The sequence below is a fragment of the Pinus tabuliformis genome, chromosome X (assembly GCF_031772625.1).
Source record: "Pinus tabuliformis cultivar Carrire ecotype Pingquan chromosome X, CPIR1, whole genome shotgun sequence".
NCBI lineage: Eukaryota > Viridiplantae > Streptophyta > Pinopsida > Pinales > Pinaceae > Pinus > Pinus tabuliformis.
This window is the reverse complement of record NC_142308.1, coordinates 390,798,138-391,086,495: the sequence shown is the minus strand read 5'-3', so window position 1 is coordinate 391,086,495 and position 288,358 is coordinate 390,798,138. Positions and strand designations below refer to the sequence as shown.

Sequence of the window (288,358 nt, the reverse complement as noted above, 5' to 3'; positions counted from 1 at the left end):
CGTCGAGCCTTACAGATATCCCTATACCCAAAAGAGTGAAATTGAACGTATGGTTGCAGAAATGCTAAAGGTTGGTATAATTCAACCTAGTCAAAGTTCTTTCTCTGCTCTAGTAGTATTGGTGCACAAGAAGGATGGATCATGGCACATGTGTCTGGATTATAGGGAGCTCAACAAGCTCACTATTAGATAAATTTCCCATTCTTGTCATTGATGAATTATTGGCTCAATTGCATGGATCAATTTACTTCAACAAGTTGAATCTTCGTTCAGGATATCATCAAATCAAAATGAAGACTGAAGACATTCTGAAAACAACATTTAGAACACATGAGGGTAATTATGAATTTTTGGTCATGCCTTTTGGCCTTACCAATGCACCTTCTACATTTCAAGGTTTTATGAATTCCAATTTCAAACCCTTCCTTAGAAAATTTGTGTTAGTATTTTTTGATGATATACTAATCTACAACAAGTCTTGGAAGGATCATGTTCAACATGTTGACAGGGTGCTCAAACTGTTGGATGAGAAACAATTATATGCAAAAATATCCAAATGTTTCTTTGGAGTACAAGAGGTGGATATCTAGGTCATATTGTATCTCATGAAGGTGTTAAGGTAGACCCTAGAAAAAATAAATCCATTAAGGAATGGAAAACCCCCACATCCATAAAGCATCTATGATTATTTCTCAGGTTGACAAAGTATTATCACAAGTTTGTTAAGAATTATGGGAGAATAGCAGCACCTCTAACAACATTATTGAAGAAAGATGCATTTTCATGGACTCCACAAGCAACAAAGGCCTTTGAACATCTTAAAGAGGCAATGTGTCAAGCATCGATCTTCGCTACATCGAACTTCAAAAAAACCTTTATTGTGGAATGCGATGCCTCAAGAAATGGAATTGGTGTTGTTTTAATGCAAGAAGAAAGACCCATTGCTTTCAAAAGTAGTTTAATCAAAGGAAAGTATTTACACAAAGCTATTTATGAGAAGGAAATGTTGGAAATACTACATGCACTTAATAAATGGAGACCCTACCTAATGGGAAGATACTTCAAGGTAAAAACGGATCATGGTAGTCTTAAATACATTTTAGAATAAAGATTATCTTCAGAAGAGCAGCAAAAATGGGTCACAAAGATGTTGGGCTGTGATTTTGAAATCATCTACTAAAAAGGGAAGCAAAATGTTGTGGCAGATGCACTCTCAAGAAAGGATGAGGATGTGGAAGCATTGCTTTGCACCATTTCTATTATCCAACCAGATTGGATAAATGAAGCAAGGGATGAATGGAAGAATGATGAAGAAGTGTGGGCACTCATTCAAAAGCTACAACAAGATCCCAGTACATTTGATACATTTAGCTAGAAAAATGATTCGTTATGGTATAAAGATCACTTATACCTATGTAAGAATTCCCAACTCAATCAAAATATTATTATGGAATTACACACCTCTCCCTTAGGAGGGCACTCAATATTTTTAAAAACTTACCACAGGGTTAAGAAGGATTTTTTTGGGATGGCATTAAATCTGATATTCAAAATTTTGTGGCGGAATGTTTGGTTTTCCAACAAAATAAAGTTGAAACAATTAAAACCCCAGGTCTATTACAACCTTTATCCATTCCAAGCCAACATTTGGATGAGTTTTCAATGGATTTTATCACAGGTTTATCCAAGTCCGAAGGAAAGAGTGTCATCATGGTGGTAGTTGATAGACTTACCAAGTATGTACACTTTTGTGCATTATCTCATCCATTTAAAGCTAGTACATTTTCTACTGCATTTATGGAAACAATTCAAAAGCTACATGGAAACCAAAAGATTATTGTAAGTGACAGAGATCCCATTTTCACTAAAAAATTTTGAACATAATTATTTTCTTCTCTTGGTACTCAGCTAGCTCATAGATCATCTTATTATCCTCAAAATGATGGGAAAACTAAGATAGTAAATAAATGTTTGGAAGGATGTCTTCCTTGCTTTGTATCTCATAAACAGACACAATGGGTCAAATGGTTGCCTTTGGCTAAATGGTGTTATAACATTTCCTTCCATACTGCATCCAAAATGACCCCATTTATGGCAATTTATGGATATCATCCACCATCCATCACATCATATTTAAGAGAAAATTCTAAGGTTAAAGCAGTGGAATATCACATCAAACATCAACAACAAGTTCTCCAACTCTTAAGGGATAACCTCACTTTGGCGCAGAATAGAATGAAACAATAGGCAGATCAACATCGTAGCGAAAGAATTTTTGATGTAGGTGACTTGGTATTTCTACGGCTACAACCATATAAACAAATGTCCCTCAAGCAAGCTAAGAAGGATAATAAATTATCACCAAAGTATTATGGTCTATACAAGGTGTTGCAAAACATTGGTACTATGGCATACAAATTGGAGCTTCCTACAAGGTGTTGCAAAAGATTAGTACTATGGCATACAAATTGGAGCTTTCTACAGCTTCCCGAGTGCACCCATTTTTCCATGTTTCATGCTTAAAGAATGGTATAGGTGACAAGCTCCTAGTTCAAACAATATTGCAAGAACTTGACGAGGAAGGAAAAATCATATTGGAACCTGAAGCAGTCACAGAAACAAGAACTCGACAACTACGAAATCGATCAATTTCGGAGTATCTCATCAAGTGGAATAACTTACCCACTGAAGATTCCACATGGGAGGATGATAATTTTATATAGAAGCATCCATAACTACTCAAGTGTTGAAAAAAAAAAAATTGAAGGAGAGGGGAATGGTAGGTCCCTATAATACTAGTGATTCCCCCATTACTATTGTCATTGTAGCCCTTATTGTTATTGTTGTGCCCCTATTGTCCCCATATTGTTATTATTGTGCCCCATAGAAGCCCATTATTGTTACTGTTGTGCCCTTATTTTTATTGTTATGTCGACTTTGATTATATTGTGATCTGTTAGAATCCTATATATAGACAGGAGGTTTTGTCATTTGTATCATCCAAGAATTGTTCATTTGTGTAATGTAAAGGAGGTTTCCCCCTCGAAGAGGCTGATTTGAAGTCGTTGATCTATATTTTCTTCTATTTTGTGTGTTGGTTGCATAACATGAGTTGCCTACCAATCTAACATGAGCTATCTTGAAACCCCATATGACAACATCACATGGTTTTTCTTATCAAGGGTTTGGTTGCATCTTATAACCCAACATATCATTGTTTCCCTATGTCCCTTGTAGAGGTTCTATCCTTTGACCATGCTATATTAAAATCTCTTTCACCTACCCTGTTGATGATATGTTCCAATTACAAACTCAAAATGCTATATGGAAGACACATGATCCTCATGCATGGGGGACATAACATATACATTTTCTTGTAGATATTATTTCCCTATTATTCTCACATTCTTCCTCATGTTGAAGAACACATGCCTCCATAGCTAGAATTCTATATAACCAACCCAAGAAGCTAGCGATCTTGAAAGATATGTGAGTCTGTGCCAAGCTATGGGGGTTGTGGCAGAAGTGGAAGGAAGGCAGTGTGTTTGAAGGGAGAGTTGTAGACTAAGCAACATGAAATATCATTATGTAGCTTGTTTAAATCAATGTTCATTGCAAATGATCTAAGGTGTATTTGAAATCACACTATCCACTTTTCTGATTCATCACTACAATGAGCCAAGGTATACGAATTCCAGGGATTCCTAAAGAGCAACCGACAAGTCAAATTCTTTATTCCAACAGTATGGGAATAGACAGGATGGATTCAATGGATATCATGACCTTGTGTTGTGCTTTTCTATGTGGAAGAGGTTTGTCACTATTTGAATGTTGGGTGAGATTCCTAGAGAATACTTCCATGAGGAAAGCATTGTTGGTGTTTGGTTGTGGCTATATTCTTTAGTATTGTGTGTTGGTATGGATGAGAAATAAATACATAAAACATCCTTCATACTTATGGTCTCATAACCCTATTTGGGGGTGCCATTTACAATGACTATGGTTGGGCAGTTGATCACTCATTTGTCACCAATTTGATGTATATATTCAAGACAAAGTTGAAGGATTATCATCATTCTGATGCCAGTTCTCTCTCTTTTGTATATTTTCTATATAATTCCCTTGACATGTTGAATTTTCATATCTACAGTCGATATTCATCATCGAATTAACCCACAAAATTTAAAATGATGGAAATATAAATTTGATGACAAGTTGGCTCCAAATTAAAATTCAAATTTTACCTCCAAGATCAAGTCGGACAGCCCTAAATACATAACTATTCGAGTTTATTCAACCATTATATATTTCTAATCAAATTCTTCATTTGAACCAAATCGAATCACCTCAATATCTTATGTTTTCTGTTCACATGTGCGAAGGAGAGAGGAGAGAAGTAGATCGAAGTTTGACCAACCTTTGACTTGCATTGACCAGTAGTTTGACTGAGTTTTTTTTTGAGAAAAGATTATATCTTTTGACCATGCTATATTAAAATCTCTTTGACCTACCCTATTGATCATATGTTCCAAGTACAAGCTCAAAATGATATATGGAAGACACATGACCCTTAGGCATGAGAGACATAACATATAATTTTTCTTGGATAGATTATTTCCCTTTCATTCTTACATTCTTCCTCATGTTGAAAGAGCACATGCCTCCATAGTTGGCATTCCATATAACCAACCCAAGAAGCCAATGATCTTGAAAGATGTGTGAATTTGTGCCAAGCTAGAGAGTTTGTGGTAGAAGTGGAAGGAAGGCACTATGTTTGAAGGGAGATTTGTAGACTAAGCAACATGAAATATCATTACCCACTTGTTTAAATCAATGTTCACTGCAAATGAGCTATGGTATTTTTGAAATCACATTATCCACTTGTCTGATTCATAACTACAATGAGACAAGGTATACGAATTCCAGGGATTCCCAAAGAGCAATCAACAGCACAAATTATTTATGCCAACACTATGGGACTGGAGGGGATGGATTCAATGGAGATCATGACCTTGTGTTGTGTTTTGTTAAGTGGAAGAGGTTTGTCACTATTTGAATGTTGAGTGAGATACCTAGAGAATATTTTCGTGAGGGAAAGCATTGCTGGAGTCTGGTTGTGGCTATATTCTTGAGTATTATGTGTTGGGATGGATGAAAAATAATTCCAATAGCCAGCCTTGATCCTGTTTATTTGTGGTAGCATCGGATGTGCTCTAGCCATGAAATTTGGTAGAGAGGCTAAGGTACATGAGATCTCCAAGACCCAGAAATAGTTTGGGGAAATTCCACCCAGATAGAGAGATATTAAAATAATTAATATTTTTAATGGGGTTCCTAAGTTTAAACTTAGGAAAATTAAAATATTGATGTGTATTAATATAATATGGGTGAGAAAGTTCCAAATAATCAGGATCAAGCCAAATCTAATCTTAGTCGTTGATTAGGGACTTAATCTCATTCATTGAATTGTCAAAAGGGAAAGTATAAGAGGAGGCTTGAGGGTCAGTTGGAGATACACCAAGTTGATCAAGAATTTAATTTTTTGGGGCAGGGTTTGCTAAGAGAATCAAGTTAGTGATCTGTTGCAGTGAGGGGCAGTTCGGTAGAAGGCCGATAATACATATCAGAGAGCCAAAGAAAGTTCCAAAAAGATAGCACAGAGCCTTGAAAGGTTGACGCAAAGGCAGCGAGGACTGACACAGAGGATGAAGAGGCAGCGATGAGGAAATTTCATGGGGCAGACTGGGAGTTGAGAGATGCAGAGCAGAAGAGGTTGATGCATTCCTTGGAGGGTGACGTAGTTCTAAAGAGAATCTTGGAGCAGATTTCATTGTCCAGCTAAGGAACTGTCGAAGTTGTTGTGGGATCAATCATCTGGTTTCTGATCAGCCGAAATATCTGTCTATGAGGAGAGGTACTTTTGCCAAGGAAAATCTCATAAGGGTGAGCCATTTCTAGCACCCTAGTTGTATTCAAAAACGGCATAATAATAAAACCCTCATATATGTTACACTGGCTTTCCCACATTGGGTTTTTTCCAGGGACGATTGTCCAAAAATAATGGTGTCCTTTGTGTGATTGTCTCAGTTATTTCAGTTTTTGATCTGTATATGATTTAAGGTTGCATTTGTGTTTATTTAGGTATTTATATTTATAAATAATTTGTTAATGGAAAGAACAAGTAGGAGATAATAAACCAGATAATGCGGTAGGGATTTCTAATGTGTCAGACTTAGAAATTTGAACATGGTATCAGAGCGTTGTAGATCACAGGAGGATTGAAGTCACCAGTAGAAATCTAAAATTTGCAGCAATAGTAGTTGTCCAGAGAGACAACATTGTTCCAAAGCAGCAGCAGCTAGAGAAGAAGTGACACATAGCCTGCATCATCATTTCGAGCCAGGAGGAGGGTCAGCACAGAGGTAGAGAGGGGTAAATCGAACCTATGTAGTGCCCAGACATCTTTCTCAGCTAGGAAGGATCGATGTTGTGTCTAGGAGGAGAAAATTCAGCCTTTTTCAGGATTGCGTAGAGCCTGAAGGGCTCAATTTCTTTATTTTTCGGGGCTTGGGGAGTTGTGGGAAGATTGTGATTTGAGGATCTGGTAGGACGTTGTTTCTGTTGAATAAAAATAGTTTCTAAGGATACGAAGCCAAGGTAGAGGGAATCACTACCTCGATAGATTTCTAGCCAGGGAATCTAGATCCGAGTTGCAGTTAAAAGGAGGATTAGAGAGGAGCGGTTCGACAACTGGCCAGAGGATTTCCAAGAGAGAAATCAAGACTCAGATGGATATTTCCAGGAGGGGAGTCGAGACTTAGAGGGAGTCCAAAAGAGGATCTGAAATGGAAGTGAATGGACTAACAAATCAGGACAGGTTGGATGGGGCTTCCAACTTTTTCATCTGGAAGGCCATGACCCTAGCAGTCCTGGATCGACGTCGCATCAAGGACTATGCCTTGAAAGTAGTGGCTATACTAGTTAACCCAGCTAAGAATAAGAAGTATGAGGATGCCCAGGTGAGGGCGAAGTGCATGATCCTTGACAGGGTCAAATATCATGTCATACCACATATTACTGAGAAGAACACAACAAAGGAGATGTGGGACACTTTGACTACCTTATACCAAGGCTCTTCCATGCAGTGAAAGATGTTATTAGAGAATCAATTGTAGTCATATCAGATGTAGAATATAGAGGAGATAGATCCCTTCCCCCTCAAATTGCTGGAAATTTGGGACCAGCTTACTTCCATGGATTCCACACCGGATCTAGAGTTTATGGTCAGGACTGCTCTAAATGTAGTCTCCGAGGACTGGGAGATGTTTTTCCAAAGAATCTTGGGCAGAGTGACTCTCACCAGTTGGGAAGAGATGTGGGCAGCTCTTCAACAAGAAGAGATCAGGAGGTTAACCAAGGCAGGGAGTAGTGGTAAGGGAGTTCAAGTCAAGAAAGAGGAGGAGGAGGATGTGGCTCTAGCATCTGTGGGACAGCAAGGAAAGAGGAAGAAGAAGTACATTTCCAAGGCTAAGTGCTTCCATTGTGCTGAGCTAGGACATTATGCATCCTAGTGTCCCAGGAAGAAAAGAAAGGGAGAGGCTTCCGACTCAAAGGTAGCTCTAGCTAAGGCGGAGAAAGAGGTCGAGATTGATGATGATTGTGCCATGAGTGCTCATGCACCTCTAGAGAAGAGGTGGGGAGACTTTGAGTTGTATTCAAGAGGACTACACACCAGGGGCCAGATCCTCGAGGTGCCCAAACTCTTGGATCACATCCGGCTACAAAAGCCCTTAACAATAGTAGCATGATGACAGATGTAAGGTGGAGCAAAATGTAGTGGAGCAGCAAGGCAGTGCTTAGGTGCAAAATTCTGAGGCAGCGTAGTGGAGGTTGCAGCAGTGCGAGAGGCAAATAGGTGTATGCAGTAGTAGAGTGGAAGAAAAGGGTGCATAGGATAGTAGCAGAGGCATTTTCAGCATCACGAGAATTCCAGACTGACTGGGATGTCAGTATCTGGGAGAAGGAAGTTACCTACTTCTCAGTAATTGAGTTGCATTGCAACAGTTAGTAGTGGCAGTGCTAGGGGTAGCATGGGCAGCATGTTGAGAGGGAGATGCAGTACATATGTAGAAGTGGTAGTGGCAGTGTCATGGGCAGCACTACAAGGAGCAATAGTGCAGGGGATGTGAGGCAGAAGGCCAAGCATCACAGGTACCAATGTGGAGGATCAGTATGATGTTTCAGTGGTAGAGCATTACTAGAGCACATTCCTCGCTAAGAGGGAGTGTTTATTTATGGTAGCATAATATGTGCTCTAGCCATGAAATTTGGTGGAGAGGCTAAGGCACATGAGATCTCCAAGACTGAGAAATCGTTTGGGAAAATTCCCCCTGGATAGAGAGATATTAAAATAATTAATATTTTTAATGGGGTTCCTAAGTTTAAACCTAGGAAAATTAAAATATTAATGTGTATTAATATAATATGGGTGAGAAAGTTCCAAATAACGAGGATCAAGCCAAATCTAATCTTAGTTGTTGATTAGGGAGTTAATCTCGGCCATTAAATCGTCAATAGGAAAAGTATAAGAGGAGGCTTGAGGGTCAGTTGGAGATACACCAAGTTGATCAAGAATTCAATTTTTTGGGGCATGGTTTGCTGAAAGAATTGAGTTAGTGATCTATTGCAGCGAGGGGCAATTCGGTAGAAGGTCGAGAATACATATCAGAGAGGTAAAGAAAGTTCCAGAGAGACAGCGCGGGGCCTTGGAAGGTTGATGCAGAGGCAGCCAGGGCTAATGCAAAGGCAGCCTGGACTGACACAAAGGCTGAAGATGCAGCGCTAAGGAACTTTCATGGGGCAAACTGGGAACTAAGAAACAGACGCAGAGCAGAAGAGGGTGACACAGTCCCTGGAGGGTGACATGGTTCCAAAGAGAATCTTGGAGTAGCTTTCGCTGTCCATCTAAGGAATTGTCGAAGTTGATGTGGGATCAATCGAGTTGTTGATCAGCCAGAATATTTGTCTCCGAGGAGAGGTACTTCTGCCAAGGAAAATATCTGAAGGGTGAACCATTTATGGCACCCTAGTTGTATTTAGAAACTGCATAATAATAAAACCCTCATTTCTGTTACAGGGGTTTTCACGCATTGGGTTTTTCCGAGGGCAATTGTCCAAAAAAAGTGGTGTCCCGTGTTGATTGTCTCAGTTATTTCAGTTGTTGATCTGTATATGAGTTAAGGCTACATTTTTGTTTATTTCAGTATATATATTTATAAATAACTTGTTAATGGAAAGAACAAGTAGGAGATAACAGACCAGATAATGTAGTAGGGATTTCTAATGTGTTAGATTTAGAAATTTCAACACATCCCATGGTCTCATAACCCAGTTTGGGGGTGGCATTTACAGCAGATGCCTATGGTGGGGCAGTTGATCACTCATTTGTCACCAATTTGATGGATATATTCATGACAAATCTGAAGGATTATCATCATTCTCATGCCAGTTCTCTCTGTTTTGTATATTTTCTATATAATTCCCTTGAAAGTTGAATTTTCATAGCTACAGACGATATTCATCATCGAAGTAACCCACCAAAATTTAAAAAGAATGGAAATATAAATTTGATGACAAGTTGGCTCCAAATTAAAATGAAAATTTTGCCTCCAAGATCAAGTCGGCCAACCCTAAAGACACAATTATTCGGGTTCATTCAACCATTATATATTTCCAAACCACTTCCTCATTTGAAGACCAAATCGAATCACCTCAAGATCTTACGTTTTCTGTTCACACGTGCGAAGGAGAGAGGAGAGAGGAAGATTGAAGTTTGACCGACATTTGACTTGCATTGACCAATAGTTTGACTAAGTTTTCTATGGAGTAGTTTAGGAATTTACAGGGTAAGTTCCTTAGATAGAACACCAAAATACATGCTCACAAACAGATCATAGATCAGTACACCAGTATTCTTGATGTGGTTAAAGCCGTCAAAGAGGGAAACAGCCCATGGCCTGAGCCAACACGGCCACTTCAGGAAATTTATTAATGTAAAAGAAAGGAAATTTACACAAGCTCCCCTCATGAACGGTCACCTAACAAATTACCCTCCATTCTCTTTAAATAGAGATCATGGACCAATTGGGAGTCAAGCCACGGATCAAGTGTCAGTAATACTGAGGAGAGAATGAACCATCAGATAACTTCATGTCTAGAACATATCATGGCCGTTGGATTGTAAGTTACAAAAAGTACATACTAAAGAAACACACTTTACCTAACTATACACTAAACCAAGTTATACTTAATTATTTCCTATGTGTGGGAATATCCTAACATCCCCCCTTAAGAACAACTTTGGATAGGATTGAAGGATGTACAAAGATGACATAATAGGAGAAGGAAGGAGGCATTAGATCCTAACCCCCCTTAGTGAAAACTTCCTAAACTCCAACCATAAATCGAAGTTTAGTAAACTTTGCCTCTGTGGGAGCCTTTGTAAAGATGTCTACAACTTGATCATCTGTTGAACAATATTGCACTTCAAGAACATGGTCATGAATCAGATTTTTTATGAATTGCATGTGTAGTTCAATGTGTTTTCTACGTTGATGTTGGACTATATATTTTCATAGTTGAATGGCACTTTGATTATCACACCAAAGTGTAGTCTGATGTTGTTGTTGAAAACCAAACTTTGACAAGATCTGACGAAGCCATAAGGCTTCCTTACTAGCTTCAATGATGCCATGATACTCTGCTTCTACTGAAGAAAGATAAATGGCACTTTGTTTCTTACAAACCCATGTAATATGTCCAAAACCAAGAGTGAAGACATAACCTGCAGTAGACTTCCAATCATCAGGGTCACCAGCCCAATCAGAATCAATGAACCTACCCAATAGAGGAGATGCTTCTGCACTGTAATGAATACCAAACTGAATTGTACCTCGAACATAATGAAGTATTATTTTAGCTACTTTCTAATGACTTTCATGTGGTTTTTGCATAAACTAAGCAACAAGGCCAACAACAAAGGAAAGGTCAGGACGGGTATGGGTCAGATATAAAAGTTTTCCAACAAGCTGATGGTATAAGGTAACATCAACTTCAGGGGAAGTACAAGTGATTGAAAGTTTGGCTCCATACTGAAAGGGAGAAGGGGTTGGCTTACAGTCTTCTATGTGAAAGTGGCGTAGAAGATCATAGGCATACTTGGACTGGGAAAGGGAAATACCTTCTTTGGATTGCAAGACTAGAAGACAAAGAAAATAATGCATGTGTCTGTCATTTCAAACTTCTTTTTAAGGCTGGACTTCACATGGTTTATAAGGTTGGGATCACTACCAGTAAGGATAATATCATCAACATAAAGAACAAGAATGATAAGAGACTTACCCACTTTCTTGGTGTAGACAGTATTATCATAATGACACCTAGAAAATATAGTATCTAAAAGAAAGTTATTCATTTTGGCATACCAAGCCTGAGGGGCTTGTTTGAGACCATAAAGGGATTTCTTAAGCTGACATACAAGGATGGAGTCCATTTGTATAAATCCAAGAGGTTGTTCCATATAGATTTCTTCATGCAAATCCCCATGCAAGAAGGTGTATTTAACATCCATCTGATGGACTTCCCATTTGAAAGAGGAAGCAAGAGAAATAACAAGGCAGATAAAGTTCATTTTGGCAACAGGGGAGAAGGTTTCAGTATATTCAATGCCTTTAACTTATGAAAAACCCTTAGCAACAAGATGAGATTTATGCTTATCAACTTTTCCATTTATTCCAAACTTGATTATGTAAACCCGTTTGCATATAACAAGCTTTTGTCCCTTTGGAAGAGGAAAAAGGTCCCATGCATCATTTTCAAATAATGAATGATATTCTTCATTCATAGTTGCATCCCAATCTGGATGGCCTGAAGCTTCTACAAAGGTGTCAGGATCATAATTCATTGAAGCTTGAGCTAGTAAAGAAGAGGCTCTATCGAACTAAGAACGTGTACAACGATGATCTATAGGATCACGTGCAAGAGCACCTGCTGCATCCCGAGTAGCGCAGACCCATTTTGGAAGCTGAGGAGCTGAAGGAGGATCCTGAGAAGGTGGGGAGGATTTTCATCCTCACTTTCATCATCTGAAGAAGGAATATTTTCAGAATTAGAAGGGATAGGGAGAGGTGGCACATCCGTCGAACTAGGCTCATAGGCCGATATATTTTCAAAAAACTTTACATCTCTTCCAATGATAATATTTTTGGATTTAGGTTGAAGAAGTCTATATCCTTTGACCTCTTCTGAATATCCAACAAAAATACATTTTTCACTCTTAGGTTCTAAGGCTTTAGGTTTCTCATCTGGAATATGGGCCCATGCTTCACTTCCAAAAACACGAAAGTGACTTACATCTGGTTTAATTGAGCTTCATGCTTCTTCTGGTGTGATATTCTTTAAAACCTTAGTAGGAGTGTGATTTACTTTGTAATTTGCACAGTTAATTGCTTCTATCCAAAAATTAATACTAAGTCCTTTAGATTGAAGCATACAATTATCCATTTCCTTTAAGGTGCAATTCTTCCTTTCAGCTACACCATTTTGTTGTGGAGTATATGGAACAGTGTGTTGCAATTGAATTCCATGCTCAGTGCAAAAGTTGATGTATTTGTTGTTAACATATTCTCCGCCATTATTAGATCCTAGCTTAAGAATTTGATGTCCAGGTTGTTTCTCAACAAAGGACTTAAAGGCCAAGAACATGTTAAAGACATCACTCTTGAGTTTTAAGAAATATACTCAAGTGCTTCTGGAGAAATCATCAATGAAATTTAAGAAATACTTTTAGTGGGAGAATGAAACAACTGGAAGTGCACCACATAAATCACTATGCACAAGATGTAAAGGGGATGAGGCATGCCAAGAGGCGCGTTTTTCAAAACTATCCTGATGATGTTTTCTGAGTACACATCCGGAACAAACACCATCTCTACAAGATACCATAGGAAGGCCTGTCACCATTTTTTATTTACGTAGATTTTGAAGGGAGTGATAGTTTAAGTGACCAAACCGCTCATACCAAAGTTTGCTCACTTCATCATTATGAGAAAAAAATACCGAGGGAAGAGTTGATGACCCAAAGTTTTTAAACTTATACAACCTTGTAGAATCATTAGCAATGTTAGTAGCTAAAATCTGTGTAGGATCTCTTAGGTCCTTAATTACAACATCAGGAGGTGAAAATTCAATGGTTTTACCTTCACCTGAATGAGTTATCTGATATACAGATAGAAGATTGCGGGATAAGGTAGGAACACATAATACATCATTAAATTGACCATTGTCTAGATGAATAGTTCTAGTCCCTACAACGCTAAGAGATCTATCGTCACCAACATATATATTTTTGGTGTTACAATCATTTAAAGAAGAAAACATGACTTTTGGCCATGTGATAAGAAGCTTCAAAATCAATGAGCCACTCATGAGAATGAGAAGAAGAAGATACATTTAGTGCATAACCAGATCAAGATGCTTGACAACCACATGCAAAAAGTGTTATTCCTGAAGATGAAGTTGAAGCTGAAGAGTGCTCCAAATGGATGTAATGCATCTTCATTGCTGCTTCCAAGGCTTCCATCTTCTTAAAGCATTTGGGTTCTAAGTGGCCATCACCATTACAAAAGTTACAATGTCTATTAGTCTTCTTCCCTTTTTTTCAGTTGCCTTATCATTTTGTTGAGTTGATTTTTCGTTGTGAGACTAAAATTGCTTAGGACCCTTGTTTGGTATAGGACCATTATTTTTAGGATGCTTCTTCTTAGGATTCTTTGAACTTGGTTGTTGTTGGGTTGCTAATGATCCAGGTGGATATTGTGGCCACCCGCCAATTCCACTTGGACCCCCACCATTGTTTCTTTTAGTTTTTTAGTTTCCTTAATTGTAGCACAATTTACTATTTTAGCAGTTTTTCGGGTCCTAAACTTCCAAAGCCGTTTTGAGGCCCTAAACGACATTTTTTTTGCAATCTATTGCTAGTGACTTTTTGCCTAGATTTTTTTCGTAGTCCTCGGAGAGATCTTTCCAACGGGGTATCATGCACGTCAAACGGAGATAATATGAACAAGTCGCGATCCCGGGAAGTTGGTTGTCCAACTAACCCCAACGGGACCCTTAAACTCTTGGTGTTACATCTCCTCGAGTTAGGGTTTTGGTTGTTTAGGTTTTTCTCTTATTTTCCAATACTAAAAATGCCCTTGAGCCTCATTGTAATGCAGTTCAAAGGCATGTAGCCACCACATCTCTTCTCAAAGATAATCTACCATCGCCCAAGCTAGTTTTATTTCCATTCTATTTGTAAGCATATTTCAATATTTGATATTAATGAAATGAAGTGTTATTTCTACCGCATCTTTGTATTTATGGTTATATATGTAATTTGTTGCGTTCCTATTTAAATCTGGATCAGTGGTATCAGAGCGGTCTGCTCTTTCTTTGTTTTTCTTTGCATGTCCCCAACAAGGTCAGGATATAAGGAGTTAGGGCTTGAACTGGTCGAACCTTTGCAAGACAAGCCTCGCAAATCCTAACAGCCTTCCATGGCGAATGAAAAGAAAGATGAGGGGGTAGGAGATCCTATCAAAATCTTGCTCGAATAAGCCCTCAAGCGACAAAGGAACGCAATGATGGACAACTTTACCCAGATCCTTCAGCGGCTACCCAAGGGTGGCGCATCTACTTCCAGCAGCTACTTTGGAAGTGCCACACCCTTTAAGGTACAAGTTAACTTTGACATTCCCATACTTGAGGGTCAGATAGATGCATACGCTGTAGATAAATGGTTAAATCTGCTAGAAGGATATTTTTCCATTCATGATTTTTCTAGCTGGGAAAAGATCACTTTTGCACTTCCCAAAGCAACCCCCCATGTCAAGGACTAGTGGGAAACCTACTGTGAGAAGAAGGTGGAAAGTATGAACTCACTGTTTTCAGCGGCACCCACTTGGAACTCATTCTGGGATGCCATCAAGGGGTAGTACTACCCTGTCAGGAGTTATAAGGATAAATATATAAAGTGGACAATGTTGCGACAGGGAAGGGACCAAGATGTGCCGAAGTTTACCAATGTTTTTCATACCCTTCGAACAAAGTTGGGTATCAAGGATTCTAAGAAGCATTTGGTTCTCAAGTACCGCGGCTACCTGCACAAGTATATCTAGGATGAGATGGAATTCTTGAACGTCTCCTCGCTCGGCATGGCATACCGATATTCCATTAAGATCGAGCAAAATTTTAAACAGAAGAAGCGAGACTTTGGATCTGTGAATCTGAAGCAGGGGAAAGGTGCCCCCAAACTGCAGAACAAAGGACAAAGCCAAGGCGGGGAGGCCCAGGACAACCTGCCAAAGCCGCAAGCAAAGAACAATGCCCCGAAGCCGATGAAGGACACGGGAAAGTGGTGTGAGTTCCATAAGAGCTCCACTCACAACACAAGTGACTGTCAGGCCAAGCAGTCACTGGTGCCTGAGCTAAAGGCTTTGAAATCAGATGCATGTTCCAACTCTGAGTCAAAACCTGACAAGGGGAATGAAAAAGGGAAGCATATTATCGATGTGGAGCCCAATGCCATTGTTGCCACCACGAAGATCTAGAAGGAGGAACCCGAAGATCCAGAGGAGGAGGAGCACCTCTTCCACTCCCAAATGTGGGTAAAGGTTCCCCGCTACAGTTCATTGTCAATAGCAGAAGCCAAAAGAACCTCATTTTAGCAAAGCTAGTGAAGCGGTTGGGCTTATCGACTACAACACATCCAAAACCGTACACCATCGAATGGCTTCGCCAAGGATGGGATCTTCGCGTGAGCCAGCAGTGCTGCCTTCCATACAACATCAAGCCCTTCACGGATGAGGTATTATGTGACATTGCTCCCCTTGATGTTTGTGATGTATTATTAGGCCAACCATACTTATGTAAGCGACATGTTGTGTATGAGTCAAGGCCTTGTGCTGTTATTGTTACCTTGGGAAATAAGTTGTATAGGATATCGAAGGTAGCACCACCTACCACCATATCTTTGGTTACTACAAAAAAATTCAGTAAGCTCATTTCAAAAACTGGGAAATTTGTTTTCCTAATGATACCCCTTCAAGCAAAGAAGAGGACAGTGGCCACGACATCCAGACAGGGCCCCTTGGCATGACAACAATAGATGGACAAGGTCGTTGAGGAGTATGAGGACATCTTCACCTCCCCCGCAGGGGTGCCTCTACACTGTCAGGTCAAGCATTCCATCAATCTGACCCTAGGTGCGTCATTGCCCAATGGACCAATCTATCGGCACTCCGTTATGGAGAATGACGAAATTAAGAGGCAAATTCAGGAGGTGCTACAGAAAGGTCACATCTGTCCGATTTCATCGCCCTGTGGGAGCCCGATCGTTTTGGTACAGAAGAAGGATGGGACTTGGAGACTTTGTATTGACTATCAGGCATTGAACAAGATCACTGTCTGAAATAGGTATCTGATCCCACAGATTGATGACCTTTTGGACCAACTGAAGGGGCAAAATATTTCAGCAAGATCGACTTGAAATTAGGATATCACCAAGTACCAATTGAACCCTCCGATGTGTGGAAGACTACCTTCAAAGCCAATGAGGGCCTTTTCGAATGGTTGGTTATGCTTTCGGGTTGACGAATGCTCCTGCAACCTTCATGAGGCTGATGGATGACATCTTGTAGCCATTCACCAACTCATTTGTAGTGGTATACTTGGATGACATCCTAATCTTCAGCAAGATTTGGGAAGAGCACCTCCACCACATCTAATAGGTTCTCCAAACACTGCAGCAACACAAGCTATGTGCCAATTTGGAGAAATGTACTTTTTGCATGACCTAGGTTTAGTATCTAGGATACATTATTGATGAATGGGGGGTGCATGTGGATCCAACCAAGATCCAAGTCATTCAGGATTGGCCAGCTCCAACCACTCTAACAGAGCTCCGTAGCTTTCTGGGTCTTGCCAATTTCTACCACATGTTCATGTTGGGATTCTCTCATATCACTTGGTCCTTAAGTCAAGTCACCAAGGGAGGAGCAAAAGAAAAATTATTTTGGTCTGAATCTCAACAGAAGGCATTCACAGAGTTGAAACATCGCCTCTGCTTTGCACCAGTGCTCACATTACTAGACTTGCAACAACCATTTGAGATCAAGATAGATGCCTCTGACTATGCAATTGGGGTAGTCCTTACTTAGCAAGGGAATCTAGTGGCATATCACAGTAAGACACTTCTAGACACAGTCTGTAAGTATCCCGCTTATGACAAAGAGATGTATTCCATTGTGCAGGCCTGCCGGCAATGGAAAAAATACATTTTGGGGAAGGAAACGGTCATCCACACAACCCACCAACCCCTGCAGTTCATACAGACGTAAGGTAAGTTGCAGAATGATTGACATCAGAAGTGGTCCACATACCTGCAACAATTCCATTTGAATATCAAGTATGAGAAGGGTAGCACAAATAATGTTGCAGATTGCCTCAGCCGACCACTGATCATGGCGTTAACCACCGTGCTCAACTCTTGTGGGCACGAGACTTTTAATTGGCCACTTTTCTACAAAAGAGACCCAAAATTCAGCCACACATACCAGACACTCTTAGAGGGTCAGCAAGTTCCAGATTTTCACCTCTAGGATGCCCTATTATGCCACCTGGGGCACCTTTGTGTTCCTTTAAGCGAGCGTGCAAAGATGATTTGGGAAGCACACTACAGTTGGGCCACTAGACATTTCGAGGTCGAGAAAATGGTGGCAGTACTGCAGAAGTATTTCTATTGGCCGAATCTTCGACAAGATGTCGGGAAGTACATCAGATCTTGCACTACCTGCACCATTGCCAAACCAACCATCAAGAAGCAAGGCCTCTATACTCTGCTACCTACCCCTAGTCGACCTTGGGAATCCATATCCATGGATTACATGTCGGGCCTTCCTTCTACTAAGCATAGCAACAATTGTGCTTTTTTGGTCATCGACAAATTCTCAAAGATGGCCATTATGGTTGCTTGCAAGAAGAATATCACAGAGGAAGCCACTGCTAAAATCTTCTTTGAACGAGTGTGGGTACACTTTGGGATCCCACAGTCTATCATCTCAAATTGGGATAGCAGGTTCCTCAGTACATTTTGGTCCAGTCTCTGATCAATGTTGGACACCAAGCTCACTAAGTCCATAGTTTTCCATCACCAAACTGATGGCCAGACAAAGGTCATCAACAGGATGATCATACACATTTTGCGGATGTGCAACTCAAAGCATCCATGTACATGGGATGAGAGCCTCCCCTATGTCCAGCACAGTTATAACTGGGCTCTCCACAGCTCGACTGGCCACAGCCCTTTTCAAGTAGGCTTAGGATTCCAGCCACTATGTCCCATTGATGTGGCCATGCCATTTGCAGCTACTCAGATAGATTCAGCTCATATCCAGTCCAAAATCGATAAGGCAAACAGCTTCATTGCGCACATCCAACATATCCGCCAGCAGGTCCACGACATTGTGGAGAAATCAAATGCCAAGTACAAACATCAACATGATCAACATCGGGTGCCACACAAGTTTGAGGTGGGCAACAAAGTCTAGTTGCATTTGCAAAAGGAACACCTTACCGGAGCCTATCGGAAACTCAGGCCACTCTGATATGGTCCTTACACCATTACCAAGGTTGTGGGAGACAATGAATTTGAGCTCAGCATTCCCCCATTCCTTGTCCTGCACCCAGTGTTCAATGTGGACCACCTTCTACCATACTTCCCACTATTGCTAGACACATCAGACATTGCAGAACAACTCACACCTACAGAGTTAAATCCAGATTGAATGGAACAATCCACAACTGATCGGATCATGGACACGCAAATCAAGCACACTTTCTAGCAAAAGATCCAATTGTATCGAGTTGTCAAAGCAGGCCAACTCCTTCACCAGGGCAAGTGGCTCACCAAGGACCAAGTTCAGCAGAAGTTTCCTCATCTCATGGAGGAACTCAACACAATGGAGACCATTGCTTCCTAAGGGGGGAGGAATGATCCAGGTGGATATTGGTGGCCACCCGCCAATTCCACTTGGACCCCCACCATTGTTTCTTTCAGTTTTTTAGTTTCCTTAATTGTATCACAGTTTACTATTCTTCGCAGTTTTTCGGGCCCTAAACTTCCGAAGCCATTTTGAGGCCCTAAACGACGTTTTTTTGGCAATCTACCGCCAAAAAAAAATTCCCGAAATTCATCTTTTTTGTCGTAGTCCTCGGAGAGATCTTTCCAAACGGGTATCATGCGTGTCAAACAGAGATAATATGACCAAGTTGCGACCCCGGGAAGTTGGTTGTCCAACTAACCCCAATAGGGCCCATAAACTCTTGGTGTTACATCTCCTCGGGTTACGGTTTTGGTTGTTTGGGGTTTTCTCTTATTGTCCAATAATAAAAATTCCCTTGAGCCTCATTGTAACGCAGTTTAGAGGCATGTAGTCGCAACATCTCTTCTTAGAGATAAGCTACCATCGCCTGAGTTAGTTTTATTTCCATTCTGTTTGTAAGCATATTTCAGTATTTGATATTAATGAAATGAAGTGTTATTTCTACTACATCTTTGTATTTATGGTTATATCTGTAATTTGTTGTGTTCTTGTTTAAATCCGGATTATCTAAAGCTTTCTTAGAAGAGTTTCTAGTATTAAGAAGACTAAGATGTAAGAGTTTTTCTTGCTCTCTTATTAAAGAATCATAGAAGGCATCAAAATAGGGGGACTTGTAGTCTTGTCCTTGAGAAATAAAGGCTTCTCTAGTAGAATGGAAGGCGAAAAGAAACACAGAGTAGGCTAGTCCCAACTTAGTAACAATGGAATAGATAAGGCGACCATCTTCTTTCTTAACCTTAACACCTTCCAAGAGAAGTCTAAGGGTCTTGAACTTGGACAAAAAATCTTCAATGGAAGAAAAATTATTGGGGTCCAACATAAGAAACTCATTTTTGAGTTGAAGGGCTCTAATTTCATTTTTAATTCCAAAAACTTTATTGAGTTGTTTCATTGCTTCATCAGGGGTATCAATTTCTACGATATGGAATCTAAGGTCTAGAGAAATAGACATCCCTATCAACCCACGTGCTTGATCTCGTTTTTTTTCCCATTTGGCTTGCTTATCTTCATCTTTAGGTTTAGACTCTTGGCCTGAGGCTATTCTATAAAGACCTTTACTTCTAAGTAAATCCACAATGTAGGATATCCATTGGAAGTAGTTGGTGCTGTCAAGAATAACTAGGCATGGACTTTGCATTTTAAAAGAAACTAAATTTGAAGATGTTGAAACTAAGTGTTCCAATGGAAATATCTCGAAAAATTAGGCCGATTCAAAAAAAACGGCTTCCGGATGAAGAAGCTATTTTTTTTTGAAGAAAATTTGTTGAAGATGTCGACGAACTACATGAATGTTGGGAAGTGAATGATAATGTTATATTAAAAAAAAATCTCCCCCTTTCCAAACTTAATCTAATTAGCTCACTTTTAAAAATGATTATTTTATGTGACCCACTTTTATAAATAAGTGAAAGTCACTTTTACAATGGTACTTTATGAACTACTCGTTAAATTGTAACTTAAATAAAAGATAAAGTGACTTTATAATTATAAGTGACCCACTTTTTATAATGGGTGAGAACACTTTTACATAAAGTAACTTTAAAACATAAGTTACATGTGCTTTTTGAAAAAGTAACTCAACAAAAAGAAAGACTTGAACCCAAGACCTCTATTCTCATAAAGTAACTTTGGACCAAGTGAGCTAGTTTAAAAGCTTAGTAATTAAAAGGTTACTTGAAAAACTTTTTTTGCCTAAAAACCAAAAAACCACACAACCCAAAATGAACAAGCAAAAATAATCCAAGCCTTATGGCTTAAAGTTAGATTTAGCCAAAAACTAAAAATTTTCCTCAATGTGTCTAATTTTCTGAGATCACACTAAGGCGCAGCGAAAAAGAGCATACGCATGAGAAAATTCATTTCTTTTTGTTTCTGGTTTGCCCAGATCGCAGAAAATCGCGGGGAAAAGAGCATAGGCAGAAATGAAAGGTATAGATCCGATAAAAATAAAAAAATTATATATGACTATAAATGGAAATAAATAGAGAGATAAATAACTATAACTGCAAATAAAGACTGTATACCTCCAGATATTAAAAATGACATAGCTAGGGCTACCGAAAACCTTTTCGCATGAAACGAAAGGGGTTCCTCACTGGAAAAAATTCTCCTAACACAATAGAGTAGTCCTCTCGGCCTGAAAATAGTCATAAACAGTAGATCTAGGAAACGACAGTCAGATGCAGTTGTACCAGATTCGGATTTGGATCACCAACGGATGCGGCCCTCGAATAGCTCTGATACCATGTAGGAATTTACAGGGTAAGTTCCTTAGATAGAACACCAAAGGACACCGCTCACAAACAGATCACAGATCAGTACACCAATATTCTTGACGTGGTTAAAACCCTCAAAGAGGGAAACAGTCCATGGCTTGAGCCAACACAGCCACTTCAAGAAATTTATTAATGTAAAAGAAAGAAAATTTACATAAGCTTCTCTCATGAACGACCACCTAAAAAATGACCCTCCATGCTCTTTAAATAGAGATCATGGACCAATCGGGTGTTAAGCCACGGATCAAGTGTCGGTAATACCAAGGAGAGAATGAATCGTTGGATCACTTCATGTCTAGAACATATCGTGACCATCAGATTGTAAGTTACAAAAAGTACATACAAAAGAAACACAATTTACCTATTTATACATTAGACCAAGTTATACTTAATTATTTCCGATGTGTCGAAATATCTTAACAAGCAGTTTGACCACAGGTCTAAGGCAGTTTGACCATAGTTGACTAGGGTTTCTGAAACAATTGTAGTGGGCCTAAATTCAACCCTGTTGACCAAAATTCATAAGAAGTACAGGTGGCCGAAAATGTGTTTTATTTGAATAGGTTTGACTCATTGGATAATTGTGGTCATTTTGACTTTATTTGACTAAAAAATCAGATTGTATCTCTTGTTGAATTGGAAAATCTCTCTAAGAAAAGGTTGTTGGGTTTTTCCCATTGGGTTTGACTCATTGGATAATTGTGGTCATTTTGAATCTGACACAAGAAGAAGTAATTATTATATCATTGGAAGTAATTATCAGACCAGAAGATCATGAAAAATCAACATGGTATCATATGAGGGTTGCAGAGTAGCCATTTAAGACACCAATGAAGGAGTATATGTTCATGTGATAAAAAGGTCTAATAAAGAAATCCATTTCTAGAGAAAGATGGTATCTATGGTCAAGCTTGTTCTTCCCTAGAAGAAAGGGAAGTTGAAACCCTAGAAATGAGGCTTTAGACCTCAAGTTATTTAAACATAAGTGTAGAAGGAAACCTCAAGCAAAAGAACATAGGACACAACCCATATGACGAGGCCGAGAGACCTCAGGTATGTCACAGGAGGGACGAAAGGCCTCAAGCAGTGAACAAGAAGGTTGAGAGGCTTTAGTGGGTAAACAAACAAAGCCAAGAAGCATATGAATAGGCTATCAAAGTGAACAGGCCAACACAAATTATCTATTTGCTGAAGTTTTTTTGCAAGAGTAGGTTTCAATTAATGTTTCCTAGATTTGTAATTTCTACTTATAGACCTCAAACTATGGATAATATTGTTGTGTATACAAGTCACTAAAAGGAGCCTCTCTTGTAAGTTAAGGATGAAATTTGACTGATACAAATAAGAGGCCATTACTTGCCAGAATAAAACACTATTTGATTCAAGAATCCAGAGGGAGCTAATCTTTAGTCTCTAATTCCTAGATTGATACTTACCATTGTTTGAAGAAGTGAATCTTGGAGGATTGAACAAGTAGATGAGTACCTCAAACTCAAGTGCAATCTATACCCCTGAAAGTGTAAATAGATATGGCTAATTCAAGGGCATTCATAAGTTTAAAGTGAGGAAGAGGCTAAGTTCCTCATTAGTTTTGGAGGCTGAAATCCTCTTGTGAAAGTTGAGTCATTTTTCAGAACTGGAGTTTCTCTTGTAAAGGACAAATTGCTAGTATTTTTTCAATAGTTTTGAGGAGGCCTAGCTACTTGGTTTGGAAGGGATGAGATCAATCATCTAAGGTTTTCCAAGTATCCTATTTGTGCTCTAGAAGAGGGTTGAAACCCCTAATCGGTAACAGCGGGTAGAAACATCCTTAGTTCTTAGCACACCATTGATAAAAGTTGGAGGAAGTTGCTTGGGAAAGTGTGGCTAGATGATGTCATGATGCAAAGATAACTTTCAATCTAAGTCTGACATGATACAAATTTGCCAAAAAAATTTAAAAGCTAGGATCCAGAAATGGTAGGGAAATGGCAAGTAAAAAAATAAATTGTAATATATATAAAGAGAGACAGTTTAAAAAAAAACAGAGAATAGTCAAAACCATTTAGGAATGACAAGAGTAGAACTACAAGTTCATAACCAAAACCAAAAATGAGAATTATAATGCATGTTACTATTATCCATCCATGTATCATAACTGATAATTTGATAAGTCATAACCACCATTGATTATTGATAATTTTGAAGACCATCTTGGCATGAGAACATCGCAGGTCATAGTAGCATTTTGGTAATTAAGTTGCATCCATATTTCCATATCAGTATTGAATAAAGGGGTGTCTTGAAGACTATGGCGAGTCTAGATAACAATGTTAGTGAAGTGACCAACACAGTAGCACATAGGGTAGAATAGACATTGACATAATACCCTGACCATGATGATAGATAAAACCTCATCAAACCTTGACACAGTATAAAATATTAAGCAAAATGATTGGCCTCCAGTTTCCCATCATATCCCTTTCTATTCCTTTAAGAATATGCTTGCTCAAATTTGCATTTACATGCTCCCTCATGTGCCTATTTGCGAGGCTTTTCAGCACATCCCAAGGAAACACTTACATGAATTCAAGACATGTTTCTTTCCATCGAAATGGTAATAATAAAAAAAACAACCCAACATCAAAGTGATTCCCTATAGCATAAACTAGCATTAACAAACTAACAAAAACATGCATGCAGAACTTCAAATTTGACTTCAATGTCACTATAGTTCATTTTTAGGTTAGTAGGATGCTTTTCTTTTAATCAATGCAAAAAAGATAATGAGTTTAAAGGCATCCTCTTATATCAAGTTATACACAAAATTTGTCACAACAAATCCCAAATGTTGGCTACAAACATCCTCTCAAAACAAAAAAACATAGCAATAAGAATTTTGATATCAACAAAATTGTAAATTGTAGAATTTCAAAATACAACACTTCTGAATTGAGATTAGCCTAGACAAACGAAATTTCTCACCAATCAAATCAATACCAGAATAAAAAGGAATTGGTCAGCACTCAATGAAATGCATCTAAACTCCATGTTAATTTTTATAACATCAAAATTCTAATGATATAGCATAATCTCTCTAGTCCAAGTAGATCCCATATTATGGAAAATGCCAACTCAAAAAAATTGAGCCAAGCAGAAACATGGGAAAACACAAAAATTTGGAGTGGAAATACATTAAAGTGTCATAGCCAGGTTAATGATATCTGTTCAGTTATAGATAAAATAAATATCCTATGATGCTTACTTGGGGAGCACCACTAAATATATCATATGGAGTAAATGTACATATCAAAACCAAGTCAGCATCCTCTAGCTTGACTTTCTCCATTTCAAGGGCTTTTCTAGATGACTCTACAACTAAACCAGCTAGTGTCTCATCCCCTACAAAGCAAAGTGAGCTCAATGACATTTTATTATATGTAAGTGAGAAGGTTTTGGTAGGCATTTTCTTAATATCCACAAAAAAATATCAATTCTAAACTTTTCTTCATCGACTGCAATAAATACCAAATTAGGCCTATTTATGTAGGTATGTACTTGATCTTGCTATATATATATATATATATATATAATGAAGTATGATAACTTGCTTGAGAGAATTCGTCGATTACGGATCCCTGTATGAGAATAGATCCATTCATCTGAAGTATCCACCAGTTTAGAAAGATCGTGGTTTGAAACCACAAGTTTAAGCATTGTCGAATGATAACCTATCAATCTCGAACCTCTGCCAACAACTCTGAACATAACCCATAAACAAGAATAATAATTATAATATCTTGATTAATAACAAAAATAATTGATGTCCATGAACCCACCAAAAAATCCATTGATGTTTTGATATCTAATGAGAAAAAAATGTGAAACAAAAGCTCAAATGAAGTATTTTGTATCTTAGATATAGTGTTCCACCAAACAATCCTAAAAACCTTGTTCTGTGATTTTAAGAAAACTGAACTAAGTTAATGCATGCAAATATTACTCAGCTAAACCAAGTAATTCATGTGAATATTTTCTCATCCAGATCTCCCTACTGTGTATAAAATCGGGCCCCATGCCTAGATTATGTTGTCGTTGGATAGAAAAACCCTTGGATGGAACTTGAAACCATGTGGCAAGAAGAAGGTGGGGTAAAATGGATGTCTGAGTAATGAAAATGAACAATGTAGAGAGTATAGTCATATAGCATATATAGTGCTAGTAGTATGTAGCAAACCGCTTGTCACCATTCAAGTTGGTGTCCCTTAGTAGGATGCATTTTATTGGGGTTAGTTGCGATTCAGTGGAGCTAGTTGTGATGGTATCTCATTTGTGTAAATATGTAGTTTATTTATTTACATTTTCGTAAATTTTAAAATAAGGGATTTTTCACTCTCGTAAATAAAGAGATCTCATATTTTAATATCATGTTTGGGTTTGAATATGATTTTAAAATTAAATTATGATAATAATAATTATTATAAAATGTATTAGTGTTTCTATGATTTATAGTTTGGGTGGTTAGGTGGATTGTTTGTCTTTTATTTTAATAGATTTCAATTCTTACATGAGACATATTCACTTATAATTGTAATAAGGTTAGAAGGTAGGCACCTCATACGATAGAGATAAACTACAGTGTGCCTCAAGATATCTCACCACTTGATAAATCACAAGCTATTATTATATCTATCTTGCAAGTTACTAAAATATTGTTATATCTAGCTTGCAAGTTATTAGATATACTCTTGAGTTATAATGGTTGTCACTAGGTTTGACCGCATGTCTGTCATAAATCCCCTATCACTTGTAAGTTTAGATCGCAGAAGTGACACAATTAAAATGACTAACATAAACCACTAATTCGTATAACTATAGTACTTGTTAGGTAGTCATATTTTTTCTCCTAGACTAAATTAGTCATTCACATTAGTCATTTTTAGTTATATTACATATTAGCTAGTCGTCTATTTTAACCCAAGACTAAATTAATCATCTATGTTAGCTTTTTTTAGTTAGGTCACTTAAGATTGCTCATTTTTTTATAGTATTTCACTTGGAAAAGTTGTGGCACTAATTTCACATTTTCTACTAGTGATACCTTTCCACCTCCCAAGTATCAGAAGTTGAAGGCTCAAAGTTCTTGCGCATAAACGTTTCTCAATTAGAACAAGAACTTGAAGAGGCTAGACAAGAAAAACAAAGAGCCGAGAAAAGGGGGCGGAATCTAACAGCGCAAAAGAACAACATGATTGAACATATCCATAATACACTTAAAGAAAAATAGGTCAAGGTCAAAACCTTATAAGTGATCAGAGTAACCACCATTGGAAGGCATGTCCTCATACAGGAAAAACAAGAGATTTGGAGGGAGATTAAACAAAAAATCTCAATAGTAATAATTTATGTGGAGATCCTCACTAATCGTGAAAAGGAAATAATCAAGAGCACCAATCTAGAGGATAAAAGCACATCTTTAGTGATGGAGGAAAAGTTGAAGGATATTGATCCACTCATCAATTTTATCAACACTTTGTAAGATGAAACTCTCGCAAAACTGAGTTTTCCTCCAAGGGATGATTGTGCATTCTCCATTTATATGATGAAAGAAAAACATAGTGTAATGCAGCTCCAACAGAAAGGATTCGATAGAGCCTCTAATGAGATCGATGATTTCAGTATCGATTGGAATTATCTTGGAAGATTTGGTGTCTCGTCCTTCTAGCGAAAGGAGAATTGGTTGATCTCCAATGAATAATTTTACGATAAGTTGAAGAACACAAATCAAGACCTTGGCTATTTAGTCATACCAGGGGAGGAATATGTTTCTCTGTCTATAGTAGTGAATGTCCTTTGTGGATAATTTACCATCCTAGATGGGATCAATAAGTTAATACAGAATCTTCCCATGGCACGCTATCAGATCAGATGTCTTCTAACTATAGTAATAACTAAGTATAAAAATGTGCCTTGGCTATCAGCGGAAGAATGGGACAAGACCACCATAGTCAGAAAGCTCATAAAACATAACCTTATTCTAGAGAAGAAATATTCAACCATTCAAGCTATTCAACCTGTTCCACCGATGCAATCGGTAACAAATTAACCAGAATATTGGAGTGAGATCCCATTGATCACAACTCAGACACCTGTAGCTAAAATGCACAAAGCTCAAAGTTCCTCTCCTACAGGCACATCGAAGAAATCTAAAGGGTCTAAGTTGCGGAGGCAATCATGATATTTTAATTAGCTTATTTAAAGTTTAATTTGTTTTAATTTTTAATTATGACATTTGATTAAGTCCGAGACAGTTACTTCGAAAGAGTTACTCTTGTTATTATTATTTAAAACATTTTTTCCTGTAATGGGGGGGGTTGTTGACGGAAGAACAAAATGTATTTTATGGATCTAATTGTACATGATACACTAATCTTCTTCGATTGAATGAGATAACTCTGCATTTTTTAACAAATTTCCCTTTTCATAAATTTGTTTTCTCATAACAGTTTAAAACATTGAATGCAAGACTTGTTATGTATTTAGTAATTTCATTTTAATTTAGTCTCTTTAAATTCAGATATTTATATTATTGAATTGAGTGATTGCGATACCATGTATTTGATTGAAGGATAGTTCTTGGAGCCTGCCTCTAGAGTTAACAACAGTGTTTTCCTTGTGTATTTTAAACTGTTATGTTTTCTTTATGTGTAGTGCTTGTAATATTTATGTATTTGAGATACTAGTAAAACTCTATAACCATTATATTCTCGTGTTGATCTTCATGGTTTAAGGGTTCTGATATTTACTATTAGTATCATTAGTTATTGAGGAGTCAATTCGAGAAGGAAAGAATAATTGCACATGTTGTAGTGTTCTTAGAAATTATCATTGAGTACACTTACTATCTCAAATACCTATTTTTCTTGTTACATCTCATGTGCTATGTTTTCCTTATTTAATTTCATCTTACTTTTCCTTTATTTGTAAAGTGTTTTAAGTTTATCATGGATGCATGAGTTATACTATTCATTGGCTATTAGTGATTAAAATGTCTTCCATTAATATTGTATTATTGCTACAACGCCTTGTTTGATATTTATCTAACTTTATTCTATTTGTGTTTTTTAAAAATTATATGAATGTAGTCAGGGATACCCCTTGTGGTGTATAGGTGGTCAGCCTAAGATACCTACATCGGGAAGATTTCAAAGTCCTTAGTGAATGTGTTCTTTGAGTTGTTCTAATTAAGGAACAATTTGAGAAACAACGGAAGAACCACTTCAAAAGTCACTTGCCAAAACAATAAATGGAATTGATGATAACTACCCAAGAAAATGGGGTGATTTGCAACTTAACATTGTATAAATAGAATAAGCACCTTAGATATGAAAATGAGGTTGGATTATGAAGAAACACAAAAAATAAATATTAACAAAGAATATATGCTTACTCGTTTCATAAACCCACATATAAATGAACATGCAAATTCTAGGAGAGATCATATTTCTATCAAGCGGTGCACTTATCAAGTAATATTGGATGGATAGCGAACATAAGGTTTTCAATGAGCCATAGCATAACATGAAGGAAATGCCATTACGTTTTCTTAGGAAATTATATGCATTTTTTTTGTTATGAAAACATGTACACTATTTTCAACACTTAGGGTTAATTTGGATATGCCACAACACTAATGCAAATGAGGCATGTAGATGAAACCACTTAATCCTTCAACCCATGGGAATCTAGCGAAGCTACAATTTTTGTTTGCAACTTATTTTCTTCCAAAATCATAAGAAAAAATTCTCCAATGGACATTGTAAATAGTGTGTCACAACACCTTTCTTGACAATCTTCATCATTCAAGGCCACCATTCACTCGTGGGGAAAAGCCACTATCTAGTACTAGTGCCAATCATTCATTTCATAATTGGGGGAATCATCATCTCATAGTGGGGGAGGACTATCATCCTTTAGTGGGCATGTTTTCTAGTCACATTCATACATGTATTATGGCAAAAAAACTTGTGGTCCTTCACCTCATATTTCCTATGATGGATTCTCAAGAAAGGTAAATACATTGATATGTACTAATTTTTGCAGATTTATAACTAGTCAAGTTATTTTGTTCACCCTGAATTTTAAATAAACTATCATCTAAATATAGTTTCTTGGTCAATTATACATGTAGTTGTTAACCATATCTCTACCACCCCACAATATTATTTTGGCTACCCTTATTGTAGATGCAAGCAACATAGTGGTAACATTCAAATTCTCCTTTGCACACACCCTAATAATAATTAGGTTAATATTTTTTTAATATGTTGAACAAATCAATTTAATACTTTCTTTCAAGTATTCTCAATTGTTAAATTACAATGGAAAATTCTAATGGTTTATATGTAGGTTATTTAACTTGTTGTTGATATAGGGGCCAACACCACAACAACTACTAAATTTAAGGATCATAATTATTCGAGTTTGAAGGATCTTCTATTATATTTTTAACTAGTTTAAATAAGGCTTATTTATCGTCCAATTGTATTGAACCATTGCAATTTCTTAAGATGTGTTTCTTTTTTAATCATTTAAATGTGGTTAAATGTTGATCCCATTGTTCATAGTTCTATTATTGGCATTGGCACCCAAGGTGGGGTCAGGTAGTAGGTTATATCAATTTTTTAAGATAGTATTAATACTTTCTCATATGTTATTCTTCAAATTTTTTATATAGATGTATTCATTTTGAGATACATGTTTGAATCATTCAACCACTAATACTACAATGCCACATGCAAAAAAAACTCATTTCTCATCTTCCATCTTAATAGAGTAGCCTATATTTTTTATAAGTACCTTCAATATTTTTGACTTGATAAGGATTGTCAGTGCAATGATTATTTGATGGGGATAGCTGGCACAAAGGTAATCATTGAGTGATATGTAGTGTTTTATAATGAATTTCTAGGTAATCACACTAATATTTATTAAATTGGTTATTAATATGTAATAAATTATGTTTTTGAATCATTAATATTCAATTTTTTTAGCCATATTACCTATCTCTAACATTTTTGTTGTAACTAAGGTTGGCCTCCTAATTCTAGCAGTCATGTTATGATTGAGGTTAGCCATAATGTGTAGCTAATAATTAGGTATGATTTGATTAAATTTGTTTGATTTGAAGTTGTCAATAGAGAGTGTTTATATTTGTAATATATTTAAGAAGTTTATGTTTCCAACCTCAAGTGGATGTGATCTAGGTGGATATTGATTTTCACCCACTTATTCCACCTAGACCTCCAGTCGGTTTCATCATTTTCCTTGTTTATAGCAGCATTTACTATTTGTAGTAGTTTTTTAGGGTCTTGAACTTCTGGAATAGTTGTGACCCCCTAAAAGGCATTTTTTTTAGGTACGCAGCAAGCTTGTAGTAAGTCAGCAACAAATCCTATAGTATTCAGAGATATATTTCCAATGAGGTATCGTACACGCCAAACGGAGATAATATGACCAAGTTATGACCCCGAGAAGTTGGTTTCCCAACTAAACCCAATGGGGCCCACAAACTCTTGGCGTTCCATCTCTTGTCGTTAGGGTTTTTGTTGTTTAAGGTTTTCCCTTATTGTTAAATAATAAAAAGGCCCTTGAGCCTCATTGTAACATAGTTCAGAGGCACGTAGCTGCCACATCTCTTCTCAGAGATAAGTTACCATTGCTTGAGCTCTTTTATTTCCATTTTTGTATGTAAGCATATTTCAGTTCTTTGATATTAATGAAATGAAGTTTTATTTATGTTGCATCTTTGTGTTTATATATATATCTATATTTTTTTGTGTTCCTGCATAAGTTTGGATTAGGATGAGTATTCATTAGTTTAGTTTGACTTGGCATAATGGAGTATCACTATACGCACCCACCCTTCATGAGTTCCACACCCAACATGTGTCTTCTATGATGACTTGTAAAGCTAAGGTTTGGTGAAATGAGAAGGGTCATAAAAATTTTGGTTTGGGATTCAATTTTGTAAATCATTATTAAGGCAATGACAGATAGTTTTTTGACCTCAAATTTTCCAAAATACACATTTGCTATGTTTCTTTGTTTATTTCTATTCCCTCAATTCCACTCTTACATGTGTCCCTAAATGTCTTGGCATCATAAGTTGCAACTTATAATAAAATTAAAATTGGGCTTTAGATGGGCAACTCATCAATTATATTGGACTCAACATAATGGAGTATTAGAGTTCTACAACCCAGCAATTATCTTTTATGACAAATTATAAAGCTAGATTTTTTTCTACACTAAGAGTCATTGCAAAAAATTTCATTCAAGGTAAAAACTCACAAATAACTACCTTGAACATTAATAAATAATGTATTTGCCTCAATATTTCCACATAATAATGACTCATAATAACATACAAACTAGCCCTCAAATGGAGAAGCCCTTGGTTTCGCTAGACCCAAGAATATAGAGTACCATTAGGAGCACCTTTCCTCCAAGAGTTCCACAACTCAACAAGTTGTTTTTTTACAGATTTTAGAGATAAGTTTTTTGAAATGAGAAGAAATACAAAAATTTGTATTATAGGTCCAGTTCACAAATCATTAATGTGATAACCTTGAGATTATTAAAATACATCTATATTAACAAACATAACACAATAATTATTTCTTTCTACCCACAGTACCACTCTTCCATGTGTCCTTGAATGGCTTTAGCTTACAAGTTGTAAATCATGATAAAATATAAAACTAGGACTTCGCTTGACAAACCATTTATCTATTAATGTCATACTTACTAATAGTACAAGCACCCTTCCTCGATTATTTTGTTGGAAACAATGTTAATACTGAGAGGGGGATGAATTAGTATTAAGGCTAATTTTACTTTTACGCCAACTATATTTATCATTCAAACTTGGAAATAATTCATATGAGAAATCAAAAACCAATTATAATAGTATCACATGAGTAATTCAACACATCAACGCACACCATGAGCACTATATACAATGGACAACAAGGTTTAACGTGGAAACCCTTCTAGGAGAAAAACCACCAAATCTTGTTTTTTATTTGATGTAAAAATGAGCTCCTACTCTATTACATCAAATTGTTTGTGAGCCATCACTCGCAGGAAACGCCAACTCCCTTTGATTGTTTGATAGCACCCACTAGCAAGAAGCACCAACTCCCTTCTTTTGTAGACACCTGATCATCTTACCAAAAGAACCAACTTGCAGGAGGCACCAACCCCATATCTTTCTTTAGACACCCACTAAGATGGAAGAACCAACTTCATGTATGCAAGCTTCAACCCACACTCAAAAAGGAAACCTTTTCTCACTGTAATTGGAAACCACTCTACCTAATTTCAACTCTTTGTTCTCCTTTGCATCCTTCACTTTTCTTTGCCAGTGTAGAACTCTATTTTTTTCTCACTCTGCAACAACACACATTCTCACAACTCTTGGCCCTTCTCTCTCAGCAGCCTATTCTCATATCTCATCTCCTTCTGATCCAAAGGCTCTCTCGGCCTCTCATAGCAGCGTAGGCACACTCTCAACCTCTTTCCTTTGCATAGGAACATTCTTAGCCTCTCTCTGCAACATAGGCACACTTAGCCTTCTCTCAGCAGCCCTCACACTCATAGTTCTCCACACATCTCACTCAATTATATTTCATTCCTACTTGCTCAATGGCAATCCTTGGTTTTGTTCCTTTGTTTCACAATGGTTGATGTTGTCTCTACAGTAAAACACATTGCCTGAGAGTGTACTTTGTGCATGGTTTTCCATGTGGTTGTTACATCAAAATTCTTAGCCACTGAAACCCTATTAATTCTGAGAATGAGCTCCTGAGCACTTCTCCACACTGGCACCCAATTCTCAATTCCTTTGTAAACCACAGTAAGCCTCTCCATTCTTCTTAATTTCTTCACAAAGATCATATTGTATTTTAGGCATGGCTCTCCTGGACTGTGATCGGAACTTCTACACTTATCCATATTTTCCACTATGCTTCATTCTCTTTATTTAATTCTATGAGGCGTGTAGGAAAGATCAAGCATGGTTGTTCTGGAGTCAACTACTACCTCTACAAATTATGGTGCTTTCTATCTCAAAGCAACAATTTCTACAATCGCCATTACTCCAGCGACACCATCCTTATGGTGTGCATTTACCTGGCTTTTGACTCATCCATGCATGCATAATCAACTCATGGTAAATAGCCAAATTGACATATCTGCAAAATATGGCACATAGTGCCCAAGAGTTGTTGACTCATCCATGCCATTAATGATATGTTGCAACATAAACTACAAACCCGAAGGCCCGCATGTCATTAACTTATTATAAACTTAGTTCTAAACTCTTACGGGTTTGGGCATGGCTTAGCACCTTTCCCCTGATGCCTTTCATTTTTATTTTTCCATAGAACCAGGTGGTGTGACCTCAAGCTAGGCCTCTAGGCGATAAGCTTCTTTGTTGGCAAGTGGCGGCTTAATTCCCTTTATAATTCTTTGCACCCCAAGTCACTAAAACATGTGAGACTATCGCTTCCGAGTTCACTCGACCCCACTCATATACATACGTCACTACCTGAGTTGGATCCCGGATGTATGCATGCATGTATCTTCTTTAAAAATGAATTGCATACACCTTATGGGCTTGTGAGCTTCCGACGTAGCCCACTTTTGTGCCCCAATGGAAATGGCCACTTTTTTTCCTTTAAGGTTTTAATATGGAGGTTTTGGGCTTGGACCACCTTCCACCTGTTGGCCTCTGAAGATCTCTGCCTATCATCCTTTGAAGACCTCCGCTTTTTGGCCCCACTAGAAATGTCAGGCTCTCAATTATTATTTCTTTTGGGCTCAACCTTCTAAGTAATATATGTTACGGTTTCCATCAAATGATGGTCTATAAATTGTCATTCCCTGCTAACCTAGCTCCACAATATCCTTCGCTACTTATTAATAAACATCTGGGTATTTGGGCTTCAGCAAAATCTATGTTATAGGATTTGTTCATTGAGGGTCCATTAATTTTCATTCCCTGCTCACCCATCTCCATGTTATCCTACATTTCTTATTAATAAACCTTTGGGCTTCTAGACATTGTTCCTGCTAGCCCGGATCCAAACTTATCCAGGTCACTTATTTAACAAACCTCTAGACTTCCTGGCTTCCAAGATTTCAGGATTCTAGGTTTCTAGGCATTTTTCCCACTGGCCCAGCTCGATATTTTCCCTTATCACTTATTTAAAAAGTTTCGGGCTTCTAGGATCTGCAACTTTGACTGTGGGGGGTCTTACTTTGACTGGAAATAAATTTCAATCTAGGAGGCCATCTCTAGACTTCCACATACCATTGGAAATATTTCCATGAAAAATCCAATTATGTCATCTCCAGGAGCATCTTATCTAAACACATTGGGCAGAATCACCTCCAAAGTCTAGGACTCTCAACCATCATAGTCATAGTATTATAGCTTTGACAATAAGCCTACTACTATGATGATTCTCTATATAATACTACAACGACCATGGGACTCCCCCTAAGCTTGACACACTGTGAACATCAATGCTAGCCCAGTTGCCATCACATTCAGTCTAGTGGACATTCATGCTAATCTTGTTGACATCACATCAATGCTAGCCAAGTTGCCATCACGGCTAGCCTAGTGGGCATCCATGTTAGTCTAATTAACATCAATGCCAACGCACTTTCCAGCTGTCAAACAATGCTAATTGTCCAACAAATCTCCCCCATGGTTGTTGACATCAATGCCAACATACTCATTGCCACTATCCATCCAGGAAATTCCAACTATCCAACAATATCCCCCTTTGGCATTGATGGAAACACCTCATCACTTCTCCACGTTAATGGCCAATCCTCGTGTTTCTTCCACACTTCTACTTGCACGAGCCACCAATGGCTTTCTCTCCTCTGCATGGGCCATCACAGCTTCTCCAATTAGCTTCTCTCCCCCTTTGACATCAATGGAAAAGAGATACAAGCTTCTTCTTCTTCCCTTTTCAATCACTAACTAAGGATCTGGTTATTGATGTGCATTCTTCTTTGCAAACTTCTTCTTCTCAAGGATTGATATCTCTAATGAGGCACTTAATTTCTTTCATCAAAACTCAACTACAAACACCATACACAAGGAAATCTGTAGGAATCAAGTATTAGTCAAACATGTCCTTATTTTTGCTTGTAGTTGTCACTACTCTATGAACTAGCCATATGTGATATGCTCCCCCTGAACATATATTACCTCTACTTTGAATAATCCTTCGACTATGAACACACTATGGTTTTTGGTTGAATACTCTTTCTGCCAATGCATCTTTTGTACCAATTAAAAGAAATTGATAACAAATAAAATTGCAAATAGTATTATTGTTGCTACAAATATCAACCATCAGTGATGCATTTTGGCTTGCTCTTTACCACTACTGTTGCTATTGATACTGTGCTCACTTCACTTGAGCATCTTAATAGTCAACATTGCTTCCCCTAAGATCATACCTCTACAAATATGGATAGTTTCTTAAATAATAATAATTGCACCAAGAAATTGATACAAATTAGATATTGTACTAGGAAAACTAATATGGCTCCTACTTAGAAAGAAATGACCCCTTGCACAAAACGGTTGCTCCACATGAACCAAATACCACCAATTGACATAGAGATACCAATTGAAAGCTAAGGTACAAACAATGATTATAGCAATTGTGTTTCATGAAAATAAGATTGCTAGGCATAATCAAATTCACAACTTAAATGATATAAAGGTATTTCACCCAAGAAGCAAACCTTTCATTTCCTATGCAATATTTCTTATTGGGGCTGAAAATGGTTGCCTACTACCACTTACTAAAGCAGCTCCCCTAGAGCCAATGCTCTATGATCTCCTGCATTTGCTTCCTCATTTTTTTATGGGGACTGATCCTGTGGACCTAACTTAATTGTGGGCTTCCTGTCATTCCACACTTTTGTTGTAGCTCATCTTCATCTCACAACATACAGTGTTGTGAACTCCCCTTGAAACCAAGTTGACTTCATTCTCCTCTTTCTTGCAATGTTGATACATTTTAAATAAACAAATTCATTATTTTAATCCGCAAGGGGACTCAACCATACCTCTAAAGTTCAGATGCCTCTCTTATGTAAAAGTTTTATTATGCCCGCATCTGACTTATTTGGCCTCCCTTGAGGCCATTCTCTTCCTTTAATGAAGAGAATTAGAGGATCTACTCCCCTTGAGTAGAATGTCCTCCTTTTTCATCCAAACCTTCAATTCCTAAATCATCATAGAGGCATTACATTTTGGCTTCCTATTTTCCCATGTTTGGGATTTCTCTTGGCTGCATATGGTTCGAGGGCACTCCTCCTTGTTTTCTTCTTTCTTCACCTAGGCCTTTTTTCATTGCCTTTCTTCTTTGTCTTCACGGTAGAATTTATTGGGCTACTTCTCCCATTCATCACTTGCGTCTTGTGCTCATTGTAGTTTGGATTTACAAAGGGCTTCATTATTGAAATATGAAGATTATCTTCTTTGGTTTTTATTTGATTTTTCTTTAGAGAAATATCAACTCCTTGATTATTTATTCCTCTTTTCAACATATCCCTTTGAGACAGAGCACTGAATACATACTCATAATTCTCTACTCTTCTATTGTTCCTTTTTGTCTTCAAATCCAAATCTATCACATTTTCATGCATATGGAGAGAAACAATATTTGTCTTCTCATATCTGCAGCATGATGCCTTGTGCCCAAAATTTCCACAATTGTAGCATTTAGCATGGCTTAAGAATGGGGTAAAAAGGATTGTTGTATCTGACAACATTCTATTCAAACTTACTACTATTGTCAGCATGCTTATCCCTAAGCATCTTATGCCTTCTTGGCTCACTTCCCCCCATCACACTTTGCTTTCTTGCATTCCATCTATAGTTTATGGATTTATGCCCATAATTGCTGCAAGAAAAACAATAACCATGAAAAGGCTTTTGATAATAGAAGATACCTTTTATTTGAAGGCTTTGTCCTTGAGAGGGAAATTACTTGTGTTGGTTCTACATGTTCCTTCCATGGTTGTTTTAATTGCTACATCAATAAATTATATGTTGTTGCTGCATCTTCTAGTTGTTCATCCTCTTTCCTTGATGTTGTGGCTTAACATCCTATTGTTGCTTCTTTCCAGCAACTTCTTTCCCTTTATTGTTGTTAGGATCTTCAACTGCTTGTACTTGAGTAATTGAACCTTCATCCTTTTTCTTCTTGGGGCTTGGTTCTTGGTTCTGAAACCCAACCCAACCTTGATGAGAGGGGATATTTTCTTAGAAAGAATCTCATCCAAGGCCTTCCTACTTTCCTCAAGATTTTGATATTCATGAGGGCTTCACTTAGGGAGAAATACCATACCTCTTGCATTCATATTAGGGGATATATATTGAGAAAAAATGAAATAATATATTGGTGGATATATAGGGGGTAAAGGTTTTTTATATTGGCAAGTATACAAAATGGAGCTCAAAGTTAATGAAAAAATATAAAGGGGTATAAAACATGTTAATGAAAAAATGGATACATGTAATATCTAGTGAAAGTATGGGTTTTTCAAATTGGGAAGGTGTATTGATTTTGTATTGGTAGGGGGGTTAAATAATGTGATTTTTAGAGGTATTTTCCAATATGTAGTCAAATTAAGGGTATTGTTTAATAAGCCACGAATGCACGTGATATGTCAGAGGTTCATTCAATGAAGCCCCCGTGTTGATATTGAGACAACTCTTTACTTGACCTTTCTAGGTCATGTCTCAATGAGACTACTTCAACTTGTAGTCCCTCACAGTGAGCTTCCTTCTCATTCAACTGATTGGTTAACATCCCATTCAATCTGTTAGCCTCTTCTCATTGAGAATTTAAATCTACAATTGTTTTGCTCAATTTCTCATTCTCAAGATCATATTCATGTAAATTCTCCTTTTGCTTGAGATTTTCTTCTAATAGCTCCTTGATATCTTTTCGAGTAGAGATCATCTTCCTCCTAACATAGGTCCTTCCATCTAGATCCTTTTCCTTGCTATCATAGGTGCTAGTTGAGCCACCACATAGATTTACATTCCTCTCTATGTTTGTGGAATATCCCACAATCTTGAGGAGTATTCCATCTTAATCACTACTAGGGGTACTCTTATTATCTTCATGGGATATATTATCTTCTTCTTCAAAGGATCCCTCATTTGTTATTTCTAAAAATGTAGTCTGATCTTCGCAACTATTATATGTATGGATATCTCTATCTTCAAGGGATTCACATGAACATCTAGTTAATGTTTGATCTATTTCTTTGTTTATCACAAATCAATAGCTTACCTTTTGAGTAGCTCGACCTCTCTTCTGGTTCTTTATCATCCTCTACAGAGTGATTAGTAGCAATTTTCTCCCTAGAAGAAACATTTTCAATCTTTTGAGCATCTTCCCTCTGAGATTCCTTCTTCTTCTTCTTCCATATCTTCTTCTCATTATCAACAGCCTTCGCATATTCAGGTTCATTGCTTTAGAAGCAAGGTTCATCAACCTCCTTTGTTGTTACGTGGCTTTCTCCTCCATAGATACATTACAATTTGTCCAACATTTCCTTTATTGTTTAACAATGCCTCACTTCATCAACATCTGGCTTTGATAGCCCTTTCATAATAATCCTTTTGGCTTCTGAATTAAACTAATTCTTCTCTCCATATTCAACAGATAGCCAAATATCTTCAATGATTACCATTAAATAGGCTCCCATTCTAATCCTCCATGGCTCATAGTTTGATCCATTCAAAAATGGAACTCCCTCTGGTGATAGCCAAGTTTAATTAGCCATTGTTTCCTTTTCATCTACCTTCGAGTGGTTAACCTATTCCTGAAGGAACCTTGCTTTTATACCAATTGTTGTAAACAACGTTAATATTGAGAGGGGGAGGGAGTGAAGCAATATTAAGGCCAATTTTACTTTTATGTCAATTATATTTATCATTCAAACTTGGAAATCATTCATGTGAGCAATCAACAACCAACTATAATAGCAGCACATGAGTAAGTCAATGCACACCATGAGAAGTATACACATTAGACACCAAGGTTTAATGTGGAAACCCTTCTGAGAGAAAAACCACCAAATCTTATTTTTTATTTGATGTAGAAATGAGCTCCTACTCTATTACATCAAATTATTTGTGAGCCACCACTCACAGGAAGCACCAACTCCATTTGATCATTAGCTAGCATCCACTAGCAAGAAGCACCAACTCCCTTCTTTGTAGACACCTAATCAGCTTACCAGAAGCACCAACTAAAGCATCAACGTCATGGATTTGTTGCAAGCACCAACTTACAACTCCTTGGATTTATGTGAGGCCCAAAATGCAGGAGGCACCAACCCCCAAGCTTTCTTCAGACACCCACTATGATGGAAGCACCAACTTCGTGTATGCAAGCTCCAACCTACACTCAAAAAGGAAACCTTTGCTCACTATAATTGGTAGCCACTCTGCCTGATTTCAGCTCTTTGTTCTCCTCTCCAACCTTCACTTTGCTCTGCCCACGAAACACTCTTTTTTTTCGTCACTCTACAGGAGCACACATTCTCACAACTCTCAGCCCTTTTCTCCCAGCAGCATATGCTCAGCTCTCATCTCCTTTTGTTCAAAAGGCTCTCTCGACCTCTCACAGCAACACAAACACACTCTTGTCCTCTTTCTTTTGCACAGAGATACTATGGGCCTCTCTATGAAGCACAAGAACACTTTAGACCTCTCTATACATCACAAGCACACTTGGCCTTCTCTCAACGGTGCTCAGACTCATAGCTCTCCACATAGCTCACTCAACCTATGTTGTGTTCCAGCTTGCTCAATGGAAATACTAGGTTTTGTTCCTCTGTTGCGCAATGGTCTATCTTCTCTCTACATTCAAACACACTGGACGAGAGTGTACTCCACGCATCGTTATCCATCTTGTTGTTACATCAAAATTCTCAACCATTGCAACCATATTAATTCTGAGAATGGTCTCATGATCACTTCTCCACGCTGACACTCAATTCTTAGATCCTCTATGAACAACAATAAGGCTCTCCATTCTTCTTAATTGCTTCACAGAGATCAAATTGTACTCAAAGTGTGTCTCTCTTGGACTGTGATCAGAACTTATGCACTTAGCAATCTTTTCCATCATGCTTCATTCCCTTCATTTAATTCTATGAGGCATGCAGGAAAACTCAAGCATGGTTGTTCTGGAGTCAACCCCTGCCTTTGCAAATCATGGACCTTTATGTCTCAAAGAAGCAGTTTCTGCAGTCGTCATTACTCCAGCGACACCAACCTTACTGTGCACATTTACCTAGTTTTCGACTCATCCATGCCGACATAATCAACTCATGGTGAATAGCCAAATTAGTGTATCTACCAAATATGGAATACGGTGTCAAATAGTTGTTGACTCATCCATGCCATTAATCATATGTCGCAGCATAAAAATACGAAGCTCGCATGCCTGTAACTTCTTATAAAACTTAATTCTAAAATCCTATGGGTTTGGGAATACCTTAGCACCTTTCCCCTGGCATCTTTCCCTTTTTTTTCAACCATATAATTGGGTGTTGTGACCTCAAGCTAGGCCTCTAGGCGCAAATATTTTTTGTTGTCCTGCAGGGGTTTAATTCCCTTTATAACTCTTTGCACCCTTGGTCACTAAATCACGCAAAAATGTCATTTCCAAGTTCACTAGACCCCACTCATATACATAGGTAACTACCTGAGTTGGAGCCTAGACACTTGCATGCATGTAACTTCTTTAAAAATGAATTGCATATACCTTACGAGCTTGCGATCTTCGGGCCTAGCCCACTTGTGTGTCCCACTGACAATGTTCGTTCATCTTCCTTTAAAGTGTTAATATGGAGGTTCATGCTTGCCCATATTCCACCTGTCGACCTCTGAATACCTTTGCCTATTAGCCTTTGAACACCTTTCTTTGTCAGCCCCACTAGAAATGTTCGACTCTCAATTACGAGTTCTTTTGAGCTCAACCTTCCGAGAAATCTTTGTTACGCGTTTCGTCAATTAACATTCTATCAATTGTTGTTCCTTGCTAGCCTGGCTCCATGTTATCACGTGTTCCTTATTAATAAGCCTTTGGGACTTCCGAGCAATCTCTGTTATGGGTTTTGTCGATTTATGGTCCATCAAATTTTGTTCCCTGCTAACTCAGCTCGAGATTGTCCCTTATCACTTATTAAAAGAGTTTTAGGCTTCCGAGCTCCGCAACTTTGATTATGGGGGACCTTACTTTGACTGAAAATAACTTTAGATCCAGAAGGCCATTTCTGGACTTCCACATACCATTGGAAAGCTCTTTTTGAGCACAATCCAATTATGTCATCTCTAGGATAATCTTAGCTAAACACATGGGTCAGAATCTCCTCCAAAATATGGGACTCCCAACCATCATAGTCATAGTATTATAACTTCTATAATAAGCTTGCTACTATGATGATTCTCTACAAAATATTGCAGCAACCATGGGACTCCCCCTAAGCTTGACACACCATGCACATCAATACTAGCCCACCTGCAATCACAGCTAGACTAGTGGACATCCATGCTAGTCTAGCTGGCATCACATCAATGTTAGCCTAGTTGTTATCATAGCTAGCCTAGTGGACATCCATGCTAGTCTAGTTGACATCAATGCCAAGACACTTACCAACTTTCAGACAATTCCCACTATCCAGTACACCTCCCCCATGGCTGTTGACATCAACGCCAACACACTCGCTGCCACTAGCCATCCAGGCAATGTTAACTATACAAAAGAGTTCCACAAGTTGACATGTTTTTTTTGCAACTTCTAGAACTAGATTTTCATGTAATTAAATGCATTACAAAAATTCTCATTCAAAATCCAACTTCACAAATCACTGCCCTATATAGTAAGCACTATGTTACCTTGGGGATTTCCAAAATACACATGTAAGACCAAAAATAATGGAATTTTTTCTCAATTTATTTTTTTCCTTGAGACCATTATTATGTGTTTCCCTTAATGGTCATGGGCCATGGGCCTTGAGTTGCAATTTTTAATAAAATACAAATTAGATCGTGGATATTAAGAAGTTAGTTATGGAAAATTTAGGCAATATATTGTGACTAGAGGTGTTGTTTCTCCATAATTTTCATGTCTCAATAGGTGGGCTTTCTAATAGATTCAATTAATTACTTTATGTTAATTGTATTGTAAAAGCAACACAATTTAGTTTAAAATAGAGTAAGACACTTTTATCAAACATAAGACAATAGTGATTAATCCATATTTCACATTAATGATCTCCGGTGATTCAATTCATAAAATAACATATATATATAAATGAACATGATTTATAATATTAAAATACATAATCACTGTAATTGTGTTATGCGAAAATTTTTCCTTCAACCATCATTATTCCAATTAGAAAATAATTAGCTTTATCATCGAATCTGAATTGTTTAGGATTTGTTTTACCTCTACCAACATAATTCTAACCAAGAATGAATGTCCAATGAATATATCTCAAAGAAAGCACGACACATATGTGCCTTACAAATATAGAATGTAAAATGCTTTATATAATCACACATGTATACCTTACAACTATAGAATGTAAAATACTTTATATAATCAAAATAAATTAAGATGCATTTGATATTAGCAAAAGGTAGCCTAAGAGTTTTTAACATAGTCATACTTGGTTGTACAAGATTTTAAATATTATCATAAACATGTGAAATAGATGATTTGTCCTCATCTAATGATGTCAATTCAAACACTTTCATAAAAATATATATAGAATCTCAAAAGGTTTTAACAAAGTCATACTTGGTTGTACAAGATTTGAAATATTATCATAAGCATGTGAAATAGATGATTCGTCCTCATCTAATGATATCAATCCAAACACTTTCATATTAATAAATGAAAAAGATATATAGTCCCATGTATCATCTATCACTTTAGTTAGTTGTTATTTTTTAAATTTAGATTATAGCCCTTATATTTCATTTTTTAACCCATATGGACAATATTCAATATTTTTTACTTGTAGGTATTTATTAATTTAAATTCTTACAATTTTGTTTAGCCGAAGTGAACATTATCCAACAACTTTATATATCTTAATTAAATCACAAGTTATATATATATTTAATTAAATCCAAATTATTTTGTTAATTAATTATTTTATTAAAGTATTGATAGTGCAATGGCCTCCTTACGCTAAATTAGTTGTTAAAAAAGAGTAAGGATACATTCTTGCCTTTCAAAAGTTATTAAAGCATTAACTAACCAAAGCTCGTGAAGTAAATTAGATATGAAAAAATTGGGAGAAAATTTGAAGAAAGCCAGCTTTGCTTAGGCATGAAAAAGATAAATCATAAGACATGCATAGCCAACAAAGTAGGACTAAATAAAATATATGCAAAACCAAGACATGGGTATTTAAGGTCTCGATGGAGAAATCTTTATGTATTTTAGCATTAATTTATATCTTAAATTAATATCATATGAATACAACATGTGCTGGTATATTAAAAAATTGTATATGTGGGAGATACATAAGTGTACAAGTATAATATAGATGTATCATTTATGTATGTATGTTTATTTGTATGTATATCAATATTTTGTTTTTTTAAATATGTATAAATTTGGTTGCAACCTAGGACAATGCTATAGATGTGATATATGTTATCAATAGAGGTGTTATTTGATTTTAAATAACATGTTAAAAAAAATTATAGTAAATTGGGTGGTTATTGAGTATCGTTAATTTTTCTTTAGTTTATTAAAAACATTAAATAATTTGCAAAAAATAATGGTTGGAATTGCTATAATAGTCTTTATTAGGGTATTTAAGAGCTTTAATGGTTTTTGTATAGGTCATTATTTTAATTGCTTATTTGTCATAGAAAAGTTTTGAAAAAAAAAAAAAAAAAAAGTTAGTTTTTGAGTTACAAAGAGTTACAACAAATGGGAATTTTGTATCTTTTGAGTTGCAAATATGATTGCAACTTTCAAGTAATATGTATACCGTGTTCATTTTTTAAATATTTTTTTAAAGATGCTTTTAGGGTTAATTAGGGCTACTGATTGGGTCAAAACATAAAATGTACCAACCATAATTCTTAATAAATTTTTCCCCCCATGTTAAAAGGTTAAATGAACATTAGGGACGCAGGTTGGGAGGGATCATTTACAACCTTAAAAAATAAAAGAAAGGGATCCACTATTAAAGTTAAATTTACTTAAGAGTTTTAATGGCTTTTGTATAGGTTATTATTTCAATTGCTTATTTGCCATAGAAAGGTTTTGAACAAGATAAATAAGGTTAATTTTCGAGTCATAAAGAAAGTTAACAAATGAGAAATTTTGATCTTTTGAGTTGCAAATATGATAGAAAACTTCAAGTAATATGCATACAATGTTCATCCTCTAAATATTTTTTTAAGGATGCCTTTAGGGTTAATTAGGGCTACTAATTGGGTCAAAACATAAAATGTGCCAACCACAATTCTTAATATTTTTTTCCCACCATTTTAAAAAGTTAAATGGACACTAGGGAAGCAAATTGGGAGGGATCATTTACAACCTTAAAGGAATAAAAGAAACTAGTATGCTTGGGGTCTTGGCACCACCACAAATAATGAAGCAGGAGCCCTTGTAGTGTTAAAGGGACTCGTTATCATTGAAAAACAATAGAGTTAGCAAAATCACAATAATTAGAACCCTGATGGTTATTACCAAAGCTTTTTATTATTGGTCACTCATCTCCAATCTCCCCCTTGTCAAAATTTGTCAACAAATTATTCCTATAGCAATGGAATTCAAGTTTATTGTATATTATCGAATTATATCATTCCCTCCTTCTATGGGTGGGGAAATAATGCGATTAAGGAACTTGCAGATATAGGCAAACCAACAAATATAGTTGATCGAGCCAAGGTAATTCACTCATTATAGAAGATACTTTCTATCTCTCTATAAAAACCCATACTTGATCAAAGATCTCAAGTATGGATTTTTATCAGTGGATATATCTATATATATATATATATATATATATATATAGATGAATATGAATTTAACCATTTCTATTTTGCATATTTATCAGTAAGTCAGACCAATATTGCATGTTGTTTCATGCCATAAATAAACACGTACACTCAATAAATTTGTTGGACAAACGGATTCACATTTTCATATCCTCCACTCACTACATCTCCCCCCACCATGAACTCATTAAGGAGCTTTACTACGCTCTTCACACACACCATAAAGTGAAATTAGTATTAAAGAGACTCGTCGTCGTTGAAAAACAATGGAAAAAGCACAATGATTAGAAACCTAATGGTTATTACCAAAGTTTTATATTATTGGTCACTCATCTCCAATCTTCCTCTTGTAAAAAATTGTCAACAAATTGTTCCTATAGCAATGGAATTCAAGTTTATTATATATTTTCATATCCTCCACTCACTAAACATGGAAACAAATTCAAAAGTAGATGAGCAAGTCTTACTTGGAAATGGTGATCTTAGTATAAAAGTAGGGCAAGTTATTACTCTTCACATCTCCCCCCATCATGAACTCATTAAGGAGCTTTCCTACGCTCTTCAGACACACCTTAAAGTGAAATTAGTGTTAAATGGACTCGTCGTCATTGAAAAACAATGGAGTTAGCAAAATCACAATGATTAGAAACCTGATGGTTATTACCAAAGCATTTTATTATTGGTCATTCATCTCCAATCTCCCTCTTGTCAAAATTTGTCAACAAATTATTCCTATAGCAATGGAATTCAAGTTTATTATATATTTTCATATCCTCCACTCACTAAACTTGGAAGCAAATTCAATAGTAGATGAGCAAGCCTCACTTGGCAATGGTGCTCTTAGTATAAAACTGGGGCAATTTATCACTCTCCACATCTCCCCCCCACCATGAACTCATTAAGGAGCTTTCCTACGCTCTTCACACACATCTTGAAGTGAAATTAGTGACAAGAGTATCAATTAAACACCGTAGCCCCACCCTCGAGGTAATCAACGTCTCTCAAGATTTTGTTAATAGGGATCCAATGGAAGGGATTTCTCTCACATCTAAGATGTTTTGTAAGTCTGTGGGAATAAATATGGTTAGAGCAAAGGTAGAGAATATTCTAGGGCAACGTTGGTCCTCCATCTAGTTTTGGATAATCTTGTTTGACATTAATCTTTTGCAATGAGGGAATTCATCCATCGCGCATTGTCATCGCCATAGTAAATGTCGTATTATCTTCACCTTTCCCCAACAATTTTGGCATCTCCCATGCCCCATGTCATCGATATTTTTATTGACTCATCGTTGAGGAACCTACCTAAGCTTTTATGGATACTATTGTCGTCCAAATAGCACATCCATAGTGGACCATTCATGGTTTTCCATTATCAAAGAAATAGTACAAGATGAAGCAATGGCATAGGTAGACCTAAAAAGTATTGTCCGCACCATGCTCAATTAAATTTCTTGTTTTATTTGTGATGAAAAATATGTATGAATAATAATAAATAATGAATAATAAGAAGATTCAATTATGAAAGGGCATGTCTCAAAAGGACATTACTCTTTATAAATGGACACTCCCACCTAGGTATATTACAAGACCCCAATTGTACTCTCGCCATAATATTTTCTACTATCAATTAATTGAATATTATTTATATGTCATTAACATGGATTTCTTTATACTCCAGACATTTTAAATATTGTGAGTGATAATGAACCTTGTTGTTTGTATCATTTGGTATCATACCTTGTTTTTTATTCCAACCATTGCCCATATAATCATTTTAGCCATCCAATACAATTTTTGGAGTTTCTCCCCCTTCCTCCAAGTTCTTACCACATTACAACCTTTGGCCACTCTTATTCTCGTAATTAAGAGAAAATAAGAAATAAAAAGTAAAAATTCTGCCAAAAAAAAAAAAAAAATTTACTAGGGTTGTGGATAAAAAACATTGATATATATAAATAGGTTTTGAATTATTGTTAAAAATGTGCATGTGAATGTAAAAAGGGATTTTTTCCAAATATCTTTAAAACTACACATAAGAAAAGGAAGAGAAATATAGTTGATTCCTCATAAATTTCCATTGGTGGTTTACAAGCTCATGGTTTTGGCCACCCATGGTATTTGCAAGGTAAGGAAAAACAAAAGAAATTCAAATATTTATTTACATGAATAAGTTGTCTTTTTATGTTAAAGAAAATATCAATTAAAAGTATGTAAGTGAATATAAAGTATATATTCACTTACATACTTTTAACTAATATTCTGTAGAGAGATTGGTTAATCATCTTTAAATTATTACCACCATAACATTCATTCACATGGTTATTGATGATTATTCATTATGTTGGTTCATTTCATATCATAGTCTCATTAGGATTCTTGTGGATGGGTATGCCACCACCGTTGCTACGTATTGGTGTAATGCTTCAAGAAAATTATTCTGTAGAGATATTGGTTATTCATCGATAAATTATTACCACCATAACATTCATTCACATGGTTATTGATGATTATTCATTATGTTGGTTCATTTCATATCATAGTCTCATTAGGATTCTTGTGGATGGGTATGCCACCACCGTTGCTACGTATTGGTGTAATGCTTCAAGGAAATTATTCTGTAGAGAGATTGGTTAATCATCGATAAATTATTACCACCATAACATTCATTCACATGGTTATTGATGATTATTCATTATGTTGGTTCATTTCATATCATAGTCTCATTAGGATTCTTGTGGATGGATATGCCACCACCGTTGCTTCGTATTGGTGTAATGCTTCAAGGAAATTATTCACTACAGTTTTGTTGACTCATAGAGGGGTCAAGGGTATTTGTTAACCGAAAATATCAAACATGTGGGTAAACTTTAATCACAAATAACATCAACTCCAAGGTTGTGACTAGTAGTCACGCATCAAATTTGTCAATACAGATTCATTACTTGCCATTAGCTGATGACGTAAATAAACAATTCATTGTCATAAACCATGAAGGATTTAAAAGGGAGACTTTATGTTTAAACTAAAAAGCATATTGAAGAAGCAATTCTTTCACACTTTGTACAATCACTCATTATGAAAGAATACATAAGCTTCATAACTAGAGCATCGTCTAACGTAAATTATTGACAAAAAACAAAATGGAATCTATAACTAGGGAGAAAGAAATATTTTTAGAAACCTCATATAGCTATGTTTCAGTACTATTTAGAATTAAGGGGGCTCTTGCAAGACAAAATATCACTATTTCTATCACTCTCACCGAAAATAATAACTATGTAATTCCTAATTCGATAACCAATTGGTGATTCTTGAGTCAAATATAATTGAAAAATTAGATCATTAGGACAAAAAACAATACGACATTACCAAATCACAATCACATTGGAATTATACATTTATATTGCAGTTCTCTATTAGATCCCTATGGAATGATTAGGGTGACATTATTATGTGTTCACCCTAGATGGAATCACTAGGATCCTTCATCTTAAATATGAAGAAATTTTTGACATTTTCCTACAACAAGAAAAAAAAAATAACACTATAGGATGTTATATTGGGAGCCAATTTAGTAACATCAAAAGACATAATATATCTCAAAAGTAATTTTTCAAGGAAACTAAAAATTAATGCAAAATATGCAAAAAGAAGTTAACAAAATTATCGCAGACAAAGATAGAAAAACATCTCACCTCAAAGACCATTGTGAAAAAATACTTACACAAATTAAGAAGCTTAAGAAGGACAAGAAGTCGTTAGAAAACAAAGTACAAAAATGTATCAAGAAGGAAGTATCAAAATCTTCAGATGTGGAAATTCAAGTTGAGGAAAAGGAAACAAATACAAATTCAATCAACCTCATAGCTCAACGAAATCTGAATTCAATTGAAGTACATACATACTTGGATTTTGCAGTTCAAATGACAAATTTTGAGAGAAGATCCAGTAATCAAACCAGCGACATCAATACACAAAGAAGATCATATGCCAAAAACAAGTAAAGAAAATGCCACGAGTACATTAATGAAATTTCAAGACACTGTAACTCTTTATTGACACCGAAATCATAAGAGCAAACATCTCTACATGTCATCATATCAAAATCACTCGAGACGAAAATGATTGCCATGTGTTCCAGAGAATATTGATGTTAACATAATTAGATATTATGATAACAATTCATTTTCGACATCGAGTAAGTGCAAGGTTCCACAAAAAATCAAATTGGAATGGTTATATCATTCTTCATATTGTTTTGTATCTTCGAAAATGACAATGCCAAAAGTTCAAAAAAATGTGAATAAATTACAAAATAAAAATAAAAAAAGATATGCTTTGAGAACAAAGCATTTTTAAAGGGAAAGGCGGTGTTATGAACATGACTATGTATAAATAATATAAATAATAGTAATAAATAATGACTAATGAGTATAGTTAATTATGAAATGACATGTCTCAAAAGGACTTGACTCTTTATGAATAGGCACTTCCGCTCAAGTATCTATACAGAACCCCAATTTTACTCTCATCATCATATTTTCTACTATAAACTGCTTAGTATATACTATTTATATATTGTCAACATGGATCTCTTTATATGCCAGAGATTTTGAATATTTTGTATAACAATGATTTTTGTTTGTATCATTATTTTTGGTTTTTGGCAAGTAATGTTAATGTGTTTCTTGTTTTATTTATGGTTTCTAGTATGTAATGTTGATGTTTCTTTTCAGCTAGTGTGTTAGATAGCATATGTGGAAATTAATAATGAGATGTTTTTGGAAGATTTATTGCAACTACTTTTTTGGATGGAAGTCACACAAGAAGAATTAGAGGCACAGATTCTATGCCTACCTTATATTTTGTAAATATATCTATTTGTGCTTATTTGACTACATAACTTTTTAATATAAATATTTAATGATTATTATGAAATTTGAACTTAGATGAAAACAATAACAACAAAAAAAAGTGGGGTATTTGTATTTGTTATAATGAGTTAAAAGAAAAGTACCCAAAGAAAACTTATGCTTTAAAGAATTCATAGCGGAGAGCATCATGGTTTTTCTTACCTAATGAATACTTGACTTTAAATCCTTGATTTTACTTGTACAAATTTGTGTGTTCCTTGCAAATATTATCTTTAAACTTTTATGATGTTAACCTTTTGATAAATTTGTTTTTGAAATTTGACATGGTTAGTGTGTTCTTCCCATGCCATTTATGTTGGATTTTTTTCCTTACTACTAACAATCAAACTCCTACTTCAAAGTCAATAACACATGGAAACTTTTCTTATCCCTTTTAATGCTTTATATTTAGAGCACCTTTATGTTGGTTCATTTTTAAGTTTCAAAACTCTTTGAATATTAGATGCTTACTCATTTTGATGTTTTGAGAAATCTTTGAGGCTTACTTGAAGTTAAACTTATTATTGAACTTACTTTCCTTCAATAATGTTATACAGAATCCCACATTCTATGATAGAAAATTATTTTACAAAAATCTAAATATAGGTGGTATGTAGATAGAAAAGATTGATGGTAAAACAAATGCACTTTTCATATATGTAATATCAACATACTAGCCTAAAAATGTTTTCCAATTCTATGCATATGAATTTAAGATAACTAACATTTGCAATATACAGTTTGTTATGTTGCCCATTCATAGAGAAGCTTAAATGAGGCTTCAAATGTTGCTTGTTTGTGGTAGATTTAAAGAGGGAGTGTCATATAATCACAATCATAGTACACGTCTCTTGAAATGATAAAATAAGCTTTTCCACATTCAAAAAGTGGATTTTGTGTCAATCTAAGAAAGCCATCATAACTTTGGAATCTACACACCTTGAGTATTTGCAACAATGTTGTGTACCAATTAATGTTACATCAAAAACTAAATTTTATTATAGCATGCACTGCCTCATAAATGAAATGATAGTAAAATAAAAACATAATATGTATAGCCACTAAACAAATGTAAAAACAAACCTAGCTCCAAAGGTTAGCTCAAATTGTTGAACCATCCACCCAAGGCGTGTTACTAGCAGGGAGACCATAGGTCACAAGGTTCAAATTTTGTCAAGTTCTTTGGAATTACCAACCGCTATTGCAGTTACTATTGGAGTTGCTCACCATCCAAATATTCTAGATAATAGCATATCCCAATAGTTTTTCCTTCAAAAAAAAATGCAAAAAACTAAATTGCATGATACAGGGAAACAGGTACAAGTTTTGAAATGGGTACATGTGAAAACATGACCCCCAAAATTTTGGAAACGAGGAAATATGATCTACAGATTTAATGTCTTATTTCATAGATATTACATTAGATTAAAATGTTAAAAGAAAGCATTATGAATAGATGAGCAACAACATTTGAATGCCAAACATAAAGAAGCAATGTTCTGTCATCGCTTATATTGGATACTCATCATTAGTATCACCCTCTAACTCTTCATCGATCCCTTGCCTCTACCTCAATCCTCCAGTGGCATGAGTCAACCCACTTAATCCAAGCCTTAAAATATGGTGGAAAAGCTTAACATGCCTAATCAATGATTTTGGCTTGACAGAAAGATACATTTTCACTACCACTGTAACAGAGGAGTTCAACAATTAGCGCCACCAACAATGGGGTACAAAGAAGGCTTGGTGCTCTTCATTAAATGAGAATCTCATACTCTAATGCATAATCGAATCCAATGAAAATGTTGCAAACCTGTCAAAATCCTGAAATCCTGAAAATTGTTTAGTTTGTTGAATTTTGAATGAGATGAAATTCTACTTTCTCCATATGAAGTCCAATGAGATTGGAACTACTCTCAAACATCTTGAAACAATTAATAGCAATGTTAAAAATTTAAAGATAAATTTCTTTTTCTTAAGAATTTGAATTAAAGATTAATTGCTACCTAGTCAAAAATCACCTAAAACATTTTGAAAATGTGCGGATGAGTGGTACTAACTGAAAAAGATCATTTGAAACGTGAAATTAATTTCAGACTATACCACACATATTTCAAGGCCATAACAAATGTGTTTTCATACATTTATATACATGGTACAGCCTCCTACGGTGTGTTTCCTGCAACTTAGGCATAAACAAACATGAATGCATAAAGAATACAACAAATAATGATTTACTAGGCAAAGAGAATCAGTGTTCTTATACCATGGTGGGGGTCTTAATGAACAGGATTGTAAGGGCTATAGTTTTAAGCCCAGCCAAACCAAAATTCTTTGCTAAGCTTTTAAATGGGTTGAAACTTGAAACTCAATGCTCCAAATGAATTAATGCATGTTGATCAACCCCATAGTATTTCCACACATAATTTGACTTCACACGTCCACGGGGGCAAAGAACGAAAACAAGCAAAACTTATAAAAGAATAATTAGAAGTTTAACGGCTTTAAAGTTAAAGTATAATGCTTAATACTAGAGTTGATACAGAATCACAAACACACTGATGAATGGGATGTATTAAGTTACAAAGTGGAAAACTAAGAGGCAGAAATGAAGGAGTAGAGCTTTGCCTTTCATTCATATATATATATATATATATATATATATGTGCACGTGCTTATATAATAACAAATTCCATCAGTGGCCATTTATCTACAAGTTAACTGCACAGTTCTGAAGATATACAGGATGTGAAATCCTTAAAAAGTTGAAAACAATCACATCCCCAGGTAAAAGGATGTGAAAATGTAAATTGCAATACATGAAATCCATCTCCATTCTTCCTAAAAGATTTACTTCGGATCAAAGCTCTGCATGTCCTTGCATCAATCTTCCTCACAAGTTCATCCAAGCTTCATTCAAGACTTTTCACCTTGGACAATCATAATTTTTTGAGTTCGTAAAGGCATTCTAGTACAGACAAATCTGCAACTTTCCTAGCATGACTTGCTGATGGAAATGTGCCTTATATAGCTCCCAAAACTCATTGCTGCAGTGAACAAGAACAGATGAGATCAAATTTAATGGAAGATAATGTCCACATTAAGTTCAGACTCAGAATTGACAAGAACGTAAATGACAACTTCCAAAATCTAGTTTTAAAATTATCAGATTAATTCTAAATTGAGTTGGAAAAAAAAAAATATATATATATATATATATGAAAAAATTGCAGAACTTGCATTAAATTAATTCCCCATACTCCTATAATGTTCTCTGTTCAAACTTCATGCTCAATCTTAAATCTCAATATCACAGGCTTGAGATATCATAATATAAAACTAAAGTCTCATAAAAGAATATAAAGTGTTTGGTAGTACGTTGTTGAAGCAACGTTCCAGCTTGTATATGAGCTATGCTTCGCACTGACATGGGGACGGAGGACAAAGTGTCAGGAATAGCTGAATATCTTCCAAAATATCAGGGGATGGCCAAAGGGATGACACTCTAAAAAAATTACAAATTCACTGTGATCATTGGGCATCAATGTAGTCAAACTTGGTCAATTCACTTCAAATTGACCAACTTTGACTCAACTCAATGAGAAATTGGAGCAGATCGACCTGCTTACACAGCAAAAGTCGAGACAACAGGTGACTAGGCCTCATTCAATCAAGTCACTGTCTGACTTGATCAAGTCAAGCCTTTAGTGGTTGACTTGACTGAGATAAACAATGACTTGGTCAAGTATCGTGCACTTTTTGAGTCCTTGATGTGAGGCCCATTTCAAAAAAGAAATAAAGCATATTAAGAAAGACAAAGACTTTAAAATAAGATAAACAAACCTTGTCTTACAAGTTACCTATTTAAAAGCCTCCCTTATCTCACTTCTCCGGAATTGCTTGCAGTAGAGAGTTTGGAGCTGATTTGGCAAGTGAATCCTTCCTGTTGTTGGCAATGATTTGAAGCAAATTTCAAAATGGAATACAATTGTGATAGCTACCTACCCATTGTCTTACATACTGACTACAGCATTTGCAGGCCTTCGTACCCATTCAGATTGCAGTTGCCCACTATGTCTCGATTAGTTAGAACTTTAGAAGTTTCTCAAAAAAAAATGTCTCTTGGAAATTTTTGACTTTAGTTTATGTATCTCGATGTGATTTTTCCTATTTTGTGCACTTAAATGCAATAGAGATCAGCAAACTTTCATATTTTTCTCCCTAACGAATAATATCTCCATTTTTATGCATAAATTTATATTTTTCTTGATTAAAATTTTGAAATTTTAATGTATTTTTACAATTTGTAAGTCGACAAGCTTTATGACCAAGTCTAAGTCGACTCTGATTTGAAGGCTCACCGAGTCTGATCCAATTCCAAGTCATATAATTTCACTACCCACTCAGTCACTCGTGTTCCTCTCCACTGAAACGCGCTATTAAAATTGAATAAAGTGTAGGAACAAAGGAAACATGTCAAATAAGCTTCTTGTGAATGTTACCCCAAAATGTTATATTCCAAAATGTGTTTAGCAGTTGTGCAGGTTATACATTGACATAACAAAGGGGATGCCCTCTCCTGAAAAGTTATTCCTTTTCCTCGAGGAAGTGTTAATTTTCCAACACCAAATCTGATTTAATATTCCCAACAATATTTATACGCAGAAATTATTTATCCAGAAAAATCAATTTTCTGAATTGCTGAATAAAAAATACACTGGCATTTTAACAATTAAAATGCAGCAAAAGCACAAGTAGAAAATTCAATCACACAGCAGAAATTTTACCCTCCAAATATTTCCTTCATTAATTTGCTCAGGAAAATTAAGGGCTCCCTTAACAGAGAAAATGCCCTACAGAGAAATACAGGATTTATGCAGCAAATTCGAACCTAGAAATCTCAGCCCCCTGGAAGTTTCAGCCCTCTGAAAACTCAGCCTACTAGAAATTTTCGGCCCTGGAAAAATCCACTGCAATTTGGCCTCCACAGGGGGTTGTACGGCCTGCGCACTGGAAGAATATCTCGTTGTTCACCTAGGCCGTACAACCCCCTGTGCAAGCCTCCAAGCTGAGTTTCGACCTCCCTGCAAATTCGGCCTCCTCTCTCCAATATCTCAGCCCCTTCAAGTTTCTCTCACTGGAATTTCCTTGCTACAACTTTTCTTCTCTTTAGCCTTGAGTCTCTCACCCTCCACTTGAGGAAACTGTTTCCTAAATGATTGAATGTGCCTTTCTCGTCCCTTAGGCTCTTTTTTATAATTTATCATTGAGCCAAAACCCTAACCCTCAAGCTCCAAATGGTTGTTGGATATTGGATAAACCAGCACTCCACGTGTGTTTTGCAACATGGACTAACCATCTCTCATAGATCTTTATCTCTAGTGATGCGATCATTGACTAACACCTGCAGGTTTTGGTCTAACAGAAATCACGATTCCCAACAAGTGGTATCAAAGCATAGGTCACCAGTGCGATACACACTTGGCTCACGCTAGGGGGAAAATTGTTGGACATTAGATAAACCAGCACTCCTTGTGTGTTTCGCGACATGGACTAAACAACTCTCGTGGATCCTTATCTATGGTGATGTAATCGTCGACTAACACCTGCAGCCTTTGGTCTAATGGAAATCGTGATTCCCAACAATGGCTAGGATTAAATCCCAACCCACTTAGATCAACAGTGGAAATTAGATCTAATTCATTAAAGTGATTAAATCATTTTTCCTTGGAAATCTTTAGCCCAATAGCTAACATTAATTAATCAATCAACGTCTTTTTTCCTAAATTGGACTTGGGAAATAAATGATAAAAGTCACTTACTCAACATGAGCAAGTACCTAGAGAGTATTGAACCACTCTTGCATGCTTGACAGGTAGCCTATGCAGAAGTACCTGTCCGCTGCCATATCATCAACAGCAAGTTTAGCATTTTCTTGGAACTAGGGGATGGACTATACTGTGGCGGTGGGAAAGATGTTCCTAGTTGTTAATATTCAATTTTGTTCATTGAAATTTTGTGATTACTCGTTACATAAGTGTGTCCCAATGCCTATGTGAGTATTGACATGAGACAAGAAAGTGGTTGACTATGAAAATAGAAACGAAGTAGGATTATCAGTAAATGAATTAGAAGCTTGATGAATTACACTATTAGTGCTATGTCAATCCATGAGTTTTGGAAAAGTGATGATTTGAGTTGATAGAGGACCCCAAGACCAACCGAGAGCAATCAAAAACACTCAAATCAGAGTTGTCTATCATGAGATATGATTTTTTTTATTGTAGTTGTGGTTTAATGTGGCACCTAAAGCAGGTCAGCTTGGTGTGTTAGAGTTCCACAAGTTATGTTTCTTGACACCACATGATTTGATATAAATTAAAAAGAATTGGAGGTCATTTTGATCATTCAAAAGAGCATCTTGTCATAAGATTATACATGTCATAAGATTATACACCTCTGATGCAGTCGAGCTCTAGGAGGACAAATTGTTGGGATTGTTTTTAAGGGTTATTTTGCCTCTTACAAGTCTGAGTTGGAGCAAAGAGAAGGCCGCATCCCTCAAGGGAATGGGTTGTGTTTTGGTGTATTTTGAGCGTGGTTCTCCTCTTTAAAGCAGGTCGCAATTCCTCTATGCATGGTACAAGTAGATTTCAGGCCTAATTCATTGGACAAAGGGTCATAAGGCTGGAAAAGTGGATCAAGTAGGTCATGTTACCGCTCAAACTAGCAGGGGTCCTAAAGGGAATCCTTAATGGGCAACTGCTAGGACAAGGGCAACAAGGGAGTCTTAGCCCATTGTTACCTCAACTAAGGCTCCCTACTCTTTACAGACTTTCACTGATGGGAGGAGACCCAGTATGAGGACTCATTTACAAAGAATATAACAATGCCATGGATAAGAAGTGATCCCAATCACCATTTCCAAGGAGAAACTCAAAATTAGGGATTGCTTGCTTTGTAAGCAAGATGTAGGGTTTTTCTAGGAAAGGTTGATGAGGATTTGAGGGTCAGGTTTAGGGAGTATGTCACACAATGGAGCTTCCTATTCCTCAATATCCTTATGGAACTTGGATTCCTAAGTGATCCTTGAAAAGTTAGCTTTGATAGGAAACGGGACCACACGGGACCAAATGGACCCCAGGTTAGGTCAAGGGGGGGAGGGTTTAGCAACCAATGATGAGCTTGACCTAATCAGGGAAGAGAAGGGGATCAAAGAAAAAAATTTCAATGAAAGGTGGCACAATGATCCCTATGAGGTAACTAGCTTAAGGAAAACTAAGGGCAAGAATTGGTCTTTGAGCTAGGGCTTGCGATATCTCAAGATCCCACCATCAGAATCTCATGAAATTTGGAGGGCTTCTTGAGGACACACCAGCGCAGTTGTGGACCAAAAATCGAAGTATTTGGATGGCTAGATTGTGAGATATTCGATGCCCTAGGTGACCTATGGGGCTAGACCTAGAAAGAAGAGGAGAAGGTGAAGAAAAATAAGTTTTAGGGTGATCACCTATGGTAGACCAGTGCCTAATCCTTTGGGGAAATTGGAGTCAAGAATGATTATGAATAAGGATTTGATTTTCTTGGTCAAGGAGGCCTTAAAGGTAGCGTCACTTAGCACTAGGGCAAAGGAGAGCAACTTCAAAGACTTTATACTTCGTTTTGCAAAATAGATGGCTTATCAAGATAAATTTCAACCATGAAATATCCCTAGGAACATTCACTCATCATACATGGCCATCCATGAAGCATCACTATCTAGAAACAAAATTTCCACAACTTCGCAATAATAGATACAACAAATTAACCCTAGAATAACAAAATCCCAGCAACAATGTATGTGACAAAAATAGAGCAAAGAATAGCATTAAAATTGCACTTACATGTATTGTATATCCAACCATAAAAAAAATTCCCAAACAAGAAGCTCCAAGATGAGAAAATGATCCAAACATCAAAATTCATTCCAAACTCCAAAAATTTTGTCCACCAGAGATAGCGAACTTCTCTAAAGAGATACAAGTCCAATCAAGTAATGATCCTAAAAGAAATTCACATCCCTGGTATTTATACGCTTCTAATGAGTTTGATTTAGCTAGTTAGGCCTACATTAGCCCCTAGACTAAAATAATGTTTAAAATGACTAACTTTTAGTGACAAGCACACCAAACTAGTTCATAAACAAAAGAATAAGTCTCTCAAGAGGTCGAATAATGAATAGTGCATGTCGTTGGGCCTTGGAGGAGGCCTAATGGAGTCCATATGTGCCATAATGTGTACTTGAACTCCCAAAAGCAGTGGACAAGGGGTTGGTCCCTGGTAATAACCTGGGGTTCTCCAAATGACGTGGGGCACACAACTGTCCTCATGGGTCTCCAAACAAATCATAGATGTATGTAGATCGTCTGCATACATCATACATCTATGGAGCTTCATTATTGGCATAATTTGATGATTGGATATACTCTTTTGTACATGTAAGTTCTCTTTTAATGCTTATTCTTGTTATTTACTTTGTCACATGAATGTCGCTAAGATTTTTCACTATACAAGTCTGAAATTTACTGCTTTTCTATATGAATTAGTGGAAATTGTGGTCTTTTATAGCATTGAATCATGGCATGGGCCATGTATGAATGGATGAATGTGTTGAAAAGTGTAACTAGGTTAAGTCTCCATAATGACATGTGTAGTCATGATTTTATGTAATTGATGTAAAGAAGAAAAATAAAATTATTATTGTAATGCTTGTCTCATGGGTTTCATGAGCAAGGAATTTTATTTTTAGTGATGGCTCCCGTTGTGAGCCTTTAGGATTTGTCATCTAGTCATAAACGTCAATTTGAGTCTATGTCATGTATGAAGGACCCTTTCATGTATGAAGGACCCTTCTTGGGCATGTTACATATTTGTATAAGTCATTAAACGAATCAATAAACCCTCCAAGACAAGCACAAGCATCTCCTAGCAAGTTGACTTCAAGATGGAATTAATAAACTCCTCCAACTGACACGTCGGCTCATCCTCCATCAAGTTGACTAATTTGAGGGGGAAACCACTATAAATAGGCAGCTTGGCCTTAGTTTAGAACACAGAATTTTGGTGCAGCATAGGTCTGAAACAGAAGTGCATAAAAGATCAAAGAAGATGGGCCTATAACCAGTGAAGTAAAGGAAAGGAACAGCGAAGTATTTTGGAGTGTTTTGGGATTGTTTTTAGGGTTGTTTCTTGTCACACATGCGAAGAAAGGAGGCAACATCTGTTGCAGAAGAAACCAAGAAGAACCAAGGTCTGCAAGATCACTTGTGAAGTCAATTCAGCAAGCCGAGTTGGAGAAGATAGCTATTCAGTCCAAGCGAAGAAGGTTAAGGGATTGGATCACCATATATCTCTCTCACGAGTGTTGCAACTAGGGTTTCCAAGGAGGCCAAAATAAGGTGTAGGTCTGAAGCAAAAGGAAGCCAAAGTTGAAGAGTAGCCAAGAAGAAGAAAGGAGCAAAAGGATTGTTTGTGTCTTGGTCTTGGAGTCGCAAATAGGTCAAGGGTCTTGGTCTTGGTATTCGTCAATTGGAATCTCTAAAAGAAGAAGAATTTATTCGGGTTTTCCTCTCAAGAAGGAGAGGTTTGGGCCCAGGCTGATAGCCTATATTCTGTGTCTTTTGTCTCTTTATGGTTTATGCACTGGTAGTTTTTTGATGAAAAAGAACACTAATAATCTAAGTAAGGGAAGATCCTAATCTAAGAAAGTAAAAAACATTCACAAGCAATTACTAATAGAAGAGAAATCACTTAATCTTGATGCCCTAGATTTCTCAACATGGTATCAGAGCTAAGGTGACTAAGTCAAGGAAGGGCATCTTATCAAGGGACACTCAAGGATCAAATCTCAAGGAAGGCATCAAAGCAAAGATCATCTTGAAGTCAAGATCTACAAAGAAAGCATCAAAACCCTAGATCAAAGAAGTCTACAAAGAAGTATTGGGATCATCATCAAGAAAAGAAGGCCAAAACCCTACATCTACTCAAGTTGAAAAGATCTACGAATCAAGTTGAAGTATTTTGAAGACTATTCATCCAAAGGAAGCTAGATCAAAAGGTGTTGTTATCAAGACTCTAAGGTGATCTCTCTCTCAAGCAAGATCCCTACCATTGAAGACATCATCATCATCTTGCATGGAAGAAATGGACAGATATGACTCTCATTGAAAATGAGGTTATGGAACATGTAAAAGGATCTATCACTAAACCAAGAAAGGAAGATGCTCAAGCTCTTGCAAAGTTTATGAAGGGGGAAATTAGGGCTTAGAGGATTCTCATTGAATCCATCAAGGATCCCCTCATCCCATATGTATCTAAACTTGAAACTTCAAAAGAAATATATGACAAACTGGTAGAGTTGTATTCCGTAAGCACTATAGGGGAAGTTATCTCTCTAAGGCAAGAACTCTACAGGCTGAAGATGTCAAAAGAAGAAGGTATAGCCTCATACTTTATGAGGATATCTGAGATCAGGGATCAACTTCAAGATCTAGGAGAAGTAATGTCTGACAGGGAAATGACTACAGTTGTACTAAATGTACTACCGGAGAAGTGGGGTAACTTAACTTCAAGTATTTATGGGAAGAAAGAAGCTACTCCATTCCATCAGTTGTGGTCACTATGCAAGATTGATGAATCTAGACTAAAGGCCAAATCTGATGTAGGAGCAAGCGAGCAAAATCAAGCTTATACTACAAGAAAGGGTGGAAAGTCTGGTTCTCGGAAAAAGAAAAAGGACATGGCTAAGATTCAATGTTATGGGTGTCAGGAATATGGGCACTACAAAAGAGATTATCCTAAGGTCAAGAAGGACAACAAAAGACGAAGAGAAGGAGGTCACATCACTGAAGAAGTGGAGGAAGCTGAAAAGAAGAAGTCCAAGAAAGAGGAAGTAAGAGATCTCTACTATGACTGAGATAGTCTTCCTCACCTAAGTTCTTATCAAGTTCCTAAGTCTTCTGTTGTAAGATTTGGCTATCATGATTCACTAAGTAAAATAATGGGATGCATCAAGGCATCATAGAATCATTGAAAGCAAGAGCTTCGGACATCATCCTAGAGAAGCAAAAAGATGGTTAAAATCTATGAAAGTCAAGGATATAGCTCTTGGAAATCTCATTGGAAACATAAGTGGCAAGGTCATCTAGTACAAGGTTCATCATACATCTATCAAAAGGAAACATTTGTTGATGGGGATACTTTAGATCCTCAAGATTCTCTGATGGAATCTTCATTGAAAGGTTCACCAATCATGAGGGGAAGCAAGTGTTTCATCAAGAATTCCAAACTTGTGGAATTCATGGGATGATGGTATAATGACATAAAAGTGAAGCAGATCAAGGGATTGAAGTTCTTTCAATCAAGGAAGTTGCTGCAGGAAGTTTGGATGACCCAAAGAAAAAATGAGGTAAGCTGCTTACATTTGATATAGTAGAAGTCATGTCATATGGTTGCAGATATCATGGACCAATGCTCTATCTTTAGAGCATGATCAAAAGAAAGGATCTCCTCCCTCAAAGGGATGCAGGAATGCATGGGTCACACATTCACTAGATGAAATCAACATAATATGTCTTCATATGAAGTATGAGGTGGTTGACTACAATTGAGGAACTCTGATTGGAAGCTCCTGGGAATGAAAAGTGTGAAGAAAGGAAGGAAGAGATCATGGGATATCCAACCATGGAAGAAGGCAATCAACATCCAAAGACCAAGAAGATTTAACTAGAATATCTCCATGAAAGATATGAAGACTCTGATGGAACCTAAAAAAGAAAGAAACCCTTGACAATATATATCTTTGGGAGATGTGTCGATATGTATGCAGGATGTTGATGCAAACTAGAAGATGTCATGATGAAAGACCATCACAAAGGTAACGTTGATTTTACTGTTCATTCCTTTATTTTTGAACAAATATCTGGATGGGTTTATGCAGGGCTACCGAGGGAAGATCTATGGATGTCTTCTACCACCGATGCCAAATATGAACAAATGGATTACTTTCCGATGATGACATGACTGACTCATGGATGAAAGTGATGGATGGTTTTCGCCCTATGAAGAAGTCCCAAACATGAAGACTCCTAGATAACAAAAAGAAGTTCATGACATCGTGAGGAGTTCTTCAAGCAGTTGGTTGTCCCATCATCTCCACCTGAGGAGTTGTTGTAGGTCCCTATTTAAGAGGGAGCCTGGAAACAAGTTTCTTACTTGGTAGAAACTTGGAAGCAAAAATTCCTAAGCCAAAAGGGAGCTTAGGTACATTCCTTCCGTAGGAATGAGTACATTCCTTCATTGGAATAGATATGTCCTCCCTAATTAAGAGGGAGAGATCAATGTGGAAAAAGTCGAAGTCAGGATTAATTCGGCAAGGGTCCAAAAGTTGAAAAACTCATTAAAGTCGGGAGTTTTTTGAAAAAGTCGGCAAAAAGTCGGCAAAATTTAAAAAACACAAAATTATTCATTTTTTAAAATTTTTTTTAACATCTAGAGTATCCACAACATCAAATAAATTCATTTCCACATAAACATGTAAAGTAAGCTAATATATAATATGTATATGAAGTCTAGTGCTACATCACATATCAAAATAGTGAATCAACTCCTGAATTTTGAGTCCTGTCTGAGTCTCAACTCTCAAGAGTCAAAATATCAACAAAAATATAATAAATGTATATCATGAGTCATCTAAAAGCCATCAAGTAATCAGTCACTGAGATCCTCTTCCCCTTTTAATTTTTGTTTCCGCTAATTGTATTAAGAAATAAGTTATGCATTTATTCAGTGGATTGTAATTTGCTTGGGTAATAAGGTGTCAGGTGGTAGGTCCAATGAAAATTAACAATGAGTATCACAGTAGATGTGAAAATTAACGCTTAGTGACTCCAAGCTGCTTATTTTCTAAGAAAACAGTAGATGTCAGATTACTAACCTAGCCTTGGCATCTATTATTCAAAAACTCTTGGAGGTAAAATCCACTTCTGATACATAACCTTTCCCCACATTTACAAGGAGTTCACCACTAAAGAAGATTCCCTTTCAAAACATGCTCTCATTGCAGGGAGGATCTTTACTGTCACAAGATTTCACAAGTACTTTGTTCCTGTCTGAAAATGGGTTCTTTTTTGAGGCACTGGTTTTGTTTTTTTTTGGACAAGTTGTTATTTGATCTTCATGACCTCCTCTTTGTTGTTTCTTCTAGAAGCATTCAACAACTGTAACAATGTTTTTGATGGTGTGGGGTTCTTTCTACGGAAGACTGTTGTATGCCTGTCCTTTTGGTACTTTTGTAATCTTTTGAAGGGGCAGTGGTTGTTAGAGTCTGGATCACTGAAAGCCTGGAGGCTTAGCCAATGTATACTTTACTTTCTAACTAGAAATATGAAATATAAAGATTTGTTTTTCCTTGGAAAACAAAAACATATCTTAACCTCAAAACTAACAGATTACAAATGAAACTACTATGCTCGCAAGAAGTATGACAAACAATACAATGCAATAAATTGAAAACGCATGGATGGAAGCTTCAATTTACAATTTTTTCACCTTTGCGGCCTCTTTATCCACGGCCTGGGAAGGGAGGAAGACTTTTTGGGTCAACTCCCGATTAAATCGGGAGTATAAGGAAAAAATCGCGATCTTTTCCTTTGTGAAAAAGTCACCAAAAAGTCAGGGGATTAAATCGTTTAGTTCAAAAAATCGCGTTTTTAGGATTAAATCGGGATTTTTTGCGGACTTTTTCCACACTGGGAGAGATAGACACATCATTCTTGTCTTCACTTGGTAAGACAGAATGTAGGTTTGGGTAAACATCTGGCATCTGATGCTCTTTGAGGATGTTGTAGGGCATCCAAGAAAAGAGTAGTCGTAGAGGACCGATATTCTTTAAGGACTGGGAATCCAAGATAAGAATAGTCCTGATGGAACACATCCTGAGAACCCGAGTGGGGTATATTCCAAGAGAGACAATGATGAGAGTGTCTATACATCATTGGTCCCGCCAGCATTATGCTCAGATCTCATGGAGAGATAGAGTCGTTAGTCAAGGCCTTGCTATGTGACAATGTTGGTTGATATGATGCTACACAGATGGGTTACCAATCTGACTCTTCTTATGAGAAATTCTTCAGATTAAGAATGACCAAGTACCATTACGAATTTCTCCCAAGTTAAGACGGAGTGTTGAAAAGTGTAACTAGGTTCGGTCTCCATAATGACATGTGTAGTTGTGATTCTATGTAATTGATGTAAAGAAGAAAAATAAAATTATTATTGTAATGCTCGTCTCATGGGTTTCATGAGCAAGGAATTTTATTTTTAGTGATGGATCCCATTGTGAGCCTTTACGATTTGTCATCTAGTCATAAAAGTCAATTTGAGTCTATCTCATGTATGAAGGACCCTTCTTCGGCATGTTACACATTTCAATAAGTCATTAAAAGAATCAAAAGACCCTCCAAGACAAGCACAGGCATCTCCTAGCAAGTCGGCTTCAAGATGGAATTAATAAACTCCTCCAACTGACACGTCGACTCATCTTCCATCAAGTCGGCTAATTTGAGGGGGAAACCACTATAAATAGGCAACTCGGCCTTAGTTCAAAGCATAGAATTTCAGTGCAGCATAGGTCTAAACAGAAGTGTGAAAAAGGTCAAAGAAGATGGCCCTATAACCAATGAAGTAAAGGAAAGGAACAACAAAGTATTTTGGAGTGTTTTGGGATTATTTTTAGGGTTGTTTCTAATCAAACGCACGAAGAAAGGAGGCAGAGGAAACCCAAAAGAACCAAAGTCTGCAAGATCACTTGTGAAGTCAATTCAGCAAGCCGAGTTGGAGAAGATAGTTATTCAGTCCAAGCAAAGGAGGTTAAGGGATTGGATCACCATATATCTCTCTCATGAGTGTTGCAACTAGGGTTTCCAAGGAGGCCGAAATAAGGTGTACCTCTGAAGCAGAAGGAAGTCGAAGTTGAAGAGTAGCCCAGTAGAAGAAAGGAGCAGAAGGATCCTTTGTCTTGGTCTTGGAGTGGCAAATAGGTCAAGGGTCTTGGTCTTGGTATTCGTCAATTGGAATCTCTATAAGAAGAATAATTTATTCTGGCTTTCCTCTCAAGAAGGAGAGGTTTTCGCCTTGGCTGATAGCCTATATTTTGTGTCTTTCGTCTCTATGTTTTATGCATTGGTAGTTGTTTGATGAAAAAGAACACTAATAATCTAAGTAAAGGAAGATTCTAATCTATGAAAGTAAAAAGCATTCACAAGCAGTTACTAATAGAAGAGAAATCACTTAATCTCAATGCCCTAAATTTCTCAACAGAATGTTCCTAGAGATAATTTGTGATAAATACATCTCAATAAGTCATCAATTATTGCAAATTTAAGTATAAAGTCCTTGAAGGAGTTGTTCTCATGCCCTAATGCCATGTGAAGTTGTTTTAAGGCTTCCTTGATTGGGTGAATTCTTCCCAAATAATAAACTCTCCTTGACTCCATCTCTCTCAAAGGACAAAGCACTAATCCTCCATAGGTGATCACTTTCAAAGCTTATTTTTCTCACCTTCACCTCTTTTTCCTAGGCCTAGCCTCCATAGGTCACCTAGGGCATCATTTTTCTCACGGTTTAGCCATTAAAATAATTCGATCTCTTGCCCACAACTGCGCTAGTGTGTCCTCTAGAAGCCCTCCAAATTTCACAAAATTCCGACTATGGGATCTTGAGATATTTCATGTCATAGCTCGAAGATCGATTCTTGCCCTTGGTTTCCCATTGGCCAGTAACCTCATTAGGATCATAGCATTAAATTATCAAAATATGATTCTTTCTTTGATCCTCTTGCCTTCCCCAATTAGGTCAAGTACATCCTTGGTTGATCAACTCCATATCCTTTACCAAATTTCAGGTCCACTTGCCCTTTTGAGGTCCTGCAACTTGTTGATTCCAATTTCACAAAGATCACATAAAAGCCAAGTCTCCATAAAGATCTCTAGGTCTAGGAACCATCTTGACAAAGCATACTCTCAAAACCTAGCCCTAAGGATCTTCTTGGCCCTTCCTAGGGAACCCGTCACCTTGCTTCCAAAGCAAGCAAGCCATACAATTGTGTCTCTCGTGTGAATATGCCTTGGGAATCACCTTTCATCATTTTATTGACATATCCATTATCGTGATTCCTCTTATACCAGATCTCCTCCCATCAGTGAAAGTCCATAAAGAGTAGAGAACATTGGCTGAGGGGACAGTGGGTTATCGCTCCATTGTTTCTTTTGGCCTAGTAGTTGCTCCATAGGACACCCTCCTCGAGCCCCTTCAAGTTTAAGCGGTAACATTTTGTCGTCGTTGTCTGAGACACTAGACGTGTGTTTGTTCTCCATACAACATATTAGCATATCATTATTGGTGACTCCATTGGAAGAACGAAGCCCTATTTCTTCATTCAATTTCAAAGTTAATGCTTGTAGGGTGAAGCAAGCATTTATCAAGGCACTTCAATTCACCCTGGTGACTCCATTTTAATTATAATATTCAAAATCACGAAAAATGGACTATAGTAAAGGAAAAAAAAAAGGTCGAGGTCACTCATGTACCATGATTGCTCCCTCCTTCATTTATATACCCAAGTGTGGGCTTCCCCTATCATAGCTACCTTTGTATTGTGGCATGTGGCTTAGACCCTTCCCTTGAGACCACACTCTGTTCCATCATTATATCACATGACACCTACCATTTGATGGATGTACCATGGACATGTCACTCGCCTTAGAGGCCGAAACCACCTAATAAGGTCCTCGGTTAACCTTCTTCTTGAACTTGGAGACACTTGCATGTTCTAAATCCCATTATGGAAGGGCATGCCACTATGAAGTGTCCACTTGGTTCGATGATTTGTAAGCTCATTTACTCAATTGCACTAATGCTTGGTTGTACTGGAAGGTGAGGGGACGCATTGGATCCTATACAAGATTACAGGTGGGTCTTCATCTTGCGTTTGGTCTCCCTATTCAGCGTCCAAGTGTTGAAAAGTGTAACTAGGTTTGGTCTTCATAATGACATGTAATTTTATTGTATTTATGTAATGAGATGTAAAGAAGAAAAATAAAATTATTGTAATGCTTGCATCATGGGTTTCATGAGCAAGAATTTTTATTTTCATAAAGGATCCCATTGAAAGACCTTAGGGATATTGTCATCTAGTCATAAAAGTCTAAAAGAGTCATTGTCATGTAATGAAGACATGTTACACATTGTAAAGAGTCATATTTGTCTATGTAAAGTCATCCTCCAAGGCCTTGTCACTAGCCTTCATCAAGTCTGCCTACAATGAAGGAAGAATCCTAGAAGATGAAGTCGGCCTACTGTAGGGATCATGTCGGCCTAATGGACATGGACCAACGACTATATATACCCATGCTCAACCTCATTTGAAAACCATGAATTCGGTGAAGCAAGTCTAAAAAAGAAGTGCGAGAAACATACTAGAAGAAGCCTTTACATCAGCGAAGCAAGGAGGAAGCATAGCGAAGTTTGTTGTTGATTGTTTTGGGCTAGTTTACCCTCTCACGTGCGAAGGTAGCAGATTTGAAGGTGTCAAGAAGAGGTCGAAGGATTGCAGTCACATTAAAGTGCTCTTGTTTGGGTAGAAATCTTCGCTATAGAAAGTCGAGTAAGAAAGGAAGGAATCTCCTTCAAGGAGGAGTCTATTCCAGTGATAAATCTGATCTAGGGTTTTTGCTGTCAAGAAAAAAAGAGTTGCACAATGTCAAGAAGAGGCTGAAATCTTAAGGAGGCCGAGAAGCAGAGGAGGAAGAGCAAATTGGAGAGAAGGATAGTGACTTGGTCTTGGGAGGACTCTAGTGTTAAGGGTCTTTGTCATGGTCTTGGTATTCAACAATTGAAGGTTCTATATGAAGAATTTAGTTTGGGGTTTTCCTCTCAAAGAGTGAGAGGTTTTGGCCCTGGCTGACAAGCCTATATACTGTGTCTCTTGTCTCCTTATTGTTCATGATTTGATAATTGTCTTGATGAAAAGAACACAATAATAATTCAAGAAGAAAAGATCGTAATCAGAATGTAAAAAAAGACTATCACAAGCAATTACCACTAGAAGAGAACTCACCTAACTATTGATGCCCTAGATTTCTCAACATGGTATCAGAGCTAAGGTGCTAAAATCAAGAAGGGGCATCTAATCAAGAAGACTCACGAGGATTGAGTTTGAAGGGATCAAAGCGAGACAAAGAATACCAAGCGAGAGATGAATATCTTCATCATACCAAAACCCTAGATCGAAGAGTCTTGGAATCATCATCAAGAAGGAAGCAGAAAGAAAGATCAGCTAGAAGCTTTTCAAAGAATAAGGAAGGCTAGATCAAAGAACATTGTCATCATTTTCAAAAGGGTTTATAAAGAAAACTCTTTCTCATCAAGGAATATTTCAAAGAGTAGTCTTCTACTTTCAATATCTCTATCAAGATTAAGAAGAAAGCAAGTGGAGAAAAGCAGCATCTAATCAAGTAAGTATATGACTTCATCTGAATCTATCAAAATGTCTTTTTGCAAGAAAAGCAACAAATTAGTTGGAGCTTCAAACTTTCTTGCATGGAAGAAAAGAATCGACCTAAACCTTATTGAGTATGAAGGCATGGATCACATCAAGGGGTCAATAATCAAACCTCCCAAAGAAGATACTCAAGCACTTGCTAAATTCATGAAAGGGGAAGTGAGGGCCTGAAGAATTCTCATTGAATCCATCAAAGACTCTCTCATCCCATATGTATCAAAATTAGACACTTCAAAAGAAATATATGACAAGTTGGTAGAGTTGTTTTTCGTGAGTACTGCAGAAGAAGTTATCTCTCTAAGACAAGAACTCTACAAATTGAACATCTCAAAGGAAGAAGGAATAGCCTCATATGTTATGAAGATTTCATAAATGAGAGATCAACTTCAAGATCTATGGGAAATAATGTCTGACAAAGAAATGACTATTGTAGTATTAAATGCACTACCAGAGGAATGGGGCAACTTCACTTCAAGTATCTATGGGAAGAAAGAAGCCACTCCTTTCCAAGATCTATGGTCATTATGCAAGATTGAAGAAACCAGACTAAAGGCAAAAACTGATGTGGGATCAAATGAGCAAAATCAAGCATATGCAATTATGACAAAAAGAAAGGGAAAGTTTGGTAAATTTGATCCTCAAAAGAAAAAGAAAAACATGGCTAAGGTACAGTGCTATGGATGTCAAGAATATGGGCACTATAGAAGAAATTGTCCTAAACTTAAAAGGGACAATAGCAAGAGAAATAAGGAAGAAGCCTATCTTACCGAAGAAGTCGAAGAACCTAAAACAAAGAAGCCTAAGAAGGAGGAAGTGAGAGATCCCTACTATGACTGAGATAATCTCCTTCACTATAGGGTGTTCTTTTGTTGTATAAATTAGAGATAGCAAACTTTTCAAATAAGATAGGATGCATCATATTAGAATGGCATCATGGTAGAAGCATAGGTAACATAAAGGATGTCTAGGACAAAATCTATAGCTATGTAGGGTATAGCTCTTGAAAACCTCATTGAAAGCTCAAAAGATACTTATGAAGGAAGAAGTCATCTATGACAAGGCTCATCATACATTAGTCAATAATGATAACATCTGCAGGATAGGATATGCAAGATCCTCCAAATTCTCTGATGAAATATTCATTATAAGGTTCACCTATCATAAGGAGAAGCAAGTGTTTCATCAAGAATTCCAAACTTGTGGAATTCATGGGATGATGGCATGATGATCAAAGGAATTACTTCAAAGAAAGCTGCTATAGGAAGTTTGGATGACCCAAAGGAAAGATGAGGTGTAAGATTACATTTGATATTATGGAAGTCATGTCATATGGTTACAGGCAATATGGATCAATGAGAAGCATGATGAAAGAAGGGATCTCCTCCATCAAAGTATGTAAGAATGCACAGGTCACATATTTAATATATGAAATCAACATAATATATCCTTATATGGAGTATGAGGTGATTAACTATAATCGAGGAACATTAATTGGAATTTCTTGGGAATGAAATTTGTGAAGAAAGAAAGGAAGAGATCGTGGAATATGCAACAATGGAAAAGACAGGCAACATCCGAAAGACCAAGAAGATTTGACTATGTTATCTCCCAGAAAGATATGAAGACTCTGATGGAAATTTGAAAAAGATGGAGACCCTTGACAATACATATCTTTTGGAGATGTGTCAACATGTATGCTGGATGTTGATGCCTACAGGAAGATGTCTTGATGAGAGACCCTCACAATGGTAATTATGACTTAAGTGTTCATTTCTTATTTTTGAACTAGAATCTAGATGGGCTTATGTAAGGCTACCAAAGGGAAGAACTGTGGATGTCTTCTAAAAGGAACCATGTAGAACACTGTAAGATCCTTCCGAAGAAGAAAGCATGATAAAGGCAGCATAACATGAAGCAAGGCCAGATGTAAACTGATGGATCACTTTTTGATGAAAGGAATGATGACATGAAAAACTCATGAATGAAAGTGATGAATGGTTTATGCCCTATGACGAAGCCCCAAAAGATGAAGACTCTGAGACAAAGAAATTCATGACATCAAAGGAAGGAGTTCTTCAAGCATCTGGTTGCGAAGCTCTGTTGTAGGTCCCTAATTAAGAGGGAGCCTGGAAACAAGTTTCTTACTTGGAAGAAACTTGGAAATTCCTAAGCCAAGAGGGAGCTTAGGTACATTCCTTACATAGGAATGAGTAAATTCCTTTATTGGAATACATATGTCCTCCCTAATTGTGAGGGAGAGATGGACACATCATTCTTGTCTTCACCTGGGAAGACATAACAGAGGATTGGGTAAAAATTTGGCATCTGATACTCTTTAAGGATGAGATAGGGCATCCAAGATAAGGAGTCGTGGAGGACCGATATTCTTTAAGGGCTGGGGAGTCCAAGATAAGAATAGTCCTGATGGACCACACCCTAAGAACCCGGGTGCGGTATGTTCCAAGAGAGACAATGACTAGGGCGTCTATAAATCATTGGTCTTGCCAGCATTGAGCTCAGATCTTCTGGAGATAGAACTGTTAGTCAAGGCCATGCTATGTAACAATGTTGGTTGATATGATGCTATACAAATGGGTTACCAATCAGATTTTTCTTGTGAGAAATTCTTTAGATTGAGAATGACCAAGTACCATTATGAATACCTCGCTAGTTAAGAGGGAGTGGTGAAAAGTGTAACTAGGTTTGGTCTTCGTAATGACATGTAATTGTGATTTTATGTAAAGAGATGTAAAGAAGAAAAAATAAAATTATTGTAATGCTTGCATCATCGGTTTCATGAGCAAGAATTTTCATTTTAGTAAAGGCTCCCATTGAGAGCCCTTAGGGATATTGTCATCTAGTCATAAAAGTCTAAAAGAGTCATTGTCATGTAATGAAGACATGTTACACATTGTAAAGAGTCATACTTGTCTATGTAAAGTCATCCTCCAAGACCTTGTCACTAGCCCTCATCAAGTCAACCTACAACGTGTTGATTTGGGGTAGCATCGGATGTGCTCTAGCCACGAAATTTGGTGGAGAGGTTGGGGCACATAAGATCTCCAATACCCAGAAAGGGTTTGGGCAGATTCTAAACAGATCAGGAGATATTAAAATAATTAATATTTTTAATGGAGTCCCTAAGTCTAAACATAGGGAAAATGAAATATTAATGTGTATTAATATGAATCTGTGTTAGAATGGTCCACATGGATCAAGCCAGATCTAATCTTAGCCGTTGATTAGGGACTTAATCTCGGTCGTTGAAATGTCAACAGAAAAAGTATAAGAGGAGGCTTGAGGGGCACTTGGAGAACATACTGAGGGAGACCAGTCAGTTCAATTTCTGGAGCGGAGTTTGCTGAGAAATTGAACCAGTGGTTTGGAGAGCAGTCAAGAGGCAGCAAGTACGGAATAGAGAGACGGGAGATCAGCGCAGAAGAGGCGGACACAGAGCCAGAGGAAGCCACGCAGAGGCAACAGAGACTGCGCAGAGCCAGAAGGGCTTACGTCATCCACGCAGAGACTGCAGGAGTGACACAGAAGCCCAGAGAGGCTGCGTAGAGCCTCAGTGGGCTGACGCAGAGGGTTTCAGGTTGTAGTAGAGGTCAGTAGGGCCTACGATGGGTTTAGAAAAGTGCTAGAAGTTTGTTTATCTGTGGGTAAGCTAGTTTGGCACCCTGTTGTACAAAAAAAATGTTGAATAATAAAATCCTCCCTTGTTGCACCGGTTTTCCCACATTGGGTTTTTCCGGGGACATGAGTCCAAAATAACTATATTAATGTGTGCATATGTTTGTTTTTGTATTACGATGTGATATCTCCAGTAGTATTTATTTTAATGTTTGTTGAAGTAATTTCATGAATAACTTATGATGAAATAAGTAGGAAAAATAAATCAATTGCTGCAGTGATAGAATTTTCACATGGTATCAGAGCAACTAATCAGAGACAAAAAGGGAAAATTAGTTATGGGTCGAGACCACGATGCAGAGGCATCCACCTCGGGGGACTCACGCAAATTTTCAGAAAATTGCACAAGAGAGGGAGATTTTGATTTCTCTATGTTGGCTTCCAGGTTGGAAGAAGAAGTGGCGTGCATGACTAGTGATGCATCATCAGAAGTATGGTATATAGACAGTGGATCCTCGTGGCATATGATGGGAATCAGGAAGTGTTTCTCATAATATCGAGAAGAGAAGATGAACTTTCAGATCACCATGGGGAACAAGGCAAAGTGTACTCCAGTAGGAAAGGGTACCATAGTTTTTTAGACAGAATCGGGAGAGCGGTTATGTTAAACACACACATGGCAGAGACAAAATAGGAAAAATAAACATGAGATTGTATTTCTTATTCACCATTATACATATTTATAATACATAGGAGTGACCCTTGGTTTCATATTCCAAGTCGTCCCTTGGACTCCTTTTGGCTGTTCAGCTTCCAAACCAACCCTTAGAGGATTAGGTGTCCAACATTCCCCCCCCTTAATCCGAAGGGTTATGTATGAGTCCAAGAAGAGAGCTGTAATACAAAATGTGCAAAAATGCATGGCAGCACTAGACTGAATGTGCTCTCTGAAATGTTGGTATAAAGGGCGGTGGTTTAAGGATGACAACCAACACTGGAACGCTTAGTGCAGTCCCCACAACTCTTCCAAGTCTGGCATGATGCTCAGGTCTTCTGCTAGAGGAAGTGCTCCTGATGTTTTGAAGAGGGAAACCTTCAACAATGAAAGGGAGCTCTCACCCTGCATAAAAGGGAGAACCTCAACTTGAAAAGGGAGGTCTCAACCTGTGAGGGTTTAAGGATTACCACTAACTCTGGAATGCTTAATGCAATTCCTGGAACTCTTCCGAAACTGGCAAGAAGCTAAAGTCTTCTGCTAGAGGAAGTGTCCCCAATTCTTTGAAGAGGTATCACCGACTGAAGGCATGCTCAGGGGCATCTTTGTCTCTGCCTACAACTCTAAATCTGGTATGGCAGGTTGTGGCGCAGGCTCGCTTGATGTGGCTTTGAATCTTGTAGATGACCATCATTTCCCTCCTGTCAGATACAAGGAGAGAAGATGAAGAGTTCTCAACTGCAAGACTTTTCAATATTTGAGAACAAATCTTGTTGTATGAGCGAAATATCTTCTTGGCTGTTGAAGCCCATTGCCAAGAAGCGATCCATCCAAGATGAATCATTGTTCTTGCAGGATGTTTGTTTTTGAAACATCTGTTTGAAGAATGACTGGTTTTATGACAGTGCTTACATGGATGAAAATCAAAATAGTGGTCTTTCAGATGGCCAACTCGGTCACAGTGTTGGCATTTCACAATCTGTTGTTGTGGAAGAGGGGCAAAATTTGGAACCGTTGGAGGTGAACTGTCATGAAGGAATCCAGCACTCTGAAACTGAATGGGCTTTGAGTAGTCTGGAATATGAAAGGACACGTCCTTGTCATATCCAAGACCAGTTTTGTGCTTGTTGTGGACAAGCTCTTCCCAAGGTCTGATGATGGGCTTGGGAAGTGCAAACTGAACTTCTGCATCTGCATGTAACTCTGCGACTTTATTGGGCACTAGATCTGAATCAACTGTAACATTTTTGTCTTGCTGTTTATGGGAGTCTGTTTCAATCTTCTGAACAAAAACAGGTTCAGAATGATGACTCCATTGCTGTAATTCTTCCTGTTGTAGTTGAGATTCAAGCTGTAAAAAATCAATCTGTTCTTGTGCATATTGTAGACAAGTCTAAATTTCTGAGAGAGAGCCTTTGCTGATTTGGAATGTGTCATTAGAAGTAGATTGTATTAGAGTTTTCAAGAACTCTAATACTTCACCAATTTGAGTCATTTTCTCCAATGTCAAACTTAGACTTTAAAATTTGTTCACAACTATGAACCAATGTCACTGCAAGGTATTCTCTTTAGCCCCAAAAAATAAAATCTTTAAACTCGACAACTATAGGGAAAGTACTGATTTTTTTTATGTAATGGAATGTTAAAAGAATAATGGACTCAACCCAAATTTTGTGAATTCAATTCCATTTTCACAAATAATGACCATGAAGAAAATATTCCTGGAAAATCTGTGCAAATGCTTCGACAGGCATATTACAGAAACTCAAGGCATATACTGCCAATGAATACTCTCATGTTGAATGAGCAGCTCCAACACAAAATAGAGATTATTTGATCATGTGTTTCTGTTCCAATTCACTTTCAAGTACTAAGCCTCTTCCATAGGCAATCATTCACAAGCTACGTAATCATATGTATACGACTCGAGTAAAAATAAAGTGATACACATCAAATGAATTGTTACCTCAACATTCAAAGCAGAGATACCATCTCCAACACTACAAATATTCGATACATCGACTGTGCTTGAGTGATCTGTGGGGGAGGTAGACAACGTAAGTGATTTGAAACTGATATATAATTGTCGGGAGGTATAGATCAGCGTTATATATTATGCAACGGGGAGGAGGTGTTATATATTATGCAACGAGGAGGCGGCTTTATACATTATACAATGTGGATGAGGAATTATATAGAAAATCGTTATATACCAGTGTGGTTATATATTAAAAACCAGGAGTGGATTATGAACCTGTGACAAAGGTTATAGCACGAGAGGGAGGGAGTTATAAACTGGGAGGAGGCAATGTAACCTGAGCGGAGACTGTTGGTATGGCGTTATTTTATTTGAACCAGGGCGGAAGGTGTAGGGATAATTTTCTGTAACAAAATACAATGCAAAGAGCAGTGCAATGCCAAAACAACGGTGGTTCAGTCACGCCACTGTTTGAGCTCACACAAAGGAAAGGTGGAATGTGATACAAAGTCACAATAGCATCATCTCTTCAATAGAGGGGATGTATGACTCAGATATGGGATTTGACAAAACACAATCACGCCAACAATGTGTAATCCATTCTTGTAGGAGGAACGATATTACCTTATTTTGAGTCTTCGGTAGTCAATCCTCAATGCACTAGTGTTCATAGCTTTCAAACTATTCCACGCTCACCGCTCAGTCTCCACGCTCACTGCACCAGCTGAAATACTATTCATAACCAAGTAGTTCGATAGCAGCCAATATAATCACACAATCACAACACAGGTGGATGATACTCTAGCACCAGCATGAGAAAATATATTGTCTATTTTAGTTCTGGAACACATCCCAGCTAGTAAAAGTCGCTGATACAATCAACAGGTAGCGTAGCACCTTGAGGTTCAGAACTCCACGCAGTCATCATACAAATGGATAACCTATTTGACACCACTCAGAGGTTCGACAGGGAAGCCATTCTCCAAAACCACGATTTCGACCGCGATTTCAAGCATCAATCAATGGGAAAATACGTACCAGCAGGCACTATTGAATCACTCTTTCCATCCCTAAATCCTGTTGACAGAATTAGCATCAGACCTAAATCGGTTCTGCTGGAGAACCTGAGCCACGAACACAAATCCTCAACAGCAGGTGATCAGGTGAATGGGTCGGCTCGCTGAGTAAGCGCCGAGTTTCTCAGAATCTCTGCAGAAATTATGCCACCCAACTAAACTTCCGGCAAAAGGTAAACTGCTGCAAACTGGAAATTTTCCGGTTACAGATTAGCTGATAGCTAACTGAAGACCATAATTTTCAGGCGTTTCAAAGACCAGTAAATTTCAGCGAAATCTCGGTCACTTTTGCCAAATCCGCCAGGACTTTCCTGAGATTTCAAAGAAATGGATGTTCCCTGACGGAGAAAACCATGATTTCCACAGTGGCTTCATAATAGGAACAGAAACACATCGAATAAGTTTCAAAACACTGGAAGCAGATTGCTAACGGTTCTCCTATCCAGCGAGACTCTTCAGACACCCCAGATTGTAACGCTTGCCCTAGTAAAGAAGGCAAATAGGCCAAGTTAATTATTTCTTCAAAGCGTCCATTTTTGCTATTTTTTAGACTTTAATGCCTAACTGAAATCTGGCTGACAGAGGGTGCAAAATCGCAGATCTGAGTCGCAGAGGGAAGCTCAAATTTGGTTGGCGGAGGGGCAGACCTGCACCAATACCAGGGCAGAGAGAGGGGTAGCAAGCTTCTGCTCTTACAAACGTTTGGAAAGGCACAACCAACAAGGAGGAGCGTTCAATTCTACAAGGGCCACAAAAATTAGCGTGTGTGAGTGTTGAGCGTTAAGGACTGAGAAGCACTCATGGCCACATAATTTATATGTCAGTGTTGGCAGGCTCACCAAAATGGCTTTTCTGAGCAGCGTAGGTCTGATAGTAGAATAGACATAAAGGCCACAAAAACAAGTGGCTCACTTAAGATTGAGCAGGTTAGGAACGTAGTAGCTCTGATACCATGTTAAACACACACATGGCAGAGACAAAATAGGAAAGATAAACATGAGATTGTATTTCTTATTCACCATGATACATATTTATAATACATAGGAGTGACCCTTGGTTTCATATTCCAAGTGGTCCCTTGGACTCCTTTTGGTTGTTCAGCTTCCACACTAACCCTTAGAGGATTAGGTGTCCAACAGGTTCTGTGCTACATGTGCCAGGATTGGGGATGAACTTACTTTCCGTGTCACAACTACAAGGTAAGGGCTATGACGTTTACTTCATCAAGGAAAAGGTATATGTCAAACACCTGAGCTAGAAAAAGAAAGTGCAGATCGGGATCAAAAGTAATCAATTGTACAGATTACAACTAGAATCTGCAATGGCACTAATAGGCAATCATGGGAACAAAGACTTGAACGAACTATGGCACAGAAGGATGGGTCACTTGCACCATGGAGCTCTGAGAATTCTCAGGAGCACTGTAACAAGAATTCTAGATCTGAGTACAGAACGAGTTGATGTATGCAGGGGATGCGCTCTAGGAAAGTATGCCAAGGCGGCATTTCCTAGGAGCAACCACAGGGCCAAGAGTGTACTAGGATTGATACACTCAAATATCTGCAGACCTATGTCCATCAAAGCACTCGGCGGTGCCGAGTATTTCCTTACCTTCATTGATGACCACTCGAGGAAAACTTGGATCTATTTTCTGAAAACCAAGGACAAGGTTTTCCGTCGATTCAAGGAGTTCAAGGCTCTAGGGGAGAATCTGACAGGTAAGAAAATAAAAGTCTTGCGCTCAAATAATGGTGGAGAATATGTCGATAAGGACTTCACTGATTATTGCGCTAAGGAGGGCATCAGAAGAGAGTGGACAACTCCTTACAATTCGGAGCAGAATGGGGTGGTAGAAAGGAAAAACAGGACTATTGTAGAAGTAGTTACAGCCATGTTGTATGATCAGGATATGCCAAAATTCCTGTGGGCAGAAGCATGCAACACAGCTGTCTACGTTCAAAACAGGACTCCTCATCAGGCATTGGGCAAGATTACTCCAGAGAAAGTCTTCACTGGGAAGACACCTGAAGTCAGTGATTTCAGGATATTTGGGAGTTTGGCATATTGTCGCATACCCGAAGAAAAGAGGAAGAAGCTAGATCAGACTGCAAAAAAGGGGTATCTGGCAGGATATAACGAGAACACTAAGGCATACAGGATCTATCTTCCAAAGCGCAAGAAGGTAGTTGTACGACAAGATGTAAAGTTCATGGAGGACAGAGCTTTCAGAAGATCTCGTGAAATGCCTTCCAAGGAGCAGTCAAAAGAGGATCCGTTGGTCATGCCTCTTCAACCAACGGAAGTGAAGAATCCTTCCTCAGATCAGGAAGATTATCAGGATGACGAAGAGGAGCGAACAGAAGCACCTGTTGGTAGAGGAAGAACTAGCAGGGAACATCGTCAGATTTTGTGTGATGCAGAAAATCTCATCGAAGAGCCAAGGAACAGTAAAAGGGAGCGAAAACAGCCAGACAGGTATCAGGGGTTAGAAGCTCAGGATGGAGAGCTTGCCAGCTTCAAGGAGGCAACTCAACATCAGGTCTGGCTAGATGCGATGGTGGAGGAGTATAACTCCATAATGGTAAACGATCTCTGGGAGGTGGTGTCAAGGCTTCAAGACAGATCTGTGGTAGGTTCAAGATGGATCTACAAGATCAAATATGCTGCGGACGGCAGTATTGAAAAATACAAGGCCAGGCTTGTGGCTAAGGGGTATGCTCAAAAGGAAGGGATTGACTATGAGGAAACCTTCGCCTCGATAGTCAGGTATACATCTATTAGGACCGTGATATCTCTTGCAGCCCATATGGGATGGGAGATCCATCAGATAGATGTCAAGACGGCATTTCTGAACGGGGCAAGGTTGCACGAAACGGGGAAACGGGTACGAGTTTCCGAAACGGGAAGCGAAACGAAACGCGACCTCCCCAAATTTTGGAAACGGGGAAACGCGATATATATATATATATATATATATATATATATATTAGGACATTTAAGAAATATGTGCAATCATAAAACATATATGATACATTCTAATTTATTACATTATGATAAAATTGTCAATTGTCAATGCATAAACTAAAAGTATCTAAATTTACATCACATTTACTCATGAATAATCACATAATGAAAATAGAAATATCCAAAATCAGCCATGAGAAATTTCTAATTTTTTGTCTCGTGCTTGATTGGGAGTCTCCTCCTACATAGTCGAATGACCTCAGTGCTCTTGATTAAATACAAGTTTCATACCCTAGTACCCTACATTCTCTTGATTATTGGGAGACTCCCCTGCATAGAGGGCTTTGTTCTCTCGATTAAATACAAGTTCCATACCCTAGTACATGATAAAATCCAATGGAAACATTGCAATCCCCCCAATCCTGAAATCCTGAAAAACAGATAAGTTTGCTGGATTTTGAGTGAGATCTAAAATTCTACTTTCTCCATATGAAATCCAATAAGGGCGAAACCACTCTCAAACATCCTGAGTCATTTCATGGTAATGTTAAAAATTTAAGTAAAAGGATGAAAATGAAAAATAAAGGAGAATATCACTTTTACTTTAAGAATTTAACATTACCATGAACTGCAAGTCTGCATATCAACACTAGGGCAAAAGTTAAAATTTAAAAACAAATTAGAAAAAAAAAATTAAAAAACAAATGTTTTTTTTGGGGAAACGTGGCCCGTACGGCCTGGAAACGCGTTTCCGGCCGTACGGCCACGTTTCCGTTTCGAGAAACGTGATCGTATGGCCGGAAACGCGTTTCCAGGCCGTACGGTACGGGGAAACGCGTTTCGTTTCGTTTCCCCTGGTGAAACGCCCCCTAGGGCCACGTTTCCTGCAACTTAGGAACGGGGTAATAGAAGAAGAAGTATACATTGAACAACCACAGGGCTTTGAAACTCATGAGAAGAAGTCTTATGTATGTAGACTGAAGAAAGTCTTGTATGGGCTGGCAGGCACCAAGAGCGTGGTATGGTCAAATAGATGGCTACTTGCAAAAGATGGGGTTTGTCAAGAGTGATGCGGATCCGAATCTCTACTAACTGGTCGTAGAGAGTAAGCCACTTAGTATTATATGTGGATGATCTCTTTCTGACAGGATCATCCAGACTCATTAAAGACTGCAAGAAAAATCTAGCCACAGAGTTCGATATGAAGGATCTGGGGCGAATGCACTATTTCCTAGGGTTGGAATTTTGGCAGCAGAATGGAGAAATCTTCCTTGGGCAAGGAAGGTATGCTACAGAAATCCTGAAAAGGTTCGAGATGGGAAACTGTAGACCTATGGCTACGCCAATGACCACCAACTAGAAGAAGATTGATGCATCAAAAGACAAGGATGTCGATCCCACCTTACACCAATAGCTCATAGGGTCCCTGATGTATCTAGTCAATACCAGGCCAAATATTTGCTACGTTGTCAACACCCTCAGTCAGTGCATGGTGGAACCAAAGAGGGCTCACTGGGCAGCAGCCAAGCACGTTCTCAGGTATTTACAGGGAACAGTTGAATATGGGCACTTGTACAACAAGGGGAAGGATATCAGGTTGAGTGGATTTACTGATGCAGATTGGGCAGGAAGTTCAGTGGATCGAAAAAGTACCTCTGGGTACTATTTCAACATTGGATCAGGAATAACCTCCTGGTGCAGTAGGAAACAAAAGTTCGTGGCTTTGAGCTCGTCTGAGGCAGAATATATGGCAGCAAGCACAGCTTCGTGTGAGGCCATATGGCTTAGAAAACTACCGATAAACCTATTCAATATAAATATGGAGGCGACCAGGATCATGTGTGATAATCAGAGTTCCATCAAACTCTCTAAGAATCCAGTATTTCATGATAGGTCAAAGCATATTGATATCCGGTGTCACTTTGTCAGAGATTGTGTCCAATGAGGAGCTGTACAATTAAGCTACACTCCTACAGGGGAACAAGTGGTAGATATCCTCACCAAGGCGCTTGGAAAGTCAAAATTTGACTACTTCAGGGAAAAGATGGGGATGGTAAAGAACCCCTTTCAAAAGTAGTGTGTTAGCAGCACGAATGAAGAGGGAGTTGCAGTGCAGATGCAGTGTTGGGAGAAAGGACCAACAGCAGCACAGATGCAGAGGAAGTTGCAGTGCGGATGCAGTGTTGGGATAAAGGACCAGCAGCAGCATAGATGCAGAGGGAGTTGTTGTACAGATGCAACAGTGGCAGTCGCACAGTCATGGGCAGCAGTACAGGAGGCAGCAGTGCAGAGGATGTTGGGCAAAAAGGCCTAGCATTAGCACAGGTACCGATGTCGGATGATCAGAGTAATAATTAGTGAGGAGTATTGCTAGAGCACAGTCCTCACTAAGAGGGAGTGTTGATTTCGGGTAACATCGGATGTGCTCTAGCCATGAAATTTGGTGGAGAGGTTGGGGCACATAAGATCTTCAATACCCAGAAAGGGTTTGGGCAAATTCTAAACAGATCAGGAGATATTAAAATAATTAATATTTTTAATAGAGTCCCTAAGTCTAAACTTAGGGAAAATAAAACATTAATGTGTATTAATATGAATCTGTGTTAGAATGGTCCAAAAGACATGGATCAAGCCAAATCTAATCTTAGTCGTTGATTAGGGACTTAATCTCGGCCGTTGAGATGTCAACAGAAAAAGTATAAGAGGAGGCTTGAGGGGCACTTGGAGAACATACTAAGGGAGACTAGTCAGTTCAATTTCTAGAGCGAGGTTTGCTGTGAAATTGAACCAGTGGTCTGAAGAGCAATCAAGAGGCAACAAGTACAGAACAAAGAGACAGGAGATCAACACAGAAGAGGCAGACGCAAAGCCAAAGGAAGCCACGCAAAGGCAGCAGAGACTGCGCAAAGCCAAAAGGGCCTACGTCATCCACGCAGAGACTACAGGAGTGACGCAGAAGCCCAGAGAGGTTGCGCAGAGCCTCAGTAGGCCAACGCATAGGGTTTCAGGTTGTAGCAGAGGTCAGTAGGGCCTACATTAGGTTTAGAAAAGTGCTGGAAGTTTGTTTATCTATGGGTAAGCCAGTTTGGCACCTTGTTGTACAAGAAAATTGCTGAATAATAAAATCCTCCCTTGCTGAACCGGTTTTCCCACATTGGGTTTTTCCGGGGACATTAGTCCAAAATAACTGTATTAATGTGTGCATATGTTTGTTTCTGTATTACGGTGTGATATCTGCATCAGTATTTATTTTAATGTTTGTTGAAGTAATTTCATGAATAACTTATGATGAAATAAGTAGGAAAAATAAATCAGTTGCTGCTGCAATGATAGAATTTTCACACAACGAAGGGAGAATCCTAGAAGATGAAGTCGACTTGTTGTAGGGATCATGTCGACCTAATGGACATGGACCAACGACTATGTATACCCATGCTCGGCCTCATTTGAAAACCATGAATTTGGCGAAGCAAGTCTACAAAAGAAGTGTGAGAAACATACTAGAAGAAGTCTTTAGATCAGCTAAGCAAGGAGCAAGCATAGTGAAGTTTGTTGTGGATTGTTTTGGGCTAGTTTACCCTCTCACGTGCGAAGGTAGCAGATCCAAAGGTGTCAAGAAGAGGTCGAAGGATTACAGTCGCATTAAAGTGCTCTTGTTTGGGTGGAAATCTTCGCTATAGAAAGTCGAGTAAGAAAGGAAGGAATCTCCATCAATGAGGAGTCTATTCAAGTGATAAGTATGATCTAGGGTTTCTATTGTCAAGAAAAAGAGTTGCAGACTATCAAGAAGAGGCCGAAATATTAAGGAGGTCGAGAAGCAGAGGAGGGAGAGCAGATCGAAGAGAAGGATAGTGACTTGGTCTTGGGAGGACTCTAGTGTCAAGGGTCTTTGTCATGGTATTGGTATTCAACAATTGAAGTTTCTATAAGAAGAATTTCATTTGGGGTTTTCCTCTCAAGAAGTGAGAGGTTTTGACCCCGGCTGACAAGCCTATATACTGTGTCTCTTGTCTCCTTATTGTTCATGATTTGATAATTATCTTGATGAAAAGAACACAATAATAACTCAAAAAGAGAATATCATAATCAAAAAGTGAAAAAAGACTATCACAAGCAATTATCACTACAAGAGAAATCACCTAATTATTGATGCCCTAGATATCTCAACAACAAGCCCTCCAGAGGGTCAGATTGGCATTTGTAGGATGAGCATTGAAAGCCATGGGCCTCCACCATAGCAGAGAGCAAATTGCCACTTCATTGGATCCTTTAGTTCCACTCATTGTTTTTTCTTGTTCCATTTATTTGACAATGATGATGCACCTGGACCACCTTGCCCAGTTGGTTATACTCTTGCACCACACACTTGGCAGTTAATCCAGGGCCCAGATGAGGATGTGTCTCACCATGGGAGACAATGGGAGCGCTTACATCATTCTTTCAGCCCTTACAGATGGGATATAGGCTTATTCGATCCACTTGGAGACCCATGAGGATGTTTTTGTGCCTCCGCATCCATTTGGGGGCACCACAGGTCATTTGCTAGGAGATCAAGGGGCATTGCCATCACTATTTTTGGAGCACTTCCATCCATTTTGGCACATGTTGGACTTAACTAGGCCTTCCAACAACCCTCCTAGCTATTGTATTACAATTTTGGCCCTCCTGAGAGGCTTATTTTTCATGTTATGGAGCTATTTGGTGGGCTTGTCACCAATTAGGGTGCTATTTTGCACAATAGAGACACTTTTAGAGATTTTTTAGGCTAATTAGACCCATTGAACAACTAGAGGCTCATATTAATACAAGTGAGGCTTCATTTGTAACTCATAATCACTTGGATTTGGATCATTGTTTCTTTTGGAATTTTTGGAATTTCGCTATAGCTATTGAAGGACGAATTGGGGATTCTTTAATGCATTTTGATGTTTGGGTTAATGTTATTCTATTTTGAAGCTTCTCTTGCAAATGTGATGGATGGATATACTTTTTCTGCCATGTAAGTTTCTCTTTTATACGAAATTTTCATTATATGTTTAATGGATGGAATACTGCATCATGATGTTGCTTGTGTTCTAAATTATGTGAAAATCTTGAATCACTTTGGTAGTCTTGATCTATTGCATGTGTTATTCATTGGGCAAGAAAAACTGAATGTTCCTACGGATTGTCTTTGAAAACCTAACCCTATAACTCCATTATTTGACAAGTCGAAGTATAAATCCTTGTTTTAGTTAGGTAGTTGCTTCATTAGGGCATGCTAAGCTGCAATTAGGCTCCTTGATAGAACAAAACCCTAAATAAATCTCATTATTGACTCCATTCTCCCAATAGACAAGGCACTAGTGTAGTCCTAGGTGATCACCAAAAACAAAAAACAAAAAAAAAAATCACCTTTTTTCCTCTTTTTCTAAACCCTAACCCTAGTAAGCGTCTAAGGCATCACATGAATTTCATTGTAGGCTGTAGCCATCCAAAGTTGATGAAATTGGTCAAGAACTGCGCTGGTGTGTCCTTAGGAGGTCCTCCAAATTTAAAGACAATCTGAGAGTGGAATCTCAAGATATTCCAAGACCTCGCTCAAGAACCATTCTCCCTAGCCTACCTTTGGTTAGTGGCTTCATTAAGGATCATTACATTGAACAACAAAGTCAGATTTCATCTCTTGATCATTTTCTTTTCCCTCACTTGGTCGAGACCCTTTGTTTGAAGCTTCACTCAGAACCCTTGACCTCATTTGGGTCCCCTCACTCAAGAACCATTCTCCCTAGCCTACCTTTGGTTAGTGGCTTCATTAAGGATCATTACATTGAACAACAAAGTCAGATTTCATCTCTTGATCATTTTCTTTTCCCTCACTTGGTCAAGACCCTTTGTTTGAAGCTTCACTCAGAACCCTTGACCTCATTTGGGTCCACTAGGACTTCTTTGTGGTCCCGCGACCGTGACACTCCAATTCCACAAGGAATGCTTAGAAACCCTATTCGGATACTTTGGTATAGGCTACTTCTTATCAAGAAATACTCCTCAACCCTAGGTCTAAGCATCCCTTGAGCCTTTCTTAGAGAGCCCTTCACCTTGCTTCTAAAGCAAGCAAGCCCTACTATTTGAGTCTCTCTTGTGAATGGGCTTTAGAGATCACTATACACCCTACCATTAGCTTATCCTTTCTTGTGATCTCCCTATACCGAGACTCCTCCCATCAATGAAAGTTCGTAAAGAGCAAGGGGCATCGACTGAGGTGACAGTGGGTCCTTGTCCCATTGTTGCCACTTGATCTAGTAGTAGTCCCTTAGGAACCCCTGCTAGGACCCCTGCTAAATTGAGCGGTAACCTTTTGGCGTCATTGTCGAGGACACGAGACCTGTCTTTTTCCCCATACAACAATATTGACATATCATTCTTGGCGACTCCAATGGAAGAATGAAGCCCTAGTTCTTCTCTGAAATTCAAAGTCAATGCTTATAGGGTCAAGCAAGCATCTCTCAAGGAACTTCAAGTTCACCCTGGTGACTCCATATCTAAAATCTTATGAAGATTTGCATAAATGGATCATCGGAGAGGCCTATTTTTTATGTTTCAAGGTGATAACCCTCAATCCAACGATCATGATAACCAAGTAGAGTTTGATACCCCTCTTTATGGATCTCTTGGGAGCCATAAGATTGAGGAGCCTTCCCAATGCCCTGAAAGGGGGTTGTGGTTTTTCCCAAGATACGATGATTGTAGTCCACCTTGTTCCTTCCTTGATAATCAGGATAATGTGATTGTGGATGTGCCTGAGCAATATATCTATTTATGCCACGAGGACAATATGCCTGAGCTTGCTATTCATACAAAGTATATGAGCTTGGTCGTTGAATACTCCATATTCTCATTGCAAGAAAGGTTGCACGAGTTGGATTCCTCCTTTCCCTCCTCATCCATGACCCTTGATGCATGGTCCTCAAATGTTCCTACCCCCACCCTTACCCTTCATCGGGCAAATGTTTCAATGGGAAGCGTAATGTTTGGGACCCCTACCTCACAATGGTTCATACAGAGAAGTGCTTTTACATTGACTTAATCATATGTTGGTTGCATTGGTTGTATGACTATACTTAGCATTGCACAATGTAGCCATGCATGTTAGAGTAGCATGCATTGCATATTGATTTTTGCATAGCTAACATCATCATATTATGTTCTCATGCTAGATTACATGCATTAGAATTAAAATTTAGTTCTTGTTGATTTTTTATGGCCTAATACAAGCATGGGCAATCATAAGATGCCACAAAAACATGTTGCCCCATGTTCTTGGTCTTTGACATGTGCAAGTAACAAGTCTGTGGTCCCAAGAGATTGTTCATGTTCTCATGACCACCTCGTTCGAGTATGTTTGTGCACTCTCCTAAGAGATCATGTCCCAGTTGGAGCCAGATGTTACCCACCACCTGTGGGTAATACTCATACGAGAAAAAATTTCTCCTAGATGGCCCCCAGTCAGCAGCCAACAACCCCTTGCATCCACCAAATAGCTCGATGTGCCACTATCTCTACCACCTGAGCCAGCCATATGCTCCATCGCCCCTCTGTTATGATCGTATGTTTGAAGGTGGGCCTTCCAACCCTGAAGGTATGGCTTTACATTGTGTAGTTGGGTATTTTTGTTTACTTATCATGGACACTTTTGGGCATCGATTAGTGGAGGTATTCGGCAGAAAGAGTGGGCTTGGTTCATGCTCCTGTCCAATGTTGCAGGAAGCGTCCCCCCCCGGTTCCAAGGCCCGAAGCGCGTCCCGTGCGGATGCATCCACGAAGCATCACCGAAAGCGCACTTCCATAATTCGGAAGCGTGCTTCCGCCTGTTTTGGACACTTCCTAGAAATTTCGGAAGCTTTCCTCCAAAGCACGCTTTCGAATCTCCAAAGCGCGCTTCGTATGGTGCTTCGGCAGTACGAAGTGTGACGCTTCGGAGGGCGAAGCGTACGCTTCCCGTATGATTCCAGAAAAGCGTTTAAAAAATCATTTTTTTTTCAATTTTTTTTTTTTTAATTTTAGGTGAGTTTGCTTGTTGGGGGTGGGTCCACCTTGGGTTACGGTGAGGAATGAAAGCAAAAAAAATATAAAAAAATACATAAATATAGCAGATGCTCCCTCATGGTAATGTTAAATTCTTAAAGTAAAAGTCACATTCTCCTTTATTTTTCATTTTCATCCTTTTACTTAAATTTTTAACATTACCATGAAATGACTCAGGATGTTTGAGAGTGGTTCCAGCCTCATTGGACTTCATATGGAGAAAATAGAATTTCATATCCTATTCAAAATTCAGCAGACTTAACAGTTTTCAGGAATTCAGGATCAATGGGATTGTGGCATTTCATTAGATTATATCAAGTATGAAGGTATGCGATTAGCATTTAATCAAGAGCACCAAGCCTTATATGTACCCTAGTGTTGGTGGTGTTAATTGTTGAACTCCTTTGTCATCCACCACGCCCTTAGCAAAAAATTACCATTCAATCAAGTCAAAATCATCGATCAAGCATGTTAAGCTTTTTCTACCATATTTTAAGTCTTGAATTAGGTAGTTTGATCAAAATTGGGCAATGTTGACTAATATCCCTAAACAATCGAGGTAGAGGCAAAGGCTAGACAAGAGGAGAAGAATCTAGATTCTAGATGGTTGATGCATCTAAATGGTTGATGCTCGAATAATTAATCATTAATGTACAATTGATGTTATATCTATCTTGATTTATGCAAAAATATGCATGTTTTCATGTCTTCTACAACTAATTTGGTATTTGGGATGTTTGTTTTGAGTATAAATGCAAAAAAATATATAAATATATATACATATATAGCAGACGCTTCGCTTCCTAGATTTTTGGAAAATAACGCTTCCGTGTCCCCGCTTCGTGCAACATTGCTCTTATCTCCTCTATCCAATTTGATGGTTAACCTTGTATCATAGTCCCATGGGATCTCCTTTATTGGCTACTAGCTTTAGGGGTGGCATTACATGGGAAACCCCATTTTTGGTTGCATGGTCCCGCTTCCCGACACAATATACATCACTTCCCATGGCTCATTATAACCCCATTCACCATATTACCCATTCAGGTCCACATTTGTCCATTAATTCCACAAGGAGTTAGCCTCCCCCTCCCCTTATCCACACCTTGGGTAGGCCCTGGAAAGATGCCCCGAAGGTTGATGCAACTAAAACGAAAGGAAAAAGCATAATTTGACCACTCTCAACAGGAAATGTACCATAAAATGCAAAAGATGGTCGGGGCATATAAATTTAGCACATGGGCCAAAGCCAACATGAGCTCTACCCCTATCATTATGGCCATCACCCTGGTTCTTAGGGCCCCCTATGATCCAGATTTAAACAAGAACGCAACAAATTACAGAGATAACCATATACACAAAGATGCAGCGGAAATAATACTTCATTTCATTAATGGAAAATACTGAAATATGCTTACAACCAGAAATGGAAATAAACCAGCTAGTGCGATGGTAGCTTATCTCTGAGAAGAGATGTTGTGGCTACATGCCTCTGAACTGTGTTACAATGAGGCTCGAAGGCCTATTTATTGTTGAGAAACAATGAAAAACCCTTAACATTCCAAAACCTAACCCTAGGAGATGAAACGCCAAACTGTGGGCCCCGTTTGGGGTAAATTGGTACATCAACTTCCCGGGGTCGTAACTTTGGCATACGATCTTCGTTTGACGCGTACAATAGCTCGTTAGAAAGATCTATCCGAGCACTACCATTGTTGGAGCGGGCAACATCGGTCCATTCCATGGACCCATGTTGCCCCCGGATTCCCCAAAAAACGTCGTTTAGGGCCTCAAAACGGCTCCGGAAGTTCAGGACCCGAAAAACTGCTAAAAATAGTAAGTTGTGCTATAATTAAGGAAACTGAAAATGCTGAGAAAGACAATGGTGGGGGTCCAGGTGGACTTGGCAGGTGGCCACCAATATCCACCTGGATCATTCCTCCCCCCTTAGGAAGCAATGGTCCCCATTGCGTTGAGCTCCTCCATGAGATGAGGAAACTTTTGCTGAACTTGTTCCCTAGTGAGCCACTTGCCCTGCTGAAGGAGTTGGCCTGCTTTGACAACTCGATACAGTTGGATATTCTGTTGGCGAGTGTTCTTGATCTGTGTGTCCATGATCCGATCAGTTGCAGCTTGTTCCATGCAATCTGGATTTAATTCTGTGGGTTTGAGCTGTTCTGCAATGTCGGATGTGTCTAGCAATGGTGGAAAGTATGGCCGAAGGCGGTCCACATTGAACACTGGGTGCAGGCCAAGGAATGGAGGAATGTTGAGCTCAAATGCATTGTCTCCCATAGCCTTAGTAATGGTGTAAGGACCATATCGGAGTGGTCTCAATTTCCGATAGGCTCCAGTAAGGCGTTCCTTTTGCAAATGCAACCAGACTTTGTCGCCCACCTGAAACTTGTGTGGCACCCGATGTTGATCATGTCGCTGCTTGTACTTGGCATTTAATTTCTCAAGAATGTCATGGACCTGCTGGCGAATATGTTGGATGCGCTCAATGAAGCTGGTGGCCTTATCTGTTTCGGACTGGACATGAGCTGAATTTATGTGAGTAGCTACAAGTGGCATGGCCACATCAATGGGGCATAGTGGCTGGAATCCCAAACCCACCTGAAAAGGACTATGGCCAGTGGAGCTGTGAAGAGCTCGGTTGTAGCTATGTTGAACATAGGGGAGGCTCTCGTCCCATGTGCGTGGATGCTTTGAGTTATACATGCGCAGAATGTGCACAATCATCCTATTGACAACCTCTGTCTGGCCATCAGTTTGAGGATGGAAGGCTGTGGACTTCGTGAGTTTGGTGTCCAGCATTGACCAGAGACTGGACCAAAATGTGCTGAGAAACCGACTGTCCCGATCTGAGATGATAGACTGTGGGATCCCAAAGTGCACCCACACTCGTTCAAAAAAGAGTTTAGCAGTGGCTTCTGCTGTGATATTCTTCTTGCAGGCCACCATAATGGCCATCTTCGAGAACCTGTCGACGACCACAAAAACACAGTCATTTCCATGCTTAGTGGAAGGAAGGCCTGACATGTAATCCATGGAGATGGATTCCCAAGGTCGACTAGGGGTAGGCAACGGGGTATAGAGGCCGTGCTTCTTAATGGTCGGTTTGGCAATGGCACAGGCAGTACATGATCTGATGTACTTCCCAACATCCTGTCGAAGATTCGGCCAATAGAAATAATTTTGCAGTACTGCCACTGTTTTCTCAACCCCGAAATGCCCAGCAGCCCGACTGTAGTGTGCTTCCCAAATCATCTTGGCACGCTCGCTTGAAGGAACACAAAGGTGACCGAGGTGGCATAATAGGGCATCCTGGAGGTGAAAATCTGGAACATGCCGACCCTCCAAGAGTGTCTGGTATGTGTCGCCGAATTCTGGGTCGCTTTTGTAGAGAAGTGGCCAATCAGAAGTCTCGTGCCCACAAGAGTTGAGCACAGTGGTTAACGCCATGATCGGTGGTCGACTGAGGCAATCTGCAACATTATTGGTGCTGCCCTTCTTATACTTGATATTCAAGTGGAACTGTTGCAGGTATGTAGACCACTTCTGATGGCGATCATTCTGCAATTTCCCTTGGGTCTGTATGAACTGCAGGGGTCGGTGGTCTGTGTGGATGACCGTTTCCTTCCCCAAAATGTAATGCTTCCATTGTCGGCAGGCCTGTACAATGGAATACATCTCTTTATCATAAGTGGGGTACTTCTGAACTATGTCTGAAAGTGTTTCACTGTGATATGCCACTGGATGTCCATGTTGAGTAAGGACTGCCCCAATAGCAATTTGTCTCGACCTCAAATGGTTGTTGTAAATCTGGTAACGCGAGCACTGGTGCCGTGCAGAGGCGATCCTTCAATTCCATGAATGCCTTCTGTTGAGATTCAAACCAAAAGAATTTTGCTTTCGCCCCTCCCTTGGTGACTTGACTCAAGGGCCAAGAAATATGAGAAAACCCCAACACAAACCTGCGGTAGAAGTTGGCAAGACCTAGAAAGCTGCAAAGCTCTGTTAGAGTGGTTGGAGAGGGCCAATCCCGAATGACTTGGATCTTGGCTGGATCGACATGCACCCCCTGTTCGTCATTGATGTATCCCAGATACTGAACCTGGGTCATGCCAAAAGTGCATTTCTCCAAGTTGGCACATAGCTTGTGTTGCCGCAGTGTTTGGAGAACCTGTCGGATGTGGTGGAGGTGCTCTTCCCAACTCTGGCTGAAGATCAGAATGTCATCCAAGTATACTACTACAAAGGAGTTGGTGAATGGCCGCAAGATGTCATCCATTAGCCTCATGAAGGTTGCAGGAGCATTCGTCAATCCGAAAGGCATAACCAACCATTCGAAAAGGCCCTCCTTGGATTTGAAGGCAGTCTTCCACACATCAGAGGGTTCGATTGGTACCTGGTATTATCCTGACTTCAGATCGATCTTGCTGAAATATTTCACCCCCTTTAGTTGGTCTAGGAGGTCATCAATCCGCGGGATCGGGTACCTATTACGGACAGTGATCTTGTTCAGCGCCCGATAGTCAATACAGAGTCTCCACGTCCCATCCTTCTTCTATACCAACACGATCGGGCTCCCACAAGGCGATGAACTCGGACGGATGTGACCTTTCTGCAGGAGCTCCTGAATCTGCCTCTTGATTTCATTGTTCTCCAGAACGGAGCGCCGATAAATTGGTCCATTGGGTAGCGGCGCACCTGGGGTCAGATCGATGGAGTACTTGACTTGACAGTGCAGAGGAACCCCTGCAGGGGAGGTGAAGATGTCCTCGTACTCCTCCACAACCTTGTCCATCTGTAGTTGTCGTGCAGAGGGACCCCGTCTGGATGCCGCGGCCACTGTCTTCTTCTTTCCTTGAGAGCGTATCATCAGGAAAACAAATTTCCTGGTTTTGGAAATGATCTTACTGCATTGTTTTGCAGTAATCAAAGAGATGGCGGTAGGTGGTGCTACCTCTGGTATCCTGTACAACTTATTTCCCAATGTAATAATAACAGCACGGGGCCTTGATTCATACACAGCATGTCGCTTCCACAAGTATGGTTGTCCTAGTAATACATCACAAACTTCAAGGGGAGCAATGTCACACAATACCTCATCCGTGAAGGGCTTGATGTTGTATGGAAGGCGACACTGCTGGCTCACGCGAAGATCTCGTCCTTGGTGAAGCCACCCAATGGTGTATGGTTGTGGATGTGCTGTGGTCGGTAAGCCCAACCGCTTCACGACCTCTGTCGAAATGAGGTTCTTTTGACTCCCGCTATCAACAATGAATTGTATCGGGGAGCCCTTTACCCACATCTGGGAGTGGAAGAGACGCTCCTCCTCCTCTGGATCTTTGGGTTCATTTTTCTGGATCTTGGCGGTAGCAACAGTGGCGTTGGATCCGCATCAATGATCTGCTTCCCTTTTTCATTCCCCTTATCGAGTTCTGACTCAAAGTCGGAACATGCATCTGATTCTGAAACCTTTAGCTCAGCCACCAGTGACTGCTTGGCCCGACACTCACTTGTGTTGTGAGTGGAGCTCTTATGGAACTCACACCATTTTCCAGTGTCCTTTCTCGGCTTCGCGGCGCTGTTCTTTGCTTGCAGCTTCGGCTGGTTGTCTTGGGCTGTCCCGCCTTGGCTTTGTCCTTTGTTCTGTGGTTTAGGGGCACCTTTCCCCTGCTTTGGATTCGCAGATCCAAAGTCTCGCTTCTTTTGTTTAAACTTCTGCTCGACCTTGACGGCATATCGGTATGCTGCGCCAAGCGAGGAGATGTTCAGGAATTGTATTTCTTCCTGGATGTACTTGTGCAGGCAGCCACGGTATTTGAGTATCAAATGTTGCTCCGAATCCTTGATACCCAACTTTGTGCGAAGGGTATGGAAAAGATTGGTGAACTCCGGCACGTCTTGGTCCCTTCCCTGCTGCAGCGTGGTCCACTTTATGTATTCATCCTCATAGCTTCCAACAGGGTAGTACTGCTCCTTGATGGCCTCCAGGAATGAATTCCAGGTGGGTGCGGCTGAAAATAGTGAGCCAGTACTTTCATCCTTCTGCTCGCAGTAGGTTTCCCACCAGTCCTTGACGTGGGGGGCTGCTTTGAGAAGAGCAAAAACAATCTTTTCCCGACTCGAAAATTCATGAACAGAAAAATAACCCTCTAGCAGATTTAACCATTTATCTACGGCTTCTGCGTCTATCTGACCCTCGAATATGGGGATTTCAAAATTAACTTGTACCTTAAAGGGTGTGGCGTTTCCAGAGTAGTTGCTGGAAGCCGATGCGTCGCTTCTGGGTAGCCGCTGAAGGATCTGGGCAAAGCTGTCCATCATCGCGTTCCGTTGTCGCTCGAGGGCTTCTTCGAGCAAGATTTTGATGGGATCTCCTGCCCCCTCGTCTTTCTTCTCATCCGCCATGGGAGGCCGTCAGGATTTGCGACGCTGGTCTTGCAAAGGTTCAACCAGTTCAAGCCCTAACTCCTTATATCCCGACCTTGTTGGGGACATGCAAAGAAAAACAGAGAAAAAGCAGACCGCTCTGATACCACTGATCCGGATTTAAACAGGAACGCAACAAATTACAGAGATAACCATATACACAAAGATGCAGCAGAAATAATACTTCATTTCATTAATGGAAAATACTGAAATATGCTTACAACCAGAAATGGAAATAAACCAGCTAGGGCGATGGTAGCTTATCTCTGAGAAGAGATGTGGTGGCTACATGCCTCTGAACTGTGTTACAATGAGGCTCGAAGGCCTATTTATTGTTGAGAAACAATGGAAAACCCTTAACATTCCAAAACCTAACCCTAGGAGATGAAACGCCAAACTGTGGGCCCTGTTTGGGGTAAATTGGTACATCAACTTCTCGGGGTCGTAACTTTGGCATACGATCTCCGTTTGACGCGTACAATAGCTCGTTAGAAAGATCTATCCGAGCACTACCATTGTTGGAGCGGGCCTCAAAACGTCGTTTAGGGCCTCAAAACGGCTCCGGAAGTTCAGGACCCGAAAAAACTGCTAAAAATAGTAAGTTGTGCTATAATTAAGGAAACTGAAAATGCTGAGAAAGACAATGGTGGGGGTCCAGGTGGACTTGGCAGGTGGCCACCAATATCCACCTGGATCACCCTATTTCGGCCCCTTTCATCATTAAGGAACCCATCATGATTGTCCCAACCCCTAGTGGGGAATGAACTACCCAGGGTTGCGGAGGAGCGACCCCCCCCTCTTGAACTCGCTAGAACCCACTAGCGTACTCCCGCCGGGAGCGGATTTTGGGAGTGATCCCTAACATTTTTTGCAAAAAAAAAATGCAGTAACATTCCAAATGCAATTTTTTTCAAAAAAACAAATAATTTTTTAGTGGGGCAGCCTAATAATCAAGCCTATGGCCCTAATATTGATATGCGATTCATGGTAATGTTATATTTTAAAGTAAAAGTGACATTCTCCTTAATCTTCATTTTCATCCTTTTACTTAAATTTTTAACATTACCATGAAATGACTCGGGATGTTTGAGAGTGGTTCCAACCTCATTAGATTTCATATGGAGAAAGTAGAATTTTAGATCTAATTCAAAATCCAGCAAACTTATCAATTATTCAGGATTTCAGGATTGGGGGAATTGCAATGTTTAATTGGATTTTGTCATGGATTAGGGTATGGAACTCATATTTAATCAAGAGCACCAATCTCTCTATGTACCTTGATGTTAGTGACATTGGTTGTCAAACTCCTCTATCATGATTCATGACCCTACTAAAAATGTACACATCACTCAAACAAAATCTTGACTTGACATGCTATGATTTTTCTATCTTATGTTAATGCTTAGAGGGTGATATTAATGACAAAGATACCTATACAGATCTAGAGGTAATGACAAAGATACCTCTGGATATTAATTCTTAGAGGGTGATATTAATGACAAAGATCCTGATTTTCCAACAAGACTCAAAAATAAGACATTTCTCATGGCGGCAAGTGGCCCAAGCATTACCAATAGATAATAGATTTACTTGTCTTTTCTAGTTTCTAGTATTTTTTATAACTGTTGACTCTTTCATATTTTTTATGATAGTTTGTGTAAACAATATATGACAATTTAAGTTTGAAGTTTGAAGTTTGCAATTATAACTCATTGGTAATGAATTATGAATATGATGCTTTGTGAAAGTTGAAAGTTGTTTCGTTTCATTTCATTTTATAACATTGCATTTCATGTTAGATATTCTCTGTTGTAATGTTTACATTTAGCTTACAAGTACAACTTTGGTGATCTATGATGATAAATGTTTTATATTGAATTTTGAAAGCTTGAAACTTTAAGATTGATGAATCATGAGACTCAATATGTTGTACGTTACTAACTTGTGGACGTGGTTGATGAAGATTATAACTTCTAGATGATTGATGTTATATGGTTCAATCTATGTTTTTTGTGTTTTTTATATCTAACTCATCATTCTACATGCTTTTGTTGACATATATGCATCAAAATATAAAAAAATATATATTATATAAAAATTCGCTCCCCGATTCACTCCCAAGCTGGGAATTTCTAAAAATGTCACTCCCGCTCCCCATTTTTGCTCCCACTCCCAAGTAACCTTGGAACTGCCCCACCTTAAGGGGGTATTCACTGCTATATCTCACACATCATGCTCTCATCCCCTGGAGACCCGAGTAGTTATAAAAGGAAAAATCTATAAAATGCAAAAGGCATATGAAGACGGGTGGAAAAACAAAGGTCGAGGTAACTCATGTACCACTATTTCTCCCTCATTCATTTATATACCCAAATGTGGCTTCCCCTATCATAGCTACCCTTTTACTATGGCATGTAGCTTGGAGGCTTCCCTTGATGCCCCACTCCATACCATCATTATATCACATGCCACCTACCATTTGATGGATGTACCATGGACATGTCACTCCCCTTAGAGGTCGAAGCAACCTAATAGGGTCCTTGGTTAACCTTCTTCTTGAACATAGAGACGTTCGCACGTTCTAAAGCCCATTATGGAGGGGCATTCCACTATGAAATGTCACTTGGTTCCATGATTTGTAAGATCATTTACTCAATTGCACTAATGTTTGGTTGTACTAGAAGGTGAGGGGACGCATTGAATCATATACAGGATTACAGGTGGGTCTTCATCTTGGGTTTGGTCTCCCTATACGGGTTCCAAGCCCTCCAGAAGGTCATATTGACATTTGTAGGGTGAGCGTTGAGAGCCATGGGCCTCCACCATAGCAAAGAGCAGATTGCCACTTCATCGGATCCTTTAGTTCCACTCATTGCTTACTCGTATTCCATTTATTTGACGATGATGATGCACCTGGACCACCATGCCTAGCCAACTACACTCTTGCACCACAAACTTGGCAATTTATTCAGGAACCAGATGACAATGTGTCTCACCATGGGAGACAATGGGAGGGCTTGCGTCATTCTTTCAGCCCTTACAGATGGGAGACAGGCATGTTCGATCCACTTGGAGACCCATGAGGATATTTTTGTGCCCCCATAGCCACATGAGGGCACCACATGTCATTTGCTAGGTGCAACGTTACTTGGGAGCGGGAGCGAAAACGGGGAGCGAGAGCAAGAGTGACATTTTCAGAAGCTCCCGGTTTGGAAGCGATTCCAGGAGCGTTTTTTATATAATATATATTTTTTTATATTTTGATGCATATATGTCAACAAAAGCATGTAGAATGATGAATTAGATATAAAAATAATAGATTGAACCACATAACAACAATCATCTAGAAGTTATAATCTTCATCAACCATGTCCACAAGTTAGTAACATAGTACCATACAACATAGTGAGTCTCATGATTCATCAATCTTAAAGTTTCAAGTTTTCAAAATTCATATTCATAATTCATTACTAATGAGTTATAATTGCCAACTTCAAACTTAAATTGTCATATATTGTTTACAAAAAATATCATAAATATGAAAGAGTCAATAGTTATAAAAACTACTAGAAACTAGAAAAGACAAGTAAATCTATTATCTATTGCTAATGCTTGGGCCTCTTGCTACCACGAGAAATGTCTAATTTTTTAGTGTTGTTGGAAAATCAGGATCTTTGTCATTAATATCACCCTCTAAGCATTAATATCCAAAGGTATCTTTGTCATTACCTCTAGATCTGTATAGGGATCTTTATCATTAATATCACCCTCTAAGCATTAACATAAGATAGAAAAAACATAGCATGTCAAGTCAAGATTTTGTTTGAGTGATGCGTACATTTTTAGGAGGTTCATGATAGAGGAGTTCAACAACCAATGTCACTAACATCAAGGTACATAGAGGGATTGGTGCTCTTGATTAAATACGAGTTCCATACCCTAATACATGACAAAATCCAATGGAAACATTGTAATCCCAAAATACTGAAAAACTGATAAGTCTGTGGACTCTGAATGAAATTTAAAATTCTACTTTCTCCATATGAAATCCAATGAGGTCAGAACCACTCTCAAACATCCCGAGTCATTTCATGGTAATGTTAAAAATTGAAGTAAAAGGATAAAAATGAAGATCAAGGAGAATGTTACTTTTACTTTAAGAATTTAACATTACCAGGAATTTATCTTTAGGTTGCCCCACTCAAAACTTATTTTTTTCTATGAAAAAAATTGCATTTGGAATATTACTGCAAAAAAAAATTTGTAAAAAAGACTAAACGCTCGCGAAAAACCAAGGAGGGCATTTTTTTTGCCAGGAGCACACTCCCGACTAGCTCCCGAGTCGCTCCCACCCGGAGCACGTATTGGGAGCAGGGGCGTGAGGAAGGGGGGCGGCGCTCCCCCGCAACCCTGGCTAGGAGATCAAGGCGCCACCCCCTTCATCACTATTTTTGGAGCCCTTCCATCCATTTTGGCACATGTTGGACTTCACTAGGCCTTCCAATGGCCCTCCTAGGTATTGTATTATCATTTTGGCCCTCTTGAGAGGCTTATTTTTCATGTTATTGAGCTATTTGGTGGGCTTGACACCAATTAGGGTGTTATTTTGCACATTAGAGACACTTTTAGGGGTTTGTTAGGCTAATTAGACCCATTGAAATATTAAAGGCTCATATAAATACAAGTCAAACCACATTTGTAACTCATTATCACTTGGATTTGGAATAGGAATAATGTTTTTTCATTTATTGTCAATCCAAGAGACAACATCTAATAAAATAGATCAGTGTTGCAAACATCGGCATCGGGATAAAATCGGCAAGGGTACGGAAAACCAAAAAATCGTAAAAATTGGGAAAATATCAGTAAAAAATCGGCAAACATTGGCAAAACTAAGATACCATAAAAATATCTTTAAAAATCGGTAAACATCGGCTAGGCCAAAAAATCGTGATTTTGAGATAAAATTGGGATGTTATCGAGATGTTCGCAACACTGAAATAGATCACTCTAGTATTAATGAAGGACAGAACACGTTAACAGTGTTGGGATATTCGGAAATATCGCAATATTTTCGGCGAGCCGAAATATCGCGATATTTTCGAGTTTTGAAAATCGCGCGAGATTTACGATATTTCGGCGATATCTCGGAAAATATCGCGCGACGACCTAAAATATCGCCAATGACCCTGAAATCATTCCGTGCGGCCTATATAATTCAATTTTTGGTTTTTTAGAAGTCATTTTGTTTTTTCTGAGCGCTGGAGAAGGAATGTGGTTGCTGCCAAGGAGGGTTTGAAGCCAATATTCGCCAATACGCCACCAACAACGAAGATTTCTAAGCTGCAAGTGCCAAGAAGTTAGAACTCTAAGACAAACTCGATTCTCATTCTTCTGGTTCCCTACAATCATTTTGCTTGGTTTTTGATTTGATTTCAAATTGCAAGGGTTTGCATTGAGCAAGACCACACATATTTATAGAAAATAACTTCATATTGATCACTGTCAAGGTAAACCATAATACAATAATTCCATTCTCCACCTACAGCAGTGGTATCACGGTTCCAACAAAAGAGACATATTTGTTCATCTTATTGTATCCTATATGGTTTTTGTTGCCTGTCTAAACAATCTCTTCTCCACAAACATGAACCACTTCCACCGGACAGGAGCAATCAACAGACAAGTCACAAAAATATGCTGCCATTACCATATAATATATATGCACAGCGTGACAGCATAGAGGATTTACAGATGGCAGCTGTGTAATATGCTAGGCTGCAGAAACAATCAAGCATCTAATGTGCGGCTACAAAATATTTTCACAATTACCCATTCTGCAAACAACATTCAATATACAGTTTCTCATGATCTTAACTTGATGTCCTCATGTCAGTTTTTGGAAAGAATGTAGAAGTATGAATGGGATAAATGAGCATATATTCCTCCTCTTCTACAGCATTTATGCCCAAAAGATGTAGGGAATCATCACCTACAGCAGGTCTAGACTCTAAATTATAAAGTTATAAACCATTTGCAAACTACATATGTCATAAACCATCAGTAATGTGATGTCAAGTTTATGAATGGAATGAAAAACGCCTCTAAAACCTCTCAATAGGTATAAATTTATAATGCTGGCCCATGGGGATATTGAACCGTCAAATATTTGATTACCCTCGAAGAACAAAAATTTCAAGCCTATACACTTTAATAGAATGCCCACAATTATCTAAGTTCCTGACTTCTTCTATTTTCAACATACTTCAAGAATGTCTACCTGATGGATCTTAGAAGCCAATGATAACGCTTACAAAAACTCAGATGAAGAGAAGGATGATGATATTCTCAAAGATCCGAACCTTTTCAACTACCAAAAACATGTTGTCATGGATAAGTATCAAATTTTGAAGAAGTACTGTTGGAATTTGGAAACCTCATCTTTTCTCTCCCATATCGATGCAATCATCAAAATCCTCCCTCCATCAGCTCAAAAGGTGATGCCTTCTTCTTCAAAGATTGCACCCTGCCTTGCTGGTTAAAGATGTAACTTTCTCTGTCCTCACTACTATGAACTTATGAAGTCTAATAATGCATTATGCACCTATAGCAGTGGTATAAGTTATAAGTTATAACAGTTATATATTTTTCCCATGCTTGGCATAATTCTGAAAGAAATTGTTCTCATTCCGTGCCAATTTGCTATGTGTTTCATTTGCCATTTGGATAACTCACGTTACAACATGTTCATACTCTTTTGTTCAAGAGTATTCAACAGTCAACTTGTATTACACTTCTATTCAACAGTCAAGTTAAAATTGTTTTGTAAAATGATGTGGTTATTTGTAATTTGAAAATTTCGTATTACTTATTAAGTTACTAATTCCAAAATTTTTTTGGTGCTCTAGGTTTCCGTTTGAGTTAGCCCACTACAAAATACAAATATGCCAAAAGCCTTGGACCCATTTTGGGAGTATGGGAGCCCTGATGGTGGGACAAATCGTGCATATCTTACATGCAAATTGTGTGGGGACAAGATGACAGGTGGGATTACACGACTGAAATACCATCTTGCTAGACTCAGTGGACATGATGTTGGGCTTTGTACAGTTTCTAGCCCGGAGCTTATACAAAAAGCTCTTGAGGCAATTGAAGAAAAGGACAGAAAGAAGGAAGAGGCGGAAAGAAACAAAGCTGAACGTGCAGGTAGATCTTTCGGGATATCTTCTCCTGATTTTGGTGTTGAGGGTAGTGGGCCTAGTGGCCCTAGTGGGAGGGGCTCCACAACTGGCACACCATCACATGCTACTGCTAGTGTGAGTGCGAGGTCATCATTTTTTGTTCCACGAACAGGCGCTGGAGCACAACCTGGCATAAAATCGCTTGTTAAAAAAAAGGAGAAGCAAGAAGCAGATAGAGTCATGGGGAGGTGTATTTTTTGGAGCGACTTACCTCTCAGCATCACGAAAACCAATCCATTTTGGCAGCCAATGTGTGATGCTATTGCTGTTGTGGGCCCAGGGTACAAAAGTGCCACATATGAGGAGTTGCGGGGGCCAATTCTTCAAGCAGAAAAACAGGACATCAACTCTAGATTGGCGGAGTTGAAAAAGACATGGGAAGTCACTGGATGCACAGTGATGTCTGATGGTTGGACAGATAGGAAGGGTAGGACCCTTCTAAATTTCTTGGTACATTGTCCTAAAGGTACCATGTTTATTAAATCGTTGGATGCATCAGAACATATCAAAGATGCAGCAACGATATGTGAGTTGTTAGATGGGTCATTCGGGAGATTGGTGTGCAAAATGTGGTGCAAGTCATAACAGACAATGCAACTAATTATGTGTCTGCCGGCAGAATACTTATGGAGAGGCATCCCACATTGTTCTGGACTCCATGTGCAGCGCATTGTCTTGATTTGTTGCTTGAGGATATGGGGAAACTCTCCTTCATCAAGGAGGCAGTTGATATGGCTAGGAGCATCCCCAAGTTTATTTATAACCATGCTTTTGTTCTTAGCCTTATGAGGAGGTTCACTAGAAACAAGGAGTTGCGACGTCCTACCATCACACGTTTTGCCACAACCTTTATTACTCTTCAGTCTTTGCTTCGATGTCAATTCGAGTTGAAGCAAATGTTTGTGTCTGATGATTGGCATAATTGTAGATACAACAGGAGACCTGATGGGAAAGCCATTGCAAAAATGGTGTACTCTAAGACATTTTGGCATGGAGTAGAAGAAGCATGTGCAATTAGCGAACCTATAGTAAAGGTTCTTAGATTGGTGGATGGAGAGAAGCCTGCAATGCCTTATTTGTATGAGGGCATGGATAGGGCCAAGGAGGCCATTCGTTCCTATTATGCAAACAAGGGTTCTGTTGGCCTTGATAGGCAGATGATGTTATGGGATGTGATTGATAGTCGGTGGATAGGGATGCTTCATCGACCCATTCGTGCAGCAGCACTCTTCCTCAACCCCGCATTTTCATACAAATGCTACTTTGATTTTGATGACGAGGTGATGTAAGGGCTCCATTCCTGTATTTAGAGGATGGTACCTGATCTTGAGCTTCGTAGCAAAATCAATCGCGAGGTACAGTGTTATCAGGATTGTGTTGGCCTATTTGGCTTTGATGATGCCATTAGGGAAAGTGCCCTCTTCATGCCACGTAAGTGACAAGTCATCACTCATTAGAAATTAGAAATTTGAATTTAATTATGTTTTAACTTTTAAGTTTTTGAATTTTTTATTTCAATATTTTGTTGTATATATTTGGTGGCGAAGCTATGGTGCAAGAGCACCAAATTTGCAAAAATTGGCTATACGAATCTTGAGTCAAACATGTAGCTCTTCAGGGTGTGAGCGCAATTGGAGTGTATCTGAGAAAATACACGCCAAAAAGCGCAACAGGTATAACTTTGAACTCAAGCCTTCAGTTGAGCAATTACACTTATTGTAATTTTTAATTTTTAATTTATGACCTTCAACTTCAAGTGTCAAGAGTCAAGAGTCAAGACTCATTACTTTTTTTGACACTCTTACAGGTTGGAGTTCGCACGCCTCAACAATTTGGTGTATGTGCATTGCAACATCCGACTTCGAGTGAGGCAAATAGAATCACCAATGGATCCAGATGCCATTTCCTTAGACAATATTGATGTATTGTCTCCGTGGAGGGTGGAATCTGAGGAGCCCATATTGGAGGAGTCACTTTCATGGTTAGAGCCAGTGGCAGATGATCCATTAGAACAGGGGCAGCAAGAGGAGGACTCGGAGTCAGAGGAGCAGCAGCACTTAGAGGAGGAGCAGGAGGAGCAGGAGGAGGAGGACACTGCGGGAGCATCAGCATCAACACCATCTGCTATAGATATAGGAGAGCATAGCTCCATGCCTAGCACTCATTATTTGACATTAGGTGCAGAGGTAGGGTCAGGGCCTTCTACTACTAGGGGCAGGCCTGGCAAACAGCCCACCATGTTTTCCCGTAAAAGGGGGAGAGGGCAGTAGATAGATAGCTGCTAGTTTTATTTGTTATGCTACATGTAACTCATGATGATGAGATACTTTTATGTATGTGATGTTATTTTGTATTGGTTCTCCACATTTGAGTCCTTGAATGGACAATTATCAAGGATCAGCAGGATTTGGTATCGCCTTTGATATGTCATTTCTATTTGACATCATATATATCAGTGTTTTCTTCATATTTATGTGCCAATGTGTTTATTTCATGTTGTTATTGCTTTATATGTTTAAAAATCTGAAAAAAATGAATATATTATGCATTTTTTATGCTTGCCGATATTTACCGATATTTTCGCCGATATTGCCGATAAGATATTTTTTGGACCCTCGCCGATATTTTCCCGATACCAATATTATCAACACTGCGTTAACCCAAAGTCACAGTTACCCAAAAATGAGATAGCACAATTCCCATAGCCATATTAACTTATACGTGAGTACCTGAAAGGTTATGTTGGCAGTGGGTTCAATTGCTACACAGGATTTTGTCAGAGAGCACAAAACATATAAACCATCTACCATGCTCTACTCCTAAAGCGGCACATGACTGCAACTTGTAAAATGACTCAATGGATGGTAGTTTCTTGTACTATAGGTATCGATGTATGAGGAAGGAGGAAGGCTGCTACAATTATTTAAATCACTAAGATGCCCATACAGCAGGGAAAACCCCATGGTGCAAACGCATAGCCTTATCAAATGCCCAATAGCCTGAGGGAAAGAATTGCTAACTGCTAACAAATAGGAATAGAAATATAACTGGAAAATTGCAACAGATATATTATTATAATCATTGTTCTCATTGACCACAAATTGCATGGACAATATGAATCTCTTGGTTAGTAAGATGATGGACGAGAATTGATTCTCAGCAACAATTAATAACAGTACACTCTGAATTTATCATAACAATCCACTGAACACAGCTATAAACAGAATTCATCACACAGCAATAACATCAAACACATAATTGACACAGATTTTGCCCTGCAAACCTGAATGGGACAACCAGCATTTGAGGCCTTCAGTCAGTATTTTATTTCTTAGCAATTTTGCAGGTCTAAAACTCAGTCCCGTTCCCTAGTTCATTTACGATCTCTTAACAGAAATTTGGGCAGCATTCATTTAAAATCTTTGCCAAGAACCCCTTCTACAATGCTCTGTGTTAGTTTATAGAAAAAATTGCTCTGCTAGGTTCAGCTGGATGGGCAGGCATCCCCAACTGTTCAGCTTCCCCTAAATCAAGTGCTTCCCTTCTTTTTTTTCGTCTTTTCTGGCTGCATTTTAATGATTGGTCAATGGTTCTCCTATGTTTGATTTATCGTTCTTTTTCTTTTGTTTTCTTCAATTTTTTTTCTTTTCATCCTTGTTTCAGAATTAAAGTCTTAGCTGCATTACTGTGAGGCCCTTCACACTATCAACCACCTCTCCAATCTCATCATCTACCTCTGCAACCCTGTCCCTCTCTTTCATCACCAGACTGCTTATTTGTTATGCACCCTGCCGTCCTTGAGCCATCACCCATGTTAGTTTTTGTAGCATCAGATGGTGTTATAGTCTAAAACTTTGTGGAGAGGCTAAAACACATGAATTCTCCAAAACCCAGAAATCATTTCTGGAAATTCCACCTAGAGATCAGTCAATTAAATTAATTGACCGTCATTTAAATTTTCCCAAGTCTAACTTAGGAAAACTGGTTAATTTATAGTAATTAATTTTGAAAGGTGAGAATTCTTAAGAAACTCACACGGATCGACTTGGAAATGATCTCAGTCATCGATTAAGCTTTAATTTTGGCCATTGAAGTCTCAACCGGAGTAGATGGAGAACACCCCAGTACGGATACTCAGTGATAAAGGCAGTTCGATTTCCTAGTGGTAGTTGATTCAGCAGTGAGATCGAGTCAGTGATCGAGTAGCAAGTGGCAGAGGAGCAGTATAGCAGATTACCGGAGGAGGTTCCAGTTCTGGAAAAGCGATAAGAGGAGGTCATATAATTTCTCCAAGAGGCTGCGTAGAGCCTCAAGAAAGGCAATTGGATTCATTCAAGAGAGAGGTTGATTCAGCTTCTAGTGGCCAGGAAAATTTCTAGGAGGCCGAGAGAATCACTTCCAGAGGCAGCAACAGGCTAGACGTCATCTTCAGAGGCAGTTTCCAACTAGTGCAAGTAGGTCTACGCAGACGCAGCGCAGAAGGGTATGTGCAAGGGTTTGGAGAGCCAGTTTTTAAGGCTCAGTTTGTTGCAGGATTGCTTGGAAAGGACGGTGAATTCTCTCTGATATTTTCGTCAGTATTTATTTCAGATAGAAATGCCAGTTTGGCATCATTTTATTGTACTATAAATTTATGTTGCCGTATCATAATAAAACCCTCAGCTACTACACCAGTTTTCCCACATTGGGTTTTTCCGAGGACAATTATCCAAAAATAATTGTCATTTTTATGTGTGTGTGCGCTAGCATTTCTCGATTCCTATTTTTTGCTTCCGTAGTATTTTTTATGGTGAAGAAATTGTAGTGTGAATTATTCGTTGTTTGTCGTAGCAAATAAACTACATAAAAATTAAAAATTAGAAGAATAATTCCCAGTTGTTGCAGACAGAAGGCTCAGATTCAAAGAGGAAAAATTTTGTTGTTTAGAAGGAGCAGCGGGACAAAGTTTTCAAAGGTTGCATAGTGCCTAGCTAGGCGGTGTGAATTTCTGGACAAGGTTCGATTTTCCAATGTCAAAAGGCGGGAAAGTTCGATTTGTCCAAGGAAGTGATTCTAGTAGACAAAGGGAGCAGTAGCTCAGTATTTTTCGTAGAGCAGACTCTTGATCTAGGCATAGAGGGTTTGCAGCAGTTTGCTAGAGTAGATTTAGTGCCAAGTGGAAGAGAAATTGCACACACAAAGGGAGATTTCTCTTAGAGGATTTTTGTTTCAGAAATCCAATATTCCAATTGCAAAAGGCAGTAGCAACAAACAAATTTTCTCACTCCATGAAGGAGTGCGAATAGTAGAGCTAGGAACCGAGCAGGTGAAAGAGGGAGATTTTCGTCCTAGGTTGAGTTTTTGCAGAGATGGCTTCACCAATACTCTGAGATCAAGACAGATTAGAGGGTGCATCGAACTATTGTATCAAGAAGGCCAGGATGTCCTTCCTGCTAGATGAGTATGGTCTAAAGATGTACGCAGAACAAGTTGTAGTTGTGCCTACAAATGCAGACCAACTAGCTAATTACAATAAGGAGATGGCCAGAGCAAAGCGGTTGATTCTTGATGGAATTCAACATCATGTTGACTCTCACATTGCGGCCAAGAATATGGCCAAAGAAATGTGGGACGCTATTGCCTCACTATATCAGAATCCTTCCGAGCAATGGAAGATGTTCCTAAAGGAAAAGTTGAGGAATGTTCAAATGCAAAAGGGTGAAGGCAGACAACTACAGTTGTCAAAAATTAGCAGCATGTATGGAGAATGATGCAAAGACAGGGTGTTGTAGCAGTGCAGTGCTAGAGAACACCTTCCTCGCTAAGAGGAAGTGTTAGTTTTTGTAACATCGAATCATGTTCTAGCCTCAAAACTTTGTGGAGAGGCTAAAACACAGTTCTCCAAAACCCAGAAATTGTTTATGGAAATTCCACCTAGAAATGACTCAATTAAATTAATTGACCATAATTAAAAATTTCTAAAGTCTAACTTCGGAAAACTGGTTAACTAATAGTAATTAATTTGGAAAGGTAAGAATTCTCTAGAAACTCACACGGATCCACTTGGAAATTATCTCAGCCATCGATTAAGTTTTAATCTTGGTCGTTGAAGTCTCAACTGAAGATTATAAGAAAAGGTCGATAGGTAGATAGAGAATACATCCATACAAATACTCAATGATCAAGGGAGTTTGATTTCCTAGTGGCAGGTGATTCAGCAGTGAGATCGAGCCAGTGATCGAGTAGCATGTGGCAAAGGGGCAGTACAACAGATTTCCGAAGGAGGTTCCAGCTCCTCAGAGGTAGTGAGAGGAGGCCATATTATTTCTCCAGGAGGTTGCGCAGGAGTTGCGCAGAGCCTCAAGAAAAGCAATTTGATTCAGTGAGGAGAGAGGTTAATTTAGCTTCTAGTGGCCGGGAAAATCTCCAAGAGGTCAGGAGAATCGCTTCTAGAGGCAGCAATGGGCTAGACGTCATCTTCAGAGGCAATTTCCAGCTAATGCAAGTAGGCCTGTGCAAAGGCAGCGCAGAAAGGTCTATGCAAGGGTTTGGAGAGCCAGTTTCTGAGGCTCAATTTGTTGCGGGATTGCTTGGAGAGGAGGGTAAATTTCCTCATATATTTTTGCCAGTATTTCTCTCAAACAGAAACGCTAGTTTGGCATCATTTTATTGTACTCAAAATTTTTGTTGTTGCATAATAATAAAACCCTCAATTGCTGCATCAGTTTTCCTGCATTGGGTTTTTCCAAGGACAATTGTTCAAAAATAATTGTCATTTTTGTGTGTGTGTGTGCTAGCATTTCTCAATTCCTATTTTTTGCTTCCGCAGTATTTTTTTGTGGTGAAGAAATTGCAGTGTGAATTATTTGTTGTCTGTCGTAACAAATAAACTGCATAATAATTAACTAATTAAAAGAATTATTTCCAGTTGTTGTGTTTCAAGGAATTTTGACAAGCCATTCGAATTCCTTTGTGAATTCAATTTGGATTAGTATTTTCCTTGCAAGAAGATTATATCCAATAGGCAAATTACACTTAAGACACAAATAAGATTTGGTGCAAAGCATAAGAACAAAATCCTGTTGTGTAAACTATTACGTACTTATACTTATTGCTCATGTAACATGCATATTGCATTGCTCTTTAAATAAATCAAGCAATTTTAAAGAGACGAAGCATCTTATTACAGCAAAAAGGCATACCTGACTTGGGGTACATCAAACAATGTTAGACCCTTTGCATCCTTGTGCATATCAAGCATCAACACAGACAACCGAGAAAGTTTCAATGCGTCAATTTCAATCAATTTCTTGATCCTACATTTTAAAACAATTGAAACTCATTAAAATGAGAGAATATACAGCGCAATACAAAGTACCATTAATGTAAGCCTATTTCTTGGCAGCAATCCAACATACTCCATAACTGTGCTCTAACACCTAAAACACTGGTCCCATTAATACAATCTGATCTAATTGGTATTTATTTCCCTTTGCTGAGACCTTATGCTTCTTATGCATTCCCTGTAGGCTCATCAATGTGTAAAGATTTTTCAGCTGTGGGTATAACCATTATATGATTAGTATTACTGCTTGGAGATGGTAGGTAGTTTTAACTTTTGAATACAGCAAATACAATATGAATATTTTTACACGTGCTAATGTACCTTAAGTCTTTCAAACATATCCAAAATTTTGACAAAAAGGGAAACCACATTTGTAAAATAAACTTTTCTCGTTAAAAAGTTTTAAAGTTAAAACTAAGAAAGAAAGGCATGTGCAACTCCAAAATGCAAAATAAAATTCCCTTTAAAATCCCAAACATTGGAGTAACAAGATAAAGAGAAAGGAACAACAGGGAATGTGTTATGTGCGTATTCTATTTACATACTGATTCAATAGACTCTTGGATTAGCGGTAATAATGTTTTAGATGTGAGTTATAGTTTACGAGCCTTTAGGATTTCCTTTAAAAATATCACCTCTGTATGTGTCAAACCCATACTAAATTGTGATTTAAAATGTCACGATTTTAAATGCAGACAAAATATGTGTGTTCTCAAAGTTTAGACTCTATAGTCCCCCTTCTGATAAAATAAATTAATTTAGGCTTGGCCACTGTGTCAATTTTCTTACACTTGATCTTTAATTATACAAAGTCATTTACTCTCATCTCCTACAGTCCTACTGCTTGCTTGACACATGTAAATATATCTTTAAGTAGTATATAGCAGCTGGCCATATGACTTGCCTATGGCGAGGCAAGTAACTGCCATCGTCAGCATATTTAAGTCACATTGACATTTTTAACCAGTTGAAAGAGCTTAACAAAAGATTTTGATGAGAATTATCTTCGGTGCAACAGATGGATATCACGATCAGCTTTTCAGTAGCAGGTGTATGCTTCGAGATTGAAGCTACTCATATAGTTTCCCTCGAAGACATCTAAGCTTTACTGCTATTGCTTGAATTTCTGGGGATTTGGCAGTAGTGCTGAGCGAGTCTAGACAAGGGCACATGCTGGGCAGATTTTGGAATGCAAGATGGTAGGTCAAAAAAAAATAAGTTGCTAAATTTCATTTAATAAAGGAATAAGTATTTAACATTTCATAAAATCCATGACTTAGAAAATATAAAGTCCTTGTAATTTGTTGGGAGAAGAAACGACACTCCCAATAAAGTTACAAGCTGAGTAATGTTGCACAGAGAGAAGGAATAAGGCAGCAATATAGATGAATCATATATTGCTTAGATTCAATTTGAGTCATAGAAATCTCAAACACAAAAGAAGAACATGGATGTCCAGGACAGTAAGAGGGTGCAAACCGAGATCCCACAACAGAAAAGTGTGGGTATGCCAAGAGAGCATGTAGGTGCAAATTGCAATCAAAGTACATGCAAGTGCAGGTAAGAAAGACAGCAGATATGTCCGTCACAGGAGACAGGCATAATCACAGAGGAGTGTTTAGGTAACTGTGTTTGAGGCTAAGTCACCTGAGACGGGGATTCAGGATTCGTAGTGTCGGATTCGGACACGTTGACCCCCCGGAACAGGACACGTAGGATTCGTTATATATTATTTTATTAAAATATATATATATATATATATATATATATATATATATATAAAAAATATATATATATATTAATAATTAGATATTTTTTACACAAATTTTAATTAATGATATAAATTTATTGATTTCAAACATAGATCTTCATCTATAGCATGCATAGTACATACTACATACAAAAGACAAAGACACTTATATGAAATGGAAAATGGTTACAGGGAAATATAATCTAAGGCATATTAGCAACATAAATGCCTATTACTAGAGGATGAACAAAATTTTATGGACTTTTATTTCAAAATTCAAATATCTGCATCTCAGGGTTAATTTTTGCTGATAAATTATCTGAAATTTGGGGTCATGTCTCTTCCAACAATGCCAGTGACTTATTAAACATCCACTTCTCTAAAAGTCTTAAAAGTATTTTGCCAACTAAAGGACAAACATATCATGGATAAATAACAGTGAAACAAATCAAATGTATGAGCGGTGAAGTTTAAGTCTTTTCAAATCTCAGATCACTTCTTGAATCTTGTCAAGTTCGTTGTTTTTCAGAGAAAACATGATATTGATGATTCTCCAGTATTAGAGGAACACACATCTACAGTACAAAATTTACTTGGAGACTGGCTGCTGAGCATGAGAATAAGGCTCCAACAAAAGAAATCTAACCCTAGAGATTCTGTTCTAGAAACTACATAGGCAAACTTTTGTCCACCGAACTTAAAACATACATTCTTCTCCAGAAATACTGGAAAATTGGTCACTGAGACAATTGTTTCTAGTTATTTTCTGGGATATGAATCCTAAAATTGGGATTCACTGGCCATGCACGGGATTCGTACAGGATTCGTATGAATCCTAATAGGAAACGCCGAATCCGATTTTAGGATACGATTTTCAAGAGAATCGTATCGGACACACGGGATTCGGGTTTGCCGGGCTATATGAACGAATCCGGTTACTTAGGTTTGAGGTTGAATACTGTTAAAAATTTTGGTGCTTAAATGTAATTTTGGTACTTGGAAGTTTTTTAAATTTGGTTACTCTATCAAATATTACAATCAAACTTAGTCAAAAGTTCAAGGAAAGCAACAAATGATCGTCATTTTCTAGTGTAGATGCCAATTAGGTGTTGTAATGGGCAACGAGTTGAGAGTGACTTATGATGATGAAAAACTAGAAGAACTTGCAGGCAAGGTGATCATGAAGCAAGAGACATTTGATGCAAAGAACAATGAAGCAGTGATGCTTTTTAAGTTCTCTGTCACTGGCAATATGCTTCCAGAAGCAGAGGAAGCTACACTAATATAGTTTGGAAGTAGTTGCAAGAGACGCATGAAGCATCAGATACAGGCAGATCAATTTTTCTTAAAAGCCTAATTTATTTTGATACAAAGAACAAAGCAGTGATGCTTTTTAGGTTCTCTGTCACTGACAATATGCTTCCAGAAGTGCAGGAAGCTACACTAACATGGTGTGGAAGTAGTTGCAAGAGATGCATGAAGCATCAGATACAGGCAGATCATTTTTTCTTAAAAGTCTAATTTATTCTATAACAATGTAAGGAGAGTCACTTCTGGAGCTCTTACAAAATTTACAGATATAAGAGATCAATTATCAGCGATTTGTAGGAAAATTGATGAGGAATATCTTGTTGTAATCACCTGAAGATTCTTTGGCCCTCTTCTGAAAAATTTGTTAAAATGTAATATTAAATATGAGAAACTGGCATGCTTTTCAAAAAGTTATGCAACAAGTTAATTCAGAAAGACTGAAGCAGTTTGGAAGAAGCAGTGACACATCAGAGAGTGCCCCCGCAGATAGATTTAAAGGGAAGGGAAAGTATGCAAAGCACAAAGATGGAAGCAATCATGAATCTCAAGTACAAGTAAATCAGCTAATGACTTGAAATATTTCTATCGTGGTAAATTTTTATATATCAGTAAGGTTTGTAGAAAAAGGTGGTGAGATTAGAAGTCCAGAAAAGGCCAACAATCTTGAAAAATTCAGGCCAATGTTGTGAAGCATGGAGGAGAATAATTCTATGTCATTACAGCATCACAAAAGGTTGTCAATTTGATGGTTCGCGGCCTGGGGGGTATCCCTAACTTGTAAAGGATCAACCAAGCCAAGACATTGTGGAGTGGTAGAAGGATTAGCTTGGTTGATCAATTATGTGATTAAACAAAATCAAATTTTAACCCTGAAGATTACTCATAAACAATAGCACACTCATTATCTTCAAGGATTAAGTCAAGTGGCATATTGTTGGCATATCTTTCATGGTATTTCTTATGGTGCAACACATGGTTATTTTGATGATATGATGAATGGTTTCTAAATCTGGAATAACAGTGGGATTTGCTCAGTTGCCTCCAGATGCCTCAACCATGATATATCAGTTCCTATCTCATATACTTCAGATAATATATGCACTTGCAGATGGCACACCATGCTTTCACAGACATGGTGCTAGTTTCTCTTGGTTTAGTTTGTTCACTTCAGATGTTCTACTACGGTTTCATGTATGGGTTTCCAGCTTAGACATGGTGTTAGTGTTTCTTATACTGGACATGAAGATGATGGACATCAGTGTACACCAATAAAGCATCATAACACTCTAAATCCTTACCTTTTATTAGGGAATACCACAGTGGGACATAGTTTTCCTCTAGATAAGTGATGTCATATTTTGAGTCAGGTCATAATTACTAGAAAACTAGCTGGAATATAGCATATTTCACATCCCAAACCATACTTAATACTTTCCATATTTCCCATTCCACTTCCATACTATTCATCATATTTCCCCGCTCATGGTTCACTTGTCAGAGGTAATTCATCGAGGTCCAAAGCAAAGCAACAAACGCCCATGTCAAAGATCCTCAAAGCCAAATACAATAATGCTTGAGCTATGCCACCTTAGTAAATGGCCCTTGCCCCCTGCCCTATGTTTAACAATGCATATCCAAAGAAAAGGACTAAAAAATAAAGAACAAAGAAAGGAAACATAAAGAAAAAGACAAAGAAATAAGGGGTAGTAAAAAATAGCCAAGGCATTAACAAAAAGCCTTGTGAACCCTCATGGCCGCCATCATGGAAAAAATGAAGACCCCTAGCTCTTGAAAGCTAGCAGAAGGTTGATTCATGAATTTTCCTTTCCTCTTCCATATATCATCCATCATATTACCTACTCCTAAGCAGTGTTAATGACATCCCCGATTTTTTGATGATGTGCTGAAAAATCACGATTTTTAAGGCACAACCGGTTTTTTGGCCCGAAAATTTCACAAATTCATTTTTGTCGAATTTTTTAATTTTTCCCAATTTTTCCTGATTTTCCTATTTTTTCGATTTTGGGAAAAGCGAATATATTCTGTATTTTTTATGTTTGCCAATTTTTGCCAATTTTTTTTATGATGTTTCCAAAAAGATGTTTTCTGAACTCTCGCCGATTTTTTTGCCGATGCCGATGTTTTCAACATTGTTCCTGAGTCCTAACCAACCAATCCTGGCCATACATCTTGGCCTTAGAAGTTGTCATGTGCAATAGAGGTTAATGTTATCCCCACCATGGTCGAACTTAGCTAAAGTAAAAATTAAATGAGTTATTTAAAGTTAGAAGATGTCACTTGTATGTTTACCACTTAATGACACATATAATGAGGCATGAGTCATCACTATAGGCGGATGTATTACATTGGAATACACATACTTGTATTGGGAGTTGCATCGATGCCTTGGGATCTGTGTACTTGCTTGCACCGGAGAGTGCACCTTGAATGAAGCAACAAAACTGTAGCTTGTTTGTGCTTTTATTGTAAAATACACAATGTATTGTAGTAATCTTTTTATTAATAAGATGAATAGTACAAGGATTTGAAATGTTATAATGAGGGCCCGCTTATATACATAGGCAGACGCCCTTTCATAACTGGGCATGTCTTTTTAGACATGCCTATTTATTTAACTAATGACTATTTTTTTTTTTTACACTTACTGGTTCACGGATACTCGGGTCAGTGGGTAGCCGCTACGTCCAGGGTTTTAAACACTAAGTGGACGCCACCCGAAGGGCATCAACACCCCTCGGCCTATTTACTGACCTAACCCCAAGAGCTTTCGGGATTCGACCCTGTGACCTCCCATTGGCAAGGCACTTGATTTGACCGATTGAGCTAACTCTTGGGGCTTTTTTTCTCGGTGGTTCACGAACATCCGTGGTCAGGGGGTGCAGGCTACGTCCACGTAAATTCTAAGGCTGATCTCTAGGATCAAACCCCTCGGCCATCACAGACCTGACCCCAAGGGCTTCGGGTAGAATTGACCTTGTGACCTCCCGTTTTGGCGAGGCACGACTTGACCAGTTGGGCTAACCCTTGGGGTTTATTTAACTAATGACTATTAAATAATCATTACTTTGATTATTTATTATTACATTTATTTTTATTTATTTTATTTTATATAAATTATATTCATAACATTGCCCCTTCTTCAAAAAGCTTTGTCCTCAAAGCTTAATCACTAACAATTTCTTCACTTGCCCACATCATTCTGGCATCAGAACTTATAGCTTGTTGACTTTAATAATAATTTATGATATATATAAAAATGTACAAGTATGATAGAATGTTACAATGAGGACCCACATATATACTAGGCAAGTGTCCCTTCACGATTGGGCATGTCTTTCAGACATGCCTTTTCACTTAACTTGATGACTAATTAACATAATCATTATTTGATTATTTATCATTTATATTATTTATATTTATTTTATTTTGTTATGAATTATATTCATAACATTGCCTTCCTCTTCGAAAAGCTTTGTCCTCAAAGCTTATTCGCTAATAATTCCTTCCTTGCCCACGTCTTCCTGGTATGTGTAAGTCATCGGTACTAGGTCTTGGAATCTAGGTATTTCGATTTCTCCTTTAGATGTTCTTTTTAATATTAATTTTTTTTATAATAATATATATAGTTTTTTTTAAATTAATGTATATATATAAAAGGAAACAAATTAATATATCTATATATATATATATAATCAATTAACTAATTTCTTAGTTTTAATATGTTGTCCCGTTGGTTTTTATGTTTTCCCTTTAGATATATATATAATCAATTAACTAATTTCTTTGGTTTAATATCTTGTCGCGTACCCACTTGCACGTTTCATACGGCGTGTCTCTTTGATCTAGTATGTCGGTTGTCTCTTTATGATCCAGTTCTTGTAGCTTATGAAACGAAAAAGTTCCTGCATCGTCCCAATGTCCACGAAAAAGTTTAAAACGTTTTTTCAGTAAAGACTAATCTATAATTCGCTCTCCCTCACGCTCATTGATTTCATGGTATAAAATAAAATGGTCGCAGTACTTGAGTGACTTCATGTCTCTGATCTTGAAATCATAGAAACATATCGGACAGGTAGTTAACTCCTCCATTTTTTCTTCTTTGGTCTCATGTTTCCTCACATTCCTCACTTTCTCCTCGTCTGCAAACCATTGATCGTTGGCATTAATAGAATTCCAATCGAAGTGACGCAAAAGAATAGCTGCCTCGGCTTCAGAGACAGCCAGCACAGTGGAAACGCTTTTGGTAGCATTGTGCTGACGCTCACGAATGTCGTTCAGACTTAAAACCGTATATTTCATACGTCTTTTATTGTCATCATGACGACTGCGTGCTATTTCCACCATGCTTTCATATCTCAATTCTTCATCAACCCCTTCATTTTCGCTTTCGTTGCTTTCCCTTTCATCGCTTTCGCTGTCATATATCTCATTATCAGACATTTCATCGTATAACGCCATATTGGTGGAGATCGAGTAGATCAGAGTCTGAGACTTTTTCTTTTTTCCCAGCCTCGCGGAATCCACAAAAACAAAATGCTTTGAACGTGTTTTTAAGCAAGTTAAGCCACAAGGTTGTTGCGAGTAGACATGAGAAGGGCTAAATCTGCGACTTTTACAGTCGTGTCCCTTCTTGCTTTCACAAACATGGCTAAATCTAGTTTTTACAGTCGTGTCCCTTCTTGCATTCATGGGCGTGGCTAAATCTACGACTCGACAATTCCCAGACAGACAAAATTGAAGAGATCGGCACATGAACCCTTGTTAATGAATTGTTATTATTGATCTCCTTCAATATCCTCTGCCCCATCCCGATGTTGCCTTTGCCTGGTAATGGCTTATCTCCATTTTGGATGACTTGTAGTCGTGTCGACGCATTATTGTTGTCAGAGAAAATGCCCACACATTCACGAATTTTATGTTTCTCTTTCACATGCGAAACAACCTGTAGAAGTGCTTGTGAACCTAGCCTTAAAACAATATTCTTTTTTTTTGTTCTCGGTGTAAGGCCAGGGTTTCCACATGTTTATTTTCAGTCCCAGAGAATTAACGACATACCCACCTTGTATCTTTTCGACCACAACATTTGCATAGGATTCTAGTTCTGTTGTGGATTCTTGCAACAACATGTACACGCCAAGCCTATTCGACACATAAATGGTTCTCTCGTAACCCTCAGGAAATATTGTAAAATGATGGCCAGCTGGCATTGGTGTCCAAAAGGTACGAACCAACGTTTTATCCATCTTAATTTTCAAGAATGGTTGTTGATTAATTTCTTTTCTCCTTATCTGAACAGGGTTCTTCGAACGAATGTTGGAATGTGATGTAAAGAGAGTGTCCACTACTTCACTTGAAGAGTCCAGCATCACAAATGTTGTAGGATCTTTAGCAAAGCCCTGACAACGGAACATCACACGTGTTTCTGAATATTCATTAGAGTGGTTCTCATCGCATTTTTGGAGCTTATAGGGAGCAACTGATGCTTCCTTCCAAAGCTTCAAGCCATAATCCTGAACCAGCAAACTTGTGGCCTTTACCACTAGAGTCATTCGTGCTCCCTTCTCCATATTATGTAAAATGTACTGGGATAAAGTTTCCTTTACTATTAATTTGCGTTTTTTATTCCATAACCTAGCAGCTCTGCTAACCCCATTACTTAGGTAATGATTTTCTATTTCCCCCATTAAATCTTTGTTGTCTAGTTTCGCCAAGTGTTGAAGCTCCAACATTGAAGTATTGCTTGAGACAAAATGATGCTTCATCTTTGACAGTGTGCTTTGCTCAAGATTCTCATTTGCACTTTTAAAATCCATGGCTTGCAGGGGTCTTTTTTGTGAAATTGGAAACATTGACCTTCTTACTAAAGGCATCCTTGTTGGTTGCTGCTGAGAAGCAACATCACAATTATCTTTACCATTATAATAATCCAAGCCATCTTCATCTTTAAGATCATCTTCACTCTCATCATAAGCTGAAATTGACATAACCTCTTTCTGATCTTCTACAGAATGTAGTGATTCTTCATTCTGAATTGTGTTAACAACTTACGCATCTTCATTAGATTGATCTTCCCTTGAACCTATATATTCATCTAAGAGACATTATTTCAAGAAGTTCCTTACCTTCCCTCATTAGCCCTTTAGTAACAATTTCAGCTGGACTCATCTCTGATGCATCTACTCCAACTACTTGACCAGATAATGTACACGATAGGAAAGAACCCGGGGAATCTGAACCACTATGAGTTTCGTTATGGTCAAGACTACCCACTACACCCGCAACTTCATCCACATTAAGATCAGCATCATCTGGATCCTCATCTTGATCGATATCAACTCCATCGGAATCATCTTAATAATTTTCTGCAACATCTTCATCTTCAACATTATAATCATCTAATGCTTCACCTTCTTTCGTTTCTTCACTGTCGCTATCATCTTCCTTATTATCGATTTCTGCATAACTTTTCTTAAAACATGTTGTAGCTTCTGCACATGATTTTTCTAAACGCTGAAATGCTTCTTGAATTTTACTAAACTGCTCAACGCATTCAGGACGTAAACGTAATGGCATATTGTGCAGTGAACAACGTTCAAAGACTCGCATGATTATATTGTGCGCCATGGCTCTGATACCACTGAAGCATCAAAACTTATAGCTTGTTGACTTTAATGTAAAAATACACAAAAGGTATTTGTAATAATAATTTATTATATATATAAAATGTACAAGTATGATAGAATGTTACAATGAGGACCCGCATATCCACTAGGCAGGTGTCCCTTCAAGATTGGGCATGTTTTTCAAACATGCCTTTTCACTTAACTTGATGACTAATTAACATAATCATTATTTGATTATTTATCATTTACATTATTTATATTTATTTTCTTTTGTTATGAATTATATTCATAACACACTGCCATACAACGATGTTAGTTTGGCCCACGTCAAATGCTTGGGGATTTTTGAAGAATTTTCAAATCGGTGACTGTCCATTCTTTTTTGTTGTTGCAACAGAATATCTTCCATAGATTGTGACTGCGATGTGGAACCTACAGTCAGTGGGGGCAAAGAATGGGATTCCCCTGTTGGCATGACATGTGGACTATTAATTATGGAATCTTGAAGATTTCATTAACAAGGATTTCCAATATTTCTACCTTGACGTGCTCAATGTTATAATCAACACTCGGGTCAACTGAAATTTTTGAACCTTCAAAATTATCATCGAATGAATCTGCATTTGAATCACCGTTAGAGTCACTTTCCTTCTCTATGACACATCCTTTTTCCTAGTTAGAGCATTCTTTATTGTTAGTCTATTTCCAATCAATGTCCTCTTCCATTGTAGGTGTTGAATATGGTGTTTTGAAAGCCTTTAATGATTCTGCAAATGATTTTTTTATTCGTTGTATTTGTTATAATGCTTCTCCAATTTCATTTAACAGTTTAGCTTTATGATATTCACTTAATTCCATGATTTCAGGGCCTAAGCTTTAATGGAAAAAAGTGCACTAAATAACATCCAATGGGTCCAATGGCTCTAATACCAATGAAGCAACAAAACTATAGCTTGTGTGTGCTTTTAATACAAAATACACAATGTATTATAGTAATACTTTTATCAATAAGATGAACAGTACAAGGATTTGAAATGTTACAATGAGGGCCCGCTTATATACCTAGGCAGGTGCCCTTTCATTAATGGGCATGTTTTTTAGACATGCCTTTTTATTTAACTAATGACTGTTGAATAATCATTACTTTGATTATTTATTATTACATTTATTTTTATTTATTTTATTTTATATGAATTATATTCACAACATTGAAAATAATGGATCTTTAAAGAGAAATTAATGAAGTTTCAATTGCAAATTTTAGAAGAGACATGCCTTTACCAGCCACTACAGATTTTCCTCTCCTTTTGGACTAGTGCATGCCAATCACAAGGGCATGTCCCTCGATTGTAGTACGTTGACCTTTAAATTTGCAAATTCAAAACACAACGAACAACAATATAAAATACAATGTTCCACAGGAACGTGCCCCCTCACCTGGGAATCGCGATTCCTCGCTCCCTTGCGCTTCGGGGACGTGGGGTCATCCAGGGGTCATTTTTTGACACTCCCAAAAACAGGGTATGCACGAAAACTCCAAACGGGGTCGCTTCCTCCCAAAAAAGGAAATGTTTCCTTCGTTTCCCAAAAAATCAAGGTTAAATAATTTTAATAAAGTCAAATCTTAATAATTTTAATGGCTTCTCATACAACTGCTTTCCCCACTGAACATGCTTGTAATCATCCTTCCCTTTACAATTTTCATTTCCTTTACAAGAATATTCAGAATTTTTATCATAGATTTCAAGGTAAGGAGAAGGTGGTGGTGTAGCATTGTACACATATGCATTAATACTTGATTCCACAGTTGGAATTTTTCTAGATGCAGGAATATATGGACTTCTGAAAACAGATGAACTAAGTTCACTCCTAGGAGCCTCAACTCGTGTATACTCTGGAGAAAACATTAACATATCTTCAGCTTTTGGAAGCGAGTTAACTTCTCTACTTGAAGGACTCGAAGACTAACTATCTGCTTTTGATGATCTGGAATCTTTTTGTGCCTCTTTGTGGCCAACAACATCTTCCTTGACTGATATTGTTTGCTCTCTAAAATCTCCCAAATATGAAAAATCCACAACATGAAAAAGAATTTGCTCTGATCCATCAAGCCCTCTGGCATCTGGACTACTCAGCCCATCTCCGCATTCACCAAGAGGAAATAAAAAATCCTGAGACAAACATGGCTTGTTTCCCTCTTATATCTCACACGATATCACAACAATATTTTTATTTTACTATTTTTGTGAGGTCCCTTGTGTTAAAGACCCGACCGCCCCCCACGTTTCCTAAAAAATGGTGGGGAGATTTTGAATAGGTTGCTCCTACGTACCCCCGCTCCCCTGTGCCCACGCCCCGAAAACTTGGTGGAACATTGATAAAATATGTTTCGACAGCGACCAAACTACCAACAGAAAGATTGGAATTAAATGAAATCACTTGCAAAAAAATTCATTTAAAAGAACAGTTGCTAAGAATGTGAGTGGACATAGAGAAAGAGTTGCTTCTAAATGGTTAAAAGAATCAAAACACAGGGCAAAGAACAGTGTTTAAACCATGCAAATGAAATATTAAAGACTTAACAAGACAAAAGAGTTGAGATCAAGCATAAAAATCTTTATTTTGTATTGATCAGAGAGTTGGTTGCACAACAAAGATCGAGCAACAAAAACGAACCTACTCGTATACCTTTGCTAACTGAGAAATCCGTTAGAGAAAATGAGAGAGATATATGTTGAGAAAAAGGGTGCCAAGGAGATGTTTCCTAGTGCTTTTTGCCTTTGGCCTAGGAAAACAAATGAGAGATCTTTTTACTCAGTGACTTTATGAGTTATTGAAGTCATGTGACTTTCAATCACTTTTTGAGGTATAAAAAATACTTAGTACTTTATTATATTAAAGTTACTTTATGTTTTTAAAGTGACTTTATGAGGAAAAAAGTACAAGGTACAAAATCAACATTAAAGTGACTAGGGAGGTAATAAATGAAGGGGAAGATATGAAAAGGAGGCCAATGGGAGGTTAGATCCCCACCCTTGATCAAGGAGAGTTGAGATTTAAACTGAGCCATTGATCATAGGGTTAGGGCTTCACTTCATTATGAATACTAAAAGGGGAGAAAAGGCAAAAGGGAGCGATTCATTCTTCAAGTGTAGAGTTGGAGAAGGAGAAGAGCACAAGAGGAGGCTGAGATGGCTTCAAGAGGGGGATGAGATAGCTTCTAGAGGAGGCTGAGATAGCTTCTAGAGAAAGTGGTTGTGATAGTTTCTATTGAAATGAAGAGGAGAGGTGAAGAGAAGAGAAGGAATGAAAGCTAAGACAACCATTTGATAAGGAGAAGACTATAGCAAGAAGACCTTAAATAGACCCGAGTTTCTAGGCAAGAGATTAGCACACAAACCAAGTAGTTCAGTGTGAAAATTCCTTGAACTGCAACAACTGAACTAATTCTCCTAACTGATTATTTAGTTTATTGATTTTCTGATTAATATCAAATTAATCACACCGCAATTTCTTCACAAAGTAAAATAAATGTTCCGGAAATAAAAATGTTGGAAACTGAGAAATGTTAGCACACACTCATAAAAATATGACACCGTTATTTTTGGACAAATGTCTCCAGAAAAAACCCAATGTGGGAAAACCAGTGCAACAATGAGGGTTTTTATTATTATGCAACCGTAGAATTTTCGAGTACAATAAAATTTCAGCAACTTGACGATTCTACCCAAGAGAAGTACTCGCAAAAATATACTGAGGGATATTTTACCCTCTCTCTGAACAATCTCGCACCTGACTACCTCTGAAAAGCAAGTCGTCCACTGTGCTCTGCGCAGGCCTCATGCTCAGCCCGGAACTCCTGCAAATCAAGCCATCCTGCCTGTTGTTGACAGGGAAATTGTCTCTTCGGCACTCTCGAAAATATTCCAAGCCTCTGGAACTGACAACGAGCTTCTCCTTAGCTAAATCGCGCTGCTCAAATTGAGGCTCTGCGTAGCCTCCAGGAGATAAATTTGAAAATTTTGACCTCCTCTTCCCAACCCTTTGGAACTAGAAACTCGTCTCGAATACTGCTATCTCTGCCCCTCCAACACCTGCTACTTAATCACTGACTCGATTTCTCTTGTTGAATCACCTACACCGGAAAATCAAACTACCCAGATCATCGAGTATCTACAACTGGTGTGTTCTCCATCTACCCATCAACTTCTTCTTATAATCTCCAATTAGGTTTCCAACCGCCACGATTAAAACTTAATCGATGGTTGAGATCATCTCCTAGGCGATTTGTGTGAGTTTCTAGAGAATTCTCACCCTTCTCAATTAATTACTATTAATTAACCATTTTTCCGAAGTTAGACTTAAGAATTTTTTAGTTATGATCAATTAATTTAATTGAGCCATCTCTAGGTGGAATTTCCAAAGACGCTTTATGGGTTTTGAAGAATTCCTATGTTTTAGCCTCTCCACAAAGTTTCGAGACTAGAACACGATCTAATGCTACAAAAACTAACAATCCCTCTTAGCGAAGAAGGTTTTCTCTCCAACTATGTTGCACAATTGCACAACACCTTGTCTCTGCAACATCCTCCCATACACATTGTTGATGTCTAACAATTGTAGTTGCCTGCCACTGTCCACCAACTAATGTGCTAACTCTGATTCATTTGCCACTAACTGTAGCTGAACCAAATTGTTGCATCTGTGATGTTGCTGACATTGCACTGTACATCATGTATTGTTGCCAACTCTGCATCTGCACTGCAACTAACAGTCCCTCTCAACTATTGTTGCTGCTACTACAACTACTGCAACCGAGAAGAATCCAAAAATACTGAATCAACTGTGTCTTTGTGCTGCAATTGTCTCTTGAGCATCTAACTGCTACTAGCCTTTGCATTGTCCACTAAGAAATCCGTGTTGTTGCTGAATGTACTACTGGGCCTCCTAATCGGCTATCAACACTGCTCTGTGCTCCTCGGCATCTGACTACAACTAGTCTGTGAATATCACTCCGGAACTGACTACCTCAACTGACACTAATCCTCCTGCTAATGAATATTATGGGCCCACGTAGCAAGGTATTGATCCATGAGGAAACACCATCCAATGCAAACACCATATGATGCTTGCCTCACTAGACCCTGCCCAAATCTCTGCGCAACTCTAGGACTAAAGCTCCATATCGCCCCACCTCACTCCTAGAGGTATAGCTGCAAACATGGCCCTCCAACCTAGAGGACAACTTGTCTATCTCTGTGGATGTTGTCACCTGATCCTCCTTCTCCTGCTTGTCCTTCTTCCTTTGAGGACATTGAGTACTGTAGTGGCCAAACTCACCACACCTGAAGCACTTGATCTTAGATAGATACTTATTTTTCTTCTTTTCCCCTTGTGAGCCTTGTCCCCAACTGGGACCTTTTTCTTTCCCCTTTGATGTTCAAGGGCCACATTGTCTTTCCTCCTTCACACCTTTCAATCCCTTGCTTCTACTATGTTGACGAAAACCTTTACTAAGGTTTGCCTCATTTCTTCCTATTGTAGGTCTGACCACATCCTATCCCACCTTGGTGATGAATCTCGTCCCAAAATACCTTAAACAAAGATTTCCTATTCCTCGGAGACACAATTCAGGGCCAAACGCACTAGCTCTATATCTTGAGGCGTTTCTTCTACGGCTGCAATCTCATCCCAGATATCCTGAATTCTGGTGAGAAAGGGATCAATCCCTTCTCCCTTTTGCATCTTGGTGTTCCTCAACTTTTCCTTCAGGAACATCTTCCATTGTTCGAAAGGATTTTGATATAACCCTGCAAGTGCATCCCATATCTCTTTGGCCATGTTCTTGGCCGCTATGTGTGAGACTATATGATCCTTGACTCCATCCAAGATCATCTGCTTTGCCTTGGCCATCTCCTTCCTAAATTATTTCAGCTGATCTGGATTGGCAGGTTCTGTCACTACGTTCTTTGCATAGGTTTTCAGGCCTTGCTCATCTAGCAGGAAGGACATCCTGGCCTGTCTTCCAGATGATATAGATGGAAGTTGCTTCCAAGTTTCCAACCTGTCCTGATCTTTAAGCCTGACTATGGCCATCTCTGCAAAAACTCAAACTGGGATGGAAATGTCCCTTTTTCACTTGCTCGGTTGCTAGCTCTGTTATTCGCACCCCCTTCTGAAGTAAGAAAATTGCCAGCTTCTACTACTTGCTGCAACTAGAAATATTAGATTTTTGAAGCTAGAAACCCTCTAAGAGACATCTCCTCTGTGTATCCACTTTCTCTTCCACCCGGCACTAATTTTTCTCTAGCAACTTTCTGCAAAACCCTCTGTGCCCAGACAAGAAATCTACTCAGCAGAAATATTGAGTTGTTGCTCCCTTTGCATGTTGGAATCACTATTTCGGACAAATAGAACTTTCCTGCAATTGCCACTGGAAAATCGAGTCGTTGCCCAGCAATTCACACTACCTGGCTAGGCACTGTGAAGCCCCGTAAAGTTTCATTAGATTTTCATTAAATTTGCCTATAAAGTCAAGCACCCAATATTGAAAGGGAGCTTCCACGACCACAGGTTAAAGAGGCAAAGAAGCTAACTTTTGCTTCCTAGTGAATAGTTGACAAGCTTGGCAACCTCTATCATACTTGTGCACCTCAGCAAAAATGGAAGGCCAATAATAACCAGCTCTCAAGATCTTAGGGGTAGTAGTCTTAGCAGCATAATGCCCACCACAAAATCCTGAATGAAACTCAGTGAGAAGCTTTTTGGCTTTAACTACATCAACACATCCAAGTATCACCCCCTCTATGTAATATCCCTAAGGAAAATTTACAGTAATAAACAAAACATGCATAGTAAAAGTACACAGAAAAATTGCACACAAATCAAACCACGATATAGAGCCAAAAACTACGTTGTGCTAAGCCATTTTATTATGAAAGCATGGGGTTACAATCTAATGTTTGGAAAGTGTGCACCTGGGCTTGCCTAAGGCAAGCTAGCAAAGCCCAAGTGAAGAAGACAAGTCCCCCAAATTTGTTGGTTGATCTCTCTCTGACTCTGCCCTGAACTGCCTAGAAAATGAGTTGTTGGTTGTAAGCAATAGTTGTTAGGGCCTTCTCCGGTATTCAAAAAATACCGAGGAATGAAGGAATTGGACAAATGTTGACCTTGGAATTTCAGCCAAATTTCCCCTAGCTCCTCCTGCTGCTGGGTATTTCAACCCACCTATAAATTTTGTTGTTGAGTGTCCCCAAAATAGATGAAATATTTAGCAATTCTCCTTTCCAGACTCCACCACAAATCTCAACCCCAAACTCCCTTCTCTCCTCAAGTCCCACGTGTGGCTCTAACAAAAGCAGTGTAGTCCCTACGATGTTGTTGTTGGAACTCCTCCATACTCCCACTACGTTGCTCTCGGATCAATCTGAAAAGGATGAGACTCCCTCCTTGAGCTGGCACTCAAAGTCCACTGAAGCAAGGGATGAGATTTCCACCTGGAAACCTCTTGTGCTCAACTGCACCTGCATACTTGGCTTCAGCTCAAGCGTGCTAGTCTAAGAGAAAACTCAAATGATCAAGAATGCCCAAAAGTGATTGCCTCCTCTTTTGTCAAAGTGCCTCCCAATTGCCCATGTGGGCCCAACCATCGACTTTCCCCCACCAATTTCCCTCCAATGAGTGCGTACTTCCTATGGCATTGTATTTCTCCATGAGTGGCCCCCACTTACCACCAGCAATTCGATTTTCTCCCCTTCTCCTAATGTTTGGGCCTCTTCTTAACTCCAAAATTCAAGTGGGACCCCCAAACCCACTTTTCCTAAGTGCAAGTACGAAATAAGACAAAATTGGGCAAAATTGATATTTCCCCTTAGCAATATTGCTAAGTGGGAATATCACAGTCCTCCCCGCCAAAACATTGCTTGTCCTCAAGCAACTGCAATGAAGGATGTTGAAGTATCTTCTCTCCCTCCCAAGTGGCATTCTCATCTGGCAGGTTCCTCCATCTGATCAAAAATTCTTTGATAACCTTGTTCTAATATGCCTCTCACGGGTGTCCAGAATAGCCTCCGGCTCCAAAACCAAGTGCCCGTCATCATCCATGGGTGGTAGCTCTGTAGTTTTGGTTACCTGCTGACCCAGTGCCTTTTTCAAGCAAGACACATGAAAAATGTTATGAACTCGACTCCCCAGGGGTAGCTCCAGCTCGTATGCTACCTCCCCAACTCTCATGGTGACTCTGTACGGCCCATAGAAGCGAGGCTTGAGCATCTCGGCCCCCTTCTGTTTGAGTGTCGATTGTCTATATGGCTGAAGTCTCAACAAGACCAGATTCCCGACCTCAAATTGCCTTTCTACTCGGCCTCTGTCTACATAGAGCTTCTGTTGGTTCTGTGTAGTCTGTCAATTATCTTTGAGAGCCTGCAAGATATCTTGGCTCCCTTGTATCCAATCCTTGACCCTAGGGGCCTTGTTGTCTCCAAACATCACGTCAACAAAAGATAATGCATCGTAACCGTACAAAGCTCTGAATGGGGACATACCTATGGACATGTGGTACGTTGTGTTGTAGCAGTACTCGCCCAAATGCAACCATCGTATAAATGCACGCTAATGGCCCATCACATAGTTGCGTAGGTAACCCTCCAGCCATTTGTTGACTATCTCCGTTTGCCCATCAGTCTAGGAGTGATAATTGGTACTTGGAGCGAGCTTTGTTCCCACTAGTCGAAACAGCTCATGCCAAAACCCCCCATGAACCTGTTGTCCCAATTGTCGACAATGGTCTTCAGGAGACCATGAAGCCAAAATACCTCCCTGAAAAATAGTTCGGCCACCTATGAGGCCGAAGACCAAGCTAAGATGGTGAAAAAGTAGGCAAACTTTGTCAATCGATCCACCACCACGTATATACAGTCCTTGCCCTAAACTGTGTGCAACCCTGTAATAAAATCCATCGACACACTCTCCCATTTCCCCTTAGGGATAGAAAGAGGTTGTAGCAACCTAGCAGGGTGTGTCTGTTCACCCTTGTTCCTTTGGCATATGTCACACTCTCAAACATGCCTCAGAACATCACCCTTTTGGCCCCTCCATGAAAAACGCTCCCTGATGCCCTGCTAATGGTAAGTCATGGGCAGCCTACATGATCTTCTCCCTCAATTGGGAGCTGGGTACTAAATAAATGCAATCCTGGAAGTAAATCACTTCGTTCATCAAACTGTACTGGTAATCTCCCACTGTACCATCAAGGACCTCACATGTAAAGCATTTTTTCTAGGCATCTTTAATTTCACCCTGGTGACTCCTACATATTTTTCATGTATACCTCAAATAGGTTGTCTTTCTTTGATAAATTTCCCACTTTGGACATTGCTAGCATCCCTAGGCATCCTAATCATGTCGCGGGAAGGATGGTACGTGGGATGCCTATGTTTTATGGTGATCCAATCTCCGCAATTTACAACATAGAAAGATTTAATGCACATGCTTCAACAGAGAAGGTTGTTCACCAAGATGTCCTTATGTTATTGTTCATGGGATCTCTCGGTGGTCATAACTCATGGCTGCATGATCATGAACCTAGGAGTATCTCATCTATTGAAGAGTTCGTTGATGGCTTTCTTAGACATTTTCAAGTATACCCTGCATTAAGCATCCAAGAGGAAGCCTTCATCGAGCATCATCAAGACATTAAGAATCTAGGTAATGAGCAAGAAGCCAAGTCCTCCTTGGGTCCACATGATGAAAATGATGATTTTGACGACACATGTGCTGGGAAGGATGGGTTTATGGAAAGTGCAATTGAGAACAACCTTACCTTTCTCAAGGATATTACTCACGATGAATCCTATTTTGAAAACCCTGAGAAATATGATCCCATTAGCACCTTAGAAGATGACATTGAAGACTACTTCTACATTGAAAAGGAGAAATGGGAAATTGTTGGTCCTCAATTTGATTGTGCTCCCATTTACGACACCGACAAGGAGGGTGAGGATGACATTGGTCTTCCCTTCCCCTCAAACACTATTTATGATGATATACCCATTAATACCCTTGGGAAGGAGAATCTTCATTTGCCTTTGCATAAAGAGGGGCAGTTGGAAGTGATCAATTTTCCTTTTAGGAGAGATCCAATATTTGATACTAAGGAAACTGATAAGGCTCCCACTTCTCCTGAGAATGATTCTATGTTCAAATCGCTTGAGCCTTTAGATTATGATTTTGGGAAAGCAAAACCCGTTGAATACAATACTTCTTTCTCCCTTTTTCCTATTGGTCATCATCTTGGGTCTCCATCAAGTGATTCCCTCACCCTTGGTCATATGATCTCAAAGAACTGTAAGGCCTTTCCCCCTCCCAAAAATCCCATCATTGATTATACATTTCCTCTTTGGACGCACCCTCAAGGTTTTGATCACTCTATAGTCTCCCCTCTTTATTGTAATCATCATGTGCACCCTACTTGTGTTTCTCCATCTCGTTGGCCTCCTTTTCCTGCTAATCATAACCCAATGAAGGCCATAAGCCATGACGTAAATAATAAGGACAATGGTGGAAGTGATATGCCAGAGGTCGCCATCCATCGAAAGTTTATGAGCTTGGCTGTTGACATCCTTATATTTTGGTTGCAAGAGAAGATCTCATGAACTAGATTACATCTTTTTCTTACCTCTTCCCACATAATCATCCATATGTGGGCATCATATTTTCCCACCTCCTTCCCACAGTATCCTCCATGTGTTTGGGTTTGCATTCGCTTTGGGACTTGCTGCATGAGTAATCATATAGGCAGGTGTTGAAATTTCTAAGTCTAACTATTAGAAATTTTATCTATATTCTTCTGGTTTATTTCTCCTACTTGTTAATTACGAACAAGTTATTTCAACATATAAACACTGAAATAAACACAATACAGTCTCAACCATCTACAGATCAATAGCTAAAAGAAATAGCAAACACTCAAGTGACACCATTATTTTTAGACAGCTCATCCCCGGAAAAACCAAATGCGAGAAAACCAATGCAGCAATTCTGAGGGTTATATTATTGTGCATATATCCTTGAGTACAACTGGGGGCCAAACTGGCTCACCCAACAGAGAAAAATAACCAACAGTAATACCTCTCTATACAGAAGCAGGTATTCAGAAAACTTGCCCCACGAAACCCTCTCCAGCACCACTGAAGCACTGTGTCAGCCACCCTGGCCTCTACATCAGCCTCAGAACCCTCTGCGCCAGCCCTCTTAGGCACTACGCAGCCTCTAGGACCCTCTGCGTCACTCCTGCTACCTTTTGTGTGGATGACGCAGGCCCTCTGGCCTTTGCGCTGTCTCTGTTGGGCTCTACGTGGCCTGCTCTGGCTTTTGCGTCTGCCTCTTTGCCTCTGCGCTGGCCTCTTGGCACTATCTATGCCTCTCTGTCCAGTACTCACTGCGCCTCGTTGTTGATCATTGATTCAACTTTACTTAGCAACCCCACTCTAGTAAATCGAATGACTGATCACTCTGATGTGTTCTCCAACTGACCCTCAAGCCTCTTCTTATATTTTTCTTGTCGGTCCTTCAACGGCCGAGATTACATCTCTAATCAATGGCTAAGATTAGATTTGGCTTGTTCCGTGCCTTTTGGAACCTTCTAACCCAGTTTTATATTAATACCCATTAATATTTTAATTTTCCTAAGTTTAGACTTAGGAACTCCATTAAAAATATTAATTATTTTAATATCTCCTTAACTGGGTAGAATCTGCCCAAACCATTTGTGGGTCTTGGAGATCTCATGTGTTTTAGCCTCTCCACCAATTTTCATGGCTAGAGCACATTCGATACTACCCCAAATCAACAGCAGGCATATTTATATTGACTTGATGACATGTTGGTTGCATTGGCTTTATGATTACACTTAATAATAGCTTTGTCATATGCATGTTAGGGTAGGATGCATTGGATGCTCATTAAAATTGGCAACCAGGGCAAAACTTCATGTGGGTCATCTTATTCATGGCTAATAATATTTTTATTAGAATCCTCTCGTCGAGAGGTGTAGGATTGATATAAAGATCATCCAATTCTGATAAGTATTCATGGAGATATGAATTTATTTTGATTATGGAATTATTATCAAGCCGACCTACAACTCATGTAGGCTCAGAAGCCCATCAGTCGCATCTATTCACCCACCAACGTTGTGTATAAATATAAGAGGACTTTTCCTCATTTAGACTCACTCATCTCATCACATCTCTCTCTCTACTGCGCAGATATGAGTCTCTTCTCTACTGCGCTGAAATGGGTCTCTCTCTCTCACACATGTGAAGCCGGAAGCTGTTGAATTTGAAGCTGCAACTACAAAAGCAAAGATTGACTTGCGTGGCCTAGAAGATCTCCTCTTTGGAACTGCGTTGTAGGTTCATCTGAACCTCCTTTGAAAGCCGCAACTTTTGGTGGTGGAATGAAGTCAATCCGACGAATGGTTTGCAAGATATCGACTACCCTAGTTTGAAGCCGGAAACTGTTGAAACTGAAGCTGCAACTGCAGAAGCAAAGGTTGACTTGCATGGCCTAGAAGATCTCCTCATCTGAACTGCGCTGTAGGTTCATCTGAACCTCCTCTGGAAGCCGAAACTTTTGGTGGTGGAATGAAGTCAATCCGACTGTCGGTTTGTGAGATATGGTCTGCCCTAGTTTGATAATGAAGCCGCTAATGCTGATGCTACTGATCTAGGGTTTGCTACTGCTGATATGAATCAGATTTATTGTACTATTTCTCTCTGCTGAATTATTGAAGATAAAAGAAGATTTGATCAAAGGGTTTCCCCACACATTGTGGGGTTTGTCCCTGGCTAGCCGCCACATCTTGTGTCTCTTGTCTTGGCTTGTTTTCTGTCGATCGTTTAATGTTCTATCTGCACTTTACTTTATGTACATGTGATTGCTAATCGGTGGAATATAATAAGAAAAAGAAGTAAACTGTTATAAGCATAGAACATACCATATTTTAACATGGTATCAGAGCTGAGGTGAAGACAAAGCCCAAGCAAGAGCAAGAGCAATCATTGAAGAGAAGATTGGCAAGGCTATCCTAAAAGAACTATGGGGTCCTCAACACTCTTTCCTGCCGAAGACAAGCTCCGTGAGAAAGCTGACTATCACGGATGGAAGATGTCTATCGATCTAACCCTTGAAGATCAAGGAGTGCTGGACCATGTAAGAGGCAATATTGTTGAGCCTTCATCAAATGCATCTGCTGCTGCCTGGAACAAATGGAAAAATGGAGAAGTCAAAACAAAGAAGATCATCCGGGACTCTATCGACAAGCGCTTGGTGGCCTACATCTCTGATCTAGACACCTCCAAGGAAATCTACGACAGACTGGTGAGTTTATTTAAAGTTAATGATGCAAATCAAGTTTTGTTTCTTAGAAATAAGTTGAGGGAAATCAAGAAGGGTAAAGATGAAAGTATGCAAGCATACTTCTTAAGAATCACCGAGATCAAGAATGATCTCCTATCTATTGGGGAAACCATTACTGACAGAGAAATGGCACTCACAACTCTCGGAGGATTACCATCTGAATGGTATGTGTTCAGGACTACTCTTCTGAACAATAATGTAATTCCTAGTTTCGAGGAATTAATGGCTAGATGCATTCAAGAACAAACAAGGGTAGAAGAGCAGGAAATGCCCTTACCTAAAGGTCCTCCTGCTGCTTTTTCTTCTCATGCTAAGAAAAGAAATAATTCTGGGTCTAAATCAAAAAGAAAGGCTGGATTTAAGGGTGGAAGAAAAGGACGATGTTTCATTTGCAATAAAGCAGGTCACTATGCAAGGGAATGCCCTGATAGAAAGGACTCTCACCGTGACGATGATCAAAATCCCTCTCATGGTAATCGAAGGAATGGAAAATTCAACAACAAAGGAAAAAGGAATGCAGGAAATCAAGGAAGAGGGCAACCATTCAAGAAGGCTAGAAATTCAAGGTATGAATCTAACACTGTTGACGATAAGCAGGCTGAATATTATCTACCAGCGGCTCTATCTACCTCCACTCCTTCGGACTCAATGGGAATTTGGCTCATTGATAGTGGTGCCTCAAGACACTTCACTGGTTACAAAGAAGTACTCTATAATCTGGTAGAGAAAGAAACTAACCTGGAAATTGTCCTTGGAGATGACATGAAATACCCAGTGAAAGGTGTAGGCAATGTTTCTCTTAAACTGAATCAAGGTAATACGATTCACTTACAAGATGTATTATATGTACCTGATCTCAAAAAGAACCTGGTATCCATCTTGGCAATGGAAGACAAAGGCTATCCTTCAGCGATGGTAAGGTACGCATATGGAAAAATAATGTTAAAGATGCTTTCACTCTTGGGTTTCGAGTTGATTCTTTATATCAAGTTGGTGGAAGTCCGCTAGGTGTCATGTCGTGTGACACAACGCTTCAGTCCGAACTTTGGCATCGGAGGTTTGCCCACCTTCATTACAAAGCTCTACCCGATGTAAGACAGATGGTAACAGGGATGCCTGAATTCCAAGTAGAGAAAGAAGGTGTATGTCCGGGATGTGCCAAAGGAAAGCTCAAAAGGGGACCATTCCCTTCAAGTCAAAGCAAGACCTCCGATATATTACAACTAGTTCACTCAGACATATCAGGTATGATGCCTGTGAACTCCTTGGGAGGATACTCATATTATCTCACTTTTACAGATGACCATTCTCGAAAGACCTGGATATACTTCTTGAAAAAGAAGGATGAAGTGTTCCCTTGGTTCCAACACTTCAAAGCCCTAATCGAGAATCAAACCGAAAAGAAGATCAAGATCTTAAGAACTGACAATGGGACTGAATATGAATCTAATGAGTTCCATGATTTTTGTAAAGAGGTTGGCATCAAGAGGGAGACTACTACACCATATACTCCTGAACAAAATGGTGTGGCAGAAAGGAAGAACCGCACAATTATGGAAGCTGTCCGGGCCATGCTACATGATCAAAGTCTTCCTAAGTTTCTATGGGCTGAAGCTGTAAACACTGCCGTATATGTACAAAATCAATGCCCTCATCAAGCACTGGGTTCCAAGACTCCTGAAGAAAAATTCACCGGTAAGAAACCTGATGTTTCTCATTTTAAAATTTTTGGAAGCCCTGTATACTTTCATGTGCCGAAAGAGAAAAGAAATAAATTGGGAGCATCTGGAAAGAAGGGAATTTTCGTGGGCTATGGTGAAAATACTAAAGGCTATAGAATCTATGTAGCCGGTCAAAGTGAAGTCATAATTAGTCATGATGTCACCTTTGACGAAGATATGGCTCTCAGCAAGGTGATCAATCTTCCGACTTTGAGGAGCTCTCAAGAAGCCAACACCAGGGAACCGAAAGAAAAGGATGATGAATCAATGCCTGATGTAGAAGAACTCGTGGATCCAATTGATCCTCCTCCATATGAGCCTTCCTCTTCTAGGAAGAGGCCTTCATGGCTTAAAGGGTTACTTGATGATGCTGAAGGACATGCTGCACCCCGAGGAACCTTTCGTGAAAGTAAGAAACCTAATAGGTATCAAGGATACCTGACCATCATGAGCACGATCATACAAAATGAGCCTTCGTCATTCTCAGATGCCGTCAAGCATCAAGTATGGAAGGATGCTATGACCGAAGAATATGAGTCTATCATAAAGAATGATGTTTGGGAAGTAGTTCCCAGACCCCAGGACAAGACTGTTGTTACTTCCAAATGACTTTACAAGATAAAGCATGCAGCAGATGGAAGCACGGAAAAGTATAAGGCTCGTTTTGTTGCTCGAGGTTTCTCCCAAAAGGAAGGTATAGACTATGATGAGATATTTGCACCTGTTGCCAGATATACGACCATCCGCTCGATCATAGCCCTTGCCGCTTCACAAGGATGGAACCTACATCAAATGGATGTCAAGACTGCGTTCTTGCATGGCTCGATCAAAGAAGAGGTCTACGTGGAGCAACCCGAAGGATTTGAGATTTATGATCGAAAATCTCATGTATGCAGGTTGAAGAAAGCTCTCTATGGGCTGAAGCAAGCACCCTGAGCATGGTATGAGAGGATCGATAGCTACTTGATGAAGCTAGGATTCACTAGGAGTGAAGCCGATCCTAACCTTTAATTTAAGGTTGAAGATGACAAGCCTCTCATACTGGTGTTGTATGTGGATGACCTCTTTCTAACAGGTGCAGACCCTCTCATTCACAAATGTAAGAGGGAGCTGGCCTCTGAATTTGAAATGAAGGACCTAGGACTGATGCACTACTTCCTAAGACTTGAAGAGTGGCAAAAGCCAGGAGAAATTTTCCTATCTCAAGGAAAATATGTGGTGAAGATATTGGAAAGATTCGGAATGGTGGACTGCAAGCCTGTAACTACTCCGATGGAGCTTGACTTCAAGAAGTTAAGCGGTAGTGCTGCTGGACCTGTTTTACGAAATGCTACCGACTATCGGCAACTCGTCGGAGCATTAATGTTCTTAGTGAACTCCCGTCCAGATATATGCTTTGCAGTCAACACGTTGAGCCAGCATATGGTTGAACCCCACCACATACACTGGATTGGTGCCAAGAATCTGCTGAGATATCTTCGTGGCACTATCACTTATGGGTTAAGATACATTGCCAGAGATGTGAGACTATTTGGATACACAGATGCTGACTGGGCAGGCAATGTGGAGGACCGTAAGAGCACTTCCGGGTGTTGTTTCTCCTTGGGATCTGCTTCGATATCCTGAATGAGCAGGAAACAAAAGTCGGTGGCTTTGAGCACCGCCGAAGCAGAGTATATTGCTGCTAGCATGGCTTCTTGTGAGGCAGTTTGGTTGCGAAAGCTCTTCAGTGAGTTGTTTGGATTCACATTGGATACCACTGTGATCCTTTGTGACAACCAAAGTGGGATTCGTTTGTCAGAGAATCCTGTATTCCATGATCGCTCTAAGCATATTGATATCAGATACCATTATATTCGAGATATGGTGCAACGGGGAGCTATAAGGCTCCATCATATCAGTACAGATGAACAGGTCGCCGACATTCTGACAAAACCCCTTGGGAAAGTAAAATTTTTGACTTTCCGTGAACAACTTGGAGTTGTTCAAAGACCCTCCAATGAGGGTCATGTATGATGCATTGAGTTCTGAGAGCTCCAGGGGGGTGCGGGGTGCTTCTTGGAGCAGCATATGACCACAGGATTATTCACTATCCCCTGGTGGTATACATGTACACCCCGTGGCGACATTGTATCAGGATTGATGTGTTCTCCTGTGAGGCCTGGATTGATGTGTTCTCCATGGCAGCCTGGATTGATGTGTTCTCCATGGCAATTGTAGCTGGATTGATGTGTTCTCTTGTGAGGCCTGGATTGATGTGTTCTCCATGGCAATTGTAGCAGGATTGATGTGTTCTCCTGTGAGGACAGGATTGATTAGTTCTCCTGTTGAGGCATTCTACCCATGCAGTCTGGGACTCATGGGAAGTACCTCTCATCTGATCAATGAGCAGGGAAATGAAGTTAGGGACCATAGTAGTACCGATGGACGCATCGTTGTAACTACCGTACTCCCTAGCTAGGATGACCTCCATTGATCTGGGATCAATGATACTGGTCTGGGACCAGTGGTAGGAGTTGTACCATACTATGACACTGACTTCGGGTCGGTTGAGACTGGTCTGGGATCAGTGGTACATACTCTGAGACTGACTTTGAGTCAGTAGAGGATGATATTGGTCTGGGACCATTGGAGTTGTACTCACTATGACGCTGACTTTGGGTTGGTTGAGACTGGTCTGGGACCAGTGGTACATACTCTGAGACTGACTTTGAGTCAGTATGATACATCCTCGATCATTTCTTCTTCTTCATAATTCGGACAAAAGCAGAGTAGAACAGAACAATGCAAGAGCTGAGCAGAACAGAACAAAACAGTACAGATCAGTGCAGGGCAGAACAAGACAAAGCAGAACAGGCAAAATAGAGCAGAGCAGGGCAAGGGTCAGGCTGTACAAGGCAGTGCATTTGATGGATGAATAGTAACGACCGATAAACAGATTGCAGATGAAGTTCTCCATGGTTGAGAGGGAGTGTTAAAATTGGCAACCAGGGCAAAACTTCATGTGGGTCATCTTATTCATGGCTAATAATATTTTTATTAGATTCCTCTCATCGAGAGGTGTAGGATTGATATAAAGATCATCCAATTCCGATAAGTATTCATGGAGATATGAATTTATTTTGATTATGGAATTATTATCAAGCCGACCTACAACTCATGTAGGCTCAGAAGCCCATCAGTCGCATCTATTCACCCACCAACGTTGTGTATAAATATAAAAGGACTTTTCCTCATTTAGACTCACTCATCTCATCACATCTCTCTCTCTCTACTGCGCAGATATGAGTCTCTTCTCTACTGCGCTGAAATGGGTCTCTCTCTCTCACACATGTGAAGCCGGAAGCTGTTGAATTTGAAGCTGCAACTGCAGAAGCAAAGATTGACTTGCGTGGCCTAGAAGATCTCCTCTTTGGAACTGCGTTGTAGGTTCATCTGAACCTCCTTTGAAAGCCGCAACTTTTGGTGGTGGAATGAAGTCAATCCGACGAATGTTTTGCAAGATATCGACTGCCCTAGTTTGAAGCCGGAAACTGCTGAAACTGAAGCTGCAACTGCAGAAGCAAAGATTCACTTGCATGGCCTAGAAGATCTCCTCATCTGAACTGCGTTGTAGGTTCATCTGAACCTCCTCTGGAAGCCGAAACTTTTGGTGGTGGAATGAAGTCAATCCAACTGTCGGTTTGTGAGATATGGTCTGCCCTAGTTTGATAATGAAGCCGCTAATGCTGATGCTACTAATCTAGGGTTTGCTACTGCTGATATGAATCAGATTTATTGTACTATTTCTCTCTGCTGAATTATTGAAGATAAAAGAAGATTTGATCAAAGGGTTTCCCCACACATTGTGGGGTTTGTCCCTGGCTAGCCGCCACATCTTGTGTCTCTTGTCTTGGCTTGTTTTCTGTCGATCGTTTAATGTTCTATCTGCACTTTACTTTATGTACATGTGATTGCTAATCGGTGGAATATAATAAGAAAAAGAAGTAAACTGTTATAAGCATAGAACATACCATATTTTAACATTTCTGCATTAGAATTAATGTCATATGATATTTCTCATGGTAGATAAATGCATATTTGCATATTTTATTTTTTGTTGATTTTATGGCCTAACAAATAGTATGTGCGGTCATGAGACGCCACAAAAGCATGTTGCCCTGTGTTTTTCATCTATCATATGTGCAGGTGATAGGTCTACGATAACCAAGAGATTATTGGAGTTCTCATGACCTCTCATTCGAGTAACTTCGCCGACTTCTTCGAGAGATCACGTCCCAGTTGGAGCCAAATGTTACCCACCATTTTGTGGGAGATATCCCCAGGAGAAATTTGTTGTCCAAGATGGTCCTCTAACGGTAGACAACAACCCCTTGCAGCCACCAACTAGCTCATTGTGCCATTTATCCACCACCTGAGCGAGCCATGTGGTCCCTCGCCCATTTGCCATGACCATATGTTTGAAGGTGGGCCTCCCAAACCTAAAGGTATGCCTGGTCATTTGGTAATTGAGTATTGTAGTTTGTTTATCATGAACATTTCCGGGCATGGATTAATGGGGGGATTCGGCGAAAAGAATGGGCTACGTATGTGCTGTTGTCCCCTAGACCCCTATTTGGATATTAACCTTGGATTCTAATCCCGTGGGAACTCTTTTAATGACCATTTGGCTTTAGGGATGGTATTTCACGGGAAACCCCGATTTTGGTTACGTGGTCCGCTCCCTTATCCGCTTATATTACCCCTATCTACTCATTATTACCCATTCATCATTTCTCCCACCTGGGTCCACATTCCTCCACAGGGTCCACATAGGGTTAGCTCGCCCCTTCCCCTTGCCCTCATCATGGGTCAGGCCTAAAATGATGACCCAGAGGTTGATGTAGCTAAAAAGAAATATAAAAGCATATTTGGCCACATTCAACAGGAAAATGTACCACAAAATGCAAAAGATGGCCGGGACAAACACATTTAGCACGTGGGCAAAAGCCAATACATGAGCTCTACCCCATCATCATGGCCATCACCCTGGTTCCTACAGGTTCTATGAACCTCCCTCATCATATAGGAACCCATGATTGTCCCAACCCCTGGTGGGCAATGAACCGCCCTACCATTAAAGGGGGGTATTCACTATTATATATTATGCATCATGCTCTTACCCCTCATGTACCATGATTGCTCCCTCCTGTACATTATAAATTCAAGTGTGGGCTTCCCTTTTATTAGCTACACTTGTACCCTAGCATGTGACCCAGGGCTACCCCTTCTCATCCCCTACTTCATTCACCTATCTGTCACATGCCACCACCTTTTGAAGGATGTACCTTGAATATATTATCCCCTTTAGAAGTACAAACCACCTAATAGGATACTTGGTTAACCCCATTTGGAGTTTAGGACACATTGGCACATCTCAAAGCCCATTATGGAAGAGCGGGCCATTATAAAGTCCTCACCTGTGGTCCAAGATTGGTAAGCTAATTTGCGTGATTTCTCTATTGACTTGTTGTACTGGAAGGCTAGGAAACGCATTGGATCTTATGCAAGATTTTAGATTGTCTTCATCTTGGGTTTGGTCTCCCTATACAAGGCCCTAATCCTTCAGAGGGCTACATTGGCACATGCAGGGTGTGTGTCAAGAGCCATGGGCCTCCACAACAGTAGACAACGTTCCATGGATCCCCGAGCATGGTCAGAGATGCTCAAGATACTATTATTGGATGAGGAAGATGCACCTGGTTCACCTTTGCCCAAACGACCCCATAGATGTACCACGCACTTGGTAGTTGACCCAGGGCTTGTAGGATGATGTGGCATCCCCTACACCATCATCAAAGCCCTTGTAGACGATCTACAAGCATCTTCGACTCATTTGGAGACCCATGAGGTTATCATTGTGGCCCCACACCCATTGGGAGCACCATAGGTTTACTGTTTGGAGAACAAGGGGCCAACCCCTTGTCCATCACTTTTGAGTGTCCTACTCTTCATTATGGCACCCATGGACCTCATGAGGCCTCTTGGAGAGCACTACGACATGTATTATTCATCATCTGACCTCTTAAGAGGCTTATTCTTTCATTTGTGAGCTAGTTTGGTGGGCTTGTCACCAAAAGTTAGATTATTAGCACATTATTTTATTTTTGGGGCTTATGTAGGCCAAAGAGACTAATTCGAACTCCTTGTTAGTGTATAAATACAATTGAGATGAGTTCATTTACTCATCATAAAATTTAGATTGGATCTCTTCTCTCTCTTGAGAAGTTCGCACTTTTTCTTGGAGGATGAATTCGACCTTTATGGATGAATTTTGATGAGTGGATTTTGTTTATCTTGTCTTGGAGCTTCTCTATTGTCAAAATGTGGATGGTTGGATATGTTCTATTACATGTAAGTATATCCTTTTAATGTCATTCTTGTTTTACTTTATCATATACATTGGATTGGGATTTTCGCTATTTTTAGGGCTAATTGTTGCATGCATTTACTGCTTAAATTGTAAAATTTTGTCTCTATATAGCATCTCTCAATGTATGGGCCGTGTAATTTGAATGAAATTTCCTACAGATAATTCTATCAACGAATTCATCTTGATAAGCCATCTCCTTTTACAAGTTGAAGTTTAAAAGTACACCACCACAAACGAATCTAGAAATGGATGACGAACATTGTTCATCGTGGTACAAAATGTACATTGGGCATTGTTACCTGCTCAGATGTACCTAGCAGGGAACGAAGACCCCATTGCCCAATGGACAAGGCACCAGTCAATTTTTTTATGATGATCAAAAGTCTAGCAGGGCAAATCTTGCCCCTTCTCTCTATTTCTTCTATCTTTTGTCTCCTCTTTCTCTATTCAAATTTTGTACCCCCATGGGGGAATTGTATAAAATGACACTAACATGATGAACTTATGTAACAGACTTAGACCTTTGGGACTTGGTCAGTAAAAACATCATTCTGGAGTGTTTTACTACTTAATTAATTATTTTTGCATTTAAGCGATAAATAATTAGTTAAGTCTTTTCACTCACATCCTCCAATGCTAGAGTGCGATTATTAAATAGGCCTTGAGTGTGTTTTCTAAGTCTAGGGTCAATGTTTATTACCATGCTAAGCATTATCCAGAGTCTCATGGAATTGCACTAGATATTTCTAAGATTTCTTAACAGTTATAAATTTCCTGCAAATGAGAATTTTAAATAAATTTCTTTGTAACAAATAAAAAAGTGGCACTAGGAATGTTGTATGGCTTTTGACTACTAAAATTTCATACTCAAAGTACCAACATGATGTGAGAGTCTTCCTAGGGATGGCTAACTACCACAGGAAGTTTGTAGAGAGCTATTTGAAGATTGTTGCACCACTGATAGACTTGTTGAAGAAGGATCAACCATGGAGGTTGTTAGAAATTAGCTAGGAAAAGTGTTTTCCACATAGGCTTGGAGCTAGCATGTGGGAAATTTTCCTAAAGTGACTTGTGATTTAATTTAATCTTATGAGATAAAGTTAATGAGAAAAAGTGCACTTTATTAATGTCAATTTGAAATTAAAACACAGCCTTGGATCAAGAGGGCCCAAAATTAAATCTCAGCCATTGATCTTGGAGGCTAGGTGCAAGGTCAAAAGTCACCCTCTATTGTATTTATAGTGGCATGAATCCCAAGGAGAAGCCCCATTCTTTTGTTGAGTGAAATTGATGCAAAGGGAGAAGGTCGCACTAAAGGAAGGAGGATGAGTTCCTGAGTATAGCGGTCAAGTGGCACAAATTTCAATACAAGAGGGTTGGCACAAATCCCAAGGCAATGTGAGAATTAATTGCAAACCGTACAACAGAGAAAAGACAGTTCGTAAAACAGTCTAGAATCTAGAGGCATGAAAATCAATGTTGAGAAGGGGCACGAACTTTTGAGAGCATAATACCATACAGCCATTGTTTGCACGCTTTCCCAAGACAATTTTGGCATTGGTTTTGTGGTTGTGCAGTCCATACAGGCTGTACAATTCAAACAACAGTGGGCATGCAATTCGAGACAGACCATACAATGGATTTGGGGGTTGTTTTGATGCTCGAAAATCGAGACAAATACGTAACTTCATTGTTGGGTTAATTCTACTATATAAACTTAGATCGCTGAAGCATAATAATAAAATCCTCCCTCTCCCAAACTGGTTCTCCCTTTGGGGTTTTGTTAATTTTAGGCAACAATGGTATGTTCTATGCTTTAGAGCAATTTTACTTCAATTTCTTTATTAGCCTAATATCAATATCTAGTTTAGCAATCACATCAACATGATATTCAGATGCAGATAGAGCATAAACAAAAACAGTAGAAGACGAGCCAAGACAAGAGGACACAAGATGTGGCACCAGCCAGGGACAAACCCCAATTTGGGGAAACCCTTGATCAAATCTTCTTTTAGTCTTCAATAGTTCAATTGACAAAGATAGTACAATTTAAAATTTTGACAATTTATAACAGCGACAAAAGAGCCCTAACCAGAAAAGTCAACACTGGTCAACAGGGCAAATTTAACCCTCATAAATTCGGTCAACTTTAGTCAACTTTGGCCTCCAGACAGCAAGATGAAACAGCCCTCAAAACAGTCAAATTCAGCCCAGTGAAAGTCTGGTCAAACAGCCCACTTACGGTCATCCCTAGCTGCAGTCAATGCTGGTCAACAGTGAACGTTTAGCTTCGATTTCAATGCCCAAAAATGCGGCCTACCCAAACAAAGATAGCCCTCACAAAAACGTAGTGAAAGGAGGTCAACGCTTGGTCAAACTATCCATAAATTTGGTCTCCTGAAATTTCGGCCTCCTTAAATTTCAGATGTGTGGAGAGAGAGAGGGCCAGAAATCCATACCCAATCAATGAGGAGAGAGAGAGAAGTGTGAAGATGAGTGTGTCCAAATGAGGCTAAGTCACCTTCTATTTATATGCAACGTTGAGGATGAATAGACGTGATTGTTGGGCTTTTGAGCCTACATAAGTTTCTTGGCCGACCTTGACAATTTGTCCATAATCAAAATAAATTCATAACTTCATTTGTACATGTTAGAATCGGATCAATCCTACACCTCTCAGAGAGAAGAATCCAAGAAAAATATCAGTTGTCATAAATAAAATGACCCATGTGGAGCTTCACCCTAGTTGCCAATTTTAACACTCCCTCTCAACTAGGGAGAACTCCATCTACTAATCCATTTGCCAATCTACACTATCTCTGCCACCAATGCACTGCTCTGTTGAACTATGAAGAAGAAGAAGTGATCGAGAATGTATCATACCATTCTCTACTGACCCGAAGCCAGTCCCAATCAAAGGATAGTGTGTCATACCACTCTTACTGGCCCGAAGTCAGTTCCAATCAAAAGAAAGTGTCTCATACCACTCTTACTGACCTAAAGTCAGTTCCAATTGATCCCATATCAATATCAATCATCCTAGCATAGTGAGTATGGTAGTACACGATGCATCCATCAGTGGTACTATGATCCCTATCCTCATTTCCCTACTCATTGGCCAGATGAGAGGTACTTCCCATGAATCCCAGACTGCAGGAATAGGATGTCCCAATAGGAGAAGTATGAAACATCCTGCCTACATGTCGCCAAGGGGTATCGTAGGGGAAGGTTGAACCACTCACCCTGTACACAGCAAAACACTAGGGGAAGGTTGAACCACTCACCCTCTAGTTGCTCATCGCTCCAAGAAGTACCCCAAGCCCCCGGAGCTCCCAGAGCTCAATGTCCATCTCATACAGGACCCTCATAAGAGGGTCTCTCCACAACTCCAAGTCGTTCTCGAAAGGCCAAGAACTTGACCTTCCCCAGGGGCTTTGTCAGAATATCAACGACCTACTCATCAGTCCCAATGTGATCGAGCCTTATTGCTCTTCGTTGTACCATATCCCGAATAAAGTGGTACCCGATATCTATATGCTTGGAGCGATCATGAAACACGGGATTCTCTGATAATCGGATCCCACTCTGGTTGTCACAGAGGATCACAGTGGTATCCAGCACATGTCCAAACAGCTCACTGAAGAGCTTCCTCAACCAGACAGCTTCACAAGAGACCATACTAACAACTATGCATTCAGCCTCGAAGGTGCTCAAGGCAATCGATTTTTTTCTTTCTTCTCATCTAGGATATCAAAGCAGAACCCAAAGAAAAACAACATCCAAAAGTGCTCTTGCGATCCACCACACTGCCAGCACAATTAGCATCAGAATAACCATGCAGCCTTATATCTCCAGCAGTGTATCTCAGTCCATGAGTGATTGTGCCTCGAAGATATCTCAGAAGATTCTTGGCACCAATCCAACGTATATGATGAGGCTCAACCATATATTGGCTCAATGTGTTAACTACAAAACATATGTCCGTATGGGTGTTCAACAAGAACACCAGTGCTCCTATGAATTGACGATACTTAGAAGCATTTCCCAATTCAGGTCCAGCAGCACTACCACATAACTTCTTAAGGTTAAGTTCCATTGGAGTAGTCACAGGCTTGCAGTCCACCATCCCAAATCTTTCCAATATCTTCACAACATATTTTGCTTGAGAGAGAAAAATTTTGCCTGGCTTTTGCCAGACCTCCAGGCCTAGGAAATAGTGCATCGGTCCTAGGTCCTTCATCTCAAATTCAGAAGCCAACTCCCTCTTACATTTGTGAATGAGAGGGTCTTCACATCCATCAGCTCCAGGCTTGATTTTGTAGAGCCACTTAGAGGTGACAACCGATTTGTCCTGGGGTCTAGGGGCCACATCCCAGACATCATTCTTCATAATTGACTCATATTCTTCATTCATAGCATCCTTCCACACTTTATGCTTCACGGCTTCTTCAAATGATGAAGGCTCATTTTGAATGATAGTGCTCATGGCAGTCAAATATCCTTGATACATGTTCAGCTTCTTGCTTTCACGAAAAGTCCCCCTTGGTGCAATGTGTCTCTCGGCATCTTCAAGAGTCTCCCTAAGCCATAAGGGTCTCCTTTTGGAGGAGGAGGGCTCATGAGGAGGAGGATCAATAGGATCCATACGTTCAACAACATCAAGCATCGTTTCGTCTTCTTTTGCACCCTGATTTCCGGTGTCAGCTTCTTTGTCCTTCCTTAGGATAGGAAGGTTGTTGATCTTCTTGAGGGCCATATCTTCACCGAAGGAGACATCATGACTTATCTCAACTTCCTTTTGACCAGCCACATAAATTATATATCCCTTAGAATTTTCACAATAGCCCACAAATATTCCTTTGTTCCGGGATGCACCCAATTTGCTTCTTGTCTCTTTCAGCACATGAAAATATACGAGACTTCCAAAAATTCTAAAATGAGAGACATCAGGTTTCTTACCAGTGAACATTTCTTCGGGAGTCTTGGAGTCCAATGCTTGATGAGAGCATTGATTTTGAACATACACAGCGGTATTTTTAGCTTCATCCCATAGGAACTTCGGAAGTCCTTGATCATGAAACATGGCACGAACAACTTCTACAATAGAGTGATTCTTCCTTTCAACCACACCATTTTTCTCAGGAGTGTATGGCGTTGTAGTCTCCCTCTTAATGCAAGCTTCTCTGCAATAATCTTGGAATTCATTGGATTCGTACTTGGTCCCATTATCAATCCTCAATATCTTGATTTTCTTCTCGGATTGGTTTTCGATCAAGGCTTTGGAGTGTCGGAACTAGGTGAAAACTTCATCCTTCTTCTTTAAGAAGTAGATCCAGGTCTTGCAAGAATAATCATTCGTAAAGGTGAGATAATATAAGTATCCTCCCAAAGAGTTTGGGCATCATACCAGACATGTCGGAGTGTACCAATTGCAATATATCTATGGTCTTGCTATTACTTGAGGGGAATGGTCCCCTTGTAAGTTTTCCTTCGGCACATCTTGGACATACACCTTCATGCTCTACTTTGAACTCGGGCATACCTGTCACCATCTGTCTCACATCGGGAAGGGCCTTATAGTGAAGATGGGCAAACCTCCGGTGCCATAGTTCAGATTGTAAAGACATGGCTCCCAATGGACTTCCTCCAACTTGATACAAAGAGTCAACCCTGAACCCAAGAGTAAAATCATTTTTAAAATTTCTTTTCCAAACACGTACCTTTCCATCGATGAATCCCACCTTGAATCCTTTGTCCTCCATGGCTGAAATAGACACCAAGTTCTTCTTGAGATCAGGTACATAAGTACTTCTTGCAAGTGGATAGTGTTACCTTGATTTAATTGAAGGGTAACATTCTCTACTCCCTTCACGGGATAGGTGACATCGTCTCCAAGGATGATCTCCAAGTTTGTCTCCTTTTCTATCAGATTAGAGAGGGTTTCCTTGTATCCAGTGAAGTGCCTTGAGGCACCACTATCAATCAATCAATTTCCCAAAAAAGTGTCCGGGGGAGAGGCAGTGAAGGGGGCCGATATAAGATAGTACTCTCTTTGCTTATTGTTAACAACATTGGATTCTTCATACTTGGAGTTCCTTGATTTCTTGGAGGGTCAACCATTTCCTTGATGTCCCCCATTCCTTTTTCCTTTGCCATTGGACCTACCATTCCTTTGATCGTTGTTATTGAAGTTTCCCCAAGAATGATTGTGATCATCATCATGCGATGTGTCCCTTCTATTTGGACACTCCCTTGCATAGTGGCCAAACTTATTGCAAACAAAGCACCTGCCCTTCCTTCCTCCCTTAGATCCAGGCTTTCCATGGAAATGACCTTTAGACCCTGCATTATTCCTCCTTTTGGCATGAGCGGAGAATGCAGTGGGGTTGCTTCTATTAGAAGGCATTTCTTGCTCCACCATTCTTGTTTCTTCTTGAATGCATCTCGACATCAATTCTTCAAACCCTGGAATTCGATCATTGTTGAGGACGGTGGTTCTAAATACATACCACTCAGGTGGGAGTCCTCCAAGGGTGGTGAGAGTAAGTTCCCTGTCAGGAATGACTTCTCCAATCGAGAGTAGATCATTCTTGATCTCAATAATCCTCAAGAAATAGGATTGAATATCCTCGTCCTTGCCCTTCTTAATATCCTTCAACTTATTCTTGAGAAATAGAATTTGATTAGCATTACTAACCTTGAACATGCCAACCAAACTATCATAGATCTCCTTGGAGGTCTTCAATTCGGAGATGTAGGCCACCAGAGGCTTGTCAATGGAATCCCTGATAATCTTTTTTGCTTTGCCTTCAGCCCTATTGTACTTGGTCTTCGCAATAGTCGGTGCATTTGAAGGAGGTTCAGGGATTTTACCCTACACATAGTCCATCACTTATTTTTCTTGCAAGGTCAAATCAAGAGACATCTTCCATCCATGATAGTCAGATTTATCATGGAACTTGTCTTTAGCCGAGAAGTAGCATGAGGAACCCAATGAACCTTTTGTCCTTATCCAACTATCTTAGGTGCTTGCTCTTTCACTCTTGCTTGCACTTTGTCTTCACCTCAGCTCTGATACCATGTTAATTTTAGGCAACAATGGTATGGTCTATGCTTTAGAGCAATTTTACTTCAATTTCTTTATTAGCCCAATATCAATATCCAATTTAGCAATCACATCAACATGATGGTCAAATGCAAATAGAACATAAACATAAACAATAGAAGACAAGCCAAGACAAGAGGACACAAGATGTGGCACCAGCCAAGGAACCCTTGATCAAATCTTCTTTTAGTCTTCAATAGTTCAGCAAAGAGAGATAGTACAATTTACAACAACAGCAAAATATCCCTAACCAGAAAAGTCAATGTTGGTCAACAGGGCAGATTTTACCCTCATCAATTCGGTCAACTTTAGTCAACTTCGGCCTCCAAACAGCAAGATAAAACAACCCCCAAAACTGTCAAATTTAGCCCAGTCAAAGTCTGGTCAAACAACCCACCTGCGATCAGCCCTAGTTGCAGTCAACGTTGGTCAACAATCAACATTTAGCCTCCATTTCAATGCCCATAAATGTGGCCTGCCCAAACAGAGATAGCCCTCTCAAAACCGCAGTCAAAGGAGGTCAACACATGCTGGTCAATGCTTGGTCAAACTGTCCAAAAATTCGGTCCCCTGAAATTTCGCTTTACCGAAATTTCGCTATCCTGAAATTGCGGACGTGTGGAGAGAGAGGCCCAAAAATCCGTACCCGATCAATGAGGAGAGAGAGAGAGGTGTGTGAAGATGAGTGTGTCCAAATGAGGCTAAGTCACCTTCTATTTATATGCAACGTTGAGGTTGAATAGACGTGATTGTTGGGTTTCTGAGCCCACATAAGTTTGCTGGCCGACCTTGACAATTTGTCCATAATCAAAATAAATTCATAACTTCATTTCTACATGTCAGAATTGGATGATCTCTAGATCAATCCTACACCTCTCAGAGAGAGGAATCCAAGAAAAATATCAGCTGTCATAAATAAGATGACCCATGTGGAGTTTGGCCGTAGTTGCCAATTTTAACAGGTTTTTCAAAGAACTTTTGTCCAAAAATTTCTGAAGACAATTTCAAAGTTCGTTGAGTTATTTGCTGATTTAAAAGTTCAGAATTTGTCATATGTGTCGATGTTCATAAAAATCAGAATTCAATTCGCTCAATGAATGCAATTTTCTGAGTATAGTTTTTATTGGAATTGCACCCTGAGTGTTGACAAAGTGTTTGACGAAAGTTCTACAAGTGAAATTTGAATTGTAGTGAACCTTCTGAGTGATCTTCTCACAAAGGTGGATAGAGATGAGTGGACATGCATTTGAACAACTCAAGCACAAGATGGTGACAGCTCCTGTGTTGAATCTGCCAAATTGAGCGATCATTTGAGGTATATACAAATACTTTAGATTTCCCCATTGGAGGTGTCTTGATGCAGGATGGACACCCCATAGCTTACTAGAGCAGGAAGCTATGAGACAAGGAGAGTAGATATCCCGTGCATGAGAAGGAGATGACCATTGTCATCCATTATCTTCAGGTGTGGAGGCATTATCTAATTGGGATAACAGTTGTGGTCAAGACAGATAAAATTGTGATGAGTTACTTTGCATTTCAGTTCAGACTGTCAATGTAGCAGGAATGTTAGCAGGATTTTATGGCAGAATTTGACATGACCATTGAGTATAGGTCAGGGATGGTCAATCCTCTGGCAGATGCCTTTAGTAAGGCATAGTTGGCTGTAGTTGAGGTGAAGGACCTACCTATATAGAGAGAGAGTCCGATTCAGTTGACTGAGGATTTGCAAAGAAGGATTCGTGCAAGGTTTGAGACAGACAATACAGTAAAGAGCATTATGAAACAGGTGAGGCAAAGCAAGACGAGGAAGTTTTTACTTTTGGTGGGAAATAGTTTCTTACACATTCTCCAATTTTATCTGAAAAAAAAATTACTAAGTGTTTTTGGGTGGAAAACATTTACAAGGAAATGCCTACAAAAAATTTCCAAATATTTTTGGATTATTATATACCTATTGCTTGCACCAGAAATGTTTCCAGTAAACACACGTCCTGGGGGATAACCACATTTCCTACAACATATCTTAGCAATATGTAAATTTAATATCAAAGAAGAAAAGCTAGTTCTCAAAGATGCAAATGAGCAGGCTACAATATAATGGAAATTTTAAAATTTCCATTAAAATTGTCTATTTTCTTGGTGATTCATCTAGACTTTTACTTGTATCTCCTATACATTTTTAGTACCTCCCATAGTTTGTTTTGGGAATTTTATTCTAGGACATACTCCAACGAGAATGGTTATGCCCAACTTATCCTTTCCTTATATTCTCAAAGTCCATCAGGGCTCCAACTATGCTTTTTATTCAAGTTTCAATGGCATTCTTCTTCTATATGCATTACAGACATACAATCTTGAGTCTTGAGCATGCTTTTTATGATCAGCCACCAGGATCAAAAGAAGCTCATAGTATTGCCAAAAAGGTGTCCACTGTTTTCTTGAACCCAGAAAAGCAAAAAGAGTACCTGGATATATATTGTTCATGTAAGGAAAGAATGGAGCTAACATATGCAATCAGAGCAAAATAGCAGTGTCAAAACCAATGTTGTGAAAAGCGCGAGCGGGATTAAATCGGCGCGGGGAACGAATCGGAAAAAAATCGGGAAAAAATCGGAAAAAAGCGGGAAAAAATCGTTTGGTACAAAAATATTCATTTTTTTTCATTTTTTTTCAATTTTTTTAATATCTAAACCATCTACAACATAAAATAAATACGTTGACACATAAATATGATAAAGAACTAATATATAAGATGTTTAATATCATTTCTAGTGCTAAAATCACACATAACATTGAATCATGTCCTGAATAGTAAGTCCTGACTCCTGAGTCCCAACTCAGCCTCAAAATATCAACAAAAAATATGATAATGTATCTCATCATGTCATAATGTCATATACAATAAAATGAGGTCTAATCCTATTGATTTCCTCTGCCCCTCTTGCGAGAAAATGCCACAGCTTTCCCTTTCCCTCTAGATGTAGATGCTGGTGCCTGTGCTAGTGGAGATGGCAGTGGAGTCTGATGTGCTCTAGAAGCTGAAGAACTAGAAGTAGGAGCTATAGGAGGTAGACCACATCCTCCACTGGTGGCAGGGGTAGCCCGAGCAGGTGGTGTCACCTGGAAACATTACAATCTCCCAATCCTGAAATCCTGAAAAACTGATAAGTCTGCTGGATTTTAAATGAAATCTAAAATTCTACTTTCTCCATATGAAATCCAATGAGGCTGGAACCACTCTCAAACATCCTGAGTCATTTCATGGTAATGTTAAAAATTTAAGAATTTAACATTACCATGAATAGCATATCCATAGTCTAGGGCCTAGACTTGATCATTAAGCTGCCCCACTCAAAAATTATTTGTTTCTTTCAAAAAAAATTGCATGAAAAAACCCAAATGACCAAATGAAAAACCAAAAAAAAAAATTATAAAATTGTGCTGTCCCGGCAACCCCGCGCTTTTTTCGGAAAAAATTCGCGATTTTTCCGGAAAAAAATCGGCCAAAAAAATAGCCGATTTTTTTGTGTAAAAAGCCCGATTTTTTCAAAAAAGCGCGATTTTTCACAACACTGGTCAAAACCCATTGATATATAATGAAAAAGTATAGAAGAACTTAGAATCTGATGAAACAGGTTAATAACTAATTTTAGTGTCAGTTTATATATTTCAAGATTATGTTTCATTATGGAGTGTGCATTCCTTTGACCATAAAAACAATTCATCTTTTCACAAACATCAAAATTACAAATCGAAAATACCTGCTAGGTGTGCCACCTGCAATATTCACACGTTCTTTCAGAATAGATACCTATATGTATCAGCAGATATAAGATCAATGAAAAGAATGAGTGTATGAGAAATTCAAAATTAACAGACCATGAAGCTTCAGAATATTTCAAACATTTCTCCCATTCTAAATAAACCTAATGATCACAAGCTGTGGATGAATTCCTGATCTGTACACTTACTTTTAGTGTTATATTTATATACTGTAAAGTTGCTTTTCAATGAAAATTTTAGTACAACATAAAGAGAATTTAAAAATCAAATGTTAAGATCCAAACGAGCACTCGAAATAAAATAAAAGTAAAATATAAAAGAGTTATGTTCTAAGAGATTAGTTTCAGGGTCTGACATCAACAAACATGTGTACGCTCCAATTTGTTATAATAAATTCTGGTTCATTTTTTTATTAAAACAATTGGAGATCTTCTAGATACCCTGACTCTATATATTTCTCATAATAGACAATGTAAACACAAGCATAATGTTTAGCCCCTAAGTCTTGGGCCATTACATTGCTATTGTTATATTGTCATTGTTCTTTTTGGCTGGCTCATTATTAGTAATTGTACCATTTTTCACCAATATCCAACAACGAGATCTAGTTTTAGAAGCTTCAAAAATTATTTGTAAACATAAGTTCTAAAGGAGGTTGGCTTTTTTATGCTCATTTCGCGATTTGTTCAATAACATATACTATCAAAGCAAATAGTCCTCGGTTTGGATCCTTCAAACGAGTCATCTTATTATTTTCGCTTTAACTTTTTTTAATCATTGGAGTTGCATGAAAATTTCACGACTAACTGAGGAAATATCGAAGTACATCGAGTAAAAATTTCAGATTCTGGTTCACCATATTTTCAGAATCGCTGGGTGTACAAGTTAGAGTTTTATCTAGCCTTCAAACAAGGATTAAACAGGGGGTTTCAGTACAACAGTCAATATCTGAAGATTGCCAAGTCCAAATTGAGTGCCAGTTGTAGCACTGGCTTAAAGACATAATAGCCAGGTGCTACCGGCCCAAATTTCAAATATCTTAGGGAAACATTAGTAAAGTGGTAATACATACACATTTGCTCACTTGAAAGACACTGGAAACAGCAGGTTCTAGTAATTCCATCATAGCTTTCTCCTAGAAGGTCCAAATTGCAGGGAATAGTGGGATCCTAAAAAGGACATATCAGATTATAACCTATAAAAATTTCAGCAACAAATGATTAGAATTGGGAATGTCAAAAAAAGTGCAACGTCAACAAACAAAGTAGACCCCAAATCAGGGCTTTATGATGCAAGTGAAATAAAATTAACATAACTACAATTAGGCAGCTCAATGTTGTTGAAAATTCCCTTGCACCCTAGGTCTTGTCTATGCCCTAGCTAGGAACACAAACACACTAGAGATGCCCAACTTTAAAGAACTTTGCACAGCAGAATATAACAATACATAGGAATTACGGCCCAAAACATGTTCCTTATTAATCCATCAATAAGAAAACCATAGGGCTTCCATACCAGGGATCATGGCCCTTTACAAACCCCAGTACAATGCTAATATATACAGTCAGTCCTTTCACTGAAACCCTCGGACTGAGGCCTAGTCCATCAGGTCCACATCTGCCCATAAATAGAATACAATCAGAAGAATACAAAACTCACCTGTGCTTGATCCTTCGAGCCCACGATACACTAGTACTGTTGTTGTCCTTGCTGTAGCTTGCCCTTTGCTGCTACAGACTTCTTCTAGCACATGCTCAGCTCCTTTTGACCATTATCTGCCTTGTTGCCACCTGGTAGACTTCTTGCCTAGCTGTCCAACCCTTGGTCAGCACACGGACCTCTGTCCAGCCCTTTTTATGCCTCTGGCAGCTTTTTTGGCTCACTGTTTTCCACAGGCCTGCAACTTTACCCTTGACTTCCAGCTATCTACCTTTCCTCAGCCCTCCTGGCTGTAGCGCTCAGCAACCCTCAGCTTCTTCTGATCAGATCTCAGATCCCTCTCAGCATGTTTGCCTGGGCCACAATCACCTTCCTGATTAACAGCCCTCGGTCAAACTTATTTAGGCCTTGACCCCTTCAGGACAGACCCGTCTGACCTCTTAACCAACACTTGCTGCTACAACAACCTTAACTCACAACTCGACGCCTCCCTTTGGGCCTTCAGTTACTTACTTAGAACTGCGGCCTTCTCCAGCACAGTCTGAACCCTGTGGCCAGCCCTCTACCACCACTGTCAGACTTCGGCCCAGATATAGCAACTCCCTGAGGCCCTCGGATCTGCTCTCTTTAGCTCTACCCAGCTCTTGAATGCCCTTCTTAAAGTTTGTGGTTAGATCTCTCCTTCTTTTGGCCTAGAAAAATACAGTCCAACCCTCTTCTAAGGCTCGCACCTCAGTATTATCCCAGCACTAACATAGACCAGCCCTTCGGCTTCCTCTACGACAGATTCCTTGAACTCAACTTCCACAGAACAGACGTACTCATCCTCTTGCTAGCCGCGGCTCCTATTGAGGGCTAACTACTGCGGCTAGGTCCTTTAGCCTCCTCTCTCCACAAGCTAGAAGTCCTTTTCAAACTTGTGAATTGGCCTCTCCATTGGCCTTCTATTTATAGCTCTCTAATAGGTGACTTAGGGGCCCTCTTAATCCTTCAAGAGACCCCACTATACAAATTAGAATATAAAACTAGTTTTCTTGGGTTCTAAGCCCACCACTTTGGGTCAGAACCCCAAACCTTGGGTACTTTACCCAACAAACTCCCTTTTTTAGGGTTTTCTCCACTTGGAAATATCTTCCACACTGCCCAAGTTTTAACACTCCGTCACGCATTGGATTGAGAGAGGCGGAGTTGTCTAGATAGACCATAGGGGATAACCAGGTCAACATGACTGAGTGACATGAGATGAGTATGACATCGCGTTAGCCCGAAGGGCTTGTTTCTTCCATTGGAGATTGTGCCTTCGATCCCTCATTTGGGATAGGATGGCAAGAGGTATTGAGTTGGTACCCACTGGAGCGGTCTGGGGTTTGGATCTATTCATGGCTAGAGGCACAGTCCAGCAAGGGCCATGGGTTACCAGAGGAGCTCGAGGGACAGACTGTTGTAGGGATCCAAGTGGGGTTCCCTGACATAGCATGGGTTTGGTTAGTGGAGGTATTAGCAACGCGATGGATTCGGTGACCGAGCACCCACACACTTTCAAATCTCCATCAGCACTACTGACAAGATGGTTTGATAGGGGAGCAGACAAATTTCAAGAGTTATCTTGGCATATTGAACGTGCATGGGAGCACAGCATGATTAGCCTACTCTGGCCGGAGTTTGTAGGAGGAGGTGCATCAGCAAGCCACCGAACAGGGCATCATATGGACATAATGCTCTCTCATTGATGTATTGGGCACCATAGCTACTAAGGTTCAATACAGTAGTGTTATTCCCGATTGCATATGAGGAGTTTGGCCACTCAAGTGTACCTGGGCAGATGAGGAGGTGTAGATCATATCGTGGTGGGTGTATTAGCAAAGTGGTGGATGCATGGGCACATATGGGATGCCCTATGGTACATGGTAGCACGACATTGAGCATGGGTATCCAGTGGTGCATGGAGTTGTGCCACAAAGTTCAGTGCTATGGTACGTATTTGTGTGCAAGGGTACGTATTTGTGTGCAACAGAGCATGATGATACACAACAATTTGTGGGAGTGTTGCCACAAGAGAGATCTCTTGACGGAGCATCAAGCACACCATTGGGTTTGGCACACCTAGATTTGGAGAGCAAGTTGATCACAGGGCCAACCATGAGCTTCCCTTTATCACTCTCCAGCATTTCACACTGACACAGGGGACTTAGTTATCATCTCTTGATGCTCTCATCACGAGAAACAGGACCTAAGAGGTTCATCTGAGACAGTTGGACGAGACACGGTGCATCGGGAGAGAGGCTTTCCAGCTATGGCATATGGTTAGGGCACAAGTTAGCGGATGCAGGCTTGGGGGTAGTCTGATCTTCTGTAAAGGTAGCACTTGCACCACCCTTGAGCCCACACTTAGGGAGATGAATGACCACCTTTTGGCAAGACATTCTGAGGTGTCTCAAGAGCATCTACAACGATTGGTGGATCTTACTTACAAGTGGATGCTTAGACTCCAAGCAGTATTGGGGAGCGCTTTCAGAAGGCAAGACGACATATCCCACTGCATGGTTGGCCGGCGCAGTGCAGTTTCGCATGTAGCAGAATGGTTCGTGATGTATGGAGTCCATATATTGATTGCACGCATGGACCTGAGACATGGTACAGGTTGGTGCCAACAGCTATCAGGACTCTGCCGCAATCGTTCTAGTTATGGGATCCAAAGATTTGGTTGGTTGATTAGACACACTATTTCGTGATGAGCACGATCAAGACAGAGGACGACCTAGCTCACACTTGGTTTGACATGCAGGGGAGCATTAAGGCCTTTGTCGCATGGCAAGGACGGTTTTCCTTGTTCCTGCTACGAACCAAGGTGAGTGTTGGATGGGTAGGTCGTGACATCATGGAGATGCCTGGGCCAGATGCGTTGGGACTCCATATACATTTTGCCATCAGGTCCCAAGAGTCTAGGATATAGCTTGCGTATCATCGGCAGAACATCATGGTCAAAGTTGTGCAGCAACAGCATGGTCGCACCCTTTTTAGATTAGCATGGGATCCGAGCATCACAGAACTTTGCAGTACAGCTACCCTTGAGGATGAGCTGATTTCTACACGGTAAGATCATTCAGATATTCCATTGGGCTTTCGTGACTCGCTGATAGCATGGGGGACTTTATCGGCATGGCACGTTGGTAAGCAGGAGGATATTAGGGGAAGCCAATGCGGGAAAGACTTCATTCCCACGGGGATTGGGTTGTATCTTCAGGAGTTTACCCTTGGAGTGCAGGAGTTGGACTACTCAGTAGGGCAGCTTCATGGGGAGTTGGGCACGTCCTACATTATCATGATGCTCTACTTATTGATAGTATGCAGAGGGCTTTTGGTACCTATACCTAGTTGGACAATGAGTGGAGCAAGGGGTGCTTCACAGTGATCGCGATGGCTTGGGATCCAGGTATCAACAAATTCCTTCATGACTAGATAGTGCAGAGATCGGGGATGACTCAGTGGTACATTTGGGACCCTGGTATTTAGTGGTGATAGTGGCGATCAGCACTCAGAGGGGGCACTTGTTCAGGCATTGCTTGAGGACAAGCAAATTTTGGTAGGGAGGACTATAATATCCCCGATTTTGGTTTTCCGCATTAGAGACGATTTTTGGAAGAGGAGGCAATTTTGGCACTAGGACTTAGGAGGAAAAAGGGAGATTGCAACTCTAGTCGAACGTGGGGCCCACTGGGGAGAGAAATTTAGCCTAAGAAGGGAACTCGCACTCTTGGAGGAGAGAGAAAAGAGGAGGGTTGCGAATTAGGAGAGAGAAAGAGTCGAGGCTACCAAGGGAGAAAAGGAGGCCTTCATTTGCACCTTTTGATAATTTAATTTTTGAACACAAGTTTCCTTGAGTTGTTTAGCCAAGTCAACCATAGTTGTTTAGCATGAGAGATGCCCAAGCGGGTCTTCCACCTCTACTTTTGGTGAACTCAAAGTGTCACCCTAGGAGAGTAGAGAGTAGTCTATCCCAGGACTTCTAAAGGAGCTACATTATAGATGATTTCCAGCCAGTGTGTATTTTCCTTGGGCGCAAAAGTTGATCGAGGCACCCCAATTGAGATAAGCTATAGATTGCTAGAGTTTCGAAGAATTTGCAGGAGTTTTTCCCACACATTGGCGGAGATTTTCCATCAAATTTGATGGGCTGTGAGGCAGGGATTTTGAGGAGCCATTTCTCTCACTTTGAACATTGCATAGGGGTTTCTGGCTTAGCCTATGCAAGGGAGGAAGGGAGAAGAATTTGTGGAGAGAGATAAGGGCAAGTGATAAGAGGCATTTCTTAGTGGAGAATTAGCCGAAGCTAGGAGAAATTTTTATTGGTATATTTGAGGCATAATTCAGTAATATCAAAACTGTGGAGCATTTTCTGGCTAGATTAGGCAATTTGCACTTGTTGGGGGTCACGGGGGGTCGATGGATTCAACCCAAACCCTTTCTAGGTTTTTCTGGGTTTTGTGAGAGGAGGCTGGGATTAATTTTGCAAAATTTTTTGAGCACTTCTGAAGGAAAAATTCCTAGTTCCATCCAGCAGTCAACAGCAGAAATTGTTGGAAGAGGGCACAGTTCACCCTGGGACCATTTCCACCACTTGGGTTCGTGAGATATTTCTAGGTCTTACCGGGGATCTAGTGAGGAGGCCACCATCAGAATTTCAGTTCATTCCAGGCACTCTTCAGAGCAGTCATCCAGTTTCCTTCCAATAACAGCGAGCAATTCTTCCTAGGCATGCGCAGTTCTTCCTGGGGGATCTTTCCAACAATTGAGCGTTGTAGTCACTCCTGGGTTCTTGCCATAGCTTGCAATAGCAAGCCCAGGTTCCTCAGATCTCATTTATTGTACTCACATTTATCAAAATTAATATAATAAGAGTTTTTGCTCATATTTTCGTGTTCAAATGTGTATGGTTGTGCATTTCTAAATTATGTAGTTGTAGCCAGTTCATTGTTTTTGTTATCTACATTATTTTTCCATTTGGAATATTACACATAATGAAACAAAAATAGAGACAAACAAGAAAATATTTATCTCTTGAGAGTGTGTTAGCTACTTCTTGATCTTAGCCTTCTTGTATCCAATCAACTAGTCCACATCAACAAGGAGTCAACCTTGTCCACATCATCATCATTAAGGAGTCCAAATCGTCAACATCAAGCAATCCATATCATCATCAAGGAGTCCACAATATCAACAACAAGAAGTCCTCATCATCAAGGAGTCTAACCACATCATCAGCGCCAAGGAGTTCCCATCATCAAGGAGTACACATCATCATCAACAAGGAATACACATTATTCTCGCTGGTGCTAGGGTTTCTTCTTTCAGTGGCAGCAAACAATCATGATCCCTAGGCTTTTATCTTCAACCCTTTTTGTCATATGAGGGTTTGCAAAACTCCTTTTGTAATTGTAACAGTAGCATAGCAGAACATAGTCTCCATTCAATGTTGAAATATGTAACTAGGTTCGGTCTTCATAATGACATACGTAATAATGATTTTATGTATTTGATGAAAAGAAGAAAAATAAATTTATTATTGTTGTTCTTGAGGCATGGGTTTCATGCTCAAGGAAAAATTATTTTTACGTCAAGCACCCATTAAGTGCTTCTAGGTTTGTCATAAAGTCAATTGAGTCATTGTCATGTATTGAAGACCCATTTGAGCATGTTACATATTATAAAGAAAAAATTACTGAGTTAAAGTTAAGTCAAAAGACCCTCCAAAACCTAGTCATAATGCAAAGATCAAGTCGGCCTACACACTTGGACAAGTCGACCTAAAAGAAGCAATTTGACCCTATGAGAAGCCTAAATAAAGAAGACTTTGACCTCACTTGGAGGGACACACTTCACTCACTCAAGTTTGATCACAAAGACAGGAAGAAGTGTGAAGAAAAGGAAGATGACGGAAGGAAGAAAAGTAGAGTTGCTTTGGATTTGTTTTTGGGCTACCTCTCTCCACACGTGCGAAGGAATTAGGGCACATGTTATTGCAGTAAAGCCGAGTTGCAGAAGTAAAGATAGGTCATCAAGAAAAGGTATTTTGGGAACCGAATTCTCTAGGAGAAAGAATCTATCCAAGCGATGAAGAGAGCAACAAAAATACACCATTATTTCTCTCACGTGCAAGGGCTAGGGTTTCTGTAGAAGAAGCTATTGGATAGGTCGAAGTTGCAGAAGAACTTGTTATGCAATTCGAAGTTGTAGAAGAAGTTATTGGATAGGTCAAAGTTGCAAAAGAAGTTGTTGGGTTGGTCAAAGCTGCAGGAAATTGAATTTGCAAAAGTTGTTAGAAGCAAGGTGTGACTGGTCTTGGAGGGTCTAGGTCAAGGGTCAAAGGTCTTGGAATTTTCCAAATGAAGGTCTATAAGAAGAGAAAGAATTCTGGTAGATTTTCCTCTCAAGTTGGAAAGGTTCTGGCCCCCTAGTTGATCACCTACATCTGGTGTCCTATTGTCTCATTGATTTTACTTTTTGGCAGTTGTTTGATGATAGAAGAACACTAATAATCAAGTAATAGAAAAAGATTATCAAATTAAGTAAAAATATATCACAACTAGTTATCAGAGTAAAAGAAATCACCTAATCTAGCTGCCCTAGATTTCTCAACATCGTATCAGAGCTAATGTGACAAGATAAGGATAGGTAGCTTAAAGAAGGACACTTAAGGAACGAAGCACTAGAAGATCATCAAGAGCATCAACCATCAAGAAGGACCTGTCATCACAAAAGCACCACAAGGACAAAGGCCACATCATCATCTTGAAAGAAGTTATTAAAGAAAACTTCAAAACCCTAGTTCGTTCAGAGGACTCTACACTTGAAGCATTCTTGGGAATCCTGCACAATTATCACCTCAAGGAAAAAGAAAGAGCTCAAAGACCCTAACTCTACTCAAAGAAGGAAGGACTACAAATTGAAGTATCTTGAAGTCTCTACATCTAAGGGAAGCAAGAAGAAGCGTTATCATCATCATCAAGGAATCAGGTGATCTTCCTCTCTTTGAAGGATCACTTTTGAAGGAAGACATCTTCATCAAGAAGACATCTTCATCAAGAAGACATCTTCTATCAAGAAGGCATCAAGTTGAAGATATTCACTTGACAAGTACCTTTATATTTATGACTGAATCTTCTATCAAAATGACTTCATTTTGCAAGGAAAGCAACAAATTGGTTGGGTCATCAAACTTTCTTGCATGGAAGAAGAGGATTGATTTGATCCATGTTACCCACCATTTTGTGGGTAATATCCCTAGGAGAATTCTTTTTCTCCAAGATGGTCCCTAGCCAGTAGCCAGCGTGCCCCTTGCACGCCACCAGTTAGCTCATTGTGTCATCTTCTCCACCAGCTGAGCCAGCCATGTGGTCCCTCGCCCATCTGCCATGATCGTATGTTTCAAGGTATGCCTTGTCATTTCGAAATTGAGTATTGTAGTTTGCTTATCATGGACACTTTTGGGCATGGATTAATGAAGGGATTTTGCAGAAAGAATGGGCTAGGTCTCTGCTTCTGTTCCCTAGACCCCTCTTAGGAATTAACCTTGGATTCTCGTCTCGTGGGATCTCTTTTACTGACCAATTGGTTCCAGGGATGATATTTCATAGGAAACCCTGATTTTGGTTGCATGGTCCCGCTCCCTTATCCGCTTATATCACCCTATTTCCATCCATTACTACCCCATTCATCATTTTTCCCGCCTGGGTCAATATTTCTCCGTTGGGTCCACATAGGGTTAGCTTGCCCCTTCCCCTTGCCAACACCTTGGGCCATGGCCCAGAATGAAGCTCGGAGGTTGATGCAACTAAAAAAAAAGATAAAAGCATATATGGCCACATTCAACAAGAAAATGTACCACAAAATGTAAAAGATGGTGTGGACAAATACATTTAGCACGTGGGGAAAAGCCAATACATGAGCACTACCCGATCATCATGGCCATCACCCTGGTTCCTACAGGTTCTATGAGCCTTCTTCATCATATAGGAACCCATGATTGTCCCAACCCCTGGTGGGCGATGAACCACCCCACCTTAAAAGGGGAATTCACTGCTATATCTTATACATCATGCTCTAACCCCTTGAGCCCCAAGCAGTTAATCAAAGAAAATCATAAGGCAAAAGGCATATAAAGAAGGGTGGAAAAATCAAGGTCAGGGCACCTCATGTACCTTGATTGCTCCCTCCTACACATTATAAACGCAAGTGTGGGCTTCTCTCTTATTAGCTACCCTTGTACCCCAGAATGTGACCCAGGGCTGCCCCTTCTTATTCCATACTTCATTCACATATCTGTCACATGCCACCACCTCTTGAAGGATGTACCTTGACTATATTATCCCCTTTAGAAGTAGAAACCACCTAATAAGATTATTCGTTAACCCCATTTGGAGTTTAGGAGACATTGGCACATCCCGAAGCCCATTATGGAAGGGTAGGCCATTATGAAGTCCCCACTTGTGGTCCATGATTAGGTAAGCTCATTTACTCGATTTCTCTAATGACTTGTTGTACTGGAAGGCTAAGGGATGCATTGGATCTTATGCAGGATTGCAGATGGTTTCCATTTGGGTTTGGTCTCCCTATACAGGGTCCTAATCCTCCAGAGGGCCACATTGGCACGTGTAGGGTGAGCGTTGAGAGCCATGGGCCTCCACAACAGCGGATTGCACTCCATGGATCCCACAGCCATTCAGAGATTGCTCATGATTCACTTAATTGGACGAGGAGGATGCACCTGATCCATCATGCCCAGTTGGCCCTAGATCTACAACATACACTTAGCTGATGATCCAGGACTTGCACGATGATGTGGCATCACCTACACCATCATCCTGGCCCTTGCAGGCAATCTACAGGCATCTTCGATTTGTCTGAAGACCCATGAGAATACTTGTGTGCCCCCACATGTCATTTGGAGCACCGCAAGTTATTACAAGGTGCCAACCCCTTACCCACTGCTTTTGAGGGTCCTATTCTTCATTGTGGCACCCATGGACCTCATTAGGCCTCTTAAAGGGCCCTACGACATGCATAGATTATTATTTGACCTCTTGAGAGGCTTACTTTTTCATTTATGAGCGAGTTTGGCGGGCTTGTCACCAAAAGTTGTATTATTAGCACATTATTTTATTTTTGGGGTTTATGTAAGCCAAGGAGGCTAATTCGAACTCCTAAGTTGTATATAAATAGGAGTGAGATGAGTTCATTTCTCATGATCACTTTGGTTTGGATCACTTCTCGCTCTTGAGATTTTTGCACTTTTTCTAGAGGATGAATTGGAGCTTTATGGATGAATTTTGATGTGTGGATATTGGTCTATCTTCTCTTGGAGCTTCTCTATTGTCAATTGTGAATGGTTGGATATACTCTGTTACATGTAAGTACATGCTTTTTAATGTTATTCTTGTTTACTTTTGTCATATATGTTGGACTGGGATTTTCGTTGTTCTAGGGCTAATTGTTGCATGCATTTACTGCTTAAAATTGTGGAATTTGTCTCTATTATAGCATCTCTCAATGTATGGGCCATGTAATATGAGTGAAATCTCCTAGGGGTAATTCTATCAAAGAATTTGACCTTGATAAGCCATTCCTTTTGCACATCGAAGTATAAAAGCTGCAAGGTTGCTTCTTCTTGACCTAAAAGGCAAGCGAAGTGATCTTGAGGCCTCCTTGACTGGGAACCAAGAAATCCTACTCATATTCATCATAGACTCCATTCTCCCAAAGATTAAGGCATTGATCTACCAAGGGTGGTCACTAAAACTCATATTCTTTCACCTCCTTCCAGGTCTAGCCAAGTTGGGGTACCTAGGGCATCAATTTTCCGACAAGATAGCCATCCAAAAAATTCAATCTCCTAGGATCTCCTGCACTAGCCTTTCCTCAATCTCTCCTCCAATTTTGAAGCCATTCCAACAGGGGAGTTGGGAGAAACGTCAAGCCCTAGCTCCGGGATCAAAACTTGCCCTGCCATCCCCAAGGCTAGTACCTCATAGGGTCAAAAAAACATCTTCAAGTGAAAATCCTTTCTTTGATCCTTTCCCCACCTTGTCTAGGGTAAGAATATCATTGTTTGCTCCATTCTTTCCCCATACACTAGACTGGGTCCACTTGGCCCCATGTGGTCCCGCTCCTTTGAAAGACCATTATTGAAGAACCATCCAAGATACTGATTCTAACAAGGATTTTAGGCATTGCGGAAAATGCACCCATTGAGTGCTTCTAGATTTGTCATAAATTCAATTGAGTCATTGTCATGTATTGAAGACCCATTTGGGCATGTTACATATTGTAAAGAAAAAATTATTGAGTCAAAGTTGAGTCAAAATATCCTCCAAAACCTAGTCATGATGCAAAGATCGAGTCTACCTAAAAGAAGCAATTCGACCCTATGAGAGGCCTATATAAAGAAGACTTCGACCTCACTTGGAGGGACACACGTCACTCACTCAAGTTCGATCAGAAGGACAAGAAGAAGTGCGAAGAAGAGGAAGACGAAGGAAGGAAGAAAAGTCGAGTTGTTTTGGATTTGTTTTTGGACTACTTCTCTCCACATGTGCGAAGAAATTAGCACACATATTGTTGCAGTAAAGCCAGTTGCAGAAGTAAAGATAGGTCATCAAGAAAAGCTATTTTGGGAACCGAATTCTCTAGGAGAAAGAATCTATCTAAGCGAAGAAGAGAGGAGTAGAAATACACCATTATTTCTCTCACATGCAAGGGCTAGGGTTTCTACAAAAGAAGTTGTTGGATAGGTCGAAGTTGCAAAAGAATTTGTTGGGCAGGTCGAAGTTGCAGAAGAAGTTGTTAGTCTGGTTGAAGTTGCAAAAGAAGCTGCTAGAAGTCAAATTTGCAAAAGTTGATAGAAGCAGGGTGTGACTTGGTCTTGGAGGGTCTAGGTCAAGGGTCAAAGGTCTTGGAATTTGTTAATTGAAGGTCTATAAGAAGAGAGGATTTTGGTGGGTTTTCCTCTCAAGTTGGAGAGGTTTTGGCTCTAGATGATCACCTACATTTGGTGTCCTATTGTCTCATTGATTTCACTGTTTTGTAGTTGTTTGATAAAGGAAGAACACTAATAGTAATCAAGTAATAGAAAAAGCTTATCAAATTAAGTAAAAATATATCACAGATAGTTATCAAAGTATGAAAAATCACCTAATCTAGCTACCCTAGATTTCTCAACATCCAAGTCTAGGGCTTATACTCTAATATTTATGCCAACACTTAGATACATATAGGGCATCGTAGAGAAAGACATTGGTCTTTGAGGTTTAGATTTAGCAAATCCTTTCATTTTGCAAACTTGTAACATGTTTGACTTTTAATGGCATTTAATTATTTAAATTAGACAAAAACTCAAGTAGAGGTCTTATACAACCCTAATAGCTTTGAAGATAACACAGATATGGTCGGCTCCTTTTGCAGTAAGATTCATTCTTCTTTTATCTATAGAACAGAGATCATCTTGAGGATTTTGACTCAACCATAAATTCAGATCCATCACTGGTTTTGGATACATTACAGAGATTTAGTTACTTCATAGTGATCGTATACCACAGAGATGACCACTCTAGATCTATCATCAGACTTGTTCATGTTGATTTCTAGTAGCATTGAATGTGATCTAATTCTCAAATTTTGAAGGGAGGCTTAGACACATGCATTCTCCAATACCAAGAAATCATTTTGGGAAATTCCACCCGGAGACAGTTTTATTAAAATAATTAATTTTTTTAATGGGACCCTAAGTCTAAACTTAGGAAATTAAAATAATTAATGGGTATTAATCTAAACTATGGGTGTAACTTCTAGAAGAAGACGAGGATCAAGCCAAAATGATCTAAGCCATTGATTAGAAGTTAATCTGGGCCATTGGTTGTCCAACAAAAAGATATAAGAAGAGGCTTGAGGGGCACTTGGAGAACACATCGACTAGAGTTCAGAAGATTGAATTTCTGAAGCAGAGCAACTGCTGGAGAGAAATTCGAAGTGAGCTTTTTGCAGTGAGGGGCAGAGATATTATCTGGAAGAGGGAAGTTTTCCTGGGCCGGAGAGTACAAGGTAGAGAGGGCAAAACGACATCCAGGGAGAGGTTGACGCTGCCCCACGCAGAGCTGACGCTGTAGCAACGCAGAGCCTAGAGGAAGATCGAATTCCTACTGAGAAAATCGAGTTTCAGAAGCCGGGAGCCGAGGTGTGAGACTGGGAGGCTGAAAATCGAAGTTTCTAGCCAGCAGAGGATCAGAAGGAGGAGCAACACAGTCCCCAGCAGAGGTGATGCAGAGACTATGTAGGGTTGATGCAATTTTGCGCAGAGGCTGACACAGTTCTGCGCAAAGGCTCAAATCCAGCGAGATCAGAGCCAGTTCTTCCAGTGACAGGGTGAGATCATCTCACTATTTGTTTTGTCCAGTTTCTCTCTGTACCGGATAACCAATTGGGCATCCAACGAATTGTACTCAGAAATTACTACTGCATAGTAATAAAACCCTCAAAGTTGTTGCACCGGTTTTCCCGCATTTGGTTATTTCGGGGGCATTTGTCCAAAAATAACTATGTATATGTGTTGTGTATTTCTTTCTTGTTCAGTTTCTTGTTTCCGCATATTATTTTAAATAGTGAAGGCTGCAATTGTATTTACTTCGATATTTACCATAGAACACAGTAAATAACTTGTATGGATTAACAAGTAGAAGAAGTAACATCAATTTGCTACAGTAGGGATTTCGGGTTTAGGAACTTTCACATGGTATCAGAGCTACAAGTGAAACAAGAGAGTAGTGCCGGAAGAGCCCAGCGCTAAAGGAAGAAGTGAGTTCGAAATTCCTAGCGAGGCAGCAAATTGAATCCCTAGAGGAATTGCGCAGTTTAGACCGGGAGGGCAAAATTTTCGTGGGAAAATCTCTCTCTGAGTAAGTCAACGGAGAGAATGATTTCCAGATCGAAATTAGTCAGCGACAGAGGGAGCAGCACAGCAGAAGATTTAGCGAAGAGGGGTTTCTGGTGTGACACAGTTTTCTGCAGGCAATTGCTAGGCAGAAAGACGTCAGAAGGAAGAGAGAGACATGGTTGAGGGAATTCTTCCTCAAAGGACTTCCAGCCAAGGAGTCTGAATTCTCACTTGCTGAGCAGCATCAAAGAGGGGCAAATCTACAAGCTCCAGCAGGGAGTGCATAGGCCAGTCTAGTGTTGCGCAGAGGAGAGAGGAGGCTATTCGACTTTTTCATTTGGCAGGGATGGCAGCCAGTGGGTTGAGAGATCAAGATAGGTTGGATGGTGCATCCAACTATGTGATCTGGAAGGCGAGGGTGTCATGCCTTTTGGATGAGCATTTTCTCAAAGCCTACGTCGACAACGCAGTAGTCGTGCTCGCGGATCCAGATTCGCTCAAGAATTACAATGGAGAGATGGCAAAGACAAAGCGAATGATCCTCGACGGAGTGAAGGATCATGTAGTTTGTCACATCGCTTGCAGAGGGACTGCCAAAGAGATGTGGGATGCATTGTCGACGTTGTATCAAGGATCTTCTGAGAAGCGGACAATGTACTTAGAACAGAAGATGAGATCTCTGCAGATGCAAAAGGGGAATGCATTAATCCATTCCTTACTAAGCTTCAGAAGACCCGTGATGAGCTAGCAGTTGTGGGGTCAACACCTCAAGGTTTCAAGATGGTAAGACTGGCCAAGAATTCAGTTTCTGAGGAATGGCAAGTTTTTGTCCAGAGCATCCTGGGTAGGACGACTTTGCCAAACTGGGATGAAATGTGGGTAGCTCTTAAGCAAGAGGAGCTGAGGAGGGACTTGCTCAAGTGTAAACTTGACAGAAGCAGCAGCAGTTAGTCGAAGCCCCAGGAGGAGGAAGATAATGCAGCCCTTGTATCCAAGGGACAGCAGGAGCAACAAAAGAAGAAGAAAGATGTTTCGAATATCAAATGCTTCTAGTGTGGTGAATTCGGTCACTATGCAACATAGTGTCCTCTCAGGAGGAAGAACAAAGATGAGAAGCATGATCCGAAGGTTGCAGCCGCGAAGATCAACTTGGATGAGTTCACCATGACAGCCCAGGCATCCCCAGGAGGGAGGTAGGGAGATTTAGAGTTGTAGTTCGAAAGAGCTACAAATGGGCAGGATCCTTATGGAGTCCACCTCTTGGATCAATTCGTTGCTAAGGAAGCCCAAATCAGAAGTAGCAAGATGGACAAGTGTCAGTTGGTGCAGAGGAGTGTCGGAGTGATAGTTGCAGTGGCTAGGAGCGCCAGAGACTGAGCAGCGCAGAGCAGAGTTGGCAGCAATCCATTTGGCACAGTGCAAAAGTCAGTGTAACGCAGAGGCTTCTGAGGGTCAGCAACGAGACGCATCATACTGAACACCAGTTCAGTGATTTGGGATGCTTTTCCGTAGCTGATACAGTAGCAGCAACAGTGGGAGAAGGTTGCAGTGCAAATGCAGTTGGCAGTGGCAGTGCCAACAGCAGCACGGATGCAGAAATGAGAGGGAGTTGTAGTATGGATGCAGTGTTGACAATGGCAGTACAGATGCAACATTTACGCAGTAGTTGATGGACAGGATGTCAAACATCAGCAGCGCAGAAGGAGATGTTACAGAATAGAGTGATGCTTCAGCAGGGTGCATTACTAGAGCACATTCCTCGCTAAGAGGGGGGTGTTGATTTATGGTAGCATCGGATGTGCTTTACGTCTCAAATTTTGCAAAGAGGCTTAGAAACATGCATTCTCCAATACCCATAAATCGTTTTGGGAAATTCCACCCGGAGACAGTTTTATTAAGATAATTAATTATTTTTAATGGGACCCTAAGTATAAACTTAGGAAATTAAAATAATTAATGGGTATTAATCTAAACTGTGGGTGTAACTTCTAGAAGAAGACGAGGATCAAGCCAAAATGATTTAAGCCATTGATTAGAATTTAATCTGAATTGTTGGTTGTCCAACAAAAAGATATAAGAAGAGGCTTGAGGGGCACTTGGAAAACACATCGAGAAGAGTTCAAAAGATCGAATTCTGAAGCAGAGCAATTGCCAGAGAGAAATTTAAAGTGAGCTTTTTGTAGTGAGGGGCAAAGATAGTATCCGGAAGAGGGAAGTTTTCCTGGGCCAGAGAGTACAAGGCAGAGAAGGAAGGACTACATCAAGAGAGAGGTTGACGGTGGCCCATGCAAAGCTGATGCAGTGGCAATGCAGAGCCTAGAGGGAGATCAAATTCCTGTTGAGGAAATCGAGTTTCAAAAGTCAGGAGCTGGGGTGTGAGACCGGGAGGCTGAAAATCGAAGTTTCCAACCAACAAAGGATCAGAAGGAGGAGCAGCGCAGTCCCCTGCAGAGGTGACGCGGAGACTACGTAGAGTTGACGCAGTTCTGCGTAGAGGCTGACACAAAAGGGACACAGAGGCTCAAATTCAGCAAGATCAGAGCCAGTTCTTCCAGCGATAGGGTGAGATCATCTCACTATTTGTTTTGTCAAATTTCTCCATGTATCGAATAGCCAGTTGGGCATTCAACAAATTGTACTCAGAAATTACTACTGCATAATAATAAACCCTAAGAGTTGTTGCACCGGTTTTCCCACATTAGGTTTTTCCGAGGACATTTGTCCAAAAATAATTGTGTAGATGTGTTGTGTATTTCTTTCTTGTTCAGATTCTTGTTTCTGCATATTACTTTAAATAGTGAAGGTTGCAATTGTATTTACTTTGATATTTACCGTAGAACACAGTGAATAACTTGTATGGATTAATAAGTAGGAGAAGTAACATCAGTTTGCTGCATTAGGGATTCCAGGTTTAGGAATTTCACAGTTCAAATATTGATGCTAGTGAGAGTTCATAAACCCTAGAACCCTTCATTTATCTCAAACGTTCCTATTTCAAACTTTATAACTTTTAGATCAGCAAATACAAGTCTCTTTGATTCAGGGATACATCACAGATCACCACAAAAATTGGATCCTATTGTAACTTCGGGTCACCCACATAATTCAAACTAGAGTCTATATAGAGATGTGAGACATACCTTAAATTTTTGTGTACTGAAGCTCAGATTGTTGAGAAAAATGGTACCAAGTAAGTGTTTCCTAGTGCATTGGCATTTTTGCCTAGAAAAACACTTTAATGACCTTTTTATCATGTGACATTATGAGTTATATTAATGTCCTGGAGTAAAGTCACTTTATGAGATGGTACATGTACTAGGTACTCTTTAATAAAGTCACTTTATGTTTTATATGTGACTTTATGGGAAAAAAGAACAAAGTGCCTTTTTATTATTAAAGTCACTTTATAATTTAATGTTGACTTTATGTGGAGAAAAGTGCACAAGGTACACAACATTAAAAGGTGACTAGGAGACTCATTAATTGAGGGGCACCACATGAGAGAGGGGGTCAAGTGGGGGACTTGATCTCATGGGCTGAGATTTAGTCTCAACCCTTGATCAATAGGGTTAGGGTTTTCCTACTCTAATGGAAGACAAAAAGGAAGAAGGCAAGGGATTCTCTCATTCATTCTTCACTCAAGCTTTTGGAGAGAAGAAGGAGAGTCAAGGAGGAGAGGAAAGGTTGACATAGCCATTGATTTGCGGGAGGAAAACGCTACAGCAATGTAGGGGCCTGAATTTCTAGGAGCCTGAAAATCTAGGAGGGAACGGTGATTGCTAAGGTTCACTGAAGGGGAGGATTATTCAATTATCAGAAAAACTCTAGTATGTAGAATACTTGTACATAGATAAGTTTGTGTAGGTAATTTTTATTATTGAGAATGAATGAATGATGGATACATGCCTTCATGGCAACTGCCTATATAGGCATTGACTGGCCACAAGGGTGAATGGTCATGTTATTTGACCTTTGACCCTTGATGGTGTCAAGGACCATATAGTCCCTCATATCGCAAAGAATGACACAGTGAAGCAAATGTGGGACGCAATTGTAAATTTGTACCAAATTCCTACTGGAAATAGGAAATTGATTCTCTGAGAAAAGTTGAGGACCATCAAGATGCATAAGGGTGAAGACATGACTTCTTATCTCACAAGAGTTGAACTTGCCAAAGACAAGTTGGTTGCAGTAGGTGATAAGCTAAGTGATAACGAGCTGGTGTGAATAAACCTGAATGGCTTCTCTAAGCAGTGGGATGTGTTTGTCCAAGTGATCAATGGATGAGATACACTACCAAGATGGGATCGTCTATGGAGTGATTTCACGCAGGAGGAACTTAGGCTCAACCTCGTCAATGGCAATAGCTACAGCAGTAGCAAAGTTATGAAGGTTGAGAAAGAGTAGGAAAACGTAGCCCTAACAGGAGAAGGGAAGGCAATAAAGGGTTCCAGCAAGGGATCAAGCCCAAAAGGAGAAAAGAAGAAGAAAGACTTGAGTAAGAACGAGTGTTTTCGTTGCGGTCAACTAGGACACTATGTCAACCAATGTCATAACGAAAAGAAGGGAGATAAGAAGGGGAAGCAAACAGCAGCTTCAGCAGACATTGAGGATTTGTCTTCCAAGCTAGAGGACGAATTTGCTCTCATAGCTTGCTCTCTAGCTCCTCTACAAGTGTTTGGTGCATTGATAGTGGAGTGTCAACACATATGATGGGAGTTGGAGAATATTTCTCCAGTTATAACGAAGAGGAGATGGACTTCCATATACAAATGGGAAACAATACTAAATGTACTCCAGTTGCGAAGGGTACCATCAACATTCAGAGGGAGTCAGGCAAGAGTACTAGTGTTACAGATGTGCTACATGTGCCACGTTTAGGCATGAACCTAATTTCAGTTTTTGCACTACAGGACAAGGGATATGACGTCTACTTTCTAGGGAAGAAGGTGCACATCAAGCACCAGAGTTGGAAGAAGGTCAAACAGATTGGGGTTCGAATCAGAGAGTTATTCAAGTTGTAGTTCGATTCTCCAAAGGCACTGATTAGCAGCACCAGTAGCAAAGACTTGGGAGAGCTATGGCATAAGAGGATGGGACATCTACATCATGGAACACTCTGATTGCTCAGGGAGCCTGTGACAGGACTTCTAGAATTGAGCACAAAACATGACGATCTGTGCAAAGGGTGCATGCTTGAGAAATTCGCAAAAGCATCATTCCTAAGGAGTGACAGTAGAGCTAGTGGTGTGCTTCAGTTAATATACTTAGATATTTGTGGCCCGTTGTCTACTAGATCTCTCAAGGGTTATGAATATTTAGTGACCTTTATTAATGACTTCTCCAAGAAAACCTGGATCTATTTCTTGAAGACAAAGGACGATGTCTTCAATCACTGCAAAGAGTTCAAGGCACTTGTGGACAACATGATACGTAAAAATATCAAGGTGCTTCGGACAAACATTGGAGGCGACTACACAAATAAGTCCTTCATGGGGTTCTGTGCGAAGGAGGGCAGCAAAAGAGAGTAGACAACTCCATACAACCCACAACGGAATGGGATCACTAAAAGGAAGAACAGGGCGATAGGTTGGGCAACAAGGGCAATGTTATATGACCAGGATATGCTCAAGTTTCTATGGGCAAAGGCATGTAGCACAGCAATGTACATTCAGAACAGGGTTCCTCAAAGAGTGTTGGGTAAGATGACACCAGAAGAGGCTTTTACACAAAAGAAGCCAGAGGTCAAGCACTTCATGATCTTTGGTAGTATTGCTTATTATCATGTGCCGAATGAAAAATGTACCAAGTTAATTAGACTGCAAAAAGGGCTATTTTGTTGGGTATAGCGAAACGTCCAAGGCGTGCAGGATCTACATTCCTAGTAGCAGGAGGATTATCATGAGATGGAATGTTAAGTTCCAAGAGGAGAATGCCTTTAGAAGATCTTGCGAGTTGTCAGCAGATGATCAAAGTGAGCCAGCAAAAGCTCCAAGGGTTGACCAACAACCGCAGGGACAGCAGAGCACAACTAAAATTTCAAGTGCAAGCACTAGCTCAGGTGCAAGTGGTCTAGTGAGTTCATAGCAGACAAAGCAGGAAGGGTAGGATGAGGAGCATGAAGCTCCAACCACCACCAACAAAAGAAGAAACAGAGAGGTGCTTCAAACACGGAAGGATGCGTAGCAGTTCATGGGAGCTCCTAGATCGAGCACTAGAGAGCGCAAATAGCCAAACCGGTACAAAGCATTGGTGACAAAGGTCATTGATAGAGAGCCTTCCAATTATCAAGGGTTGCACAGCATCAGGTGTGGCAGGATGCGATAGTGGAGTATAACTCCATCATGATCAATGATGTATGGGAGGTCGTGCTTAGACTAGTGGACAGGTTAGTAGTGGGCTCTCGATGAATCTACAAGATCAAGTATGTTGCAGATGGCAGTGTGGACAAATATAAGGCTAGGTTCGTGGCCAAGGGTTATGTGCAAAAGGAAGGCATAGACTACAAGGAGACCTTTTCTGTTGTGTCCAGATACACTTTTATTGGGGCAGTGATATCATTAGCAACACAAATGGAATGGAAGATTCACCAAATGAACATCAAGACATCTTTCTTGAACGGGGTGATAGAAGAGGAAGTGTAAATCGAACAGCCAGAAAGATTTGAGATGCATGAGAGGGATGCTCATGTTTACAGCTTGAAGAGGGCACTATACGGACTCAAACAAGCTACCAGAGCATGGCATGGTCGAATTGACAACTACGTGCAGCAGATGGACTTCGTGAAGAGCGAGGCAAATTATAACCTCTACTATGTGATGGTAGGAGGTGAGCCACTAATAATAGTACTTTATGTGGATGATCTATTCTTGACAGGGTCATCAGGGCTCACAGAGGACTGCAAGAGGGATTTGCCAATTGCATTCAAGACAAAGGCCTTGGGACTAATACATTATTTCCTAGGATTGGAGGTATGGCAAACAGATGGAGAGATCTTCCTTGGGCAAGGGAGATATATTATGGAGATCCTGAAGAGGTTCAGGATGCAGGACTGTAGACCCATATATATGCCTATCATTACCAGCTGGAGGAAGATAGATGCATCAGAGGACGCAGAAATGGAGCCAACCTTGTATAGACCTCTCATCGAACCTCTCATGTATCAAGTCAACACAAGGCCAGACATTTATTTCGTGGTCAATATTCTCAGTCAGTTCATGGTGGAGCCGAAGAGAGTACATTGGACAGTAGCGAACCATGTCTTGAGGTATCTACGAGGTACAGTCGAGTATGGGTTGAGATATGCTCGAGGTGATGGTGTCAATTTAATGGGATATACAGATGCAGATTGGGGCAGGCAGTTCAGGGGATAGGAAAACCACCTCAGTGTGTTGCTTCAGTATTAGATCAGGGGTTGTCTCTTGTTGCGGCAAAAAGAAGTTCGTGGCACTAAGTTCTGTAGAGACAGAATATTGTAAGTTTTTGTTTGGGTAGCAGCGGACAGGTGTTCTAGTCTCTATGGTGTGTAACAGGATAAGAAACACGAGCTCTCTAAAACCTAGAAAAGGTTTCGCGAGCAAAGACTCGGAGACACCTCAATTAAGTTAATTACACAATAATTAAATATTTCCTAAGTCTAACTTAGGAAAACTGGTTAATTGAAGTGAATTAATTGGGGAAATTCGATTTTGATCTACAGACTTTCGGAAAAGTTAATTGATGGGGTCAAGATAATCTAAGACATCGCTGAGATGTGATCATGGCCATTGGTTGTTCAACAAAGGATTATAAGAGCAAGTCAAAGGGCTTGGAAAAAAACACCATGACATAAATTTATTCACAGAGCAGTTCATCTACCCAGTTGCAGGTATTCAGCAAGGGTGTAGTTGAAGCTAGGGAGAGAGTCAGTGGCAGGGTTTCAGCAATGAGAATTTCCAAAGAAATTCTCAGGTTTTCTAGTGATCCAGAGTTAGGACAAGAGGTCGAGTTTTCCAACAGAGGCAGTCGATTCAGCTAGTGCGAGTAGCCAGTTTCCCCAATGCTAAGTTGCACGAAACGGGGAAACGGAAACGAGTTTCCGAAACGGGAAGCGAAACGAAACGCGACCTCCCCAAATTTTGGAAACGGGGAAACGCGAATATATATAATATATATATATATATATATATATATATATATATATATATATATATTAGGAATTTAAGAAATATGTGCAATCATAAAGCATATATGATACATTCTAATTTATTACATTATGATAAAATTGTCAATTGTCAATGCATAGACTATAAGTATCTAAATTTACATCACATTTACTCATGAATAATCACATAATGAAAATAGAAATATCCAAAATCAGCCACGAGAAATTTCTAAATTTTTGTCTCGTGGTTGATTGGGAGTCTCCTCCTACATAGTCGAATGACCTTAGTGCTCTTGATTAAATACAAGTTTCATACCCTAGTACCCTACATTCTCTTGATTATTGGGAGTCTCCCTTGCATAGAGGGCTTTGTTCTCTCGATTAAATACAAGTTCCATACCCTAGTACATGATAAAATCCAATGGAAACATTGAAATCCCCCCAATCCTGAAATCCTGAAAAACAGATAAGTCTGCTGGATTTTGAGTAAGATCTAAAATTCCACTTTCTCCATATGAAATCCAATGACGGCGAAACCACTCTCAAACATCCTGAGTCATTTCATGGTAATGTTAAAAATTTAAGTAAAAGGATGAAAATGAAAAATAAAGGAGAATATCACTTTTACTTTAAGAATTTAACATTACCATGAACTACATATCAACACTAGGGCAAACAAATGTAAGAGATCTACATTAGAAAAAAAAAAATTAAAAAACAAATGTTTTTTTGGGGGAAACGTGGCCCGTACGGCCTAGAAACGCGTTTCCGGCCGTACGGCCACGTTTCCGTTTCGGGAAACGTGGCCGTACGGCCGGAAACGCGTTTCCAAGCCGTACGGTACGGGGAAACGCGTTTCGTTTCGTTTCCCCTGGAGAAACGCCCCCTAGGGCCACGTTTCCTGAAACTTAGCCCCAATGCAAGTTATAGGAGCAGCATTTTGTTTCTAGTTGTCGGAATAGGTAACAGAAGGAAGAGAAAATTGCTCCAGGAGGCAAAGGGACGCAGATCAACTTATAGGGAAGGGTTCCTAGGGTTATGTGAATTTATAAAAGGTTGCAGTGAACATTTTCGGGTAGAAATGCAAGTGTCGGGAACAAGTGCGAGTAGGCCAGAGAAGGTCAGATCGATTTGCTAGAGAGTAAAGGGTTTTCCCAGATATTTTCCAATCAGAGCAAATTGCCTGAGCTTTGTCAAAAAGGCAAGCAGTTGTAATTCTCTATTTGTTGAAGATAATAATAAAACCCTCATTTGTTGGATTGGTTTCCCTTCAGGGTTTTTCCAGGGACAATTGTCCAAAAATAACAGTCATATTTTTATGTGTGTGCATTATTTTCTCAATTCCAGTATTTTTATCTTCCACAGCATTTTTATTTGTGAAGATTATAATAGTGATTTAATCGTTATTTTCCATAAAGTTAATTACAGAAGACAAATAATCTCTAGTAGATAGAATATTAAATTCCAGTTTATTGCAGCCATGGAAATTTCACAAATACATGACAGCAAGCTTGGCCACATGTACAGTTATTTGGCTTCGAAAGCTGCTAGTGGGATTGTTTGTTCAACAGTTGGATTCGACCAATAACTACTATGATATTTAGTGTTGCATCAAGTTCTCTGAGAATCCAATGTTTCATCATAGGTCGAAGCATATCGACATCAAAAATCACTTCATCAAAGATTGTGTACAGTGTGGATCAGTTTGGCTACAGTCTGTTCCCACAAGTCAGTAGGTTGCAGATATTCTCACGAAGTCCTTGGGTAAGGCAAATTTTGTCTTCTTCGGGGATAAGATGGGTGAAGTGGAGAACACCTTCCTCGATAAGATGTAGTGTTAGTTTTTGAGTAGTTAAGACAAGCGCTCTAGTCTCTATTGGTGTCTAAGAGGCTAAGGAACAAAGGAGGAAAATTATCTCCAAGACCCATCACAAGGAGTTTGAATCACCCAATTGTAGAGACAGCAAGGGCGCAGTTTTAGCGAGGGAGACACCGGAAAAACGATTTCAGTAGAGAACATTGAGGAGAGAATTTCTGGAGAAATTCTCCACAAATATTCCAGCATTCTGAGAGAAGGAAGAAGGCTGAATTATTTTGCAAAAGGGAGGTCGATTCAGCTAGTGCACATTTCCAATTTACCCAGTGCGAGTTGCAGAGGCTACATCCTGCAAAGTGTTAACAACATCTCTCGGTAGATCCATAGTTTCCGCTGACTCCTCCTGATAGTCTGAAGGAGGAATATCTAGAATAGATGGACTTGTACCCGCATCTTTCGGAGCCTCTTGCTCCTCACTATCAATCTCCATAAGAGACTTGCATGAGTTGATATTGTCATATGCCACGGCCTGGGCTAGACGTGTTAATAATTTATACAGTCCTCCTTCTCGAACACCAATCACTCTTGTTGATTCTATGCTCGAGCCCTTAGGCCATACAAGAACTAGCTTTGTAACCTTTGTCCTACAATATTGAGATAGAGAGTGGGTTCTTATTCAATCCTGGTACAATCAATACATCTCTCATGTGTAGTAAATCTTTGAACTCTAGTTGAGGCGATGTTGATTTGATTCCTTCCATTGCATACTTGGCATTATCTCCACCTGCTACTCTGAATCCTTCTTTGTCAAATCAGTGAGGGAATCTTGAAAACTTGTCTTGTGCCTAGAAGCACCATTATCTACCAACCAAACATCACTATTATTGGTAATGGTGCCTGAAAGAGCAGAGGCAAAGAAAATTTCCTTTGACTTTTTCTAAGGTGGATGTTCATCATTATCATCATCAACATTGGTTGTTGATACATGTTGCTTCCCATTCCTTTTTCTTTGGGGACACTAGGATGCATCGTGTCTAAATTCATGGCAATTGAAGCACTTGATCTTTGACATATCCTTTTTCTGTTGATGTGGAACTAGAGCAAGTCTTCTACCTGTATTCTTCCTATCAAACATCCCAAAATTTATTTTTCCTTTTCCTTTCCTTGCATGAGTTGCAAGAGCTTGAGTTTCTTTATCGTGTGGATTTTGCAAGTTGTTCTTGGACAATAGTTAGGCCTCCTCTTGGACACAATCAGTCCATAGCTTATCAAACTTGTGCAAGTTTTCTCGTGAACAAATTCCCTGAACAAATGGATCCCGTGAGGAAGGGAATCCATTGAGAGCCATGGTAACAAGTTTTGTATCATCAATAGAATCTCCAATGGCTCTAAGCTCATCTCTCAATTGAGGGACTCTCATAAGATAAGAACAAAAGAATCTAATCTACACATCATAATACTCCAAAGTTGATGCCTCAAGGTTAGCTTCCTACTAGTGTTGCTACTCTCGTACAATCCCACCAAAGCATCATATACTTCTTTGGCAGTCTTCCAACTAGCAACATGACGATTCAAGTCATCCTTTGTGGAATCTATCAAGATTCTCTTAGCCTTGGCTTCATCCTTCTTATATTTGGCTTTCTCCTTAGCTCCCTCTACCACTGGAATGACTTTATCGACATGATCTTGAAGCTCATTTTCTTCCAAGATAAGAAGTATCTTGGTCTTCCAGGATCTGAAGTTGGTGTTACCATCCAACCTATCTTCAACTCTGAGACTTGGTGCCATTTTGACAATAGATCCAAAAACCTATCAGGTTTGTTGAATATTGTCTCTCAGTCTGACTTAAATGGTTGATCTTTCAACAAAGCTCTAATACCATGTTGAATTTTCTACAAGATGTACAATAGATACAATTTTCTGCCAAATAATTATTTCCAAATGATTTTTCACGCAGTATTATAAGCCACTACTATCATTGAATAATTATACTCAGATAATTCCAATAGTAAACGCGACAGAAATAGTAAAGATCTTAGAAAGATAGCCAGGCATAGTAGAGACATTATTTTTACCTTGGGAAACCAAACCTTTAGAGAAAACCCCACAACTTTCTTTAGGGGAAATTATTCTTCGACAAGGTTTACAAATCAGCAATTTGTCTAGAAATTTGTGCCAATAATCCAAGTCCCAATACCAATCAAACCTGGTCAAAGAGCAACAAGTCAACATTCATCAAACCAACCAAAATACACAGAAGTCAATGTTGGTAAAACTTCAGCCTACGGTCAACAGCATACAATTCGCGGTTAATAGTCATGTGGTCTGCAGTCAACCCCCAGTCAAAAAACTTAGTCAAAACAGAGATCAAAAGCTTGATCAACTGTCAGTCAAACTTGATCAAATAGATACTCTTTCTCCACACATGCGGTTGTCCAAGAATGCTAATGAGAGAGAAGAAACTCGCTCTTCATTGTGGAGAAAAATGAGGCATCACATTTTCTATTGATGCTTGTCGAATAAGAAAAAATAATCCAAGGGACACACCCTTTCAATGGTTGGGCCAACATGTCACTCCAAAAAAAATTAAATTTCATTTTAATTTTTTAAGGCCAACTTGGAGACCCCTTTTTCCTTGCAGGAATACCTCCCCATTCTACAAAACATCAACAATCTTTTGGAGCTATGACATTGCCCATTTGATGATGTAGTGCCTTAAGCATGACATAGGGCTTGAGGAGGATGAGCTTGAGGAAGTACTTTTTGATGATGATACATGACCTTTAGACGAGGAGACACGCCCCTTGGACAATTCATTGCACCTTTTACGGAGAGACATGCATCACCTTTTTGAGGCCTTTACACTCACATGTTTGGCCTTTTGGAGGGGGAATTTTTCATGTTTTATAATTATATTTTCATCTTTGAGACTATTTTGGGGGTCGGCTTGATAACCTATCCACCTTGTATCATGGATTTTATGTTTTAGGGCTTTTAGGCCTAATTTGAGCTAATTACCTGGTCACCCTACTATAAATAGGGGAGCACTAGCCTCATTTGTATCATTGTGCACTGGGAGAGACACACATCTCTTGGAATAGACTTCTTTTTCCAATTCGCTATGGAGCACTAGTTGAGTGATTTTCTTGAGGACATTATTGATGTGGATTTGATATCTTTTCATTGATGATTATGGTGAAGCTTAGATGAATGCATGATAAATCTAATAAGAGGACTTGTTTTATCCTAGTTAGTGTTTTATTGGATGAATGTAATCAAGTATTAAGTGTACAAAATAAATGATTTGCACCCTTACCCCAATTTACAAGTTTGCATGTGTTTGTTTAGGCCCAACCCACATGTTTTGTCATGCTGATATAAATTTCAGTATGCATTTATTGCGAACATTAAAGAGTGCTTCTATTAATTTTTCATTTTCCTATCAGCTAATAATTAATGCAAAAATTATGGAAGCATTCATCACATTTGAGACACTAATCTTTAGTCAATTTGACCCCAGAAAAACCCCACAGCCTCTTGGGGAAAACCGGTCTTCAAAGGAGGATTTTATTTCTTGACAAATTTAGAATAAGTACATAAAATAAACATAGTACTTATCTCCATTTTCTGCTGTAGCATTAAATGCTCTTTTCTGGAAAGTTGTGCCCACTGAAATTTTCAGATTTCCACAAAATTTGATGCCCAGAATTTCTGCATTTTTTCATAGATCAACTACTTGATTTTTGTGCTCAAATTTTGCCTCGAATTACGTTTTGAAGGGGTGGTTGTCAGACTTGATTTTCGTGCCTGACAGCAATTGAATTGTGTCTCGATTTTCACGTTACTTGTAACAGTTGTCCCGAAATTCGTGCCTCACATTTCAAGCCTGACAGCTGTTGTAATCTCCTCGAAAATCATGCCCATAAAACCCTCAAAAATCGTGTTTTTGTCCCTTGAAAATCATGCCTCCACTCCTCGAAAATCATGCTATTGTTTCCTCCTCGATTTTCATGCTTGCTGAAGGTTCTCTTCCTTGGGATTCGAACTCCTCTTCTCTAGTTGCAATTTCTCTCCTCCTTCATGAAGTTTCTCTTCTCCTCTCTTCTCTTCATGCTCTCTCTCAAGTGTGAAGTGAAAAATGATTTCCCTTTCACATTTTTGTCTCCTTGGAAAAGATTGAATCCCTAAACCTAGGATCCAATGGTTGAGATTTCATCCTCAAATCTCAAGATGTGTGGTTGAGATCAATTCTCCCAAATGACCCCCCTCATACATTGGCCCCATCACTTAAAAGTCTCCTAGTACCTTTTTCAAGTTGTGTACCTTTTTTAATTTTTCTCATAAAGTGATTTTTCACCTCACTTTAATATTAGAAAAGTACACTTAGTACTTTACACATAAAGTCACTTTATAAAGTACAAGTGACTTTAATATTAGAAAAAGTACATGGTACAACACTTCTAAGTACCTTTTCCACCCATGACATTAATATGACTTATGTCATTGAGACAAAAGTAATTAATCTGCTCACTAGGATAAAAGGGATAAAAGCCTAGTAACACCTCTCCTTGGTACTATTTTCAACACTCCCTCTTACCGAGGAAGGTGTTGCTCACCACTCCCATCCTGTCTCTGAAGAAAACATGCTTGCCTCTTGGCAAAGACTTGGTGAGAATGTCTGCTACCTATTCATCAGTGGATATATACTCAAGCTTCACTACTCCTCACTAAACCCAATCTCCGATGAAGTGGTATATGATCTCTATATGCTATGATCGGTCATGAAATACAAGATTCTCAAAGAGTTTAATACAACTCTGATTATCACAGTAAATCGTAGTTGGTCTCAACATCTGAACAAATAAACCATGTGGCATCTTGCAAAGCCGCAATGCCTCGCACCCTACCTGACTAGCTGCCACATACTTGTGAAAACTTTTGAATCTACACATCATAAATCCTATTGCAATCACTGGTTTATCATCTCCTACTTGTTATTACATTCAACAAGTTATTTAATTCATAAACAGTGATGAAAAACACTACTGCATACTACACTGACACACAAATCATAAATTGAAATAGATACGAGACAAACACACAAGGGACACCGTTATTTTTGGACAAACGTCCCCGAAAAAACCCAATGCGGGAAAACCGATGCAACAGCTCTGAGGGTTTTCTATTATTAAGCAATAGTTCTGAATACAACTCTGGATGCCCTCTCGACAATCTAGTTACAGAGATAAAATATACTGGCAGAAACCTAAGTGAGATTACCTCACTTCACCCGGCAAAATCCCTCTAATTCGGAAACTGGACTGACTATCCCCGGCTACAACTGTGATGCCCCTTCGTAGTCGCTGTGTGGGCCTGTGTGGAGCACTCTGAGACACTTGCATCAGCTCTACGCTGCCTCCTCTGCCTCTTGGAGCTCTAACATTAGCCTTCTCGCCTGACCCTGCTACTCTCCGGCTGAATTCGGACTTCTACAGGAGGGCAGCTCTTCCCCTGTGTTGGCACTGCGTCAAGCAAAGCGTGAGCCCTCCTGGCCCAGCGTCAACCTCCCTTGGTCTGCACTGCCTCCTCTAGTGTAACTCTGCCTCTCTCTGCGAAGTATTCGGGGTCCCGGAGAAGATCCTCCAACCCCAACTATCCTTGCCCCTCTACTGCAACTCAGATCACCTGTTCGATTTTCTTAGCAAACCACGCCCCAGAAAAATCGAATTGACTGATCAATATGGTGTATCTCCAACTGACCCTCAAGCCTCCTCTTATACTTTTCTTGTTGATGAATCAACGGTCGAGATTAAGTCCCTAATCAACGGCTAAGATTAAAACAAACTTGATCCTCGTCTCTTAGAAGCTTCTCGCCCATATTTTATTAATACCCATTAATATTTTTATTTTCCTAAGTTTAGACTTAGGAACCCCATTAAAAATATTATTTATTTTAATAACTCACAATCCGGGTGGAATTTCTCCAAACGATTTCCGGGTCTTGGAGATCTCATGTATTCTAGCCCCTCCACAAAATTTCGGAGCTAGAGCACATCCAGTGCTACCCAAAATCAACAATACTCTGCCTATACGCTGCTCAATGCCACTGATCTTTGTTTCCTACTGAAGCATGACACAACTCTCGAGCCCAACGAGAAACAACATCTAGAAGTACTCTTCCGGGCACTGACACTGCCATCCCAATCTGAGTGTGTGCAAGCCATCAATCTAACTCCATCACATTTGACATAGTCCAAACCATAATCCAATGTGCCCTGTAATCATCTCAACACATGTTTTGCAGCCACCCAGTTTACACTCCTGTGCTCCATCATAAACTGACTCAATGTGTTGACTACAAAACAAATATTCGGTCTAGTGTTGACCAGATACATCAATGAACCAATCAGCTGACGATACAAAGTGGGGTTCACCAACTCGGAATCAGAAGCATCCAACTTCTTCCAGTTGATGATCATAGAAGTAGCCATAGACCTGCAACCATCCATACGGAATCTCCTCAAGATCTCACCTATATATTTGCCTTGGCCCACAAAGATATGGCCATCCTCCTGCCAAACCTCCAACCCCAAATAATAATGCATCAACCCCATATCAGTCATATCAAACTTTGAAGCAAGATCTCTCTCGCAATGTTAGATGAGTCTGTCCTCCCCTGTAATAAACAAGTCATCCACATACAGAACCAGAATGAGTGGATCGTCACCTACCAAGATAAAGTATAGGTTCGGATCTGCATCACTCTTCTAGAAACCCATCTGCTGCAAGTAGGCATCTATCCTCTCATACCATGCCCTCGGTGCCTGCTTCAGTCCATACAAGGCTTTCTTCAGCCTACATACATGAGACTCCCTCCCATGCAACTCAAAGCCCTTAGGCTGCTCAATGTACACCTCCTCCTGTATAACACCATTGAGAAAGGCAGTCTTCACATCCATCTAGTAAATCCTCCATCCTATATTAGCTATTATAGATATCAATGCTCTAATGGAAGTATAACAAGCAACCAGCGCAAAGGTCTCCTCATAGTCAACTCCCTCTACACGTGAGAACCCCTGCGCCACAAACGGAGCTTCGAACTTCTCCACACTACCATCCACAGCATGTTTGATCTTGTAGAGACACCTAGAAGTCACCATTGACTTCCCATCATGACGTGGCACTACCTCCTAGACATCATTCTTCATGATAGAGGCATACTCCTCCACGATGGCATCCCTCCAGATCTGCTGACTAGCAGCCTCCTCAAAACTAGTTGGCTCTATCTCCACAACATCTGCCACAAAGCCACCCGACCTCACTGGTGGTCTACTCTCCCTCACTAACCACTTGGGTCTCCCCACTACCTCCTAAGCCTCCTTCAGTGTCTCCCGAAGCCATCTTGTCTTCCTCTTCCCTCCAGTAGTCTCTTGTGGTGTTATGGGAAAATCCTCAATTGGTGCCTCTCCTCCTAGCGAGGATGGCTCTGAAATAACCAATGGAGACCCTAAACCCTGAGATATTGTGCCTGATGAACCTGCACCAGGTGATCTTGTAACAAGATCAGTGGTACTCTATGAACCTGTCACCCCTGAAGAAGGTGAACCTCGTGATTCTGATGTACCACCTAATGCACCTGAAACCTGTAGTGTGGCCCCCTTCTGAGGAGCCTGCTGCTCTACCTGAACAACCTCTAGAGACCTCCTCAAAGCCCTCTCCTCCTCAAATGTCACATCCTGCCTCAAGACAATCTTCCTTTGTTGAGGAAGAAGTATACAGTAGGCTCTGCTGGTCTCACTATAACTCACTAGGATACCCCTCTCTGCAGTGGGTTCCAACTTCGTCCTCTTCTCCTAAGGGACATGTGAATATGTAAGGCACCCAAATATCCTGATGTGCCCAACTTCCGGCTTCTTGTCGGTATACACCTCCTCAGGAGTCTTGCTCCCCAAGACTCTGTGTGGACTCTTGTTCTGCAAATAAATAGCAATGTTACATGCCTCGGCCCATAAGAAGAAAGGTGAACTCTGATCATGCAACATCACTCTAGCTACACCCACAATGATCTTGTTCTTCCTCTCTGCCACCCCATTCTACTGAGGGTTGTAAGGCACAATGAGCTCCCTCTTGATGCCAACACTCCTCCTCATCTCCGCGAAAGTATACTCACCCCCATTGTCTGATCTCAACACCTTGATTTTCCTCCCTGTCTAGTTGTCCACAAGAACCTTGAACTCTTGGAATCTCCAGAAGACCTCAACCTTGGTCTTCAAGAAGTAAATCCAGGTCCTCTCGGAGTGGTCATCAATGAATGTCATATAGTACTCATATCCACTCAATGAAACATGGGACATAGGACCACATATGTCAGAATGAATCAAGTCAAGGATACTTGCAGCTCTGTTGTCACTACTCTGGAAAGGTGTCTTAGTGTACTTTCCCAAAGCACACCCCCTGCACACATCATGATCATCTGTGCCGAAGTCAGGAAAACTTGTAACCATCTCCCTCAACATCCTGAAAGCTCCATGGTGCAAGTGGGTCATCCTCCTGTGCCATAGCTCACATAACTCACTTTTTCCACTGGTCTACGCTACCATAGCTCTAAGAGGCTCAAACATAAGTCTGTATAGTCTCCCACTACGAGCAGACTCGATATTGGATCCCCTGGGATATATCAACACTTGTCCCTTCTGGAACAGTACCTCATACCCCCTATCCTCCAAGCTAGAGATTGATATCAAACTCTTCTTCAACTTTGGAACATAAAGAACATTTGTAACCTTCAGAGGAGGTGATGACTTCCTCTGAAATGAAATTGTCCCCATCCCTGTTGCTTTGACTTCGGAGTTGTCACTAAGCACAACCTCCAAGTCAATATCATCCTCTAAAAGGCTCGTGAAGTCCTATCTAACTCTGGTCATATGGCAGGATGCTCCTCTGTCTATGAACCATGCAGGGGAAGATGTGACATGAGTGGCTAAACTCACCACCAAAGCACACTCTGAATCAAACATAGCCGCAAAATCATCCACATCTACTAAAGCTACAACTCCCTGTTTCTTCTTACCCTTCTTGTCGGGATATTGTACAGCATAGTGACCCATCTTCCCACAAATAAAGCATTTCACTTTGCTCATGTCCTTCTCCTTAGCTTTCTGCTTCCGATTCTCCTGCTTTGCTCCACTAGAAGACACCTTCTTGGCCATCTTACCATTCTTTCCTTTCACCGCAAGAGCAACATTCTCCTCTTCACCTCCCCCACCTCTCTTGTTGTCGCCTCTTGTACTCCTCATGATCTCCTCCTGGATGAAATCATCCCACATCCTCCTCCAACCAAGAAAGTGCTCTCTGGCCACCAAGCCATGGATAAATCCATCCCACTTCTCGATGAACCCATCTAAGGCAATCCTAACCAACTGCTCCTCTGGAACAACCTCTCCAATGGAAACTAACTCATTGTTGGGCGCGGAATCCCCCAAGGAAATTTTTGGAGTTTAGAGCCCAGATTTTGGTCAAAAATTGTAACTTCGATGTAAAGACTCCGCATTTTGTGGGTGCGGAGCGCGTAGCTTGTAAAAAAGTCATAGGGTTGTCCGCCCTCAATTTTGTTATTGTAATGTCGGTTGTAGAGATCTACCCATGGTCCGCGGACCATGAGATTGTATAAATAGAGCGAGGCTCTAAGTAGTTAAGACATCTAAAGATCATGGAATCTAATGATGGAATAGAAGCATAGTGGAAGATTTGAAGTGTAAAGTCTAGTTTTGGGTCGTAGAGTAGGAGAAGGCTCTACAACTGAGTGTGCAAAGGCCTAGTAGTCCGCAGCTGAGTACGCAGGGTGAGTCGAGTCTGTAACAGTTGGAAGCATTAATAAAGAGAAGTTTTATATCATTTCTGTGTATTTATTTCCTGTTTTATGCATTGAATGCATTGGATGTGAATTGCACTTCTACTGTTTATATGATGTGCGAATATATATGACTGTGTTGATTAAGTGAATACAAGATAGAATATCTATTTACGCAAAGTTGACTAACATTTGTAAGAAGATAAGTAAGATTCGCGGTGTAATTTGGGGAAATAGTGCAGGTCGCTGCCATAGCAGCACGGAAGTATCTCAGCCCCTGGTTAGGGCTGCACGAAAGACGTCTATAACAGATCGTGAGGGTATTGAAGATTAGAACAGTGCGCAAAGTGACCTGTGCGAAGGTAGGCACAATTGGACTAAATCGACACCTCAGACATCTCAAGGGTGCGAAAACTTGGTTCCAGCATCCCCCCATACTGCTTCGGGTGAGATTTCAATCCACACTCCGTGGGCTGATGCCGAAAGGGCCAGTAGTGTAGGGATTTATTTCGCTAAATAACTCCTAACCTGGGTCAGACCCCCTCAAGCCAACACTCATCCTTCACTTGTGAGACTCTGGTGAGGAACGATGTCACACTGTCAGTGTTGGTCATCTTGGTGTTGCGTAGCTTTGTCGCAACACCATCTTCTTGTTCTCATTAGAACTCTGGTGCAAAGAGACCAAGGACACCGACATCTGATATGCATACCTCACCCCTAACACATCAGGGAATAAAAGGTCATTGATGACATCCACAAGGATCCCTTTTGCCTTCACATTCTTCTTGTTGAACTCCACCAACTAAGTTGGATCGGTGGGTGCTTGTACAGTTGCTTCAACAACATCCCACACTTCAACTTCCTCCAATAAAAGCGTAATCCTCTCCTTCCATGTGCCAAAGTTTTCAGCCCCTGCCAATCTATCCTCTACTCTCAACCCTGTAGCCATGACCCCACAACCAACAAAATGGAGTAAATTTGTAAGCTGGAACCTTCCTCCCTCTAAACTGTTGAAGTCTTTGGGTTTCTGGCAATGTTTCAAAGGTTTAAGTTCATTGTTTGAAGACTTTAGAAGGTTGCTGCCCTCTTTATCAGCTGAGTGAAAATTGAGATATGAACCTCAACTTAGCTCTGATACCATGTAGAAAATAAATGATATGCACCCATATCCCAATTTACAACTATAAATGTGTTTGTTTAGGCCCAACTCACATGTTTTGTCATGCTGATATAAATTTCGGTATGCATTTATTGCAAACATTAAAGAGGGCTTCTACTAATTTTTCATTTTCCTATCAGCTGATAATTAATGCAAAAATTATGGAAGCATTCATCACAATTATGATTTGAGACGCTAATTTTTTATCAATTTAACTCCGGAAAAACCCCACAGCCTCTTGGGGAAAATTGGTCTTCAAAGGAGGATTTTATTGCCTGAGAAATACGAATAAGTACATGAAATAAACACAGTACTTATCTCCCTTTTCTGCTGTCGCATTAAATGCTCTTTTCTAGAAATTTGTGCCCACTAAAATTTTCAGATTTCCACAAAATTACATGCCCAAAATTTCTGCATTTTTTCACAGCTCAGCTCCTCAAATTTTGTGCTCAAATTCTGCCTCGAAATCTATGCAAACCCTGCCTCAATTTCTGTGTTGGAGCCTGGAGGGTGCCTCAATTTCTGTGTTGGAGGATGCCTCAAATTCTGTGTTGAAAGGGTGACTGTCTACCTCGATTTTTGTGCCTGACAGCAGCTGAACTGTGCCTCAATTTCCACGCTGCCTGTAGCAGTTGTCCCAAAATTTGTGCCTCGAATTTCAGGCCTGACATGCGTTGTAATCTCCTCAAAAATCATGCCCAAAAAACCCTCAAAAATCATGCTGCTGTCCCTTGAAAACCATGCCTCAGCTCCTCAAAATCATGCTTCTATTTCCTCCTCGATTTTCATGTTTGTTGAAGGTTCTCTTTGGGATTCAAATGTTGGAAATAATACTGAGAGGGGGGGTGAATCAGTATTATCAAGTTCTTTTAATAAATCTTCCTTATTTATTCTTTGAATTATTTTTGCATGTCAGTACCATAAAATAATGAGCATGAACAAAGAAAACAGATAGTCACACCAAAGAACACAAGATGTAAGGTGGAAACCCAATGTGGGTGAAAACCACCTGCTGCAATATGTCTATCTTCTTTCAAATTAGAAACTCCTTTTACAATGGTTTTGTACTGGTGCAGTCCTTTACCAGTACGCAGGCTGCAACCTGCAGAGAGCTACAACTCTCTCTCGTTTTCCAGTCTCTCCTGGAAGGGAGCTACAACCCCCTACTTCTTTTCTTTCAAGGACCACTTTTCATAAATTTTCAAACTGGATCCAAGAACATCAAAAACCCATCAACTACACTTGCATCATCAATCTCTAATTTCACCAAAGCCAACCCGCATACAGATCTGCAAATATTTCCTTATAACTTTGCAGTTGTTACATCAGACATACCCAGATCATAACATGTGTAAAATAAAACATGCATCAATAATTCAGACCCAGATTATTAGATTTATAGATCAAGCGTATGCCACATATCACAGATCAAAATCATATAGAGATACCACTATTCCAGCCTTAAGATTTTGACCCATCAATAGAACTTATCATTCTCCTTACGCTCAGGTTCCTTCTTCATTCAGATCCAGATCTGCACCAAAACCCAATCACAATATTCCAGATCTAGCACTTTATCAGATATTCGATAATTCAGAAGATGCTTTGCCAAATGATCTCCTTCCTCTTTTATAGTCTTAGGCCTTTCACAATACCACGGGCCAAAACCATAAGATCAAAAAAACTGTTGGACTAATACCATGAACCAACCATGAAAGTACGTGAGATCAACACTTTTGGATGCAATACCACGGGCCAAAACCATAGGATCAAAAACTGTCGGACTAATACCATGAACCAACCATGAAATTGTGTGAGATCAACACTTTTGACGAGGTACCATGGTCCAAAACCATAGGTTCAAATACCAAGGACTAACTACCATGGACCAAAGGTAAGTTCTCCAACATATACGCGCTTTTCCTCATAGGTTCAAATACCAAGGACTAACTACCATGGACCAAAGGTAAGTTCTCCAACATATACGCGCTTTTCCTTGCATGAAAGTGCGTGAACTTTTTCTCTACATGAAATAAACTTTTCTCTGCATAAAAGTGCGTGAACTTTTCTCTACATGAAATAAACTTTTCTCTGCATAAAAGTGCGTGAACTTTTCTCTACATGAAATAAACTTTTCTCTGCATATAAGTGCGTGAACTTTTCTCTACACTATAATTTATTATCTGAGATGAGTGTGTTGCCATCAAGTACAACATATGTATCATAATGCCAACAATCTCCCCCTTTGGACTTGATGGCAACAACAACCAATCACTCTCCCCCTTTGACATCAAGGGCAAAGGGTTATGCTCCCCCTAAGAACATGCTCCCCCTGACTATAAACCAGATCTGCAAAGAAGAACCATAATCCATGACCATGAAAGAGATAGAGACGTATTGCAGCAATATTCAGACCAGCATCCATGATCTCCTTCTGTACTTCCTCCATAATGCCAACAATGCATGATATGCTCCCCCTGAACCTGTGCCATTCGAGCTTTGACCAATCCGCAACCCAGCACATGTACGCATATACTTCAGATGAACCTTGCGTACAACCAACAATCAGAAGAGATTCAACAACAAGATGATGCATCAACAACCCCCAGCTTTTGCCTGAGGTATTCAAAGGTCTCCCTAGGCAATGGTTTGGTGAGTATATCAGCAACCTGTTCCTTAGAAGGAACATACTCCAACTTGACCTTTTGTTCAAGCACTTGTTCCCGGAGAAAGTGATACTTGATTGGTATGTGCTTGGTTTTTGAATGCATGACTGGGTTCTTTGAAATGCTGATTGCACTTGTATTATCACATAAGATGGAGATGGGTGGTGTACAAGTGATTTGAAAATCCTGCAAGGTCTGCATCATCCAAAGGAGTTGAGTGCAGCAAGATGCAGCAGCAACATATTCTGCTTCAGCTGTAGGCAGGGCAATCGAACTTTGTTTCTTGCTGAACCAAGATACTAATCTGGAACCCATAAAGAATGCACCACCACTTGTGCTTTTCCTGTCATCCACGCTTCCGGCCCAATCTGCATCTGTATAAGCATGAAGTGTGAGATCTGTATCTCTAGGATACCATAAGCCATAGTTTTGAGTCCCTTGAAGATATTTGAAGATTCTCTTTACTGCCTGAAGATGAGTTTCCTTTGGATTTGCCTGAAATCTTCCAACTATTCCCACTGCATGCATGATGTCTGGTCGGGTACCTGTCAAATAAAGTAGACTTCCAATCATAGATCTATAAGTTGGTTGATGCACTGCTGCTGATTCATCATTTGCACTGAGGTTACATAGTGTGACCATGGGTGTACATACTGGTTTTGCTTCTTCCATACCATATTTCTTCAAAATCTGCTTGAGATACTTGGTTTGAGACAAGAAGATCCCTCCTTCATTTTGTTGGATTTGCAAACCAAGAAAATATGTCAGTTCTCCTAGCAAGGACATTTCGAATTCTTTCTGCATCACCAAGGCAAAGCTTTGACTCATAGCTTCTTCATTGCTGCCAAAGATAATGTCATCTACATACACAACAAGTATCAGCAATTTGTCATTTTCAACTTTTATATAACGATTGTTGTCTGCTGATCCTTTTGAAAAACTTTGTTGATGAAGATATTTGTCCAAACGATAGTACCAAGCCCTTGGAGCTTGTTTGAGGCCATAGAGAGCCTTTTTCAATCTGCATACAAGATTTGGATCATTTCCAAGAATGAAACCATCTGGCTGCTCAATGTATACTTCTTCTTCCAAGTCTCCATTCAGAAAGGCTGATTTCACGTCCATTTGAAATACTTTGAAGTTTTGAAAGCTTGAGAGAGCAAGGAACATTCGGATGGCCTCAAGTCTTGCAACAGGAGCAAAAGTTTCTTCAAAATCTATTCCTTCTTGCTGCGCATACCCTTTACAAACAAGTCTGGCCTTGTTTCTAATTACTTCTCCATTTTCATTCAATATATTTTTGAAGACCCATTTTGTTCCTATAACATTCTTATCCTTTGGTCTAGGAACCAGCTCCCAAGTGTTGTTCTTTTCGATCTGCTCAAGTTCTTCATCCATTGCTTTGACCCAACATTCATCTTTGCATGCCTCTTTCACATTTTGTGGTTCAGTGGAAGCGAGTAATGCCAAATAGCTTGAAGCTTCTGCAATTGTTCTTCTTGTTTGTACACCTGCTTCTTTCTGTCCCAAAATCTGAGATTCTGGATGATTCTTCTGAACATATCTGGATGGAGTCTTCTCTTCTATCCTTATCTGCTCCTCTGGTTCTTCTTGAGGTTCTTCTTCTTCATCAGTCTGTCTTTGAGGATGGCCTTCATCTTCTTCGATATATTCATGATTTACTTGCCTAGGAGTGTATCCCTTCTCATCAACCACTACATCAATGCTGTCAACAATTCTTCCAAGTCTTTTATTATAGCACTTGTATGCTTTGCTGTGTGGAGAATAACCAAGAAGGATGCCTTCATCTGCTCTAGGTTCAAGTTTGCCAAGTTGCTCATCAGTATTTTTAATATAGCATTTGCTCCCAAAGATTTTGAAGTGCTTTACCGAAGGAGTCTCACCATACCAGAGCTCATGAGGGGTTTGAGTGCTGTTCACTCGGACATTTGTTTTGTTGAGAATAATAACCGCAGCATGTGCTGCTTCACCCCAGAAAGTTGCGGGAGTTCCAGATTCATCAAGCATAGCACGAGCCATTTGTTGGACAGTTCTGTTCATTCTTTCCACCACTCCATTTTGCTGAGGAGTTCTAGCTGTAGAGAATTCTCTTCTTATCCCATGTTCTTCACAGAAATCGAAAAATTCATTTGAGGTAAACTCCCCACCTCTGTCGGATCTAAGACACTTAATTTTGTATCCTGATTCATTTTCAACCAAGGCTTTAAAGGATTTGAATTTTTCGAATGCTTCATCTTTGTGCTTCATAAGTCCTAACCAGACAAACCTGGAGAAATCATCAATGAATAATATCAAGTATTCTTCTCCTCGAGGTGTCCTTTTCCTGAATGGACCACATGTATCTGTATGTGCTAGCTCAAGAGGCATGCTAGCTGATCCTTCCTTTTCCGGAAAGGTAGTTCTGGTTTGCTTTCCAAACTGACATGATTTGCATATGGTGTTGTCTGGAACTTTGATATCTGGAAGACCACGAACTGCCTGATATTTGCATGCTTTCCTTATTTGTGAAAAGCTTAGATGCCCCAACCTCCGGTGCCATAACCAGTGCTCATCATCCTTGCTCAGATAGCATTGTTGTTGTCCTTCTTCAAATATGTATAGATTATTTGGAGTTCTTTTACCTTTGATCACTGTTTTACCTGTATCAAGATCACGAACAAGACATCCATTTGATCTGAATATCACCTCGGTTCTTTGATCACACATCTGGCTGACACTTAGAAGATTATGTTTCAATCCATCAACATACAAAACATTTCCAGCTTTGACCTTTTCTTTTAACTGAGCAGTGCCTTTTCCTTTTATAGTTGCAGGAGTATCATTTCCAAAAGAAACTTTCTTTCCTTTTTCTCGAGCAGAATATGATTCAAGTTTTTCTTTATCACCTGTCATATGCTTCGAACATCCCCTATCAATGTACCATAGATTTTCCTGTCCCTCTGCATAAAATGCTATCCCACATCTTTCTGTTTGTGGTTCCTTTATTCTCCATGTTTTGGTGCTTGAGGCTTGTTCCTTTGTCTGCTGAAACCTGCTCCTGCATTCAGAATCTTCATGACCAAAGTTATTGCAAATAGAACATTCAACTTCATTTTCAAGAACCGAAAAGTTGTTATAGGTCCTTTTTGTAATCCCGGTCATACTTCTTTGTTTTTGAGCTTCTCTAGTCATGATCGTTTTATATGCAACACATTGAGCTGCTTTGTGACCAAAGTTATGGCAAGAAAAGCATTGTCCATTGAAGAAATTTCTGCGGTTATCAAATCTTCCGGCCAAACGATTGTAATTTCTATTGTCATTCATTCTTGAAGCAAATTGAGAGGATTTTACCTGTGGCTGGTTGTAGCTTTTGTTCATCCTTAAGACAGATTGCCCCTGATTTGCCTGATAGTCTTTGTTTGTAATTGGTCCCTGCTTTACTTGGTGATCTCCATTGTGCTTTTTCTCATTCCTTCTTGCTGCATCAAGATAACTCTTTGAGGTGGATGCTTGAGAAGTTTCTCCATTATAGCCCAGACCTGTCTTGTTTAGAGGAGAGCGTTGTACATTGATGATCTCATCCAGAGTTTCAGATCCTTTGACAAACATAAGATTAATAGCCTTTGTTTTCTCAATCTCTTTTCTAAGACCAACAATTTCGCCTTCTAACTTTTCAAGATATTTTTCTTTTTCATCAATTTGAAGTTGTAGAGTATCAATGATCCTATTCTTTTCTTCTATACATGTCTTGAGTCTAGAAATTTCTTCACAAAAGCTATCCACATCTATAGCATCCATGTAATCATCATCTTCAAATGCCATTAAGAGTTTATAGTCATTACCTCGTTCATCTTCGTCACTATTTGATAGACCATCACTATCTTCATGAGTGTAGTAGCTTTTCTTATTTGCAATCTATTTCTTGTTCCATCTAGCAGGTTCCTTTCCTTTATCCTTATGAGGACATTTTGCAGCATAATGACCTACTCTTCCACAAGCAAAGCATTTAAAAGGTAACTTACCTCTGAACCTTCCAGTTCCCCTTTGAAGATTTCTGACAAAATTTGATTCTTCTTCTTCTTTTTCTGGCACGTGACTTGCTTCATAATAGTCTCCTTTGCCTGAAGCCTTGAAAGCAGCTTCTCTTCTGTCTGATGGACCTCCCTTTCTCATTTCATAAGCAGTTAGAATTCCGTGTAGCTGAGACATAGTAAGAATTCATAGATTTTCCTTTTCTTCTATTGCAGACACTTTAGATTCAAACTTGGGGGACAATGATCTTAGAACTTTTTCAACCACAATAGCCTCTTTTATTTCTTCACCCAAGTTTTTCATGCAATTAACAATCTCATCTACCCGAAGGAAATAGTTAGCCACACTTTCATCATTATACATTCTGAGATTCTCATACTGAATCCTGAGGGTTTGAAGTTTAGCACGCTTTACCTGTTCATCTCCTTCGTAGCTCAAGAAAATCTTGTCCCATATTTCTTTTGCGGATTTATATTGCATAACCTTCACGAATTCTGTTTGAGATAAGCATCCCAGCAGAATATTGACTGCTTTAGCATTTGTTTCATATTTCTTCTTTTTGGCCGTATCTATAGGAGTCGCTGAAGGAAAAGTGTAGCCTGTATCTATGATATCCCAAACTTCTGTACCAAGAGATTGAAGATAGGCAGTAACTCTTACCTTCCAATAATTGAAGTTTGTCCCATCAAAAATTGGTGGCCTGATTAATGCTTCCCTCTCGTAGTTGCTCATGATGAATGATCTTCCTTCAAGCGATCAAGCTTCTCTGAAGGACCTGCTCTGATACCAATTGTTGGAAATAATACTGAGAGGGGGGGTGAATCAGTATTATCAAGTTCTTTTAATAAATCTTCCTTATTTATTCTTTGAATTATTTTTGCATGTCAGTACCATAAAATAATGAGCATGAACAAAGAAAACAGATAGTCACACCAAAGAACACAAGATGTAAGGTGGAAACCCAATGTGGGTGAAAACCACCTACTGCAATATGTCTCTATCTTCTTTCAAATTAGAAACTCATTTTACAATGGTTTTGTACTGGTGCAGTCCTTTACCAGTACGCAAGCTGCAACCTGCAGAAAGCTACAACTCTCTCTCGTTTTCCAGTCTCTCCTGGAAGGGAGCTACAACCCCCTACTTCTTTTCTTTCAAGGACCACTTTTCATAAATTTTCAAACTGGATCCAAGAACATCAAAAACCCATCAACTACACTTGCATCATCAATCTCTAATTTCACCAAAGCCAACCCGCATACAGATCTGCAAATATTTCCTTATAACTTTGCAGTTGTTACATCAGACATACCCAGATCATAACATGTGTAAAATAAAACATGCATCAATAATTCAGACCCAAATTATTAGATTTATAGATCAAGCGTATGCCACATATCACAGATCAAAATCATATAGAGATACCACTATTTCAGCCTTAAGATTTTGACCCATCAATAGAACTTATCCTTCTCCTTACGCTCAGGTTCCTTCTTCATTCAGATCCAGATTTGCACCAAAACCCAATCACAATATTCCAGATCTAGCACTTTATCAGATATTCAATAATTCAGAAGATGCTTTGCCAAATGATCTCCTTCCTCTTTTATAGTCTTAGGCCTTTCACAATACCACGGGCCAAAACCATAGGATCAAAAAAACTGTTGGACTAATACCATGAACCAACCATGAAAGTACGTGAGATCAACACTTTTGGATGCAATACCACGGGCCAAAACCATAGGATCAAAAACTGTCGGACTAATACCATGAACCAACCATGAAATTGCGTGAGATCAACACTTTTGACGAGGTACCATGGTCCAAAACCATAGGTTCAAATACCAAGGACTAACTACCATGGACCAAAGGTAAGTTCTCCAACATATACGCGCTTTTCCTCATAGGTTCAAATACCAAGGACTAACTACCATGGACCAAAGGTAAGTTCTCCAACATATACGCGTTTTTCCTTGCATGAAAGTGCGTGAACTTTTTCTCTACATGAAATAAACTTTTCTCTGCATAAAAGTGCGTGAACTTTTCTCTACATGAAATAAACTTTTCTCTGCATAAAAGTGCGTGAACTTTTCTCTACATGAAATAAACTTTTCTCTGCATATAAGTGCGTGAACTTTTCTCTACACTATAATTTATTATCTGAGATGAGTGTGTTGCCATCAAGTACAACATATGTATCATAATGCCAACATCAAACTCCTCTTCTCTAGCTGCAATTTTTCTCCTCCATGAATTTTCTCTTCTCCTCTCTTCTCTTCATGCTTTCTCTCAAGAGTGAAATGAAAAATGATTTCTCTTTTCCCTCTGTTGTCTCCTTGGAAAAGATTGAATCCCTAAACTTAGGACCCAAAGGTTAAGATTTCATCCTCAAATCTCAAGATGTGTGGTTAAGACCAATTCTCCCAAATGACCCCCCTCGTACATTAGTCCCATCACTTAAAAGTCTCCTAGTACCTTTTTCAAGTTGTGTACATTTTCTAATTTTTCTCATAAAGTGATTTTTCACCTCAATCTAATATTAGAAAAGTACACTTAGTACTTTACACATAATGTCACTTTATAAAGTACAAGTGACTTTAATATTACAAAAAATACATGGTACAACACTTCTAAATACCTTTTCCACCCATGACATTGATAAATGTCATTGAGACAAAAGTAAATAATGTGCTCACTAGGCTAAAAGGGATAAAAACCTAGGAACACCTCTCCTTGGTACTATTTTCAACATTAAGCAAGTGGGAATAGTAGTTTGTTTCATTATCCTTATTAAACAAACCCTCTTCCAAGTCTTTGAGGAGGAACCAAGTGGGTTCCTTCCCTTAATTCATCTGGAAATTGACAGTGTTGATTCAAAACCCTAGGCATATGTGAGTGGACTTACTCTAGTCTTTTCATTCTTATATCTACTCCAAATTCTTCAAATTTGTTTGTTCCTAGACTCCATTAGCCCTAGATTGAGAAAGGCACGAGTCCTCTTTCTTGTGACAATCAATTACACATAAAATCATTTATTTTTATTGTTTTAGGCAAATTAGAGTTTAGCTTCAGCAAAATCATATATTTTCAGCATTATTTGTCTTGGACGTTATTGTCATAGGGTTAGGGTTTGTTTGGAATATACTGGAAAAGCAAAAGTATCATTTTATGTGCATTTTCTGGCCACTAAATTAGGGTTGATGTTTACCATTTCTGCTATTATGCCTTCTAAACCACAGAAAACTGGTGTAATTTATTCTCTTGTTTACTCTTATTCTTAGCCCTCATTTTTCACTTTATTGTCATTGTTTCAAGGGAAAAAATTGTTGTTATAAACTATTCTATTGTTGCAATTTCTGATTTTTCATGCTAGTTTATTACAGCCAAGTGTAATTTATTGATTGCGTGTTTGGGGATCTATTTTGAACCTCTTTTGGTTGACTTGAGCCTATAAAAGAGCCATAGAACCCTTTGAACTCAAATCTAGAATTTACTCATAAACCAACCCTTAATCCGAACTATATAACACTTAAGGGGCACTTAAATTAACCTGATTGAGTTATTTGATCACTAGGATCTACTAAGGAAGCCTCCTTTGTGTTGGATTGTGTCCATCACTAAAACAAGAGAAGTAGTTGTTGAAGTGGTGGTGGTTGTTGAATTTCGTAGCAATGGTCGGTCTTCATACTAAATAATTTAACCCTTCAAATATATGTAATAATAAATACAAGAAATTTTCTTCATGTCAATTTCAAAAGAAAGAATTTTTTAAATTTTTAAATTTAGCTTTTTATGTCTCCAAAAATGTCAAGACAGCTTGACCCTACAAACACACCACTTCGGGTTCATCCAATCACTATATATACCCATTAGACTTCATCACTTGGAAAGCAATTCGGATCAGTCATATACCTTATGTTCACACATGGGAAGCAACAGAACAAGATTCCTTTAGGTTTGATCGAAGTCATTCAAGGAAGAATGAAAATCTCTAAAGCAGCTAACTGAATCTAGGCAGAAGACCAAGCTTCTAGACAAATCTATTCTCTGAGGCAGAAGGTTGAATCTCTGGATGGACTGAGTTCTCCAGAGGAAAATCGAGATCTCTGAGGATGACCGAAGGTTTCTAAGGCTACTTATCTCTATCTGACCTGGATAGACTTGGGATTGGTTATGGTCAGTTTGACCTTGTTTTTGTTTGGAAAGATCATATTGTATCTCTTGTTGAATTGAATGATTTATCTAGGAAAAAGGTTGTTTGGTTTTTCCCCCAAAGTGGGTTTACACGGGGTAAATATTTGTGTCTCTTGTTTGTCTGTCTCTTTATGATCCTACTAACATTTTCTTCTATTGTTGAAGATCTTTTGTGTAATTGCTTAATGATGAATGTGAATACAAGAGGATTTAAATTAAAATCATTAGAAGTAATTATCAGCTAAGACGACCTTGAAAAATCAACAACAGTGACACTCCCATTGTTGCACATTGTCTAGGTTGCTTATTGAGGCTTTGCAATAAGATGCTAGATTTTGCAAAACTTGTTGAGAAATCTAGGGCATGAATAGTTAAAAGATTTCTCTTCTTGATAATTGCTTGTGATATATTTTTACTCCTTAGCTTATAGTATTTTCTTCATTATGTTATTATTGTGTTCTTTTCAAGACAATTACCAATATGCACAATAAAAGACAAGTAACACAATATGTAGGCTTGTTAGAAAGGGCCAAAACCTCTCACCTCTTGAGAGAAAAACCCGATCAAAATTCTTCTTCTAGATCTTCAATTGATGAGTACCAAGACCATGACAAAGACCCTTGACTCTAGTATCCTCTCAAGAACCTTGTCACTAACCTTGATGCTCTGCCTCTTCCCTTTCTCGACTTTCTTCTTGATTTTGAACTGCTCTCCTCAGCTCCTTCTAGAGAAACTCAGTCTCTATCCTTCACATTGGCTTCTTCTTGACTTCCTATAGAGAAACTCGGTCTCTATCTTACTGGCTTCCTCTAGAGAATCTTGGTCTCTAGATCTCTTTCTCGGTTACCCAGAACAAGTACCCCAGAAGAATCCTTTCTTTGCTGCCCCAGAAGAATCCTTCCTTCGCTATCCCAGAAGAAACTTTACTTCGCTGACCCAGAAGAATCCTCCTTCGCTATCCCAGAAGAAACTTTACTTCGCTGACCCAAAAGAATCCTCCTTCGCTTGCCTAGAAGAAACTCTCCTTATCACTTCTTCGCAATTTTGTTTTGTAGCCTTCTTCTTCACACTTCTTGACCAAATGCTTAACGAGTTGCATGCCTTCAAGTGAGGCCGAGTGAGGCTACTTATACACATCAACTCATGACCCTTAGGCCGACATGATAACAAGTAGTGAGGCCGACTTCTTCTAGCATGTTCTTCCATCGTTGTAGGTCGACTTGAAGAGGATAAGTAACAAGGTCTTGGAGGATACTTTACATAGACAAGATTGACCTTTTACAAAGCGTAACATGACGTCATTACATGACAATGACTCTATCATTTTATGACTAAATGACAAATAATTCCTAAAGACTCTCAATGGGAGTCTTGATTCGAAAATAAAATCTCTTGCTCATGAAACCCATGAAGCAAGCAATACAATAAATTTATTTTTCTTTTGTACATCACATTACATAAAATCATAATTACATGTCATTATGAAGACCGAACCTAGTTACACTTTTCAACACTCCCTCTTAACTAGGGAGGTATTCATAATGGTACTTGGACTTTCTCAATCTAAAGAATTTCTCATAAGAAGAATTCGGATTGGTAACTCATTTGTATAGCATAATATCAACCAGTATTGTTACATAGCAAGGCCTTGACTAACAGCAACATCTCTCCACAAGATCTGAGCTCAATGCTGGTGAGACCAATGATTTATAAACACTCTCATCATTGTCTCTCTCGAAACATCCCCTACCCGGGTACTCAGGGTGTTCCATGAAAACTATTCTTATCTTGGACTCCCCAACCCTCAAAGAATATTGGTCCTCCACGACTACTCTCCTATTGGATGCCCTATCTCATCCTTAAAGAGTATCGGATGCCAAATGATTACCCAATCCTCCATTTTGTCTTCCTAGGTGAAGACCAGAATGACATGTCTATCTCTCCCTCTCAAATAAGGAGGACATATTCCAATAAAGGAATGTACTCATTCCTACAAAAGGAATGTACCTAAGCTCCCTCTTGGCTTAGGAATTTCCAAGTTTCTTCCAAGTAAGAAACTTTCCAAACTCCCTCTTAATTAGGGACCTACAGCAGCTTCTCAAGTGGAGATGATGGGACAACCAGCGTCTTGAAAAACTCCTATTTTCTTCGATGTCATAAATTTCTTTTGTCATGGAGTCTTCAACTTTTGGGGACTTCTACGTAAGGCACAGACCATCCATCACTTTTATCCATGAGTTAGTCATGTCTTTCATCAAAAAGTGATCCATCAATTTTCCATCTTGGTTTTGCTTCATGTCATGCTGCTTTCTTTATGCCATATTTTCCGGAAGGATCTTACATCCTTCAATATGGTCTTCCTGGAAGTCATCCATAGATCTTCCCTTTGGCAGTCCTACATAAGCCCATCCAGATATTAGTTCAAAAATAAGAAATGAACACTTAAATCAAAATTACCTTTGTGATGGTCTTTCATCATGACATCTTCCTGTAGGTATCAACATCCTGCATGCAGATTGACACATTTCCCAAAGATATTCATTGTCAAGGGTCTCCATCTTTTTCTGACTCTTATCAGAGTCTTCATAGCTTTCTAGGAGATATTCCAGTTAATTCTTCTTGGTCTCAAATGTTGAATGCCTTTTACCTTTGTTGCATATTTTACGATCTCTTCCTTTCTTTTCACACTTCATTCCCAGGAGCTTCCAATCAGATTTCCTCAATTGAGTTAGCTTCCTCATGATTCATATGAGAACATATTATGTTGATTTCAGACTTATGCCTTTCTGCAATTTTTTGGAGGAGGAGATCCCTTCATCTTTTGATCATGTTTCCCAAGATGGAAATAATGATCCATATTATCTGCAACCATATGACTTGACTTTCATAATAACTTATCTAAGCATACATACCTCATCTTTCCTTTGGGTCATCCAGACTTCTTGTAGCAACTTCCTTTGAACGAACGAGTTTTAACCTGCTTCACTGTTATGTCATCATACCATCATCCCTTGAATCCCATGAGTTGAAATTCCTGATGAAATATTTGCTTTCTTTCCAGATCGGTGAATCCTCTGATAAGGATTCCATTGGAGAAACTTGAGGATCTTTCATATCCTCACCTAGCATATGTTTCCTTATTGACTATTGTACGATGATCCGAGTTGATGATGACCATTAATTATTTCTATACTTGATATGTCAATGAGGTTTCCAAGAGCTTCTTATTCCTTGTAAACATTAGAATTTATTCCAGACATTCTTTCTGCTTCCCATGTCACAAGCTCTTACTTCTAATGCTTCTATCAGAATGCTATTTTCTAATCTGATGCATCCTATCTTATTTACATTGCCTCCTATCTATAAATTACAAGTGGAAAGTACCTTCTAGTGAAGAAGATCATCTCAGTCATAGTAGAGATCTTTTGCTTCTTCCTTCTTAAGCTTCTTTGTCTCAGGTTCTTTCACTTCCTCGGTAATATGGGCTTCTTCCCTATCCCTCTTACGTTTAGGACAATCTCTTCTATAGTGCCCAAGTTCCTGACAACCATAGCATCTTTCCTTAGCCATGTTCTTCTTTTTCTTTGGAGGACCAAACTTTCCAAATTTCCCTTTTCTTTTTGTCACTGATTGATCCCTTCTATTTGATCTTTTGTTACTTTCTTTCTTCAACTTGTCTTCTTCTGCCTTGCAGAGAGACCATAATTTGATGAATGGGATAGCTTCCTCTTCCTTAGTAGATATGAGGTTACCTTGTTCATCAGTCAATGCATTTAGAATAACAGAGATCATTTCTTTATTAGATACCATCTCTCCTAGATCTTGCAATTGCCCTTTTATTTGAGATGCTTTTGAAAGACATGACGATATCCCTTCATCCTTTGACACCTTCAATTTATATAGATCAGATCTAAGTGATATGATCTTTTCTATCGTGCTTTCAGAGAAAAGTTCTACTAGTTTATCATATATTTCTTTAGATGTCTCCAGTTTGGCTACATAGGGAATGAGAGGATCTTTAATAGATTCCTTAAGAATATTTTGAGCCTTGAGATCCCTTTCCATGTATTCAGATAATTCTTGTTCTTCGGATGGCTTGGAGACCTTTCCATGGACATGATCAATGACTTCATTTACTTCGAGGACTATGTCTATCCTTCTTTTCCATGCAAGGAAGTTTGATATCCCAACCAGCTTATGGTTCTCCTTGAAACATGAAGTCATTTTTACTAGATTAGATTATAAAAAGGTACTTACTTGTGAAGATAGAATCTTCAACTTGATGACAAAATTGTTGCTTCAGATGATCCTTTTAAGAAGGTTCTTACTTTGGTGAGGGAAGACTACCTTCAGATGGTCCTTCAATAGTAGAATTGCACAGACACAATCAATATAAATGTTGTAGGTCTCAAAAGGAAGTTCGCAATCTTATGTCATTCCCCTCTAGTACTTAACTACTATGTTAAATTAGTACAAAAATGTGATTCATTACTTGTGTGCATTCTTGATCTTGCTTTGTCACTACAGGAACTAGAGGAACTTATGGTTGTTGTGTGTGATTGTCTCTTCACCAAGCAAATAACTTCATCAAACTTAGCAACTTGCACAAATCTGTGGCGATGTGTATCTCACAATAATAGGCCAAATAGTTCAATTCAGCACCTAAAAATTTCTTAAAGTGTCATGCAAGAGGTCTTTGGAGCTACCTCAAAATTGTACCATGGCATGTTTAGAAGCATTCACTTCAATCCTGAAGACTTGTTGAATATCAGGCAATCAGAGTACAGGAGCAATCGCTACCCAATACTTGATCCCTTCAAATGCTTCATGTTGCACAGTGTCCTAACTGAATTGGGCATGGTCGTGGACACAACATGGGAAAAGTGTGCTGAATTTCCATAAATAGTATTCCATAGTCATGAAAATTTGTAGGTGGCAGATGTTCTTTGTCAGCGAACAATGGGCCAATGTACTCAAGCTAAGTCTCCTCACTAGACATCAGCCGAGTTTGACACAATTCAGTGAGAAACCAAGCCAAGTTAGCCTGCTGAGTCGACAAAAACCAAGTCAGTTGGTAATTCAACCTGCCTTAGCCAAGTCACTCTCTAACTCGGTGAATTCCAACCCTAACTAGTTGACCCAACAAAGGCAGTGTCAAGCAATGTTTAGTGCTTAATGTGGGACCGTTTCAAAATATATAACCCTATCTTACCTCTTAAAAGCCTCTTCCACCTCATCTTTCAATCATTGTTTGCATGTGGGGAGTTTGGAGCTGGTTTGATATGAGAACCCTAGCTGTTGTTGGAGCTGAATAAGAGCTAAATTGGAGCTGAGTTCTGAGGTGAATCCATTCATGATTGTTGTCTAACCATTGATATGTAGATTGAAGAAGGTATTTGCATATTTTTGTACCCCTTCATATTGGAGTTGCCCAATATGCCTCAATGCATCACAATGTTTCTGAAAACTTGTATTCTATGTATATAAATTATTTTAATTTATGTATAATGATGTTATTTTGCTTATTTCAACCATTACATGCAATAGAAAACAGCAAAGATGCAGCCCTGATCTCTAATTGCTCATATTTGAATTGATGTTTATAAATTTATACCTCTCAGTTAAATTTACAATATTTTATGTCTTTTTTAAATTTTTTCAAGACCCCTCTGAATTTTGTGAACAAATCCAAGTTGACTATGAGTAAAAGCTTGCCAAGTCCAATTCAATTCTGTGACTGACTGTTTAGGATTGGATTGCATATCTTAAGACATTATACACAAGAATAAACTAAAACAGTGTTAAAGTCATGTACCTGTTCCTCTATCTTTATGTGCTTTGCAAACAACTTTGCTGCATGACATTTGGTAGTAAGTGTTTTCATGCCCCTGCAAAAAGAAAAACAAAAGGAACTTTTTCATGTTTTCATTAGAAGCATATCATCCATTTTTTAGAATCATAGAAACAAAATTTAAAAAAAAAAAAAAAAAAAAAAAAAAAAATTAAATTAACAATAAAATAATTCCCTATCACCAATGATAATGAATTTGTACTTAAATGTTTGCACTCATTGAACGTAAAGTGACATTTCCATCCATTCAATGGCTACAAAGTCCCCAAATAGTATCCTCCACGTTTTTTTTGATCCCATGACTTCCAACAGAAAGGGAAGGACAAGATGGATTATAAAAGACTTAGACAAGCTATAATGGTCAATAGATAAACAAACTTTGCTAGAGGCAAAAATAAAAACAAGGATTCAAGTCACCACCATTCCAACAAAAGGCAAAGAATCCGAAAAAGTGTCAACCTTACAAGATACAAATTAGCAAGATGATACCAGCAAGGAATGTCCTTAAGGATTTTCCCCAAGTATGTGGTGATCGAGGACTGGAAGTAAAACCCATTGTTGCTAATACCATGACAAGTTTGCAAGAAGGCATAAGAAGGCGCTTCAATTGGTGTTGTTAACATCTGGTCATTGAAGAGATGTTAGAAATCTCAAAAAATAATGTAAATACAAAACTGTTCAAGCAACAAGCAAGAAGAAGCCAACAGTGTGATGCAATGATTGGAGAAACACAGCAACTCTAGCCATTGGGGGTTTTAAATATTGTCATGAACCTAGAGAAGAGCAAGCCATATTAAAGAATCGGGAGCAGAGAGACACACATGGGAGATACCCAGAAGCACCCATTTTATGCGGGAATGCCCAGAAGCACCCCTTTCATGGGGGGGCGCCCAAAAGTGCCCCTTTTGGGGAAACACGTCTCCCACAGTGGGGAAACATTCCCCCCTGCATTTCCCATGCTTCCCAAAAGGGGGATATGGGAAACATTTCCCCAGGCATCCCCCTGTTTGGGAGCAGGTTGTCATGAAACATTCAAAACACCAATCCAATTGTATATATGTTTCAAACATCCAAGAACTAGCTGAAAATGATGATGGATGAAGATCCAATGACAATGCAGCAACCTGCCACTGATGGTATGTACGTATTGCAAAATGATGCCATCAAAACCAATGACATAAAGATGAAATCAACAAGATATTCTCCATGTTAAGTCTTTAGGAGAATGCAATGAAATTGGTAGCAAGTGTAGAGATCAAATCTCGTCGCAAAAAAGAGATAGAAGAAGTGGTTCTTGATGCCAAAGGAAAATTATGATGGGGACAAGTCCTAGGAACTTATACTCAAGATATTAGAGATAAGATGTAGGTAGTGAATCAGGAGGACTAGAGATTTGACAAGTTGCAGAGTGTTCAACAATAAGCAATGCAAATAGTAGGTAGGATGAGCACCACTATAGAAATTAGGAAAAGTTGTTGATATTTAGTAGGGACAAAAAGGAGAATCCTTTGTGACCTTGTAATGCATGTGAGATGAAATAGATGGCTAATGGACAATTGGGGGGGAGATGGTTCATTCAAAAATTCCCCATTATGTTGTGGCTATGTTACTTAGTGCATTCATAAAGAAGCAGGTGCAGGCACAAGTGCATATCAGATATGGGTGTGATGGCAGACCCAACTTTAGGAATCACATGTGAACAATGTGTGTGTGTGCCTATGAATGTTGCAAATATCATTTCAAGCAATATATTGCTGAGGGTCCGAAAAGAAACTGATTAGAAATATAAAGTAAAACAAAATATCGGACAGATTGGAAATATCCAGAGAAATATGTGCAATATGCACATACATATATGTATGTGTGTGTGTGCACATGCGCGAGATGGGAGTGCATGATGGGATGTTTATCCTCAATCCCATAAGGCGGTTAATACTAGATAGGGCATAAATCCCCTCGAGGTTTGATGACAGCTGGAGCCAGCTATAGAATTTAGTTGCTATTTCTTTTTCTTATAAAAGTTTTAATTTGGGTACTAGAAATGCATCTGAGATGCAATATTTTGATCACTTTTTTGTTGTAAGTGGATTGCATATGCGATTTTGGAGGAGCATAACTTAGTCCAATGATGCTGGATAAATGAGGCTTCGATTTGTATTTGGCTTTTGGAAAGGAAAGATTTTTGTCTTTTTCAATCTTTTTTTGTATCATGCTTGTAGCACTCGAGGAATGTGATTCCCATTCCCTCTTTGAATAGAAATTATGAGTTCTAAAAATAGCTATAATTGAGAATCTATGTTGCAGAAAACGTGGGGGTAGGACTAGTTTTGTGCCCATTTTGACCCGGAAACACGTGCCAGACTGCCTTGAAACAAGTTTCTGGCCGTATGGGTGCGTTTCTCTAGATGGAAATGTGCCCGTACAGCCAGAAACACATTTCAAGGCCGTCTGGCCCACCGTACAATGTGTTTCCACTTAAAATTGCCTTTTTCAGTTTTTCTTTTCTTTTCACCTTTTTACTTCAATATTTTGTGATTATATTAATTCCTAGATGTTTCTAGAGGTTTCTCTCAAGTTATAAAAATTTCACCTCCTTCCCTCATCACACGTATTGAGCAAGTCATTTCACTTGGAAAGAGGTGATTTTAGCAAGGAGAAAAGAGGAAGAGAGCAGTGGCTTCCACTAGGGCGATTTCAGCAGTGAGCAAAGGAGATTTCAACAGCAAGCAACAGAGATTTCACAAGCAAATTCGGAGCGGGGGAGTTTCCAGCTACAGAATTCATGGTTTTTGCCATTTGGTGCAGCTACAGCCATCTTTCTCTACTGTTTTGTGGCATTTTAGGTAGCTTCAGCTACAGAAAACTAACTTCAGTAAGAAGCATTCATTTTCCTAGTTTTTTCCCACTATTTCTTGTTTTTTTAATGGTTTATGCTTCCAAAAATGTTGAGAACGTTTTTTTCTTTACAGATTTGTTTTTTAATTTTTTTTTGCGGCAATGGCTTTCCTACCAAGGTGCACATTCAGCCCCCAAGCCGAACAAGAGGGCTGAGTATTATCCTCTCTGGAGACATGTTCAGAAGCTTTCAAGATGTGGAGGTGGTGGCTCATGGGAATGGAGATGTAATATTTGCAGTGATTCAAGGCTCCTACCCAAGAGTGAAACCACATTTTTTGCATGAAGGAGGACAAGGGGTTGTTTGCCCAAAAATAGCAGAACCAACAGTGAGGAGGCCATATCAAAGAGAGCAAGATGAGGCTGATCAACTTAAAAGAAGGCATGATGAGCTTGATAATGCTATTCCTCAAGCTCCAAACACTGAGCCAAGGATTGTGGTTGAAGCAAGAAAGAGGAAAGCAGCTCAACAACAACGACCACCATCCAAAAATACCAAGGGACGTCTCCTTCAATTAAAGAGAGCAGAATTGCTAAATTGGTGAATGTGCAAGAGAGAGAAGAAGTTGATTCAAGAGTGGCTAGGTGCATCTTTGCATGTGTTATCCCATTCAATGTCGTTCGGTCTCCTTACTAGCAAGAGATCATAAGGGAAGTTAACAAAGCTCTTGCAAGGTACAAGGGGCCCAACTATGAAAAAATCAGAACTGAACTTCTCATAAATGAGAAGAAGCTTGTGGAGGATATCTTGTCACCGAATCGTTCTTCCTGGAATAGCTTTGGGGTTAACATAGTCTCAAATGGATGGACATATACGACGGGTAGGCCATTCATAAATATCATTGCCACTTCACCAAAAGGAGCAATGTTTTTAAAGGCCAAAGACTGTTCAAAAGAGATGATGCACAGTTCATTGCTAATATTTTAATAAAACGTTTTGAACAAATAGGACTTAATAGGGTGGTGCAAGTTATCACAGATAATGCACCAGTTTGCAAAGTTATAGGTTTAATTATTGAGGGAAGGTATGACCACATCTTTTGGACACCTTGCATTGTCCATAATCTAAATCTAATCTTGGAGGATATTGACAGTAAAGTTCTGTGGATAAAGGAACTCACAGGAGAAGCAAGGGAGATCGCTAAATTCATCACCAACCACCACCAATCTCAAGCAATATTTCGATAATACTCCAAATTGGAGTTGTTGAAAGTTGGTGAGACAAGATATGCCTCAAACTTCCTAATGTTGCGCCACCTTGTTGAGGTTAAGAAACCATTAGTTTCTATGGTTGTGAGTCAACTTTGTGCTGAGTGGAGACAGGGAGATTCGGAGCGGAGATATATGATGTGTAGATTGTGTCTTGATGGGGAGTGGAGGAGCAAGATAGATTTCTTGCTAAAGTTCACAGCCCCTGCATTTGGGTTCTTTGGAACGCCGACACAGATCAACCTTTCTTAGCAGAGGTATATGATGGCACAGATACCATGGTTGAAAAAACTATGGAAATCATTTCACAGGAGTTGGTTTTTATTTTTTGCTGCTCATTTTGTTGATTTAGTCAAGAAAATCATTGTTGGTAGGTGGAACAATTTCAACACTCTATTGCACAGTTTAGCACATGCCCTGAACCCAAGATTTTATGATGAAGATCTTACGGCTCAAAGCGATGGGAAGAGCAAGGCACTCCATAAGGATAGAGAGGTGGCTAATGGGGTGAAAAAGGCCCTTATGAGAATGTTTCTAGCTCATCTACAGAAGGAGATGAAGGAAGAATTTGCCAGTTTTGTTGCAGTATTAGATGATTATTCAAATATATCAACTTTGGAGGAGAGAAGAACTATGAGTCCAGGTGGTGTATTTGTCATGGAGAAAATAGTGTACATTTGCAAAACATTGTCATTTTTGTTCTTTAACAAGTGGCAAGCTCTTCAGCAGCAAAAAGGAATTGGAGCACCTATGGTTTTATTTACTCTGTAAAGTGCAACAATTTGGGTTCACAGAAAGTAGAGGATCTTATTTATGTGCACTCCAACCTTCGCCTTGCATCTCGTAGGGGTCCAAAATATAGCAACAGGCCTTAAAAAGAATGGGATGTGGATCCAAAAACTACTAATTTGAAGCTCTCTATTGTTGCCATGAATATTGAGGATCAAGAACCTAAAGTGGAATTGGTCCATCATCTTCTTCTGGTCCACCATCCACTATTGAGCATGCTTCTTTTTCTATTTTTGACAAGGATTATGATGATGAGGATGAAGACTATTAGTCTTTATTGTTTACTAGATTGAGCTCATGTTTTATTTCTATGTATGGTCATTTTCCATAGTTTGATACTTGTTGATGTAGCATTGTACTTGCAACCTCATATATAAAGGTTGATTTTGGATATATATGTATTAGCCTCATTTATCAAGGCTATTTTTGGATATTACTACTTTCAATATGTGATCATTCATGAGTAAATGTGTTGTTAGAATGTTTCATCATCATGTATAATTTGTAGTCTTATAGTTTATGCAATGACATTGGATAATGTAATGTAATAATGTATCATGTATGATTTATGATTGCACATAACATTTCTTAAACGTCCTAACATATATATATATATATATATATATATATATCGTGTTTCCCCATTTCGTTTCCTATGCATACCCGTTTTGGAAACTTATCCCCGTTTCCCCGTTTCGTGCAACTTAGTTGCCAATTCATTATAACAAAGCATAATCAATGATCAACAAAAACATTAAAAAAAAAAACTTTGATCCAATAATTAATAATACATATATTCATACATTCATCATTTTATTCAATTACAAATTATAAAGATTCAATACATACAGATCCCTAGTTCTAGAGTAGCAAAACTGAGAAAATTCAAAATGTCACAACGTAAAGTACCACATTTAGCAATATTTATACACAAAAATGTCAAAAGGTAAGAATCAATAGTGAAAAATAAAAATTAGTCCTCATCATCATAGGCTCTACCACCTGTTGACACCTAATCCGAAACGGATGGGTGAACTGGACAGTCATCAGGAAGATGAACTGATCCGTTGTATTTATGTATATAAATATGAGTTAGCTAATGAATAATAATATCAGTTTCTCTCCCGCTCATTCTGGAGTTACCCTGGCCTGACATGGTATCAGAGCACAGGTCCCAGGTTCTAAATATAGTTGTAACTCCTGCCTCTGTCGCTTCTCTGTCCTGAACACTCCTCTGTCCCATATTCTGCCTCTGCCAGCGCTAACGCTTGTCTCTGACCTGCATAAGGACTGACAACGCTGCGCACTTATTATTGACGTTACTGCAGAGTGCGTTGGAAAAGGAGATGCCTTCGGCGGTCTGAGAGCTTTTGCAAGGAATTCCTCCAGAAGCATCGGCTGTTTGTTTGAGGTTTATTGCATCGTCATTTAGCTTGATCTTAACAGTTGATTACCTTGGTTACCGAGTTTTTCTTTTGCCATTCATCGGAGGGTTTGGGTATCTGTCGCTTCCAACTGGGAATCAGAGATCCATTCTCTGCCCCTCCTCCTACTGATAATCCATGAGTGTGCGTTGCATTGTGACATATGCTGATCATAATATCTGCTGATATAAACACTTAGAAATTGCCGCTCTAGTTGAATCGAATATGCTTTTCTGAACCCGTAAGGAAATTCCTACTTATTTAGAGTATTTGCCGTTCTAGTTGAATTGAACCTAGTTCCATGAGAACGCTGTATTCGCTCATTAAGAAGGTCATCTTAGAGTAGTAATGGAGTTACAACTGTACAATACATGAAAATTCTCTGTTGGTTACAACTTTCAGATCTCATGTTGTTATGACTATAATATTGCGATTCCTGAATGGTTTTCATGCTTTTCCCTTCTGCTGAATCCGAGTCCCGAGCTTTTTAAAAAATTTGATTTTCCCGAGTCTCCGGTTGAGAATGCTTTTGTGTGTTTGTGCTTTGGGGATTGAACAGGATTCGAACCAGCGTCTCCGATTGAGCGTGCGTGACACGCGTTTTTTCTACTGCTGTGACTCGATCTCCTCCTTGGAAGGATCACAGATTCTCAAACCCTTCGCTAAGAAAAAGGGTGATCCGGTCGGATGTATAACAATAATTAGATCCCGATTTATGTATGGTATGGTAGCTGGTTTGAGCAGTTTGATTCAGTATTGCGCAGTTTGTTTATGCATGAAGATAACCATATGACTTTAACCTGATTCATCTCAACGTGGAGATGTATTCTTTCTCACTATGAGTCCCGAAAGTTTGAGAATGACAAGAGAGATGATTTTAATGGCGGTATAATGTTGTGCTGTTGATATGTATTTATGAGGGCAGTTTTGAGTATTGTGTTGTAAGCAGTTTTCAAAGGGTTTATATAAGCAGTTTTCAAAAGCATTCAAAGTCATATCAGTCAGAGCATTTTATATATCAAAGCATTTGTGGAGGTGATATAGTGATATTGCACAGTTTTTTATTTTTGGTAATGCTGTATTGAAGCATAAAGTGATATAATATTTCAATGAAATTCTGATGCCTTCTGTCACACATTAGAGGGATTTGTAGAAAATATAGTGCATAAGGCTGTAAGGAAGTTTTTTTTTATCAAGCAGAAGTATTTTTTTTACAGAATGCATTCAATCATCTCTATGGTCGGAATAGTTCTCACTGGCAAGGAGAACTATTCTGAATGGTCTCGGATGGTAAAACACACCCTCATCTACAATGAGCTATGGAAAGGAGTGTGTGTCGGAGAAGAAGACAAAGACCCTGTGCAGCCTACATCAGATAAAGAACTTGTCATCTGGGAAAACAAGAATAGCAAAGCCTATGCATTGATCGCAGCATCTGTAAATGAAGAAGTAAGTCGTCATATTTCATCCTATTCCACTGCCTTTGAAGCTTTACAAAAGCTGAAAGAACTCTATGATTCACATTCTGCACTTGAAGTTGTTCAGCTCATGATTAAACTCTTCACTCTTGAACTGAAAAATAATGATCCCCTTGCTCTTGCATCTGAAATAAAGTCTATAATGCATGATATTAAATCCACTAAGGTTGAGCTGGATATCTCTCTTATTGCCTTTCTCAAAGCACTCTATCCTACCTACTCTAATTATCTTGAGTCTTTACAAGCAAATGGAAATCTTAAAGACATAACCTTTGAGTCTCTTGTGAAAAAGTTTGCTGAAAGAGAGAAAGCCTTTGGAAAGAAAACAGTCCCTGAATCTTCTGAAGAGACTGTTTGCCTTGCTCATAAAGAAAAGCATCCTGCTCAAGATTCTACAAGAGGAAGAGGTGGACGAAGAGGAAGAGGAAGATACTTCAGAGGCAGGGGGGGCAGACATTCTCAAGCAGAAAAAGCAGATCTGCATTGCATTCGCTGCAAACGAAATGGATCACATGATGCTTCTACATGCAAACTACCATGGGAAAAGATTGAGCAGAAAAGGAATCAGCAGAAAGGTAAAACTGATGACACAGACAAAGGTAAAGCACCTGAATCCGCTCACTATATTGAGGCACAATGTAACATTGGAGTAAATGAAGACTTGTTTAATGCTTCACTTGCTTCTTCGAAAAATGATTGGTTGCTTGATTCAGGAGCAACCTGTCATATGACTCATAGGAAAGATTTTTTTGAAGATTTCACTGACAATGTTGATGGAGCAGTATACTTTGCAGATCAGTCAAAAATCAAGCCATCAGGGCTTGGCACAGTCAGGCTTAAACTGCCTGGTCTTCCAGACTTTCTTCTGGACCATGTTCTATATCTCCCACAGCTCAAGAGAAACTTGTTGTCCCTGGTCCACATCCGCCAGCAAGGTCACTCCATTCATATGTTTGATGGCAAGCTTGAGGTAAGAAAGGCATTTGACCACTCACTTGTCATGAGGGGTATAGAAGAAGAAAGACTTCTTAAACTGCAAGGAACTTCTGCTCATGCACAATATTTTTCATATATTTCTCATCATGAAGAAGGTACACTTCCATCAAGTTTATTATGGCATGCTAGATTTGGACATTTAAACTATGATAGTCTCCGCTTGTTGAAGAAAAATGGTGTTGTTGGTTTGCCTACAATTCCTAGAAAACATAAGCAATGTGATGCTTGCATTCTAGGAAAGCATAGCAAACAGTCTTTTCATGATTCACATTCAAGAGCACATAGGAAGCTTGAACTCATTCATTCAGATTTATGTGGTCCAATGCCTGTTTCTTCTGCAAATGGAAATAAATATATCATGACATTTATTGATGATTACACCAGAATGTGTTGGGTTTATTTATTGAAGAACAAATCTGATGCTTTTCAAACATTCAAGAATTTTCATAAATGGATTGAAAATGATGCACAATCTCATATTGGGTCTATTTGCACTGATAATGGAAAACAATATACATCAAATGAATTTGAACACTATCTTCGCCAACATGGGATTAAACATCAAACAACTGTGCCTTATAATCCTCAACAGAATGGTGTAGCTGAAAGAATGAACAGAACAATTTTGAATATGGTACGATCCATGCTTTTCTTCAAAAATGTAAAGACAATGTTTTGGGCTGATGCTGTTCTATGTGCTGCATATATAAAGAATAGATGTCCATCTAGTGCTATAAGAAACAAGACTCCTTCTGAATCTTTCAAGCATAACAGGTGATGGGTGAACTGGACAGTCATCAGGAAGATGAACTGATCCGTTGTATTTATGTATATAAATATGAGTTAGCTAATGAATAATAATATCAGTTTCTCTCCCGCTCATTCTGGAGTTACCCTGGCCTGACACCACCATCTACATCATATAATGCTACATCATCTTAGTTCTAAACTTGATGATAAAAACCACTAGAAAATCTAGGACATGAGGTCCAGAAGCTGATACATACACATGAGCACCTCCCATAATTGACCCATCATCCTTTGCAACAAAGTCTTCGCTACACGAGGATCTCACCAGTGTTGCAAAAATCACAATAATATCGCTATATATCGAAAAATCGCGATTTTTTGGGAAAAAATCTTGAAAAAAAAAAAATCTCGATTTTTTGATGAGGAGGAGGAGGTGACACAACCTACCCAGGCTACCCCTATCACCAGTAAAGGACGTGGTCTACCTCTTGTAGCTCCTAGTTCTTCAGCTTCTAGAGCACAACAGAGTCCACTGCCAACTCCACTGGCATCTACATCTAGAGGGAAAGGGAAAGCTATTGCATTTTCTCGCAACAGGGGCAGAGGAAATCAATAATATTAGACTTTAGTTATTTAGTTCATTTCATTGCATATGACATTATGACTCATGATATGAGATACATTATTATATTTTTTGTTGATATTTTGAGGCTGAGTTGGGGCTCAGGAGTCGGGACTACTATTCAAGACATGATTCACTGTTATGTGTGATGTAGCACTAGAAACGATATTACACATCTTATATATTAGTTCTTTTATCATATTTATGTGTCAATGTATTTATTTTATGTTGTAGATGCTTTAGATATTAAAAAAATTTGAAAAAAAATGAATATTTTTGTATTTTATGATTTTTTCCCATTACTTCCCGATTTTTCCGATTTTTTCCTGATTTTTTCCCTTGCTGATAATATCCCGATAACGATAACTGCAACATTGGATCTCACAAATAAAGAGGCCAACATCACGCAGGGTATGGCCAATTCTCCATCTTCAACATTTACATCCAATAACTTTGAAGGTCGCTCTTTTTCTTTGTCCTTTGTATGAGAGAGAATTTGGAGTATTTTGTAGAGGACAATCTAGGCTAGGAGAAACAAAACCTAATCAAAGAGTACTACCAAATGGATAAAAAGAGGACGTGCCTAGATCATCCCCTACAAAGCCCTCAAGGTTCTCCAAATATGGAAACTCTTGTAGAGCTCTCTTCACCCAGTTAAATCTATGTTGTCTTGGTTACCAAGGAATGGAACCTTTGTTCAAATCTGGTATGTTATGATTCTCTCTAGAGACCTTATCAAACAACATGGAGACCCTTTGGCTCTAATCATAGTTAAAAGCGAACGATATCAACCTTTACATTGTTGCAATTATTGGTGCAATCTATGCATAAAGATCATGCGCCATTCACATGTATCATTAGTGTACTCCTAATCATGGTTAATGCCATACTTTATTATTTTATTCTATTGAGGTGTGGTTAAGGTCGACCTAGTCAACTTTGATATCTAGATTCAGTAACCCTCTTGGGGAGATCGACCACCTTATGTGGACTATATTACAATAAAATTTTCCACTTTAGTGCAAAGTCTCACTAGGTGACTAAGGCAATGAGTAACATGGAAGAGTCACCACTATCACCTTAGTAACTACTCCCCTCTTTTCACCGATGAACGCAATCCAGCACAAGGGAGGCTTCCCTAGTAGATCTTAGGGATCTAATGGCCCAATCAAACAAAGTAAAGAGTCCCCTAAGGCTTCTACTTCTATCACCATCAATTATGAGAGTTAAACAATTAGGGTTTATGGTGGATTTCAAGGTAATTTTCATATTTGAGTTCAAAGGGTCCTATGGTTGTTCTAATGGCTTAGGTCAACCAATATGAGCTCAAAGTGTTGAATTTCCTTAACCCCGACAACCTGGCCAATTACTACCTAGCAAATTCCTTTGCAGTAACATTATATTATTTTGTAGATCTACTGAATAAAAGACACAACAGGGATTTTAACACCTAAAACAAATATAACAGCAAAAGAAAATTCATCATTAATCTCAATCACATGCACACAAAATTTGTACCCTTCAAATATGTTGTTTCATTAAAAAGAATCTACAGCATACAAGGGATCCCTTCCTCGGATGATGGCCTTAAGTAAAAATACCGATACAACATAAACTTGGAATTGATCCAGCTGACCAAACCCTTGATCAGTCCTTCAATGTGCTGGCTGATCTGGACCCTTCCCTTGCAGGCCCTTGCACTCTTCCTCTAACCCTGCACACTTGAATGGAAGTCCTTCCCCACCCAATCACTGATATCTCACTCTGGGATGACCCCTTATATATGAAAATAGCACTCATTATGACAAATGGAAATAATGTACCTTGTGAGCCTATGGCCCCATAAAAATCTAACCTAAATTGGAGTTGAGAAAGGCATTGGAGGCATCATCAATCATATGTACTATGGAGAAATGAAGAATATGTGTGGCCGCTGAATGGAAATCTATATCACGAGAAATATTTTCTTTGTTACCCATGTATGATGATGGGCAACAGGCCCATAACTTCTATTGGGAGGATGCCCTACTTTAGTTGTCTATATATACACAACTTTTAGATCATTAAGCTAATGCTCTCTAAAACAAGCATTTTAGGCCTATAAGCACTATATCCTTTGCATTCTCTTGTGGTTGGCATATTTCTTTTCATTGGCATTTAGATCACTCATGCTTAGGTATCTTTCTCTCTATAGAGCAGTTTATAGCATTTCTATAGTGGTGGTTGTTTCTGTTATTACTGCAGATTTTTGGGTTGGCGACTTGCCTCCATTTGATTCCTTCTCTCTATTTGTGATCTCAACATGGTATTAAAGCAGGTGTGGGATTTCCCTACTCATTACGCTGTTGTTCTTAGGATTTCTGTTCATGCCAATCTTTCTGTGATCAGACTTTGCATGTGGAAGAAGGCCTAACCAGAGAATACTGAGATTGTTTTATTGTGTTTTTCTGGCTGGAAGGCGCTTTATTATCTCTGTTTCTACCAATTTCTACACTAATTACAGAGTTCTTGTCCATTGTGGTTGGTATGCCCTACATTAGTGTTTACTCACTGATTTACTTCAGAAGTTGTTACCAGGCTTTGGGCTGCTAGCATCACTATTTTTCATGATTGAGAAACCAAGGTTTTGGACCTGGTTGTTTAGCAACAGTTTGAATACTTTCCACTGGTGGGATTAATTTTTTGTTGCTGTGGAACTAGCGTTACGAAATCTGATTTATTTCAAGATTCATCTAAAGATTTTAGCTAGTGGCAATGCCCTAAGCACTGCATAACTAGCTTATGGGTCATCACTTTTCCAGGGTTTCCTAGGTTTATCCTAGGGTTCTAACCCACCTTCAAGGGATCACTACAGCAGCTGATCCAAAATATTGTTTGGATCATCTCTTCTAGGGTTCACTATTTTGTACGAAATTTTTCTCGTCATCACCTATAGGGCTGCAAGTTCAGATCATTTCTTTTATAGTTTTACTCTTACACAAGGTTGCACTGCTCTTTAATGGGTCCTTAGGTATCCCGGAGGACTTTTACCTTCTCTACAATAGTAGCACTTCCTTCCTAGGGTTTTCTCTCTTTCAAAATCCAAAAATTATCTTCTTGTTCATTTTTTGCAATAATATTTCTCTAGGGTTGTATTTTTGGCTAAGCTTTGTGTTTCTCTAGATGAAAAATACACTGAAACATCTCTTGGGAGTGCTAGTACTATTTCTAAACCTCATTTGCTAAACCTAATAAACTTAAAATGGCTCTTTGCCTCTTCAAAAGGGCTACTTATAATTGGGCAGATCTCATACAGAAGAACTCTATATGCAATGGTTGTCATAAGAAAAGTTGTGCCATCAAGTCTTGCCTAACTTTTCTTCAAGGGATTGAAGAGCTTGCCAGAGTAATAGTTTGCGACAAGAATCTTCCAGATGATATTGCTGACACAGTTTAGATTGTGCATCTCATTGCGCACATTGCAGATGCATTTGATCTCTTGTTCCAAACCCTTGATCAAGATATGACTATCAGTTTTGCATTTCAGGCTTCTGGATTGAGTACATGGAACAATATTTTGATATATTCTCTACATAATCCTTCTAGTATAGATCTAAGTTACCAAAAACGCTGCCCCCAACTCCCGGAAATGTCGTTCAGCGTTTTGGATATGGAAACATGTACGAAACAGCTTGGAAACAGCATGGAAACATTTCCGCCACGTTTCCTCTTTTGGAAAGAGCCAACCTGAGATCAGAAAAGTTTCAAAGGAGTTTCAAGAAAATTTGATACGTTTCCAGAAAATTTGGATACGTTTCAAGAAAATATGGATACGTTTCCAAGTTTCCAATGTTCTAGGCACTTTATTGCAAGAATATATTCCAAGTTTGTTTGTCCGGATCATGTAAATGCAGATGAATTCTCTACAGACCTTATATCCATTGATTACAGCTCATCTGAAAGTGAATATTTATCTTGAAAAAGGATTCACGACATGATAGAGACTAGAGGTATTTGCCAACAAGTTTTCAACAATGCCAGATCTAAAGGATGGAAACCTGGAATTTGGAATGGAAACTCATAAGGTATCTATGAAATCAAGAAGGAAAGTTGTTACCCAAAAAGTGGGTTGGTGGAAGCAGTTTCTTTGCATTAGGTTAAATTTCTCGGCATTTCTTTACTAGTATCATACTTCACAATACTTAATTGCTTAAATTGGGTATTTTGATTCTTGGTCATATGATCTTAGGTTGTGAATAAAATTCACATCAAATGGATGTAAAGATCGCTTTCGTCAATAGAGTGATTGAGGAAGAAGTATACATATAACAACCTCAAGGGCTTTGAAGTACATGAGAAGGAGTCTCATGTTTGCAAACTAAAGAAAGCTTTGTACAGACGTCAGGCATGGATAATCTGATGAGTCTTGGTTGATCTAGTTATTATATGACTTGTTTCCGGCAGGAGCAAAAGGACTCACATGACAAGGGAGCAACAATGGTAGGAGGATTTGCTTCCATGATAGAGGGAGCAACAATGGCAGGAGTACTTGCTTCCATGATAGAGGGAGCAATCAAGCCCCACTTTAGTGTCAGAGGAAGTGGACCTCTAAGTTCGAGATGAAGGATCTAGATTTGATGGATTACTTCCATGGTCAAGGGAAGTATACTATTTAGATCCTTTAGAGATTTGGGATGATGGACTATCATGAGATTGAGATTGAGATTGTCAAAAAGACAGAAAGTATCTAAGAGCAATATGCCTTCTATGAGTGGACCATGCCAAATAGCAAATATGCTTCAATGAGTATGAAGCAACAGTCGCAGAGGGAGTAGCCAGGATTGTCAAAGCAGGATTAGTTCCAGTGTCAGAGGGAGCACCCAATCAGGGTAACCAGAAAGCAGTGATGGTGATGGATCCAACGAAGAAAGTCAATCAGTTTATGGTTGAGTTGAGGCATGCGGCATTACATGTGTTGAGGTACCAACATGGTATAGTTGGATATGGATTGAGATATGTCTCAAATGATAAAGTACAGTTGCTATATAGATTCAAATTAAGTAGAACATGCATTAAGATGATGCTTCGTTTTGGAATATCCTATGATATCCTCGATGAGCAAGAAGCAGACATCTGTCACACTCAGTATTACAGAGGTTGAGTATATTGCAACTAGTTTGGCAAGTTGTGAAGCAGTGTGGCTTTGGAAGCTACTCGCGGGATTGTTTGACCAGGCATTGGAGACGAACGTCATGACAGGTCAAAGCACATTGAGATCAAGTACCAAGACATGGTACAAAAGGAAGCAGTGAGGCTCCATACATTTCAACAAACAAGTTGCTAACATTCTCACAAAGCCTTTGTCCTAGAACGAAGTTTGTTTACTTCAGGGACAAGCTTGGAGTGGTTGAGAATGCTTCCCTTAGACAAAGGGAGTGTTGATGTCGTAGCATCAAGGGCAAACATTCTCCCTAGGTTAGGATATTGGCAAGTCAAAGGTATTGACCAAGGGCCATATAATGTGGCTAGGGAGAATGGCCCAAAGAGCATCAAGGTCGAGAGTGCTCCCTCGGTCATAAGGTTCTAACCATATTGCTAAGAGGTACTTGGCTAGTGGGTAGACTAAGTGCTTTTAGCATCAAGAAAGTGTTTTACCATTCAATTGGCATGCAGGAATGGTAATTGACCCAAGGTTTCACCATTTTTTGTAAAAGGTATTGACCCTGCTCCATTTGCAAAGGGGATTTGACTAGTAGATGACTACTTCCTTTGCATGATGTTGATGCAGGGTGCTTTCCACATAGTTCTAGGTTAGAACATGAAGTGGATGGAAACATCAACATAGCAAGCTCATTCAATCTTTTCTTTAGATGGAGAAATTGTTCAACAAAGAAGGAATCTGAGAAATTCAAAGTTAAATACATCCCCAGCCAAGATGGAGTGTTGATTTTTGGTGGCTGCGGTCTATTGAAGAATCAAGGGCAATTAGGTGTAGTATGATTCTTCTTGACTTGATAACAATTTGTGGAGTCTTTTTACTTTTTCTTGTTAGCTTAATCTTCTTCTTATTATTATTAATGCATGTGTGTGTACTTCATCAAACTGCTACCAAAAATATGAACAAGAACACAAGATGTTGGCTCTTTGCAAAGGCCAAAACCTCTCTTCTCTTGAGAGGAAAACCCTTCAGTAAATTCCTCTTATTGAAGCTTTCTTATTGATCAATGCCATACCCTAGACCCTTGACAAGAATATCCTCCAAGTACAAGTCAAGTCCTTCCTCCTTCCTGCACTTTGTTCCCCGGCACTTCGTCCTCCTTCTGGCACTTTGTTCTTCTTTCAACTATTGATAGATCTTGTTGCACTTGCTCTAGAATAGACACTTATCCTTGATCTTTGATGAGACCCTTTCACATGGGATGATGTCTTCCTTTTCTTCACCAACAAACGAACTTGTATGACTGTAATGGGAGGGTTGTTATGACAGCAGAGACAACCTCCTTCTCCTCACATGTGTGACTATAATAGGCTTTAGAACAACCCTATTACCTTCGCTTTTCTTCCTTGTTTCTTCGCTTGAGTGGGAGGCCCTTTAGGCCTATGTCTCTAGCCCAAATGATGAGATATGTTTGATTGTGAGTCTCTGTTGTTATGGCTGCAGGCAGCCTTCCTTTTCTTTGCACGTGTGACTGCATTTGCCCTAGAAACGGTCCTCTTAGGCTCAGTTGTGTACCCTTCTTCTTCGTTGCACTTGGAGACCCTTTCTTCGTCCTTCATTCACCCTTTTCTCGGCTTCCTACCTTAGCTGATTTCAGAGATGAATGCGTTGTCTTTAGAGGAGTGGATAGCCTCTAAATATAGAGGATTGTCCCTCATCTAGGCCTACTTGTAGACATGAGGCCGACTTGACATATATAATTCGGATTGCTTCTTTTTAGGTGTCGTTGCATGGAGGAGACTTGTTGACTTTGCTTGGAGGTATTCTTTTGACTCTAATACATAAATATACATGGTGTAACACTCCCTTAAGGTCTTCCATGAATTCTTTTGACTCTTTGACTCACCTATAGCGCCTTAACATGTGTTAGACCTATTTCAATGAGCATGAAACTCATTGACATATATTATAAAAATAATATTTCTTTTCTTAAATAAATATAAATATCAAAAGTACATTTATGAAGATCGAACCTAGTTACATTTCCTTCAACACTCCCTCTTAACTAGGGAGGTATTCATACAACATTACAAGGTGTTTGGCTATGTTTCAATCTTGAAGAATTCACATAAGAGAAACCGGATTTGCAATCCATCTGTTATAGCATCATAGTAACCAACATTGTTTTCACAGCAAGGCCTTAACTAACAGCTCTATCTCTCAATAGATTAGAGCACAATGTTGGCGTGATCAATGACTTATAGACACCTTAGTCATTGTCTCTCAAGGTACATACCCACCCGGATGTTCACTGAGTATGACCTTCTAGGACTATTCTTGACTTGGGTTCCCAGCCCTCAAAGAATATCAGTCCTCTTGCCTCTCTTGTCTTGGATGACGTACACATCCTCAAAGAGTATCGGATGCCAGATGATTACCCAATCCTCCCATTCTTTCTTTCCAAGTGAAGACAAGAATTTTGTGTCTATCTCTTCCTCTCAATTGAGGAATACATGCCCAAGCATCCTCTGACAAGGTACTTGTCCAAGTTCCTTGGTAATTGGGAACTTGTTATAACTCCCTCTTAGCTAGGGACTTGTCCATTCATCAGCAACTTCTTCTTCGTGGGTCCTCCAGCTGCTTGATCTTCTTCCTTCCTTCAATGTCATGAATTCTTTGTTCAAATCTTCTTCTTGGTAGGGCACCATCCATTGATCACTTTCCTTCCTGATTTGTCATGTCATTGCTTCCTTCATGGAAAGTGACCTCCTTGTCATATATCAGGTTCTCTTGCCATCTGGTTACTACTTGTCGTCTTGTCTATGCTTCAACTACTCTTCACATGGATGCTTCATTGTACTTGCTTGTTGCCATGCTTTGATCTGGTAGCCCTTCATGACTTCATCTTGATATTGCTTCAACATTAAATGGTGCTTTTGTTGGATGGCTTCTTCATCATGACATCTTCGTAGAGTAGAATCAGTTATCTGCACCTTTCATATCTCCAAGGCCTTCACAGGTGTCAAGGGTCCTTTGATCTTTTTCTTCCTTTGTCAGAGTTGTCATGCCTTCTTTCGGGAGATGTCTTCAAAGAATCTTTGTCAAATAGTGATTCATGGTGTTCTTCTCATGCTTGATCTCTTTCTTCATTTGCTTCTTCTTGGATAGATTGATCAACCACCTTATGCTCCTTGTGGGAGCACTTCTTCATTGTTTGCTTCTAGGACTAGTCAGCATTCCTTCTTCACTTGCTTCTTAGTCAGCAATCTTATACTCCTTATGTGAGTATTTCCTTTTTTTGACCTTCATTGCATTGTAGTACATGCCTTCGGGCATGTCATTGGTGAAAGAGATTCTTTCCTACTCGATCATGTCATAGAACTATTCTCATGACTCAATCATATATATATATGATAACATGACTAAACTTTGATGCATACATACCTCATCTTGATTCTCCTTTGATCATCTTATCTTCAATTGATTGTCCATGGTGTGGCCCTTCTCGCTTCATCTTAGCTTGCCTACATATCATCCTTTTTCTTGAATCCCATGAATGGGACTCCCAATGAGACATATGTTTTTGTTTATGAATCTTCTTTTGAAGATTCCATTAGAGGATCTTGAAGACCCTTACCCTGCAAATGTTTCTTTCTTTTGATGATGGAGGTCTTCTAAGATTCTTAATCATGATCAATTTTCTTTCAATGTGGATGAGGTCCTATACTAGGTATGCTCCTTCTACATGAATATCTGGAGCTATATCTACCATGCTCCTATATTCCAGAAGATATTTCTAACCATGCATTTTGTCCTATTTATAAAAGCTCCTTCTACATGAGTATTTTGAACTATGTACTTCATGCTTCTAGATTCTAGAAGATGTTTCTAGCCATGCAATTTTATTCTATTCCTACATGTTCCTATACTACTCAAAACTTTGAAAGAAGACTTTAAGTAAAGAAGTAGACTTGGACAATTCCTTTTGTAGTGTCCATATTCTTCGCATCCAAAGCATTGGATTTTGGACATATCTCTATTGTTTGTTCTTCGTGGACCAAATTTGCCAAATTTTCCCTTTCTCTTGGCCATGGTAGCAAATGCTTGCTCCTTTGATCCCACATCTTCCTTTGCTTTGAGTCTTGTTTCCTCTATCTTGCATAGAGACCACATTTCACTTAGTGGGGTGGCTTCCTTCTTGGCATATATGCTTGATGTGAAGTTGCCCCAATCCTCAGGTAGAGCATTGAGTACTACAATTGTCATTTCCCTGTCGGACATGACTTCCCCTAGCTCTTGAAGTTGATCCCTCATTTCAGAGATCTTCATGAAGTAGGGAGCTATTCCTTCCTTTGATATCTTCATTTTGTACAATTCATTTCATAGAGATATCACTTCTCCAATTGTGGTTACCGAGAATAGCTCTACTAGTTTATCATAGATTTCTTTTGATGTTTCAAGTTTGGAGACATAAGGAATGAGAGAGTCCTTGATAGATTCTATTAGAATCCTTTGAGCTCGTGTCTCAACCTTATTGTACTTGGCTAAGGCTCGAGTTTGTTCCTTAACAAGAATAGTGATATTCCCTTTGATGTGTTCTAGAAGTTCATTCTCCTTGAGAAGTAAATCAGTCCTCTTCTTCCATGCAAGAAAGTTATTGGTACCTACCAATTTGTTGCTTTCCTTGCAAAAAGACATTGACGTACATTCAGAAGGGGACATTTACTTAGTTGATCGATTTTGAGATGTAGTGGATTTGCTTTGTCCTTGAAGACTTGATGGCTTACCTTCCTTAGATCTTGATGTTCTTCAAGTTGCTTTCTCCAAGTGGACTTGCTTGATGGCTTGTAGATGATGTAGGGTTCCTTCTTTGATTTTCTCTTCTTGTAGGTGCCTTTATATAAGGCTCTTCGCTTTGTCGTCTTGATGAGTGATAGATGGTAGACCTTCTTGTCCTTGAAGTGATTGAGACTTCTTGGCTTGATGCTTCAACTTTTGTAGATGTCCTTCCTTGATGAGTGTTCTTGAGATGCCCTTTCCTTGAAGTGTCACCTTAGCTTTGATACCATGTTGAAGAATCACGGACAATTAGGTGTAGTATGATTCTTCTTGACTTGATAACAATTTGTGAAGTATTTTTACTTTTTCTTGTTAGCTTAATCTTCTTCTTATTATTATTAATGCATGTGTGTGTACTTCATCAAACTGCTACCAAAAACATAAGAACACAAGATGTTGGCTCTCCGCCAGGGGCAAAACATCTCTTCTCTTGAGAGGAAACCCTTCAGTAAATTTCTCTTATTAAAGCTTTCTTATTGATCAATGCCAAACCCTAGACCCTTGACAAGAATATCTTCCAAGTACAAGTCAAGTCCTTCCTCCTTCCTGCACTTTGTTCCTCAGCACTTTTTCCTCCTCCTTCTGGCACTTTGTTCTTCTTTCAATTGTTGATAGATCTTGTTGCACTTGCTCTAGAATAGACACTTATCCTTGATCTTTGATGAGACCCTTTCACATGGGATGATGTCGTATTTTTCTTCACCAACAAACGAACTTGTATGACTGTAATGGGAGGGTTGTTATGACAGCAGAGACAGCCTCCTTGTCCTCGCACGTGTGACTGTAATAAGCTTTAGAACAGCCCTATTACCTTCGCTTTTCTTCCTTGTTTCTTTGCTTGAGTGGGAGGCCCTTTAGGCCTATGTCTCTAGCCCAAATGATGAGATATGTTTGACTGTGAGTCTCTGTTGTTATGGCCGCAGGCAGCCTTCCTTTTCCTTGCACGAGTGACTGCAGCTGCCTTAGAAACGGTCCTCTTAGGCTCGGTTTTGTACCCTTCTTCTTCGCTGCACTTGGAGACCCTTTCTTCGTCCTTCATTCACCCTTTTCTCAGCTTCCTACCTTCGCTGATTTCAGAGATGAATGCATTGTCTTTAGAGGACTGGACAGCCTCTATATATAGAGGACTGTCCCTCCTTTAGGCCGACTTGTAGACATGAGGCCGACTTGACATATATAATTCGGATTGCTTCTTTGTAGTTGTCATTACATGGAGGAGACTTGTTGAATTTGCTGGGAGGTATTCTTTTGACTCTAATACATAAATATACATGGTGTAACATTCCCTTAAGGTCTTCCATAATTTCTTTTGACTCTTTGACTCACCTATAACACTTTAACATGTGCTAGACCTATTTCAATGAGCAAAAAACTCATTGACATATATTATAAAAATAATATTTCTTTTCTTGAATAAATACAAATATCAAAAGTACATCTATGAAGACCGAACCTAGTTACATTTCCTTCAACACAGTCGATATTCATGGCAGCCAAATCAAAAGGAAGAAATTTAAAATTTGAATTTTGAATTTAATTTGCCTCCAATAGTGCAGGTCAGCCGAGCTAAAAGACGTGTCGCTTGGGCAACCCTAAATCACTATATATTGGCACTCGACCTCATCACTTGGAGATTAAAACGAATCACAACAAATCATATATTCTTATGTTCACATGTACGAGTTAAGGAGGATTTTTGAGGAAGACGAATTTCTGGAGCAGCCTAGTTTGACCTGCATTGAGAAAGGTATTTCTGGGCAAAATTGGCTGAATTTCTGGGGAGAGTTTGACTGAGATTCTGGGCAGTTTGACCGAGTTTTCAGGTAGCTTCAAGAGGCTGAATTTCGGCCGGTTTCTAGGCAATTTGACTGCAGGTTGACCAATATGTTTATGGGCAGATTGACAACAGGTTGACTGAGATTCTGAGGCAGTTGTCGGAGGCCGAATTTTGACCCTATTGACTAATGTTGACCAAATTTTGAGGCAGCAACAAGAAGGCCAATTTTTGGTCTATTCGACCAGGTTTGACCTGTGTGGCTTCTTTGGTTTGTTTGACCAAGTTTGACTGGAAAATCAGATTATACTTTTGCTTAATTGAACAAAGTCTCCTAAGAAAAAAATTGTTGGGTTTTTCCAGAGTAAAATTTGTGTCTCTTTCGTGCTTGGCTGTGTCTTTATGATCCTACTGTCATTATTGCATTACTATTGAGATTTTCTATGTATAATTGCTTAATGATGTATGTGAAATAAGTGAACTTGGTTTAAGAAATCATTGGAAAATAATTATCAGTTTAAATATCAGATTCCCCATCAGGAGATTTATGTTAAAATATGTAACTAGGTTCGGTCTTCATAATATCTTATGTATTCTTGCTTTTATATATTTGATGTAAAAGAGAAATAAAATTATTATTGTTATTTTATTAGCATGGGTTTCATTCTCTAGATTAAATTATTTTTAGGTCAAAACATCTATTGTGTGCTTCTAGGTTTTGTCATAGAGTCAAAGAGTCGAAAGAGTCATAGTCATATGTAAAAGACCCCATTGGGCATTTTGTAACAAGTCAAAAGAATTTAATTGAGTCAAAATTGTGTCAAAAGTCCCTCCAAGACCAAGTCGCCTACAAGTGAACAAGTTGGCCTACAGGGAAGAAGTCGGCCTCATTAAGGACTATTCCACCTCCTTGGAAGCCTATACATAATACACCATTCGACCTCATTTGATAGACAATCAAGCAAGCAAGTTCGATCACTAGAAGAAGAAGTCTAAAAGGCGAGAAAGAGGAGAAAATGATAAGAAAAGAACTAAAAGACAACAAAGTTGAAGTTTTTAGGTCAATCTCTCTCACACGTGCGAAAGTTGTTGGAGCACTATACAGATCCCAATTGCAATCCTCTCAAGAGAAGCCAAGAATTTGGAGTTAGAAGTTCAAGTTTGAAGTCACAATACCTAAGGAGAAAGAAGCAATCCAAGCAAGGGACCAAAAGGACTTAATTCTGCCCTATAGCCACTCACACGTGCTAAAATCAAAACTGTAGTAGAGGACAAAAAATTGCAGACCTGAAGTAGAAGCCGAAATTTTGAAGTTGTTTGACTTGTGTTGACTTTAAGAAGATAAGTTCATCAAGAAGGAAAGGTTGACTTGGTCTTGGAGGGTTGGTCTAGGGTTTAAAGGTCTTTGAATTCTTCATTTGAAGATTCTATAAGGAGAAAAGAATTTCTTGTGGTTTTCCTCTCTAAGAGAGGTTTTGGCCATGGCTAGCAATCTATATCTTGTGTTCACTTGTTCTATTGATCTTCATGTTTTTGGTAGTTGTTTGATGATAAGAATACTATAAAAATTAAGAGAGGAAAAAGCTAATTCTAAATTCTACAAGTTGAAGTTAAAGAACATCACAAGCAATTATCAAGTTAAGAGAAATCACATTTAATCTAGCTTCCCTAGATTTCTCAGCATGGTATCAGAGTTATGGTGACAAGGAAAGGTAGCTTGAAGATCACTCAATTGAAAAAGGATACATAAGGGCCAAATATAAGAGAAAGCGCATCAAGAAAATCTTGTCATCACATCACAAATGTTGAGAAATGTAGGGCAGTGAGATTATGTAATTTCACTTACTTTGATAATTGTTTGTGAGGTATTTTTGCTTATCTTGATTAGTTCTTTTTCACCTTAATTATTATTGTGTTATTTTCATCAAATAGCTACCAAACAATAAAGAACAAAGAGACAAAAGGACACAAGATGTAGGCTAAGTAACCTGACACATGGATTCAGGATTCGTCGAATACAAGGATTCAAGTGTGTCGAATTCGGACACGTTGACCCCCCAGAACAGGACATGTTCGGATACGTTATATATTATTTTATTAAAAATACATATATATATATATATATATATATATATATATATATATATATATATATTAAAAATTTGATATTTCTTACACAAATTCTCATTCATGATACAAATTCATTGATTTCAAACATAAATCTTCATCTAGATGTAAGTTTTATTATTTACAAAGTAAGTTAATAACATTATAGCATGCATAGTACATACAAAATTCAAATACATGTCACATAAATGATAAATCAATGAATCATAAATTCTAAATTCATAAATTCTAAATCATAATACATATTCAATTCATCAATGATCCAAAAGGATAAAGACAAGATAGTAAGATAAAGACACTGACAGCTGTAGTTTTCTCATTAAGTCATCAAAATCAAAATATGTTACATAGGTAGTGCAATGCCAATGGCAAATAGAAATAGAAAATAAAAAACAACTATAACTATACAAACCAATGTTCCATTAATCGTTATCGGGATAATATCAGCGCGAGGAAAAAATTGGAAAAAATCGTAATTATCGGGAAATAATTGGAAATAATCAGGAAAAAATTGTTTGGTACAAAAATATTCATTTTTTTTTTCATTTTTTTTCAATTTTTTTAATATCTAAACCATCTACAACATAAAATAAATACATTGACACATAAATATGATAAAAGAACTAATATATAAGATATTTAATATCATTTCTAGTGCTAAAATCACACATAACATTGAATCATGTCCTGAATAGTAAGTCCTGACTCCTGAGTCCCAATTCAGCCTCAAAATATCAACAAAAAATATAATAATGTATCTCATCATGTCATAATGTCATATACAATAAAATGAAGAAAATAACTAAAGCCTAATCCTATTGATTTCCTCTGCCCCTCTTGTGAGAAAATGCCACAACTTTCCCCTTCCCTCTAGATGTAGATGTTGGTGCTGGTGGAGTTGGCAGTGGAGTCTGTGTGCTCTAGAAGCTGAAGAACTAGAAGTAGGAGCTATAGGAGGTAGACCACATCCTCCACTGGTGGCAGGGGTAGCCCGGGCAGGTGGTGTCACCTCCTCCTCCTGTTCCTCCTCCTCCTCCTCCTCCTCCTCCCCCTCCACTACATCCTACACTAACCAATCATCAACAGACTCCATGAGAGGCCTCTCGACCTCAACCCTCCATGTAGCAGTGGTGTCAATCCCATCTAATGAGATGGCCTCCACATCAGGTGGCCTCTCAAGTTGCCTCACCCACAATCGAAGATTGTAGTAGACGTAGACCATGTCATTAAGTCGCTGGGACTCCGACCTGTACAAAGATCATGAAAGAATAATTAATAATTCTAAAAAAAATATTGTTTAATGAATTCAAAAATTTATTTGGAAATTTGCAATATTTTAAATGTTTAAGTGTTAACCTGTTGCGCTTCTTGTTGTGTATTTTTTCAAATACACTCCAGTTGTGCTCACATCCTGAGGAGCTACATGTTTGGCTAAGGATGCGAATGGCAAGCTTTTGCAGAAGGGATACCCTGCCACCATACATTCTCCATCATGCATCTACAACAAAATTACAAATAAAATTTTAAATAAACATAAGAAAAAAATGGAATTTGAAGAGACAATGGAATTTGAAACAAAGTTACAAACTAAAAAATACCTGGCATTTTAATCGTCCTATCAATGACAACCATGTTAAAGCCAAATGTGCCACCTGCCATCTTATATGTCTCAATTTCTTTAGAGATCTCCATACGTTCTGCTGGAGATCGCACCATCTTCTGAACACAGGATAAGAATCCATCCATGATCTCAGCATCAAATACAAACCCACATGCGTAAGAAAACACGGGGTTTAGGAAAAGCCCAGCAGCATGAATGGGACGATGGAGTATGTTGTTCCATCGCTCATCAATCACTCCCCATAGGAGTTGTTGTCTCTGAAACCTATCATCTCCCTTATCATCATAGTAGGCCCGAATGGCTTCTTTGCCCTATCCATGGCCTCATACAAATAGCCCATTGCGGGCTTCTCACCATCAACCAACCAAAGAACCTTTACCAAAGGTTCAATAACGGCACACACCTCCTGCACTCCCACCCAGAAGTCTTCCTGGTATGAAACTAGTCTGCATACGGCCTCTCCCTCTGGTTTGCGGCTCATTGGCAAAGCACGCCACTCCTCTGAAAGAAACATTTTCTTCACATCACACATAGAATTCAAGAGGGATTGAAGAGATATGAAACTGGTGGCAAACCGTGTAATGGCGGGGTGCACCAACTCTTTGTTGTTGGTGAATCTTCTCATCAAGCTAAGCACAGATGTATGGTTATATATAAATTTTGTAATGCTTTTGGATGAATCAACAATATCTTTGACAAAGGGAATTTTCCCTATGTCCTCCAACATCAAATCAATACAGTGTGCAGCACAAGGTGTCCAAAATAAACTAGGATGCCTGTCCATAAGCATCCTGCCAGCAGCAACATAATTTGCAGCATTGTCCGTTATGACTTGGACAACATTTTCTGCACCCACCTCCAAAATAAACACATCTAGCAAATCACATAAAGTTCTTGCATCTTTGATTTGTGCAGATGCATCAACAGATTTGATAAACATAGTCCCCTTGGGACAACTAACCAAGAAGTTTATAAGGGTTCTCCCCTTTTGGTCAGTCCAACCATCTGACATAACAGTGCATCCTGTTTGTGCCCATGATGCCCTAAAATCCTCCAATCTTTGGGTGCAGTCAAACTTTTCATTTTGAATAATCCGGCCTCTGAAATCATGATAAGAAGGGATTTTGTACCTTGGGCCAACACTTGCAATAGCATCAATAGCAGGTTGGAAAAATGGATTATTCCTTACAATGCTGAAAGGAATATCACTCCAGAGAAGAAATTTTGCCAGCAACTTGTCAGCTTGTTCTTTCTCAGTTCTTTTTAGCATTGAACTAATAGATGGTTGTGAGCTAGGTGTGGATCGAGGAACAAAAAATGACGTGGCAACTACCAGATTGGTTGATGCTGCAATAAAACCAGTGCCACTTGCTTTAGCTGACTTTTTTAGTTGCCTCTTCATTTCTTCTTTGGCCTCTCTATTCTGGTCTAAAGTTTTCAATGCTTTCATGGCTCTTCGGATGAGTTCAGGATTTGTATTTGTGCAAGGCCCCACATCAAATCCTGGGATTTGTGCAAGGTGATACTTCAATATGTACACCCCCCGGACATAGGGTGGCCACACAACTTGCAAGTCGAGTTTAGTCTATCATTCAAAGCTTTAGGTTCACCAAATTCCCAGAAAGGGTCCAATTTCCTTGGCATGTTTGTTTTTGAACTTTGAACTTGAAGTTGAAAACTTGAATGGTGTTTCAGTGAAGTTGTGAACCTATGGGAAAATAAGGATTACAATTTAGTATTTACAAGTTACAAACTTACAATTTAGTATTTTAATTGATAATTTTTAAATTGTACAAAAACTATAAAAAAATTACATACATTTTAACTTTTAAGAAACCCAATTCCAAACCCAATCAAAAAAGCTATAAAAACAATACATCAAAAACCCCATTCCAAACCCAACCAAAAAAACTAAAAAAAATTTACAATGGGCAAATTTCATAAACCCCATTCCAAACCCAAGTTACCCAACCAAAAACAATGAAAAAAACCATAAACAAAGTTTCAAAACAATGAAAACAAAAAAAAATTGGTGCCCATACCGTTTCTATGGAGCTAATCGGTCTCCTCCTCTTGATTTTCTCCTCCACACACTTCAAATAGCTCCAATCCTCTCCAAGCCCTCTCCAACACTTTACTGCCCTCCGCGCGCCTAACTGTGCAAATGAAATTAAAAAAAATCGACTTTTGCCTTATAAAACCGCGCTACCCCAACCCTCCGTGATAAACTCGCATATAAAAAAAATCCACAATTATTACTCGCAATAATACCAGCTTCGGGAAAAAATCGTGATAAAACGATAATACCGCGATATTATCGCGATTTTCACAACACTGATACAAGCCTCAAGGCAGTAGGTAGCTCATGACTCATGAGTCATCAATCCTCATAGTCATCATCAAAATCAGCATCACCGTCCTCATCATCATGGTCACCACTGCTCTCCTCTACATCCTCCTCCTCCCCTGTATCCAAAGTCGTTTTTGCATTTGTTGGTGTGGAGGATGACCCCTCTACAGTATCACCCATCATCAAATCTAACAGGCTCTAGCACTGGATCATTGAGATCCATGTTGGCCAATGCCAACTCAACACTGTTGTCCAGATCCATATTATCAAGAAAGACAACCCACATCTTTGTCTTTCCCTTCAACCACTCTTCCCTCTGCCTGTAAATAAGACGAAGGTTGGTGTGCACATACACCATTGTCTCTGCTCTAGACTGCTCAAACCTGCTCTTCTTAACACTATACAAATTCTCATATGTGCTCCAATTCCTCTCGCAACAAGAGGATGAAGTCACCTGAGAGAGGAGCCTCATGGCTAACTGTTGTAGAGGAGGGCTTGTTGCCTCATGATTTTCCCACCAAGAATAGGGCTTCTTAGCCCCCCTGTCTCTAATCACATCATATCCTGCAAATCGACCAGTGCTAGTGGAAAACTCTGCAAAGGCATCCTCCACCTCATCAAGCAATGCTCTATCATGAAAAACATGCCTGAATGCATCTTTCCTCCCCTGTGAGATTTCACCATCCATGTGAGGAGGGAATCTGCGAGAAGGTCCACCATTCAACCACTCATGGCTGTAGTATTTGGGGTCCAATGAGTGAGCCAAACAATGTAAAGGTGTACAATTCTTGTCCCATCTGCTGACAAGAATATCATGTATGGTATCACAGAAGGCAGAGGCTGATCTCTCATACTCGGGGCACTCACTCTGTAGAATAATGCTCCTCACAGACTCAATCATGGAATCCCATCCCTCATAAACCTCTCCTAGGATGGGTTTGTCTGTATCTGCAACTCGAAGCAAAGAAATGATAGGGTCCATGATCTGAATAATTAGATCTACCTTCTCACACCAAGCATCATCTAGCACTGTGTCCTTCACTCTTTTAGAGGCTACTTGACCTGTCTTTCTCCAAAAAGACCAAAACTCTTGAGCTCCATGGCCCCAAGAATCGTCTTGAGCTCCCTCAACCTCTTCAACATGATGAATGAAGAGGCAAACCATGTATCCGCAATCTTCAACAATGATAGATTGTTGTACTCCTTGTAGATAGTGAGGGCATTTCTATGGTTTTGTACAAAGTTACGGATATGTCGTGCATCCTCAATAATGTTACCAATCCAAAGCACATCAGAAGCAATGGATTTCAGTGCTAAGTTCAATGAATGGACAATGCAAGGTGTTCAAAACACTTGTGGATATTTAGCTTCCACAACCATGCCAGTGGCCTTGCAAACATGTGCATTATCTGTAATGATTTGCACACAAGAATCAACACTTACATATTCAATAACTTTAATAAACAACTCACCCATATATTGTGCATCATTGTATTCTCCAAGTGTATCCACTGCTTTCAAGAAAAATGGACCATTCAAGGAAGGCACCATGAAGTTGATGAGTGGGTGTCGTGCTAGATTTGTCCATCCATTAGAAACAATGCTAACCCTAGATGTTGGCCATGATGCTTTAATAGGCTCAAGCATTTTTTGCACCTCTTTTTTGCCTTCATCAACAATGTAGTTCTAAGCTTCTCTATACTAGGAGGCACATACCATGATGGAGCCCCGTGAGTTAGAGCTTGGCACATTTCAATAAATAGAGGTGAGCGTGCAACATTAAAGGATATGAAGTTTTGATATAAAAAAAAGGCAATGGTGATATCAAGCTCTTCCCGTTTCTCCTTTTGAAAAATCTTGTCCATTGGACCAAGTGAAATTGCCCTTCTTTTCGCTGCTTGTCCCCCACTAGAACTCTCAAATGGGAATTTGTTGTTGTCTTTCCTAAAAAATGGAAGGGGGTCATCATTCTTGGTTTTTTTTTTTTATTTTGCAGCCACGTTTGCCATACCAACAGTGAACTCTCTTTCTATTTCTTTCCTCTTTTGTATAGGAACTTGTGTACAAGCTCCAACTCCACAACCTGGTAAAGCCAACAAATGGCCTTTCACACGGAAATATGTTCTTGTGAAAGTACTGTGGCAAAAGTTGCATCTCCAATTAACATTGCCTCCTCCCTTCACCTTGCTGCTTGGCCCATCCTCTCTTGTGACATATTTCCACAAAGGATATTTCTCAATGTTACCTTAAGGAGGAAGTCTTCCCTCAACATTACTTGCAATAGAGGGAATACTTGCAGCAGACTCTGATGAAATTGGGGGAGGAGGGGCATCTCCAATGGGGGCAATCTTCCCCTTCCTTTGCCCCCTACCTATTGCCCTTGATTGAGCCATAAATACTGTAAAAAAATAAACAAAACATGCACAAATTTGTAAAAGAAATGCATATACAAATTGTTGTAATACAAATGCAAAAAAATAGAGAGGAAATGCACTTACCTGTTGCTTGAATCTCCTTGAAAATGCTCCAAACCCTTGGCTCCTTGCTCCAAACTCCTCACAGCAAACCCACAGCTCACCTATTGCAAAAGAAATGACAGAAAATGATGCAAATGAAAGGCATTTCCGCCCTTTTATGGCCGTGCGAGTCCCAGTTTGCTGGATTCGAGTCCAAATTTCGGGACACGATGTGTTCGATCGGGACATGATCCGGATTTGATCGTGTCCCAATCAGACACAACGTGTCACGAAATCCGGACACGATTTAGGTCGAATCGTATCGGATTCGACAGATTCAACACGTGGCCCTCTAAGAGCGAATCCGTTTTCAGAGGAGACAATCAAGCAAGCAAGTTCGATCACTAGAAGAAGTCTAAAAGGGGAGAAAGGGGAGAAAACGATAAGAAAAGGGCTAAAAGACAACAAAGTCGAAGTTTTTGGGTCAATCTCTCTCACACGTGCGAAAGCCATAGGAGCACTATTCATTGCCACAGATTCCAATTGCAATCCTCTCAAGAGAAGCCGACAGTTTGGAGTTAGAAGTTCAATTTTGAAGGCACAATACCTAAGGAGAAAGAAGCAATCCAAGTGAAGGACCAAAAGGACCTAATTGTGCCATAAAGCCACTCACACGTGCTAAAACCAGAACTGCAGTAGAGGCCGAAAAGTTGCAGACCTTTAGTAGAAGCCGAAATTCTAAAATAGAGGTCGAAATCTGAAAATTGGAGTTGTTTGACTTGTGTTGACTTTGAGAAGATAAGTTCATCAAAAAGGAAAGGTTGACTTGGTCTTGGAGGGCTCTGGTCTAGGGTCTATAGGTCTTGAAATTCGGCATTTGAAGATTCTATAAGGAGAGAAGAATTTCTTGTGGGTTTTCCTCTCTAGGAGAGGTTTTGGCCCTGGCTAGCAACCTATATCTTGTGTTCACTTATTCTATTGATCTTCATGGTTTTGGTAGTTGTTTGATGATAAGAACACTATAATAATTAAGAGAAGAAGCTAATTATAAATTCTACAAGTTGAAGTTAAAGAACATCACAAGCAGTTATCAAGTTAAGAGAAATCACATCTAAGCTAGCGGCCCTAGATTTCTCAACAACTTAACATTGTAATTGATTAAGATCAGGGTTGTTTTGCTGTTGTATTTACAGCTGCATATAAACATTTTCAGATCTGGTTTATGCATAATAAGATTGCCCAAGAGGGCTGAAACTTATTGGAACAATTCGGTATCTTTTCTCTTGGATTGCTTTGTAATTGGAGTTAAGCATTGAACTTCTGTCTGCTGCCGCAACCGTTTTGTTTGCATTTCATAAAAGCCCTAAAGATGAAAACTCACAAGGTTAAAATCCATGAATCCTCTAGGGTAGAGGTGATATTTCTGTTTTGCTTTAAAAGCCTTGTTTGCAGAAATTTCAGCACATTGCAACAGGATTAGTGGAGTCCCAGTGCCTTACAAATAAGATACCAAGGTCAAAAAGGTAAATTTTGTAGTGCCTTACCACTAATAAGATTCCAGAAGAATCATCTTTGTAATGGTTAGATGATATTGCAGTGAAAGCAAAATACAAAAAAAACCAATTAGATAGAAAACAAGATATTGGTCAGCAACGCGAACAATCGACAAGTTTCAGACTAGTCTGGGATCATAGTAAAGCAATTATGGCACCTACAGAAATTGGACCTGTTACGAAATTTTGACCATTATGGAATGCAGACCAAATGAAGAATTTTGAAGCATAAAAGAGTCGTAATGAGATGTCTATACCCTTGAGCTTCTCAAGGAAGTGCATGCCAAAGATAAAAGAGAGCATTTATATTGTAAGTTTGCACAAAGTTTGAAGCTGTTAAAAAACATAAGGGTTGCATTTGTAATTTAAATTCAGCAATTACTGTGCAATGTAATGTAATGCTTTTATTCTTATTCAATATCTAGTATATAATATTGATCAGAAGATGAATTGACACACAACACACACACACACATACACGTGCAGACACATAGACTCTTCCCCCAGCCAATCTTTGCATTCCCTTAGTTGCTTTCCCCATTTGCTCTCTCTCGATTACCTCTATACGGTATGTTTTCCTTTATTCATTTACCTAAGTCCTGCATGCTTTCTGTCTCCTTTTTATTCAAGAATAATCAAAAAACAATCAGAGACAAGATCTAAACCTCCCTTTTGTTGAACAATGAAAAGTATGGTAGCCATAGTCGGTATTTTCTTTTGAAAAATAAATAGAAATTTGAATTTTTAAATTTGCCTCCAAAATTATTAGGTCGGCTGAGCCCCTAAGAGGCACCCATTCAACCCCCACTTGAAGGCTATATAAAGGAGATCATTTCTCCTCATTTGAATTTTGGATACATCAATTTGATTCTATGCATCTCTGATCCAGTGAAATTACAGGATGCCCGAAATTTTAGGAGGCCGAAATTTCAGGTGCTTGTATTTTGACATGGCACTTCATCATGATTCTAGTTACTGGGTTGGTTATTATTCTGCTATTGTTATTTATGATGTATAGATGATTCTGGAAGCTCTCTCTCTCTCTCTCATAAGAAAGGATTTTACTGGGTTTTCCCCTTGTGGGTTTTGCCCTGGCTGTTTGTCGAATTTTTGTGTCTCCTTGTCTCATTGTTTCATGGTTATTTCATGTTTATTAGTTGATGTTTTTCTTTTGTATAACTACCTAAATGATATTGAATTTAATGTTATGTTAAACTAATGTTTAATTGATCATTGAAGTAGTTATCAGCAGAAGAAAAACTTATTTCTAGCAGGTGCCCTAGAAAATCAACATGGTATCAAAGCTAAGGTGGTGGAAAAGCAATCTGTTGGCATGTCTCTAAAACAAGTTCATGAATCCTTTGGAAGATCTCTGAAGAAGCTTATTCAAGACACATTTCTTTGGTAAAAAGAACAGGAGTTTGAATTTCTGTAAAGACCTCAAGCAAGTTTTTGAGTATATACAAGTTTTTGTAGAGAGCTATCAATCCGAGTTACTGTGGAGGATTTCCTGAGTTGATGTGAGCTTCCGTATAATGACAGTGATCCGAATTGTTTAAAATTGCAATACAAGATACATCGTTTAATCTATCTGTAATCCGAATATGTGAGTCATCTCTTTTATGTGATGTCACTGAGATAAGGATAACAAGAAGTAATATGTAAGTTCCCTTCTATACTCACCCAACAGTTCTCTTGTGGGCCGGGATGATTAGTTCTCCCATGGCAACTGTGAAACAGGATGATTAGTTCTCCTGTGGGCCGGGATGATTAGTTCTTCCGTGGCGACTGTGGGGCAGGATGATCGTTCTCCTATGGACAGAATAATTAGTTCTCCTATCGAGGCATCCTACCCATGCAGTCTGGGACTCATGGGAAGTACCTCTCATCTTATCAATGAGCAGGGAAATGAGGTTAGGAACCATAGTAGCACTATCGATGGACGCATCGATGTATCTACTGTACTCCCTATGCTAGGATGACCTCCATTGATCTGGGATCAATGAAACTGATCTGGGATTAGTATGAGTGGTTTGAGACACTCTCTTGTGATATTGATCTGGGATCAATAAAACTGACTTCGGGTTAGTAAGAGTGATGTGACACACTCTCTTCAGATGAAACTGACTTTGGGTCAGTAGAGAATGGTATGAGACATTCTTGATCAATTCTTCTTCTTCATGGTTCAGCAGAGCCGTGCAGGGCACTGATGGCAGAGATAGTACAGTCGGACATATGGATCAGCGGATGGAGTTCTCCCTAGTTGAAAGGGAGTGTTAAAATTGGTAACTAGGGCCAAACTCCATGTGGGTCATCTTATTAATGGAAGCCGATATTTTTCTTGGATCCCTCTCATAGAGAGGTGTAGGATTAATCTAAAGATCATCCGATTCCGATAAGTATTCATGGAGATATGAATTTATTTGTGTTATGGGACAATTCGTCAAGGTCGGCCAGCAACCAAATAAACCCCACTTGTGCTCAACGTTTTAGTATAAATAAAGGTGGTCTACAAGTCATTTCAACACACTTGGGATCTCTTCCTCTCTACTTGTCTTTGGGTTTTAGTAGGAGGAGAGATCCTAAGGGATAATGTTGCCCTAATCCAGAAGACAGAAGTCGGAACTGCCGGGAAAAGCCGGAAAAGCCGAAACTGTCGGGAACAGCAAGAATTGCCGGAACAGCCGGGAATTGCTGGAACTACCGAGAACAGCCGAAATTGCCGAAACTGCCAAAATTGTCGGGAATAGCCAGAACTGCCGGAACAGTGGGAAAAGCTGACGCAGAGGGCAGACGCCGGAGCTGCCGGAACAGCCGAGAAAGCTGACGCAGAGGGCAGATGTCGGAACTACCGGCAACTGCCGAAATAGCCGGAACTGCCGAGAATATACGAAAATAGCCGGAATTGCCGAGAACAGTCGGAATTGCCAAGAACAGCCAAAATTGTCGGAACTGTCGAGAATTGTCGGAACAAGCGGGAAAGCTAACGCAGAGGGTAGAAGTTGGAACTGCCGGGAACAACCGGAACTGCCGGGAACAGCCGGAATTGTCGGAACTGCCGGAACCGTCAGAATTGCCAGGAACAGCTGGAACTGTCGGGAACTACCGGAACTGTCGGAACTGCCGGGAACTGGCGAAACTGCCGGAACTGCCGGAACAGCCAAAGCATCTGTCTCCGAAGGAGAGCAGCATGCAAGGGACAACTAACTAACATTGGGACAGTTGTATGGTACTTAGCAGCAAATACACCAAGCATGCAATGTTACAGCTAGCATGCAAGGGACAGCTAGCATGCAACAGCAAGCATGCAAAGGACAACAAGCAAGCTAGGGGCAACAAGCAAGAAAGATGCAGCCATCACATAGGTCAATATGGCAACATGGTGCAGCAATGGCACATAATGCAGTACAGTGATGGGTACAGTGATGATTAATGAAGCATGATGAGATGCAGCATAGTGATGATGGGTGCAGCATGGTGCAGCACGGTGCAGCACGGTGAGGTGCAACATGATGACGAAATGCAGCACAACGATAGTTGAAGGAGTCACCTTGGAGAATCAGTTGAAGCAGCATGTCTTCAACTGATCTCATGTATCATCTTCTTAGAGATGATCTATCTTCTTATCGAGATAAGTCAAAGTGTTGACTTTTGTTGTAAATGTACTCTCTCTCTCTCTCTCTCTCTCTCTCTCTCTCTCGCTGTTGAACTAGTGAAGAACATATAAGAAGAATTGATCAAGGGTTTCCCCACATTGGGGTTTGTCCCTGGCTAGCGCCACATCTTGTGTCCTCTTGTCTTGGCTTGTCTTCTGCGATTTATGTTTATGTTCTATCTACAGTTTAATGCTGATGTGATTGCTAATCTAGAAAAGATATTGAGCTAACTGTGAAAATTGAAATAAATTGCTCTAAGCATAGAACATACCTAAACTTAACAGATCTGAGTTCCTCTTTTCCACAGTGATATAGATTATGACAGTAAAACAAAGATATGTGATATATTTCTTCTATATGGCATACCCTGCTAAAGCAAGTGACTACACTGCTGAATAATATGAATATCTACTATTAGCTGATGCAAGCTCCTGTAGGGATACAATGCTGGTTAATGAAATCTGCAAAGTCGTAACTTTTTTTGAGTCATATCTTCTATAATTGCAGTGTGAATGGAGTTCCTTATCAAGCCATGATACGAGTCTCCTTTTGGTCTAAAATGTGAGGATGTTTCTATGTGATGCAATGATCCCTGGACTTGGATGAGAGACACCTCTTCCTGACATGATTATAATACGAGTTTCCTTCTTAACAAGAAAGTAAGACAAGGTGATACTAATGATACAAAGCATGACGGTGAAGAATGAAGCAAGCTAAGGCAGTTTACAACAATAATGTGGTTTCCCCTCCTAGGCATGATTGCAATATGAGTTTGTGATCCAAACAATGACAATGTTCTCCTCTGCAATATCATCTAAAGTCAAAACATTGATGCGAAGACATAACAGTACTATTAAGTTCCTTCCTTGGCTTTGACTATAGCACAAGATACTTACCATTGGACAAAGATTCGAGCAGGACAATGATACAAAGACTAAAACAATGAAGCAATAATCCAAAATTGTCATGTCTATCCAAGAAGATTTTGTCAAGTAATCAGAGTTACATCTCCTATCAGACAGAGATCCAAATTATCTCTGCTAAGGTTCATCCGAGTTAAAACTAACAGACAATGCCCTAAGTGGGACAGTAAAATATAACCTGCTTATATAACTATAACTTGACATGAGGTACCTTTGTATACTAGTCCATGTGACTGTGAAGGAAGACTACAGCATAACAGAATTGAGCTCCTGATATACTAAGTACTATGGAAGTAACCTAGTTATGACAGTACCCCTCATATGGCAGTAACCCTATTTGAAGGCATTCAAAAATAAAGCATTGTGTAATAAGGCTACCATCTAGAAAATCACCTTCTAGAAGGGACCGAAGCAATAAAATCCTATGAAGCACAACCAGGAGAAGCATTTATACAATAAGAATGACATCAATGGAGCTGACCTGATCAAATAAAAGTTTGAAAATTTGAATTGAAATATGTTGTGAAAGATGCACTTGTGGACAAGTCTGAGGAATAGTAGATCTCTGCTATGAGATTTCAAAAGGTCTGCCTGATGCTTCTTATCCAGTAATGATGACATGGATGAGTAAACAAGAAACTTTTATTAAAGACAATGTTGTTTTTGTTGTCTCTTGTTGCAAAGGATATCAAGAGTTGATGAATCTACTATATCTAGGGTTTGACACTGATTTAAGGATTTGTTATAAAGGGTTTGACTCTAATTTGACTAGGGTCCAAACCTTAGGTATAATTGCAAGAATATTGAAGTTGGGAAATTAGGGTTGAAGTCAAAAAAAAACCTAGTTGATTTATTGTTAACCCTACCAACTCATTAGAGTTGAGAAAAGAAAGTTGTGATTAATTGCTTCCACCTAAGAAAGACCCCTTGCTCCTAGAAGTTTTGACATCTTGTTAAGGTTGATTAGCAGGTTGCATTCAAGAAGATTGAAGATCAAGAGGGAGTTGTCATGAGCTCAAAAGATATGTATCTTATATTTCTTTTATTGTTTTAATCATTACTAACACTGATTGTTTATGGTTTATAAACCCTAGGTAGGGCTTTGAGATGAAAATGAACCTAAATCCTAGAATTGATTTTGTTCAAAACCTAACTTTTTGATGATGTTGATAATGATGATGTGGGGTCGCAATCCCACTGATAATGTTGATAATGATGATGTGGATGTGGATTCGTAATCTCATTGATGATGTTGATAATGATCATGTAGACTCAATGATATTGATGATAATGATGTTGACTTGATGATGATGTGGACTCCTTGATGATATGGACCCATTGATGATGAACTCCTTAATGATGAATTCCTTGATGATATGAACACCTTGATAATGTGGACTCTTTATTGATGTTGATGTAAACTCCTTGAAGATGTGGATGATGGATGATGATATGGACTCCTTAATGATGAATGATGTGTATTCTATGATATTAACGATGTGTACTCCTTATTGATGATGATAAGTACTCCTTGATGGTGATTCACTCCTTGATACTTACTCTTTCATGATGATGTGGACTCGTTGATGATGTTGATAATATGGACTTGCTAATGACATGGACTCATTGATGATGAATTGGACTAGACTCCTTGATGATGATATTGATATGGACTCCTTGATAATATAAAATGATATGTACTAGTATCTCTTTGGTGATATGGACAAGACTACTTGATGATGATAAAGACAAGGACTCAATGATAAAGACATGGACTCGATGATGATTATGATTTGTTGACTCCTTGACGATGATGATGATGATGTGGAATCGTTGACGATGTAGACTCCTTGGTGATGATGATGATTTGATAAAGATGATGATATGGACTCGGTGATAATGTGGACTCCTTGATGATGATGATGACGAAGAGGACTCCTGATTGTGGACTCCTTGATGATGATGATGACGAAGAGGACTCCTGATTGTGGACTCCTTGAATGAATTTCTCAATAATGATATACTATGATAATGATGAAAACATGGACTTCGTGATGATATGATGATGATGATGATGTTTCCTTAACAATGTGGACTACTTGATGATGATGATGATGATGATGTTTCCTTAACAATGTGGACTACTTGATGATGATGAAGATATGGACCCATTAATGATGTAAATTCTTTGATGATGATGGTATGGACTCATTGATGAAGTAGACTCCTTGATGATGGCGATGATTATGTAAACTCTTCGATGATGATGTCGACTCCTTGATGATGTGCACTCCTTGATGATGGTATGGGCTCCTTCATGACGTGATGAATTTGACTCAATCTGAGAAGGCTAAGATCAAGAGGGAGCTACCACACTCTCAAAAGATAAGTATTATCTTGATTGTTTCATTATGAGTCTCTTGGCTTGCTTGGTTGTTCTTGTTCTTCCATAGCCTCCTCGTAGAGACTGCAAGTACATAATGAAGACTACCAAGGTGTGGCATATCGTTGGAAACATTGGAAGAACAATGTGACAAAAGAACTCGTGATAGGCTTTGTACTCAGAGGGAGCAGACAAGATCAAAGGACTTATGTGTAAGAGGGAGTTGTTTTTGAGGCATGAACTTGGTGATATCCTTGGCACAATGGACTGCAGGTCCATCGACATCTCCCTAATGAATGATTTGAAGAAGCTGCAAGACTCTGATATTGACTGGTTCGTTGATCTATATGATGATGTTTGTTTCCGCCAAAGACACTTATTATTTGCCATATTCGATTATGGTCTATTGCATTCTACTATGGTTGTGTTGATTTGTGGTAACATCGGATGTGCTCTAGCCATGAAAATTGGTGGAGAGGCTAAAGCACATGAGATCTCCAAGACCTAGAAATGGCTTGGGAAAATTCCCCCCGGTTAGAGAAATATTAAAATAATTAATATTTTTAATGGAGTTCCTAAGTCTAAACTTAGGAAAATTAAAATATTAATGGGTATTAATATAAAACCAGGTGAGAATGTTCTAAATGACATGGATCAAGCCAAATCTAATCTTAGTCGTTGACTAGAGACTTAATCTCGGCTGTTGAAAATTCAACAGAAAAAGTATAAGAGAAGGCTTGAGGGTTAGTTGGAGAAACACCAAGATTGATCGATTAGTTCGATTCTCTGGAGCAGGGTTTGTTGAGAAAATTCGAACAAGTGATCTGTTGTAGCGAGGGGCATTGAGTACATAGCAGATAGGCGAAGATAGTGCCAAAGGGTTAGCGCAGTGACTGAAGAGGTTGACGCCGAGGCAACCAGAGCTACGCAGAGGCAGCAGGAGCCATGCAGAGGCAGCTAGAGACTGTGCAAAGGCTGAGGGGCCTACGTCGGTGACGCAGAAGGCCAGAGAGCTGACATAGAGAGGTAGAAGGCTAACACAAAGGATTTGAGAGCTACGCTGAGGCTAGCAGGGCTGACACAGAGCCTTCGAGAAGCCCCAGAAGGATTTTTGTGGGGAAGACTTGCTGAATATCTGTCTCCGAGAAGAGTAGAGAAGAGCTATTACTACCGTGTAAAAATCTCTGTTGGGTGAGCCAGTTTGGCACCCTAGTTGTACTCAAGAAATCTACATAATAATAAAACCCTCAGAACTGTTGCACTGGTTTTCCCGCATTGGGTTTTTTCGGGGACGATTGTCCAAAAATAACGGTGTCCCTTGTGTGTTTGTCTAGTATTTCAATTGTTGATCTGTATATGAGTTAACACTGCATTTGTGTTTATTTTCAGTATTTATATGTATAAATAGCTTTTTAATGGAATAAACAAGTAGGTGACATAAACCAGATAATGCAGTAGGAATTTCTGACGTGTCAGACTTGGAAATTTCAACATGGTATCAGAGCGTTGCAAATCACAAGAGGACTGAAGCCACCAGCAATATCAGAAATTTGCAGCAGTAGCAGTTGTCCCGAGAGACAGAGTTGCTCCTAAGGAGAAGGCAGCAGAGAAGGAGTGACGCAGAGGGCCTGTGTCATCATTTCGAGCTAGAGAGAGGGCCAGCGCAGAGGCAGAGAGGGATAAGAGGCTCACGAAGAGCCATGTCATCTTACTCAGCCAGGTAGGCTTGACGTAGTTAGCTAGAGGAGTGATTCAGCCTTTACCAGGATTGCGCAAAGCTGGAAGGCTCAGTTTCTTCAATTGTCGGGGCCTAGGGAGCTGTGGGCAGATTGTGGAGCTGGTGGGGTGTTGTTTCTGTCGGAGCATAACAGTACCTAACGAGACAAAACCAAGGTAGAGGGAGTCACTGCCTTGACGGATTTCTAGCCAAGAAATCCAAATCCAAGTTGCAGTTGCAAAGAGGATTGGAGAGGAGCAATTCGACATTTGGCGGGAAGATTTCCAGCAAGGAAATCAGGACTTAGAGGGAGATTTCCAGGAGGGAAGTCAAATCTCAGAGGGAGTCCAGAAGAGGAGCGGAGATGGTAATGAACAGACTGAGGGATCAGGACAGGTTGGACGGGGCTTCCAACTTTGTCATCTGGAAGGCCAGGATCCTGTCAATCCTGGATAGACATCGCATCAAGGGCTTCGCCTTGAGAACCGTGGTTATCCCAGTAGACCCAGCTGATAATGAGAAGTATGAGGATGCAATGGAAAAGGCAAAGTGCATAATCCTTGATGGGGTCAAGGATCATGTCATACCACTTATTGCCGAAAAGAACATGGCTGAGATGTGGGATACTTTGACGACATTGTATTAGGGCACTTCCGTGCAGCGGAAGATGCTATTAGAGAATCAGTTGCGGTCGTATTAGATGCAGAAGGGGGAGCAAATAGATCTATACCTCCTCAGATTGCAGGAGATTCGGGACCAACTTACTTCCATAGGGGCCACGCCGAATCAGGAGTTCATGGTGAGGACTACCCTGAATGCAGTCTCCGAGGAGTGGGAGACATTTGTCCAAGGCATTTTGGGCAGAGCTACTCTTCCAGGATGGGAAGAGATGTGGGCAGCTCTTCACCAAGAAGAGATCAAACGGTTGACCAAGGCGGGGAGTAGCAGCAAAGGAGGTCGAATCAAGAAAGAGGAGGATGCCGCTCTGGCATCTACGAGACAGCAGGGGAAGAGGAAGAAGAAGGACATCTCCAAGGTAAAGTGCTTCCATTGTGAGGAGTTGGGTCATTATGCAACCCAGTGTCCCGGGTAGAAGAATAAGGGAGAGGATTTTGACTCCAAGGCAGCTTCGGCTAAGGCGGAGAAAGAAGTCGAGACTGATGACGACTATGCCAAGAGTGCTCATGCACCTCTAGAGAAGAGGTGGGGAGACATCGAGTTGTAGCAGGGAGGACTACAAAAGATGAGGGGCAAGATCCTTGAGGTGCCCAAACTCTTGGATCATATACGACTCGAGATCCCAGAATGACAGTAGCAGGATGACGAATGTCGGGAAGAAGCAAGATGCGATGGAGCGACAAGGCAATGCTAGAGTGCAGAGGTCTGTAGCAACACACTGGGGGTTGCAGCAGTGCGAGAGGCACAGAGGTGTTTGTAGCAGCGCAGAGGCAGCAAAGGGAGCACAGGATAGCAGCAGAGGTAGCTTCAGCATCAGGAGGCTTCCGCACTGACAAGGATGTCAAGGTTTGGGTAGATCAGTTCCTTACATCTCGATAACTAAGTTGCAGTGCAGCAGTTAACAGTGGCAGTGCTATGGGCAGCATGTTGAGAGGGAGTTGCAGTACAGATGTAGCAGTGGCAGTGGCATAGCCATGGGCAGTAGTACAAGAAGCAACAGTGTAGTGGATGTTGGGCAGCAAGACAAGCATCAACACAGGTACCGGTGCGAAAGGATCAATGTGATGTTCAGTTGTGGAGCATTACTAGAGCACATTCCTCGCTAAGAGGGAGTGTTTATTCGTGGTAACATAGGATGTGCTCTAGCCATGAAAATTGGTGGAGAGGCTAGAGCACATGAGATCTCCAAGACCCAAAAATAATTTGGGGAAATTCCACCCGGTTAGAGAGATATTAAAATAATTAATATTTATAATGGAGTTCTTAAGTCTAAACTTAGGAAAACTAAAATATTAATGGGTATTAATATTACACTGGGTGAGAATGTTCTAAATGACATGGATCAAGCCAAATCTAATCTTAGCCATTGATTAGAGACTTAATGTCGGTCGTTGAAGACTCAACAGAAAAAGTATAAGAGGAGGCTTGAGGGTTACTTGGAGATACACCAAGATTGATCAGTAAGTTCGATTTTCTGAAGCGGGGTTTGCTGAGAAAATTCAAACAAGTGATCTGTTGCAGCGAGGGGTAGTGAGCACATAGCAGAGAGGCAAAGATAGTGGCAGAGGGTCTGCGCAGTAACTGAAGAGGTTGACGCAGAGGCAGCCAGAGCTACGCAGAGGTAGCAGGAGCCACGCAGAGGCAGTTAGAGACTATGCAGAGGTTGAGGGGCCTGTGTGGGTGACGCAGAATGCCAGACAGCTGACGGAGAGAGGCAGAAGGTTGACGCAGAGGGTTCTAGAGCTACGCTGAGGCTAGTAGGGCTGACACAGAGCCTTGGAGAAGCACTAGAAGGATTTTCATGGGGCAAACTTGTTGAATATCTGTCTTCGAGAAGAGGTGTTACTGTCGTGTAAAAATCTCTGTTGGGTGAGCCAATTTGGCACCCTAGTTGTACTCAAGAAATCTGCATGATAATAAAACCCTCATAACTACTGCACTGGATTTCCCGCATTGGGTTTTAACAGGGACGATTGTCCAAAAATAACGATGTCCCTTGTGTGTTTGTCTAGTATTTCAGTTGCTGATCTGTATATGAGTTAAGGCTGCATTTGTGTTTATTTTCAGTATTTATATGTATAAATAACTTGTTAATGAAATAAACAAGTAGGTGAAATAAACCAGATAATGCAATAGGAATTTCTGAAGCGTTAGACGTAGAAATTTCAACATGTTGTTGATGTCTGCTTTTATGAGAAGCCACTTATCATTTGTTGGATTCGATTATGATCTATTGATGCCTACTTATGTGAGAATCCATTTACTATCTATTGGACTCAACTATGGACACTAATATTCGCTTCTATGGTTGCCTATGATTGCTTCTGTGAGAAGTCGTTGTTGAAGTTTATTATTGTTTAATTGTTGATGTTTGCTTCTAAGAGAAGCCTTGGCTTAAGATGAATGAACAACTGAATCTTGGATCCACCATGGCTACATTTCTGATGTTGAACTGAAGAAACTAGAATGACTGAGAATCGCCTTGAAGGAGGAGCACTAATTACATAGCATCATATTATGGACCATCTCTTGTAGCTTGTGTGTCGTGAGACATAGTTGTCTGGGAGATGTATTGATGATTCCTCCTGTAGGTTGTGTCATGAGACCTTGTGGTCTAGGAAATGTATTCCTCCTATAGGCTGTGTGCCATGAGACATTGTTGTTCAATAGATGTATTGATGATTCCTCCTGTAGGTTGTGTGTCATGAGACCTTGTGGTCCAGGGGATGTTTCCTCCTGTAAGTTGTATGTCGTGAGACATTGTGGCCAATGAGATGTATTCCTACTGTAGGTTGTGTGCCATGAAACATTGTTGTCTGGGAGATGCATTGATGATTCCTCCAATAGGTTGGGCCATGAGACCTTGTGGTCCAGGAGATGTATGTTGAAAATGGTAGCAAGAAAGGACCTTAATCAAACGAACCACAACGAGTACTTTTCACATGCATGAATCCCTACAAGTTACGAGCTAATTCCTAAAAATTAGGACGAGTTCTTAAAATTTAGGGCAAATTCATAAAAGCTAAGAGTGCAAGAGGCAGTTGACTAGTGCTAATTAGTGGAAGATCGAGTTTATTGGCTTCCAGTAGTTATTTTGGGTAAAGGACAAGTTGATTGAGTCAGGCTCCTAAATTATAGGAAGGATGAGTTAACACAACCAGTGAGCTTTTGTTAACTAGTCAATCAACAGTTCGACTTTCCTCAAATAGAACTTGCCAATAATAGCCTAATCGAAGTGCTTATAAGGAGGAACGAAGGCACAATTTGATCATTGTCTTGTGAGCACGAGTTGGTGAGACAAGGCAGTAGAGAGCACAAGTTGGTGCTTGTGTGTTGAGGCTTGTGTGAGTTTGATAGAGAGCAGATAGGGATCAACAATCTTGCAAGGGTTTCAAGCCTGGTTCAAGGCAGGAAAACAAGTTTGTTTTCAGATTGAAACAAGTTGTATTTGTAAGAGATCTAATGCTCAGTTTCTATCAATGAACAAGCAAAGGGTTTTCCCTATTGGGTTTCCTAGAAAAAAAAAATATTATTTTTTTATTTGTGAACTGTGTTTTATTTTCGTTCTTATTCTGCTGCAAATAAGTAGAGAAAATTTGTGTCCTAATGAAAAGAAACTAGCTTTAAGATTGTTCATTAGCGCAATTGCAGATTTTCGTGGATTTTCTGCACGGTATCGGAGCAGTGAACAAAATTGACCAGCAAACAGATTTCAGATTCGAAAAGCAGATTTAGATGCCCTAGTCTAGGACTGTTGCAATGCGTGGGCAGTCAAGCTTAAAGTCAATCCAAAAGCAGCGTGCAACTGTGGACCAAGGTAGGGTCATTGTATGTTGTCAAGGGGCACTAAAGATAGTATTTTAGGTTTCTCCTAAAAGTTTTTTAGGGTAGCAGTTCATGGATCCACGAGTGCAAAGACCTCTTAAAGAGTGGCTATGCATGAGGTCTGAGTTCTGTCAAGTATTTGACAAGGAGAGATTGCTAGGTGGAAGATTGTCCTAGTGGTGTTTAGACAGAGATCTAAAGCAGCCTAAGAATAGTAAGTGTATGGACTGTTAGTGGTTGATTTGAAAGCCCTAGATCAGTCAAAGAGATGACTATGTGTGAGCAGTTTTGGAGGCCCTGAGGAGAGTGACAATAGGGCTGATGTGTCACAGTGAGAGGGAAAATTTGTGTGCCCTAGGAGCAGCATTCTGGAGCAGCCAGAATCTTTACAAGTGAGCAGTCCTTGAAGTCCTCATGTAAAATGATCATTGAAGGACTAATGAGTTGTTAGGAGTTGTGAAGCCCTAATTCAGTGGGTTGCAGATGGCCAAACCACTGATAAGAGGGCAGATCCAGAAGACCCAATAAGTAGACTTCTTAGTGGAGCTAGAGGCCTGCTTGTGGGCAGATCAGCGAGCCAAAGTTCAATGACACAAATGGAGTTGTGCTCATTGATAGTGGCAGATTGTGGACTCGCAGAGCATGGTGGGAAAGAACAGGTCTTCAGATTAGCAACCGCAGAAAAAAGCAAGGAAGTCTTCTAGTTCAGAGGCAGCAGCGGCAGCATCGGAGAACGTGGTAGTGTTGGAGACAGATTTAGGTTGACGAGGTTCTTCCAAAACACCTTCCTTGCTAAGAGGGATTATTGAAAATAGTAGCAAGAACGGGTTTCTTTTATTTGTACCTTAATCAGCAGGACTAGAACGAGTTCTTCTTTTCACATGCACGAGTTCCTATAAGTTAGGAGCTAATTCCTAAAAAGTGGGACGAGTTCCTAAAATTTAGGGCAAATTCCTAAAAGTTAGGAATGCAAGAGGTAGTTGACTAGTGCTAATTAGTGGAAGGTCAAGTTTATTGGCTTCCAGTGCGAGTTATTTTGGGTGAAGGACAAGTTGATTGAGTCAAGCTCCTAAACTATAAGAAGGACGAGTTAACACAACCACTGAGCTTTTGTTAACTAGTCAATCAACATTTTGACTTTCGTCAAATAGAACTTGTCAGTAATAACCTAACAAAGTGCTTATAAGGAGGAACGAAGGCACAATTTGATCATTTCCTTGTAAGCACAAGTTGGTGAGACAAGGCAGTGGCGAGCACAAGTTGGTGCTTGTGTGTTGAGTCTTGTGTGCGTTTGATAGAGACCACATAGGGATCAGCAATCTTGCAAAGGTTTCAAGCCTAGTTCAAGGAAGGAAAACAAGTTTGTTTTCAGATAGAAACAAGTTGTATTTGTAAGAGATCTAATGCTTAGTTTCTATCAATGAACAAGCAAAAGGTTTTCCTATTTGGTTTCCTAGAAAAAATAAAATAAAATACTATGTTTTTATTTGTGTAACTCAGTGTTGCAAGGGAGCGCTCCCCCCCCCCCGCTCCCGCTCCCAATCCGCGCTCCAGGCGGGAGCGGCTCGGGAGCGCGCTCCCGATAAAAAAATTTGCGCTCCCTGCCAATTTAGGGAGTGACATTGGGAGCGTCGCTCCCGGAGCGAATTTTTAACGCTTAGGAGCGATTGGGGAGCGAACGCTCCGAGCGTTAAAAATTCGCTCCGGGAGCGATCCGGCAGAAAAAAAGCCGCGGACGCGAAAAGGTTTTCCAATTAACAAAAAAAAAAAAGAGCCCAATGGGGCAAACAAACATTTCATTATCACTTGAATGAGAGCCAGAGCAAGAGCAAAGGAGCGAGGAGCAAGTGCCGAGGAGCGAAGAGCAAGCCTGCAAAGAGGTAAGTAACTTAGTAATTTAGTTAGTTTAATTTAGTTATGTAGTAATTTAGGTAGTTTATTAACTATATTTCGTAAAAAAATTATGAAACTAAATTAAATTAATAGATTAAAATTATTAAATTAATTAATCTAAATAAATTAAATTAATTTGTAGATTCAAAAGCCTACAAATATCAAACATCATGGACCTGGCTATATTTCTTAGGATTTTCCTCTTCTTGGTCCCTTTTATGGTTATTATGGTGCTGGAGAGTAGGAAACGGAGGGGCCAAAATGAAGAGGGGGATGAAGAAGCTGGAGAAAGTGGATTTGATGAAATCCCCGGTGAGGAGGAGCTGGAGGAGGGTGAACATGACTCTCACAAAACTAAACAAGACCAAACCCCATTGTGGAAATATGTTAACAGGCCTGAAGCAGGGAAAGGGGGTGGAACCACTAAATTTCATTGCCCCCATTGCAACAATGATTACACAGGTTCATACACTCGTGCCAGAAAACACCTCTGCGGGAAAAGGCCATGGGATGGAGACAAACAAATAGGAATCAAAACTTGTCCAGCGGTGTCAGCAGCGGATAGAGCCAAATACATAAGGGAAGAGGAGGAAGCCCAATACAAATCAAAAAAATCAAGGGGTTTCTTTCAACCAAGCTCACAATCACAAGCACAAAGAACTCCTTCAGCATCCTTCCAAGGCAGTGGATATGGAGGCACAAGGTCATCAGGTTTAAGGCATAGAACCATATCAGATTTCCTTGATGAGGGGTGTAGGAATGATGTGGATTCAAAGGTTTACAAGTTTCTCTATGCATGTGGGATACCATTCAATGTTCTTCGCTCACCTTATTGGCACGAAATGGTTTCTGCCATAAATGATGCCCCTAAAGGATACAAGAGCCCTGGGTATGACAAGGCAAGAACCGTTGGACTTGATCATGAAAAAGAAAAAATATCACATTCTTTGAATAGAATGACAAGTTCTTGGACTAACCATGGGGTGTCCATTATATCTGATGGATGGACAAATGTAAAAGGAAAGCCATTGATAAGTGTTCTTGCTGTGTCTGTTAGTGGTGCCATCTTTCTAACTGCACATGATTACTCAGACAAGTTCAGGACCGGCATCAACATTGCAGAAGCATTACTTGAAACAATTGACCGTATTGGGCCATACAATGTCATCCAAGTCATCACTGATAATGCTCCTAATTGTAAGGCAGCGAGAGCAATTATTGAGGATAAATACCCCAACATATTTTGGTCTGGATGTTTGGTTCACACATTGAACCTTCTTATGCATGATGTTGTCAAGAACAAAAATGCATAATACCAATGGATTGGTGATTTGTACAAGAAAGGCAAACAAAAGATAAAATTTATTACAAATCATAGCAATACACATGGCCTTTTCCGCAATCACTCGAAATTGGAGTTGTTGAAGATTGCGAAGACCAGATTTGGTAGCTATTACCTCACCTTCAGGCGCCTTTCGAAGGTAAGAGAGTCATTGGCTAGCATGGTATCAAGTCCACATTGGCAGGTATTAAAGGAAAGGGCTACAAATGCAGCTGACAGGCAAGGTTTTGAACTGGTGGAGGAGGCCACTCTTGATGGTCAGTTTTGGACAAGTGTGAGGCAAGTGTTGGATTTCACCAAGCCCATTTATCACATGATTCGGTTTGCAGATACAGACAAACCAGTGATTGGCGAGGTGTATGAGCAGATGGATACCATGTTGGGGCAAATAAAAGATATTGTTCATAACAGAGATCCCAACTTGTACAAAATGATTCACGATTTTGTGTGTGTGTGGTGGAATAAACTTAATCTTCCACTACATTGCTTGGCATATATCCTTACGCCAAAATACTACTCTACATCTTGGTTGGGCCAACCTGCACCAGGGGGTGGGATTAGGACCAAACCCCATTTAGATGCAGAGGTAACTAGTGGATATTTGCAAGCATTGGAAAAGTTGATACCTGACAGGGAGGAATGTGCAGCTGTGCGCCTTGAAATAGGCAGATACTTCAGTGGCACTAGTTTGTTTGGTACCTTCCATGCAATGGAAGACAGAGACAGATTTGATGCTCTCACATGGTGGGAAACATATGGCGGCCATGGACTTTTGCCAAAATTGGCAAAAAAAGTTCTATCACAGGTTGTGAATACTTCTTCTGCATAGAGGTGTTGGAGCACCTACAGCTTCATACACAGTGTGAAAAGAAACAGACTCAATGAAAACCGAGCAGAAAGCTTGGTTTATGTGCACTACAACTTGAGGTTGTTGAGTCATTACTGTGATCGGGCTTATGAGGATCCCACATATAGAATTTGGGACAATCACCCAGAGGATGACAATTTGGAAGATGGTATAGTGCATCTTGAAGAACTAGAAGAGGAACTTATAAGGGATGAAGATGAAGCAACTGCAGCTGCAGCAGCCATGCCACCTCCACCTCCACCATCCAGCAGTAGTGCTCGAGGTCCGAGTCTTGTTCCTTTGTTGTCGCCACCTCCATCTACACCCTCACGTGGAGGGCATGTGCCTTCTAGTTCTAGTCGTCAGTCTGTGCGGGAGACTCCTAGAAGACCACCACGACCTGCTTATACTCCTGGAGACTCTCGTGGCAAGGGCCACATGTAGATTTACAGTTTACTTGTCTTTTCTAGTTTCTATTAGACTTTAGTTTTCATAACTGTTGAGTTTTGAGTCCTTGACTCTTGACTCTTGACTCTTTCATATCATAATGATAATTTTTGTAAACAATATATGACTGTGATAATGAAAATTTGAAGTTTGAAGTTGACAATTATAACTCATTGGTAATGATTGTGAATTATGAATATGATGCTTCGTGAAAGACTAAAGTTGTTTCATTTCATTTCATTATTCATGTTTCATTTTATAACATTTCATTTCATGTTAACAGTTAGAAGTTAGGACTTAGAAATATCTAAGATATTACTTCTTGTAATGGTTAACCGTTAAACTTAGCTTACAAGTACAACTTTGGTGATCAATGGTGATAAATGTTATATATTGAATTTTCAATTTTGAAAGCTTGAAGTTTAAACTTTAAGATTGAATTTGATGAATCATGATTCACGAGACTCATTATGTTGCAGTTGTAATATGTATTTTACTAGCTTGTGGACATGGTTGATGAAGATTATAATTTCTAGAATCTAGATGATTGATGTGATATGGTTCAATGATCAATCTATGTTTTTTTATGTTTTTTATATCTAATTCATCATTCTACATGTTTTTGTTGACATATATGTATCAAAATATAAAAAATATATATATTTTTAAAAAATCGCTCCCGGATTCGCTCCTAAACCGGGAGCTTCTGAAAATGGTCACTCCCGCTCCCGCTCCCAAGTAACACTGGTGTAACTGTGTTTTATTTCCGTTCCTATTCCACTGCAAATAATTAGAGAAAATTTTTGTCCTAATGAAAAGAAACTAGCTTTCAGATTGTTCATTAGCGCAGTTGCAAATTTTCGTAGATTTTCTACAATGTTTTCCTCCTATAGGCTGTGTGTTGTGAAACCTTGTGGTCCGCGAGATGTATTCCTCCTGTAGGTTGTGTGTCGTGAGACAATGTTGTTCGAGAGATGCATTGATGATTCCTCCTGTAGGTTGTGTGTCGTGAGACAATGTTGTCCGGGAGATGCATTGATCATTCCTCCTGTAGGTTGTTTGCGATGAGACCGTGTGATCCGGGTGATGCTTTGTTGGTTCCTCCCTTAGGTTGTGTGCCATGAGACCTCGTGGTTGGCGAAATGCTTTGAGATGGATGCTATGTATCTTTCCTTATGATGTAACTAATGATCTCTCCCTTAGGCTTTGGGTTGTGAGACCTATAAATGGTTGGGGAGATTGATCCTGATAGAGAGAAAGATTTGTATTTGTGATCTCTTGATGTAACTGATGATCTCTCCCTTAGGATTTGGGTTGTGAGACCTATAATTGGTTGGGGAGATTGATCCTGATAGAGAGAAAGATTTGTATTTGTGATCTCTTCCTTAGGTTGTGGGTTGTGAGACTTATGATTGATTGGAAAGATTGATCTTGAGAGAAAGAATGAAAAGCACCTCCCTAGCTAAGAGGGAGTGTTGAAAAATATGGTAGTCATGGTCATTATTTTCATTTTGAAAAATAAATAGAAATTTGAATTTTTATATTTGCCTCCAAAATTATTAGGTCGATTGAGCCCCTAAGAGGCAACCATTTGACCCCCACTTCAAGGCTATATAAAGGAGATCATTTCTCCTCATTTGGATACATCAATTTGGTCTTATGCATCTATGATCTAGGGAAATCACAGCAGGGCCGAAATTTTAGGAGGCCAAAATTCTAGGGAGGGCCGAAATTTCAAGGACTTGTATTTTAACATGGAACTTCATCATGATTCTAGTTACTGGTTTGGTTTCTGCTATTGTTATTAATGATGCATGGATGAATTTGGAAACTCTCTCTCTATCTCTCATAAGGAAGAATTTAACTGGGTTTTCCCCTTGTGGGTTTTTCCCTGGCTGTGTGCCTAATTTTTGTCTCTTGTCTCATTGTTTCATGGTTATTTCATGTTTATTAGTTGATGGATTTCTTCTATATAGCTGCCTAAATGTTTTTTAATTTACTGCTATGTAAAACCAATGTTTAATTGATCATTGTAATAGTTATTAGGTGAAGAAAAACTTATTTCTAGCAGGTGCCCTAGAAACTCAACACCTATTAGCCATAAATCAATACCATTAATTGACAAATAATTTGAACTGAGGTGGCCACAAGACATCAAAGCAACAAGCAATCAGGCAAGTAAAGAAAAGCAAGTTGACCAGATGATGGTAAGCTTTATGTAGTTTGGTTTCCTCCCCCAAAAAAGTGAGCCCAAAAAAGTGAGTTAAGGATAAATCAGCTCCTTTAGACCCTAAGGGTAAAAAAAAATTGAACTTTTGGGAAGAACATTGTGTGACTACCTGTTGCAATTCTCTGCCACTTTAGATAGGGGGCATTTAGTTCTGTTTAGCATATGTTAAAATTGGCAACTAGCGCCAAACTCCATGTGGGTCACCTCATTTATGGCAGCTGATATTTTTCCTAGATTCCTCTTGCCGAGAGGTGTAGGATTGATCTAAAGATCATCTGATTCCGACAAGTATTTATGGAGATATGAATTTATTTGTAATTACTTGACAAATTGTTAAGGTCGGCCAACAGTTAAGTGTGTGGCACACATGCCTAGCATTGCATATAAATTGAGGAGAGGTTGAGTCATTATATCATCTCATCTCATCATCTCTTCTTCTCTCTCACTCTCCTTTCTTGTTTGGGTTAACAAAGGAGCAGCTAGGGAAAAGAAGGACGCAAGCATAAGAGGAGGACGCAGCAAAAGGAAGGGACGCAGGTCTGTTTAGGGTGCAGCCAGGGTAGCGTTGACCAGCGTGAAGCCTCCTTTGACTGCGGCCTTGTGTGGGGAGTCTCCCTCAAGCAAGCCGCAATTCAGATCCGCTGTTTGGAGGGCTAAACTGACCACGAAGTGACCAATGCAAATCTGGTTAGGGCTGACCGCAGGGTTGCCTAAATGTTGACCAGATTTGACCATGTTTCTTGAGTTGTTTCGGGATGTCCTTCATCTCCATTAAAGGTTGTGTTGTCTAAGGTTGATCCTAGACTATTTGTGAATCATTTGATTCACTTTGCAAGTGTTGGTTAGGACATCTCTTACTACGGTCATAAAAATTACAGATCTGATATATTGTATTATTTCTCTCTACTGAACTATTGAAGATTAAAGAAGAATTGATCAAAGGGTTTCCCCGCATTGGGGTTTGTCCCTGGTTAGCCGCCACATCTAGTGTCTCTTGTCTTGGCTTGTTTTCTGTCGATCGTTTAATGTTCTATCTGCACTTTACTTGATCTATATATGATTGCTAATCTATGGCTAATAAGAAGAAAAGAAGTAAATTTCTCTAAGCATAGAAAAATTAACATGGTATCAAAGCAGAGGTGAAAACAAAGCCCAACCAAGAGCAAGAGCAAGAGCAATCATCGAAGGCTGTTGAAGCAATCTTAAAGAAGTCATGGGGTCCTCAGCACACTTCCCCGTTGAAGGCAAACTCCGTGAGAAGTTTGACTATCACGAGTGGAAGATGTCTCTCGATCTAACATTGGAAGAGCAGGAAGTGTTGGACCGTGTGAGAGGCAGAATCGTTGAGCCTCCATCAAGTGCATACCCTGTTGTTGCTAGAAGCAAGTGGACCAAGGGAGAAGTCAAAGCAAGGAAGATCATCCGGGACTCTATCGACAAGCGCCTGGTGGCCTATGTTTCCGAGCTGACCACCTCCAAGGAAATCTACGATAGACTGGTGAGTTTATTTAAAGTTAATGATGCAAATCAAGTTTTGTTCCTTAGAAATAAGCTGAAGAAAATTAAGAAGGGCAAAGATGAGAGTATGCAAGCATATTTCTTAAGGATCACCGAGATCAAGAATGATCTCCTATCTATTGGGGAAGTAGTTCCTGACAGGGAAATGACACTCACAACTCTTGGAGGATTGCCACCTGAATGGTATATATTCAGGACTACTCTTCTCAACAATAATGTAATTCCTGGATTTGAGGAATTGATGGCAAGATGCATTCAAAAGATGGAAGAGCAAGAAATGCCCGCACTTAAAGACCATCCCTCTACCTTTTCTTCTCATGCTAAAAGAAGAAACAATTCTGGGGCTAAATCCAAAGGAAAGGCTGGACCAAAAGGTGGAAGAAAAAGTCGATGTTACATTTGCAGCAAAATGGGCCACTATGCGAGGGAGTGCCCTGATAAAAGGGACTCACACCATGACGATGATCAAAATCACTCTCAAGGCAATCAAAGGAATGGCAGGTCCAATGGCAGAGGTAAAAGAAATGTCGGAAATCAAGGAAGAGGACAACCCTTCAAGAAGGCAAGAAACTCCAGGTATGAATCTAACGTTGTTAACAATAAGCAAGATGAATATTATCTACCAGTGGCCCTCTCTACTACTGCTCCCCCGGACTCGCTGGGAAATTGGCTTATTGATAGTGGTGCCTCAAGGCACTTCACTGGTTACAAAGAAGCTCTCTCTAATCTGATAGAGAAGGAGACCAACCTGGAAATTGTTCTTGGGGACAACTCAAAATATCCCGTGAAAGGCATAGGGAATGTCACTCTTCAATTGAATCAGAGAAATACAATTCATTTACAATAAGTATTATATGTACCTAATCTCAAAAAGAACCTGGTGTCCATTTCAGCAATGGAAGACAAAGGCTACAAGGTGGCTTTCATCGATGGAAAGGTACGTGCATGGAAAAAGAACTTCAAAGATGCTTTCACTCTTGGGTTTCGAGTTGATTCATTATATCAGGTCGGAGGAAGTCCGCTGGGTGTCATGTCTTGTGACACATCTCTTCACTCTGAACTATGGCATCGGAGGTTTGCTCACCTTCATTATAAATCTCTACCCGATGTGAGAAAAATGGTGACCGAGATGCCCGAGTTCATATTAGAGCAAGAAGGTGTATGTCTGGGATGTGCCGAAGGAAAGCTCAAAAGGGGACCATTCCCTTCAAGCCAAAGCAAGACCTCCGATATATTGCAGTTAGTTCACTTAGACATATCCGGTATGATGCCTATGAAGTCCTTGGGAGGATATTTATATTACCTCACTTTTACAGATGATTATTCTCGCAAGACTTGGATATACTTCTTGAAAAAGAAGGATGAAGTGTTCTCCTGGTTTCATCACTTCAAAGCCTTGATCGAGATTCAAACCGAAAAGAAGATCATGATCTTAAGGACTGATAATGGGACTAAGTATGAATCCAATGAGTTTCATGACTTTTGCAAAGAGGCTGGCATTAAGAGGGAGACTACTACACCATATACTCCTGAGCATAATGGTGTGGCAAAAAGGAAGAATCGTACGATTGTGGAAGCTATCTGTGCTATGCTCCATGATCAAAGACTTTCGAAGTTTCTATGGGCCAAAGCTGCAAATACCGCCATATATGTACAAAACCGATGCCCTCATCAAGCATTGGGTTCCAAGACTCCCGAAGAGATGTTCACTGGTAAGAAACCTGACGTATCTCATTTTAGAATTTTTGGAAGCCTGTATATTTTCATGTGCCGAAGGAGAAAAGGAATAAATTGGGTGCATCTGGAAAGAAAGGAATCTTCGTGGGCTATAGCGAAAATACTATGGGCTATAGAATCTATGTGGCTCGTCAAAGGAAAGTCTAAATTAGCCATGATGTCACCATTGACGAAGATATGACTCTTAGCAAAGTTGACAATCTTCCTACTCTAAGGGGATCTAAAGAAGTTGACACCAGGGAACCGAAGGAAAAGGAAGATGAGACAATGCCCGATGTGGAAGAACCTATGGATCCTATTGATCCCCCTGCGCAAGAGCCCTCCTCTTCTAGGAAGAGGCCTTCATGGCTTAGGGGGACACTTGATGTTGAAGGGCATGTTGCACCCAGGGGAACCTTCCGAGAAAGTAAGAAGCCAACCAGATATTAAGGATACTTGACCATCATGAGCACGATCATCCAAAATGAGCCTTCGTCATTCGCAGAAGCTGTCAAGCATCAAGTATGGAAGGATGCTATGACTGAGGAATATGAGTCCATCATGAAAAACGATGTCTAAGATGTGGTCCCCAAACCCCAAGACAAAGCAGTTGTCACTTCGAAATGGCTTTACAAGACAATGCATGCAGTTGATGGAAGTGCGGAAAAGTATAAGGCTTGTTTTGTCGCTCGTAGCTTCTCTCAGAAGGAAGGTATAGACTATGACAAGATATTTGCACCTGTTACCTGATATACCACCGTCTGCTCGATCATAGATCTTGTTGCTTCGCAAGGATGGAACCTACATTAGATGGATGTCAAGATTGCGTTCTTGCATGGTTCGATCAAAGAGAAGGTCTATGTGGAGCAACCCGAAGGATTTGAGATTCATGATCGAGAATCTCATGTGTGCATGTTGAAGAAGGCCCTCTATGGGCTGAAGCAAGCACCCCAAGTGTGGTATGAGAGGATGGATAGCTACTTGATGAAGCTAGGCTTCACTAGGAGTGAAGCCGACCCTAACCTTTACTTTAAGGTTGTAGATGACAATCCTCTCATGCTGGTGCTGTACGTTGACAACCGCTTTCTAAAAGGGGCAGACCCTCTCATTCACAAATGTAAGAGGGAGTTGGCTTCTGAGTTTGAGATGAAGGACCTAGGGCTGATGCACTATTTCCTAGGACTAGAAATCTGGCAGAAACCAGGGGAGATTTTCCTATCTCAAGGAAAATATGTGGTGAAGATATTGAAGAGATTCGGTATGGTGGACTGCAACCCTGTAACTACCCCGATGGAGCTTGACTTCAAGAAGTTAAGCGGTAGTGCTGCCGGACCTGTTTTACGAAACGCTACCAAGTACCGTCAACTCGTCCGAGCATTGATGTTCTTGGTGAACTCCCGTCCGGATATATGCTTTGCAGTCAACACGTTGAGTCAACATATGGTTGAGCCTCACCACACACATTGGATTGGTGTTAAGAATTTGTTGAGATATCTTCGTGGCACAATCACTCATGGATTGAAATACACTACCGGAGATGTGAGACTACTTGGATATACCAATGCTGATTGGGCAGGCAGTGTGGTGGACAGAAAGAGCACTTCCGGGTGCTGTTTCTCTTTGGATCTGCCTCGATATCCTAGATGAGCAAGAAGCAGAATTCGGTGGCTTTGAGCACCGTCGAGGCAGAGTACATTGCTGCTAGTATGGCCTCTTGTGAGGCAGTCTAGTTGCGAAAGCTCTTCAGTGAGCTGTTTGGATTTACATTGGATACCACCATGATCCTGTGTGACAACCAAAGCGGGATTCGTTTATCAGAGAATCTCGTATTTCATGATCCCTCCAAGCATATCGATATCAGGTACCACTATATTCGGGATATGGTGCAGCAGGGAGCAATAAGGCTCCAACATATCGGTACAAATGAACAAGTCGCCGACATTTTGACGAAGCCCCTGGGAAAGGTCAAATTCTTGACTTTCCGAGAACGACTTGGTGTCGTTCAGGGACCCTCTTATGAGGGTCGAGTATGATGTATTGAGCTTTGGGAGCTCTGAGGGGGCGGGGTACTTCTTGGAGCGACATGCGACCACAAGGCGACTCACCATCCCCTAGTGGTGCAATACGTGTAGGGTGAAAGGTTCAACCTTCCCCTATGACACCCCGTGGCGACCGTAGGACGGGATGATTAGTTCTCCTGTGGGCCAGGATGATTAGTTCTCCGTGGCGACTATAGGACAGGATGATTAGTTCTCCTGCAGGCCAGGATGATTAGTTCTCCGTGGCGACTGTGGAACAGGATGATTAGTTCTCCTGTGGGCCAGGATGATTAGTTCTCCTGTGACGACTATTGGACAAGATGATTCGTTCTCCTGTGGACAGGGTGATTAGTTCTCCTGTCGAGGCATCCTGCGCATGCAGTTTGGGACTCATGGGAAGTACCTCTCATCCTATCAATGAGTAGGGAAATGGGGTTAGGGACCATTAGTAGTACTATCGATGAACGCATCGTTGTATCTACCATACTCCCTATGCTAGGATGACCTCCATTGATCTGGGATCAATGATACTAATCTGGGATCAGTGAGAGTGGTATGACACACTCTGAGACTGACTTCGAGTCAGTGGAGGATGGTATGATACATCCTCGATCATTTCTTCTTCTTCATAGTTCGAGCAGAGCAGCACAGGGCCAAGCTGTGCAGGGCAGTGCATTTGATGGTTGGGATAGTAGCGACGGTCAGACGAATTGCAGATGAAGTTCTCCCTAGTTGAAAGGGAGTGTTAAAATTGGCAACTAGGGCCAAACTCCATGTGGGTCACCTCATTTATGGCAGCTGATATTTTTCCTAGATTCCTCTTGTCAAGAGGTGTAGGATTGATCTAAAGATCATCCGATTCCGACAAGTATTTATGGAGATATGAATTTATTTGTAATTACTTGACAAATTGTCAAGGTCGGCCAGCAGTTAAGTGTGTGGCACACATGCCCAGCGTTGCATATAAATAGATGAGAGGTTGAGTCATTATATCATCTCATCTCATCATCTCTTCTTCTCTCACTCTCCTTTCTTGTTTGGGTTAACAAAGGAGCAGCTAGGGAAAAGAAGAAGGACGCAGGCATAAGAGGAGGACGCAGCAAGAGGACGGGACGCAGGTCTGTTTAGGGTGCAGACAGGGCAGCATTGACCAGCGTGAAGCCTCCTTTGACTACGGCCTTGTGTGGGGAGTCTCCCTCAAGCAAGCTGCAATTCATATCCGCTGTTTGGAGGGCTGAACTGACCACGAAGTGACCAGCAAATCTGGTTAGGGCTGACCGCAGGGCTGCCTGAACGTTGACCAGATTTGACCATGTTTCTTGAGCTGTTTCGGGCTGTCCTTCATCTCCATTGAAGGCTGGGTTGTCTAAGGTTGATCCTAGACTATTTGTGAATCATTTGATTCACTTTGCAAGTGCTGGTTAGGGCATCTCTTACTGCTGTCATAAAAATTACAGATCTGATATATTGTACTATTTCTCTCTCTACTGAACTATTGAAGATTAAAGAAGAATTGATCAAAGGGTTTCCCCGCATTGGGGTTTGTCCCTGGCTAGCTGCCACATCTGGTGTCTCTTGTCTTGGCTTGTTTGCCGTCGATCGTTTAATGTTCTATCTGCACTTTACTTAATGTATATATGATTGCTAATCTGTGGCTAATAAGAAGAAAAGAAGTAAATTGCTCTAAGCATAGAACATACCATAAATTAACAGCATACCTAGGAGAGCAATGTTCTTTGCCAATTATGATGCAAGTTTCTTTTGGTTTATTGGTTTTCAAGCAGTCATCTCAAAGCCTTTATTCAAGAATAATGAACCTTGAAAACAACTTCAAAGCCTGTAAATTTCAGTTTGCCACAAATTGGTATGTTATGATAATCTCAATACAAAAGAACAAAGTACATTAACTAAATACAGAACCTGAGAATTTCCACACATCGTATGGCAGAGCTACTGATTATAAGAAGAGCAGGACATCCAGCTTCTACATTTCCTTCAACAACGTTCCCTTCACAAAGAACCTCTTCCCATGAAGGCCCAAAGATGGCCTTTACATGTTTCATCAGGTTCTGAATATTGTGGTCCATTGTGTTTGATAGTTCTAGCATACTGTTTTCTGCAATGCAGCATCAAAAAAGAAAATTAGTGAAAATGAAAGTTACCTACCAGTTCAAACCCCCTCCAAGGAAGAGAAAAAATATGAGATTCAATATGAAATGCCTTCAGCTACAGAAAAGCTTGGATACTTCCTTGTATCTGATAATGAACCTCTTGAATGAGAAAAAAATATTACTACGATATTGACATGGCTCCATATCTATTTGGAATAATTTTTGATCTAAACATGACAACCAATATACTCATTTAAAGTACTTAAGTTGAAGGAAAGATATGTGTAGTTGGTCCTGATTAAAATCTGTCTCTTACAAAATTAGAGCTACCAATGTAAACATAATGAAAACAGAGCAAATTATTTGGTGGGACACTTTTCACCGTTCTACAAATCAAGGTGTTGAAAGTGGCCAATCTGACAGAGCACAAGCTGCCTTTAGTCTCGTCTAGTTTTACTAAACTGAAATTACTGCTTTATTGACTATTGGATAAAATTTTATGCCAGCCATCAACCTTCTGTAATTAAACTATTTAAACATTTGTGATATGGATCGGTTTCATTGTCCCTTAAATACAGATTCTCAAACACAATAGTTAAGAGAATGAGAGTTCAAACTCATCTACTCAAATCACCATGGGAGTGTTGATATTAGTAGCACAGACAGGTACTTCTGCACGGGCCTAAGTGTCCAGGCAAGTGGAAGTCACCTAATTGACCCTTAACCTTAGCAATTACTTCAATTATTTAGATAATTGACATTTAAAAGATAAAGTGAGTTAATCTAATGAAATGCAAAGGTTATTTGCATTAGTGAATTAGATTAATCTCAACTGTTAATCTCAGGTGATGTTCAGATCTAATCTCAACTGTCAATCACTTCGGAGATTAGTGTTGTGGATCCAATCAATAACGACACATCTTGAGCACAAGACACAGTGACAGTGAGATCTCAGTGATTGGGTGGAAAAGAACTTCCATTAAAGTGTGCAGGGTTTGAGGAAGAGTGCAAGGGGCAGCAACTAAAGGATCCAAATCAGCAAGCAGATCGAAGGACAGAGCAAGGGTTGATCAGCTGGGTCAAAATCCAAGTTTATTGTTGTATTTGCATATTTTCAGTGGGCCATTTTCCCAGGAAGGGAGCCCTTGTAAGTTCTGAAGTTATTTGAATGAAGAATTGATTTGAAGGGTGGAAATCTTGTGTGCATGTGATTGAAATTGGTGTGATTTAATTTGCTTCCGTTGTTTATGTTAAAATCCTAGTTGTCTTTTGCCCACGGCGCGTAGAATAGACAGTGACAAGGTGTTCTGTTAAGGCACTCCGTGTTGCGATCCCCGGGTGATTTTGGCGGCTTAGATGCTCCTGGGTCGTAGTTACTCAAACCACAAGTTAGTCGTGCAGTCATCTCAGGACTCACATAAACAAGCAAACAAACAAACAAAAAATCCTAGTTGTCTTCTATTCTCCCAGGTAGTAATTGGCCAAGTTGCAAGGGTTAGGAAAATGTCTCTCTAATCGTTATTGGCATCTTGAAATCTTGTGTTAATAAGCAACACTTGATAATCTTGGTTACAAGTGGTTTTATACATCGAAGCACCTTTCATAGTTTTAAACAAATCATCATTTTGCATCCTCATTCTAGATTAGACTTGCATGGTTAAAATTTACCTCCAACCCTAAGCTTGGTTGAATAGAAATTCAAGGCCACCTTCTTCATCTAACTTGAGACACTTGACCCTTGTTCAAAGGTTAAAACAAGTGACCTTGCAGTTCTCTTGTTGGCAACCCCTTGTAGGAACAGAGGCACTTGGGTCGTTAGAAGCAAGAGGAGGTAGAGTTAATGAGGCTGGCCATAGCCTCCTTCCTCGAACCTTCTTTCTACAACCTTGGGTGAGACTTGCTTCAAAAGAGTTGAGGAGAAGGTTTTCACTTAGAGTAGGCATCTTAATAAAATTGACCAAGATTCTGCATCTCACCTAGATAGGCCTTGCATTTCATCTTGATCATTAGCAATTGAGATTGAAAGCATTGTTGCAAGTTTTACATTGATATAATTTATTATCCTTGCATTTGTTCATCTCTTTTGTCTTTGGTGCTAATTCATCTTTGCAGCATTAGTCTATCTGGTAACTTGATACATTTATCATTGTTGTGCAAGTGTTTAATCCAATTCGAGCACTTAAGGCACTGGTCTTTCACTAACACATCTCAAAGATCTAATCTAATCTATTGGATTATGCTCAATAATCTTACTTGCCAAATAACCTTAAATCAAGTTGCTAATATATTCATCTGTATCTCCTATAATTGTTGATCCTCAACGAGTTCCTCGTCCATTTTCACCTTTAGGGACTACCCCCCTTAGCCTCCTTAGGAGATCGCTTAAACGAAGTGAGTAGGGATCATAGTGGCAACCCCTACTCTAAGCATTGCGCCTTAGGTGTATACTTCAGGTGACAATAGGCCCTTTGGTTCGCTCAACGGTTTTCCCAACCGCAAACCCCCCTAAACCCTTAGAACTTCTTTGGCTGCTTGTTCTCGATTTCAGTTATGTCAACCGAATTCCTTGCACTTTGTTGCTTCAGGTCCTTCTACAACATGCCAACAACGAGTTCCTTCAGAGAATCATATATGGAGCTCCATGCACCGCTACATAAATTTGGCTCTGTATTTTGCAGTTTCTCATAAATGTTCTTAGCGTCCTCATTCTTCGCATCAAAAGGTTTCTTCCCACATAGAAGAACATACAACGCAACTCCCACGCTCCAAATATCAACCTCGTACGAATACTCATTTCAGCACAACATCTCTAGAGCAAAATATCCCAATGTCCCCACGTTATCCATAACCATAGTTCAATTACCTTTCCAAATGGCCACATCAAAATTTCAAGTTTAACAACCCATGAAGAAGAATTTACAGTGTTTGCTATAAAAATACTGGATGGTTTTACATCTCTGTGAATGATTTTCCGCCATTAGCAGAATTTAAGGGATTGGACAAGAGAGTGGATTATTCTGGTGGTGTCTCTGAGATAGAATACCATGGCCATGCTTGTTGAGAAAATGTTGGAGATTTCCTCCATCACAAAACTCTAAAATAATGTAGATATTCTTTGACAACTGTGTTTCTCCCTGAAGTAGTAGGCTTTTATACTCAAGATTCCTGAGTCTCCGCCGAATAAGTGGTTTTTGAGCATATTAATCTCATTTTATGCATTCTTGGTAATGGGCATCCTTTTATAAGCGAATTCTTCTCGGATTGTCCTGTGAGTGCACTTGTGCACTACTCCCGTCATTCCTCGCCTAATAACGTCCCCAATCTCATACTTCTTCTCCACCATAAGCTTGGGATTGTCATCACATATGTTGCAACAAGGGCACAAAACTTGTATCGCACACAACATGGATTCAACTTCCTCATGTGCAAGTTTGGTCTCACTATATATGTTATCTCTTCCAAGACATTTTAGGGGTTGCTCTCCCCTTGAGAGACTTCACATTTCATGACTGTTGCTCTAACTTCATGATGGTTGAATTCTTCTCTGTTTTCTTGATCATCTCACCTGAGGCCAAGCTTACTTCAACTCTTCATTGAAGTAACTGGTTGTCCATTCTTCTTTTTCCAAACTTTAGTGGTCTGCCTTTTGCTGTATGCATTTTCTTCTGACTCAATGTTTGATCTACTCTGAGTGACTTTTTCCTTCTATCTATATTTCTTTAAGATACAGGGCAGCTTGCAATCTTTGGCCCTGTGGCCAAGGTTGCTACTTAAATAGCATCTTGTATGGCCAAGAAATGAAGGGATATACTTATGTTTTCTTGTGCTCATATTCTTCTTTGCATACAGTTTGCAATCAATAGCCTTATGTCCAAAATCATTGCACAAATAACAATAGCCATAAAAAGTATTTGTGCACCCAATTGTTGATGATATCCTTGTAGGGAACCTTCTTCAATTGTTTGCTTGAGGATACCTTCTTGTCTGCTGCACCTTTTGTTGATTAGTTTTGATTTGATTACTCTTACATTCCGCTGCTATATGTCCAGGTTTATGGCAATGGAAGCATGAGACAAATTTCCTCCTTTGAAATCTGGCAAGCTTTCTAAGCTCACCTCTACGAGTACATTGCATCTTGCAAAGTAGACTCTCTTTGTTTCATTCTTCTGCTTCTAGTTTTGCTGCTTGTTTTTGTTTGTTTCCCTACTAATCATGTTGTTGTTACCTTCTTCTATAGGCCTTTTTAGAGCCACATTATCATCTTTTGTGGTTGCCTTTGAGCTACTATTGTTTTCTTCCAACCTTTCATGTTGTTTGTTCTTTTTATCTAGCTCACTTCTAGCTGAGACAATCTCAGCCTCTAATCTTTCACACTGTTCCTCTCTCTCCTTTAGCCGACTGTTCATCACCTCTTCTATTCTTTTAGCTTCTTCTAACTGTGTTAGGCTAATAATTTGTTCCTTGTAGTCATGCTCTCTTTCATCACATATTTGCAACAGTTTCTTTTGATCTTTGTTTTCAATTTCAAGTCTTTCTATCTCAAACAATGTTGAGTCAAGCTTAGCTTGGTTTTCATCTGTCTTCTCCTCATGATAATCAAGTACATTCACACTAACTAAACAGGTCTCGTTAGACTAAACACTTTCCTTCTAAGAGGCCTTTTTCTTCTTGCTCTTTTTCTTCTCCTTTTCTATATTGTTGCTACTAGTATCTACTTCATGCATGAGTTGCAAGCCTGCAACCTATCCCAGATTTCTTTTGCAGATTTGAGATATATAACCGTCTCAAGATCCATATTGCGAAGATTGTTAGAAATTGCACATTTTCCCTGAGCATTCCACTGTTGTTCTTGCATAGAGGGGGAATCTTTACTATATCCTTCGCATACTAACTTCTAGACATCAGGTCCACAAGCTATCAGTTCAGATTTCACTTTCTCTCTCCATTCATGAAAGTTTGCAGTACTTAGCACAGGTACACTTTGATAATCCATGATTCAACGAAGTCTACCTTCCAACTATTAGTCTAATACACAAGGAACCTGATCTAATACCAATTGTTGGAAATTACGATTGCCATTAGACCAAAACCCGCAAATGTTAGTCAACGATCACATCGCCAGAGATAAGGGTCCACAAGAGGTGATCAGTCCATGTCATGAAACACTCAGGGAGCATTGAACCCAATGTCCAATAGCATATGAGTTGGAGCTGCCATAAGGAAGCAAAATTCGCATTGTTTTCCATGTATCATTCCTTAAGAAGGTCGTCGACCAGTAGGTTACTACTGCCGCTGAGCTACCCCCTTTGGACGAGGAATGGCAGCTACAATCCATTCTGGAGGCAATCATGGCAATTCGAGAGAGAAGAATAAGGGGCAAAATGATCTTAGAATATCTCATTAGGTGGAAGGACTTGCCTGAAGAGGACACCACATGGGAAGAACAAATTTTGCAACACCCGAATTTGCAATTGCTTGAGAGCAAACAATGTCAAGACGAGGGGACTGTAATGTCCTCTTCTAATAAAATTTCCCAAGGGAGGACAAAGTAGCCTATCCAACCCCATAGACTATAGTTATTTGTAAAAGGGGAAACTCATTATTCAATGTTACTGAGGTAACATTGGGTAAATTAGGGTAATTGGAGGAAAACTTGTCGAAAAAGCCAAATTTGGGGCAAAATGGAGGGAAACTTGTTAGCCCCTCAAATTAAAATTAGGAGGGAAGACCCCAAAGGGAATCTATAAAAAGGAAAGTGAAGAAGCATTTTTCTCATCATGGATTGTGAATCATTTTATTTGTCAGCTGAGGCTCTTGGAGGGTTTTAAGGCAACTTTTTCCTGATTGGTTTCCTTGGTGAAAGATTCCACCCTAGCCAATCCCTTCTCTCCACTCTGTTAACATAATTTCTGAGGCACAATCCATCTGTTTGTCGTAATCAAGGATTCTAAGGAAGCAAATCTGTGACAGCAAGGTTCTGTGGTTGTCTGGGCAGCGAATAACACTAAATCTGTGAAAGTGTGGGCCTGTTCTAGGACAGCGATGAAGCATACATCCTTATCTAAGGCATGCGGCCAACTTGAAGAAGATTTCTGGGCAGCAAATAGAACTAAACCCGTAACAGCATGGGCCTGTTCTGTGGCAGCAAGGAAGAATACATCCTTATCTGAGGCATGTGGCCAGCTTGAAGGAGATTTCTGTGGTACCGAAGTTGTTTAAGGGAGGATAAATCATAGCAGCAGGGGAGGCCCTCTCTGAGTCTGCGACTGACTTGAAGGAGAGTTTACACCAACAGGGCAGTGAACCTTATCTAAGGCGGCAGAGGTGTTTCTTGTGGGTCTAAGGAACTAATTGGCAATAAAATACTCCTGATACCTTCTCCCTGAGTCTGCGGCCCATCTTAATGGCAATTCCTGAGGCAACGTAGGGTTCCTGAAGGGCATCTCCTTGTGGCAAGCGCAGTCGTGTAATCTCTTGAGGCCCGGTCTGTGCAGTGAGGATCAGTTGGGGCAGATTCAGGCTGATTCAAGAACAGCGGCATCATTCTATAACCCTCTTCAAGGAGTTCTGTGGCAACGAATTGTGCCCTATGAAGTCTGGCTGTTGGCAGCGAAGAGTAGCAAAGGCTGGTTGAAGGTCAGACCCAGAAATTTTAGGCCAGTAGGGTTAGCTAATGTAATAGCAAAATGTTGTGAATTTACACTGTAGTGTGAAACTGGGAAAACTATGAAGTGTGAAGTTAAACTCCTTATGTATTGCTGGATTAGTTTCATGTGAAAGAACTGTTGAATAATGGTTACACTGTCTTATTGCATTCAATATTGTTTGTGGTTGCAAAATTGAAAGACCATTGTGATAATATTTAGAATATGAATCTTGTCATTTCCAGCCCTAAAAGTATTTTTTCCCTAAGGGGAATTACAGCATGACTCTGCAACAACTCCTGTGCCAAAATACCTTTATAATATATAGCAGAATTGCAAATTGGGTGTTGGCTTGTTGTTGAGTTTGGCAGAGTATTAAGCTATCAACAAGGGTTAAACTTTTGTGGCCTACCAGGCTACCACACTTAAATGGCATGAGTTTGTTCAAGTCCTGGGTTGCACCTTGAGCAATTTTGAATGCTCCAAGAGGTACTCTACAGCTCAGTATTGGGGAGATGTTGTCACATTAGGTTAGCAGGTTAGATAACATTATATTAAAAAATAAAGTCTACTCAGTTAAAAAATAATAATAATACAAATCACACAAAAAAAGAACAATGAGAAGGGGGGAGATGTCACATTCGGTTAGCATGTTAGATAACGCTATATTAAAAAATAATAAAAAATAACATCTACTTAGTTAAATAATAATAATAATACAAATCACACAAAAAAAGAACAATGAGAAGGTAAGTCTTACCATTACTAAGAAATATCTTCAAGAATTTATTTCCATTAAGCAGATTAAATAAAAATAAAAATAAAGTTAAAAATGCCTAAAAAGAGATCCCACTCCACCCTTGATAGATATAGGTTTACGATGAATCTAGGCTAGTGGAATACAAAACCATCAGACATGGCATCTGCAACAACTCCAACAACTCCTGTGCCAAAATGCATTTTCTTGTTGGGTCGCTGGTGAGGTTAATGAATTATTAAGCTGTTTAAGAAGGTTCCATTTCTGTCATGGTCTACCACCTAAATGGCATGAGTTTCAAAGGGACAAGGCCAAGGTGCATGACATGAGCTTCAAAGGGATAAAGCCAATGTGCAAATCCTGAGTTGCAACTTGGGCGACATTGATGGAATAAAAAAACCCTTAGACGTGACACTAACATCTAAGGATACTTGGAGTTGGATACTTACTCAGCATTTTGGAGGGTTCGCCCACTAAACAGAGTGGCTTCGGATCTAGGTCTTGCTCTTTAAAGTATTCTCTTTTTATTGTTTTTTTTGCTTTTTACATTTTTCAATTTTATCCTATCAAGATTCTAGTCAATAGAATTCTTGTTTTTCTGTACTCTTTTAGCAAGGACACATAATCATAACCAGACTTGCGGTACTAATGCCATCTTCTGAAAGGAAAAATATAACTGGTGCATTCAGTTATGCCATGTTTCCTATGTTCAATATCTTCAGCCATGGTCATTGAAGTCTGATAGCAATATGGTAAAGTACCTTCAATATAACAAAAGACAGCTACATTATGATTAAACCATGCAGTCTCTCCAAAGTACAAATAGAATCAGTCATATGCTTCTATGGAACTGCTTTTAGGGAAAAATACCAATGTTGTCATATGTGCCACTTTTTTATAACCAGTCATGGCATGCATGCACGTTTTTTAATTTGATGGACCCAATCTAGAATGCAAAAGTATAGACGCAAAACATATAAACAGTTGCCGACTGTGTCAATCTATCACTGAGCCTTATTAGAACACACGAACAGTGAACATCCCAGATGGATCAAGGAAAACTTCTTACATGGGGTGTAGGCAATAAGTAAGATTGGTAGAGTTCTATGTTACCAAAAACAGAAACGGGAAGAGAACAAAAACTAGGGATCGATGGGTATAAGAAACGTGAACTTGCCCTCATCCTTCCCCCGTCCCAACGAAAGTCATGAATATGGAATCCATTTGTAATTCACTCATATAGTGTCCAGATTGAATGGGCTGAAGAACTCGAATGGAAACTGAACAAGTAACAAGTCCCCTGGTCAAGTTTCCAATAATATAGGTAGAACCATTAATTACAACATTATAAGACATCTTTCCACAACATGACTCTGCAACAACTCCTGTGCCAAAATACATATTGCAACTTGGGTGTTGGTGAGCTTGGTGGAGTATTAAGCTGTCAACCAGGGTTCAATTTTTGTGGCTTACCACACTAAATGGCATGAGTTTGGTAAGTCCTGGGTTGCACATTGAGCAATTTTGATTGCACCAAGAGGTACTCTACAGCCTATAGCCCAGTATGGGGAGTATGGGAGATGTTGTCACATTAAGTTAGGGCATTAGATAACATTGTATTAAAAAATAATAATAAAATAAACTCTATTCAATTAAAAATAATAATAATACAAGTTATAAAAAGTTGCAATGAAAAATAATACAAGTTATAAAAAGTTGCAATGAAAAAGTTGAAGTCTTACCAATACCAAGAAAATAAATCTTCAAGAATTTATTTCATTTGAATAGATAAAAAATTAGAAGTTAAAAATACCAACAACAAAAAATCCCACTTAACCCTTTACCCTTTATAGATAGAGATATAGGGTTGAGATGAATCGAGACTAGGGTTAAGATGAATCTAAGGTAGTGGAATGAAAACCCTTCAGTCATGGCACCTGCAACAACGTTGCAACTCATGTGCCAAAATGCATTTAAACTACATAACATTGCAAACTTCTCGTTGGGTCGCTGGTGAGGTTGACGAATTATTAGGCTGTTTAAGGTTCCATTTTTGTATGGTTTACCGCGCATGAGTTCCAAAGGGATAAGGCCAAGGTGCATGACATGAGTTTCAAAGGGATAAAAAATACCTTAGACGTGATACTAACATGAAGGAAGATATAAGTGCAATGTTGACGGAATACAAACGCGTCAGGCATGGCACCTAAACAGAAGGAAGTCCAGTCTATGAGGTGCAGTCAGAAGGGGAAAAACTATTGAGACTGCTAATTTATTTGAGTAAATAAATAAAAACTTCCTACAGTTTAATTAGCAAGCTTTGTAAGCTACCTGGGATTTCTTGCAACTCCAGAGACGAAAGTTGTGTTCCAGTGGCAGCTTGGAAAGCACTGATAAACCAATCTAACTGCTCCCCGGAACTGCCTAATTCCACATTGCCCTTGTCAGCAGCAGCAGCAACCTGTTGTTTTGCAGGTTTGTGACCAGCTTTTACAGTCGGTCTTGTTTTATCTTTGTCTTTGAACAACTTATGCTGAGTGGATAGGGCTGCTTCTTCTTCTTGTCCATTTTGAAGTCTCTGAGGCTTGTTTTTCTTGAATTTTTTTATTTTAGAGAATGGATTCGTAGCCTTAGCGGACCTTTTTTTGTGAGAATGTTTGCTGTCTTTGCGGACCATCTTCTTCGCCATCGTCAAAAGGCTACGACCTCTATGAACCAGTTTCGCAACCTGCTAATTGTTTCTATGTTTTGCCCGCTGCTGAAAGCCTAGTACGCTCATACGCACATCGTAATCAAAAGTATTTACGCTGTGACAATATTTGCCAGCTGCTGTAAGCCTAGTCCCCTCGTACGCACATCGTATACAAAAGTATTTACGCTGCGACGATGGCTGTCATTTACTGTTAACAAGATTAAAGTTCAAAATTGCAACACAGACAGAAGCAACATTCATATCAAATTTGCAACCTTCTAAAAAATTTGCGTCAGCATAATTTCTCCACGGAAAGGAATAGTAACGTTAGAACCGGAATGCCTCGAATGGCATCTGATTCTTGACATCTGTGTTTGTTATTTTTGGGGGTTTACCGCTTATACACGCACATGACCATGTGGTGAGTTCAAACACAGTACTTAAGTGGGAATCAAACCCTATCGGATTAACACCATTGTCGGAGTGTTCAGGGTTTATATAGGGTTTTGGTGGTTTAATTCTTTGTTTAGTTTATGATACTCTAGTTTTGTAAATTTAAAATGTTGGCATTAATAATAAGCATAAAAATATTTATTTCATGATAAATTAAAATAGTTGATAAGTGTTTGATTCAGTTTAGTGGTGGAAGTTTCTATGGAAATTGAGGTGTTTTGCAAAGGCTTGTTTTTTTAATTGAGGTGTTTTGCAAAGGCTTGTTTTTTTAATTGAGGTGTTTTGCAAAGGCTTGTTTTTTTAATGGTGTTTGTTGAAAAATAAAGTTGTTAGATAAGAAAGTGTTAAAAAGTGTAATTTTGTTGGTCCTAGTTGGTGTTGTGTCAAACAGTGGATCATTTGTTTTTAATCTACTCTACTTCTAATCAAATTTGGCAGTCGATGGATGTTGCTATTGGGATTAACAGTATTGGTAGGGCACATCTTTTTTTGATACATAGTCATCCTAGTGGCAATCAGTTTCAAAGCCAAAATTGTGGAACCTGCCTCCTTTGATCAATTCGGGTATATGGATTTGGAGAAATAATCTCATCTTCCAAGAAAAAGCTCTCTATTTAGATCGTATTGTTGATCAAGTGGTTGTTATTTACGAATTAATTCCAGAGGAGCTAGACATGTATTGTTGGTCAAGTGGTTCTTATTTACGATTTAATTCCAGATGAGGTAGACACGACAAGGACCCATATTATCAGGGAGGAATTGATCGATAAGTTAAGACCGTGGGCCTATTTTAATAGTTCTTCTCTAAGGGATGGTTCATGTGGGGGTGGAGCAATCCTTTATACATCTGAGTGGTTTGGGCAAAGGCTCAAACAATTATGTTGAGCTTTTAAGTTTAAAACTTCTCCTCCTTTTTTGTTTTTGAAAAAGGGTGTCGATAGCTTCAAGTTTTCGGTGATTCTCATGTTGCCATCAATCGGTTTAATGGTTCATTTTTTTGTCACTTGCATACACTCTGGCCTATTCTTGGTGAAGTTCTTTTGATTGAGCGGAATTTTGATAATATCTCATGTCATCATATTTACACAGAGAGAAATTCCATTGTCGATGCACTATCCAAGTAAAGCTCACAGTAGGCTTAGGGTTCATGGCAGATTTGTGAGTAGGTGAATGGTGACCATTTTGAGCACTATCATCTCCCCTTTATAGATGGTCTTCCAACTGACATCGGGCAAGTTTGAGTTTTTTTTCTCTACAGTTTCTGAAGGTCATATGGATCGGGATTATACTTTGTTTTTGCTTATGTTACAGATGCTCTGCCTTTTGCATGGTTTTCGAAATATGCAGTAGTTCTATCATATGTTATATCTCCTACAGAGGCTTTTTGATGTATTCAGATGTAATGGCAGTTTACTCAATCAAGTTGTTTCCAACTTTCTAAGAAGAGCTATGTAAAATTTTTGGACTCTAGTTTTTGATATGCCATCAGGCATCTTTTGTATGAATCTTAGACATATCTGATATGCCTACGGGCATCTACAACATGTCATTTTCATTTTCTATTAACAGAAATTAAGATTTTTCCTTATGGGGGGGAATTGATAAGTGTTTATAGCCATTAATCATAATAAGCATCATTTTTTTTAAACGTGGTTCACAAACACTAAGTGGCCACTACATCCACAGGAAAATTCAAGTAGATCAACCTGAAGGGATCTACCCGCTAACCAAACTAGCAAGGCCTAATCCCAAGGGCATCGAGGAGATTTGGCCTCGTGACCTCCCGATAGACAAGGTACTTAACAACAGGGACTCAACCAAGTGAGCTATCCCTTGGGGCTAATATCATAATACTTATTTCATTATACATCTTTATAGACATTAATCATAATAAATAAGATTCGAAAATATCATAAAAACTCACTAAAATTAATATATATATATATATATATGAAATAAGATTCTTGATCATGGAGATTTATTAGCACTTTACCATAATTATTATAAAAAATAATAACATGTAAGTTAAATGTATGTATATTTAAAAAATATAAAACAAGATTTCTAACCATGAATATTTATTCCCACTTTACTATAGAAATTTTTAATATGTATATAGGTTTTTTGACAATATCATAAGCCAATACCATGACTTGTCAATATCAGATGCCCAAAAAAACCCTAACATGCTTGGGATATTATTTTTTAATTAATTAATTTAATTAAAATGATAAAAAGAGCATAAATAATTGTAAATAAATCTCAACCTTTGATTTGTGTATACTATTATGAGTTGATCAAATTACCTAAAAAAAAAAAATGAGGTAAAATAGTCTTACCATTAGCAATTTTTAGTTGAGGTTTTGACAATCCATGGTTTGCCAGTGGTATTCTTATGTAAGAAGAAATATTATATGTGTGTTTGGGGGGAGTGGGGGTATATATAACTGTTAATAATTCTTCCTAAATTCATCTTAACTCTAGATCTACCAAGGGTCGAGAGGGATCAAATCTCTTTTCATCTTATCCTTTTGGACTTGGTAGATCTAAGTTGGTTTAATTTTCTCCTTTAAATAAACCATATTCTACAGGAATACCATGGGTTCTCATAAAGAGCTCAAAAACCACCAAATCAAGTTTACCTTATTATTTTAGTTTAAAAGTTATTTTTATTTAATGTACGGTTATTTTTATTTTGTTTTGATCGTGTAAAAATGTTTAACGTAGGATTATTTTTATTTTATTTTGAATAAGTAAAAATGTTTACAAGACATTACATTACATTACTTTACAACATCTCTAACATATTGCTTTGGAGAGCATCCACCTAATATTAAAATTTGTAAGCTCTATTTCAAAACAAATAGGTTTGTCAATGTGATTATTCTTATAAATTGTTTTCAAGGTGAAATAAAAAGAGAGAGAAATAATTTTTGGACTCTTTGGTTGACTATGGAAGAGATGTTGTAATGTTGTTTCCTATTATGTAAAGTAAACATTTTGAGTTGGTCAAATTACCTAAAAGTAAAAATAAAAATAAAATGAAACGAAAAAATAAACTGAGTATGGAAGAGATGTTGTAATGTCTCATCCTATTATGTAAAGTAAACATTTTGAGTTGGTCAAATTACCTAAAAGTAAAAATACAAATAAAATGAAATGAAAAAATAAATGAACCAGAGCCTAAAAGTATTTTTATAAATCATGCATCAGAGAAGCCTACATTGAGAAAAAATAAATTAATAATTAAAATAAAATTGAGTTAAAATAATCAATTTACCATTGATAGTATCTATCAAGTGTTAAGAGAGATCAAATTTCTTGAGGTACAAACTTTTTAGAGTGAAAAAAGATTTAATCTCTCTAGTTAAAATGGATCTAAGTTAGTTTAACAAAAAAAATTAAAGAAATAATATTGTAATTTTATTTATTTATAATAATAATTTCATTTATAAGACATTTTTAGTTCATTTTAAATGAGGAATTTTGTTATAATATTTTTTTATTTATTTTAAAGAGGAATTTTTGAAATTTAAATTTAATGTTAACTTTTTTACAAAACTTTTTAATTAATTTTAAGTAGGGAATTTGGTCATAATATTTTCTATTTATTTTAATAGGACACTGTTATAATATTTTATTTTTTTCAAAAAAAATTGAAATATAAAAATCTATAAAATTAACATCGATATTAAGTGAAGAATGTATTAAAGATTTTTGATTCACAAGAATTGATCTAAGAATCGACTATATAAAACTCAAAGTACTTAAATACTCCAATTAATGTGTTATATTAATGTTAATTATTGTCAATATTAAATTGGGGAATGTTGGTGGTTGGTTGAAATAAATTAATTGTAATATAAGAGTTAAAAAAAAAAGTTGTTCCTTATCATTTTCTCATTTATATTCACAAATCAGAAGCTTGTTTAGAAGAAGCAAGTTTTGTTAGAGCTATTTTAAATAGAATGGGCTATATTATTTTTATCATGAGGTGTCCATCTAATGTCCACAAGCAACTAAGAATTCTAAAAGATTTCTTTTCTAGCATGGGTATCATCATTAACACTAAAAAAAATGGTTTTGATAATCACTTGTATTAATTTTGTATATCACCATAGAGGAGGTTACTTCATATAAATATCTCATAATAAAGCTTCATCACAAGTTTAACTAGAACTTAGCATTGAGATGAGCATTTATGGATGATGGAAACCATATTTTGGTCTTGGAAATAATTGTAAATTAACACACTTCTAGTTATGGAAAAAAAACAAAAAACAAACTTCTCTTTAAAACTTTTATCGCTCTTGTTATCTTATATGGATGTGAAGTTTGAGACTATGCATCTCTAAAGAATCATGGAGATAGATTAAATAAATTCACATGCATCTTACAACTTACAATTTTAAAATTAAAATCAATATTCTTTGTCATATTCTCCTGGTAGAACCCATTGACTAGGTCCGATGTACAAACACAAGATGATTAATGTGAAATATAAGAGGCTTCCTAAAATTGCTTCAAACTCCGCTCAAAACCACTTAAGACTTGGAAGAGTTTGCATAAAGATGCAAAGTCTTAATAAAATCATTGGGTTATAATACCAAAAAAATCCTATTACATCTAAATGTAAGAAGAAATTACGATATAAAAAAGAATTAGAAGTATGGAAAAAATAAAATGCAACATAACTATACAATATTACATCAAAATAAGCTATGGAATAATGTTTCCAAATGTATTTCATTTGTTATCCCGATAACGTATAATAATTATATATTTTTTTGTGAAATTAAATTTTCTTCAATAATCACATGCTCATAATTCATAATTCTTGAAGCTACACTAATCATCAAAAACAATCACAAAAAATAACATAATGTTTAACCAAATATATGCCCAAATATATCCTCTATACCATATTATATAAGATATAGTCTCCTCAACATATACAAATGTTGTTTATAGTCTCCCCAACATATACAAATGTAGTTTATGATCGTTACAATATGCAAATGTCATTGCCAAAAACTTTTTGTATTAGATTTCAATTGAAATCTTGATAACACAATATCTATCTAATTTTACAGGGCAGTTCAAAAATTTGGTTTTGGTGACTATTAAAACTTACAGACTAAGTGAGATCTAAAACCAAGGGCCTCCCTCATGTACAAAGCCAAGTATCTCTAGTTTAGGAAACGAAAGAACCTAGATAGAGAGTTTTTATAGTACTCTCTGAAAAGGCAATGAAACCGTCCTCTAATATCTTAATAGATGGGGCACCTAAAAATGAAGTTTTCCTTTGTCTCGATCTCATTAAGATAGCAGAATTGGTAGATTATAATCCCTCTAGTGATGTGGTGGTCGGTTTTAACCCGAATATGATAAGAACCAACCTGAAACTGCCCAAGGGAATCTTAAGAGCATGCCTCCAGTGTCAAAGCGTGTAAGGAGGTAGAACAATAAAGCCATCTCTCATCTCTAGTTCAAAAATTTGGTTTTATTAACTGTTAAAACTTACAATTCTATAAAAATGTAAAAAAAAAAAAATTATTCAACTTAAATTAAATTAAATAATAAAAATTACCATTTACACTTAAAAAAAATCCATCTAATCCAACACCAAAATAAAAAAAACAATCATGTTAGATCCTAACTAACAACATTAAAAACAAAAGTAAAAACCCAATCATTCGATCACCTCATACAAAGATGAGCTCACACCCACATTTCTGAACATGATGCTACCTTTCAAGCCTAAATGGCAGTAGAAACCTTTATATCCCATAGAAATTACAAGCCCAAATTGTAAAGAAAATGACACCATATGCCACTGTGGAGCACTTATAAACTGAAGCAAAAAACATACTAAATATGCTCATACACATTATATACTTCGTGTATGGATATGAATGAATGAAATGACCCTATTGTAACTATACATAGGGTCTCCGTATCTTATATTATATAAAGAACAATAATTGTAATTTTATTGGGGCAAGGTTACTTTGATTTTTACATCTTTTAAAATGGTTCTAGATATGTTGGAAGTTATTGTGAACGACGAACATCTAATTGAAAAAACATTCAAAATATTTTTCAATTATCTAATTTATCACCATTTGTTTTTACTAAATATAATTTTAAAAATGGTGAGGGAATAAATTTATGTGGTTTTTAGTGAATAGGGTCGTCTCCTTTGGATTTGAAATCGATGATGTGTTATATTGTTTTCAAGTCATAATGGCATTTTAGGTATATACTATATTAAACTTTAAATATATTTAGCAGTTATATAGGAAAAGGTTATAGACATAAAATAAAAGTTGTTTGGCTAGTTATGGGTGTAGAGTAGAGTTGGGTATTGTCTAGTGTCTACCATGGATGCGGAGCAGAAGTTGCTTGGATGACTATAGGTGCAGGGTAGGGTTGAGCGTTGTACAGGGTCCGCCATGAACATGAAGCATAAGTTGCTTTGCTAGCTATGGGTGCAAAGAGTTTGATTTTGTGTTTGTTGTTTTTTTTCTTTGTTTTTTTATTTGTTTGTTTGTGTTGTTGTTATTGCTTTTGGTGTTGTTATTTCTTTTATTATTATCTTTTTTCAATTTTCTTTTGCATGGCCATGCAAATTATGGATTTAATATCATGTATTTTCATCTTGTCTTTCTTGTTATCTATTGTTTTCACAGTTTTATTTCTTCTTGGTGGAGAAGTTAAAAGTGGCCCAAAATGCCAATTGTTATAAATTTCACAAATAGAATGAACAAATTTCACAGATACAATGGCCACAGGAGAAGGCTGAGGAATGTATGATTGATTTCATTTATTTTATTTTTGGATATAAATCATAATATATTTTGTTTTATTTTCTCTTGGTTTAATGGTGGAGAAGTTAAAGCGACCCAAATAGACTTGACGTTGTAGATTTCATAGATAGAATGGGCAGATTTCACAAATACAATGGCCACAAAAGAAGGCTAAGGAAGGTGTGTTTGGTTTCATTTATTTTATTTTTGGATATAGATTGTAATATATTTTGTTTTAAAATTTAAAATAAGGAAGGTGATGAATGGATGCCTAACCCTCCTGAAGAAGACTTGTGATGCTACCAAGTCATAAAATGCATGTGTTGTGCATGCTATTAGGAATAGATGTGTCACTGTCACAAGCATTTGCGCCCTCTTGATTTGTTATGTACAGGAACATAATTGTTGATCATTGTGTCTTCGTTATCTGTTACAAGCACACAACTCACCCTATTGAGATATAAACAAGCCTAATGCGAGATGAATCCGGAAGAAAATCTACACAAAGGGAGAAATGTTAGATGAGTGTGCCCTTCTAGTACAAGAACAACATGCATGCATGTGTTTGAAAATGAGTAAGGGGTGTGTCCTCACCACTAAAATACACACATAATTTTCCATGAGAAGTTGTGGAGAAAACCCAGTAAAAATATAGATATGGCCACCCCAAGGAACCTCTCTTCCCCTCTATAGAATCTTTGTGCGAGAGAGCCAAAGAAGGTGAATCCTCTTTTGTTGATTAATTTAATTTATTTCATTTTTGGATATAAATTATGTTATCTTTTGTTTTAAAATTTAAAATAAGAAGGTGAAGGATATATTGAATCTATGTCTGAGAGGGGCAGAGAAGGTGAATCCTCTTTTGTTTTAGAGATTATGTGATGATCCTCATTTTAGAACCCACTAATTTCCTTTCTCCTTACTCATCTAGGGTTTTTGGTCTCCTATATTTTTATTTTTTAAATAGGTTGTAGTCTCTTTAATATTTATAAGGAGATTTTTGTATTTATTTTTATAGGTGCATGTGTAATGGAGGCAAGGGAAGGTGAAGTTCATCCCAAACAAGTCAAATGATGAAGATTTCACATGTATTTGTTTTTACAAGTGTAGTGGGGGCAAGAGAAGGCGAAGTTCAGCCAGAACAAGTCGACACATGAAAACTTCATCGATGTAGTAGGGGAGGGCCAGGGCAGGGCAAGGAAAAGAAGATGTGCATTCACTTCAAGAACCATTAATCTCCATCCTCCTTACCCATTTAGGGTTTTTTTTTTAAGTTTTTTTTTTTTAGTATGTTACAAGTATTTAAGTATATTTTCCTAGTATGTTACAATTATTAAAAAGATTTTTGGGTAATAGGTGCAGAATACTTCATAGTCTCTTTACCTCTTTCATATTTTTAAAGAGATTTTTAGTATTTGTTTTTACAGGTGTAGTGGTGGCAGGGGAAGGTGAAATTCAACCCGAACAATTTAGCTTATAAAAATTTCAATGGTATCTTTGATTTAATTTAACTCTTATTCTTTTATATCTATAATTTTTTTTTAAATATAAATATAATGTACTTAATTATGTCACGTGTATTTTTTAAAATCTAAAGATAATGTAGGTAAAGGATGGTCAAGGAACATTGTTGAGTATCCCCCCGTGAGAGGGGCAAAGGGTAGAGTGTGAGTCCTTTTTGGTCCAAATTCTTGTAAGACTGCTCACTTAAAATACAATTATTCTCCTCCTTCCTCATGTATCTATAGTTCAAGATCTTTGTTTTACATAGGATGTAGTTACTTATGCAATACAATTGTTCTCCTCCTTCCTCATGTATCTATAGTCCAATACTTTTTGTTTTTATATAGGATGTAGTTGCTTCTGCATTTCATGAGATTTATGTGTTTCATGAGATTTTTAGTGATGATGCTTTAAGGTTTATCGTAAAATTTTATTGTCTAAGGTTAAGAATTCTCATGATTTTTCTTGTGTTTTTTTAGGTTTTGTTTTTGTTGAGTTCGATGGATCAGGAAATTAAGGCAAACCCAAACATCCTAGTTGATGCATATTTACAAGTGTAGTGGGTGAAGGCAAGGGCTAATTAGAAGGTATGTATGGTTTAATTTATTTTATTTTATGCTCCATGATTATTATTTTGGTCTCTATTTTTACTATATATATTCAATGAAGACAAATTGAGAGGTTCTCTAATTATTTTTCAAGCAGAAAAGCAAATCTTACGTACATTTTACCAAATTGTGATTGTGTGTGCATACTTGGTTTCCTCATTTGAAGTCAATCCCGAGTTGTCCTTGCTTCGTGGTGAATCTGAATCCACCTCAATCATTATTGAACCGACCGATTCTTCCCTGCCTATTAAGGATCAACCTCTCCAGTTCTTAGATCCAAAGGGCTTCGAGATCGAAGTCCATTGGTCCCTGTGCCCGAAACTCTAAGAACAACTCAGATTTCCCAATTTTCAGTTCAAAATCTAGCCCCACGCTCGTACCTCAATGATTCGGATTTAAGTAGGAACACAATAAATTACAGAAATAACCATAAATACAAATATGCAGTGGAAATAATACTTCATTTCATTAATGTAAAATACTGAAATATGCTTACAAATAGAAATGGAAATAAACCAGCTAGGGCGATGGTAGCTTATCTCTAAGAAGAGATGTGGCGGCTACATGCCTTTGAACTGTGTTATGATGAGGCTCGAAGGCCTATTTATTGTTGAGAAACAATGGAAAACCCTAAACATCCAAAAACCTAACCCTAGAAGATGAAACTCCAAATTGTGGGCCTCGTTTGGGTAAATCGGTACATCAACTTCTTGGGGTCGTAACTTTGGCATCTGATCTCCGTTTGACGCTTACAATAGCTCGTTAGAAAGATCTATCTGAGGACTATAACTTTGGGAAGAGAAACATGGGTCAACAACCCATGTTGCTCTTGGTTTTCCCAAAAAACGTCGTTTAGGGCGTCAAAACGGCTCCGAAGTTCAAGACTCGAAAAAATTGCTAAAAATAGTAAATTGTGCTACAATTACGGAAACTAAAAAAACTGAAAGAGACAGTTGTTTGGGTCCAAGTGGGATAGGTGGGTGGCCACCAACATCCACCTGGATCATTCCTCCTCCCTTAGGAAGCAATGGTCCCCATTGCGTTGAGTTCCTCCATGAGATGAGGAAATTTCTGCTGAACTTGGTCCCTGGTGAGCTGTTCTGCAATCTCTAATGTGTCCAGTAATGGTGGGAAGCATGGTTGAGGGCGTTCCACATTGAACATTCGGTGCAAGTGAAGGGATGGAGGAGTGTTGTGCTCCAAAGCATTATTACCCATAGCCTTAGTACTGGTGTATGGACCATGTCGCTTCTTGTACTTGTCATTTTTCAGAATGGAGCGGTGATATATCGGCCCGTTGGGTAGAGGTGCTCTGGGAGTCAGATCGAATGAATGCTTGACCTGACAGTGCAATGGTGTCGCTATGGGTGAGGAGAAGATGTTCCTGTCTGCTTTCATGCCTATATCCATATGTTGTTTCTGCTGCGTAGAGGGACCCTTCACAAGAGTCATGGATGTGGCGACGATCTTCCCCTTAATTTGGGAGCGAATCAGACAGAAAATGAATTTCCTAGTCTATGAGATGATCTTACTGCATTTCTTAGCAGAGATCAAAGAGGTGGTGGTAGGTGGGGCTACCTCCGGTATCATATATAATGAATTACCCAAAGGAATAATGACAGTGTGAGGCCTTGACTCATACACAACATGTCACCTCCACAAGTATCGCTGGCCTAATAGTACATCACAAACATCAAGAGATACCTCATCTGTAAAGGGCTTGATGCTGTAGGGAAGGCAGCATTGCTGAAGGACTCAGAGATCTCGTCCTTGGTGAAGCCACCCGATACTGTACGGCTGCGGGTATGGTGTAGTCGGTAGGCCCAACCGCTTCACGACCTTTGCTGAAATGAGGTTCTTTTGGCTGCCACTGTCGACAATGAATTGTAGCCGCGAACCCTTCACCCACATTTGTGAGTGGAAAAGACGCTCCCCCTCCTCTAGATCTTCGGGCTCATTCTTCTGGATCTTGGTGGTGGTAACAGTGGCGCTGGGCTCTGCATCAATGATCTACTTTCCTTTGCCATTCCCCTTGTCAAGTTCTGACTCAGGGTTGGAACATGCATCTGATTCTGAAGTCTTTAACTCGGCCACCAACGACTGCTTGGTCCGACACTCACTTATGTTGTGAGTGGGGCTCTTATGGAACTCACACCACTTTCCTGTGTCCTTCTTCGACTTCGTGGTGTTGTTATTTTCTTGCGATTTTGACGGGTTGTCTTGGGTCACCCCGCCTTGGCTTTGTCCTCTGCTCTTTAGATTCGCATATCCAAAGTCTCACTTCTTTTGTTTAAACTTCTGCTCGATCTTGACAACGTATCAGTACGCCTTGCCGAGTGAGGAGATGTCCAGGTACTCCATCTCATCCTAGATGTATCTGTGTAGGCAGCCTATTTGAGTACCAAATGCAGCTCAGAGTCCTTGATACCTAACTGTGTGCGAAGGGTATGAAAAATGTTTGTGAACTCCGGCACATCTTGGTCCCTTCCTTGTCGTAGCGTGGTCCACTTTATGTATTTGTCCTCATAGCTTTTGACACGGTAATATTTCTCCTTGATGGCATCCCGGAATGAATTCCAAGTAGGTGCGGCTGAAAACAGTGAGCTCGTACTTTCATCCTTTTGCTCGCAAAAGGTTTCCCACCAGTCATTGACGTGGGGGGCTGCTTTGAGAAGAGCGAAAATAATCTTTTCCCAATTAGAAAAATCATGAACAGAAAAATATCCTTCTAGCATATTTAACCATTTATCTACAACATCTGCGTTTATTTGACCCTCGAAGATGGGGATTTCAAAATTAACTTGTACCTTAAAGGGTGTGGCATTTCTAGAGTAGCTGTTGGAAGCCGATGCGTCACCTATGGGTAGTCGCTGAAGGATCTAGGAAAAGTTGTCCATCATTGCGTTCCTTTGTCGCTCAAGGGCTTCTTCAAGCAAGATTTTGATAGGATCTCCTGCCCCCTCGTCTTTCTTGTCTTCTGCCATGGGAGGTCGTCAGGATTTGCGAGGCTGGTCTTGCAAACATTCGACCAGTTCAAGCCCTAACTCCTTATATCCTGACCTCAATGGGGACATGCAAAGAAAAACAGAGAAAAAAACAGACCGCTCTGATACCACTAATCTAGATTCAAGCAGGGGCTCTCATAGAAAGGTCTCATCCAAGAGGTTGGGTACCTCAAGGATCTTGCCCCTCTTCCTTGGGACGATCACTCCACATCGCCCCACCTCCTACCTGGAGGTATGGCTGCATGTGATCCCTCTGCCCACCTACCTCGAAGTTTCCCCCTACTAGAGGTCTCTGCATGATTAGATGTCTCTATTCAATCTCCTCTCAGCTTCCCCTGTTGTGGCTGCTCCACAACCTCCTGAGGCTGCTGCACCAATCGTGGCTCCTCCATAATCGTCTGAGAATTCTTCTGGCACTGCATGTTGAGAGGTAATATACTCTCCCTCTCAACCACCAAGTCTCTAACCTTGCTCCTCAAGGCTTTGCATGCATCTTGTACCTCAAGTGCATATAGGTTCTTGGCTAGCACACCAATCCATTTCCACTTTCCCGCCATCACGAAATTTTCTCGAAAAAGAGCTGATTTTAAATCAGCGATATCTCCCTCATCCGAACTTCGATTCAGCCAATTTTATTTTTTTTTGGGTATTTTTCCGCAAGGAATCCAAATCTGCTATTTATTTCTGAAAATTTTGTACATAAATTTTCAGGTCTGCTCTGCAAACTCTCGGCCCAAAACTCAAAACTTTGAAATCTCCTCTCAGTGTACTGTTCTCTCCTTGATCACCTGTGCTCTAATACCATGTAGAAATTTCTAGATTTTTTTTCTACAAATCAGCTAGCTCTGATACCATGTAGAACTTTTTCTACAAATCAGCTAGCTCTAATACCATGTAGAAATTTCCCACCTGTGATCACCTGGTAATGCAATGTACTAAATTAAAACACTTGATCTACTTCTACAAACAATTTAGCAGAAGCTTAATCAACCATTAGCAACATCAATAAGAACACATATAACTGATAAGAAGGAATCAATCACACATAACACAGAAGAATTTACCCAGAGAAAGCACCTGCCTAAAACCCCATCTCTGTATTATCATACAAGTGGAAATATAGTCCGGATTACACAAAGCCTTAGCTCGGAGGTTATCCAGCTCTCAGTACAATCCCTCTACTACTCATAGACAATCAATGGCATCTCACAAACCTTCTCCTCTGCCCTCCAAGCCTCCTATTTCCTTGTGCAGTTTCCTTTGGGTCCAGTGATGTCACATGTGTGAATTGGCCTCTTCACACACTCATTAACCTCTGATCTAACTGCACAAACTTGAAGGAGATAAATCCTCATCATGGATGAGTTTCCTTTGTAGGAAAAATATTCATCCAACTGATAGTACACTGTCCCTTCTCTGATCTCAACTGGGTCTCTGTCTGAACTGCCATGCATCAGTTATCCATGAAAGAATACTCAGTTATCTGAAAATAATAGTTGTCACATGCATGCAAGCATTAACAAACTGTATCTCATTAATTTAACAACTTGTTAAATTAATCTAACTGAACTTGACTAAGTTAAACTAAGTTAACTGATCCTCTCAATATAGAACTAAACCTTGTCTCCTTTAATCAAGGGATAAATTCCTAAATCAAGAGAGAAAATAATTGCATGATCTCACAAAGACTTCAAGTTTAATTTCCATAATTAATTAACTCATGGAGATTAATTAATTAATATTTTAAACTGCTGGTAAGACCAAATTCGTTTTTACTTCCTATAGTTAGACCAGGGACTGCTAAAAATAGGAAGGGACCTAGAAATGCTATTTTTAGAAGTGCTATTTTTAGAACTTCTATTTTTAGCACATTCTAAATTTAGCATTTCTTGTTGCACATTTTTCAACAGTAGGGACAATGTATTATCAGTTGTATAATTTTTCGAGTTGGACAGATGGTGCATGCAATCAGTTGAGGACCTATGTTTGGATTGCACAATTATGGAGGAAGGATTTACCAATTAAATATGGGTTGATTCTCTCAGGAATTGAGCAAGGAAGTAGGGCTTGGAAGGCAACCGAATTGGCTAAGTGTTGGCTTGAGCTGGCTTGTGAGGTAGAGAGTTAGATCATACTTGTGCAGGGATTGTTCTAGTGTGAACAAACATTGTATTTTCTTCTCAGATATTCTGGTTAATGCAATATAAATAGTTGGGGTTTTGAGCAGTTGCTTTCCCTAGAGAAATATTGTGTTATGTGCGATTAATATTCTTCCTCTTTCTGATTATTGTTTTCATTGATCATTTTTGGTTTCCACTGAGAAGAGTAGAGTAGATTCTTGTCTTGTGTTTTAGTATACCACATGGGCTGTTGAATCTACAGAAAAATCTACATGGTATCAGAGCTAAGACAATATAGAAGAGGAGATTTTGAGTTTGTTGTGCAGGTGAAATCGAATTTGCAAGTTCATACTTAAGATCAACAATATGTATTTCTACGAGTTGCGACTTGAGTATGCCTTGGAAGACAACTCGAATTACATAGCATGGAAGATAGGATGGAAGCAATGCTGGAAGACAATGGCCTTAAGGAATTCATTGATTAAGACATTCCTAAGCCTCTAGCATCGGATGCTAAAGATCTCGCTGAATGGAGAAATTTTGTGGCAAAGGCGAGGTGGATTATCCTTGAGGGAGTTCAAGATCACATTGTCTCAAGTCTCCATGGTAAGGAAACTCCATACTCAATGTGGAAGGCATTGACGAACCTGTTTCAAAATAGTAGTGACCATAGGAAATTGGCACTGAAGGACAAACTCATAAATATCAAGATGGAGAAGGGTGACTCTATTCCAAAATACTTGACCAATTTCACTCATTGTCGTGATGAGCTTGGAAGTGTCAAGATTACTGTTTCCGAGGATGATATGTTGAGCCTAACTCTTCTTGTACTTCCTAAGAGTTGGCACAGTTATCAGGACTCTGTCAATGGGAGGGAGAAGCTGCCGGATTGGGAATGGCTGTGGTTGGATTTGGTACTGGAAGAGATTTGGAGGAACACTAGAGATGGATCCTCATCAAAGACTAATGATGAGGAAAATTGTGCCTTAGCGAGTAAGGAAAAGAAAGGGAAAGGCAAGCCGTCCCATTCTAAATTGAATTCTTGTCATGGAGGCAAGAAGAAGGACATGCCGAAAGTCAAGTGCTTTCATTGTCATGAGCTCAGACATTTTGCTACAAATTGTCCACTCAAGAAGTCCAAGAAGAAGCCCTCAGGAGGAGCGACAGGTGAGGCTCTTGCCTCACAATTTGAACTGGACTTTACCCTCAACACATGTATGGTGTAATCGATGATGGGTAGTTTATGGTACCTAGACAATGGAGCTTCTTTCCACATGACGGGTAACAAGGAGCTCTTCAATGACTTGGAGGAGAAGGATCTCCAAATGCATATCGAGATGGGTGACGACGGGAGGTATAGTGCTGCCAAGCTTGGTTCAGTTACCTTTAAAAGGGAGTCAGGTGCTCCTCTC

General features: G+C 39.2%; 1 protein-coding gene across 1 annotated transcript; it reads right to left on the bottom strand.

Moving 5' to 3' along the window:
• Positions 1-53,012: 53,012 nt before the first annotated feature.
• Positions 53,013-272,914, bottom strand: LOC149140180 (U3 containing 90S pre-ribosomal complex subunit). Its single transcript, XM_089449120.1, has 6 exons — positions 272,088-272,914; positions 262,165-262,360; positions 202,975-203,047; positions 150,700-150,749; positions 108,431-108,544; positions 53,013-53,586 (listed from the first exon to the last, which is right to left on the bottom strand). The coding sequence occupies exons 1-6, from the start codon at positions 272,443-272,445 to the stop codon at positions 53,508-53,510; spliced, it is 870 nt and encodes a 289-aa protein (XP_089305246.1). The 5' UTR covers positions 272,446-272,914; the 3' UTR covers positions 53,013-53,507.
• Between the last annotated feature and the right edge of the window lie 15,444 nt (positions 272,915-288,358).

Bases quoted from the DNA above. Each gene is read 5' to 3' on its own strand.
- LOC149140180 (XM_089449120.1), bottom strand. From the start codon at position 272,445: ATGGCGAAGAAGATGGTCCGCAAAGACAGCAAACATTCTCACAAAAAA. The intron at 150,750-202,974 runs GTACATGACTTT...TGATACATATAG, and splicing joins ACATAAAGATAGAGGAACAG to GTATCTATTCTGAAAGAACG. The intron at 108,545-150,699 runs GTATTTTCGATT...TTTAAAATGTAG, and splicing joins GCAGGTGGCACACCTAGCAG to GATCAAGAAATTGATTGAAA.